At 40.8% G+C, this 288,358-nt stretch overlaps 5 protein-coding genes across 6 annotated transcripts; 1 reads left to right on the top strand and 4 right to left on the bottom strand.

The window, feature by feature from the left end:
• Nucleotides 1-10,215: 10,215 nt before the first annotated feature.
• Nucleotides 10,216-181,397, bottom strand: ADAMTS12 (ADAM metallopeptidase with thrombospondin type 1 motif 12). Its single transcript, XM_074932675.1, has 23 exons — nt 181,271-181,397; nt 176,085-176,446; nt 118,012-118,186; nt 90,771-90,967; nt 88,800-88,883; nt 86,016-86,140; nt 84,654-84,803; nt 81,965-82,108; nt 81,125-81,269; nt 75,425-75,517; nt 75,047-75,192; nt 74,029-74,198; nt 63,608-63,741; nt 56,263-56,383; nt 50,296-50,540; nt 48,818-48,959; nt 40,724-40,850; nt 34,235-34,445; nt 29,197-30,327; nt 21,711-21,863; nt 18,890-19,063; nt 15,292-15,445; nt 10,216-13,163 (listed from the first exon to the last, which is right to left on the bottom strand). The coding sequence occupies exons 1-23, from the start codon at nt 181,395-181,397 to the stop codon at nt 12,928-12,930; spliced, it is 4,746 nt and encodes a 1,581-aa protein (XP_074788776.1). The 3' UTR covers nt 10,216-12,927.
• Nucleotides 181,398-189,464: 8,067 nt separating this feature from the next.
• Nucleotides 189,465-190,802, top strand: RXFP3 (relaxin family peptide receptor 3). Its single transcript, XM_074932778.1, has one exon. It carries the CDS (start codon nt 189,465-189,467, stop codon nt 190,800-190,802), a length of 1,338 nt encoding a protein of 445 aa, XP_074788879.1.
• A 10,868-nt stretch (nt 190,803-201,670) lies between these two features.
• Nucleotides 201,671-217,355, bottom strand: SLC45A2 (solute carrier family 45 member 2). Of its 2 annotated transcripts, XM_074932239.1 has the most exons (9): nt 216,877-217,355; nt 215,623-215,799; nt 212,526-212,792; nt 208,479-208,648; nt 207,103-207,226; nt 205,927-206,132; nt 204,427-204,456; nt 203,283-203,294; nt 201,671-202,123 (listed from the first exon to the last, which is right to left on the bottom strand). In XM_074932239.1, exons 1-9 carry the CDS (start codon nt 217,313-217,315, stop codon nt 201,935-201,937), a joined length of 1,614 nt encoding a protein of 537 aa, XP_074788340.1. In that variant the 5' UTR covers nt 217,316-217,355; the 3' UTR covers nt 201,671-201,934. The 2 variants fall into 2 exon arrangements, with proteins under 2 accessions (XP_074788340.1, XP_074788339.1); XM_074932238.1 differs by lacking the exons at nt 203,283-203,294; nt 204,427-204,456 and having other exon boundaries at nt 201,671-202,159; nt 208,479-208,622; nt 212,467-212,792.
• Nucleotides 217,356-218,697: 1,342 nt separating this feature from the next.
• On the bottom strand, nt 218,698-238,859 carry AMACR (alpha-methylacyl-CoA racemase). The gene is made up of 5 exons (XM_074932580.1): nt 238,388-238,859; nt 235,942-236,085; nt 233,417-233,577; nt 228,054-228,240; nt 218,698-219,716 (listed from the first exon to the last, which is right to left on the bottom strand). The coding sequence occupies exons 1-5, from the start codon at nt 238,635-238,637 to the stop codon at nt 219,307-219,309; spliced, it is 1,152 nt and encodes a 383-aa protein (XP_074788681.1). The 5' UTR covers nt 238,638-238,859; the 3' UTR covers nt 218,698-219,306.
• An 8,897-nt stretch (nt 238,860-247,756) lies between these two features.
• On the bottom strand, nt 247,757-262,531 carry C1QTNF3 (C1q and TNF related 3). Its single transcript, XM_074932698.1, has 6 exons — nt 262,244-262,531; nt 257,152-257,263; nt 254,566-254,720; nt 250,884-251,013; nt 249,348-249,447; nt 247,757-247,916 (listed from the first exon to the last, which is right to left on the bottom strand). Exons 1-6 carry the CDS (start codon nt 262,529-262,531, stop codon nt 247,757-247,759), a joined length of 945 nt encoding a protein of 314 aa, XP_074788799.1.
• Between the last annotated feature and the right edge of the window lie 25,827 nt (nt 262,532-288,358).

Here is a 288,358-nt window from a genome sequence, read left to right on the forward strand (position 1 = left end):
GAATTCACCTACCTGCTGTCTATCTCAGCTTTAGTAGGGCTTTTGCTACTGTCTGCTGTAACATCCTTACTGACAAACTGATGAAGTATGGACTAGATAAGTGGGTGCGAGGTAGACGGAAAAGTGGCTGAACTGTCAGGTTAAAAGGGCTGTGATTAGCAGCACAAAGCTCAGCTGGAGGGCAGTGACTAGTGGTGGACTGGGGCCAGTCCCATTCAACATCTCCATTACTGATCTGGATGATGGGACAGAGAGCAGCCTCCGCAGGTTTGCAGTGGGAGGAGTGGGTGATACACCAGAGGGTTGTGCCACCCTTCAGAGGGTCCTCAGTGAGCTGGAGAAATGGGCTGACAGGAACCCGGGGCAGTTCAACAAAGGGAAATGCAAAGTCCTGCGCCTGGGGGCAGATAACCCCCAGCACCAGTACAGGCTGGGGACTGACTGGAAAGCAGTCTGGGCATCCTGGTGAAGGTGAGCATGAACCAGCAATGTGCCCTTGCAGCAAAGGCAGCCAACAGCATCCGGGGCTGTATTAGGCAGAGCACTGCTAGCAGATCAAGGGGGGTTATCCTTCTCCTCAGCTCAGCCTGGTGAGACACATCTGGGATGCTGTGTTCAGTGCTGGGCTCCCCAGTAGAAAAGACACTGACATACGGGAGGGAGTCCCATAGAGGGCCACAAAGATGATGAAGGAAGTCTGTTAGGGAGAAATCACACACTTTGCTTCAGAGGTGACGGAAACAGAATCAGCAGCAGGTGGCTAGAAGAGTCGAGCTAGAGACTGAAAAGGGTATTGCAAAAGAATGCACACACAGATGTTTGTCAGAAAGAACTCTGCACTCTTACCAGAACAGTTTTCAAACTGGGAACTTAAAGTCATGCAAATCTCATTCAAACTGAAGCTGAACACCCAAAGCTTCATTCAGAATTACTCAAGGCTTTGCAAAGCATCTAGGGTTTTGCTTCTCATATTAAAAATGGGGAAAGGGCAAATTTCTGCTGATGAAAACCTTATGAATTACTGTTCAGCTGCCTTTTCAAAGTTGTGTGACTTGGTATTTGTCGTAGAAATCATGTTCAATGCATCATTTTAGGACTCTCTTCAGATCTCAGAGATAGCAATTTCATATGAATCATGATTTGAAGTTCCATATGTTAATAAATAACATCCAGTGCCATATAACATAGAGCATATAAAAGCTATTTTACAGTGAACAAAAATAATGAATGATAGCACAGTTCATCAGTTACCATGCAGTATTCTTCCAATCTTTATTGGGGGGAAATGTAGGCACGGAAAGGAAATTAGACAGGACATCAGAGTTAACATCATCATTTCAGAAACATGTAAAGTGTTATTTCTCAGTAGTTGCTAGGACTGCACACAGGGTCAATCAAATAGACAGAGGTCAAGGTTTTGAATGCTTGTCAGCTTTCCACTTAGAACTATTTTGCCAAGACTTTGAAAGGAAGATGTTAGCCATGGCAATATTATCAAATTTTTTTCATAGAAAAAAAATCACTTCACTTAATAAGATGTCATTTATTCTAAAACATGTAATTAAAAAAATTAATTCTGAGCCTCCCACAGTTGAACAAAATATCTTCAGTGAAGTCTCTTTTTATCCATTAAAAACTCCTGACCAGCTTCAGTTCTGAACTGTCTACAGATGCAGTCCAGCTGTTACTTTATAAACTAGATACCATTGACATTTGAAACAATATCTGATATTATTTCATACAGAAGCTGGCATTTTCAGTCATAAAATGGCTAAACGGAGAGCGAGCTCAGATCATCGAAGATAAGCTTTCCCAAAATTTTCAATTTAGAGGCAAATTATTCCATGTTCACAAGCTTATACATTGGTGGCAGAAGGGGAAAGCAGCAAGTCCTTCACTAAGACAAATTCCTTCTCTTAAAAAAATTGCACACATTTTGACTTCATTTTATCAGTCATCAGTAACTACCACTGCCTTAGAGTTGTTCAGGGATGTTTTGCCTGACACAAGCCTAAGGCTGTGCTTTGGGGTTCATCTGGAGGGATCACAGCTCAGCACTATGCAGATAAGCAGGTCCAAAGAGCACCTGGATTTGTAACAAGGTCATCTGCCTCCTCTCATGGATTCCTGGCACTCCCAAGTTGCCTTCTTTTTTCATCTCCAAACTAGCACTAGCTGGATCTGCTTATAAAACAATATACTCTCCCTTCTAAGTTGTTATTGACCTAGACTAGTCTCCCTAGATCAAAAGCAGCTCTGTTCCTGGCTTCAGCTATAGACATGTTTAGGATTATTTGCCCAATTAAGGCAGTGGTAAGGACAGTCAGCTCCTTTGCCAGACTTCCTTCCTCAATTTGGCTTTACTTGTAGGAGCCATGGTCAACTAATGGCCCCTAGAGAAGATCAGGAAGGCTCTGTATTAATACCTGTGTGCACCAAGGTGTCAGCCTGGGGCTGGGTTGCATCTTTTCCAGCATGAGCCTGATCACAGCATCTCCCATTACAGGCTCCCCTACTGATCAAATCTTCGGGCACATAGAAATATTGGCTCAGGAAGGTTTTCAAAACCAGCATCTCCCACATCATAACCTCTTCACATGTGCTAAAAGGTTGCTCAACCTGGGCTCTGCAAGGAGACAGTGCTCCTGCCTGCATCCAGAAAGGCTGCAAGCACACACAACTCTCTGATGGTCCCTGTTGCCACTGCCACACTTCAGAAGCAATAGGTTTTTTGCTGGTGTGTCTCAGCGCATGGTCTACAGAAACAAGGTGTGTAACCTCTGGGCACACACCAGTACTGTCCGCACTCTATAAAGGTCAGGTGCTTTCATAGCCAGGCTTCATCCAGCTGTAAATACTGGGCCTGCAAATTCCTGGCAGTTTCAGGGGATGCCCTAGGAACATTATATGTGAGTTGAAGCTTTACAGTCAGCGTGTCAGCCATTAGTGTGAAGAGAAGACAGATTAAGTTTTTCCTCTGCTGTAACAAATTCCCAGAGTCTCCTGTTTCCACGTGCTGGTCTGCAGCTGACTGGAACAGCAGCTGCTTAAATTTTCAAAATTCCTATGATTTCAAATGCATAATTAGAAGTGTCAAAAGGCAAGAGAGAAACATGAATGCAATAGACCTCCTCTATGAGTCTCTTACTTTGCTTTCTTCTCATTTTGGATGGTTAAGATGGCAACCAGCCAGATGACCTGAAGATATCTCAATGGTTGTGCTAACAAAGCTGAGATCAAAGACATTTCAAAGCTGTTGTTGAGCATGTTTTGAGTGTGCCTTGAGGTTGAAACTTCAATATGACAAAGGTAAGGGTTGTGGCTTTTACTAGGTTTGTTCTCTCAAGCCAAACATAGCTTCCCTCCAACAGACAATGAGTTTGGTTGGACTAAACAAAAGATATCTGTGAAAAATTTCATTTTGCTCCATGCAATATTTTGATTGCGTAAACAGTATGTTAAAAACAAGCACATTCAGAATTCATCATAAAATAAGGGACACATCACCCAAACACTTTCATTACCATAGAGAGATATTCCTACCATTAGATATCTTCACTGATGATCTAGAAGAAAACAGCAAATCAGTGCTGAGAAAATATGCAGATACCAAAGAAATTGGTGAGACAGTAAATGAGGGAGATTGGTTAGATAGTGTGAACTGGGTCGCTTGTTAAAGTCAGTGGAATTTAAAGATTTTCTTTCATAAAGGAAGAAAAACTAAAAGCAAAGATGAGAGGTCATACACAAGAGGGAGATGTATGCTGAAGTTCATGACATTAGAAAACAGCAGCACAGTATTGGCAAACTACCAACGAAATTTATGTTTGTAACCTAATGCTAGAGCTGTAATAAGTAAAATTTGAACCTGGAAATGTAATAGAATCCCAGTGCTGCATGCAGTGACATGACAGATTTGCAATTCTCTAGGAAGTTTATGTGTCTGCACTTCAAAGTTAAATTTTTAACAGTTCAGAAACAACAGAAAAAATTGAAGTCCATGAAATATGCCTTGAAACAACTGAAGAAACTCAGTATTTTTACTTCATTTAAAGGGAAGACAGAGAGGTGATTTGACCAAAGTTTGCAAGCACCTCTCTGTGGAGTAGATTTCTAACTGAGGATGCACCTATTCCTGGCACTGAAAGAAAGAGCACAGTCCTGAGGTTGGAAACAGGGGGTAAAAAAATTGCAGCTAGCAAAAGGCAAAGAGCCCAGCTCATAAGCAAACAAGATGTCTTGATTTCATTGGACAGAACCTCTGCATAGCTCAAATTAAGAACATATTTCCTTTGATCAGAACAAGTACTGTTAAGGATGCAACAGTCCTCTTACTAGCAACCTTAATTTGCTAATCTAGAGCTAAATATTTGCAGTCATTCACCAATTGTAAAGGAAACCAATAAATAAAGATGATGAAAGAGAAGGAAACCCATTGCCTGTGTAGCTCTAATAGACAGTGGATTTTGTGCTCCGCATCTGGCATATTTTCAGCAGGCAACTCCCATCCAAGAGAGACAGGTGGCACCGGCTATTGCAGAGGATACGCAATGTTCTTTCCTCAGAGACTTATTTTATTGTTTCCCCTATAAAAGGTCTCCAGGCTCAAGCACATGACAGCCCTGTGTGTGCCTAAACAAATGGGAACCAGTCAGACATATTCTATGAATCTCTTTGGGGACTTTGGGTAATTGCTTACCAGGTCAATTCAGCATCAGCTTGCCTTGGCTGTCAGCTAGCAAAACCCACCTGGTGAAACCAACAACATTCAGCTTTGTGCTCAGCAGATTTCCTGTATAAAACCAGCACAATGTGTCTGGCCACCAGACAATAAATAGCTTTTCTGAGTAACTGTTTCTTCCTCAGCTGACTGATTATTTATTTAAAAAGTTAAGATCATCTACAGTCAAGATGAAACTGAGATGTTTCCCTGTGCACCGGAGAGGGGGCTGCTCCTTGTTCTCAGCTGACAGCCCTAAATATCACATTATATTGCCATAATTGTCACTATATAGTGGAAAGCTCTGTCATGGAAAGGGATCTCTCTGGCATCCTGCACAATATGGCACTTACACCAAGTTGAAGCTAGGTACCTGATCCAAATGCAAACTCCAAGAAAATGGCAGCTGATGGATGGACACCCACTACAGCTTCTGTCCTGTGAAGAGCACCCACTTATATTCCCCAGAAGAAAGATTTCATTACATAAATATCAAAGTTATCAGTTTTGACTTCATTCATGATTTCTCACAGAACCTGACAACGTGCAAAAGGTTTCAAACTCTCCAATACTTCACTTTTCAGCAACTACAGTTTCTAGCAGTTTGTTGCTGCTTAACAAAAACTTCACATTTACACAGACAAACTCATTCTACACCTAGGGCAAGGGTGACTGGCTGTAGTGTATGGAAAATCTCAACTCCAGCCTTGATTACCTTCCTGCAGTTTCAGACTCAGTAAGGGTCATGGACATGGCAGTCACAGCAGCAGGATAAAAGCTCCCTGGACACAGTTTCCTTTGTATTAGTGGACACTTTTTGCCTTCTCCCATGCTTGTAACAACAGCAGTCAGTGAACCCAGAGTCATGGTTTGCTCAGAGGATTTGTTGAGCTTGGTAGAGAATTTGTTTTGTTCCCCACCTTGCTACTCTTTTGGACACCACGAGTCCAACTAGGTGAAAGACACATTTCCCATTTGGAGGGTGAATGCAGGTCAAGCATACTGAAGCTGAGTCTGAGTGGGTGTTGATGAGGCAAAGGAGCAGCATGTTGAAAGACCCAGCATCCTTGCACATGTTTTACACCAGCGCTGCCTCCTCCCAGCAGGGCCCCCTTATAAACGAGGGTCCCCTTGTCAATCAGACCACGTGTCCCTTGTGTGAGGGGAGTAGGAGCCAGCAAGAAGCTTCAGCCAAAATCAGGTTAGCTGAACACGTAACTACAGTAATTAGCAAGACTCATTTCTGTTCCCATTAACTCCAACAGGGTCTGGCTGTTGCAACATCCCCTCTGCCTCCTTGCCCAAGCACACACTTGGAAGACAGGCATGAATGGAAATGAAGTGACCTGGGAGCAACACAGAACTGTCACCTTCCAGGTCACACGCAGCGAGCACCTGCTAACAAGGGGGAGGTCTGCTGTAAGCGAACTCCTGCTTCATGCTGGAGCCCGAGGATGCTCATGGCCTCCCCTCAGATGCAATAACGTTAATTTCACATGGCTGTGAAGCCAAGACCAGATGTGCTCAAAATCTCATCAGATGGGCAGGAGGAGTAAAGTCAGTCCCTTTTCACCTAGGTCACAGCTGCTGGGTGCAGGGTCTGGCACAAACTGCTTTTAGCTGGGGGCAGAATCTCACTGGTCTTTCAGTGTTAGCTGTTCCAGTGACTTGCTTTGACTACCAGGGCCAGGGCTGTGTCGCATGAAGGCTAGGCCCAGAATTTGCAGTTTTCCTCTGGAGAAAAATGCCATTCAATTAGCTTTCAGACAGTAGGCGTTGCAGCAAAGGACAGTAATTTTATAAGCCAGCACTGTTTGTTATGTGTCTGATTCAGGCTGCCATATATTATAACATGACAATGTATTTTTACTCCAGAGCCAAACAACCAAATAATATATTTCCAAGCAAACACAGTGCATAAGAGGTAATTTAATCTCAAGCTTCATTAGTTGAGCTATTGTATGAAACAGATAACAGATGCAGGAGAATAGACAGAAAACATAGTCTTCCCATGTCTGTCATCTCTATAAATAAGCATGTGGGGAGCTTGAAGATTCACTTCTATTCACAGAGAGTCCTCATGGGTTTGTAATAAAGTCCTCTCTGCTAGTTCATTAATCAGTCTCCCTCACACTGGAGCTTTCCTTACAGCAGTTTCCTATTAATGCCACATTTGCCACCACTCCAGCATGCCAGCTTTCCCAGTGGGAACTTCCCCTAACACCAGCACTACAGCAAACTGCAGTGCCCTTTGCCCAGGCAGTCCAACAAGCAGGACCACAGATGTGGCATTATGAGAGGACAGCACTGGACATCTGTTCACACCCCAAGGATTACTGCTGCAGTAAAGCCACACACTGCCTCGAAATGCTCACGTGTACTGTGACCTTCACCTGCCTGGGACTCCCCTTCATTTGCGAGGAACAGGCTTGACCTCACATGCAGCCTTTTCTTGCTTCCAGCTTCTCCCAGTCTCTACACACAGAGCACATTCTCTTTTTGCTAGCAGATAGTATTTACTCAAATACAAGAAAATCCCTAAGGGTTTAAAATCTAAGGTTCACCTCTTCTTTAATTTATTGAGACTTTGTGCTAAGAAAGAGGGAGTTCAGGGCTTCTGTTATGCCTTTGTGGCATAGGAAGAGCTGATTCTTACACCATGTCCTTTGCTCAGTGCCTTGGGCACTGTATTGGCCTATTAATTAGGAAGCTAGGCTCAACCTCTTCCCTTTCAAATCTGGAGGGAAGTCAGACTTCAGCCTCTCACAGACAAGGCTTTGGGGCAGGCCTCTTTGACTCATCAGTCTTCATGAGCAGCAGTACTGTTCTCCACAGTCAATATAAGGGGAAGGGATACATTATATCTCAGACCCCAGCCAAAGCCACCAATGACTGAATCCAGCAGAGAACAGAAGACTGCTGAGGAACATCTCACTGGCTTGTAACATGACAGGAGAGGTAATTCCAGAGGGCTAGCAAAAGGCTGCCTCCCCAAAACGCTCAATCTCTCCAAGTAACTATTTATCTCTGTTCCAAATTTTTAACTGATGTAGTAAAAGCTACACCTCGTGATGGTAACAGTGAATTTCCTTTTTGATTTGTGTCTTTTAAGTTAGGCATCTGATGGCAGGCCAGATTTTAACAACTTCCTAGTTTTCATATGTTCACCAGAGATTTCCTCCCCAGACACAGACACCTCAGTTTACAGAAGATGGTTGGCCACTCCGAAGGTACTGTAGCTATTACTCATCTTCCTGCTCATCCTCGTGCTGCCACCAGCATGCCTGTAGGAAAAACTTGTACTCCTTGGCTACCATAGCCCAGATTTTGTTCCTGTGGGTGTGCTGGGGATATCTGCATTTGTTCGTTAAGAGAAAAGAGGAGGTTGGTATCAATCACTCACAGAAATAAGCAATATTCTTGTGTGAGTTCCCCATATTCTACCACCTGCAGGTGTCAGGCTGTGCAGGCTGCTGTTCTCGGCAGCAAAAATAAATGACTTTTCTTATTAATCACCATTCTGCAGCAGAATGAGTCCCTGTAAACACAGAGAGAAGTGTCTGGCACCAAGTCCTGTTCACCAGGGGAACATGATAACCCACTGAAAAGAAGGACATCTAAGACATTCACTTCAACAGGGCTGAAATTTTTCCCTCTTAAGTCTCCAACGTACTGTTTCTGTATCCACAAAATTAAGCTATCTGTGCTTCTGCATTAAGTGCCACCATCTGGAACACCAATCCTCAAATCCCTACTTCTCTCTCACCATCATCATGGAAATGTGCTACTGCTGGCAGAGAAGCCTGCACACTGAGAAATCTCCAGCAGAAAGGGTCTAGTTCTGATTGTGCCTCGATACCACAAAGTAGCTATTTTCTCATTTAGGTACTAATGAGACTCACATCTATACACACTAGGATTGCAAAGCAGAAGATCAGACCCTATGTGAAAAAACAAGTTATTCCAGGTGATGAGGACACTCGTCTAGCCTTTGGTTTACCTCAGGCTGTTCACAGCAGGGCTGCTGTCACTAGATGCCACAAACCACTCACCTTTGTAGCCAGCAGCCTTAGAAAGGCTTAGAGAAGGAAGACACCCAACGTCCCCCTGTCAGTGGGTTGGAAGATGGTACCTGAGAGTTTGAGGCACACACGATGTAGAGTTTGCTGTCACTTTGTGTGGCATTTAGAGTCTTCCTGAGCAGTGTCCTGGATCTTAAAGTGCCCTAAAACAACTATACTAGAATGGACAGCTGGAGGCTGCAAATACAACCATTTGCAGACAATCAGCCAGTGATTACTTATGAAACAGTAGGTAACTTCTCCCTGTAGCTATCCCTGGATGCCTATATCTACATTACATGCACTTAATTCTGCTTAAGCATGGGTAATATATAGCATTTCTCATGTATTTCCATAAAACTGGTACAGCCACTAACTCAGAAACGCTTTTCTACAGAAGTCATGAGGTAAAATGGACTCAAATCCACCCATTCTCTAGGGACTCTATTTCTACTAAAATCACGGAGGGAATCACTAGAGCCACAAGCACAATGTTTTCCCTGCATACTGATTTCATGTCGAGCTGATGCTAAGCAACCAAAAGACAGTTCCTTCGGTGGATACTGTATGCTTGGCAAGGTCAAAGTGCAGTGAGCCATGCCTAACAGTGCAGCAGGCAGCAGAGACTGCTCCTCAGGCTGTGTGTGGTGCAGCAGGTCATCCAGGGCTGATGAGCCTTTGCAGAGTGGAGGGAGCATCAACCCATTTCTCAATCCAATTCATTCCTCTCCCTTACAGCACCTGTGCAGGATGCTGCCCCTCTGGGCTGGAGATCCACACTTACTTAGTGAAGTAATAAGGACCAACTTCCATAACATGTTATGAGGCTGAACCCATGGATGGATACATGGGTGGAGTTTGGTAATGGAGTGCAAACTGGTGGTGCTTATGCTTATATATGCTTAACTGCAATGCCTGTGCTCCTGGACTGTATGTCAAGGAACAAGGTTAGTGTCATTAAGTTTCTGGCATCATCATCATCATGAGTACTTGCAAAACTTGAGTACTGAAAAGATTCAGTGTGGAGGAGTGGCCATGACCATACCGTATACAAATCTTCATGAAAACAAATACATCCCACAACACACACAACAGACATGCACACATCTGCTGCCAAGGTGCTAAGGCACATCTGGCTGGACTAGAAGTGGTAAGATGTCATCTATTTCATAGGAAATATCTAAGCCTATTAATGTCTATTTTTATTTAGCACTGTGCTTTATTCTGCTACTTTTTCCCTCACCCTTTTTAATAGACTTTTATGCTGGAATATGAAGCATCAAAATACTTCAACGATGAGGATTCCCCTGGAATAGAAAAGTTATTTTCTAAACTTTTTTTTTCTTTGGAACTCTATCTTACAAATCTTCTTGCACTGGAAACATAAAATACCAGAGACACTAGACATAAGCAATGCCATTTATTGAAGCTTGAAACAAATATGTCATCATAGTTTGCTTTTTAACCTTGAAATGTTAGAACAAGCAGTGAATGTGCCAAATACATGTTTTCCTGAGCAAACTCTTGAAGCTGATGTGTCTCAGGCTAATATGATAATGTAAAGATATTATGCCTCTGCACTTAATCCTCTATTCAGTTTTCAGAATAGTGACCATCTGGGTTAGGATCATAAATCCACCTTACTTAGTTATGTCATAAGAAAGGAATCTTGCTAAATGGATGGGAGAGACGACCGCACATATTATTAGCATAGAGGAGAAAACTAGGCTGATGAGTATGTGTAAGAACCTATGTAAAACACAGCAGTGGCACTGCTCTATTAAAACAGTTCATGTTGTTGTCACAGTCTTTTCCTAAATTTTTAAAATGAGCAACAGTGATGACTGTGCTTCCCTGGGTAGAAAGATTATTTTGATTAATGTCTGTAACATAATTTATTCACTTTTATCCATTTCAAATAAGATTACAGCTCCCTGAAGAAAATAATGAAGTCAGAAATAGTTTTACTCTACACTAGCCATAATGAGCACTGGAAGGGACAACCCTCCCAGGCACTCTTCCTCCCACCTGCACTATACCCGCTCTGTCAGCTCCTTTCTCATTAGCCCACATATGTGATGACCCACCTCTGCTGACCTCTGTGGATAAAATGTTGCAGGTACCTCTGAGCACAGAAGAGTGTGACTCTGAAGTGAACCTAACTTTGTGCTGCCCAAATCTGAGAGGATGCTTCTGGGAACATCAGAAGCATCTGCACCATCTGCCAGTCTAGGTTGCCTGGCCATCAAAGAACTGCCTCAGATGTCGCAGCACAGGTTATGCTCTACACAACGCAGACTGAGGACAAGCCAAGCAGACAGGACACCTCCACTTCTTCACACAATTCAGTATTTCTGTGTCCAGTGAAATAAGAACTGCCCAGATTTCTATTGCTCAAAGGGTCAGTAGCCATTCAGGGCCTCAGAAGGCCCATAAGCACACTGTGAAATTTAGAAAGCATTATGTATGGTATTGGCCAGCAACACCATAGATGTGTATTATTTTAAGAGTAGGTGCATGCGTGCTATGTACACACATGCACATGCACCACTCTAAGTGATCCCCCACATCTGTTATATAGCACCATATTTTTAACAGTGGATTTTAAGTTTCATCAGCACCTATAACTGGGGTTACACTGCCATCACAGAGGTTAATAAATCTAACCTTACCATGTTGCATATCCCGAACTCCCAGAGACTTCAAGTGAAGAAGTGAGCCCTTAGCCAAAGGTCACCAACCTATGAAGAAGTACAATTAGACCTGTGGCCACCATTAGGTTAACACATTACAGCCAGGCCCAAATATTTCTATTAACTTTCATAAAGGTCTGTCTAGAAATAGGGCTATTGCTAGTCATAGCTCTGTAACCATAGCGACACTTGGACGCATGGCTATGCGTCTCACTCTACACTGCATAAAATGTAACATTTCCCTGTATTACAGTCTCAAATTGTCAGGTAGCTAGAGAGTAAATCCGAGATTTTCAAAAGAGCATGAGGAACTGGGGTGTCCAAATCCTACTGAATTTCAAAGGAATCTAAATGTCGGACTCCGTCCAGCTCTTTTGAAAATGCCCAGCTTTGCTTAAAGGGTCCAGTCTGGTCTCCCTAAAGTTCGTTCTGCCATTTTCTTCAGTAGAAAAACAGAAGTGCACTAGGCTAGTGCTCTCCTAATGCCTGTGGCCCAGAGCTACACAGATACCGTGGGTCACAGGCTCCTGTCCCAGGTGACCTTACTCTGACTATAAGCAAGGATTTGCACTGGGAGAAAAGTTTGCTGTGAGTGAGGTGATAGAACACTCTTGAGGATGTGGGCTTACACTCTACTAGGAGATACTGGTATCTCTATCACTGAATATTGCTGTGAATTATAATCTCTCTATTAAGGTGGTAGATGCAAACAGTTTGCTTTCATGGTACCATGAAATGTTCCTTAAAATGTATTTGGGAACTTAACATCCTCCTGTATTTGGTGTGATTTTCAGGTTACAGGAAGACACTTGTAGCAGAAGAAAACTGGCCAGGACAGGCTATTGCTGAGGTATCCTTTAGAGGTTTAGTCAAGGACTAAATTAACTTTTTTTTTTTTTTTAAAAAAACCCCAATGTTTCAATTCGGCCTGCATATCATAATCAGTCATTATAAAACTCTGCTTTTAAGTTTATGAAGTGAGCAAACAATTTAGAGAAACACTGCCACTTCACTTGGATTCCTAAAACCAGAAAAATGAGTGAGCATAGTGGGATGTGGCTCACAGCGCAGGTCTGTGTCTGCTGTCCCGTTGGCCACCTTCACTCAGCACTCTTGAGTAAGCGGTGCTGCTGTTTCAAGTCAGTTTTGGAGAAGAGATGGAAGAAAGAACAAGTAAAACATTTTTAAAAAATCAAAAAATTATTGCAAGCTCGTTTCTAGCCTCTATGCATGCCTAAGAAGAACTAGCTGCTGGTACACTGCAAATTATGTTACAAATTTTGGACTATTACATAGAATAACGTGAAGGAGTAAGTTAGGACTGATAACCCTAAAGGATGTGTTTTCCCAATTTTGTTCACAGATTTCCATTTATGTTGGATGATTCAGAGAAAAAAAGGAGGAATGTGAAACCTGTAAACAGCTCTACAAAAAGCAACTATATAAAAAACAGCTACTGCCAAGCAGCTTGGTTGTTGTTTCCTTGGTTTTGAGGTGATTTTCTTCTAGATTTAGTGTAGTTTTGTTGTTTGAGGCCTCGCTGATCCAAGTATCTTGCTTTGTTACGAATTCGGGGCTGACTACACGTGAAGCAGCACTGAGTCTGTATTGACGGCAGCAAGCACTTGCCAATGCCTTTCAGCCTCCGGCAGAAGTGAACTGATAGTTGGTCTTTGCTGCAGGGTAGTCCTATGGTGGAGAAGATGAGAAGAATTAGCTATATTTTGCTGACATATTATCTGTATTTCTAGAATTTTAAACTGCTTTATGCCAGACAGTCATGCTTGTTAAGGCTATTATCTATGATGGTTTTCTCTTCCTTTGTATTAGGGGTCAGCTTGATCCTCTGAAATTTTAGGACATTTAAGTGAACAGGTCCTATTAAACTTCACATGACTTTGTGTGGGAAAATACAGCACTTTTTTATTACTGTTCAGTGAGGCTTTACTTTTGCAGCAGACATAGCTGATCTGTGTTTTTCACTTTAATGTTTCTGCTTTTAAGAACTGCCAGAGAAAGTCTAGCAACAATGATTTGTGAGTCTGGTACTTTCACATTCTTGTAATAGTGCATGTAAGACAAGCACAATGGGCTGGCAGTGCGCTGCAGAGCCATGCAGGGCAGGCAGAAGAGCATAGACAAAGCATGTTTAACTAACTACATGTTCAGCTTGACTACACTTCAATTTCTGCATCAGAATAAGCCAGGGACTGGTACTGTATGTATTTTGGTCCTGACAGGTCTGTGGCAGGTTTAATAAACTGAGATGTGTCAGATTTAGTTAGATATTACAAAACAGGGGCCCTCAGCTGCAAGAAGAGATGGCTAGGGGGAAAGTCAAGGTTTGCAGAAACAGGAAGGTGGTGGATTAGCCAAGTACAAGGCTGTTGTTTAGCAAATCCCTCAACACCAGAATTAGGGAAACTCAATTAGACTAGTATAAAGGCAGTTTAAAACAGATAAAAGTACTTCTTTTCACAGCAGGCTGTGAACCTCTGGAACTTGCTGCCACAGGAGAGCGTGGAAACAGACGGCATCACAGGGTCAAAAAGGGATGCAATGTATTCATGGTAAAAGTTCCATAAATTTAAACTAAAAGGCACTAAAAGGGGTGCCTTTAACAGTTCTAATATGTCAGTTGGGAATGCTGGAGGAATACCATGGAAATGAATCATAGGAAAGGACTAAACTCCTATATTCTCCCTAAGTATCATCTTCTAGTGCCATTGCTGGAGACACAATACTGGGCTGCATGGACCACTGGTCTACCCAGTAGGGCATTTCTTATGTTTTACTGGCTTCTTGAGCTTTTATTCACAGAAATAATTTTTATTAATATTACTAACCTGTGTAGGTAGTATTTATCTGAGTCTATCTTTCTGAACATGAGAGGGGACAGGAGATAAGAAGACTGATTCAACCCTTAGGCAAAACATGTGCTAAAGATCTTTGAACAGCAGGAGTTAAACTCTCAAACTGTATGCCAGATCTGCACTGCCCTCAGGAGACAACCTCTTGTCTCACTGCCAGATTGGACCCTTACTGCTGACTTGCTAAGAGGGAAGAATCCTCCTCCGAAAGGCCTCTGAAGACTCTTCCAGGACTGTGAGCTGTTGCTGTTCTTACCTGAGGGTATCTGCTGGATACTGCAGTACACAGACTACAAATAAAAGATACTCTTCTGTAAGCTTCCTCTCCTGACACTTATTTTCTGGACTATTAACCATCTAAACAACTGGGATCCTGAGCCCTTGAAGGAGAGAGGTACACAGGACACCCTGAGTCACAAGAGGACTTTTCTCCACCTCTTCATTTTGGGGACTCTCACCCTCTGGGACACTGAATTCATGTTAAGACTGTATCTGGGTTCACTGCCAGTCCGATTTTTCTTACAGTGTCTGTCTCACTTTCTTTGTACTCTCAGCCCAGAATGTACAGTTCCTATACGGCCTTAAGAAACAGCATCTGTTTGGACTCACAGCATGTCCTTCCACAGCCCTCAAAACAGAGTGTGAGTTACCTAAAACAGGTCAGGACAACCAGACCTATTCATTTAGTTGTGCCATCACAGATTAGGGATGCATGCTTAGAGCACTGCATTCCCCATCATGGCAACACAAGGACAGTAGGGCTGGAGAACATGACAACAGGATTCTGCCAATAATCCAGCTGAGCAGCCGCAGGTTAGGCTGACCTATAATTATTGAGCTTGTAGTACTCACAACAAACTAAACTGAGTCAGCTCCCAGTTTTTGCAGAATCTCAGCACAAATGCAGAGCTTTTTGGACACTGTCTGATGCAGTTGTACTACCATACCTGTACTTTTCCTGCACTCTTGCAGATTGCATTTCTGATACTCTGTTGGCTTGGGTTTATCCACACACATACTGTCATCTTCAGTTTCATTAGTTTCTATATTTGTGCACTTCACAGGTCTTTGCTGAATGCCTACTCCACAAGAAACACTGCACTGAAAGAGAGTAATTTTAACACATATAAAAGTTTTTTACATTGTGTAATATGCCAATATTTGAGCTGTACTGTGACAGGAAGCTAAAAATGCCTTATGATCCAGAACCAATGACACTAAAGTACTTTCTGTACTGTATTCTCCATCCAGACACCTCCATGGTGCATTATGGTCAGATTTGGCAGGATACAGTGGAGGGGTAAATAGTATAAATACAGTATCTTGCAATGTGTAACCAGAGCGAGAGGACTGTTTTCTACAGAGAAGGATGAGTATGATCTGAAATGACAGTTCTACAAAGTAAGAGAGTAATAATCTAAATTAGTATTACACACTGACATTTTTTGTTTCCTTTGTTTTCTTACCATCTAAATTAAACATGAATAATCAATTGCAATGTTAGGTCTAGAAATGACCGAGATGAAGATTTTAAAAAAGCTTAGTGAGATGTTTTCAGTCTGGTGACATTTACTGTGGTTATCCTTTCTTTATGACCACAAAACAACTGCTAGCTTCTTGTTCTGGCTGCACACAGATGGCTATAAAAAAAGAGAACATTTTCAAAATACGCTCCTGTAATGATCTGTAAATGTACTTAATTCTTCTGACATCCCAGAGCATCTGAGAATTCCAGTTAATTCTAAATTACTTTTGTCTTCAGATACATAGTGGCCAGCAAGATACTCCAACAGATAGAGAATGCCAGCTAATGAAGCACAAGAGATGAAGACAGGACTGGTACCTCTTTAATTTTTCTGCAAATTATCCTGTCTATAATTTATATCTCTGTGCATAAGACTCAATATTTACTGGTGTGAAGTACATGAAAAGATCTTAGGTATTCTTGCGGCAACTGTAGATAAATGTTTAATATTTTTTTTTTTATAAAGTAAAATAAATGAGATTAATAAATCAGTAAACAATTGCTATACACGTTGGTATTCAGTTGCTTATTTTATGCATGTCCCAACATTTACACTTCCATATTTAAGTGTCAGAGTTACACTAACTCTATGTTGCATTATACTCATCCCATCTAATGGCTTTGTGTCAAAAGCAGCTCATTAAATTTTCAGTGTTAAATGACTCTCCATTGTTTCCTTATTTGTGGTTCCTGGCTTTTGGTGTTCTTTCAATGTTCTCCACTGCTGTAAGGAGTATATGTAATGTATGAGTAGGTTTATTAAGGAAACTGGATGGAAAGGTTTATTAGATATACCAGTTTCTTTATAACTAAACATGCACTGCAGATACTGGAAGGTTCCCCAAATACACACCTTGTATTTTAAAATTAGAATTCCAGATGCCAAAGTAGAAGGCTATGGGTCAAAATTCAGCATTTCTGTTTGTGTGAGCAAGTCCAATACTCCACAAAGTTGCCTTATTGGTCACCCAACCCCCCTCAACAGTCTCAAATGGTGGAAAATTTCAAATGAGTAATGGAAAAATGTCAATGGTATCTCGTTTTTGATTAGAAAGGGAAAAAAAAAACCCAACAATGCTCTCCAACAACATCTAATGCAGTAACAAAAAATAAAAGGTACAATATCTGTCACCCCAAGGAATTGAGATGGACTGACTCTGAAATGTTTAGTAGTAGTAGATCCAAAAAGATCTCCCATTGTAGCTCCAGCTGTGCATAGGAAACTCTATTTGCCATAGCACAGAGCTTCACAGACAAGTGAATAATATGACCAGTTATGGTCAACTGATGACAACAAATAAACCAAAAAAGAACTGAATCCTACCGGGCCCCATGCCTGGTTAATCCACTGCGTACAAGGTTGCCTGTTACATGATGCAATGGCATTTGGTCTTTTTGTCCAGTCACAGTAGCCTTCTTTTGGGCAGTAGATATGTCGCTTTTGCTGGCCACCACCACATGTTCTCGAACACTAACAAAAGAGGTGCACAAACCCATGAGGAGAGAGGTGGGAATGGATGAGAACCCAAAATCAGACCATAAAGACAGCAGGAAATGTTCTTTGTTTAGAAATGTGGAGCCACAGGTAACAAGAAGCATGTCACTGGCCCATGTAATTTAGAAAGACATACAGGCTAGCTTGCCTATCAAGTCTTACAGTCCAGACATGAAGAAAAGCTCTGCACCGAGACATTTATTTCATTACATGCTCGGAAAGAGACAGGGAACAAGCCATTACTCATCCAAAATACTTGGGGGAAAGCTGTTCCTGGCATATATTAATGCAAGGAATATAGGACAGCATGGAAGTGGAAAAACAGAGCAGGCGAAACAGAACTGTTCATGTAGCACCACTGGCAACAGTAACTTCTCTGACAAGAATGAGATTGGAAGTCACATGTCCTCAGGATTAATCTGTAATATTTACTGAAGACAGTAAAAGTTCATGAGATGCAACATCTCATTTTTATGAGGCAGTTGGGGACATTAAAGTTTACCCAGTCCATACAATAAATTAACTATCTGGCAATGAAAGCATCATACAAAGACAGTGACCCAGTTTATTTTTTAAACATTCTTTTGTCCACATTCTATTATTACTTACCAACTGATTTTTTACTATTATTCACTAGGCCCGCAGTACAGCCTGCTTGAAATACACAAAAGACTTCATACTCTGATGTGAAATAAGGTGCCAGATAAACCTCGAATTGTTCCTGTCCTACAAGGAACTGCATCCCTAATGGACAGAGGACCAGAGCTGACATATGATAAATGAACCTCTTCAATCCAACTCTATCCACTATCTTTAGCATAAGGACAACTGCCAGGGTTGGACAAGTGTTTTTATAAAATATTTTAAGTGGCAAATGGGTGCAATCATTTGGCTACTCTTATCCTTGAAGTCCAAAATCATCAGGTCCACAATGCCACCAACATTGTGGCACTTTCTCCAAAGCTGCTTTTAGTGGGAGTAAACGCTAAAATGTAATCAGACCATGTGCTTTAGCTGGCATAAATATAAGCCTGGCTGCCCATGAGTTTGTTGGCACAGATTTATATTACAGACTGACCCAAAAATCAGATTTATCTTATGTCTGACTTCAGTCTCCGGCCCCATAAAATTCCAGTCCAAAAGCGTAAAGGAAAATTCCAAATTAATCATAATAAGAAAGCAACATTAAAATGGCAGCAAAAGGGATTGGTCTAAATGAATCACATTTACTGATCCACTAGGATAGCTAAAACAAATCTTCTTCCAGGCCATCTGCTTCTCTCTTTCAGGGTATGGTAATTTACAGCTCTAGCTGCATATCACATGCAATCCCAAGAATGATTCTGGGAAGTCTTAACATTTATGATAGTTTTTGCAGTAACCATACACAAGGACTGCAGAGCCTCTGAGTAGTACTAGCTGTGTGTCTTCCTTTGAGAGCGTTTACCTAACAGGTGGGATTTAACAGTCACTGTTAACTGACAGTTAATTGTTTGTTCCCAAAGCTTCTTTTAAAGAACATTACCTCATTCCAAGGCTCCACACGCCACTGCAAGCAAGGTTCCATGTTACAACTAGTGTTGAGTTGTGGTTTATATCCGAGTAATTGGCAATGAAAAGGCCTGAGAAGTCGCTTTTCACGAACATCAATGCAGTGAACATCTCGGGTCTTGAAACCACCATTGCAGTTAGTAGAACACTGTACACAAAACAGAAAGAGGCACATCTCCAAATGATGCTCCTCTGAGGGGCTGTCCCTTCCTCAGTCACAGAGGAGAAGGACAGCCTGAGCATCCTGACTCACAGAAGGAATTTTCAGTCTACCACAACAATCTGTTGCTAGGCTTAAACACTGTGGTGTTCATTATAGCAAATCAGAACACACCATATCAATACTTCCCTTTTTTCACTGGAATATCCGTTAATAACACAGATGCATATTTAATTAGGAAATCTTGTCAGCTATTTCCAAAGATGTCATAGTGAAAGAGTCACAATGCAATAAATACAAAAAATGAATCCTGTACACAGGGCAATTGCCAGTTGTTTAGTTTTCTGAGGGAGGGAAGATGCAGGCACAGTTGCCTAAGTTGATTTCTCATTCAGCCATGGAAGAGGTAAGTGTCCATGGTAGCAGAATGCTCAGGCTGGCAAAAAACTGCTCCTCATTTTAGCCCACAGACTTGAGTCACTGCTGTTACCACTTGGAGATAGTAGACTCATCCACAGCAGCAGTTCCCACACTCACCTTCCTTGCTCTTCCATGGCACCAGGAGGATCCACACCCCAAAAGCAGTGTGGGTGTGAGAAATGGGAGAGGAGAGAGAGACACCCTGAGCCTCACTCACAGCCTGTGAAATCGTTTCCCAGCTTGGAGCACTACTGGCAAGCCCTTCCTGTCTCCTATTTCCCCCCAGAGCTTGCTCCAAGGCCTCATGCAGCAGCCAGACATTGTGTCCCCACCTACCAAGCCCAGGACCTCTCCTGCTGCTGACTAAGAACTGAATTTGCTACCTACCCTGAGGGTAAGGACAAATACACACTTAATGTCTTCACCCAGAATTAAAGTCAATTCTACCAGTACCACTAAATAACCTCAGATCAGCTTTCATCTTTACCACCATGATGCAATGTAACAACTGATGTTGTTATCCTTTCATAAATAAGCATTCTTCAGTTGAACAAGGAAACTGAATATAATACTTCCCCAGGAAGCTGAAGGATGGGTGGAAGGGGAGTCCATGCTCTTGTTCACAGAAGCTTCTGTCCCTCTGAATAGAAACAATGGACAGAAGTGACTGTGAAAGAAACTAAGCACACACGACCCCAAAATATGTGCAAATTATATTTGGTATTAAACTTAGACTGCAAGATCTAGTCTGAAGCACCTCCCTTTTTGGGGAGGTGAACAATTAGGTAAGAGAACAGGAACAGAGAAAGCTTTACTACACTAGCAGGGAAATATAGCCATCTTCCTGTTATAGGTGACATAAAAATGTTTGAAACAAGTAATGAAAAAAACAATTGCCACTTACAAAAGCAAACCAAAAATAGCCATTTTTATATATGAAATTGTTGTTAGGCTTTTATAGTTCAATTGCTGGAAAATAAGGCTGGGTAACAAAACAGGAATCTGCTAGGAAAAGCCTTTTGTCTCAAATTGGTCTCACAATTGGACTGACACTTTAAAACATTTATTTCTCATAATACTTTATCATTAAACTGGAATTCTAGCTACTTTCTGTGACATAACTATTGTCCACTTGTTGCAAGAGCAGTAACATTTATGATGAAAAAGTGAAGATGAAATACGCCCTCTGCAACTGGGACTGCAAAATGTCTATGTATCATTTAAAATTAATTTAGAAGGCTTAATGTAGTTATGTAATACCTTGGCCTTTCCTGGGCTGTCTAAACAGGCATGTATTTCATGTACAAATCAATTCTATGTCAAAAAGCTCAATAATATAACAGGTTTTGTAACTATAACCTTTTCTATCTGCCCTCTAGTCCCATGGCAACAACATTGTCCACAAAAATGATATGTATTGAGAAAGTTTGAGAGATCTATCTTGTTCTTTATTAAATCAACATTATCTCAAATAGCTTTTTGTAGGTTTTGAGTCTTGAAAAACAGCCCACTGTTTGAAGCCCCTGTTTTGGACAGTGTGAGGACAAAATGTAACAAGCTTCAATAAGTCACTGAAGCCCTTCCAGGTGTCCATCACATACCAAAAAAAAAAACCTCAAACACAATTCCTTGGGTTCCACTTATCCCTTTGGACACTATTCTGACTCTTGACCAGGCCTGTGTACATAACTAGGACACAGTAAGACCCTAGCAATAGGAGGCATGCTCCCCAGAACATTTTTCTTTAGTTTTTGTAATGTAAAACTCAGAGTTACATGAATGGGGAACAGACCATGTCACATAAGAGATAACACACAGTGGCAAGGGTGAACAGGAACATGACCACTCCCTCTCCCAAATTCCCACTTGCTTCTTAAAATTAGGATATGCCCCTGAAGGCAAACATCAAAAAGATGACACATGCAAACATGTACAGCTTTGCCCTAGGATCTTGACAGATCACGGACACTGAGCACTGCTTTAGCTCTAGATATAAGAGTAAATGAGCACAACCCCAGGAAGAACAGAATTCACAGCAGATGCGTTTCCATAAATAACTTAGTCAGGAAATTAGTAAATTAGCGCTGAATGGTCAACTGGGAATCATGTATGCATTCACTGAGTAAATAATACTTTTAAAAATGAAGTATTTAGAACTCCCTACTCTTTGAAGTTAGCAAGCTTACTGTTCACACACAGCTCTGAATGAAGTTACCTTGCTCCAGTTTCCTGTTTTCCAGCTAGCACATGGACGAAGATAACATTTTCTTGCAGGATCAGGCTTTTTTGTGTGCTGACAGTGAGATGTGTTCTTGCTGCTGCACTCCACGTGTCTCCAGAAAGCCCCCATTCCACAGGTGGTAGAGCACTGAATGAGGGTGAGAGGAAAGCCCAGGGGCAAACTCGTTAGTTTCTGGAAAAAAATCCAGGAACTTAATATAAATATTTAGGGTCATTTTAGATGACCTAGGTTATCCAAGATACTCAAAAGAAGATTTCAAATTCACCTAAGGCTTACTTGAGGTTCTGAAGGAGAGCCCTCTGTTGCTTTGTTAAGAAAATATAAATTCTGATTTATACCATGCACTGCTCTTCTTCAGCAAACTCCTGCATACTGAGAGATTTTGAAACTGATTCAGCTGTTCCATTGTTTCCTTGCGTTATCTTTGGGGATCTAGTGCAAAATGTTATTGCATCCAGTCTTCAGCACTGTTCCCTCTCTTATCCCTAATACTTCTGACGAGATATTCAGTAAATTGAGTGCATGATGCTGAAAATCTGAAATAAACTGTGTGAGACTCTTGGGAAAACTGTAATGAATTTTTGAAATTACGAATTCAGAGAGTGGTTAAGTGTTTCCAACATTTGAGAGGGCTTTAGTGTCTGAGGTAAGAGAATATTGATCACGCCAGTCCAGATCCCAAGAGTGCACACACTTCACAAAAATGTCATGACCATTGTATTCAGAAGCAGGAAGGGCCAAAAAGTGGCTGGAGACACCCATTTACCTTTTTCTTCCTTAAAAAGGGAGGGACAGTGAACTATAGAGAGTCGAATCTCACACACGCCAAGCAGCCTGTAGTTGGCATAAGAAAAAAAAATCTTGGATTAAGTCAGCAAAATGATTAAGAGAGTGACTGCTATTATGTGGTTTGAACACCCTACCTGGAAGTAGGAAAGTTAAACAGAGAAAGCTGAGTAAGTGTCCTTGGAAAGATAGGGAAAGCTAAGCTGAAGCTAAGGCAGGGAAAAAAAAAATGAAGATGTGGAGCTGTTATAAGATTCCATCAGAGATGTGGAAAAATAGTTAATGGTCACAACAACAAATTTTGGGGAAATAGCAAATTATTAAGAGTGTGAATCTGCAATGCCTCTTCAGCATGCCAGCTCCAGCTTCTGAGATTCCTGGGACATCTGTCCAAGATGCCACAAAGGTCTTGTTGGAAGGGACTGCACTATTCAGTTTTGCATAGTGACATATCTATCCAAGACAACTTGTCTGTTCAAGAGGATGGACTGTCCTTGTCTTGGCTGCTGACTGTTTGATGACTGCCCTCAGCCCTGCTATACCAGTCTGATAGCACCAACACTTTATTGAAGGGTTGCTTAGTCTTTGAGCAAATCCCCATTCTGAGTAGGGATGAGAAGACCAAAGACAGCTTCCGAGACGATGCTGGGCAGATCGTACTAACAAAGCTTTATGTTCTTGTGTGAGGGATGTGTAACACAGCAGGATTCTTTCAAAAATTGTCGTGTGCAGGTACAGAGACAAGAGAGAAAGGCATGATGCTGCAAATATACTGGGGGAAAGCTTTAGCTTTATTGACCATTGTTCCATGCTACACAGAGGAGACCGAGTGAAGTTCAGGAAGACTTACTGCTTTTCCCTTTTGTCATTCAGGAACCAAGACTTCCTCTTGTCACCGTAGGTGTCTATTACAGAGGCAGGAAGTGCAGGTGACTTTTCAGGACTAGTAACAGAGATGCAAAATGAGCTGATCTGATAGTAATGGGGTATCTTTGGTACCCAGAAAGATCTCAGAAAGGGAAAAATGACAACCCAGAACAACCTGTGACAGTAGCAGGAAAGAAGCTAAAAGTTAAGAGACAGAAGCACTGGTGTCATTGGGCACTGCTTTGCCCTACTCTCATTAGCACTCTCCCTTGAGAGGTAAGTGCCAACACTGTTATGGGACACATGACACCATTCCATCTCAATGACTATCACTGTTCTGGGGCACTATTTGCTTACTACTATAGACATATCCTAAAGAGAAAAAAAGAAGAGAAAGATAGAGAGCATAGCAAGAGATTCATCTAGGTAGATGTGGCAGTCTTGAAATACCAATGCCCTGGAGAAGTATCATCTAAACAGGCACGTTTTACGTAAAACAAGTTTTACAAAGGACAGGTAAATAGAAAGAGCAAAGTCAGAAAACTGTAGACTAAAAATGAATTAAAACTAACAAACAATAAGAAAAGGTTCTGTGAATGTTATAATCAAGCTGTGTGTGAGAAATAAAAGTTTTATTTCATGAGAAAGGTAATAGCTGACTTATTTACAGGATCACAGAATGGTTGAGGCTGGACCTCAACATCCAAGGATCTTTGGATGTCGTCTTCTCTAACCCCTCTGTTCAAGCAGGGCCACCTAGAGTCAGTTGTCCGCGACTATATCCAGATGGCTTCAGAATATCTCCAAGGATGAAGATTCCACAAATTCTCTTTTATCACCTTTTCTTCTTCAAACTTGAAAAAAAAAAGTTAAATGTTCCAGGTTTCATATAAAGATAATTTTAGCAAGAAACAATAGCTTGAATGAGAATAGCAAAAGAATACTAAACCAGTAAAGAATAGTAAAGTTAAATGCATTAAGTATCCTCAAATAGATTTCATCGGTTCTGTGAAACCAAATGTGTTGATCTTACCTCAAAATTAATTCAAGTGTTCTTGAATAATCTTTGAACTGCTGAGAATTATTTTTTAAAATAAAAGTGAAAAGTCCCAGAGGATTAGAGAAGACTATATTTTAAGTTATCTTTAGGAAAAGACAGATCTCTAGCCTAATGGAACACTTAATCTACTTCACAAGAAGATACAAAAGTGAATTATTAACCAGTCAAGATCAAAATGGTAAATACTAACAAAGATCATAAAGCAATAAAACAGCCCACACGGACCTATCTAGAACAAATTATTCAATTCAATCTAATATCCTTCTCTGACAGGGGTACCTGGCTTAATGAAAATAGAGAGGCGGCTGATATGCTGCATTTTGACATGATCACAAAGAGCATTCTTTTAGCAAATGATGGAAATATGGCCTAGGTGAAGTCATTATAAGATTGGTGCACAGCTAACTGAAAAACTGTAATGAAGCAGTCCTCAGTGATTCAGTGTCAAAATGAAAAGACATTTCAAATATGGTTCTGCAGGTCTCTGTTCAGAGCCAAGCTCTCTTCAGTATTTTCATTAACTAATTGAATGATGAAAGACAGCATGCACTTAAAACATTTGCATATGATGCCAAGTTGGCAGAGTTGGCAGGAATGTTGGAGGACACAATCTGAATTTAAAAACATCTCATCAAGATAAAAACTGTAAGAAAACAGTAACCTGAAATTCAAAATATATGCAAAATACTACATTTAGGGAGAACTTCTACACACACATATATATATATACACACACATACATACCCCCCAAACAAAACTGAGAACATCTGTTAATCTAGAAATATGGTATTAAGGGATCCTGGGTTTACACTGGACCCCAAATTGTATTAATCAAAGTGAGATGGTTACTAAACAAGACAAATCTTATCCCAACATTTACAAAGAGGGTCATATATCATATTGGTTTAAAAAGGCCATCAGAAACATAAGTTGTTCAGATACCAGTGACTCTCACTTCAGATATCATGATTTGAAGAATATAAAATCTGTTAGCATAAAAAGAATTCTGTGTACATTAAAATAAAATTTTACCGTAGGAAGGATGTTAAATAGAAGTTTGCAAAATGTGAGTAGGCCCCCTGATGACTACATTCTCTTATTATAGTTTCTAGAATTGCGTGGCTGTTCTCTCACCAGCCCTCACCCCACAGCAACTAATGTCTCAGGACACAGGAAGGTAACAGCACAGAAATGTAACTGTCGAAAAGCCTGGTGCTGGATATTGATAAAGACAATAGCAATACACAAGAAATAGTAAGCACTTCTCTGAGGCCATAGAAACCTTTGCAATCTATATTGCTCCTGCATAGAAGGTAGAAGTTACCCAAGTATTATAGCCACCCAGTAATGGCCAAGTATCAGGGGAAACTGGGACAAGTCATCAATTTTCAGACCAAGTATCTTCCACGTGCTTTACACATCAAAAGAGTTTTCAAATTCCCTGTAAGATGTACTTGTTTCATTTACTCAAACAGAAAGACAGCACTTTTGAAAGTGAGTATTACAGGATGTTAACACCTGTTCTGACTGAATTTCAATACCTTTAGAAATTAAAAAGTTCATTTTGGCACAGATATTAACACAGATAAAATAACTGTTCATTTCTACATTCAAACAAGACAGTATAACACTGTAATTATTAGCTGCTGTATACAAATAATACTGTACAACTACAACGGCTGGCCTGATGATACAATTTCTACGCCAAACAGGCAAAATGTTTCTGCTTTACCACTGCTACAACCCAGTTCCAATATACAATCACCTAAACTTCAAACAAAGGTGTAGAACTCCATATTACAATACCTCCCCATGGGCATGCGCTGGACAAATTACGAACCCGGATATACCAGTTTAACTTGGGACTAATATTCTTATCTTTACTTTGTAGATTCAAACTGGTTTTACCAGGCTGAATGCTGCTCTGAGTTCAGAGGCACTTGCTTAAAGATGGATACAAATGCTGATGGTGCGATGATACAGAAATGCACCACAAAATCTGTTATGTAAATACATGACAAAAAATATGTTTAAGTATGTCCTGGTTTCGGCTGGGATAGAGTTATTTTCCATCTTAGTAGCTAGAATAGTGGTGTGGTTTGGATTCAGAATGGGACTTGGTATGAGGAGAATGCTGATAATACACTGATGTTTTCAGTTGCTGCTAATAGATCACGGGCTCTCCCACTCTCCCTGTCCTGCCCATGCACAGGTGTACAAGAAGCTGGGAAGGAGCATGGCCAGAGCACCAGACCCAAACTGGCCAATGAAATATTCTATATCATATAATGTCATCCTTGGTATATAAAGGAGGGGCAGTTAGAAAGGAAGGGGATTGCAGTTGTGGGATCTTGGTATTTTGGGATCACTAAACTGGGAACAGGCCGGGAGTCAGTCAGTGGGTGGTGAGTAGTCACACTGTACATTACCCATTTGCACTTTTTATTATTGTTATTGTTTTATTTTATTTTATTACAATTATTAAACTGTTTTTATCTAAATCCAAAAGTGTCCCTTTATCCCTCCAATTCCTTCTCCCATCCCCTGGGTGGGGAAAGGGTAAGCAAGTGGCTGCATGGTGTCTGGCTGCCAGCCAAGTTCAAACCACAACAAAATATCCCTGTGGTATTAGTGTGCTTTATACAGTAATAAAACTAGCTTACCTACATGAGCCTGGACATGTTACTAAGTTAGAAAACAGACATAATTTAGAGAGAAATTATATGTAAGTGAAGGTTAGAACATAACAGCACATCCACAGCTAACTGGCATTATATACTTATTTGGAAATACAAGCATATTCATTTGGGGCAGCAGGATTAATCTAAAAGCTTAACTTTATGTTGTGCTCTAAAACAAAACCCTTGAGGTATCTCTGGTATAGACAAACCTGAATGTCAAGTCTCTGGAAGAGTTCAGGGTAGGGTAGGGTAGAGTAGCGTAGGTAGGGTAGGGTAGAGTAGGATATTTTCAGTTGAAAGGGATGTACAACAACATCTAGTCCAACTGCCTGACCACATTCACGCTGACCAAAAGTTAAAGCATGTTGTTATGGGCTTTGTCCAAATGTCTCTTAAACACTGACAGGCTTGGGGCATCGATCACCACTCTGGGAAGACTGTTCCAGTGTGTGACCACCTTCTCAGTAAAGAAATGCTTCCTGATGTCCAGCCTAACCCCCCCCGGTGCAGCTCTGAGCCGTTCCCCTGTGTCCTGTCACTGATACCAGGGAGGAGAGCTCGGCACCTCCCTCTCCGCTTCCCCTCCTCAGGAAGCTGTAGGGAGCAATGAGGTCGCCCCTCAGCCTCCTTGTCTCCAAAGCAGACAAGCCCAGAGCCCTCGGCCCTCCTCACAGGACTCGCCTTCCAGCCCTCCCACCAGCTTTGCTGCCCTCCTCCGGACACGTTCAAGCACCTTCGCGTCCTCCTGAAACTGTGGGGCCCAGCACTGCCCGCAGCACTCGGTGAGGCCGCACCAGCACTGAACACAGCAGATAATCCCCGCCGTTGCCCGGCCGGTCGTGCTGTGCCTGATGCACCCCAGGCGGCGGTTTGCCCTCCTGGCTGCCAGGGCACACTGCTGGCTCACCGTGAGCCTGCTGTCAGCCAGCACCCCCACAGCCCTTTCTGCAGGGATGCTCCCCAGACACTCCTCTCTCAGTTTAGACCCGAGTCCAGCGTTACTCTGTCCCAGGTACACAATCCAACATTTGTTCTCGTTAAATTTCATCCCATTAATCACTGCCCAATGCTCTGATCTGTCTGTATCCCTCTGCAAGGCCTCTTGTCCCTCAAGAGTCAACAGCACCTCCCAGTTTGGTATCATCAGCAAACTTGCTAATGGTGCACTCAACTCCTGCATCCAGATAGCTGATAAATATACTGAATTGGACTCGCTCTAGAATTGAGCCCTGAGGAACACTGCTGGTGACTGGTCACCAGCCAGATGTAGCCCCATTCACCACAACCCTTTGAGCCCTGCCATCTAACCAATTCTACACCGAGCACACTGTGAACCTGCCCATCCCACAGTTGGACAACTTGTCCAGAAGGATGCTGTGAAGGACAGCATCAAAAGCCTTACTAATATCCAGAAAACTACATCCACTACCTTCCCTCCATCCACTAGGCAGGTGACCTTATAGAATAACAAATTAATTAAACAGGATTTTCCCTTTGTGAACCCATCTTTACTGTGCCTGATGATTGCATTGTTCTTTAAGTGCCTTTCAACAGTACCCAGTATGATCTTCTACATATTTTTTCCAGAAACTGAGCTTAGACTAAGATGTCCGTAGTTTCCTGACTCTTCCCTCACACCCTTTCTGTACACTGGAATGACATTGGCTGGCTTCCAGTCAGCAGGAACCTCCCCAGGCTCCCAAGACTTTTAGTAGACAATCAAGAGGGGTTTTGTCATAACATCCGCTAGCTCCTTCAGTATTCTGGGATGAATCCCATCAGACCCCATGGACTTGTGAACACTCAGTTGATACAGCTGGTCCCTTACAATTTTAGTGTCCAGTTATGTATGGTTTTGCAGAACCCATAAATAAAGACACATTCTATGTAAGCAATGTAGTATTAGATATTCCAAGTTACCAATTTTTCTGTGTGGCAAGTATTTAATTTAAATGTATGATACTCATTTCAGATAATCGTGACAAACTAAGAAGTTTTATTTCCTCAGCAGTGGTTCAGACAGCTGTTCACACTCTCTACTTCTTATGAGTGAAAATTAACTTACCTCACTCCAGTTGCCTACTATCCAGTAGGCATCACCAGGCAATTTGTTGGATGCTATTAGGTGGCTGTTTTCTGTGACATTCATTAAAACACCCTCAGATGTTGCACTTTGCTTCCTGAGAGCATGCTCGAGAGCTGATGATTGTGTGCTGGTGTCAGGTAGCTTCATTTCTCTTCTGCTGTCAGTCGGGTCTCCGGGTACATGACCAAACACTGTGGGCATTACTGTAACCAATGCTTGCGGGGTAGTTACTTCTACAACTGGCACATCAATTTGCAGATTGATATAATTTGCTGATGTTGGAAATGTGAACCCTTGTGCCGCTCTGCTAACAGGAAGGAGTGTAGAAGGGTCTCGGTGATGAGATGCTGTGGTGGGCTGAGAAGTCATGCTCTCATTTTGAAGGACAGGAGAGCCAGTATCTTGGGTTGTGCTCCTGGTTCTGATTTCGGGATTGAGTTCTGTGCTGTAAAGGAGATCAATCGGTTTCTCACTGCCGCCAAGTGACCCATCAGTGTCGTCAGATTCTTCAGTTAAATAATCATAGCTGGAAGTTATTTCTGGATTACTGGTAAATGAGGAGACAGTATTGTCCTCACTTCTTTGTACCTCACTCTCTACAGTAGAAACTGGCTCACTTTCAGTAGTATTTTCATCATGCCTTACAATTTCAGTACTTAAGCCATTATGAAAAGGCCATGAAGTACTATTTTGGTGTGAACTATTTTCAGTAGGAACAACTGAAACATCACTTGTTCCAGCAAAATTATTTTGTAATGTTCTGTTGACTGTTTCTTCTTTTTCTGAGACATTACCCAAACCAGAGGACATAGGCAAACAGGGAGTTACAATTTCAGGCTTGGATATTTTTGTTGTTGTAGGTGACCTTGTGCTTGGTATGGGTATTCTGCGAGGAGGACTCAATTTGGGATTAGTAGTTGTTTTTCTGATTATGATCCTTCCTCTTCTGGGTGCCAGTGGGGGTATCAGAAATCTTCCAGCAGAAGGACATTGCTGGAGACCACACAGGGCCTTAGAGTTTGGTCTCTTGAAGGTATCACATGGCTCATCATTATTTTTGGCACAAGTGACATTACGAGTCCTTATTCCACCACCACATGTAACTGTGCACTGCAAATGAAACAGAATTAATATATCTCCCCTCTTTATTTTGCTGCACATATAAATAAAAATAAGTATCAAAATACATCTGTTTAAAATAAAGAAGCATCTCTATAAATAATCAATAACAAAACTTCCTGAGGAACAAGCCCTTCATTCTAGTGATGTTCTGCTATCATGAAGCTCTTTCCAAAATTTTAGAGCAGTAAATGTCACGTTGGGGAAACAGCAGTGAAAAAAGACTACATGATAAAGACAAATATGAAAGTAATATGCTAGAATTCGATTTCTTCAATCAATCACAAAAGTTGTTTGGTCAATACCTTTTCCAACAGGGTTATAAAAAAGACTAAAAATCTGCCATCAAAAACATACCTGACTGGCTCAGTGCTGGCAAGTCACAGCACCACAAACCCCCTGTGATCATCCATGCAGTTCAAATATCCTTGTTGACTTCATGGAATGGATTTTTCATTCAGTCTTAGTGCAACCACCACATACTGCCAGGGCTGCTAGCATGTGTCTCCTAAATCACAGGCTACAGAAAGTAATTAACCTATCTGGCTTCTATTTAAATGGAAGCACTGATGTGTATAAAGAGTACTGATAACTAGGGAGAGACAGTTTTTCTGTGGTGTTTTTCATCCTCAGTCCCACAGGGACAGCCATGCCTTCAGTAGCTGCTGCTCCACTGAGGACTTTCTGAAATTTCAACACACTTCTCTGGTTTGGGGTACTAAAGCTGGATGACTGGTTGAGTATGAATGGAGATGTTACATACCACCTACTCAAGGAAGCCTTCCTTGGATGTGGTGAAGCCTCATGATGAGCTAATTCAGCTGGCTTCAACAATTCAGGTGCTCAACATGAAGTGATGAAAGCTCTTATTGCCAGCACTTTAAAGCCCCTGGGATATCTAACCCTTTTTAGAGCTAGTCTAGGTCACAGAGCAGTAGAAACATCAGTGACCTTGTGTTACTGGGGCACTCTCTGTTGTTAACACCTGTAAAATAACATCAGCTCTGCAGCAACAGAGGCAGGGAAGAAAGCAGAGTAACCGCAGAGTAAGATATATTCATTAGCTATTGTGTCTGTCCTCCTCACACTTCCAGCTGCATAGTACATTTAAAGTACTCAGAGCTATGCAAATTTACATCAGCTGTAATCTGACCTCTGAAATCACGCAGTAAAGGATTTTGCTTATTGATGAACACAGCAAGTACCAACACTATGTTGCCGCTTACACAGAAATACAACACACTTACTTGGTCTAACTTTGCCACTTGGATGATTTAGATTAGCATTTGTGTGAGTTAAAAGGAACATCCAACCTCATTAACTTTTTGTGAATGGCTGTCTCCCAGAACTGGTTTTGAAAATCTCTGCTTTAGATTACAGCCATGTACTAAAAAGGGATGTCAGAATGGGTACAACACTCTATCCTCATTATCTGCCTAATTAAGTATTTATCAGTTTATAAGATACAGAATGATTTTCTAACAGACAGATAAGTTCAAAGCAAAAGGAAGTTTTGCCTGTATAAAACCTCTCCCTTACAGTCATCGATAAAGAACATTCTGCAGATAGAAATCTCCTAACAATCTTGTCGTTTGTGCAGCTGAAATAGTCTGTGCTAGGCTCCCTCCCCAACTTCTACAGCTGTAGAAATTTATTTTTGTCAGTAACTTGCAAATTTAATCCAATGACATGTAAGAACCAGCTGTATTCTGTCACAGCATGCCATTTCAAGATAGGAGTATAATCCCAGTCTATTTTTAACACTGGTAGTTAAAACATGGTGGCTACTCAATTCACAAGACAATCAACATTCAGTGATGATGGTCTGTGAGCAGCATAAACTGAATTAATACTGTCAAAATATTATGTTAGTTAATTATCTGAATCTGCTGTCAAACACAACAGTGAGTTTGGTAAAAAAAAGAGGAGAAAGAAGGGAGAGGAATTTTCCAAAAGGAAATAGAATACCACAGAACAGAGCAGCATAGAATATGATAGAATATTACAGTTGGAAGGGATGTACAACGATCACCTAGTTCAACTGCCTGACCACATTCATGCTGACCAAAAGTTAAAGCGAGTTATTAAGGACTTTATCCAAATGCATCTTAAAACACTGACAGGCTTGGGGCATCGATCACCACTCTTGGAAGCCTGTTGCAGTGTGTGACCACCTTCTCAGTAAAGAAATGCTTCCTGATGTCCAGCCTAACCCCCCCCGGTGCAGCTCTGAGCCGTTCCCCTGTGTCCTGTCACTGATACCAGGGAGGAGAGCTCAGCACCTCCCTCTCCGCTTCCCCTCCTCAGGAAGCTGTAGGGAGCAATGAGGTCGCCCCTCAGCCTCCTTGTCTCCAAAGCAGACAAGCCCAGAGCCCTCGGCCCTCCTCACAGGACTCGCCTTCCAGCCCTCCCACCAGCTTTGCTGCCCTCCTCCGGACACGTTCAAGCACCTTCGCGTCCTCCTGAAACTGTGGGGCCCAGCACTGCCCGCAGCACTCGGTGAGGCCGCACCAGCACTGAACACAGCAGATAATCCCCGCCGTTGCCCGGCCGGTCGTGCTGTGCCTGATGCACCCCAGGCGGCGGTTTGCCCTCCTGGCTGCCAGGGCACACTGCTGGCTCACCGTGAGCCTGCTGTCAGCCAGCACCCCCACAGCCCTTTCTGCAGGGATGCTCCCCAGACACTCCTCTCTCAGTTTAGACCCGAGTCCAGCGTTACTCTGTCCCAGGTACACAATCCAACATTTGTTCTCGTTAAATTTCACCCCATTAATCACTGCCCAATGCTCTGATCTATCTGTATCCCTCTGCAAGGCCTCTTGTCCCTCAAGAGTCAACAGCACCTCCCAGTTTGGTATCATCAGCAAGCTTGCTAATGGTGCACTCAACTCCTGCATCCAGATCATTAGTCTTGGAAGTTTTGAAAAACAGTAAAATTATTTTTTATTGCCAGCTGAAATGAAAAATACTTGTTGTGCATTTTTTCATGATTATCAGCTACACTGATAGCTAAACTGATTCTGAGGTGAACCATGAGCAAGTTGTACTACAACAGAACTAGAATAAAATAATTCTGAAGCTTCACATGACTCAAAATCTACTTCACTCCAGAAAAACTATCTTAGTGCATTTTTAGTTTTCATGCAGAAGTAGACTGCTCCACATATTGGGGACCCTGAGCTATCCTTGCCTTCAATGAAAAGTAATGCTGTGAAACACCTATATATACCAGCATCCTAATCTAAGAAAGCTAAGCATGAGGTCCTTCCAGAGATTAAAACCTATGATAAAGTACATCAAATGAGTGCTCCCTACTACTACTACTACTACCAAACATTGCAGAATATGTTGCAGTATATTTAAACAAAATTAGTAACTGCAGTCACCATTTTGATGACCATATATTCTGCAGTTCATCAGCTGCCAGTGAAATAACTGCACAATATTTAACTCTTGAAGGACACACAGCTATTCTAGTGTTTGTTAGGACTTCAGATTAATCTAGAAGTAAAAAGCTTGTGTGTTATGGCAAAACCAGCAGGGTTATGAATGCAAGAGATATGAATGTAAAGAATGTAAAAATGCTTCTTTGCAGGCCTACAGACATGACACAGGCCCTACCCCCATCTGGTCCGGAGCACTAATGTTTTTAGCATGCAAGCATGCTCCGTTCTGCAGTCCCAAAAGCTCAGCAAGCCAAACCCCTACAAACAGGTAACATGTAACACTTGCTGAGGTCTTTGGCAAGCAGGGCAGCTTTTTGTCTTGTGCACAAAGGATTTTGAAGACATGTTAACCATAAAAAGAAAGGCAAAAAAGCATGTCATTGGTCCTCTTTACTGACTATAACAGGTCATTTTGAAAAAATTTTTCATTATGACAGTTGATACGAATTTACCTCAGTCCAGTTGCTCACTGTCCAGTCAGATGGGCACAAGACATCTCTGTTGCATGACAGATGGGTCTTTGGTTTAAGTAGGTGCTGGCACTCTGTGACAGCCAGAGCCTGCTCATCAGACCCCACTGTTTGGATGCAAAGTACAGTTCGCTTCTTCTGGCCTGTTGGGCCACATGTAGTCGAACATTTCTGCCATTCTCCTGCCCACCATCTGAAAAACAGGGGGATAAGAAGTATCAGAAAACAATCCATCACAAGCACATTAAGGAAAAGGACAAGAAAAAGGACCAGTAATTTAAATTCTGGGTTCAGATATATGCTTTTCATATTAAGTCCAGATCACTCAAACTCTCTCATCTGCCCTGTGCTCCAGTACCAGCCAGTCACTGAAGGATTCTGCCTCCCAGAGAGTGGCAGACACCAAGCATTACGTTTCTACAGTGCGTAAGAATCCACTGAGAAGGTGGTCCTTCAAATCCAAGTTGGAGGAACTGCTAGCAAGTTTAGTAATCTATTTATCCTATTGTTTATCTGCTTATTGCTACCTCACTACAGAGAGAATTAAGAAATAACAATCACTGGAGGGTTTGTAATGAATGACAGCACAGAGGTGGAGATCCTATCACACATGTCTATGCAGCCAGTACTGCACAAGTGATCAAACTGGCTCTGTGTTACTTCCAGAACGGAAAGTAGCAAAGCACACAACCTCAAAACCCAGGCTGGTCAGGGCTATGCTGTGTGCACCCATGCGGGATCAGTGCCCTGCAGAGCTGTACATCTGGGCCTAGTCTCTGGGTCTGCACTAGGCTGGACTTTTCTGTACTTTGTTCCTTCATGAAGTAAAACCAAGTCTCTTATGTGTCTCTCTCCTGATTAAAGATGGTCTTCTGTAGCGTACTACGCAATGTTCCACCAAATGAAAGATAAATGTTTCCTCTGCTCCAGTATTTTCCAATGTGAAACACCTTACCAAAAGGAGCTGTCCCCTTTATATTTGGTTACCTTAGCCTTTCTCCAGCTTCATCCACCTATTTTTTCTCATGCTGACCCAGAGTGGATCAAATATCTATATACCTACCTTCCATGATAAGAAGGGAGGGCAAAAATTTCTGTGTTTCTACCATTTGAGAAGCATTGGCATCAACTCTCATATTTGCCTGAAGACTTACCTTTATACTTTTTTTAAAAAAAACCAAACCCCAAGAGAAGTCTTTTTTCCCTCCCATTTTGGGTGCCCTAGGCAATAACACAGATCCAAGCTGCTGTATAAAGAATCTGGCCCACCTGTGAACTCTAAGCCACAAAAGCTCCTAGAGAATATTACTTGTTCCTGAGTTTTGAAGCAGGTCATGACAAAGCCTGATGCTGAAAACAAAAAAGAGATGTATTTAGAAGACACCTTCCAGATAGAAAGGAGGGAAAAAGTGGTTTTGGCTTACAACCAACACCATTCTATTGTATTTTTTTCCTTTCCATTCTCATAGGTACATCAGAGTTCAACGTTTTGTAACAGGTTTTGCTCCTTGCTTTGTCTCCTATCTTACTGCATTTCCGGCTTTTTCAGTTTGCTGACAATCCCTTTCCCTTTCCTCCGTAGTTTCCATGTTCCTTCTTTATTTCCTGACTAATTTATTCTTCAGTTGCAAATAAGTTGTCGCTGATGTGGAAGGCACCGATATCTATTCCTAATAATTAAAAAAAAATATTCAGAGCAATCAAGCTATGCACATAGCTCATTTGTGCAACCATCTGGTCTTTTCTGGGGTACCTACACTTACCTTCCTTCTCTTTAGTTATGTATACATACTACATTTCCTTTTAAATTACCCTAGGAGCCCTCTGGGGCACACATTGTTTTGCTACATGCTCTAGAAGGCAGCCCATTGCTACCACAACCCTGTGCGAGGCCTCTGAATGTTGCTGTAATAAAAGAACAAATTATTTTTCCCCTTCTCCTGCCTTTCTTTAGACTGTTTCTTGCTCCTTCAGGTTTCTGCAAATGGAAAGGAAAACTAAGTGGTTTAAAAGAAAAAGCAAGTGCACCTCAGCGGAACACAGTGATAAAAAAGAAAAAAATATCATCGCAACCTGGATCAAGCCATTTCAGGGAGGTTTTAATCTCTTGCATCTTCTTTTCAATTTTATCATCTCTAGTACCTTGTAAATTGCTGAAACTTCAGCACAAATGCAACTTGAAGTATGTGAATTGCCCTATTAATTTTAATGGAACCAGATCACATATTTCAATCTACAGCTGACAGCCCCTTCCTCAACGGACTCTGAGTAAGGGTTCAGCAGTTTGTAGGTTTAAATACCCTACCAATAAATTATCAAAGCTTACTACAGAACCTATCCTGATCAGCAGTAATGGTGTGTGATTAACTACTGCACACAAAACATTTTTAAAAAGTCATGGAAGCAAGTAAGGTGCTCCAAAGTTAGGAAATCCCAGAATTCAGATTTTATCCTATTGCACCTACACAGTCCATCCTAAATTACATTTAGTCATGTAACTTCTATAGAGTTCTTCCTCATTCAGTGCAGGTAACAGATGGTACTGGTGAGCCAAGTAGTTAATTGTCTGACACCATGTTTACCACACACACTTCCAAAAACTTGCATTGACTGAACGTTTATTCTTAGCAGTAACTGGAGTTTCTAATGGTGCATCTTCCAATTTCCATTCTATGGCACATGCACATGCCTTAAACGCTCAAGCATGAGAAATTTAACATGGCAGCACATGCACAATTGTCTCTTCATGGTCCTCACTGATGATTTCTGAACTGCAGCATCCCAGCTGAAAGGGAAGAAAGGCAAAGCAAGGACAGCAGAGCATCTGCCATCCATTTATCTGTTCCAGTACAGGATGTCCCAAAGCAGGTCCTTGGCCGCAGAGAAGGGAGCAGCACCTGAGTGACTGCTTTGCCAAACTTTATTTATCTTGGAGCTTCTGCTGTATCCTCACACTGCAGAGACATATCCAAAACTGGAGGTGACCACTGAGCACACATCCAGAATTGAGAGGGCAATCCAAGATCCAAACATGCAACTTCTAAGTTGAAATGACCAAGCTGTCAGACCTCACAGCTGTAAGTTGAACAGTGGAGGGCACTGCCAGACAGACTTAGCTTTGGGCAGTTTATAAACAAGGCTTTCTTTAAATCACACATACAGTGAGAATGTTTGGCAAAGAAAGGGATATGGGGAAGAAAACTAGTAGGTAGCTGTGCTGACTGTGGTGAGAGACTGGGACAAGTTGGTGGAAACTGAAGCCTGATGGGAGTCACCATCCAATACTTGTTCCTACCTCTGGTTTCTGATGGCATTTACCACTACAGCAACTGAGTGGCTCTTAAATATTAATGCATCACCTGGTCCCTGCAAAGTGACAGGACTGTCTTATCTCCACAGGCAGGCATGGCATGGAGAGACTGTGGTAACAAACAAGCAAGCAAAATGCATGATTTGGGTAATTAATTTGTGTGAGCACTAATTTTCCTGAGGCTGTTGAACTAGACAGCAGTCTGCCTGGTGAAAGCATAATCTCGGTTAGTTTTCAGCTGCAGCTGTGCGTGCTCAGCTATTCTGCAATACAGCCTGGGACAGAGGTGGGGAGAAAATCTGATTCCCTCAAGTGGCATTCAGGTGTCTTAAATGAGACCTATCCCCTTTCCTCCCACACCGAGTTTCGATGGTTTGGAACAATTAATTCAGGACCCAACAGCCTTTTCCTATTATATAGTCCTGATCTATACCCAGATGATGTGAGCTGAACAAGGTGTGGATCCCACTGAAAAAGTAGTAACATGGGATTTTGGAACCAAAATTTGCTATATTCATGCCTGTGGGACGGAACGTTCCCTCCCTCCCACCATATTGTGTCACACCTAAAGAAAGACTGTCTTCTTTTACTATGTACTTGTACAGCATCAGGCACAGCAGATACCAACAGGGAACTGGTTTTCACTCTCTGTATTATAACAGAAACAAGATTTCCTATTCTTATGCTGTTGGACTCTATTAAGCAGTCTGCAAGTAGGACAGTACCGTAAAAGCCGATAAAAAGCAGAAGATCCCAAGTACTTGTAAAATAATGCATTTATGGTTACTTTGTTCAAATGGGTAGTCAGGTTAAAAAGACTCCAGGCAATTTTCTTCACAGGGGAGAGCAAAACTTTTATTCACAATAGTGTGAGTAGTTAAAATCTTACTCTTCTTCAAGTAGTATCCACTGATTTTTATCATTAACACCTATGGAACTAAATACCTGTCTACCAAAGAAACACAGAACTGGAAACCATTTTCCATAGCATAATGTGGAAAAAAGCATGCATTTATCTACAGTCTTGCTGCACTCCTACTGAGCAATATCACTCAAGTTTTACATGAGCAGTTGTATGACATTTTAATTCTCAACTGTTCAGCCATCTATTTTGCTCTGAGTCAACATGTGGCATACATGTATTGTGACATTTTAAATATTTTGTTTGTTTTGTTCCAGAATCTTTTAGTAGAAAGTGTGGGAAAAATAAATGTGGATCAAATCGGCTAACAAACAGGAATGTTAAGACTTGGACTTCTCAGAAGCTTGTAATTGAGACAGTTTATAATTAACTTCCTGAAATGGACTAATGAGACAGGATCTGGTTTGTGAGTCACAAACATTATAGTAATGTTATTCTTCCCCTGTAGCTACTGTTTGATAAATTATCTAATCCTGATTTAGTGGTCTAGTAGCTAGTTTCACATGAGCATGTGGGATGTAGCAGATCATAGGAGGGAGAGTTATGCAAGGGAATATCCTTCTTGCTTTAGATAGGATGTTCCTATAAAAAAACTGGTTCACTGCTGGGAACTGTGAGATTATCTAAGAGTTTCAGTCCCATGGCTGGAGCACTAACCAAAGGTCCCCTGCAGTGTTATGTTTAACAGCACTGTTCTCAACTCTAGCACAGAATTTAGTCATCTCTCTACAGAACACTTGGTTTTTGGCAGCTTCACAGGAACTCTCAGTTATCCTGCATCATGCCATATGGGACAGTCACACCTTCCTCCAACATCCAGATTTTCCTTAGAACCAACAAAGTCCTGTCTTGCATTTCAGATGAAGATGTGTAGCCATCTGTCTGGATTAGAGGTGACACATATGCCATGGAAAGTAAACACCAACTAAACCCCATACTGTGACTACAGCCTGGAACAGAGACCAGATCTGCAAAATGAAGGGCTTTGGAAAGGTGGATAGGAACTCATTCTTCACTGACATCTCTTCCAACTCAGGGCCACCGACAGAAGCTAGAGAAAGCCAGGTTCAAAATAATTAAAACAAGGTAGTGCTTCACAAAGTAGGCATTAAAGTTGTGGAACTCCTTGCAGAGGAAGTTGTATATGATAGAACTTTTACAAGGCTGTAGAAGGAGACTGGAAAAGTACTCGGAAGAGAGATCCACTGGAGGTTACTGATTAAACAAGCCATAAAAGCCTCTGGAAATGCCTTGAATTAAAACCACTTGGAAGCTGGAAGAGTATTAGAGAGAGAGATAATTTATGCTTGGGATAAATTGAGCTCATTTGGAACTTTGGAATAAATAGCACAGTTTATACGTGCTATAAATAAAAAACACCTCCATGTGTAAGACATGTTAGAGCCTCAGCTCTTAACTAGTCAACTAGTTAATAAGCTTGATCTACTGTCAACTGATTTTCTAACAAGCTACAAAGAATTATGAAATACTGGTAGTTTATGCTTTTTTATAGTCGTTTATAGAGGCTGCAAGCACATAGATGTAATTCCCAGAGGAGGCATCATATGATGTTCTGAAGATACTTGGAAACAACTAATAAAACCAACAGCCATGAAGACTTTTTTACATTAAAGCTTCATGAAATTCACTGCTGGCAAATGTAATGTGATACACTTTAGAAGAATCATTGTAATGACTTCGATTTGATTCTGATTTAACTAGAATTACTAGGGAAACACTGGTGTACCATTGCGAACAGCATGATAAACAATTTCTGAAGGCATTGAAAGACAAAAGCAAGATGTTCTAGTACTTAAAGCATGAAACTAAAACCAGGATTGATCCCTTCCAGCAAATCTGTGCCTATTTTACAATCTCACAGTTCTGCTGTCACCTGGAATGTTTGCTGTGGTTAGTCTTCCTTACCCTACTTGCTAAAATGGTAGAACAGAGATGAAGATGAATTAAAAAAAATGCTATGTGAATGGAAAAACTGATTTCCATGTGATCACAGAATGAAGAACGTTGCACTTTGCTGAAAGGAAAAAATAAGAAGGGTCATGATTAAAAAAAAATGCCAAATAATAAGTGTTATAAAGAAAGTATTATAGTCAGAATTATAGAAGTGGGCACTTCCTCTCATCTTCCCTCAAAAAAAGACATAGGAGTATCAAAAAAATACTGAAAAACAGCATCAAAAGGCTTAAAAAAATCAAAAACTAACTTGCCTACCCATTACCTGGGTGGACAGTCCTTTTCATAACATTTCTTTTGTCGCCCATTTGGCTGTGTTGCTGGGTCGCAGAAGGAGTTTTTGATCGCTCCGCTTCCCTTCCGCATGCAGTGGGCAATCTGGCGTCGCACCCCTGCAAGAGAAAGACAAAAAGAAAAAGTAGTAATCCATGTAGGCTGGGGATGATCTGTAGGTATCCTCTAGCACGGGGAGTACACACTGGTCATACTCCACATCCCAGAATAAAGTACCAGCTGTGAAAGTCAGTTATGCTGCCTGTCTGGGCTAAGTCAGGTGTAAATATCCTTCAATGAAGTTGAAAAGGTGTTAAGCAAAGCTGTTTTGGATCAGACAGCTCAAGGAACATGTTAGAAAGCACTTTCCTTAATCTCAATTTAGATGTCAGTCTCAGAAAGGGCTCCTGCAGGCCCCGAAGCAGGTTTAAGGACTATGAATGGTTCTTGGATTTCTCGCAGATAAGAGACAGTAACTCAGCAGCACCAAGCTATTCACGGCAAAGGTAACTTTTCTGATATTTTCTTTGTACTTCTGGGAAGGTTGTTTAAGCAGAATCCATACTGGAGTGTATCAGCAAAATTGTAACTCTGTGTCTTTTGGTGCTGAATTTCACTTTTAATAAGTTTTTGTACAAACCTTGACTGAAAATGCTAATGCCATATGAGGAAGAAAATCTTGTTTTCTAAATAAGTAATACAAAGCACTCATCACAAGAGGGAAAGCACAGTAATGATGAGAATACAGAGACATACTATTTGGATTATTTCCTAATAATTCCAGTTACAAAAACTCCCATGCATTTAACAGAAAGAAACACGAACCAAAATACTCTCTTACCCTAGTGTGAATCAAAAGGAATCTAGTTTCCAGAGGCCTGCCTTCCACACAGTTCTGCAATAATTTGAGGCAGGTCCTGTGCTGCAAACCCATTGTAAAAAAAAGTATTGTAGTATTACAGTTTGAAAGGTTGTAGCTTCATATAGAGGCATTAAAACAGTGGCAGTAGGCCCATACAAATCCCAAGGACTAAAAAGACCAAAGAAACCTTGTTTATTAATTCTTATTAAACTAACTGTGCAGATGGTAGGACACTGTACCTCTGTGACTTTAATTCTTTTCCTGGAAAGCAAAGGGCCTAACAGCATTGTTAATACAGTGTTAGGCTATTTTGGTAGGTTGTAGTCAGATATTACTGAAAAAGGCCTCCAGAACACAAGGAAATTAAAAACCTTCTATGCGTATTTGGATCATTCCACAGAAGCAGATGGAAACCTGTATCTCGTTTTTATAGCACCTTAAGACATCAGGTCTGTGACACTGGGAGGAAATGCTATAGCTTTCAGAGTACTTTCAGACCTGCATCAGAGACATATAAGACAAATACATGCAACAGCACAGGATTTGATGACTGAGTCTCCTCCAGTCATACATGAAGGTTGATTTGCTAGAACAAGGATTAGTTTCACTTAGAAGAGAGGATTATGGTACTGTAGTCCTGTGTCTCCCATTAATACTCTTTACTGAGGCATTCAAGCTCCAGGGTACATGATGTGTAAGTAGCTGCATGACTCTGCAGCATGGCTGGATGTGGCACTTTCCTGTCCCTAGAGGACTTGAAGCAGCAGAAAGCTTTTTGATTCAGTGCAGACTTCCAGTGAGCAGTGCTCTGTTTTATGCTAGGAAAAATGTAGCTGGAATAGTTAGCAACCTTCCAACTAGTTGTAAACAAAGTAGTCCACAGAAATATGTTTCTGTCCCTTTCAAAATCATGATATGTTGCTGTTACAAATGCAGATAACAAGTCTTTCACTTTGATATTTTTTTTAGTCATTTCAGCTGCTGTAATTCACTTTAGAACCACTATAAACCTTTGCACTAGTTTTGTTTCAAGGCTGTATATTCTTATAAAACATTTGCTGATGACTGACATCAATAAACTAATTTAATCACACAAACAATTTTTATTATGGAAGTTATGTGAACTCCTACTGTAGTTTTAAAATCTGGGAAGATCTGGGATGGATATATATATATTTAAAGAAGCCATAAAGCACAGCTTTTTCATCATAACTGTTCAGTTCCAAAGTTGGCAGGAATCCTATATTCATATATTGATATGCATGTATATATGTAGGCATACATATAATGACATAATGAAAGAGTTTGGCTTTTAGCTTGAGCAAGTTGAACTAGAAAACATTGCAAAAGCAGAAAACCAGTCACTTCACATTGACCCTGCTCTACCAAACATTTACACAGTTATATAACTTAGTTGTGTAATATCCTACTTAAGTCTCAGATTAAAAACTCTAAATATACTTTAAAACTCAGTAAAAAAACCCCCACATAAAATTGGAAACCTAAACTCGATTTTTGTAAGTGTCTGAGAGTGTAGCTGTTTTCACCTCTTTTACTTCTCTCTGACCTCAATGCTAACTAGCCCATGCTGACAACTGTTTTGCAGGCACGAAGACGCTGGCTGTATTCATCAAGACATTGTCTCTGTGGTTATAATCCCACTACAAAGATCTTGCTTTTTCCTCTGGGGTGGGAACATCCCATTCCTTTCTGCTCACCTTGGCACTCATTGCACCACAGTCCTTCCCACACCCATGTTTCTTTACACAGAAGTGTGCCATCTCAGTTCTGTGAAAAAAACCTACAAATATTTCTGGGAAAGAAAAAGAGAAACCAAGGATAACCACAGTCAGATCCAAGAATGCTTTTGATTTCACTAAATCTACTCAGAGATTGCTTATACCTCTCTGTGTCACCTCATCCCTGATACAGGACTTTTAAAATGGGATGTTGACCCACTCTGTTCCTGATTTCTCACTTAGTTTGAAAAAAAAACCAAACACCAAGGTGTCAGTTTAAAAACATTGGGTGTGGAAGGTTTTTGAAACTGAGATTAGAAAACTGTTGGCTGCACAGCCCTCAGTTTGGGCAAAACTAAGGCTGAGAACAACAGAAATGAAGGACCAGAAGCAAACATGCAAACTATGTAGGTAAAAGAGTGTATTTGATTGTAAAACTAATTTGGTCATGTAATTGTCACAGTTGTGCATCAAATCAGATCCTCTGCATGGATTTCACTTTGGTACCTGGAAATTATATTCAGTGAATGCACAAGTTATATACACAATACAAGAGCCTTTACATTCCTGGTGTTATAAAACTTAGAACCATAATAGCGAAAGAAAATAGAGTGACCTTTGTTTTCTAAAATCAATCCTACATGTTTAGTACTACATTTCAGTTCAGGAACACCTGGAGGTAATTTTGTAAAGTAGCTCTGATAACAGTTGTGAAGGATTTAGAGAGCACATAACAATTAACCCCCAAACAAATATTACATTTATGTTCTTTTGCAAAGCTTTGAAAATTTGCCAATTACTGATGTTATCTATGGAAAAGTAAATTGCTGAGGTTGCCCAATATCTTGCCTTAGTTGCGGCTGTGCTGTGCTTTACTCCTTGTTATGTTCAATGCCATTCAAAGCTAATTCTAAGAAACATGATTAAAGCCTTTAGACAAGGATGACGGATTTATACTTGTAATTTCTAATTGACCATTATTTAATTGAAGAATAATGGGTAGCTGGTCTTGAAGAAAACTCAGTGAGGCATTTAAATTAATCTTCCTATAAAAAAAGCTTGAGGGCTTTACATGCTGTCTTGACAGTATGCTCTGGAAGGACAGGCTCTTGGCCAGAGTGTGCAGCAGTTTGCAGGACACTATCCAGTGTGCACACATCCTGACTGCAAAGCAGTTCCTTTCTGCATAAAGCAAACGGCAGGCAGAATCAAACTACCCTGCTGTGAGGACAAAGCAAGGCTTACGGTTTTTACTGTAAATTATCCCCTTCGGCATTTGTTTGCCATGAAATAGATTGCAATGTAGTTACTGAACTATCTCCTACATTGCAAATGGACATCAGGTATTGCAATGTGTTCTCCTTCTCCCTGCACATAGTATTAGGTATGCTTGCTACAGAAAACACTGATTTTCCAGAGAATATTTTTCCCATGTTAAAGGGTGTTATTGTAGACTGGCCTGTCCCACTTTTTGAGACTACAGAAGACATGGGCACGTGAAGGAAATGAAGAAAAACATGAGCACATTTGCATCTTCTCTTTGTCAGTGTAATGGAGTTGGGGGAGGATACGTGTCAGGGCATGTCATGCTGCTACCTTGAGGCCAAGAATCTTTTGGAAAATATCTCTAGGGAGCTGCCCTGGGTTAATTTTGAGAAGGGACAGCTTCACTCTACAAAGTCATTATTCATTACTGGGACTTTTTCCAGGTACATTTCCCTTGGATAAGGAGATGTATCATAGGGCTTTGTTCTCGGGGCTTCATGGTAGTTGGGGCCTTTGGCCAATATGAGCTGCTATTGACCACAGATCAGATTCGGCTGGGTATAAACGGAGTCCCCTGGGGGGGCCATTTGGAGCTCGTCCCCTGGAGCAGCAGCTGCGGTCGAGGACTCTCCCCTTGGGTCAGGATGCTGCCCAAGGAAACTCCTCAAGGTGCCTTGGGTTGGGACGCTGCCCTGAGCAGGTCCTCGAGGTTGAGAGCCCTCACTTGTCAGGTGAGGGACAGAGAGGTTTGTGTTGTCATTAAACCCTAAGGAGCGGTGCTCTGTTCTACATTTTGGGTTGTTGTTAAACCCTAAGAAGTTGTTCTGTTCTCCTCTCACAGACATTCGAACCTGTAATCTGCAGAGGGCTGGTTAATTGTGTTGACAATAAATTTTTAATTTTTGGTGGTTGGTTGTTTATTTGAGAGCCTCTGTAACACCCTGCATCAGCTCATTCCCGTGCCTGTAGCCCCATTTGCCACTCTTCAATCTTTTGGCTCCAGGAAGCATTTGTTTGCATTGTCCTGATCTCTGTGGCTACAAAAGGCCGAATTATCCTCAGATTTACTGCTACCATATTGACCAGTCCTGATGAGAGGCCATGTATGAGATCTTTAGGCAGGTTCAGGCTTGCCAAGAGACCAAAATTCTAGGTAAGGATCAATTTCTTTCACTGGCTGTGGCTGTCAAAGATGGTTCAGTAGTTCATCTTTCTTGGCCCCTTCTTTTATCCTGAAAACCTATTGGTTTATTATTTATTAAACGGTAACTGCAAAATTCCTTGAAGGTTATTTTACCACTACATTTAGTCTAAATAAATGTAACCTTTCTTATCTTCTTGACCCCCACTGAAAGCTTGTCTTCATTAAGACTTGTCATGCAGCACACCAACAGCAGAAGATGATCTTGCCTATTTAAACGCACTTTATCTTACAAACATTTCAAAACTCTTCAAATGCCTGAGATTTGGCACAACAGGTCTATTACTGCCAGTGGCAATAAATTCTGAATATAAACAGAGTGTATGTTCAGATAAAATCAATCTCATCATTCAAAGCCAGAAGTTCCGTGGAAGTCAGAGAAGGGTGTTGCTCAATTGAGCAACATTGGGAACATTCAGTTCTGCCTTTACTCTGCCTCCTGGTCCTGAACTGAACCTGGGGGGATCAGACCACAGTAATGCGTAACCATGTGAGACTTTCTGGTTCTAGGTCAACAATCACTACCATGACCATATTCCCTGCTAAATGTAGCAAGATTAGAGTTTCCAAATTTCTATAATGATGGAGAGCTAACATTTTTCAAATACACTTTCCCTGCTGCTACACTCTTTCTTTTACGCAACAAAGCTCCAGGTATTTTTGCTGATGTGTTTGTGCTCTGATCATCCAGGCATAAACCTGCTGTATTACTGCACCAGTGTGGCACTTAGGAGGGCCAGACAGCTCAGAATCAGTGCCAAGCTAACACAACAACAGTACAGTTGGTCCACATTCAGACAGCCCAGAGCACAACCAGATTAAGCATTGTGTACCTGCAGAAAACTGCAGACAGACTGTAATACCAGAGCTCCCCTGCTTCAAGTGATGCAGTGATGCCTGGTACTAAGGTTTCCCTTTTTTTCTGGGCAGGAAGTAACAATACCCTGACTGCATCATGTATTGGCAGATTACATTCTCCTTTAGACCTGTTAAGTTATTTTTATAAAAGTATGTATCTAAGAGGGAAGAGACCAAAGGGTCTATTAATTTCTTTTCTCCTACCCATGAAATGACACAGGGAAAGTTTTTGAACTGTGATACACTTCTTGGTTCTCCTGAAAACTCATGTCAGTAAGTCCACAGTCTTGCCTGAAGCATAACATTTCTACTTATGCAAAGAAAAAGCCAATGAGCTCAAGAAACATATATTAAGAGCCTAAAGACAGTAAACAGGGGAAGCCACTTATTAAATAAAAACTGAAAAAACCTGTATGTCCTGCAGCCTTTTATTTAAGTAATCCATGTAGCAGTTAGAAATCAAAGTCACACAGTACTTTAGTCAGAAGGTAGTACACAGGGTTATAATTAGTGAGAAACAGTTCTGGGGAATAGTGCAGTTAAAGTAAAAAAACTCCTAAGTGACATAATAAACAGTATAGTAACACTTTCCCCCCCTCTTTTTGTTGTCATGCTAATTGCTACGTTAAACACTATTCACAACTAGGGATTAGAACTAAAACATACAGCATGCAGTTAAGCAAAACACTTGTTTTGGGTACCTATTTAAAGAAAATGGTTTTGTTTGGCTTTTTTTTCCCAGCTAAAAAGAAAACACACAGCATTTTGTGTTGAAAGATTCTTCTAAAAAACCCAAACAAAACAAAACAAACCACACAAATATTTGCACAACCATATATATATGGATGTGTAAATATCTCTATGGTATGTACATTATATATATTTTTTAATAAATTATTATATACCCCTGTATACCAGGGATGGGGTAATTTACACTACTGTTCTAAAATTCTTCTTTTAATCTTCTAAAATTAAGGTCATACAATGTACTTTGTCTGAACCACTGAAAAGGCATTGTCTTCCCTGACAGGAAAGATTAACAAGTTGCTATCATCACTGCTTCTAGACTCCCAACTGGATTTGTTAGAACATTTCTTTTTCTTTTTCTTTCATTGTGGGAAGTAAAGAAAGCAATAATTATCAGAAAACATCAACAATACCCTAGCATTAGAAAGAGAAAAGGCTTATTTCATGTTATGTGTCCAACAGCTGTAACATTGATCTTCTACTGTTCTGTACAGTTTTCACATAGCTGGTCAAAGAACAAGGTTTCCATTCTATCTTCAGGACTGTTCTGTCCAGTGAAACTCAGGAACTAATTTAGACAGAAGGCTACAATCTTTTCTCCCCAAGTGCAGACTTCCTTTCACACACAACATTTTTCTCATCTTTTAAAAATTATTCCCACAAAGGACGGATAAAATCCTTTACTTTTGTAAAGAAACCTTCAGTCTCTTTGTCATTATTGTTGCTTTACTGCAAGCTTTAACTTAATCTCATTGATCTATTAACTACTTTAAAGAAAGTCTTCCTGCTAGCATTTTCTGTGTGTTACCAAAGGCAAACTTCTAGACCTGTTGTTAGATCCTACTTCATGGTCATCATTCTGCTGGTCTGGTTCAACATGCTGCACAGGACTAAAAATATAACTGCAGCTTTCCCCAAGCCATTATACTGAGAGTAGGAAAGACACAGAAGTTCTCAAGACTGATTTAAATAAACTAATTATTGAGAAATGCACAAAAAGCATTGTTACTTATCAAGACAGGACAGAAATTAAGAATATTTTTTTGTAGTTAACATACTGGAGAGACTCAGTAGAGAAACAAGAGTAGGTCATAGATTAGTATTTCTGTGAAGTAGGGTTATTGTGAACAATACTGACAACAAATCATGAGGAAAGAAAACTGTAGTTTTTCATTTTGGTTCAGAGAAGTTGAGAATTTCATGGCAGGTGTTACAGAAGCCTATTTGCCTTAAATAATTTAATAAAATTTTATTTTAAAGCCAAAACACATTATTGTAATCATGTGATTGCTCTCCCACCAAATGCAGATTAAAGAACTTTACGTCTTTGAGAACACTGTCTGGATAACTTAAAAGACAGTATTTGCCAGTAATGAAGAGAAACAGTAATAGAAAAAGGAAGTGAGGAATTACCTCTTCCACAGGTAACACTGCAAGCTGTCCAGTCTCCATACTGCCAAAAATACTCTGGCTCTCCAATCTCATTCTCATTACTTTCTTCTTTACGTACAGTATATTCATACTTGATTCCGGGGTTAGTTTCTTGAAAAAGTAGCTGGAAAAAGAGTTTTGTTTATTTAATTACTTATGATTTTAATAATCTACTGGCCCAAAGCTTTCTAAGTGTGAGAACCGAAGAATCAGCAAGCTTTAAAGCAAGCCTATTTTTGAGCCTACTACCAGTTCAGAAAAGCAGACTGGCAAGAATTCCATTTGTGCACCGACAATGGCATATGTATCTTTCTAAGACACAGTTGTTTGCCATTCAGTTTTGCAAGCACAAATGGGAGTAAGTGGGTCAGCATAATTGGTATCCTATTGACAATAAGGAAAGATAACGCAAAGTCCATCCAAGGCACTGCCAAATGTGCTGCTGATTAAGAGCTATTGCCTATCACCACTATAAATTTTAATTTCCCTACCCATCTGAAATAGCTGTTACAAAATAACTGGTAGGTCAGAATATTACAGACTTTATTCAGACACTGGTTTAATATTATTTTTCAATGTTTGTGGATTAAAAAAGAAATTTGGCTGATGAGAAAAAGAAAAACATGGTCAAAGGATAAAAGACTTCAGCAATGAACTTCTACTCTTCCTCCTAATTGTTTCCTTGACCTTTTTACTGACAGTGAAGATTAAGCATCCATTAGAAGTGCCTTCTCACCAGACATTCAAAGTGTGAAAGTGGCTCCCATCAACACCCCTAATACTTGTTTTAATTGTATGGTGGATACACAGGCAAACAAGCCAGGAAAAAGATATTCAGAGAACAAAGGGGCAATTTATAACTATTTTTGCAGAATTAACAGAAGCTGATTATAGTGAAGTTAGAATCTATAAAGCAACATAAAAGAAACAAAAGGAAGCAACCTCAGTGGATGCTAAATGGATGCATTTCACTTACCATAAGCTATTAATCCATCTATCTAATGCTGTATTTTCTTGCTCAGTGTAAGCTGTCACTTCTGTCAGCCTTCCCTAGCTCTCACTGTTCACAGCCTGACATCAGGTCTTTTTTTATGATAAATAGTTACTTTTCATCTGGGCCTAGTTCACATCACAGCCACGTGTTGGCCTAAGCTGTCACAAGAGACAAGGAGGTTTGGACAAAGGACTGACCAATTACAGCTGGCAGGATCGCCATCCTAGTGGCAGCACTGGATCATACCAGCCTTTAATAATCATCAGACTATGATACTGGACATCTTTTTTTCAGACTAGATGAACAACTCTCTCAAGCAAGGTGTTTATTTCTCTCCAAACCAGCTCAATTCATTTTTGCAAGACAACATGTTAATAGAGTGGTTTATATACAAATCTGTGTATTTTTCCAGCCTCGGTTTCAGAGCCCCAGCATATTCTGCTTCTGCTAGTGATTTCCTATTTACCTGAATCCATATTGATTCATTGGTGGGTCCTGGAGCAGTGAGATTTTCTAGATCTCCTGTTCTGTCATACTGAAATATTGTGCCTGCCACTTTGTATTCACCATTCCACTGGATGATAAAGCCTCCGTTCAGGTAATATTTTTCTGGGTCTTTGCTTCGCACAGCAAGGAAATTTCCTGCTTCTGCAACTTCCATGACTTTGATTCCCCTTGCACCTTTTGGAATTAGCCCAATATCAACATATCCTATGAGACAATAAAGATTCATGGAGGTGAATAACAAAAATGTCATTGCATTTTAGTTACGTATAAAATTATTAAAATACCAGCTTTGTTTGAAAAATACACAGAAAGGTGCTATCACAGAGCTTGTATTTCAGTTAGTTAACAGTGTGATGTTCCAAGCCAGATTTTCCAGTATCAGCTGAGAAATACAAATATGCATTGGGTTTATGCAATGACAGCGGCATTTAGAAGGAATATGTGAGTGAGTGATTTTCTGAGCAGCATCAGGGAAATCTACTCCACAGATAAGCATCAACATCTCCATAACCATACCCAAGGACGCTTGCATACTGCAATGTGAGTAATCTGGAGAAATGCCAGGGAGTCCCAGGAAGTTAACAGTCTGTTGTGGGAAAGGTCTTTTCAATCTGCAAGAAATATTTTCATCTGTCACCAGTGTACAGGTATGTACATGATTCCATGTACCTTAATTTCTCCATGACTGTTTCCCATAGATAGCCTTGCTACAAAAAAACCTGAATGTTATTTAAATGCCTCACATTACTATGATCAGCTGAACATATTTTTATAAACTACTGTTTTTCTTAAGAAAGTTCAACAGCTCTTAACATATAAAAGTTAGCTGTAAAAAGATATTTTTGGTGTATGTGTTAAGAATGAACCCAGAACATCTATGACAGAATTCTGTTTGCACCACAGGCAGTATATGATACCAGGCTCTGTGCTTCTCACCTTACAGGGAACTGAGATTGCTGTTGATACTGCACTGTAAAAATAGGAAGTTCACATAGAAATTTGAACACAAACTCCAATAGCTTTCTTGCTATTGCTCCTGGCTGAGCTTTAGAAATTGGATGGATGACAGCTCTACAAGCAAGTGCCCTGGGAACGTGAGCTGCAGTTTGTGCTGGTTTACTTCAAGACCGGAACATATGTCATTCCCCAGTTTTCATCACACACTGCTGAGACTCACATCCCATTCACCTTTCTTGTGAAATAAGCTTATCACCTTTGATTACTCACTCACGTAAGTGAGATAAACCACACTGGGCATACTAAGAGATCTTCTGTATCAACACTTTCTACCCACCAGTACTTATATGCTGTACAAAAACCTGCTGTCATAAATAAGTGCCCAAAAGTCTTTAACATCTAAATTTTCTTTGCAGGAGCTTGGTGGGGTGATAAGTATTGGTTTTAATGTCATATGATGCTTACAGTACAAAAAAAATCTACATCAGGCCCTTCCTAGTACATTATTAATATATAATTACATATATATTTTTCAAGTAATTAATGTTCAAGAGGAAGAGTTTTCCGGATGTCACCTTTTCCACCACTACGGAAATCCAAACTTTTTAGACTTTCATAAGTGAAGCCAATTAATAAAATCTGGATGATTACTGAGTAACTTCTGTTACAGGAAACCAGCCATCTAGGTCTATTATAAGTAACCAAGGTCTAACGATTCTCCCAAATGTTCTATTCATTCAGTGCAGTGGAGACGTGTTATGAACACAGTGTGTGATCTTGTAACTAAAGACTTGATTAGAAGGCACGCTCACAAGTGGGCCAAATTAACACAGCATGGAAAATCTTAATTGTCTCACGTCCTGACAGCTTGGCTTTGCAATGTTGGTATCCTTTTCCAGTAGGGTTTCTTTTTGTATGTAATTAGAATAGTATTTGTTCAAGGCACAAAGTATAAAACCAATAAAACAATTTTCTTTCTTTTGTAACATAAAAATCTGTATCCTCTCAAGTTTTTGTATAATTATTTTTGTCTGAATCACCTGCTGTTGCTCATAAACCTGATTTTAAATGTATTGCAAATGTCTCATGATAGATTTTACCATTTGGTCAATCTATCACATTCCCTTCTCCCTGACCCTCCTGTTTTTGACCTCCTGATTTCCAAGAACTTCACACTAATTCCCAGTGAATGGTATCTGCTTTTGAAAGTGGAGCTAATCAGCAGCAAGCTTTTGAGTTTGTCACTCAACATAATAAATTTTTGTTTAAAAATCATGTGGATGGTGTTTATGTAATTGTTCCTGGTTATACAGTTTCATCTGATAAGGATCTAGAGATCTGATTCAATAACGGTCAAAATGTCAGCTAGCCTACACGCTGTGCTCATTAAATCCTGGAGCATCTATATTGTGGGTACTACCATACACCTGTGAAATGGCAACTCTCAGATGCTATTAATCTTTCCCCTTTTAATTAAAATTAAATCTATATGCTCCTAGCACAGACAAGAGTACATGAATAAATTCATGCAATCCTTATTGTAGGCACAGCTCTACCAGGACTGAAGAGCTTGTTTCCTTTCCTATTGCTGTGAGAAAGGAGTAATTTCACTCAGGTGATTAGCAAAGTATTGCAGATCAGATGATAATCAGACCTGGCTATTTCTCCTTATCACAACAGCTCCCACCCTGCTCTCAAGTTTAATGTATCTGTAAGATTCTCTCTTAAAAATACATGTTCCTGAGGCACAGTTTTCCTCTAAGCCAGGCCCTAGGCACTACCACAAGAATATTACAAGGAATACAGCACAGGCTCCTGGTGGCATACCGGGTTTGCAAGTCAAAGTATAGTTGCATACAGCCTTCCCATGGAACAGAGGGAGCACTGCAGTGTGTGATGGTAATGAGAAAAAAAGTTGTAGTCTAGAGACAGTCTCCTAAGTGAGGATCCAGTGAGACCTTCCAGTCTCTCAGATCAATATTCGTATTGTGGCTATGTCCAGACTCCATCTGCGGGCTAGGTTCAGGCACATACCAGATCTCTGTCTCCACTTCACTTGCATGAAAAGGAACAGGGGTAGCAGGGAGACCATGGCACACGTCGATTCAGTCCCAGACAAGTTGTTCAGGAGGTAACAGGACTAGGATAAACCTCCAGGTTAGGGCAAGTAGCCACAGCTTCCTTGTTTGCCCATCACTTCGCTAAAATTCAGCCCTTCACAGGAGTGACATGCACCTAATCTTGCCTTCTGGCTGGCAAAGTAAGACACCTCCACCCCATTTGTACAGTGCCTCATTTCCTAATTTTCACAAACTTAAATGCATTATCCACTTGCTACAGAAAGTCAGAAAATTAATTTCCTCCTAAACACACAAAAGGTGAAGACAGGACAATTACCCATCCTTCTGACCACCACCTGTTGCCTTCCCAGGTAAATCTCTTTGTCTGGTCCTCGCAACGTTGTTCCATCTTTTTGTTATCCATTAATTCCACACTCCCTGCACTTGCCACAGTCCTGAACCCCTGTCCCTTATGCCTCAGTCCTCCTCCTTACCCCATTGCTTCTCCTCATTCAGCAGCACTATTTCTTCTCCTTCCAAAAGAGTTTGCACACCTTGCAAACGTTCTGTTGCACACAATAATGCTTCTCTGGAGTCATCACAACAACATGGGTAAGAAGAGGGATTTTGACTTTCAAATACTATACCTCAAAATAATAGCCGACTTCTACCTTCACAACAGAAGAGCTTATGACTTCTTTTCTCAGGCCTAGACCTTGCTTTTCAATGTGCTGCTCATGTTGCAACCTTTTTGCCATAAGAGTTCAGCTGAAACAACTTAAATGACTTTCAGACAAAGCTCCTGAAAACAAGGTGCAGACCAGGTACTTGCTAATATTAGTGTCAACAGCTAAGACCATTTGTGCACATCTGACCTCTGATTTGTTTTCCACCATGAAACTCTAATGGAATCCATGACACAGATGATGTTGCCATTCCTGTGGCTGTGTTGGGAGCCCCTGGACCAGTATTCCCATTTTTTGCATCCACAGAAAAGACAAAAAATTCAAGTAATAATACACATTTTAAAACTTTTCTATTTGAACATGAGGCAGGAAGACTTAAGGTAAAACTGATCCCCCTGCCCTGCAGTGAAAGGCTGAATTATTAAAACTGTCTTCTAGTATTTCATTAGTCTGACCTCGCACCTTAGTCAACCTGCAGACAGAATACTCATTGCTGCAGCACCAGACCGAAGAAAGGCCCTGCTGGACTTAGGTTCTGAGTAAAGCTTTAAATCAAAATATATTAGCTTTGATTTTGTATTTCTCTGTGCCATTAAACACAGAAAAAACTCTTCAAATCTTTCTTGCCAGTGACAGGCAGCATGCTTTGGTCCAGTTTTGTTATCTATACTGATTTATGAGCCTGAAGTTTTTATGTTTACATAAATTGTTCAGTAGTCACTCTGCCGTAAACCTGTACTGCAAGACAGAACACAGAATCACAGAACAGAACACTACAGCACTTGTCAGAGACAGGAAGCCAGACACTGTGAACAAAACCATTGTCCTATGCTTAGTTTAACACCTGTGAACATCAGCGAGATCCACAAATTGTCTTTAAAGTTGAAGAGCTTCTACCTTTCCTGACACTTTTCCTTATTAAAATAAGAGGCACTTATCCTCCCATGTGTTACAGCACTAGATCTTTTTAGTAAAACTATTATTTGAAAATAAACTTCACATCATCTGCAGCCTTGGAAAACCCCCACTCAGTCAAAGGCAGAGTGAATTTTAGAGCAGCAGAAGCAAAAGATGACAGGCTGGCTGATTACAGTAGTACTGGAGGAGAGAGGGCTCTAGATTTTCATTTGTAAGTCTCACACACATAAACAACCTGCACTGCTGCATGGTTGCAGGCACCTTCACAGTTCCCCTGTTGGATACAGGATGAAGGAAAGCAAATCCAAGTACAGGAAAAAACCTGAAACATTAAAAGGGCTTTCCCCCCAAACTTTGGAAAATCTTATCAAACCAGGTTTAAATTATTAGCACAAACCATTTTTGTGCAAGTAAGAATTATTTTCTGAAAAAAATACACAAACCTAAAAGCCAGCCAAAGCCACATCCTCACCACAGTTTCTCCCTCCTCACTAGCATGGTACCAATTATTGCTCTTGAGATGTCTCACCTCTGCACCAGCCTCTTTCTTCACAGACAGGCTTTGCTCTAAGCACATGCTTCAGTGAGGGCCTTCTCACCTGTACCCCTCCTGTCCAGGTTTCCCATTCAAAGCTGTTCATCCTGGCTGTCATTTCCACCTCTAGCTCACCAACATGGTTCTCCTTCAGTTTTAGTCTCCCACTCCCTCTTCTAGACTCTCTCTCCTATTCATTCCACACAAGGCAACTTAAAGCCTGAATGTCTCAGAGCCATCAGTAAAGAAAGGCTCAGTCCTCCAAGTGCTGATTCACTTAACTCTACAGGGAGTTACTTTTCTCCCCTTCTAAGCCACAGGCATCACACAGAAAAGTTTTAGAGCAACCAGAAGTGCAGAGTTCTGCATGGGGAAGAGGTGGCACATGGTCACCAGAGCCAACAGTATTGGCTTAGAAATAAATTGCAAAACCACTCACTCTAGCATTTTTTTTGGTGCTTTACACTGTCCAGATTTGGACCAGATTTTCCAAGATGGTAAATTACATTAATTTTGTAATTTTGGGTTTTATTATTATCTGTCTAACTTGAATAATGCCTGTTGGTCTCTGACATAATTTTTATTAGACAAGGTGAACTTAAAAAGCACTGATCACAGATCTTTTCTGGCAGAAGTGTGATTCAATGTGAAATATCCATTTACAATTCCCTACACAGATTGATCACCCAGTTTGCTGTAAGTACTTAATCCTTTTCATGCAAAGAAATTACTTCACTAACTGAAGAGTTTAAAAGAAGAACCCATTTTACCAAATCCTTCACTTTGATTGAACATCATCTTCACTGTATGACAAGCAGAGCCATCTCCCAGACAAACTCCACACTGGTCTTCAGTTGCGTTGGAATTTATCTCATAATCACAGCCAACAGCCTAGAAGGAAAAACAGTTTCAGAATAAGTGTGGCCTCCACAGTGAAATACTCAGAGCTCATTTATCACTGCCTTCAGTGTACTCTGCTCTCCTGAGAAGGGGGAAAATCACCTCTATGGAAGAGTAGATATCCTATATAAACAAACTAATAGTGGATGTTGATATATCTAAGTCAAACTCATGTGTATTATATGAAGGTGAAAAACAACCAAAGAAGCAACAAACTACCACCTCATGAAACATACAGAGATGGAAACGTGCCACCAAGATGGCCTCAACATCTAGAATTGGCCAATACATCTACGATTTGTGTCTGCTTTCTTATTCCCAGGAATACAATGCAGTAACAACTGAAATCTCTGTGTCAGCTTTCTGTGGCTGTCAGACAGTACAGAACCTCTACGGCAGTCAAATCCCCTTGTAAAGAAACTCCTCAGCAGGCATGAAGTTGTATACCCATGATAGCTGCTTCTCCAGCTTGTCAGCACGGAGGAATGGGTCAAGATAAAGTTCTGGTAAAGACTGATTTTCCAGTTCATGCTTGCTACAGGGAGAAAGTGAGAGAAAAATTTATTCATACTGAGTCAGGACAAAACTTCTTCCTTGACCAAGCAAAAAATTCTGTATTAATGCCTTTAAACTTCAACAAAATCTTGATTTGTTTTTGGGGTGGCTTTTGCATCTCTTTAAAAACTAGCAAGGTTGGAGAACATGACCTAACATCCAGCACTCACTAGTTGTTAACAGTATCAAAGGTATTTGGAGGCCTGTGATATAGATGAATAGCCATAAGTCTGGTGGTATGTAAGGTTTTTCTCAGCAAATTTTTCTCAAAATAAGCTCTCAGGTGCAATACCTGCCAACTCCTCTAACACCCTCTTGATGTATGAAAATCTGGGTAACCCCTATCTTGATACTGATCTTATTTTACCTTCAGTACATCAGCTGCTGTAAGCTTCTGACAGGAAAATCTATCTATTAGACTAATCTAGGTATAAAGGCTCCTGCATTCTCTAACATTTTTCCATCATTTTCAGCTCAGAAACACCTGAACTTTTCCTCTATGTGCCAGTGATTTAATGAAAAGCTAGAGAAACTGCAAAAATGGAAGCAAGGAAATGCCTCAAGTTACAAATGGTGTTAAACCATGTCACTTGCATTTTTACAGAGGATTCAGAAAAAGACTCATCCATCACTTAATGCCAGCTCTTAGCCAGCACCTTTGATACCTGCTCTGAAAAACAATGGTCATGGCAGAAGGTTTTGCAGCAGCCTCAGCTTCTAACTCCTTTCAGCAAAGAATACTTTCAAAAAAGTGAATGTTTTGTAATGTCTTTCACACCGACACATCTTGGCACCGAGGACATGTTTATGAGCAGTACCAGAATGTTACAGAGATAAGCACATATTAAGGAGGTTTTTGCCTCCAAGCATGTAGCTATTTGATCAAAGATGGATTTAATGAAGTATTCAAAGTACATAGATGCCACTGCGATAAGTGCAGGATGCTTCTTTATCTTGCCAAGAGTTCAGATCTGACTCTTCACCTGCTACCTACAGATGCACTGTGGTTTATATTTAATGCTTTCTAAGAATTTAAAGATGTAGGTGTGTAGCTATTTTCTTACAAAGATACCTTCTGTGGTATATTTACTGTACTATTAGTACATTTATTAAACATCTACACACAATTAGTAAAGTAATTGTTATCAGATTTATTATTAGACCAGAGAAGTAACCAGCCTCTCTGGGGAGTCCTGAAAGTTGCAGTTTATTTTCTATTCTATGTATATATGCACTATTAAACTGAAAGTTGGGGAAAATCTGGAAATGGAACACTTGCACGTCATGTTCTGCTGTTATAAAATATTATTAATGAGCGTTTTGGAGCTTCTCTTTTGAACTTCTTAAAAAAATTACTTGTCTTCAAATTGTCTCACTTTTGCCAAATGATTTGCTGGTAGAAAATGCATGTTCTTGCAAAGGTTTCTGTTCATCTTTACCTACTGTTCATGCTTGTTTGAGTGGCTGCACCCAGAAGTAGTTTATCTAGTTCAGGCTGTCAATCAGACATCTTGAAATGAACATCACTGTGAGTACCATGTAGAGTAAAAATTCCCAAGTGCTGAATAAATTAGTCCTGAACTACTGCACTGGCACTAGCAAATGAACGCAGTAGCAACACCACAGCATCATCACTTTCCTGCCTTTGGGGTGCCAATTAGTGTCTCTGTGTGGGCTGTACTCTGTGTCAGCTCACCCAGAATCAGCTCAGATCTTTAACACTTGGCTATACATTTCCTTTAGCAGCACATACATGACATCAAAATACAACATCACTATGACATGAAGGGAATCTCTTTGTCCCCTTCAGTTATAACCACAGAAGCTTGTATTTTGTTTCTTTTCTGATATTTGAAACATAGTTTGTATCTGATCAGACATCACAGTCTTACCTATTACGTGCAGCAGGGTGGGGTGCAGGGATCCCCGAGGATGGGGCACTGCAGACAATTGTGGCAGAGCAGGCAATTTACTGTGTCACAGTAAATAAAGTTTTCATTTTATTCTCTAGCTCTGGGGTGCTGCTGGTGGTGCAATGACCTTCATATCTAGCAACAGGGCCTCATAAGGCCATTAATGACCATCACAAAGCGTATATTCTGTGTCATAACAAACAGCTCCAGCATTCACTCAAAGTACATTTACATGAACTTTAATTTCCAGGCCATATTTTACTCTCCTGCTCTAGTGAATATCACATTATTTTTGTCATCCATTAGATTAATTCCTGGATTCTTCCTCCTCCATTTTACTTGCCTTCCTCATTCTTTTGGTTTTTCTCAATATGCAGTAGCCACATTTTCTAAAACTGCCTTAGATAATGTGCCTCAAATTTCTGCCTGTTAAAAGAGATCTGGAGAATGAATGCAGGTTATAGAACAAGAAGAAAATCAGCAGCAATTAGGGTCTGTTCTTTTGCACACATATGTCCATGTGCACCCTCTGCCAGTGAAACATGCTATGCTACAGCAACCACTGTGTGCCGTAGCATGTGCAGCACAAATCAGCATCCACCTATGCAGCCCTCTGCCATTGCCCCATTTAACAAGAGCCTTTCTGATGCACCTGAGACTAGCTTTATTTCTGGTCCCAGCACACAGTGCAGAGGCAGAAATAATGGCCTGAATTTCCTGGCTGCACCACACAAAGGAGAAACAATTTCTTTCCTGCTGCTCAGTGACTAAGGGGAAAATAGCCAGAGATATTACCCTTTTGCCACTTCCAGAGGGAGAAACTTTTGTGACAGATTGGCAGTGGGGGGCAGATACAAAAAGTCCTTGCTGCCACTGAAGGTGTGTACAGCCCGGATATATTGCCTGAATTTCAGTTACGTGGATGTTACATTGTGCTTTTAGGCTCCTCCTTCCGTTTCTCTCCCCCACTGGTCTCCAAATAAAGAAATCATGTTCACGTCATGTTGGCCATGACATTACCTTGAATGGTTAGAAATGTGTCCTGATGTGTCTGTTTCTCTTATAATTAGTCTAGATGGGTCTGAATCAATGTCCTGTTGGGGTAGCAGTGGGAGGAGATTGAACCACAGTGAGAGGTAGTAAAGCTACTACAAAAAGTCTGAGACGTGTAAGCTGCTTTTCAGCAAGAGAAAAACCCCATTTTTCTCCCTAGTACTACACAGCTGTGTAATTCTCCAATACAATGTTAGCCTCTCAACATAACAATTGTGAATTACCACAGAGAACAGCTCACAGATTTGCATGACTGATGGTCACCTAAGCCTATTAAAATTCTGTTCAAAGATGAATGCTTGCTAGAAAACAGCAGAGATGCCAGGTCCTCTACTCTCAGTGTCTGCACACTCTCAGTGCGTACACCATGTAAGCTTTCACTTTTAGATGACGCCATGGCTTGTATTTAACCAAACTCGTCAATCATGTATATGTCAGTGCTCAACAAACATACTCTGGTGGCAGTATCTTTGCTTATTAACACTGAGGGAGTGAGTGACTGCTCTAGTAAGAATTAGAGTGCACTTGTGATGTCTAATTTAAACGCAGGAAGATAGAACATGTGCTTTAAAGATCTTCTAAATAAACAGAAAAAGTGGCACTCAAAGGATGAGTGCAGAGCAATACGGTTAAATAGCAAACTAGTCATGGTATATCTTGATTATTTGAGATTAAATTACTGACAGCTCTTGTTGATTCCCTCCACTCAAAGCTGTTTGTAAGTCAGATATCATGACAGGAGGGGGTCTAAAAAGGTACATGAAGGAAGGCCAGGCTAGGTGTAAACACAATAAAAGGATTAAGGGGACTGTATCTCTCATCTACTTATTAGCACCACCTGGAACAAAACATGGTTGCAACTGCAGGCATGTAGTTTTGAGATCCCCCCTTGCAATCACTTGTTTCAGCACTGAGTGATGTAACAGCATTACATGTGTTTGGGGAACTCCTGTTCTGTGTAAGGACTAAGTTGAGAGGACCCAGCTATTTTTATACACCAGGCCCTCAAATGAGTTAACAATTCTAGCTTATCTTTGAATTGAGGAGGCAAGTTCCAGAGAAATACCATTCCAACAACACCTCACTGGTAAGGCTTCCTTCTACACTGAGGCATAAACACCACTTCTGAAAAAGTAGGACACGTATTTTGGACCGATTGCAAGGATCAAGTGAATCAGTGCTAGTGTCTGTCCATAATTCCCACTTGAAGATGCACATTATGGCTTTGCCATGGAGGCTAGGAAAGCATCCAGTATACCTCCGGTAGCTAAAATCAGGCATCTCAATCCACATTTAGCAACCAAGGTAAGACCAATTTCTCTGACTGCTCTGAACAAAACCATGGCAAACCGCAAAATCAGACTGAAGTCAGATTAATTTAGGAGACTGAATTATTGATTGAACCTGAGTCTATCTATCTTGTTTTGACATATCCACCAGGAAATGTCTGAACTTGGTTGTTAAAAAATAGCTACTCTGCACACTAACCACATGTGAATGCTATGGACAGTGGATCTAATGTACAACATCTCACCATTTTAACTTTTTGCTCCATTTCAGACCTAAAAGAAGAGTTATTTTAGTACTCAGAACAAATGTGCTCTTGAGAAATATAGTACCGAAAACCAGAACAGGACTTTAACAGACATCGCCACCAATTTTGTGAACTTTTTCACATCATTAGCAACATGGTTGCTACAGGAGTACAAGAATGATGAACCAGACTATTTATTTTAAATTCATTACCAGATTTATTCACCATGACCTGTAATGTATGTGTTAGTGTTTAACTAGCTGGTCTAAAATACTAGTGAATTATACAGAGATGCTTGAAAAACCTTCTCCTCAAGTGTTATGCAAGGTACCTATTTCTGATAAAAGCTCACTCTCTTTCAGATATGTGAGCTATTTGGGTTACCTATTCATCATTTGGATTCACTTGTGGTGGTTGCATGATTATATTGTTCACTCCATGATTCTGACTTCAATTAAACTTGTTTGTCAGAAGATGTGAAGCAGTAGTCAACATTAGAAATTCTGACAAAACTGTATTTATGATAGCACTAATATCTTGAAGGAAATTTTTAGAAAGACTTTGAGTCCCCAGCACTATTAATGCTGAAGTATATCTAGTATCTACAAACTGCAATTAGAATTAGCTTTCCTTTCACCTCTGATCTATCACTTCTGATTAATTAAGTTTTGCTGTTTATGAAATAGGTATAAATTTAAACTATCACAGGCAAGGTTCAATACAGAAAGCATATGGAAACTAAAATTAACCATAGTGATCCCAGTCTCTCTGGGCTGGAAATCAGAAAATTAGTGTAACATCACAAAGACAGCCTTCTGAGTTTAGCACTTGGCCTCTTCCAAGTGAAGGTCAAAAGCGCTGATATGGTATATAACATTCACTACATGTTTCAATACGATAAAGATGTGTTCCCATCTGGCTTGAACCACTCAAGGCCAAGTCAGATCTTTACCATCATAGTTAAAAGGACCATCCTGGCTCTCAGCAAAGTCAAGCAGGATCTCGTCACTGTGAATTTGAGCAGGTCCTTGGTAACTCCCTTTTCCAAATGCATGTCCTGGAAGGAAAGCTTAAAACAAAACTTTTATTACTGCTCTCTGAAGCACTGGCATTGTACTAAAAGTAGGAAGTCTTCAGAGAGGGTATACTAATGACCTATTAAAAATCTGGAGATTCCATCACTGTAAGTCTTTAAGAAAAAGACTGAAAAATGACAAAAAAGGAACATGATTCTGTAAAGGGACAAAACAGTTGGCTTCTAGTTGCATTTTTGTATGATTTAATGACTTAGGACATACAATCCCAAGCTCCCTACAGTAAACTAATGTAGTTTCTACAAGACACCAAGTCCTGCTTTTGCTTCCAAATATGATAAAAAGGCAAAAAAGCTATCCTGTACCTTCAAGGGGGTACAGGATGACAATCCCCAGTTTGAAGAAATAAACCATATTTGTAAATACATCCCCTACAAGTACTCATTTTATTTATGAGAAATTCATTAAAACCAATGTTATGACTGTGGGCATTACAGCATTTACAGAACACACCTTCAAATGGCACAAACACACACAACATCCTGGAAACCCACTATCAACATGCAGAATATGCAGAGAACTTTATACTTCTTCAATAAACAAAACATTATTGAACCATATACTCTGTGTTTGCCTGTTATCTCATTGTACAGCTTTATTCAATTTACTGTTGTAAACTAAAATAATTTTTACTGCCCTGAAGTCCAAACATCTCATCCTATTAGAAGTTAGTTCAGAACTGCTACATAATGCGCAATGTTAAACCGCATTTTCATTAAAAAAGCAGAGTGGTGACATCAATGACAACCCTAAGGCTAAAATCCTTTGTGAAAGTATCTCATCAGAAACAAACATATTTTCTTAAATTGATGTTTTAAAATAATGGAAGAAGAGAGGAGTTAAAAGGTACCAAAGTAATTAGCACTCAGTCTAATGGATTCATTATAAAGGATGGAAACAACTCATGTCCGTTTGGAAAAGCTGTTTCTATAAACTTGTTTGCATGATCATTAAATATGTGGTAAAATTGAGTACTTGGCCTTGATACTCAAAAAGTGTTAAACACTTTCCTGTAATTTTATAAAATAAAATCGTAGAGAAAGAAACATGCAAACATACCCAATACCTTACACATGCCATTAATACAGATATCTCGGCTGTGCCTTCCTTCAAAGCAAGGAGTACCATCAGTAACTGCATCAAGCATCTTCTCTGAAAAATGGCCATCTATTGGGCGACAGTGGAGCTCACAGGGGTTTGCTGAAAGGAAAACAAAGATACTTTCTCCGAAAATACTTCAGCAGGACATTGAAGTATAATGGACAGGGAATGACAGTATGTTTTTTCTGCACCATCCACTTACTTTCCCTGGCATTTCACAGAAATGGCCTAATCAGAAGCAGTGAGCAGAGCCAGGGTTGTACTGCTAACAGAGTGACACAGGCCTGATAAATGCCACTTGTGGACTTCTAGGAAGCAGCTGGAGGCTGGTGCCCTCACACCTCCACGTTCTCTGTTGCTGGCGCATTAACAACCAGCTTGCTGAGTCAAGCAGTAATGAGGCTGTCAGCTGTGATGAAGAAAGGGATGGGAAACCAGCAAAACCAACTTCATTAGTGAGGGGAAAGGAGCAACCTGGGGGTGAGATTGCCAAGGACACTGACAAGCAACAGTTTTCCATTAGCTGATGACTAAGATTTCAGAGGTAATTTATAACTACTTATCACTGCTGCCAGTCTCCTTAGAGACCAGTCAAATGTTTGCTTCTGATCTTCTCCATGTCAATCAAGTGTCACATCACTGCTTATTTTCAGCTATCTGTGGGCACTTAATAAATTATTTCAAATACTGGACCTTTTTCCTGCTTGGCAACTTATGAAATGGGGATAACATTGCTGGGTCAGACAGACCCAGGCTGCTCTTGGATAGATGTGCACAGAAGCAACAGTGAAGAGATAAGCTGTGGCAAAAGCAATCAGTGGGTCTCTGAAACAAGATTTTCTGCAATGGACCAGCATTAGTCTATTCCATCCAAGGGGTAAGAAGTGCCAAACATGCAGTGCCCTGCCTCACAGACACTGGCCCTTGGGAATGGCAATTTTGAAGCGAGGCTTTGGAGAGCCAAAGGTCACAAATTTGATAAGTTGTGTACACAAAAGACGAATTAGAACTGAAACCAGGGTCAAAGCAAAGACAGATATAATCTCTTCCCTTATATTAATTCCCAGAAACCCTCCAGCAAAGCCAGACCTTTCTGACAAAAAAAAAAATCATCCACTGTCATATCGATGAGGGACAGTAAGAGAGGAGCTGTCTGACGGTTTTGGTCTATCCCAAGATCCCAGTCTAGCCAGGTGGTAAAGCAATTTGTTCATGCTCAGCAAGCTGAAATGCTTTGCTGACCAAAGCAGTGGGCCTTAAAACCACCAGTCAGTAAGGACTTCAAGGCACCATTATTAAGCCATTTTAATACAATATCCCAGTATGCTGCAGATGCCTCTGCTGAGTGACAGTTCCATCCTGTGCTTGACAGCTGACAAAATCTTCTCCCTTGGTCTCAGGAATGCAGGGTAACTATACATCCTCTACATCCTGGCTAATACATTTCTTTCTCCCGCTTCTTCCCCTTCCTCTTTGTTGACCTGGCTTGTGTCATACGAAGAACTGTGTTTAAAATTAGAGGAATTTCTAACAACGAGTGAAATTCAAACATTCCGTAATGCAAAGAAACTAAATAACTTCCTGCAAAAGGGTTCATTCATTTGAAAGAGGAAATTTGCTTTCATTGCTCTGGCTTGTACAGCATCAACATAGACACACCACGCAGGGACCAAAAGTGACAGCAGCTCCTGCCTGCAAAGTACTTGCAGCTCAAGGACTGAATCTTAGAAAACCTGAGCTTTAGAACTATGAATCTCATCCACATAAACAGGATCTCTGCAGAACTGGGATATAAAAAATAAAAAAGGTATACTAAAGGAAATCTAAAATCTTAAGGAGGAGTTTCGTGTCTTCCCTCTTATCGGTAGAGCTAAAATGGTATCTTAGGACTGACAACAATGTTGTGCTTGTGACTTCTCAAAGCCTTGTAAAGGGCAACAGAGTGATTAGAGGCCACACATGGACTAAGGTTATAAAACTGGTGGGATTTATAGAATCATCTCATACAATCACAGAATGGGTTGGGGCTTGGGTTGGAAGGGACCTCAAAGCTCACCTAGTTCCACCCCCCCTGCCATGGGCAGGGACACCTTCCACTAGCCCAGGTTGCTCCAAGCCCCGTCCAGCCTGGCCTTGAACACTGCCAGGGAGGGGGCAGCCACAGCTGCTCTGGGAAACCTGTGCCAGTGTCTCACCACCCTCACTGTAAACAATTTTTTTCCTGATATCTAATCTAAATCTACCCTCTTTCAGTTTAAAGCCATTACCCCTCATCCTATCCCTACACCCCCTGATAAAGAGTCCCTCCCCATCTTTCCTGTAGCCCTTTCAAGTACTGGAAGGGCACCATAACGTCTCCCCGAGCCTTCTCTTTTCCAGGCTGAACAACCCCAACTCTCTCAGCCTGTCCTCACAGGGGAGGTGCTCCAGCCCCCTGATCATATTTGTGGCCTCCTCTGGACTCACTCGAGCAGGGGGTCTTGTGTTGAGGGTCCCAGAGCTGGACACAGAACTCCAGGTGAGGTCTCATAAGAGCAGAGCAGAGGGGGAGAATCCCCTTCCTTGACTTGCCGGCCACACTTCTCCTGATGCAGCCCAGGATGCGGTTGGCTTTCTGGGCTGCAAATGCACATTGCCAGTTTGTGTCCAGCTTTTCATCCACCAACACCCCCAAGTTCTTCTCCTCAGGGCTGCTCTCAATCCACTCATTGCTCAGCCTGTATTTGTGCTTGGGATTGCCCTGACACATATGCAGGACCTTGCACTTAGCCTTGCTTAACTTCATGAGGTTCACACGGGCCCACTTCTCCAGCCTGTCCAGGTCCCTCTGGATGGCACATCCCTTGCCTCCAGTGTGTGGACCGCACCACACAGCTTGGTGGTGTTGGCAAACTTGCTGAGGGTGCACTCAATCCCACTGTCTGTGCTGCCAACAAAGATGTAAAACAGGGCCAGTCCCAACACCGTCTCCTGAAGAACACCACTCGTCACTGCTCTCCACCCAGTCATTGAGCTGTTTACTGAAACTCTTTGAGTGTGACCATCCAGCGCATTCCTTATACACCGAGTGGTCCATGTGTCAAATCCATGTCTCTCCAATTTACAGACAAGGATGTCGTGTGGGATACTGTCAAATGCTTTGTACAAGTCCAGGTAAATGACATCAGTTGCTCTTCCCTTATCCGTCAGCATTGTAATCCTGTTGTAGAAGGCCACCGAATTTGACAATCTGCCTTTAGTGAACATGATGTGAGTCATTCTCAAGAACATCAACAGAAATGGAGCTACAAAAGAGTGTGAGGCAAGGACATGAAGTCTGTAATCCTTATCAGCTCTCAGGCCCTCTGTGAAAACTGCCAGCCATAACATCTATCAGTTCTTCTGATAAGAGCTGTCATGATAAGCGACACAAGTAATTTTACTTCTATCTGCACAAATTTTTTCTGGCCATGGGGCTAATCTGATTCCTCTCAATTTTGTTTCCTTGCTTACCTTCTCAATTTGTTAAACACAAAGCATAATACCCTCACAGAAAGGAGAATCCCAGAATTCCAGCTAGTCTGTTACTTGCTCAGAATTGATCCTGACAGACACAGATTTTGCGTATAGTCATTTCAGCTTTTACATTGTTTGTAACAAAATACATAGAGCAGCAGTTTGATATCCATACCTCCTCCCTAGCTGTGTGTTGACACAACAAGCAAGACTGTATCCAATTTCATTTCAGAAATCATTGAGCAAGAAAAAGCAGGCAGTGCTGACTGTTGACATATTTCTGTCATAGCTATGATGCTCTAAGTATACAACTCAGAAGAAGTTTGTAGTGAAAGATAACTCCTTTATTAAGCCTAAGTAAAAAGTAAAAATAAATAATAAGCAAAGTTTCAGACTTGCAAAAGTCCACGATTCAAAGATGGGCTTTCTATGCATTAAAGCTTTCCTGGTTTTCCTAACTGTAGTAACTGATCTAAAAATATATCCTACCTGTACCCACAAATTTTGTATTGCTTTTCTTCCTATCAGTTTTCTACTGAGCCCCACTGGAACCGAGAGGACATTGCTCCCTCCCCTCAAACTCAGTCTTATCCAGTATTTATACTCCTGCCATCATTCTTCAAATTATTTTGATATTTCATCTGCACAGAAGGCTGGTTAGGGCACCACTGAGGAAATATTCCTAGCACTGTATTAGCCATTCATTTTCTAAAATTATTTACTTACCTATCATTACTACTTTTTACAGCTGAACTCAGAGACCTGGCAAAAGATCAGGACTCCATTATTCTAGCACTGTAAATAAACCATACCAGAATCCGCCACTGTCCTCAAAAAGTCTAACATTTTAAACACAAAACAGATACAGATATAGAAATTACTTTTATCGCCTATTTTCAGATAGAGAACTGACACATAAGGAAAATAAATACATTTCCCAAAATGATGGATGAACTTGAAAGCAAAACAGGCATTGAATTTAGATTCTCTATATCTGATTCCAGTTCTGAAAATCTACACAGACTAAACTGAGATCAATATGAACATTAGGGCTGCTCAGAAGGAATTCATTAAAACAGCTGGGTTAGGTTCAGTTACTTCAGCATTAATTCATGATGAGACTTTAACAAAAATGATGTCATCTTTGTAACTTTTAGGCCAAAATATACAGAAATTCTTGCAATTCAGCATATGCACAAATTCTAGATCCAGTCTGTGAACACTCAGTAATGACCATGCTCTCACACAGTCTTTGTTCAGAAAGAACACACTGAATTCCTGTTCGAGCAGAGCTGACTTCTGCCTTGGCAAAGCCTACACAGTTTTATCCATCCTTCCATACCAAAGCAGGATCAAAGCCCTGTAGGATCAAAGCAGAATCAATGCTCCTGCTTAGACTGTATTTACATCAACAATGATAATACCCATTCCTCAAACCCTTTAGGTAACCTGCTCTAATGTGTAACTACCCATATGGCCATGAAGATTTCTTAATGTGTAACCTGGAAGTTCCCTCGTGCTGTTTTGGCTGTTCCTGTTTGTTCAACCTTTCATGGACATGAAGAACTGCTAGATCCAGCTGTCTCTGGAGATTCCTGTACTGTTTGAACCGAGAGGATGGGAAGTTGCAGTATGAAGTACAGTGACAGAAACTTGATGCCAAATCCAAATTTGAAAGCAGAAGAGCTACATTCAAACTGAGCTGAAAAGACCATAGGGTCCTGGTCTTCAAAGTCAGTTAATAAGGGCACACATCTGTGTGGATCTTGACAGCTTCTTCCAGACCTGAGTACAACACTGCACAGAGCCATGCAGTCCTGCTAGCCTGTATCTCTACTAGCTCAGGGACATACATGCTATATACAGTAAGGATAAATTATCTTTAAGTACTAGGCATTTAACTCACTCCAGCTTCTTTTTCTAGAGCAAAATTTGTTTTTCTCAACCCCTCCCATAAAATATGTTTTTCAAATCATTTGACTTCCATGTTGCTCTCCTGTAAACCTCCTCCAGTTTGGCTGCATCCCTCTGGCAGTGCATTGCTCCTAGCTGGACATAAGATTTTAGCTGAGGTGTCACCAACACTCAGCAGCCTAGAAAAATTACATCCTGTTTTTTATTCATAGTGCCCATATTCTGTACCAAGATTACACTGATGTGTCTTGTCAATAGGGACAAGATCAATCCTCTAATACATAGAAGAAATCCAGATGTAATGGAAACCCAAGCCACAGAGCTCCCATAAGCTCCTAATAACTTATTTGGAATCAGAATGGGACTGAGGAAGCAAGCCAGCAAAGTTAAGTAAAAATCCTAAACTTCAGGCATGTAATTTTTTTCCCCTGTGTATATTATAACAGAGTTCAGATTCACCAAGTGTAAACAGAACAACATGAAGATAACTAGAAAGGAACATATTCCCTTCCTAATTTAAATTTCTTGCCCTTGCAGCTTACTCCCACGAGTTCACATGCAGGAAGGATCCAGCTTAACCTGACTGAGAAGGATGTGATTAATGTGTCTGCCAGCAGAAGATAAGGCTTCAATTTTTTCCTACTTCACAAGGCAGGAAAGAGGTGGGCCTCTTCAAACCCTCAACTCTGCAAGAACTCAAAACTGGATGAGGAAATCCAAATCGAAGAAAATTAGAAAAGACAATTAGCAAACACGGACAAAACAGGGGAAAAAAGCTGAGGTGAAGTTACTTTATCACTTTAACCAAACTTGGAACTCCAAAGGAAAGTTTAATTTTAAAGCAGTGGCAGCAGAAACATTATCTCATGTTGTCAGCTCAGTCCCTGTGACTGTATCAGTACAAATCTTACTTGATAGACAGACATATTTTGGAAGAAATATTCAATTTAAAACACTTTAGCAACATAACCCCTATCTGCCAGTACATGAGATGATCCTAGCACTGATTGAGAAAAGACAGGTATTTATATGCTTCAGTGTAAGACTCATACTTACTACATGGAAGTTAAGCCCTGAGAAGCTATCAGATTCGGATAAATGTAATTTGTCAAAAGGTATGAAATCAGTAAATAAATGTGGGGTCGGCCTAAGAGAAGTAGATTAGCACCAAAGTCTGACTAAAGTGTCAAAGTAGGGGCCAAGGTCATGAAAACAATTCAGAAAATATCCTGGTCAGAGCTGCTGGATGCTTTAGCCACCCTTGAACCTGAAGTCCCCATCATGTTGAGACTCCCAGGATACTCAGGTGCTCCAGTGTAAGCACATGGGTTTCTGTGCTCCAGAGCAAATCCACAATAGGACTATGCAAGCTCCCCAGCAGGCTTGAACTCATTTAAAACAGAAGGGAAAAATCTCAGTTGGAATATTAAACAGTTAGTCCAGGTAACGGTGAGATGTAATTCACTGCTTTTGTGCTATGTTACTTGTTAAAGCTGCTTGTTGCATCTCACCTTTTATTAAATCATAAGCTGTTCAAAAAAGAGTCTTTGTCCTCTTGTGAAGGTACAATTTAAACAACAGAAAAAGACACTATGACAGTGTTTAATTATGTGACACTGACACTCATTAGAACTGGCTTATGTAAACTATGAATTTAAAGCCAGTAGAGAGAATATTGTTACCATCTAGATCATTTACTGTTTTCACAGCAGGATGAAGGAACTAAAGAAGTCTAAAATGTCACAAAAAGTCTAGCTCAGGGTTTCATCTCCTCAACTAGATACTTCCACACAGAATCTGTTACATGCACTCAGGGTTGGGGAAAGCTTCATGATACTTTCTCTTCCCTGAATATCATCCCATGGACAGCAAAAGAGGATTTAAAATGTCTGACAATGAAACACAAATCAAAGCCTTCTTGGCAGCAAGCTAAAGTAGTAACAGAGTGCTGTGAAAAGTCTTTGAAATTGGATTACACCAGTTAAGGGGAAAAGTAAGGGAAGCTGGTGTACACTGACAAAGGTTGGTGTACATGAGATGAACATGGTGATTAACTCTCCAGAGATCTGAAACATGAGCTCTTTTTTGTGTGAAGTTTAGAAAAGGCTTTTGGTTTGCTTTTGTTTAAAGTCTTTGTTTCAGACAAACACAAGAAAGGCTCAAACTGCTCCATCTCACAGGAAGCGCACTGTTTTGTGACTCTATTTGAAGCTATCTTGTTCGGGATACCTTTAGCAACCAATGGAAGATGAAAGAAAGCTTAAAACTGAGATGTCAGGAAACCCCTTAGATGTAAATACCAGGAGAGCAGCGACAAGTGGCATTCCTCAGGGGTCAGTGTTGGGACTGGTACTGTTTCACATCTTTCTTGGAAACATGGACAGTGGGATCGAGTGTACCCTCAGCAAATTTGCCAACAACACCAAGCTGTGTGGTGCGGTTGACACACTGGAGGGAAGGGATGTGCCATCCAGAGGGATCTGGACAGGCTGGAGAGGTGGGCCTGTGCAAACCTCATGGAGTTCAGCAAGTCCAAGTGCAAGGTCCTGCACATGGGTCAGGTCAGTCCCCAGAATCAATACAGGCTGGGGGATGAAGAAATTGAGAGCAGCTCTGCAGAAAAGGACTTGGAGGAGTACTGGTGGGTGGAAAACTGACTGAGCCAGCCATGTCTGCTCACAGCCCAGAAAGCCAACGGTATCCTGGGCTGCATCAAGAGAAGTGGGGCCAGAAGATCAAGGGAGGGGATTCTCCCCCTCTGCTCTGCTCTCATGAGACCCCACCTGCAGTGCTGTGTCCAGCTCTGGAGCTCCCAGCATAAGAAAGACATGGATTTGCTCGAGCAGGTCCAGCGGAGGTGACAAAGATGATCAGGTGGCTGGAGCACCTCCCCTGTGAGGACAGGCTGAGAGAGTTGGGGTTGATCAGCCTGGAGAAGAGAAGGCTCCAGGGAGACATTGTTGTGGCCTACAGAGGGAGGGACTCATTCATAAGGGAGTGTAGTGATAGGATGAGGGGTAAGGGTTTCAAACAGAAAGAGGGTAGATTTAACTAGATATAAGGAAAAAATTCTTCACTGTGAGGGTGGTGAGACACTGGAACATGTTGCCCAGAGAAGCTGTGGCTGCCCCCTCCCTGGCAGTGTTCAAGGCCAGGCTGGACAGGGCTTGGAGCAACCTGGGCTAGTGGAAGGTGTCCCTACCCATGGCAGGGGGGTTGGGACTGGATGATCTTTAAGGTCCCTTCCAACCCAAACCATTCTACAGTTCTCTGATTCTATGGTTCTACTTCAGTGCACACTGGAGAAAACTAAGTAGTGTGCCCATGATAGCCACCCACCCTCTATCAAATAATGATGATATCAGATGGAGGATCAGCACAGGATTTGGCCAACTCCCTGCCTGGATGAGTATTCCCAGGAGAGCTTGCCTATCTGAGGAAGTCAGTATTTTTCTAAGTTAGAGTAAGAAAACACTTCAAATGCTGTTAATGGCATGTAAGATTGAAGCTGTAAACATTAAGGACCTCACAGGTCACGAGGGAGATATGTAAGTCTAGGCTGTCAAGAAAACAGGTGAAAATAGTCAAAAAGCTTTTTAAGCCATATAAAAAAAACTATTCACTTGGTATTTGAAGGCTTTTGTAAAAGGTCACTGAAACCCAGGATGTTCCAGATGAAATTTTCAGGCTCAGTAACCCAGCATTTTAAGAATAAGTGGTTTGTCCGTAAAGCTCCAAATAGCTCTATTTGAAGCATGCCATGCACCCACCATAGGCCTGCCTTCCTGCTTGCAGGAAGCATTGATTCATGATTCTCAATGACCTTTAAAAGCAGACCTTCCGTAACAAATGCAGACGCAGATCTGCCTGTTCTGTACCACTGCCCTAGAAAGGACATGAACAGAACCGAGGCTGTAGTCTGCAGTGGTACATGTGAGTAACTGAGAGGATTGGAATCCCAATTTCCGTGACAGATGACTGCAGAAAACAGCTTATGAGTTTGGCTTTGGACTAAGCCTTAGTCTGTTAGCATTTACCATGATTTGTTTTACTGGAAGTCCTGAAGAAGTCTTTTTTTATCAACCATATTTTCTTTCATCAGAAATTTTCCTGGAAGTCCATCTGATCCAGATACATCTTCTATGGTATATTTATTCGATGAGATTCTAACAGTAGTTGAAATTTAGGAAACCTACTCAGAACTGCTAACAACTGTGAAAATGCAATTAATATGCTGAAAAATACTATTGGCAAACAGAATTGAAAGTTGATTCTTGAGCTTCACTTTCCTAACTATTTTTTCATTAAAAAACTTAGCTAGCTTCTACTGGATAATCTACTCCTTACATGCATACACCAAGAATCAAAGTGCATGGTAATAACTATTGCCCTTGTATTCAGTAACTAGCTGTTACAAAGCAAGTTATAAGGCAGAGGCATTGATTCTGTCTACAATACACAGCAGTATGATACTGAACCTGTTGAGGTATTACTTGTGTGGTGGCAGGTATACTCACCATGGAGATCTGAGTTTGGAAGTAGTAAAGCCACATTTGTGCAGCAGAAGAGCTCTGCTTATTGTGTACAGTGGTGCCTGCAGGCTCAAATATGCAGCTCTACACTACACTACTGTACTTGGTCTGCGGTTGACACTGGGAAAGATGGTTTAGGTCTATCCCAAACAATCAGTATAGATGTGACTTCAATAGCTTTTCTTAGTGCAGTATCTTTTCAGGAACTGGGCTAGATACACTCACAGCCATTATCACTAAAGCTTTGCAAAAACATTTATGTATAGTGGAGAACCATTGCCTTTGTGTATACATAAAAGGCACATCTGCATACAGAGGCACCCCAGAGTCTTCTCTCTAATTAAAAGACTCATAATTCAGTGACTTCTTGCCCTCACAGAGATTTCTCATGGGTCTGCAAATTTAACTTTTTATACAAGATACTAAAAAATTTGTAGCTTCATACCTGTGTTATAAACAGGAACCCAGTGGTAGAATTCATTCTGGTAGGGAACTGTATCAAATTCACTGCACTGCATCTGACGAAAGGTTGGCAAGCCTTTGCGGCAAGGGCTAATATTACACATGCGATAACGTTTCCTTTCTCCAGTGCAGTAGTCTCCTCCAAATTGTGGTCTAGAAAAAGAACATTGAGACTGGGACATGAGATTATGTGTAAAAAATACTTTCAAAAGAGCAATGTCTTTCAGATTCCAACGTGATAACAAGATGAATCTGAATCCTTGACAGGGTAAAAATACATGTTCAAGTTCCCAAATATGTCAATATGGAACACAGAGATCTAGACAAACCCTGTAGCTCAAAGAAGTGCTGGGTACATTGTCCAGCTGAACTCAGAACAGATTACCTTATTAAATGAACTCCCCCAAAATACCATATTTCCAGAATGTTTGACACTTCTTCCAGAAAAGCCAAGTGATTTCTGCTGTTAGACACCCTCTTAGTGATTTCTGAAAAATGAGACGTAGGGTCTTTATGAACTTAGATATGTATTAGAAAATTCTGCCTTTTGTTTTCTGTACCTATCAACTCATGTTTCTGAATCTTAAACAAAACTGATGGCTCAAACAAAACATGAAAGGTCAGTCCTGATTTCCCTCAGGAACAGACTGCTAGTTATTGTTTTTGACTGATATTTGAGGACATTTATTTATTCATGGCAGTAGTATTAAAGCAACATTTCTATTACTTCTGCAAGGCCTGAATGCTAAATAACAGGATTGTTTAATTTTGTGTAGAAACAAGCTCCATGAAGGGTAAGGATTAAAGAACAAGATGATGATTCTAAAAGATGAGCCAACTGAATTTCACATATGTATGCTTAACTGGGAAGAAAAGGTCTTCAGTGTCTGTCTTGCTGTGGCACCTGCTGATAACAGTCTCATTACAAAAGTGTTTCCAATGTCATAAGTACCTCAAAGATCTTGAATAAAAGGTAAAAAAAGATTGTGTGCTCAGCTTACTCTGGGTTATCACATGGTCTCTCTGCGCTCTGAACTCCTGCCCCACATGTTCTTGTGCAATGGGACCAGGATGACCAAATGCCCCATCCGCCATGGATTGCTTCAGGAGTCTTGCCTACCATAATGCACTCACCAGAGAAGCACCACTGAAGAGAGAAGAGAAAGGACAAACAGCCTAAGATCATTATAGCAGGAAAATGTTATGGTGAATCATTTGTTATTTCAGTCTCAGAAGGTTGAAAATTTAGGTAGACATGTAAATGGAGATGTCACAGGATGCCCCTCTTTCACATTGAACAATGGCAGAGCTACTCATGGTTCCTCTGCTGGAACTTCTGCAGGCAGTGCAAGCTTGCAGGCAGCACAGCTCACAGTCACCTTGTTTTCTCCACATCGAGTTCCATCCGCAGCTGCATCCAGTTTGGAACGGCAGGAGCCTTTCACTGAGCACCAGAGTGTTTGGCAAAGGTTCTGGAAAAGAAAGAAAACTGCAGCAGTCTGAAGCAGAGCTGAAATCCTATGGTCAAGATTTTCAAAAGTGTCCCACAGTTTTGTACATCTATTTACAAAGCCTTATAACGGCTGTAATTTCAGAGACAGTTTTTCAGGGTTTTCCATAAGTTAGGACACACCAAGGGTCCAAATTAGGTACTCCTCATTACTGTACAAGGTGGGGCTATTTGACAATTCAAAATGGTGAATACTTTCTATCAAGTGAATTATCTGAGTGAGTTCCAATATTCTCCTCATGGGCTTTCAGCTACATACAGGAGAAAATGGCTTTATGAAGTTTGGGCACTGCTGTTTATAGTGAAGGTGAACAGAGTTTGTATTATTTTCATTTGATGTGTACTAATGAATACAATGTTCAATTTTGCATTGCTGTCTGCCTGAAAACATACAGTGAAATCAAAGAAGGTCAGGGAAGCCAGCCAGGTAAGTAAAAACACCATCATGTCTCTAAGCACAACAGACAGGTTAATATTCATGGAGGTGCCGAAACAGGATGAGATCATAAAACAGGCCTCTTAAAACATCAGCCAGGCAGACAGCAAGGGAATGATTTAAAAGCAGCCCAGGCTAGCTGGCAGAGAAGAAGTCCTAGTGCACTGGGTAAAGTAAGGGCTCTGCTTAGTGAATGCTTGCATAATAAGTTACTCAGAAACTGGTGCCAGCATAATGCAGGATATTGACAGTAAAGCACACCTTTTCACAGCTGCTGCTCCATGCATAGTGGTCAACTCCACAGAAGGGACACAAGCTCTTAAGAATCAACAAAGCTAGCAGGGCAAGAAACTTTACAGCTACCTTATAACAAGTCTTCTTCACTCCATCAGAACTATTCTCTAAAGAGTGAGGACAAACATCAAGGGCTATTCCCAAACCTCAGTTCACATGCACACCAGCTTCTCCTTTGGTTGACATACGGTCCTGGTTCAACCGGGATAGGGTTAAATTTCCCCAGCAGGGAGAAGCGATCTCCAGCCGGGTTATTCAATACCATGCTGATGTCAGGTCCAGCGCTGAAGTGTGGGAACCGTTTCCTTGGGCTTTTGTCCGGGGAAGCATGCGCGGCAGGCTGGCTGTGTCCCTTGTGTTATTTCTCTGTATATCTTTTGTCTTGTTTACTGTTATTACTGTTTATTGGTGTTGTTATTGCTATTGTTGTTGTTCAGACTGTTATTTATTACACTGTTGTATTAAATCTTTCCTTATTTCAAGCCCGGGGTTTGTGCCTCACTTCCAGCCCTGCCTGGTCCGAGGGTGGGGGAGGGACAACGGCACCGTGGTCTCTGGTCCCGGCAGGGCCTAAACCACCACACACGCAAAAGACCTGCATGCTTGGGAATTCCTGTATGAGCAGGGCTTTGTGTGGAAGACCACTTCCAAACTGGAGAAACGAAGGGTGTCAGAAAGACCGCACTCCCAACTGGAACAGTAGAAGAAAAAACCCAGGGGCTCTGGACCTGGGTCTTGGCTGAGGGTGTTTGAACCGCAGCCTTTGGCACTGGGAGAGGGTGCAGAGCTGGCAGCACTCACCTATAAAGCAGGGACAGCTGTGAGTATCATCAGAGAAAGGACCTGGTAAGAAGGATCCCACTAGGATTCTCAGAGCAAGCAACATGCCAGGTTTGGGAGCCAACACAGAAATGGGGTACTTGCAAAACTCCAGCCCCAAAGAGCTAGCAGCAACATTCGGCCAAGTGTAAAACATAAAACTTGGCTGCTAGTTTCTGACCTGCTTCTATTAAAAAAGCTAAGCTTGGGCACAATGTGTTTTGAGAGAGTTGCCTTTTATTTACTTCCTGCATTGAGTGTTCACCTTGGTTTTTATCTAGAACACTGTAAGGAAAGCTGATAGTACAGAACATCTCAAAGCACTCCAAATCTCCAGTTGGAATACAATATCTGGGGCATTGCACCTTGACTCATTTAGCTGCTTTTGGGTAAAGTATACAGTCATAGGTTGTTTTGCCGTTCCCTGTTCGTAGTTCGAGAGTAGCATTACTTAGCAATTCTTTGTGAAACCACCGTTGTCGGGTTTTTAAGACAGAGCTACCCACATGTTCTGGCTGATAAATTTTCTTTCATTATTAAATTAATTCTCATATTTTAACTCTTGTATATAGAATATGTTTTGTGCTTTTTAGTGTATAAAGTACTCTCCTGCACTGTGCTTCAAATAACAGAGAAAGGCATAGAAATTGAACCCGACTTTCCATTGACAGTTACATTTTTATAAGGTGCATTCATAGATTTCGAAGTCAAGAGTTTAAAAAGGAAATTCTTTAGCTTTGTGAGAATCTTTCCATATTGATCTCCATGTATCAGAGCTTTTTTCCATCTTTAAGAATACTGGAACAAAAACAGTACAAGAAAAAGCACTGTTTACTGTATGGTTTTGGAGATAACAGCCAGAAATTCATGACTCTCCCATGGACACACTGCAAGGCAAGCGATGTTTATCATCAGCAATACAGTATATACTTTCCACCCAATCTATGAGATCAGGGTCTGTGCCTCAAAGTGAAGTAAAAAAACCCCAGTTTCACTGAAGTCAATGGAAGTTTTGGAGATAAAGAGAGGGCAACAAGATAAGGATTTTGAGCTCCAATGGCCTGTCCCATAGGAAGCTATGGATCTACCTACCACTTGGAAAATTCCTCCCTCTAATTTGTATTTCGATTTTCTTTTCCATATTAGAGGGACAATATTGATGTAGTTCACAAGATGCTTAGAGGACTTACTACCTAAATGGTTTGTGGGAACCACTATCTGAACTCTAAACCTCAGTCTTTGCTAAGTGTAATCACTGACCCTTGGCATCTTCAGCTAAATGCAGATTCTTCTCTCAGAAAGAATCTGTGGATTGAATTCAGTCAGAGATTAAAAGTTACAGAACAAATTTAGCCTAGTCAGTGAGACACTGCTAAGGAAATAGTGGAAAGGCAAAGAACAGTCAGACTTCTTAGACAAAATGACTATACCAATCATTCAGCATGCCAGGCAGACTGTACTATTCACAATTGCTTTCTTCGCCAGTGCAGCTACCTGCAAAACACAGGCCTTGCAGTAAAATGCAAAAAGAAATGACACCAATTAATTTTCTGTATGTCTAGCTGTAAAATTAATCAGGAGATGTCGAATGTAAAGGCCTACTGGATTCAAATCCCAGGACAGACAGAATGAACCAATACTGCAAAATTACACTTTAATTTTCTATCTGTACCAACAGACAAATTACAGTAACTGAGGAAACTGAAACAGCAGGTAATGAATGCAATCTTTCAATACCTGCTTCAGATTCAGTAGTTGCAGCTCAACATTGGTAATCATGTTATCTATTAAGGCTGAGAAGATTCATCAGAAATAATCTCCCTAACTGAAGGGTAGATGAGGATACACATAATTATCTGAATAGAATAAACACTCAACATCAGCAGTCCCCAGTCCACAGCTGTGCACAACACCTTGCCTAAAAAACACTCCAGCACTGCTGATAGCCATAATGCCTCTTTTGCCAGAGTCCTGTTTAAGAGGGGGAGCAAGCTGGATGCTGTCTGCAAAGTTTTCTGCACATTAAAAATTAGTGATCATTTTTCTAGATTAGCACTTGAAACCACTGTTTCTGAATTGTTTTACATAGAAAAATGCTGCATGGAGCCAAATACCTCTGAACATGCAAGGTACAGTTAAAACACCATACCACTGCACCTTACCTAATAAAACCTGTTACACTGCCATGGCTTCTAGCTTTTGTAGTGAGCTGTACTGCTGTGACTATACTGCTCCCTTGCATCTCCACAAAACAAATATTTTGCTGTGCTGTGAAACAAACCCCAGGGTACTTTATAAATTACGTATTTCCACAACAAAATCTCAAGTTTGATGGGAAAAGAAACTGACATCATCTACCTGAACTTGTGCAAAGCACCTAACACTGTCCCACACACATCTTTTCTCTAAATTTGAGATACATGGATTTGACAGATGGACCACTCAGTGGATAAAGAACTGGCTGAAAGAGTGGTGGTCAATGGCTCAATGTCCAAGTGGAGAGCAGCGACAAGTGGCATTCCTCAGGGGTCAGTGTTGGGACTGGTACTGTTTCACATCTTTCTTGGAAACATGGACAGTGGGATCGAGTGTACCCTCAGCAAATTTGCCAACAACACCAAGCTGTGTGGTGCGGTTGACACACTGGAGGGAAGGGATGTGCCATCCAGAGGGATCTGGACAGGCTGGAGAGGTGGGCCTGTGCAAACCTCATGGAGTTCAGCAAGTCCAAGTGCAAGGTCCTGCACATGGGTCAGGTCAGTCCCCAGAATCAATACAGGCTGGGGGATGAAGAAATTGAGAGCAGCTCTGCAGAAAAGGACTTGGAGGAGTATTGGTGGGTGGAAAACTGACTGAGCCAGCCATGTCTGCTCACAGCCCAGAAAGCCAACGGTATCCTGGGCTGCATCAAGAGAAGTGGGGCCAGAAGATCAAGGGAGGGGATTCTCCCCCTCTGCTCTGCTCTCATGAGACCCCACCTGCAGTGCTGTGTCCAGCTCTGGAGCTCCCAGCATAAGAAAGACATGGATTTGCTCGAGCAGGTCCAGCAGAGGCGACAAAGATGATCAGGTGGCTGGAGCACCTCCCCTGTGAGGACAGGCTGAGAGAGTTGGGGTTGATCAGCCTGGAGAAGAGAAGGCTCGGAGAAGACCTTATGGTGCCCTTCCAGTACTTAAAGGGGCTACAGGAAAGATGGGGAGGGACTCTTTATCAGGGAGTGTAGGGATATAACAAAAAATAATGGTTTTAAACTGAAAGAGTGTAGATTTAGATTAGATATTAGGAAGAAATTCTTTAATGTGCGAGGGTGGTGAGATACTGGAACAGGTTTCCCAGAGAAGCTGTGGCTGCCCCCTCCCTGGCAGTGTTCAAGGCCAGGCTGGATGGGGCTTGGAGCAACCTGGGCTAGTGGAAGGTGTCCCTGCCCATGGCAGGGGGGGTGGAACTAGATGATCTCTGAGGTCCCTTCTAACCCAAATCATTCTAGGACTCTTTGATTCTATAAAAATAGATTTATCAAGGACATGGACTGAAATATCATTTTATTAATTAATTAGACCATCAGTAGCGTGAAAAATGAGGATATACAGGAGGAGAGCATGACACTGATTTCTTCAGAGAACTGTTCCTGGAACTGAAGATGGGTTCCCAGAATGATGTAGTCATTTGAACGCTATATATAACCTTTAAACATCTTGATTTTTAAAATGGGATTTAAGCTGTGTTGATAATTTACCTAACATAGGTATTATAATTTTAAAACCAAAACGACTTCACTGCTGAAGGACAGGCATTTAGCAATAGATATCGGGCCAGACCAGTAAAGGTCTTGAAAAATACAAGGCAAACAGTGCAACAACTGCAGAATGGTATTAAAACAGCATTAGGCAGTGTCTGCACTGCACATCTAGCTTATGAGTCTCTGAACATGCTGCATTTGTAGCCAGCAACTGAGGTTCCACACTGCTCAAGAATTCTTATTAGGAGAATGGAAAAAAAACCCCACCACACAGCACTTACATCCACATCTTCACAGAAAGTGGCATTGGAACCATACTGAAGCTGACACTGGTGATGCACATCATAAATCACTCCAGGAGCAATGATTGGGGATTTCAGAACTTCTTTTTGGGGGATATCATCCAAACAGAATCCCCATCCGCGGCTAAAAGACAAAAACTGCATATTAAACGCCCCCCCCCCAACCACACTTTTTTGACAGATATACAGATTTTTTTACTTCTATACAGATACCCTTTGCAAATAGTACTTCCAGATTCCACCTAAGATGTGCTGAAGTGCTAACAAATACCACACCATCTAATTAGGGAGGGTTACACAGGCAAAATATAGCTTTTCAAAGTGGAAATGAGGTCATTATTGTTTGCAGAGTTGCTTCAGAGCACACCACAGCCTCTGCTTAAATTTATACCATGTTGCTGCTCTTAAAACGAACATAACAAATTTGAACAAGACATTGAAGTCAAGCACAAGTTATTGTGGCCAAAGGAAAGGTTTATGATGTTCCATCAGAGTCCTTGATGGAAAGGCTTCTTTCTTCCTGATAACTGCAAAAAGCTGAAGGTTGCACCAAACCTGAGCTGATATGACAAGACTTGAGTTCACTGCCAGAAAGCAAGAATATAGCGGAGCTTTTCCCAAATACTAATGAGCAATAAGCCTGGGGTATGCCCTCTGTGGGAATTAACTCAAGCACACTACAAAAACCTACATCCAATAATGTAGCAATATTTACTTTAATTATTAATTAAATACAAAAGGACTTACTTTAAACTCCACATAAACATCTCACACACATTTGTACTGATTTCAGGGAAAAGCTACAATCTGACTACTCACTCTAGGAAACGTGTGATGTATTCCTTGCTGCACTGCGACCACGTGAGTGGAGTAGGATCATACTGCAACTGTCGAGACATAATATATGGGCGCTTTCCAACAGGCTCACAGTCATTCTCTTTTCCATCATGCTGGATACCAAAACTGGAGATAAAAACCAACATGTAATAATTCCAGCTGATTGGTTTGTACCACAACACCTATCTATGGTTCCACACCATGCTTAAAAAGACATTAAGGTTGCTTCTTCCCCTGGTGGGCTACAGATCTTTTGCTAAAAAAAGCATATAAAAGATCTGACCCATAGTTTACAAAAAAAAAATCTACCCTGCAACAGGCTTTCAAACATTTCTGTTATGTACAGAAACATTGTCCAGCACAAAATAAAGAACAAACTGCCAGAGACTATATTCAGGGGTCAAAACTATTGCACAATTGGGCCAGGAATCACAGTTTAAACCTCAGTTATGTTAAAGCTGCTAAAGCTAAGAGCTTCGTAGCTCTCAGATCCCAGCTATTTCAAACCTGTACTACTTTAACTAAGATCAAGCTTTGTTACAGTTTGTCTTACACTGTCTTATAATCACATCTCTACTGCTTGTTTCTTTTCAAATCTCTTTTGAGACAGACACTGTTTTCTAAATTACTGAATGTTCAGTGAATTAGCATCCAGCCTCCAGTCCTTCTTCCTGTTCAGCTTTCTCAAACAGACTTCCACGGCAGGTCTTCCCAACACGGTTCTCTGAAGCTTCTCTGACTTACTAAGGGATTTTTATATTCAACAACTTGTAAAAGTCATAAACATTAAAAACTTTGGGTGGGATTCAGGTGATTAAACATACATGCATCCACATCCTCTCATAGTGAAGGAGATTATCTGAAATAATAATATACAAAGATATTGATATATGAAGATGTTGACACCTACACTGTTGACATCTGAAGGTGTAAGCCCTTGTATGAAAAAGCAGTGAAAACTGACTCAGGTCATGATTCAGTCATAAATCAGACAAAATTAGTTCAAACAACTTAATACTTTGTTTCTGGAAAAGGTAACCGTACCAGGACTCAAATGTTCCAAAAGCAGGGCATGATTCAGCCTGAATCAACTTCAGTAATGGGTCTGAGCTATAAAAGCAAGTGTGTTCCCTTATTGACAGGCTCTTTTCCATGAGCAAGGTCTGTTGACACAGGAGATGGCAAACATCTAGAGGGACAGTATGCGGAAGAGTTGACTTTTGGCATCCATCTAAGGAATGGGTGCATGGCTTGCTTCTCATGTTTTGTTAACCTGGTCTTACAGACTTTTATTTTCCATATTTGAACTTTTTAACATACATACTCTAAGATGGTTTGAGAGAAGGATGGTTTCATGTTAACAACAAACCATGCAGTATTCAATTTTCTTTATGGAGACAATTCTTACGGGCAAGGCCCTGCACCACTCCTGCAACGGCAGGTATAGCAGTACTCTGTCTCACAGCATCCAAAGGACAGTGAGTTACCAGTCACCCAGGCTAGAACAGGAGCAGGTCACACAGCTCTACGAGGAAAAAGTGTCTTCTAATAACTAGTGTTAATGAAAAAAACTACCTGTCAGCAAGAGCTTGTGAGAACCAAGTAACTAAACCCAAAGCACCAGATCCAATTGTAATGATTTCAGCATTATTTCCTTATACTATTACCTTTCTGGCAATTGAAGGGTTGAATAAAGGCCTATTAATGGGTGATAGTATCAATATTTGAGCAGTCTTTGTATCAGATTATTATTATTATTATTATATCCCATCAGGAAATACAGACTTCATCCTGACTGGTGGTTGGGTGCATAATGAAAGTAATGTGATTGTAGACACAGCAGTGAACATCACCTAGCCAAGCAATATGGCCCAGATGGAAAGTGCAGGCATTATAGCCAAACTGGAGTATCCAGAGATAGGCCTCTACCCTGGGGAAAACACGTCAGTGTTAAAACAGATTTAAAAAATCAGAATTTTTTCAGGTGAGTTTAACAAATCAACTCATCAGCCAAAACACCTATGGAAATTGGAAATACTGAATATCTAGTTTCAAGCAAAAATACACAATCACAAAAAAGGTTTAGCTGTGTCCAAAACTAAATGCCCAGGAACTTCAGTTGATTTACCTAAGTGTATCCACAATAGCAACCTTAATATATAGAAGATTCTAGTTATTAAGAAATGCCCAAAAGTGACTTTATTTGTTCATCAGAAAGGAGAACAAAGATTTTTCTATGAAGTTTAACTGCTTGAATTAATAATGGTTTCTAGATAATCTGCAATATTGAAATACGATGATATAATTAAACAGGTATGTTTTATGTAAATGATTTGAAGATTATCTAAAGTAATAGCAATTCCATAGTAATTCAGTACGTTTGGAAAAATTAGCACAATTAAGTGATGCTTCTTTGTAGCTTAATTATTTCATACTGATATAATGCCCTAGCAGACTTTGTTAAAAGGGGCAGACTGAATCATTATAAACAAAAGTCAAAGGCTTAAGAATCTCCTTCTTACTCCTTTGCTTAGAAAAAACAAACACTGTTCTGATTTTAGCAATAGAGACATTAACTCACTCCTTGTTTTGTTCCTGTCTGGCAATTTGAGTATTAATATACAAATAATAAATCAAACTCAGTTAGGTCCCCATTCACTTTCAACTATACCTGTGTCCAAGTTCATGAGCAATAGTAAAAGCCAATGGAAGGCCAGAATCTTCATTGATGTTACAGCTTCTGTGAGGCTGACACATGCCTGACAGATGAGACAAACCTAAGGTTTCACAAGGACGATTCATGCCAGCACAGATGTCCTTTCTAGAACCAGAAGAGAGACATACCATTAAAGGAGTTTAAAATCAACTGTAGAGTCTCTCTTACATTGGGTCGTAAGTCTCCATCCTATAATGTATCAGCGCTAATTTGCATTTTAGGTAAAGCATAGTATTAACACGTTTACAAACATATATGCAACAACTATAGTGCCTAAATGCATATGTTTATTGTCAACCTGTGTAAGAAGTTGTTTTAAAATCTCCATCTCTGACAGTGTTTTGAGGTAAGGTTTATTAAAGTCATGATAATTCAGCTTCATTCAAGTGAACTGGTTGAAGCCTGTTTATTTGGAGAAGTAATCCACACATCATTTTTAGACTTCTTTTTTCTCATTCTTAAGATTTGTTGACTCCCTTCTTTACGGTACCACTTGAGGGGTTTTTTGGTGTTGGGGTTTTTCTTTGCCTAATAGACTTTAACTTAGGACCTTTTTTTTCAGAGCCAATGTTTTCTCTCACTTATGTGCAAATTGGATCTTTTTAGGGACCTGTACAAGTTCTGTTTCATGCCCTGCCACAAACTCCCTATGTAACCTCAGACATCACCTTTAAGTTTTCTGCGCCTCCCCTGCTCACACATAAAAAAATATTTGTGTGTCCTTAAATAAGGAGATAATATTTAAAATCATACACTTTAAAGTTTAAAAATAAATGGTACTGTGCAAAATACTCCTCCATTCTGAGCTGCACCTGTGTATTACTTAGGATTTGTTGTTAGGGAGTTCTTCATCTACATGCTATGTTGTTTTGGTATATTGCCTCGAAGAATAGAGAAGTGACAAAATGAGATAGAACAAGTGTGGGAAATTATCTGAGCTCTGCAAATTGCTAATCTCTTGGGACACACAGTCTCAATTTCCTGACTAAGATGCAACTATAATAAACCACCCACATGCATACATGAAGTGTTATATGTACTTTGAAAACAAATGAAAAACAATTCCTTTCAAAGGTACAGTAGATCTAACTTTAACCACATGTTTTTATAACACAGCTCATATTCTCTGCCTGTATGAGTGTCACACACGTTCACACTAGGTTATTTCTGCATTAACATGGTTTCAGAAACAGCATGTCTCCATCAGGCCATTTTACTGGGTTAAACGTAGGGTGAACTAAATGATAGCATAAGCCTATAAAATAATACCATCACCAAAAAACCCAGAACTGAACAGCCACCAAACTGCTGTCATACCTGGTTAGAAGGACGGCCACGTCGTGGTGTGTAGGGTTGACGTCACTCTTGGGATTGACACTCTTCTGCCATTTGCAGAAGCTGGCAAGTGTCTTATCAGCATGGTGAACTATCTTCAAGCCTTGCTAATGAAAAATGAAGGAAAATATTATTGTAAAGACCACACTGCACTGCAATAAAATGTCAGAGATGCTAGCTGTGAAGCTGGGTAATCTCTGAAAGGTAACTGATTATGCCTCTGCCTACAGTTTGGGCCATCATTAGGAGCAATGACTTCTATTTAACTAACATTGAATATTAAGTTAAAATGTTGACATTTTTGTAATTGGTACTGCTAAAGGAAAAATTAAATGCAGAAATTCACATATTTTCTGGTAAGTGAGCTTCGTAAGATCCACCTCTGATTGAAACTTTCAAACGAGCACTTTTTATTCTCCTGAAAGCAGGTCTTCCTCTATAGGGAAGCTAAAGACTAATTAGTGGGGGACTTCATACTCAAGTTTGCCATTCAATACTATGTGAACAGTGTCATGCTCATGGAATAACTATGCTTCTAAGGGTGTACTGCTTTCACAGTATTTTTCAATTCCAAAGAAAAACAAGATAGTCATAGATGTTTCTTCCTCATTATTATATAGCATGCATACAAGTTACTGAAATTTCTTCTGAAATTCAAAGTATGCAAAATAAATTCATTCAAAAATGTATTTTCTCATTTCTGATCTTGGACATTCACTGTATCTTGTCTCAGTTTACTCAATTTAACTAATGCTTTTTACAAAGTATCTAAATAACATTGTTACCAGATAGTAATTTCTGGGTAACTTAAAACCAAATTTTGAAAGATACCCAACACTGCTGCTTCCAGCACTGCCATGCTCAACTGAAAACGTATCCATGGTTTATTAATGGAACAGCCACAGAAAATTAGCATGTAATCTTAATTGGAGGTCATCCTGGGCTTCAGGTCCTAACTGTCCTGTTAAAATGAAAACTACAGGTTTTGGCCAGCATATTCTTACACTGACAACTATAAGGAGAGAGTCTATCCTAGTAACTATTTCAGAAGACACAGCCAGGCCCCATGGCTTGGTTCACTGCCTTCTATAGCATTGGGACCATCTGGTCCATAAGCCACTAAGAAAACTCCCTTAATGCATTCCTGTAGTCAGAGCAAGCTATGTCATGCACAGTGTTTTTAAAATAACTATAAAATGGTGACAATCAGCACATAGTTAAGCATGTAGCAACATATTTGTAAATGAGAGACACTGGAAGCTACCAATATACAGCTTTAGTTTACTGCAATCGGCATCTAACTAGTCCTCATTTTTTTGTTTTGAAAGAGATCTAAAATCAAAAAGGTGTGTTTGAACTGCACAATAAGAGATTTACTCCTACAGAGACCTGCAAATACTGTAGCATTACACTTTATAGTACATTCCAGTTAATGCTAACTAGATTCTGTGTGATGATGCACACATTAATCTCTGTTTCCCATCTAGTCCTGCTTAGTATCCCATGTTCTTTTGACACTGAGGGAACTCCATTTCCACACTCCTAATGATTTCCTTGGTGATTTTATGAAGAAATACCTTAAATCATGTACTGGGTTTGTCTGGAAGGGGTTTCTGCAGAAGGGGAGGGGGCTACAGCGGTGGCCCCTGTGAAAAGCTTCTCAAAGCTCCCCAGGCTCCAAGTTGGACCCACTCTGGCCAAGGCTGAGCCAATTAGCAGTCGTGGCTGCGCCTTAAGAACAACCTGAGGGGCGGCTGGGACTTATGAGGAGGAGTGACGAGAAGGACAACTATGTGAAACTGAGGTAAGTGGAAGGAAGGAGGGGGAGGAAGTGGAGAGAGGTGCACCAGAGCAGAGAGCACCGTTGCATCCTGTGGTGAGATGGCAGGGCCACCCCCCTGCCACCCATGGAGGTAACCAGTGGAGCTGTGTTTTGCCTGCAGCTTGTGGAGGACCCCACACTAGAACACGCAGCTGGTCCCAAAGAAGACCAGGACCCTATGGGAAAAGGAAGCCTCCACTGTTGTAGTTCGGTGCTGGGAGGACTGTTACACATGGGGGTACCCACGCTGCAGCATCTCGCTGCAGCTCAAGGGAAGAACTCACGGTGGTAAAAGTTTGTGGAGGACTGTCTCCCATAAGAGGCAAACCATGTGGAGCAGGGAGAAACATGCAGAAAAGTGCTTCCCCCTGCCTTGGAAGAAGTGGCAGACTGACTGCATGCCCCATCCCTGCCCCTGCACTGCTGGTGGAGGAGGCAGAGATATCAGGAACAAAACTGAGCTGGGGGAAAAAGGTAAGGGTGGGGGGAAGTGTTTTTAAGATAGGGTAATGCTTCTCACTGTCCCACTGTCTGTTAAGTGGTGTTTTTGTCAGTGTTTTGATTGAATTAAAGTGATGTCCTTTTTCTTCCCCCTTCTTGTCCTTTGCCTGTGACCATAATAGGTGAGCCACTCCTCCTTGTCCTTATCTTGATTCCTGAGCCTTTTGATTCATTTTCCCCTTCCCAATGCTGGGAGGGAAGGGGTCAGTGAATAGCTGTGTGGTGCTTAGTTGCTCTCTGGCCTCAAACCACCACAGTCATCAGCTAAATACTCTGCTATCCAGAGCAGCATTTATTCTAAAAACAGACATGCCAAAGACTAAAAGAAGAATAAAATGAACAGATTATTTTAAGCAAATAAATTCTCCTCTCCATAACTATGCCTTAATGCATTGAACTCCCAAGTTTTTCAACTGACATTCTGAGAAAAATAAAAACCTTACCTCCTCCTCCTCAAAGAGGATAAGCCGGACCAGCACAATGTGAATTGCATTGCCAATGCTTGGATCATGAAACAATCCTGTGACCTGTGCCAGAGCCAGGAGGTATGAGATTAACTGATTATTCTATAGCAGAACAGGACTTTAGAGAGAAAACATGACATTTACTTCAAGCACACTGTTCATATTGGGGTGTGGGTGTTGTTTTATTTTTTAAATCCTCAAGTCAGTTCACCGAAAGTTTACTGAAAGGCAACAAGTGTTAGAACTACTGCAAAAAGGGCACCTCTGCCAAATGAATGATGATACAGGACTTGGCAAAAGTTACTAAACTAAAGAGCAAAAGCACACACAAGGTTATTTTATGTCCCTTTCCATTTCAAGAACTTCAGTGTTCTTAAAAAGCACTAGCAGAGAAGAACACAGTATCTCAAGTCACGTAACACTGATGGAGAGGTCCACTCAGTGTGCAAAAAACCCAGTGTATCAAATCATAAGAATCATCTTCTGCCACAACAAAGGAAAAATTAGTACTAGGAAAAGAGAAATCAGTTAAATGATGGATACTCTTGTGTTTTCACAGCACAGAAGAGGATGATAAGAACAAATGCAAAGACAGTGAATCCATTTTAAAAAAATTCCCCATAAAACAAGAGCAAGAACTGAACTCAGCAAAAATTCGACCCAAATAAAATGTCAGAAACATCATCACAATGCTCAATTAGGCAGAAGAAGAGGTAATAGGATCAGAAGATAATCATAACCTATCTACATGTGAGCTATGCCATATATGACAAGAAATACGAATGGACAGAAAGGATTGTATTTGGCTCAAAACTCTTCTGGAGAAGACTGTTAAAGGAGAAATTACTGACATGAAATTAAAATTGTGTTTACAAAGGTCTGATTTCAATATGGGTCTTTTCCAAGGTACTAAACTGAAAACTGAATCACAGTGAATAACCCTAACATGTCAGGTACAGACCGCAGAGAAAATGTCAAGACTTGTTTGTTCCTGAATCTGATTATGACTGGTTTTATTCCACATGTTTTCCCTGTGTGGACAAAACCTCACGTGCTCAAATCAGCTTCGTGTCTGTTTAATCAGGCTCACTGCCTCAGTAGCTAGACAGACTGCTTGGGACACAGTCGGGAGCATACTGTATAAACATGAGTGACAGATCTGTTACCATGACTAGAATTACACTATGATTAATTTCACATATATTACACACATACCATGATAACGACACAGAAGACATCCTCAGTAGACTTTCCAAGGTCAATATCAACTATGATACAGACAATAACAGAAGAGATCTCTGTAGGCAGTCTCATGAAATGCTATTGCTTTTTTCAGATGAATGTGTATTTTCAAACTTGCCACAGAGAAAAACACTGAAAGTTAATTTTTTTTTTTTTTTTTCCCAACATGGACTTTGTATTATATGCAGGACACATCTGGAAGAACAGTTGTACTGGTTTTAACTGGGATAGAGTTAACTTTGTTCACAATAGCTCATATGGTAATGTTTGGATCTGTGATCAAAACAGTAACACACTGGTATTTTAGCTCTTGCTAAGTTACTATGGTTTCCAGTGGGCTCCTGTGTTCCTTTCCCATCCACAGACATGGGAAAGAATCCATGTGCTTAAAACTGTAGAATTTCTCTCTGCTGCTGTAGCTACCAACCTGAAATCACCACAAGCAACAGGTTCTGGAGGAGACAGGGAATTTCAGTGGAAAAAATAATGCTAGCTTTTATAGCTATGAAACTTCTCTCACTTAAAATCCAGAGAAAAATTACACTTATGCAAAATATAAGGTAAAAATGCTTTTGAAGTACAAAGTTCCAATGAATATAGATGAATATTACATTTCTTTCAGTGAACAATGTTTCAAGATGATAATTAAAATAATCAAGTTAAATTTGCTTCATTTATCTATTTTAAAAAAGGAAATATTATACATACCATATTCATTATAGTGAGGATATATGATTCCACATGGTCACTTCCATGATATTCAACCATCTTACTGTCTGCAACCACAAGCGTCTCCACCCATCGCTCCTTGCTGACAGAGCGCCGAGAAACTTTTCTGACAGCCATATGATTTTGTTCCCATCTCTCCCTCCAATGCTGCTGCTGTTTGAAAAAGCTGAGGGTATCTGAAAGAGTAAGAAGCAATGTTGACTTGAAAATACTTTCAAGCTTGATTTGAAGTGTATGGCTGTAACACTTGCAGACAGAATGACAGCATTGCAGAATCACTGCATGATATAAGGTTGGAAAGAACTTCTGGCTGTCACCTACTTGACCCACAGCAGGGCAGGGCCAACTCCAAAGTGACACCAGCCTGCTAAGGGCCCTGTACAGTAAAGTTCAATATCCCCCCCCCAGATGAATTAAACATGCATCCAAAAGTTACCCCTACTCAAAAGCCAGTGATTAAGGTGCAAGACAGAGCCCAGCTGAAAAAAACTGAATCGGAGATGTCGTTTTCAAGGAATTTCTCTTCTGTAGTTTGGTTCTAAACTCTCTAATGACACTAATTGATAGTTTAAGATAAAGGATATTCTTTCTCTACAAAAAGCTCTTACTCCCAAGCAGGATGGCCCAGTGCTGAGCACATCCATGAATGGTTTGTTCTGTGCCTGGAAAATATCCCCAAATAGTGGGACACTTCACCAGTAGGTGTCATCTAAATACCAGCCACACAGACGGCCGTGAGCTTCTCAGATGCTGTCATGACTGACTGACTGGAGCGACACTTACTGTTTCCACTATCATTTTGGGATCTGTGCATCCAAAGCCTTCTGGGAGGAAGTCTTTGCTCTGTAGAGTTACTAGCAACCTTTCACTGCACTCAGTGAGGCCAGTTACTCTCCACTCATTCTAGCTTTGAATGCCAGCTGACTGTGTCACCAGGGTAATATCAGGGATATAAATACCCCTAAGCCCAAAAAAGAAGTGAGAGATGCCAGTTTGACAGTAAGTCGTGGCATTTTTCCAACTCAGAAGCCAGAGAAACACTTCTACAGTACTGGGATTCCTGGAGTCCTAGGAAGGATCAGGAGCACCTGTTGCTGTTTACAGATACTGCAGTAGTCCTTTGGCATCTCATGTATGGAAAAGGATGTCCATATTCCAGATGGGGCACATCTGCAAGCCAGAAAGACAGCTCCTGCTTCGAAAAGGTTACAGTCTGTCCAGCATTACCCCTACTACTGTGTGGCAGTGGACAATCATCCAGATCATCTCCACCTCCCAGCACTACTAAGTGCTGAGGTACAGTAACCCAGACAGTTACTCTTCCTTTGAAAAATCGATGATCTGACAGCTAGGTCCCAAATCCTGTGTTCATACCAGCACATCTTATTATGCCTCTGTCACGAATGTGCTGTCTGCCCTTTAGAAGACCTAAGTGCAGACAGAACATGGCATCTCATGGCACACTATTAATGATGTGTAAATACATCTCTCAGTGTAAAAGAAGATGCATGGCTTTATAGAAATTGGTTCTCTAGGAGGAAGAAATGCTGGTACTGATAACACATTATGTGTAGAATTGAAATATGCCACACTAATAACCAAAACTACCACAGCCACATCACACATTTAGAATTGAGCTGCAGTGAGCAAGTATGCAGTCAGTACACAGTAGCATCATTAGTAGACACAAGCTGTAACCAGTTATCACTGCACCACAGTACAGTTCAGGATTTCAGCCAGTACCAGGCACATACCACTGAGAAAAACAAACCTACAAACCTAACCCAGACAGGTTCATTCCATCCCTGGGCTACCTTTTAAAGGAAACTGTACGAAGCTGAAATTATATACTATGCAAAATGTCGTGTATTCTACACTGTGGATTTATAATAGATAGATAAATAGATAGACAGTAGATTTCTTTTTGCATGCACTGTCAGTTGCATTTTAAAAGATGCTGAAAGTACTACTTGTGAAGGACAAAGAATCGTAAGATTTTTGACCTGTTTGGCAAGACAAACAGCATAACAAATAACTGAATGTAAGAGAAGTTTGACTAAATGTAAATAAATTCCAATAAGCATGTAAGCTTATAATTTTTACTATCCACACACTGTCACAATATAAAGCTGAAGAATATTGATTTCTTTCGTGATTACCAACCCAAATCACTTGTCAGCGTTATTCTGTGCACCCACACAAACAGACTCTGTCCTGTAGATATGTCAGCTAGTAAAAACTTAGTCAATAAGGAAAGCTGCCACTTTACTCACAAATTATATTCTTCCATGTAGACAAGACAAAGAAAATTAAGTGGGTTGCTTATTTGATTTTCTTTGTTTAGTGTTTGGAGGATTTTGTTTTAAGAGATGGGAAACAGACTATCACTGCCCTAACCACACTAACCCAGGCTGCACCATCAGTCCTGCTGTCTTCCTCAATCTTTGTTCACTTACTACAAGTCACCTCTATGAGGTGCTATTTATGAGCTGCATACATTAGCATCTCATACATTTGCATGGTTTTCAGCATTCTTTTTTCGCAGTTCTCAGTATCTACATTTTTAAGGGTTTTGTGCTGAGAAAAACCTTCCTCACAGCATTCTGACAAAAAATTCTGGTCAGACTGCTGATTAAGTGATTTGTTTATGGCCAAATAAAGCATCATGCCAGCTGTCAGGCTTTGTATTCACATCTAACGAGTTTTGTTTATTGTCTGGTCAGGGGATAGCACTGGAGGTAAAAATGTTTAAAGCCATACAGACTGCAACAGTGAACAGCCCTCAGGGAAAAGTTTGGAGTCCTGGTTTAGTATAAGGTTATGTACTGCAGGAAAATCTCAGAAGAGATTAAGGTTGTTAAAATTAATGCCAGGTAGCAAGAGGATTCTGAAGACAAAACTATCTCCTCAGTGACCAGTTCCCTCCTGTGCAGGGATCTAACCTGGAAAAGTGTCACCTAAGGACTGGATCCCTGCTGTGTGAAGTCTCCTGACAGCTTTTTTAGTTAGACGAAGCAAAGAGGGAGAACCTCTTGGAACTACACTAACACACAGGCAGCTACTAACTATGGTTCTGTTGCTTTTATGTCTCTCCAAATGATGATTGTCTCTGTTAAGCTTTTCATTCTGAAGCAAAACAGTTTCAGCTTGCTTTTACCTTAAATTAGAGAAGTGTTGAAAGTGATTTCAGATTTCCAGAGAAATTTGAGGCACCTTGCTGTACAGGAATGGAAATCTTAACCAGGAGCCAACCTGTTCAGGAATATCCAAGAAGTGATGGCTGGTCTGTGGCCAAGTAACTAACAGTCCTGTCTGAGAAAAGCCTGCCTCCCCATACTCTTCCATCATAACTGCGGAGCACAGCACACTCCACAAGTAGCAGAAGTGACAAAGGGGCTACCTGAATCCTGAGGGTTTCCATGTATTTTTGAGAAAGAGATAAAACACAGGTAGGTATAGTGCTGGAGTCCTTAGGAACAGAAATGAAGGTAGTGCTGAAAATATACCCAGGATAGTCTAAGGCTAAATAAAAAGCAGACTGGCAAGAGATTCAACGAACAAACTGCATGAAATTCAACAGTAATACTCAGAAGTTTCTACCCCTTGTGGGAGATAATTTTGCACATATGAAACTTTTATTATAAAACCTGATTCAGCCAAACAAGTCACATACAATGTTCCATAAATCATATGTAATACCCAGCCATATCACTGCATAACCAGGAGAAACAGTGTAGATTATAACATTCTGTCAACCTCTAGTTAAAAGTGGTTGATGAATTTCAGCAAAAAGGTTGGATTTTAAAATCAAAATCCAGATAGTGAAAAATAGAAGTGTCCCCTGAAACCATCCATACAAATCCTACTTGACTAATTCAACAACATATACGACACTTAACTCTCAGCTACAAGTAAAGATTTTAAGTTATCTGTAAGTCTCAACTATATATGAAAAAACAGTATTACACAATACTGTTACAATATCAAACCTGTATAGCTTCTGTGTAGGTAAGAAAAGTTATATTCTCTCTTTTAGTATATCAATTTTGTTTTTCATTAGGTAATAACAGAACTATATTGTAAATTGTAATCCCTATTAAGAAAGAGCTTTCTAATATTTAAAAAATAAACCCAATAGTTTCAACATAAAAAACTTTTAAGTTCTTCACTTTGATCAACTCATCCACTCAAAATGTTACTTGATTAGGGTTTTTGGTTAATTTCTGCTTCACACACCACACCACACCCCCCCAACACCCTTAAAGAACAGATATGACTCACCTCACATAAAGACAATATGTGAGATTTTCATATCAAAAACTTTTTTCCACCTTTGTTTCCTGCAGGTGTTGCTTAAGGAAGAGTGCAGCATACACTGCAACACAAAGGGACCTCAAGGTGCTAACTGTACACAGGCACCTTTCAACACCTTTGGAGATAGAAACACAGGGCTTTGAAGAAGCAAGGTGAAAATGTCTGAAAATTCCCAGAAGAAGATCATGCAGTCTACAGCTGGAGGCTGTCAGACAAAATATAGTAGTACTGATCTACGTCTTCATTATCAATCCTAATCTCCTTTCTCTGTGCAAGAGCTCTTTCATTTTTACCACTCTATATTATTCACAGTCAAAATACTACACCTCCAGACATGAGGTATGAAAATACTAAAAATGCTAAACTAATAAATCCCACACTGTTCAGAACTTGCTACATTATTATTTTTCCTATAACTTTCACTTTGTCTTGATTCTAAGATGTACCTTTAGTTTAAGTATTAGCAAAAACACTATGGTTTGGGTGTGAGTTCTGCTCTGTTGAACAGAATCATTGTACAAGGGGAGATGAATAAACATATGAAATCATCATTAATAAACATTAACCTAGCACTGAAAAGTATACATAAGTCCAACCATAGACTAAATAAAGGAAAGGCTGAGGAGTGACTCAGCTAATAAGAATTAAAAGCATAGTAAGGCAGAAGAAACCAAAAGAGTTTTCTGAAAAGTGAATATTATCCAATCAGCTTTGCGCTAGATCTAATAAAGGACTCGGGGTTTCCCAGGACTGTGCTCTAGACGCTACATGCCTGGATAAAGAAGGTGGGACCTTCTCTTTCACTCATGAAGGGAGTAACACTAATAACTGATTTACTGCAAGAAATTACTAATTATTTACAAAACTCAAACACAGTAAGTGAACCTCTTCCCTTATTCTAACTACCTCTGCTGAAATAAATAAGGCAGCTATCTAGAAAAGCTCAGTGAAATCAAATACACTAGAAATTTTGTACACATACAATCTTCTTATGCATACAATCATGGTTACAAATATCCATAACAAAACTAAGCCTGCATGCTGACAATGTAAGGGCTTACATGCTATATGGAAAAATTGTTGTAAAACAAGAAAGGATGTAAATTTAAAACAGAATAGGTAACCAAAACAGCTCTTTTTATAAGCATTTCTAAAACAGGCTAAGCTAAATCACACAAATGCTTTCCGAGGGTGAAGCAGTCTTCACACAGGAAACTATTACAGCCATTTAATCACATACTTCCCCACATTAACAACCCTCAAGTCCCAACAAAAACAAGCATGGAGAAAGAAAGCTTACAACTTTGCAAGCTTTGTTTAACATTCCTACTGTCAAAAACATGAAGTATCAAACAGTGAAGTCACACAACTATAATGCAGAATGAAGCCGAATTTGGACCTGTGCCGACTGATGCACTTAACCAGATAGTGCTGCTGAGTGTGTCTGCTGCTCATTGCCACTTACACTGGAAAGATGGAATGATACATGTTCTGGGCCACCAACATCAGGAGGTACGCAGAGAACAGCATCTTCGGAAACAGCTACACCTCAAGCTGTCTACATTTTGCAAGCACAATTTTCATTCTATCTGTTCTTTTTTTTTTTTTTTTTTTTTTCCCCCAGGGATTAAATCCAAGTCAATAAGGGACAAAAAAAAATACATCTGAGTAAAATGCTGTTCTAGAAGTGTTCTAGAAGTACATTATTCAATGTCATTTGAACTTTCCATGCTCATTCACTTGGTAACTTCAGCGGATGTTTCCTCTTATTTTGGTGAAAACAATGACGTGATGGATTAGAAGAATGACTTTTTCTACGAAATAATCTAGCACTTTATAAAATGGCATCTGATAACAATTTGATTTGCAGCACAATTCTATTTTCATTTGATGAAAACCAAGTATCTTCTGAAACAGAATACATCTCCCTGTAAAACAAATTTGCAGATTAAAAATTCCCAATTTAAATATAATTTAATTTAGCGTCTCTCACCAAATAATTTTAGAACTGTTGACCTAGAAATGATGGAGAAATGCAGTTTTGTGGACCCATTATGATGCAAATGAGAATTTAAACATATGGGCTTTATTGATAATTTTTCTTCTATTAACATATCTATATGAAAATTCATTTGCAAAAAATGAATGTAAATAACTTTAAGTGACATCCTGAAGTAGCTGTCTGGGCATTGTCAGGGTTGATCTGCTTTCCATCAAAGTTAACCAAATAGTATCCAGAAACTCTTGAATCAGACTCCAAGAATTTCTATCAATCAATGTTCCATAAAATTCATTCATATAATAATAAAAAAAAACCTCGTTATATGTTGGTGATCAGAGGTCACTAACCTGCTTAAGTCAGGAATAATGCTAAAAGGCTACAAGGATCTTGCTCACTACAAGAAAGATACTGAGGTGTTGGAGTGTGTCCAAAGAAGAGCAATGAAGCTGGTGAAGTCTCTAGAGCACAAGTCTTATGAGGAGCGTCTGCGGGAACTGGGGTTGTTCAGCTGGAGAAATGGAGGCTCAGGGGAGACTGTACTGATCTCTACAACTACCTGAGAGGAGGCTGTAGAAAGGTGGGTGTCAATCACTTCTCCCAAGTAACAAGCAACAGGACAAGAAGAAATGCCCTCAAGTTGTGCCAGGGGAAGTTTAAATTGGACACTAGGAAAACTTTTTTCACTGAAAGGGTTGTCAAGCATTGGAACAGGCTGCCCAGGAAGTGGCTGAGTCACCATCCCTGGAAGTATTTAAAAGGCGTGTAGATGCGGTGCTTAGGGACATGGTTTAGTGGGTGGACCTGACAGTTTTAGGTTATTGGTTGGACTTGATGACGTTAAGGGTTTTTTACAACTTAAATGATTCTATGATTCTACTCCCTAAGCTTGCATGCTGTAGGTAAAGTTTGTGCAGGCACTACCAAATTCAGCAGTGAAAGCACTGAAACTCTAGAAGGATACATGTTTTGTGGAGCTTCTTGGACATACAGACAGGAAGACAGTTATGAACAAGGAGGATCTAGAAATTTGCAACACAGGTCTCTGGAGTGCCCATTAGTTCTTAAAAATTACCTAAGTGATTTCCACAAGAGGCTGCCCTAATGCCAACTCCAAGGGGTGATGAGAATGCAGGAATGGTGGACAGGGAGTATCAATGCAAGGAAAGATGCCAGAAAAAAAGCAAAATCATGCTGGAAGAGGCAAAGGACAGGTAAGGACTACCTGTAATTCCAAGGATTTGGGCATGTGTGTGATTCAGATGGAAGGTTTGCTCTTTGCATGTGGTTGAGACAAGAGAGCAATGTGGTTTTCAAGCTGTGCAGATTGCAACCAACTACTATAACGACTCAAGGGGCAGCTGAAAGAGGCCTCCATCTCCTGGCTTTAATAAGCTTGTGTACTCAGCAGCAAGCTAGGTTGCTGTATCACAGGAACTAGGGAGAGCCATACCTCTTGGGCAAAAGCATTAGGAAGCTTATGTACACAAACATATATTTCAATTCACAGTACTAACTGAATCTAAAACTTGTAAAAATTAGCAGTCCTCTCTTCCAGAGAGAATGACTGAGAATAATCACATTTGATTCAGGGATTATAAGTAAACCGGTGCAGTTCTCTGTGCAAACATTTTACTTCAGAAATGTTGCACAGCTCCTCTTTTATCAGATACTGAATTCTGCATGGTACAGATAACTACCAAAGTCCTAAAATGATGAAATATTTTGTTCTGTTCCCCAACAGAACCACAAGCTGAAGTGCAGCAAAGGAGGAAGGTATGTCAGCCTAACACTCTCCTCCAGTCCATAACATGTGCTTCCTTCCACACTGATCCATCCTCCAGCCAGGGTATGTCTCCTGTGGGTTCACTGGGAATAAACAGCTGCAGAGCAGAAGAGGAGGGTTTGGGATTCCCCTTGGTGGAAAACAAGAGGCCTCTCTTCCCACTTGAAGTCTGGCTCAGCTCTCTACACCTCCCCGGAGAGGACAGACTGCTTCTCCATACACACAAGATGCTCATATTGGCTTTTTCAGCTTTGCAACAACTGAGGAAGGACTCCCTCCACACAAACACCCTTCATAAAATCCTCCCTGTACTATCACCATCACCACACAACCAATACACCCAACACTATTTTGCCTGTTTATGCTCCTCCACGCAGAATCAGAAATGTCGCATGGATTTAAAAGCCTCCTCTAGGTCTCCAAGAGCTGACCCGTGCACTGCAGGAACTTCTCTCTGGCTCATCATTTCCTGTCAGTAACTACAGCCAAACCAAGCCACTTGCATCCCTCTCTGCTTGCGAACCATCAGTACAGAACCAGCTGGGACCAGCTGCTCCTGCCTCCTCTCCTGAAGGGACAGGAAGTCTGAGGTGAAAACACACAGGCAGCACAGCGCAGCCATGAGATGCCACCACTCCAGTGCTTACCCAGCCTGTTGGGTGGTCCCAAAACAGAATGAGCCTCTCTGCGGGCTGTGACCTTGCTCCAGCTCATAGCTTCACCCTCACAAAGAAACTTCCAACTTAACAAGAACTGAATCTCAGCAGTTTCGTTTGTAAATGTCTGTGAAAAGCACAGCTGATGAAGAACAGCTATTTCATGTCACCCACCTCTGTCCTCCTGCTTAGCCTGATCTCTTTACGTTCTGCACTTCTTGCCCTAACTGCGCCTCTTCTCTTCCTGAAACACAAAACAGCTGCCCTTGATGCATACACTGCAAGGTTCCAGCTCAGCTGTGACTCCCATGAGCAACCCCAGGCATCCTGAGCCCCGCATGCCATTTTAGGGCCAACTCTTTCACACTCAGATGTTGGCACACTGTTCTCCACCACCTCCACTTTGCTTGGACTTGTTCTGGGTCAAAGACAGCTCAGGAAGTACTGCTCATCTCATCCCCCAGGAAGCAACAGATACCTCTAAGTCAAAACCAGCAAGCAGACAGTTGTGCCTATCAGACTCCTTCAACCTTGTGAATTAATTATCCATATTCTTCTGGATAAAATGTTGAATCATGGAGAGATTTTTCAGTGGAGGGGAGCATTAACTGCTTTGCAAGTGGCAGATTTTGTCAGCTGTATTTGTGACATGAATGTTACAAAATACAGAAATTCAGGATATGACACCACTTCAAAAGAGCTGAAAACTGCCACATCCTAGGTGCACTGTGGAATGAATCACATTCAATTACATACTGTGACAGGGCCCACTTACCTATACATGGGCTGGCTGAGGACAAAACAGACTCCAAAAACATTTAGGGACTGAAACAGGTCCTCTCTATTGTGTCAAAACTAGGTCACCAACAGGTATGAGCTCTTTATCCTTCCAGACCTTCCCAAGCCCACAGCATGTATCCTTGCCTCCAGACATCCTACTGGGTACCATGAAGGAACACCACCTACATATATTGAGTCTATACAGAAAACCCAACAGCTATTGAGTAGCTGCTCTGGGACAGCCTCTTGTAGTTAAACAAGGAGTTTCATGTTCTCTATATAAAGTCTTCTGTCATGGGGAGGGCTCAAAGTCTAAATAGGCTCAGTAGAGAAACAGAAACTTAACAGTATTCCATAATAATTGACTCTCTCCAGCTTCCAAATCACATTGTTAAAAACACTGAGCAAATTTGCCCTTCATTATCTCCACTGACTTCTGAAAGTCAATGGCAGTTTTTTTCCATCTCAGCTACTATTACTAGAAATAGTAATTTTGCAGTTTTTTGCACTTGGGCAGTATTACCAGTACATCAGGCCTATACTTTATAGACACAGACACATTTTACTATACACAGAGATTATTTTTATAGTACCTTAAAAGACATGACATGTCACCTCTCTTTATAATTCTAGTATTTGATTCATTCACTCCCTGGTAAAAAGAGAACAAAAAATGATAGTATCTGTGTGGTAACAGAGAGGGGAAAAAAGGTGGCAAGAGGTTAAACTTAGCAGTAGCATCCAGTATAGCCCGTATTTGTTCTTTAACTAGTCTTAACCATTAAAGTTGACCCCCTTAAGTTACAGAAGTGTTTTGTAACAGTGTTTCCTGACCACTGATGATCCACGAAGCATCTATAAAACAGTTCAAAAAAATTAACTTTTCTACACATATGAGCAAGCCAACAAAAGAAGAGCCACAAGTGATCACTGAAAGTTTAGCCAATGAAACATATATGAAAACTGTACAAAACACTCATTTCTTTTCTCACCCAAGCCTGCAACTAAAAAAGGGCTCAGAAACACTATTCTGTAACAGCAGTTAGTAGCAACCAGCAATCTTGACTCGCTATGAGTTAGCACAGAGAGTATTCATCAAAATATTATTAAAGAATTCATTTCTGACATTACTACAATGTTCAACTGGTTGCCTCTATGGCTGTACATTCAAGTGACTGAGAAAGTGCTGTTCTGACACATGAATATGTCCAGACTGCAGGAAAATTTTCAGTCTGCTACTTTTGTCAGCAAAAATGTAGATTCAAGTCCACTGAAACTGTCCTCAAATTAATGTTGATACTTTTAAATTGGTTGTCAAAGGAACACTGTAAAAGCCAAATGTTTCACTTCAATGATTTCAAAGTGAGACTTTTTAAAATATTATGCAACCATTTTCAGCCTGAATACAGTTCTGTTTACTTAAAACAGGCTGAAGAACATGAAAGCTAAAAATGTTTCATTTCACCCTAGAAATTAAAAATGCTTTATTTGTGCCTGAGTAAAATGGTTTAGAACCTGAAATAACTTCTATTTTTTGTTGTTTTTCATCACAGCAAAATCATGTTTCAGAGTGTGACCTAACATACATGTAATTTTCCTCTTACACTCAAATCCCGCTTATTTTCCAGCTTGACCAGTGAACCAAAACTTTTTGTACAAAAAGCAATGTGTTGGTCATACCTCAGCAGCCGCAAGCAGAAATCACTTCTGAAAACTTCCTTCCATGTTTCCCTATGGGGAAGCAATCCTCATACACTTAAGACTTTTCTATTTTGGAGTAATGAGAAACTGTTATTCCTGCTTGACCTTTAGCTATAAAACACTGACTGATGCCTTTGGCTTTCTGTAGCATCCTTGCATTTCTAAGACATACTTGCCAGCACAGCTCAGCAGCCTCACTGTCCCAAGAGAGATGTTCTGCCAGGGCACAGAGCATCCACCACTAACTTGGTTCCTCTCCAGGTGACGTGCTCTTTGTGTACCATGGATATATAATGCCATTCCTGAAGCCTGATGGAGCAAAATGGCACCCCGTCCTCTCAAGTCATCTTCTTTTCACCAAAAATAACGAATAAGGGCTTGCCCCATCAGGCTTCGCATACCCCAGTAAGTTAAATATAGTCAGGGAACAAACACACCCAGGCACTGGAACGTGTTTGCCTACTCTATCAGAGTGGACGGTTCCCAGCATAGCCTCAGTGAGGGTCAACAAGCATGCTCTCAATCGACTCCTGAGCATGGCACAGGAGTGGACACAGGCCAGGAATCCCTCTCAGTAGTCCACTCTGTTCAAGAGGCTGAGAAAATATACGCACACAGACAGTTCTGTGCTACTTTATGGCAATGCCAAAGAATACTGCAGTAATTTATTTATTAGTACAAACATGGCGTCACTGTGTAGGAATAGTGGTTGCCATGAATATCTACAGTGTTACAGTACAAGAGTAAACACCAGCTCAGCATTCACCTTACAGATAAAAAGTAATACTATAAAACGGAACATATGGTGTACGGAATACCACTGGCATCTTTTAAACAAAATTTTTCAAGCAAAGTTATTAAGGAAGATGTCTATTTATGTTCATCATTGTGGCTATTCTATACATTTACAATGTCACGTTTCTGCTACACATTCTGTCATGGGAATAGTATTTTAAGGGTATTTTTATCACTCAGTTACTCAAATATGTTCACGTTTCTAATAATAGTTTCTAGTTGAACTTTTAAAATGTACAGTTTAAACTGTGACATGTTGCAAATAATCTCTTTCAAGACATCAACAGAAAGGTTACTGAATACCCGTACACATGGGAACTTAGTTGAAACCACCCCAACTGGCATCCTCTTATTCTTTGACACTACCACAACAAAAACCTTGGTTAGATTTCAAGAAGACAGATTTACCTACTTTAACTTTTCCATATGTGAAAATAAGTCAAGAAATCAGCTAAAAATGTCTTTTTCAAGACTGAATTTGAGAGAGTTCTCCAGCTATAACATGACAGTTGGATTATAAAGCACTAGACAGCAACAGATGATTTCATGTTTAAATATAAAACCGGTAAAATTAAAAAAAATAAAATGGTTCCAGACAGATCTTTGTCTCAGTATTTGCAGAACTGAACAGTTAAGGAATAATCTGACCCCAGGTCCTAATTATCTAAGTAAAAATGTATGTGGATGCATTTACTTATATAAATTAATGAAGTATCCATTAAAATATACACAGTATTAATTCACTGAGCACTGACAATAAGAATTTCATGGTCTTATAGCCAATAGTTTAAAAATTGTCTCTTGGCTCCCTTGAAATCCTGATTTATAACAGAAAAGGACAGAATACTAATAAAATAATCTAGATTACACTTTCCTTTTTTTCTACATCTTATTTTAGGTCTATTAATGTAGAAGACAGAATCCCATCTTTTCCAAAACTGACCAGAAGGTATCCTCCTGCTGTGTGTAGTAACCACATCAGAGAAAACATCATACAATTTTTTAGCAAAACACACAGGAGGAGAAGGAGATCGAATAAAAATATTCTAAAACCAAATATAAAGTATTTGGAGTACCCCTTGTAACTTTTAAACAAAAGGTTTTCAATCATCCAAGGAGCTGAAGGTCCATTAGTGTTCCTTATATGAACTGCCAGGCTTTGTTTTAGCACTGCATTTCAATATTTTATTTAGCTTATGGATGTAAACACATTCCTTTTCACCATTTTTATTCCCCATAATAGTTTCTCACAGTTAATAGGTAGTGTCCACTAACAGGACTGGAAAGGGGTTTTAAAGCTAAAAAGTAAAATGGCAATCAGTGCTTTATAAATACTCCAAAATCCTACTGGCTCTTAGTAAAGCAAAGGTGAAACCCCAATTTGGTATTTGTATTAGGTATCTTACGTGTTATTGCCATGTACAGGAATTTTTCAATGCTGTCATTCTACAAACTGTACTTACTCATTAATTCAGCTAAAGGTAGGTTTACACAGGACAAACCAGAAATTATTGCAGCACACTGGACATGGCACAGCAGACAGGCTGAGACACCACAGAACCGAAGTCAAGGTGCCAGACCCACCTGAGAATAGTGAAAGATGAGTCCATGCTAAGAGCCCCATACTGGCACAGCCAGCTTAGCAGTGCTCACAATGCCCTTCACTCACAGCAGCTTTTGCACCCCAATGAGCAACTCCTACATCCAAGATGCACAGCCCTGCTGCCCTCTGTTTTCTGGTGCCAAGCAGTGATATAGTAACTAACTGTAAGCTTAGTAAGTTTTCCAGACCTAGAAGGAACAACTGCCTCTGCAAGGGGATATAAACCATACTGTGCTGGATAATGTAGTGTGATTAGAGAGCAAATAAAGCTGACCTATGCTTCCAAAATGAAGTGTAATCCAACACCCCCTGGCAAACACATTTGAGCTGACGGTTCTGCTTCACCCCTTCCAGGTTGTCACTGTGCCTGTCCCACTCTCATCTTGGGATCTCCAGATCTCTTGGAAATATGGCAGTACCAAATCAGTTTCATAGCAAAACTCTAGCCTACAAGAAAATCCAGAAGCATCTCTAACCACTTCACCTGCTACCATTGAGTTTTTCCAACATAAAAGCCTAGAAATGACATCAGTCTGAAGACACCAGTAGACAGTAATATTCAGAGAGCATTTGCAAGCAAATAGGTAATGACACTGATTTCATAACAGAACTAATCAGCTGTTGTAATGGACTGCACAAGCCCTGTCTTCCTTGTAACAATACGTTAACAGGATTTAAATTTCAACTTTTTTCCCCTCCTTCCTTCCTCTAGAATTATGGAGAAAATAGTCCTTTTTCCAGCCGTGACTCAAAACTATTATGACTTATTTTCATTATGAAGGGACTCTGAGAAACTGCATGAGCATAAGCCATTATGGGGGAACAAGAGTGAAAGCTGGATAGAATGGCCATATCCATTCCTTTGCTCATCAGCCATTCTTAAAAACACCCAAAGCAAATGGATACTTCCCTAAAATACTATAGTCCAATCTTTTTGGCACCAATTTATGAGATTAAATTTGAAAGCGAGATGGGGTAGTGGACAGCACTGGGTGATGGGTGTCAAGTCAGTGAAATTTTGTGCCTCATTTCCCCCACCTCCCAATCTTCATACACCTGTCTGAATACCTTTATGCTGGAGGCGTGCCACGGACATGAAGTCCAAGTTCTCATGAATGTACCATCCATCAGAGCAAGTGAACATTCCTTGCAGAGCAGTTTGTTATACATGGAAAATAGCCATTACAGTTCACCCACAATTCCAGAAACTGGAATCGTTAAAAAAAAATAAATCTCAGTTTTAAATGTTCTAAAGACATTTTAAGAAATGTAAATTACCCCAACTAAATTAATGTATAATGTCTGGTTTGTTAAAGACAAATGGCTACTCACAGAATAGGTCTTTGAAGTGGTCGTTAAACTATGCCTTCTAATTAGTTTGGTTTAAATTCTGATTACTAAGGGAAAGAAAAGAAAGTCTAGAATTAACCTTGAAACAAAATGCTATTCTTTCATTTGATATGATTTCTTTTGTTTGACATGATATCTTTAAGAAATGCTGCATATGCTATAACCTTATCTCTGGGCTTATACAGCAGAGTTTATTTGGCCTTTCTCTGGACCAGCTGTTGTTTTTTCCATTCCATTTCTCCACTGTATTTAAAATATACCAATCCCACTAGCATGCTCAAAGGAAAAAACACGTGCTTGCACTCTGAGGGGCCTCCTTGTTCTTGGCTGAGGCCAAATATCTCACATTTCAGATTACGTTATTAAGCACCACAGCCTTCAAAGCCTCAGCCTCAACCCTGCTGTGCTTCCTCACAAACATCAGCAGTGCAAGAGCAGCTCTTACAGGTGAGGACTACCCCTGGGCCTGGACCTAAAAAGGGTATGGTCAGTCTGAGAGTTCATAGAATCATAGAACAGTCTGGGTTTGAAAGGACCTTAAAGATCATCCAGTTCCACCCCCCCTGCCATGGGCAGGGACACCTTCCACTAGCCCAGGTTGCTCAAGGCCCCGTCCAGCCTGGCCTTGAACACTGCCAGGGAGGGACAATCCACAACTTCTTTGGGAAACCTGTTCCAGTGTCTCACCACACTCACAGTAAAGAATTTCTTCCTTACATCTAGTCTGAATCTACCCTCTTTCAGTTTAAAACCGTCACCCCTCATCCCATCCCTACACTCCCTGATGAAAAGCCCCTCCCCTTGTTTCCTGTAGTCCCCCTTTAAGTTACCAAAATGATCTGTGCTAATACGACATCTTGAAAATCTCAGATACATACTGCTTTTAATGTTTTGTATTCTTAGAAGCAGGTCCTGATAACAACATTTTCCAGCTTCATGACATTTTGAAAGATGACCGTGGAGGTTATCCTGCTCCAACTCGGCACACAAGTTTACATTCTGCCTGATTAAGCCCCTGAAGAGGCACCCATGCACAGATAACAGCCACTGAAACAGCAGAGCAGGGACAGCCCATCACCCAGATACTCTATCCTGCAACTGGCAGGCTGACAAAGGCGTCTGTTAACTGCTAGAAGGAGCAAGGGGAGGAACAGCACAAATGACATTGAGATGTCTCAGGGGAGGCAGTCAACAGCATCTTTGCATGTGAGAGGTTAAGGACTCCTGCCATCAGACACACCACATGAGCAATCCTGTTAGGTAACACCACCTTGAGGTGACGGGTGCCATTCTCAGCTCTTCATGAGTACCACTGCATGGTACTGTATGTTTCCAGCTTTAGCCAGAGTTTTGAGGGTAATTTTTTCCTTTGATTCTGGTTTCCTAGCAGAGACTTGTTGTCAGGGGTGTTATAACCTGTTGGGTGTCAGAATCCCATTAATTCACTTCCATTTTTGTCATGCATAGGGTGAAGGTTCACCAGTAACACCAGTTATAATCAGCTGGACTCCCTGTGGTTCACTGCTTACAGAAAACTGCCAGAATCCTTCACAGACAGGAGCTACTGGGGCTCCCACACTAAAATGCCAAGAAGTTTGAAAGTGTTTGCTTAGAACTGGGTTTGAACTTTGAAATCTACACTCCTGTGGAAAGAGAATCAAGCAAATCCCTGTCAACAGACTCAGCCTGTTACATTCTGCATGACAATCTGTTTTCATTTGCAGAAAGTCCCTAGTTCCTCTTCTCTCCAAGTAGCCTTGAAATTATAAAGGTATGTAAACGCATGGGACCAGAGAGAAAAATATAGACAGGTTTGCTTCAAAGAAACATCCAGCTCACACCCATCATAATCAGTATGATTAATTATAGCTTACGGAGATAAAAATATCTCCAAAATTGCTAATGATGGATAAAACCAGGTTACATCAATCAGCTGTGGAAGGGGCTGTTCAGTAATCCATTCTTCAGTGTTATCTCTGCCTGGACAACTTTCAGCTGCCTGCCAACATTACTAGTCCAGGCTTTGCAGGAAAACTCCCTTCTTTTACTGCCCTTCTTCCCTGTTACCTCCCTGGCAGATGAAATTTCATCCCTCTCATCCCCTTCCATCTACTCTAAGGAACACTGACAGAAGTACCTCACAATGGGCAATGGATACAACGGAGATACTGAAAAGAAACTATCATAAAGCAGAGAATGGTTTAGTGAATATTCTACCTGAAGAATGTCAGATAAATAATACAGAAAATGTCAGGAATTATCCCTTGTTAAAACTGCAGCACTGAAAGAAGACATTGATTTAAAACCAAACCTCCACAGAGCTGAGGGGAATCCATACTGGAAACTGAACTGACAACAGTGCAGACCAGAGAGGAAGGAACTTCATTCAGCTTGTTTGAGAGCTCAGGCAGGCAAGAAACTCGCTGCTTATTCTAACTTTGGAACAATGGAAGACAGACTGAGTTGCATTTAAAAAGTATTTAAAATACAAAAAACTATCTCTCTGCAGCTTCAGCTCAAACACTCTTTTGCTGCTGAGCAAAATACTAGACCCTTTTTAAAATGAATACAAATCAGAGACTGAATGGGATTAGAGCTTTTTTTTAAAAAAAAATTAATAAAGGACATCAAGGCTTTGGACTTTCTACTTTAAACAAACATTCATTTTTGGGCAGTATTTCTTCAGACTGATTAGAATGGTTTAGAAAAGACTTTCTCTAATTTAACAGTCTAATTTATGTGCAAAAAGACTTCATCATTAGTTGTTTTAAGAGGACAGGAATATGTAGTTTTTCAGCTAAGCCACCTGATTACATGTTGTTTGTTGAAGTAAGTTAAAGTTGAAAATTTGAAAGAGAAGAAAAGCATGAAGTGTTAAAAGGATCATGGAAAAAAAAATCAATATTATCTTTTATGCTTTCTCATATGGAAACTGGACATGCAACAGATGGTTCCACAAAGTCTTCAAACAAGTGCAGTATTTAAAAGCATCAACGAAAAACTTTTGCTATACCTTTTAACATAGCAATCTTCGGGCCACTTCTTTTTGCATAAAGGTGGCTGCCTCCTTCTGTCGGACAACTTCTTTTTCTAGAAAAAAAACCTGTGTGTAATTCTATATGATCTTTAAGTGAGCAGTGTCCCTCTCGTCTGTTATTTACATGCAGTTTGTTCAGGACACTTTGGAAACAGTACACAGTAAAGCAGTATTAGCTGCAAAGATGCCCTGCAACAGGTAGTCTTTACATAAGCCCTGTGAAACAGAGGAACAAACCTTACCCTACTAGAAGTCTTTCACAACAAATCAAATCCAGCTAGCAAGTCCAGGAGGTCAGTAAACCTGTGTTGAGGCAGATCTTTGTTTCCAATGACCAAAAGCAAAAACAGTTCAGACAAAGACCTGTGTCAGAAATTACATCTTGGACTCCAAAAGATGCCTGTTGCAGACTGCTGTCCAGTGAAAATGCATCTGCTATACTTCATAATGCCAGAAATTCATTATGAGAATGGTTCCCACAAGCACCCATCCCTGCAGTTGAGAACACCATTCTACATTTAGCAGATAATCAGGAGCAAGGAATAGGATCTGTGCATCAGATCTGTGCCCATGCTACTGAGTAGTTGTGTGTCCTGTGCAATAAGTCCAGACATGGCCCCACTTCTCCCTAAAAAGGAGAGCTCTTACTGATCTCTACAAGATGTCTGAAGTAGTGGTGGCTAGAAAAAAATCTTATAACCTCCTAAATTACACCATTCCCCTTGTTCCCAACTAATCGAAAAGCTAAAATCTATGCTGACAGGAGTGTTACGATACGTTTTTAAGTACATTTCATCCAGAGGAGTCTCTCCAAGTATAACACAATGCCTCCAAGCTCAGGCAGATACTGGGACACGAAGAGTGAAGAACACTAGCCCCAAGCAAGGAATGGACAAACTGCAAGGACACTGCATTTCATGCAGAAAAACTGTGCTCAGACACCTGTTTAAAGTGGGTCATGTATGATAGGAGGCTGATGGAGGTTCATCAAGGACATGCAGTCTTTGGAAAAAAATAAATCTGAACATTGAGCCCATATCAGCGCATTAGCCCCACAGCACAAGTCCAGCGCTTCTCAGAAGAATTAGAAATCTGTGATCTGCCCAGAAATAATAAGGTAATTGTAGTTTCTTTTTAGAAAGTTCACAGAGAGTTCAGTATGACTAAGAAATCTGGCACTAATCACACTGAAGGCAAACAGCTTTGCCAATACTACTCTATTAAGGGTCAAGTATTCTGAGCAGATTTCCAAACTCCTGCAACAAAAATGTTTCCTAAATGCATCTTAGTTTTCTGGGTTTTCTATTTCAACTGTGGAAATATGGTTTACAATTGTTCAAGGCTACTGGTATTCTATAAAATAGAAAGGGATGACATGTGACATGTAACAGTTTAATTTTAAAGCTTGCTCTCAAAATCAATACTGCAGCAATTTAACATTTACATTACCAAAGCTTTTGTTGACCGAATTGATAGCAACAGTTGAAAAGTGCAATAGCATCACACACAGTTTGATAAGGAAAGCTGTAGGCACAGAGAAAGAGCAGAATATATTTCTCTACAAAAGTAAATGGTTAGAAATGCTGAACTAAGTTCAGTCTGGAGCCAGACTGAGACTCCTCAATCTGTTGAGTGGTTAAGCAAACTGTTTCAGTCAAGACATGGAAGAGACCACAGTCTACCCTTTAAACTACAGGAAAACAAGTGCAGTAAGCAAGTATGGTGTAGCAAACACTATTTCTTTCCCGTGGCACAAGGACTGAACAGAAAGATGCCACTGAAACAATGAAGGAAATTTTTCCCTTTTTATAATTTTGACTCATATTATTTGGAAAATGGCTTGTCACAGAACTTTAAAATTTATTGAGTGAGGAAGTGTATCACATTTCTGATACCTTTTGGTGGCAACAAGTGACCATCACCACGTTATAACAACAATCTCCCATTTCCACATTTTTCTCCCTTACCTCCTGCACAACATGGGTACTTATGGAAAGCACCTTATTTCAGTTAGTAGGAGCTAGGGAAATACTGAAGGTTAAATTCCAGTGAAAAAAAGAAAATGAGAAAAAATCAGGGACTGAGAAAGCAAGTGCCAGTACTCTGCCAGCACTAAGCTTTCTCTGCCCCTGTACAGAACAGACTTTGGACCCACTTGGAAAAAGTTTTGACTCTGCTCTCATTTAACTGGAGAGGAAGAGTTGCACAAAATACATTATTTTATTCCCTTCTCCTCTACCAATATTTCTACTGCCTGTAACTACAGTCTAGGCAGCTCCCAAGGCCAATTCATCCCAAAAGTCAAAGACAGCATCTTAGGATAGGATGTATCAGCCTTTGACAATGACTGTTCTATTCCACTAACTATAAAGGGAGACAGCTTGTAACACAACTAGCTAAAGCTCAAGTATTTAACTGCTAGGCTACTCAAGTTAAGAGACAAGAACCTTATCCTGTGTCCTTAAAATCTGAAGTTCATGTAATAGTAAATTTATCTATTAAAAATCTGTATGCTAATGAAACCTATAATCCTTTTTCATCGCTTAGCCAGGCTACACATTTGCACCTGCCCATTTGTTAGAAGTAACAGGATTTTTGACACCAAAGTGAAATGAACACAGAAGTCTTAAATTCGTATGTCAGATGCTAGAAACCCAAAGTTGACGGGTTCTTATCTCTCCAGCACAGAATCCAGACATTTTAGAAACAGGTCTCTTTTTCTGGAGAAGGAAAGCACAAGACAATGGAAAAAAGTGTTATCTTATTTCTGATTAGCTTTCATAAACTCCAGAGAGCAACTGGAAAAAAAAAAAAAAAGTCTTCATGAAACCTAAAAGAAAGTTAGCATCTTCTGCTTTCATTTCATGAGCTTGTTTGGGGGTGGGAAAAATCTCTTGATACCAGACAGCAGCGATTGTTCTAGCAATTCACTGCTAGAACAAACCAGCTATCATGTCTTTGTTTCCCAGGTACCACATCCCTGAAATGCTGTATCTCCTGCTGTCTGTGCAAGCAGGCACTCATTGTTTTCAGATCATGCAAACTGTTCAAGAGTTTAGAGACTCCATGTACTCCTGCAAACTGTTTGTTTTGCTGTTCCTGCTTTAAAATACAGGTCATTCTGACTGAATGTATCTATTTGCTCTTTCTTCATGACAAGCATCTTTTAAACAGGTTAGTGCAACCTGTTCGTGGAAAGAAGAGGGATACAGGGAGAAAGATGCTCTTGCCTCTACAATGAATTAATCTCAGTTACTACAATTAAATGTGTGAATTTACCATCCTAAGAATAGTCTCTGTGTTTTGGAGAAACCAACAAAATTAAGCTGAATAATAACTGATGTGGTTAAATACAGAATAAACAAATATGGAAAAATGTCAGCATCGTTCTTTAAAAAAATATGGAAGCTAAAGAGCATGTACCAGGGGTTCTGTCAGCAAGCAAGGCTGCTTACATTGGTCACAATGTTCTTTCAAAAAAAAGACAGGCCATGCTTTGAGTATAAAACAGTGTCCTGGGCTTTATTCCCCTCCCACTTCCAAGTGGTGAAACAAAGGACTTCACTGTCAAAAGCCAAGATTAACAGTTTATGCTGTACACTTGCAGACAGAAAAGTTGAAGAAAATCCTCTGGCACTATCAAGTTAATAATCAAAAAGCAAGACCAAGATATAATAAAATCCTGCACTCAGACATAACCCTTAGGAAGAGTAACAGGTAACTATTATCTGAAGCAGCTTAATGGCACTCTAGTCACCTGTTAAATGAATGATGCCACTAAGTCATCATTCAAAAGACTTAGAAACAGTTTTGCACAGATGATTCTGCTTCTTCAGCCCACTGCACCCTTCTATTCATTTCACACACATTTCACAGCACCTAGCCTCTGTCTCCTCCCTCTCATCACAGCCTTATCCCATCACAGCTCCAATGCAAAATTGTTCCAAATACAAAACTTTCTGCTGTAAGACTTATAACTCCTCTACAAACAAGGATTTGGAGGTCCATGTACAACCCAAACTAATCCTAACTTCTGATCCGTGTGGAACTCATCTAGCAAATCTTTTCAATGCCACAATGAGGGTAAAGCATATAACAATTTTTATATAATTAATGTTCCAATGCAGTATTCTCAGAAATCTGTTTTATACCCTAAACCTTTCTTTCCTTAGTTGTATATTACAGCCCACTGCAGCAATCACTGGCTTGCAGTCTAAATAAACTCAATTACCCTCCTTCTAAATGACAGCAGCCTGACCACCTCACCAATCCAAGAAAAAGAAGTCTACCTATTCAATTCATATCAGTCTATTCTGTAGTACTGAGTCAGGAAGGGCTCTATTACATCACAGGATCTTCATTCACAAACTTCACAAAACTCCATTTTGCAGCTCACAAAAAAACCCAATACCTTTTGGCAGACTGCACGAAATCAGAAAGAAACTGGAAGAGATCTTTTCTTATCCTGTAGAAGGGAGGATAGTTCCTTCTCTCTTGAATTATGTATCTCAGAGCACTGTCAAGTTTCTAAGATAACCTATTTAGAAAAACAAAAGAAATCCCAAAATCCTTAGGTTCCTCTCCTACAGGCACAAATGATTAGAGAAATTATTTATAAAGTTCAGGGACATTTTTCATTTATCATTTTTGCCACTTCTCACACAGATTTCAAATAATATAGTAAGACAGCAGCTTGCAATGTACAGCACTGTAACGCTGCTTTCAAGATTAGCACTCAGTTTTGCACGCAGCTAATGACTGAGACATCTGGCAGTTGCCTAAGCAGCAGTGGAGCACAAACCTAAGTTTTTATTTACATGATTTATCACAATGATTTTTACCCAAATATCTGAAACTGCTAAGGACATTGCAAATTATAAATTATTTAATATAATCATTGCAAGAGCACAGGACTGTAACTGATGCTAAAGTATTACTGCATGTAGATGAGATAGACAGCAAGCAGGTTGGAGCCTGGAGGTTCACGTGGTTGTTGCCACGGTAAATGTGGTGGGCATGCTGCACAGGGCTTCTTCCAAGAGGTGACACAGTCCTTGAATTTAAAAAAAGCGTGAAAAAGACTGAACAGGAGGTAAGCATCCTCTATGTATTCCCTCCCACACTAATTCCTCCCTTTTGATTTTGCCTGTGCAACTAGTCTTTTTATTCCTTGCCTGACAGACAGGTTAGTTCTGCCTAAAAGGTTACTATTATCATCACCCAACTTCATGCACTGACTTGAAAGCACTGGGGTAGTTCAACTATTCCAAGCAAAAATCACCACTACATTTTAGCCTGGGCACACAAAGGGTTTCCCAAGTATACATCTTAGAAATGACTCAATTGTCTAAGATTAAGTTCAAAAACCAAAAAGAATCAGAGCTCAAGTAAACAAAAGCAGACATTCCATATGACGACTTTCAGCCCACAAGGTTAAAATATTTGATTCTGAAATCCAGTGCCTACAAGACATGGCAGGCAACTCTTCATCAGTTAAGCCCCAGTCCAGTGGGTACAAAGCTAGGGCTGAGAATACAAAATGACCATGATATTTAATCTATAAAATAGAATTCATTTCTACAATTAAATGTGAACTGTAAATTGAAATTGTTTTGCTTTAAAATGATCCCAAAAGGTATTACTCTGGGCTATCTGTGATATGTGGGTGCACCAGACTTCTGCCATCAAATTTAACAACATGAAGTACTTGAGGTCTTGAAAAGGGAGAAAAGTCAACTTACCACTTTTTAAATGTATTTATGCACTGAGTATTCCCCAAAGCCTGAGTAGCACCAAAACCAAGAATTATCTCACTTTCCTTTTTAGTTCTGTATTTCAATTCTAACAAGAGCAATTGCTCTTTGACAATGCATGATGTAAACAGGAGATGACACTGACTTGTTTTTTCCACTCCCTTCTGAAGAGCTGGCTACCACAGAAATGAGATAACACAGCATAACACACAAAATAAGAGTTAAAGCCTTTAGAGAAAACAATGATTATTATATCCTGTCACAAAAGAGCAAAAACGTAATGAAGGAAATGCTTTCTTTCCCCACGTGCTTTTTCATTTTTTACCTTTTGTGACAGTCAAGCAGATTACTGCTTGACCAAAAGCGGACATTACCTCTAAAGGCTTATCCAGTCAAACACAGAAACATAAATGACAGTATATTACTTTGTTAATTTGTAAGACACTGCCTTTGTTAGCCTGGAATATCACAAACATGTTACCATCAGAAATAGTTCTGTCACATTAGAATGAATAACACATAAACACAGAATGGTTTGGGTTGGAAGGAACGTTGAAGACCATCTATTTCCAACCCCCCTGCCATGGGCAGGGACACCTTCCACTAGCCCAGGTTGCTCCAAGCCCCGTCCAGCCTGGCCTTGAACACTGCCAGGGAGGGGGCAGCCACAGCTTCTCTGGGAAACCTGTGCCAGTGTCTCACCACCCTCACAGGGAAGAATTGCTTCCCTATATCTAATCTAAATCTACCCTCTGACTGTTTAAAATCATTACTCCTCTTTCTATCACTACACCCCCTGATAAAGAGTCCCTCCCCATCTTTCCTGTAGCCCCTTTAAGTACTGGAAGGCCGCTATAACGTCTCCCCAGAGCCTTCTCTTCTCCAGGTTGAACAACCCCAACTCTCTCAGACTGTCCTCACAGGGGAGGTGCTCCAGTCCCGTGATCATCTTTATGGCCTCCTCTGGACCTGGTCAAGTAGGTCCATGTCTTTCTCATGCTGGGAGCTCCAGAGCTGGACACAGCACTGCAGGTGGGGGTCTCACAAGTGTGGAGTGGAAGGGGAGAATCCTCTCCCTCGACCTGCTGGTCACACTTCACTTGATGCAGCCCAGGATGCAGTTGGCTTTCTGGGCTTTGAGCACACATGGCTGGCTCACAGTCAGTTTTCAGTACTCCCCCAAGTCCTTCTCCACAGAGCTGCTCTCAATTTCTTCATCCCTCAGCCTGTATTGATTCTGGGGATTGACCTGACCCATGTGCAGGACCTTGCACTTGGACTTGTTGAACTTCATGAGGTTTGCACAGGCCCATCTCTCCAGCCTGTCCAGATCCCTCTGGATGGCACATCCTGCACCACAAGCTTGGTGCTGGAAAACTTGCTGAGGATGCACTTGATCCCACTGTCTGTGTCTCCAACAAAGCTGTTAATCAGCACCTTTCCCAGTATGGACCCCTGAGGAACATCACTCAGCACTGGTCTCCACTCGGACATTGAGCCATTGACCACAACTCTTTGAGTGCGACCATCCAGCCAATTCCTTATCCACTGAGTGGTCTATCCATCAAATCCATGTCTCTCCAATTTAGAGACAAGAATAGGGGGGACAATGTCAGATGCTCTGCACAAGTCCAAGGTAGATGACATCAGCTGCTTTTCCCTTATCCATCAACGCTGTAACCCGGTTGTAGAAGGCCACCAAATTTGTCAGGTGCAATCTGCCCTTAGTGAAGCCATGATGGCTTCACCAATCACCTAATATCAGATAGGCAGTTTAAATCCAAAAGCCTATTAGAGCAAACTTAGCTAGTCTGAGTGATGAAATCTCAGGGAAGCTATGCTCGATTTTTCACAGCATCCAGGTACAGCCAGTCTTTTTCTGTCTCATTCTGCAGGACTTTGAAGGAAGATACAAGAGGCAAAAAGTGAGAGGCAGAAAGAAATCAGCAGGCCACACAAAGAAAATTCACAGCATGATCACTGGTACCTCCTATCTCCTCTTCATACTTAAAATTGTTTCTTACAGATGTTATTTCATGCATAAAAGAAACCTTGAAGACAGTAGACAAGAACATTTCCTTACTCTTCAGAGGCAAATCTAAACTAATTCCTCTCATTTATCCCAGTAGTCACCAGAAGAAACAGAAAATCTGGGAGCTATTTTAGATTTAAGCCAAAGCAGACATCAGCATTAGATGTTCATGGCTTTTCAACTTCAGGCTTATTTGTCTAACAAGTAGATACATTTTTATTTGATAAAAGTAATAAAGAACAGAGCTCATATTAAATCTTACAGCTTCCTCTTATCCTTACCTACTCAGCATCACAGAAGACTGAATAGCTTCCCCATAGCCATCGGGTTTCTAGTTTCCCTGAGCTATGATTTCACTCTGCTCCTGGTCTGCAAGCAAGAAGTGGGAAGTGGAGCTGAGTGGTTGTTTGCTTCTTTAATTTATCAATTCAATTAAACAGCAGTAAAACTTCAGCAGCAGTTGTGACTGAGGATTAAAAACTCCTACATTCCTCCTTTTTTTCCCACCCCTGGAAAAGAACCAATTAGTCTTTAACCATTAACCTGAGAAAAACAGAAACACATCCCTGTGTATTTTGCAGCTCTATTTGTACTTAACTGGGGCCGTATTGCATTTAGGTTACTATTCATTCTCCCTACCAATACTGTACCTTTCCTAAAGTTTGGTGCAGACTCAGCTTGAAGTCCTCAAACATCAGAGAACTGATGCAAGATCTGTAAATTTCTGGTATGAAGCCAATCAAGTAAATGATTTCCCTAAATAAAGGAACTTGTTTTGGAATGAGGAGATGACAACTACCTACTAGGTATACTCTTCCTTTCCAGGATACTGTGTAAGTTTTTTTGCCAAAAGCCATGATGCTGAGAATTAATGCGCCAATATTATTTTTACTTATGCTCCTACATAAAACACCTTGCTGTTGATGCCTTGCACTCCACTTTCAGAACAACCAAATAAAAGTCCTTAAATATTTTGGTAACTATTACAGAGACTCTAAAAATCCTAAATTTAAACCATGGATAAGAAGTGGGATATTTTATGTTGATGACAGCACTTGCATGGAGTGAGAATATTTTTAAAAATAATAATGGCTGCAATTTTCATCGTCCCAGATAATCAAGAATTCAAGTCAAACTCACTGAAAAGTCCTGACTGGAGAAAAAAGTAAGGGATAGAAAGGATCAATAGTGTGAAAAACACATTCCAGCAGTCATAAGGGGATTGAATTTTCAGAAATGAACCCAGATGCGTGGCTCCCGAGGTGTTTTGACTGAGATGCTCTCATTTTGCATAATCTCTTTTTACAGAATTTGCAAAAAGCCTTGCAGAAGGAAAGGCACATACTACTGGAAAATAAAAGCTGCTTGAAAAGATGAAGGAAGCAAATAGGCAGATATCCAGCAATAGTTGTACCATTCAATCCACATGCTTGTTCTTTTTCCATCAGGATCGCTCGTCTTCTCCTTAAAGCATTTAGAAGGACATTCGCCCCATAGATAATATGGGGATGGGGTGTCCCCTCCTCCTGTGGATGCTTTTTAATGGGCTCAATGAAGTAGTCTCCATGGGGCAGATGGAAATATCCAGTCTGAAAATAAGCACATAAGAGTTAATCTCAATTGTCCATTACTGGAAGTCAAAAATAAAATAGACCCTGGTTTTTCTTATAAGCCAGTCATTACACTGCAGAAATACAAAACCAACAGGTTTTCAGCATTTATTTTGCTGTACGCATCAAGGTTGCTTTGTACCTCACAAACGTGTAACAGGTCCAAAGGGGATTAGAAAAAAAGCCTTCTTTCTAATAACCTGAAATTCTGTATATGGAGGCAGAGGCTCTCATATTTGTACAAAGGCACTGAAAGGTCAGAAGTTAATTTGTCAAACATGATGCACTAGAAGGAGCTGCATCTTGCTCTTCTGGTGTTTTCCATCCATTTCCCAGAGAATAAATCCTTAATAGAAGCTGTTTTATAAGGGCAAAGCATAATTCTGCTCCTAGCTGCAATTCCACAGTCAGATTACACAACCCATTAAATGGGCTGGCCTGTGCCGTGCACTCTCAACACAGGCTACAAACCCACCCAGCCCCCAGGTTTCCAACAGAAGAAACAAGCAGCTTTTTGTGAATTATAGCAAGCTATTGTGATCTTATAAAAGACCTGCAGAACAAAGGCTGTAACATTTCTCATGCTGTAACTTCTGTATCAATCTCCCAGCTTTGACTGCGCTACTGGGCCTTTGATATCCATCTGGACTACACAGGATTAGTTTACACCTCCCTCTGTCATGATCTAAGAGACACATGCAACCAGCATTTTTGCAGGGACTGCTAACATTGCAAAACCATTGTGTAGACCCTCCTCTTCAACGTGTACAGAGCAGTACTATATCGAAAGCAAAGGACCTACTGACATCCCAGAGCCCACACTGGGTATGTGACAGGAGACTGAGGTATCCCACTCTTAGGCTTTGTTTCCTCTTCACTTTCCTGCTGTGGTCAGTGTAGCCTTCATAACTTGCTCTGGAGCAGGAAAAAAATGCAGCAACACTGCATTCCTGCAGCTGCTGCACTCAAACTTCCAAGGACAGACAAATTGAAAAAACCCTTTGAAACACTCCAGGGTCTTACAGTTTCCCTGGGGAATTGGGAAAGCCAGTATGAGGGTAAGGACAAGAGGCAAATCAAGTGAATGGCGGAAAAGCATTCTTAAAAAATAAACAAATGTAGGCTTTACATACTATGAGCCCAATCAGTGAGATCGCCACACAATGTGCTTCAAAGTCCCCTCTACCAGATAGACACCTTCTGCCTCCACTCTTGATTGCCACAGACCCAATATGTCACACAGCAAACTTGTACAAATAAATAGTTGTGAATTTCATTTCACAGAGTTTGCCCAGCAGTATTTAAGAGAAGAAATTCTTTCTTTCTAGTTTTCCAGTGCAAGTCAAAGTTTAAAAGCCAGAGGTTGGCCTTGGTTTGAAGCCTTGGTTACACCCATAAAATTTCACAGGTTCAGGACTCACAGTCACATATTTGCTCATCTGGGATTACAGTTACTGCTTGCATGTTTAGTTTTATTTTTAAGAAAAATAAAATCAAGACTTTGGATTCTTAAACATGAAATCTAAAAATACTTTAGGTTTCTTTTTAAATTGTAAATCAAAACTACTTTTGATATACAAGCTGAGACACACCACAAAAGCAATAAATCCCATGTTTAGATTGGATAAAGATGTCAAGCAAGCCTGAATCTATAGAGCAGAAATGCCTATACAGAGGATAGACCAGGAAATCAGTAGATGTGGCTTTCCTCATCCTGCTCAAGGAATCAAAGCACTGTCACAAATCTTTGACCATTCCTTTTCATTACACATGATTTGATCCTTCCTGGATGTTCTGAAAATCTGTGTTATTTGAACTTCTTTTCCTGTTGTGCTTTTTAACCCCATGGGAACCACAAAGAACTAACCATCTTCACTGCAGACCCTGATTTTATAGGGCAGGCTGATTAGTCACCGGGCTGGCTATTGTGTCAAAGTTGCCTCTGTAAGAAGAAAGGTCAGGCGATCATATAAAAACAAAGTATGTAAGTAGCAACCACATTTATCAAGCTTCCCCTGCAATGTTTGCATGTTAAAATTCAGCTCCCCATCCAAGCTGTATGGAGCAGGGAAAAAACCAAAAATGTATTATATTTCATATTGCACACACACAGAGACATGGCAGTAGAGATTGTTCAGTGAGCCAGCAAACACTGGCTACTACAGAACCCAGCTTCAGACATTCCCACTGATTTTTGCTTTATTGTTTTCTTAACATTAACTTTTTCAGTATGAAATATCTATTTTCACGGTCTTACACATTTTTGCTGTAACAACTCTATCCCAAGCCACCACTGTTCCAATACAGCCACAACACCTCCAACCAGCTGGCATTCTGCAGATAGCATCTGTTAAGTTCAGTGATATGACTGTACCATCCCACCCACCTGCGAAAGAAATCCTGCCCCTCTTCCTCTAGATCTGGGATGAAACTAGGAGTTGTCCCTCTTGCCCCCTGCAGCAACTGCTTGTCTGCACTGGCTTGTGTACTGTTCTTGTCAATGTCATTGTAGTGATTTCCAGGAATATGTTTTCCTGGACTTCCAGGAATAGTGCTTTCCAGGATTACTTGACCCATGCCTACTGCATGTGCTTCATTCTTTACATTGGTAGATAACTGAGTATGGACAGAAACACAGTTAGCAACACTATCCTCCTCTGTGTTGTAATTACTGCCTTCTTGTTTGTCTCCTCTTTGTTACACGAGGCAAGGTCCAAGAGAAGCCTCCTGCACTTCACGAAGAAAAAGTGGAAATTTTTAACATCCCTTAATTTCTGGAAGTGGCCGTGTCTATGTGTCAGATCTTCCCTGAAGAAAGCAACCTCAGGAGTGTTTAACTTCTACATAATAGCATTAATATTTGTTCATTAAAAGAGGTTAGTAACAGCCAGAACTTCCATACCTGTTGGCTACAAGACTGCTGAATCTTGGGAACATAAAGGCTGCTCCCACACTGGACATCCAGACTGAAGTCACTGGAGCATGAACAAACAAGGCTGATGACTGATTTTACCAAGGAGACATCCAAACTTTGCACCAACTCACAGTCTGACTTGCCACAACAGCTCCTGATACCTTGAGACTATCAGAAAATCTCTAATTACTGAAAAGCAACTTAGTCTGTAAAGTAGCAAAACTAAGCTGGAGGTAGATAGAACTACTGCCAGCTCAGAATAAAACAGGAAGAAACCTAGGTATATTTTCAGGTTATGCACAACTCCTCATAGTTGGTGTGGCAATACCACTGGGCACACCCACACAGCCATTTCAGCATTCATGCAATGGTGCATCCCCACAAACAACTGATGGGATGGCATGGAAATACATAAACCAGCTTTGTCACCAAAGAGAGTGCAACTGTACCTGTCAGCCCACTGACCATGCATTTCTGAACCACAGACATGGCTTGTTGCAGTTTCTGTGGTTTTAGATCTGACCTCACAGTGACCAATAAAAAACCCTTTTAATTTCAGCCTAAAACGTGGTTCTTGGGACAGGAATATGCTTCCTTCACTCCTGCTGCTTCTTGCAGGGTTGAAAAGTATAATATTAATTCAAGGCTACAAGTCAGTAGACCACTGTTCTGCATCAAGCTCTTAGTTTAATCCAACAAAGCATTCAGGAACAAGGTATCCTTGCCTCTTTCCCATTCCCACCTACTTGTTCCTGCCACCACATTATGGCCATGAGCCCATCCACAGTGCAGTCTGAGGAGGGAGGAAGGAGAAGAAAGGATACACTGAGCCTGTATTGCTTCTAAACTCATTGTAACATGAACCCTGCATCTTGATTTAATTTATGGAACAAACTTGACGTTTGTCACGAAACTGAATGCACATTCAGCACCTGGGAACCCTCATCAAAAAACTAAGTTATAAATCATTGCTGTTGTGCAAAATTTTCACCTGTCTTCTGTCAGTCTACAGACTAAAGCCCCGCTCTACTCAAAGTATCTAAAAAATCTGCAAAGAAAGGTTGGGGTGACTCTCTGTTACTGTTCTTACACAAAAGATCCAGCAGAACATACAGTTTTCCAAGTACTAGACTTCTAGATAAGGTGACAGATTGAAAATTGTAACAAAAAAATAATCTGCTCTGAAAGTTCTCATGGATCTTAAATTCTAGCAGTGAGAGAATTTCTTTAAAAAACACTGCCTGTTCTGTCTGTAACAAATTCCCCAATAAAGTAAAATACTTATAAGCAATCTTTCACTTGAACTTTGTGCTCTGTGAGTTTCTGAAAAAGTGTGAAATATGGATACAACCATCATCACTTCAATACAAAATAAGAGAAACACCATTACATCCTACAAGGTATTTTAGTGCTATCTACACTCTCCCCAGTAAAGAGAGCTGCCTCAATGTATTTGTTTCCTGTTACAGTACAAAGACAGGACACTGTAACCAGGCCAGATGGTCTCCCTCTGAATGTGTCAGTCAGTGTATTACCAAACATCCCTGAGTACTCCCCTTCCCTTGCAGTTTCAACATAAGGGTATTCTCTTTCCATGTTGCTAGCCCAAAATCAGTGCATGTATTGCCCTAATTTATCTTGCAAGTGTAGTTCTCATGGTGCTACAGCATGTGGAGAAGGTAAGCTGGAAGAGAAGATGAAAACAGGAAAAGTAAAATAATTTGAATAGATTCTCTACTCCCAGCCATCAGTCCAAGAGGAGATAAGCATTCTTGAGACCTGTGTCTTAAATACAGCTCTGTAAATGTGCTACAGGAATGTTTTATGTCCTATGTTATCTCAAGTATCATAAACCAAGAAAAATTTAGGGAGGCTCAGGAACTGTAGACCTTTCTGCACACATTATGCCCATGGCTGCAAAAGTAACTGAAGAGTGATACAAAAAATGTGCATTACTCCATATCATCTAAAAATCTGTAAAACATTACATGCTCCACTTTTATTATCTGCAAATGGCTTCACTCTGTGCCTAAATGTACCAGAGAGAAGACAACACAACATTTAGCTAATGTCAAAGACTAGTTCTGGAACCCGTCTCAAAACTTTCCCCTAATTCTACTACCATGTAATCTTCTGAATGTCTAAAGACATCTGCCAGTTCTACTTTTGCACTACAACAAGAGAGGAGCTGACACACACCCCCAGACAAAAGTTCGTCTCATGGCTATTCCCAGAAGTAACTGGAACATAAATTACACACTTGTGTATCTTCTAAATTAAAATCCTTTGTCCTTGCTTTGTTTATCCTGAAATTGTTTTGACTGACTGGCTGTCAGGAAGAAACCATTATTTTCATTCCTGTCATCATAAAGAAGAGCACACACAAATTATACTTGAAGTTATAAATTAAAAGACCGCCATCAATTACATGATCTATCAGTTTGAAGTATAAAGACCCTATACATTAGCACCAGCGAATAAAATCATGGTTTTAACCCTGAGAAATGTGGTTCTCTCAGAAATAGTCTATTGCTGTACAAAAAGAAATATATTTCATACTTCAAGTACTAATCACCTGGGGGACAATTTTAATTCAACTTCCAGCTCTGTCTTAGGGCGAAATGTGTTATACAGATACCTGTAAAAATGTATGGGTAAAGTCAATTAAGGAAATCAAGAGTGGTAAATGCAGTGTGCCCACCAGTGCTGCTTGGGATGAAATGACTGTTAAATTCCACCTCCAGCACATGTATGTGCTTTCCAACAGCTTCCAGAGACTTTCAGCACTTAGTGAACTCACACTTTGCACTTACTCTTTCTCCCTGCTCAGGCTATACACCAAGAAACAAAATGTTGAGGACAACTGGAAGAAAACACGACCAATCTTCACATTAAACTTACCTCAAAGCACTCAGAACCAGCAAAGTTCTGATTGATTATTAAGTATTTCTTTAGTTTTGCTCTTTATATCTGTTCGTTCCTAACTTACAAATAAATAGCAGAATTTTTCATTTAAAGTCCATCAGATTTCAAGCTACGTATATCTACAATACATGATTTTTTTTTTTAGCAGTCTGTAGCATCATCCACTTTTGAGTGCATTTACATGGCCTCGGATTACACAAAGGAGCACCGTTAAGAAAGCCTCATCGGAAATAAGCCAGCCTTATTTATGGTCATTACAAAGTTTAGTTTTCACCAGAGAGAAAATGACTGCAGCCAAGTTTCCCTCATTTGAACTTTATGAAAAGCTACCATGTAAAATAGTAATAGAAATGTCCAGAAAATAGGGGAGAGTGGTGGCATATGTATGTGGTGTGTGGAAGTGGAGGTGGGGGTTTGTTTGTTTGTTTCCCTGAGTACCTATAGGGGAAAAATCTAAAAATCTACCAAAGAGTTTTTTTCTTAATTGTTGTTCTCTCCTTCTTCAAATTGCCCCCTACATCCCCAAATTTTGACATATTCTGGCCAAAAATGTTTCCCAGACTGTATTTGGAAGTGTTGCTACATTACTTAACGGGATTTTTTGTTCAAGTGCCTCATTATTTTGACACAAACAGCTCCCTGGACATGTCGCATCTCCCACACTGCATGTCGCTTTCCAGGAAGACATTGTGATCCTGGGACACTGACTCATTCTCAACCAACTTTTTTGATTTTCAGTAGAAATCCGCATTTTCCAGTGGAAAGCAGACATTTTTAACATGTTTCTTGCAGTCAAAAGTTCAGGGGTTATGTCAAAATATAATTTCTGGCAGAATTTTTTCAATCAATTCCACATGGGAAGCTGAAGCTGAGTCCTGTGGGAGGGGAAAAGAGCAGCCTTAGCCTTGGCTAAGATGTTGCAATTGCAATGTTATCCCAGACAGGAGGGGCTGAATTAGTGGGTGTATGTCAGGAGAAAAAGGGAGGGGAAGAAACCAACAGTTTGCAGTCTGAAGTTATAGAACTCAGTATTTTGAGAATAACGCCAGAAAATAACATCTGCAGCGAGAACAATGTGTAACTCACTGAAAGCAGATGGCAATATTTCTATCAATAGGGCAGCAATGGACTCTGAAAACACAGCAAGTTTTTTGAAGTGACATGAAACAAAAACATGAAGATGTTGGTTTTACCTTTAAGTACTTCGCTTCAGCTGCTCATTACAAATGTAATGCATGGTAAGATAAATTCAGTTTGAAGAAAAGAATTTTCTAATTAAACAAAAAAATGTGCCACAGGAACATGCATTACCAGAGAACTTCAGCCACATATAATCAAAACCGAATACCGAACTGGTGAAGTAAATAATCTGTGAATATTACACATGCTGAGTTTATTTTCCTTTTTCAGCTTATGACTTAATTGCTTTCCATGTGTTATTTTTTTCCCAAGAATCTTTCTCTTTGAGTTGTCATCTGTTCCTATATCAGTGTGAACACAAAACCCATGACATGAGGGTCCAGGTAAAATTTTCACCTCGCTCACCTAACTCCTCAGCTAAAGCTACAAAAAACAGACCTGCCATGCCACTGCTCAGGCAGAAAGGAGGAGGTTGAATATTTGTTAGGTACTGAGAAATTTCACAGGAGACTTTTATGAACATCAGCCACAGAAAAGGACAACTTTCTAGCTTTTTTTATAGAGTTCTATACTTTCAGCAGCATTTGGTGAAAAAGGTGCTATGACACTGCAACACAGCCTTGTAGTTTCAACATAGCTTTGGTCCAAAATTATTTTTAAGATGACAAGGTAAGTGAAATCACATCACAAGATCATATACTCTTTTGTCATGCTTGCTACCTTGATTATTCTAGAAGCTGCCAGAAAAATTCTGAGAAGTGTCAGAAATGCGCAGTTAGGCCTGCACACTGTGGGCTCAAAAAGTTCAATCAGACAGAAGGAAAGAGGAAAAAAAAATACCAATGCAAACCCAAATTTACATCAAAGTGGACTTCTATGGCAGAAATTAGGTATTAGAGGAGAAAGAAGTGTCTAATATGCTCCAGTTCTCAGGTTCTTCAGTACTGAATACTGCTGAATAAGTCTTCCTGGCTGAAGACATAGCCTCAGCAAAGGAGAAAAGTCAAGTTTCTATGGTCATGTCAATCAGCTACCATACAACCACTCATAATACATGATCACTCTGCTGAGAGACTTGGCAGAGAAACATTACTCTGGGTAATGGCATCAGCTTGCTGGTGACCACTCTCAACTTCATTTCTTCTTCTCCTTGCATTTGAGAAGGACAGACTCATTCCTCTTTCCACAGTTTAGTGGAGATGAAGACTTGGATTCAGGTTACCTAGTATATGTTTTAAGAAGCTAGAGCATAAAAATCCACCCTTTACAAAAATGGATAAGAGAAGCAAACATTCCAAATCCTGTGTTAATTTGCTCCTCGGCCATGTCCCAGAAACAGTTCATTAAGCAATACTGATAGCCAGGAATAATTTCTGTGGATCCCCACCTCACTGTGAGCTTTGCATCTCTTACAGAATCTGAAGTAGCCTGGCTACATTCACTTATACTCAAGGAAATAATCTATGAAATTAATCTTCTGTGAGGATTTGAGCATGCTCACATGAAAAAAATGTAACTCGGAACATGTAATTTTAAGACAATTTTGCTCATCCTTCAGGTCATGGCGTCAATCTTTACTGCTCATCCTAAAACCATTTATTACTTCTTCCAATTATTTTCTGATTATCCTTAGAAGAAACAGTCCAGGTACATTATTCATACATTCACTTGTGGTTGCCCTCTTGGTTATTTTTGCATCGTAGAAATATCCCATCTTATAATAGAAGATTCACAAATGAAAGGTGGTAACTGTGTGCCTGTGAAGCTGCTTAGAGTCCTGCTAGTCTCTCTCCAGGCTTCTGCTTTGAGATCTCCAGTAGTTTATGAGGAACATGAAGCTGTGTTCCCATAGCTTCTATATCTCTAACCGTGTCACAGTGCCCAGCAGCAGTCACTTCATGTTGTCCAATACCCAGCAAGTCTTTCAGCTTCCTTCCACATTCTCATTTTCTACTTTTTGAAATATGTCCCCTTTGATTTCCTTAAGCCAGAACTGTCCTCCTTTGCTGCATCTAAAGCTCAGACACACCATTAAATTCCAACAGGTTAAACATTAATTGTCCATTAGAGGAGATTTAGTAACTAGCCATTTTCATAGTCTTAAAATGCAGCAAACATGACATTTAATAAATTTTACACAACTCCCAGTTCTGGTTATATTAAGTTGGAACAAGCATCCAGCAGGGAGATTGCATGGCACAGCTGATTTTTAATTCATTAACTCAAACACAGTTTGAACTCTTATTCTATTTACCAGTGCAACTTCCACACTGCAGCTGAGGGATGGACTACCAAGGGCCCTCTGAAGCCCGGGGCACTCCGGAAATCTGTGGCACGTTTTATCAACATTTCCTTTGTCGCTCAATTGCTGACAAGTTCATTGTGCCTTTGGAGAAGACACTGTTGCAGTCCTTTGGGCTGCCTAGTCTGCCCAAAGCTAGTGAGGTGCCACCCCACCACGATAGGCTGAGTGGACAGTGACTAGTCTGTGCCCGCAGCCCATCTACATGGCAAGTTATATCACTCCTGAGAATAAAGCACACCTAGAAGTTTTTCCTCCAGCAAAAATCAGCTAGGTCACATGGGGCAACCCACCAAGCAAGGAGTATGAAAAAGTAATCAATATAGCTTCAAGCTGTACCTTAGGTTTTAATGTAATAGCAAGTTAAATCTAAATAAAAATCCATAAGCTTTGCTACTCAGCCTGAAGGACACTCTTTGGTGAACAATAACACAGTAGTTTTCTGAGTCTTTGACTCTTCCTCTTAGCCATGCTTTCTCCCCGCTCCATCTCCCCTGTTTTTGTGCTGGAAGTTTTAATGGTAATATTTGCCTAAAAAAAAAAAAAAAAAAAGCTGTTTCTCCAGGTGCAAGAGGCTTACTTTGACTATAAGTACAAGAGGGTGAGATTTCACAAGTTTCACTTCATTTGGGATCCAAAAACAACTTGGCAAGTGTCACTGTTCTGAGACAAAACAGAAAGTTTGCCCAGTTCCTCCAAAAATGACCTTTAATTTGGAAGAGTAGGAAAGAGCAACAGCTGTTTTATTCCTTGAAAATAGTCTTGGAACGTTTAGTTCGTATCTTTCGAATTAAAATTGTTCAGAAAGACTGTATCCAGGGGGCTTACATTGTACAAATAGGGCGCTTTTTTCATCTCATTAGTATCAGAACAGCCTCTCGTGAAAATGAAAACACTATAAAAATGGTTTGTATTACCCATCATTTGAAATCCCCTCTGAGACTTTTCAGAGGAGGATGAGAAGTTCTGAAGCTTTGATTTGGAAGACAGTAAACTCTTAACAATTTGCAAAGCAGATCAAGTTTGATGATTTAAAGCCTACGTAACACTGAAGGGTAAAGATTTAAACACCAGATTGGCAAGAGATTCTGTGCCTAAACCATACTTTCTATTAACAATAAAAACACAAGCAAGAGGGTCCATAGAGCAGACATGATCTCTAAGCCTGGAGACCAAAAGCACCATGGCTGTTTTGGCTTCCTGCTCACTTACATTCTGAAACTAATTTCAAGCTAGTGAGCATGACAATGTTAATACTGCAGAGATCAATAGAGAATAACTAAATGCAAATATTTGATCAAATGAAAAGTGGCATTGTTCCTATTGACAAGTATTGTTTGTATTACTGTGACTCACAGGAATCCTAGTCAACAGCCAGAAAAGCAGATACGTGTGCAGAAAGATGGAAGAAAGCACAATTATCCCATTTCCAAGTGGACAGGACTGTTAGGAGCTTTACACTTCTTAAGACCAAAGCAAGGGAAGGTCACAGCCCAACTTCTTCCACTCCACAGAAATTATTTTGCTTGAAGAAACAGAAGTCTGTGGTGAAAAACAGCATCAGACTGGATTACATTGGCCCATCTACTGACACTCTTCTCCTAACTTCATTCTGCCCAACCCAAAAGCAAGCAAAGATGTCAAGAGCAGACAGCATATTTTAGGTCTGCAGTGGTGTTCATAGATGTGTTGGGGAAGAAGGCTTCTGCCTCTCTTTTCTCCAAACTCATGAAGCCTCTGGCTGCACAACACAGCTGGATCTTATAAGTGAATTTCAGCATGCCTAGGAAGGGTCATGCCACCACTTGTCATGAAAGTGTCACATCAAGGTGACCAAAAAGGCAGCCCGTAGAAATGGAGAGCCAGTCTCTCCTTCACTTACAATTTATGCTTCCAATGTCTTTCTAAAAGGGTGACTTCCCCACACTGAAAGATAACCTCAGAGCAGCACTGTGACACAAAGTTTCAGCTCTGTGCCTACAGAAGCAATCAAGGCTTCTGCACAACTGCAGCTTGAAACACAATGCCCTTGTTTCCATGGGTGGTAAGAGAAAACAGCTGCTTCCTTTGCTCTGCACAGCCCTGCAACAGGCTGTGAGCCATGCTCAAGCTGCAGCTTGCTCCACTATCACTGGGGAGGAATATTATCAAAACCAGCTACGTTACAAAAGAGGAAGATTCAGTCCCTGGTTGAAAGGACCTGTGGCACATTAAGGTATCAGTGTCAAGTGAGTGACACACCACACCAAAAAGTGTATTTTGCAGCACAATCAGTGGCTGTATTTAAAAAGGATTGAGAGTAAGAAATGGAATGTGGAAGGAGAGGGGAGAAGAAATGAGATGAAACCCTAAGAACAAGGTGCAAAGCAAGTCCCAGAACCTGGAGGACAAAGTGCAGTCTCTAGTACACAGCTGATGCTTAGCACCTGGCAGCCTGAGAACCAGCACCATGATAACTGGCAATCACAACAGAAGCGCTAAACTTCTGCTGGACTGAGGCAAATCACACGTCACTCAGTTGACTTTCCCTGTTATTTCTGCCTGCCTGAGAAAGGAGAAGGAAGTGATTTTATGACTTCATCTGGCACACCACCATAAAAGTTTTTTACAAATATAGTACAAGTCGCAGCTCTCATGCATACCAAAGCTGAAGGCTGATCAGATTCAGTACTGGGTTCAGGTCAGTTTAAAAGCATAAAGCACTTAAGTTAGCTCTGAACTCGATTTAAATCCCCCCTTGAAGCTCGAATTCTGACTAAAACCCATTTCTGTTGATATGTGAGGTACAGTGCACACACTGATATATCATCAAAATTACCTGCATGTTTGAGACACTATAGCTTGCAGGCAGAAAATTAATAACTCTTACAGAAGTATAGAGAGATGACCTATACTTGGAAATTCAAGTTGTGGGGAAAAAAAAAGCCCCAATAAGAAAAAAAGCCTGCAAGACAAACAAATACTTCTCAATCTACTCACAGTCAAGTTTTGGCAGGATGCATACTCAACAAGAACCAAATAAAATTTGGTACAAACCCAATAACTGAGTAAACTACTTACACGAAAACTAGCATAAAATCTCTGCTATCCCAAGGTCCCCCCCGCTAGGAGCGAAATCTGACAAAATACCAACTACCTTTTCTAAAGTGCTGAATACTTTAAGATCCTCCTGATACTGGTGGGAAATCTAGTTCAACACTTTTCAGAGTAAGGCCCTGTATGATGAGCACCCAAAAAGGCTGGAAAAGAGAAAACGGGGAAGCAGTAAGTAGCACAGAGAAACTGGAGAGTTTCTGCCTGTTTGCCCAAGCACAAGAAGTAGGAAGATTTAAAAGAAGCTGCCAGACAACAAAAGATTTTTTTCACTGAAGACATACTAAAACCGAAGAAGCGTTTGCCACAGAAAATTGCAAATCGGAAATGTTGAGAGAGGTTCCAGAAGTGGGCTGGATAAATCTGTCTAGGGAGGATTAGTCCTACATTGTTAAATAGAAAAATACCACCTACAGCTCAGAAACAGACAGCCTGTCAAGGAGATGTCCCTGTTTTCCAGCCCTGTTCTTACAACTCTCCCCAGGAATCTGCTGTTGAGCATTTATTTCCTTCTGAAAGTCAGCAGCATACTCAACAAAGCCAAGGGTCTGGCAAATTAACACCTTCCACCAAAAAGGAAATCGCAATCTGCTGCTCAGGTGCTACCTTTGTAGCAGCTTTTTCAGTAGAAAAAGAGACTTTCTCGGTTGGGTGCTTAGCCTCTTGGTTGCTTTTGCAGCCCGAGGTGCTTTTTCCTATTGTGCCTTTCACGCACCAGGTTTCTATTTTCTTTTAGCTGTACCAGCCCAAGATGCCCTTCTGGGACTCCACAGCAGGGCATGTGCACTCCTTCCTATCTCTTTAGACTAGCCCTCCTTATACCAGACTGACTGTGGGGCAGGCTGGACTTTGGGGCTGACCTTGTACTGCCATAGGTCTTTAACTCTTCATGCAAGCAGCAACAACTTCCTTTAAAAAGCATCCCCTTTCCAAACCATTCTTGGGGATGCACTTTTGTCTGCTTGCAAAACCAAAACGTCTTAGCTGTGCAGCTCACCCATGGAGATCAAAGGGATAGATTTCAGCCTAAAAATGATGAATTTAGGATTTTGATTTTTATATGTTTTGATACACGTTTCTTTTGTAGAATATTTCTGTAAAAAATTAGGTTTTGCCTGTTGAAAAAGCTATTGTTTTTATTTTAAACTGACAGAAGAACTAGACTTTCCATCAAAATAATTCTTTGTCTGACTGCAAAGAGATTGCTTTTGCTATTTTGGAAATACAACACTCTTTGTAATAAAAGCATTTCATTTTGTCTTGCTTAAAAGCAGCAGTCGGCCTTTTACGTTTGAATGTGGTATTCCACAGCACAAAGAAAGACAATGTAGAGAAGAATTGGGCTATTTATCTGAAAAAAAAAAAAAAAGCAGTAAAAGATTCTTTGGAACAAGGCAGGTGAGGAAAAGTATTTTGCTATAGTAAAAAGACTCATTTTCTTTCTGTTAAAGCTCTGCTGTCATGTCTTCTTTTGCTCATAGGATGTTAAAGTTTTGTCATGTTTTGGCATCCTCATAATGTACCTTTCAGGAATTTAGAAATTCCTTTTAACTTAAAAAAACCACAGATGTTCAGCATTTCTAAGAATTCAACAGTTTGTTTCTTTAGGATGTATAATCTTTTTATATGAAACTGATACAGTGATATGTAGGAAAATATGCAGAAGAATAAGAAAATATTTCTGAACAGATCAGATAGATGTTATCTGCAGATGAAACACCTTCCTGAAGATATGTTTGTAGTTTTGTATAAGATGTTTTAGTGAAGCAAAATTCTACTCAGATCTAAAAATACTATGTATCTTCAGCTCGTACTCAGCTTGATTCTTGATAGTTTAAGAATACTGAAAGTTCAAAAACTAGGTAACAATGGAAAGAAATAGAAGACAATAAAGACTAGATCATATACAGTCCTGACAGAATTCCAGTGGACTTAAGAGTTCTTTGAAAGAGAGGTATATTTGACCCATAAAGCTCTAATAAGCTTTTGTGTGGTCAGAACTGATTAGAAACAAATTTAGGAAGGACATCAGGACTGAATCGTCAATAATTCACAATTCACCCCTCACAGAGGTGAATTTACAAAAATAGTATGTACAATAAACAATTCATTTTGCTTTCACTATTAGCCAAAGTTGCACAGCTAAATACAAGAATTTCACTGGAGAAATCTTTACGACTGAGAGATGAGACTATGGGTTTTTGAGAAAGGCATTTTCAAAACCTGGACTTTTGTACAGGATGCTGCCTTATCATGACAGAGGCACTGAAGCATCATTGATGGAAATGCTATCATTGAAAAAAATCTGTGCACTAACTAAACAAAAGCTACTTTTGTTCCTCCCCAAAACGATGCAGGCGAGAGTTCCTCAAGTTGATTAAGTTTCCTTTGTCAGTGCTATGTCTTTTTTCCTTCTTCCCTCTGACAATGAAAACCAGAAAACACTGAACCAAATACACCACTGGTTCAACCTCATTAATTTATTTGCAGGAGGAATGGATTTGACAGCCTACATCACAACAAACTATGTGTGGATTCCAAAGGCAACGTATTCCCCTCCAGGCTTAGATGCAAACCACATGCATTGTTCCCATCCCTTCTTTTGCTACTTCAAAATATGTTTGACCTTACTCTCTGCTCAGTGATCAACACATGGCGGCACTTAGAGATGCCCAACAGGCATTTTGTAAGGGAAGACTTTCAAGGCAAGTTCTGACAGAGCTGAGCTGGAAACACAGAGGTGGTTTAGCAGAACTGGCTGTTAAAAAACACTTTCAGCAGGCTTTTTTCCCCAGCGCTGCTGGCTGTTTTCCAAGAACTACACGACCTACTCCTACTCCAGCCTGCATGTTCTCCTCTCCTTTCACAGACTGGCTGATCCCCCCAAAAAATGGTGGTTGTTTGGCAGCACATCTCTGGATTCTGCCCAGTTTTCTTCAAAATGTTGAGACTCATATGTGCCTTGCTACAGTTTAACGGGTCTGTCCAGTGCTGTTCAGACAATAATAGCAATCCAGTGTTCAGCTACCCTCCTCCTTAACTTCCTAGACTTCCCTGTGAAGTTACTGCCCAAACTATCAAAACCCTATGTTTAGTTTCCCCACACAATGTGATTTGATTAATTTGGCACATCCACTGGTTAACTTTTACTGAGAAGCATTTGAGAATACAGGTAAAAGCTGTGCACAGTTAATGAACAAAGCTCTGGTTCTATCCTCCATCTCCTCAGTTTTCAGACAGTCTTTTCACAAGTTTTTTTTCCATAGTTCAAGTCACAGCAATGATTTTCTGAGGCTCCAGGAAGATGTTGGGATTTGACTGCTGTCCTTAAACAGTAATTTTGATAATTTAGGAAGACTGTAACACAGCAGCAGAAATGAAAGCTTAGCTCTAGCTTCAGCATTTGAAATCATGTCCAGCTCCCAGCCACAGCAGTGTGAAGTGCAGAAGGCAAGCAAATGAAAGATAAGCAAAGAATGCAGTTACACACACACACACAGAGAATAAAATCAAGCACACATGAAACACATGAATTACAATGAAAATCTCAACTGGATCCCTGCAATTACAAAGACGGTCAGAGCAATTGTGCACTACAGCTAGAGACTGGAACTGAGAAGTCCTAGCACAGGAATTTTTAATGAATCCTTGACTTGCAACAAACCAGTTGACTTTTGTCTCCTTCTATTGCCAATGCATACACAGAAATGAGTCAGTTTAACTAAATTTGCAGTCCTCCAAACGGGACATTTGTTTCCAAAAAATATATATATAAGTTAGCCTTTTTCAAACTGTAGATAAATAGTTTTCCTCTACAGCCATAAATCCTTCAGAAATACCGTACTCCAGCTTGCTGCAAGCTTGTGTGCCTGTATACAAGAGAGACAGAGAAAGAAGTTCAGAGCATATGATCCTTCAGACATATGGGATCCACAAGGATTTTTGGACAATACACTGTAACCCTCAACTCTGATTTATCTGTAGGACTAACAGCCAACAAATGGCAGATTCTAATACCCAGCAGCAAACACTGCCTCGCTGGTGACACACACCATCTGCGTGTTTTAGGACTACTCACAGAATTGCTGGGATTTGCCTGTTGGTTTCAGAATTGAAAGGCTGAAAAAACCCTCAGAATCAAACAGAAAACTCCATTCTCTTCATTGAAAGGAAAAGGCAGAACACCAAAACGTATGTCAAATATACCATTTCCCAAGGGAAAACATCCTTTTCCAGCCTGCACTCATCCTGCTGCCTTTTGTTCTACACTCAAGAGTCTCACAGCAATTAATAAATTTTTGATTATGTTTATGCAGAACATAGCACAATGCCCCTAACTCAGACACACATCACTACTGCCATGTGAATTATTACTCTTGAGAATAATAACAATAAAAATGAGAAATACCCAACAGAGAAAAAATTATTTTACTGCTTGGACTCCCTATAGAGATATGGCTTAAAAAACCATCTGAGAAACAATACCATGTACACTCATTTGCCACATGCATATGTGTGTTCACAGACCTCCCTCTGAGACTCAGCAACACAAAATATCCATGCTATAGCCAAACCTGCAAGATGTCATGGGCACTGCTTTATCTCTTGATGTATGCGGCAAACCCTTTATGTAGTGGCCAAGACTCTGCTCATCACAAAAACATGCTTCCTATGAATCTCTATGACTAGCCACCAGTTGATTTATTTTTTTTAATGCTTGACAGACTCCACAATCTGTTAAACATACACTAAATAAGAGGAATCCGAAGCATGTAAGAAAGACAATCTGTAACAATTGTCTGAAGTTTGCCTGTGTACCAAAGTTTGTACTTCTACAGACACACTGACCCAGGACACTTCTGGTCCCTCAAGAAAAGAAATGTATCAGTCTTCTTTCAAACTGTAACAAGCTCTAGGGTAAAATTTTTCATTTATGTTGTTTTATTTTGCAACACTTACTACTTTCCAAACACTGTATTTTCATCTTCCCAGAAAAACTTCATAATCCCTATGATGCAAGTTAAATTAATCTTTTCCTGGGTAATAAACATCAGACATTTCTACAAAGAGTGGAAGAATAAGGATTTCACTACAGTCCCCTGCTGCCACAGACTGATTCCTAACAGCAAAGACCAAAAGGAAGCAGAAATCTGCAAGCAGAAGTGCAAAATGCACATGAGAAGTGCATTTGGATTAATTTGCATCAGATCTTTATCCAAATTCAGACCTGTCCACTTAGACCATGGCATGCTCCTGCCAACATCTGGAATTTGGAAAACACATTCATTCAGTAAATAGCACATTATATGTGTAATTTGCCATCAAAGAACAATGAACAATCATATGTTTTACCAGGTTTGGAGGAGGCCATGGAAAACTTGATGATATTCAAAGATCTTGCTGCAAGAAAACCCCACAGTTTCATTTCACTGTTCAGGTGAGTCCTGCTTTCACTGCTTCTTGACAAAAATTAGATTCCTCATGGTGCAATTACCCTCCTGCCAGCCCTTCCACCTGCACTGACTGTCTCAGTTGTCCATTTGGACATGATCAAACAAGCAAAAAGGTGTGGGTAAAGTCAATGCTACCACCATCATGTGTGTTGTTCCCACAAGATATAGGCAGGAATTAGTAAAGCTTGCGATTCTGCTCAGCTAGAGCTTTGAAGGTCACTGTAGCAGAATTCTACCTTTCAGTTTCCCACCTAAGAAACAATCTTAAAACATCTGCTGAGCTAATTTTCTGTCAAGGGAAAAGTATTTTGGAAGGAAAAGGACTGATTCTGAGGGCTGACAGCCTGATGTGGTAGAGCTATGAAAGCCTTCACAAAAGAAGGGGTGTCGGCATCCATGTGATCTCACATGTTCAGGCAGGTCATCTCATGACAACAAAGATCTGATGGGAAGACATCAAAGCACCTTTGAAGATTCAGAGATTTGAAGGGATGGGAATGGTCAAGCCCACAGAGCAGACTGGGGAGCAGAAGGGCTACAACACAGAGTCCTCAAGTTCTTGTTCCCAGAAGCAAACCCAGTGAAGGTATTGCAGGCTATGGTGAATAGACAAGCCCCTGATTCGCAGATCATTGTGTAGCACTGGAGAGCAGCAGGATGTTTTGAAAGGAAGGTCTTTTGCTTGCCACAGGCTGCAATGTTCTGGTTGAGTGTCACAGCACAGCACTGACTATTAACTGGAATTACCACTTGACAATGTCATCAGAGTCCCTGATCTCATGTTTAAACCATCACACACATAACTCTTGAGTCGTGCTGCCTTTTATAACTTTGTCTGTGTAAAGAGATGGGCATCTCCAGAGGAGGATAGAAATTATGATCCACAGATTAAGGAGATGTCTAACTTAAAATCTCAGTTAACGAGGTGGGAAGACTACAGAGTGAGGTATTCAGAGTAAGATTAGATGGTAAAAGAAACAGGAGTGAGCAGTGGTAGGCAGCAGAAAGCAAAACTGACACTCAATTGTTAGCATTGCCTAATTTATTCTGTATTTGTAACTAGCTTAGCTGAGGTCTTTCAGCAAGGTCAGTGGGATAGAATAACCAAGTCCCATGTAGCATTGCTGTCCAGCGGACCCCCGTGAATATGGAGGGGCACAACTAGTAACATAAGCAAGGGATTTAAGCAGGCAGGATCTGACAGTAAACATCAAAGGTTTTTCTCTGATCTTTTGAGAAACTGTTGAGCCTCACACGCATAACTTTCTCAAGCTTTCTGAGTTTGAGTGCATGACTTAAGATTGACACATTGAGATCCAATGACGACTCAAGACAGAAAAACAATTTAGCTTGAGGAAATCATCTAAAAATGTTTTGGGTTTTGTTTTTTTTTTTTTATAAATACTGGATTTAGCCAATAGCCAGGAGAAAGAATAGTTTCAAACCCTTTCATGGTTGCTCGATGCACCAGTACCCAGACACTTGCACCTCTGTGGAGTACTAGCACCTCTGTGGAGTACTAAATCATGAAGGTTCAAGAAAAGCACTGTTTTTGTGTTCTTGAACTAGAAAGGAGCAGCTTTCCTCCACAGATAATGACAGCTAGGTCAATCTTCCTGTGGGCAGTTTAATTAAAGATCTCTAAACTCCTGGCATTGACTAGCCATGCTGCCCCATCCCTATTCTTTACTGAGAAACCATTTGTTGCCATTGTGATCAGAAGTACCTGCTGTCTGAGGAAAAAAACACTAGTCTCTTAATAGGCAACATACAAAATGCAACACCAGAAGTGCCCTTTTTTACTCTGACGTATGCAAGTCAGGCTGATTTGCATTTTGATGCAATACATGCAGTAATGAATAACAGTACAGAGTTAAAGTTGATTGCTTATATGCTGCATTGCCAAACTTCTATCAATGACCTGAAACAGAAGGAAATTCAGGAAAACAATAGCATGAAGAGTCACTATTTGTAGCACTACAGCAGGAGAAGCAAGTACATTTCCCAGTTCCAGCTGGCCACCAGTTCAAATCCCAATCAAGCACACTTATGAAGTTACTGTGCAATAATTATTTTGTTTATGCTCTGATTCTTGTCTAAACTATGCTTCCTGGGAGTTTAATGTAAATCTAGTCAAGTCCAAAAATTCACATCAGTGGGAACTGGACTGTGGTGAATGGAACAGTGACCGAGAAGACTCCTGACAAGACTCAAGAGGGTCAGTGATCCTAAGCTCAAACACAAGTCACAAGCAGAAGCTTAAAAAGCCAGAGAGAAACCAGATTACTGGTTGTGAAAGGAAAGAAAGTCATACTGCCATCAGCCCACATTACTGCAGCAAGATGACTGCAGAGTCTTCCGAAGCATCTCTAAGTAACTCAGAAAATCCTATTTAGCAGAGCCAAAAAGCATCTACAGATTTTGTGTCTACATATTAATTGCTTACAGAACAGCTACCAATTAAACTGTTACATCAATCATATAAACCAATGTTTACTTTAGTCCTACATTAGGGGACAGGCCACATATTGATTTACTTTTTAGGGAGACTTTCTATTGTTGCTTTTATCCCTTTAGATTCCCTCCCTGTCCCCCCCCAGTGCCTTGTCTCTGGCATTGTGTGACTGGCAAAGCTGGTAAAAATGAATCCCAGATGTTAAACTTATTCTTACAAGCTGAAACAAACAAACAAATTACCCTCCCAGTGCTGGGCAGAGTGGACCCAATAAACTCCACCCATAAAATTTAGTAATCTTCAAAGCCAAAGTCAAACTTCAGACATGGCATTCATCTGACCAGATGTAAATGTATACCTCGAAGCTTGTGCCCTCAGGATCTCCTTCATAATCAGTTAAGAACAGGCAGTTTCATCTGATCTGAACCATCAATCCTGGGATTAGTTAAACTGCACCTGAGAAGGTGTTCTAGAGGCATCCTCCTCAGTGGCCCTGTAGAAGTCTGAACAAGCTGAGAAGTGGACACCTATACATGAGACATACCTGGTCAGATACATCATATTTACAATGATATGGGATACCATGTGACTACTCTGTTGTTCCATTTAACAGTTTTCTCCCTGTCACACCGGGGAACACCAAATAACTACTCAAGTTATAAAAAACTGACTGCTGCTGTGTTGCTGGGTGAAGTTCACACAGGGAGTATAACAACTTCATCTAACTCATGTAAAATTCAGCATGTGTACATAAAACTGCAGTCCAACAAGCAGTACTGAGAATATTTTGTACTGCAGAGAGATATTTCTAATCACCACATAAAGAAAGGATAGAGATTCTGGAATATTTTTAATTGGTGAATTATGATAATTTGCAGTAAGTCCTCACCTGTCCCAACTATGAAAACATTTAAAACCATAAAGCACTGGAAGAAAAATATAAGAAGTGTTTCCACTGAGAAGCACATGCCCAAATATTATCGTTAATTTATGTAACTGAATTTCTCTCCAGCTGTAGAAAATCTATTTTCTGCAGCTTTTAAATCTTTTTTTCTTTTTTAATCTAGGCGTTTATGATTTTATTCTTTTAACTTATTTATTTTTGATGACCACTTCATAATATTGAAGTTACAGTGGCAGTATCAGTAAATAAAATACTGGACCAGTCAGCTGATCCACGCTGTGGTTCTTATATGTCTGGTGTAAACTTCTGCTGCTATGAATGCCACTGCACAGAAAATACTATTTCCCTCCATTGTCTTTATTCTTATGCCTCACAAAGGTGTAAGACCTGCAAGAAATTCAATTTTTCCATCCCATTCCAATCCAGCTGAATTACAGTGCTCATTATCATTAGCAAATTGTAGTAATAGTGAAATAAAAAATAAAAAGTTTGTAAAAATGACACTCCATAAACTTTAAAAAATGCTACCCCTGAAATGTGATTGTTTTTACTAATTCACATAGATTATGCTTATTATACATTCCCTCTTGGATTGCTGTATTGCACGGTGATGGGAAAGCTACAGAGTGCTACATATCATAAAATCAAAGAATCACATAGAATGGTTTGGGTTGGAAGAGACCTCAAAGATCATCTAGTTCCAACCCCCCTGCCATGGGCAGGGACACCTTCCACTAGCCCAGGTTGCTCCAAGCCCCGTCCAGCCTGGCCTGGAACACTGCCAGGGAGGGGGCAGCCACAGCTTCTCTGGGAAACCTGTGCCAGTGTCTCACCACCCTCACAGCAATGGATTTCTTCCTTGCATCTAATCTGAATTTACCATCTGTCAGTTTAAAACCATTACCCCTCATCCTATCCCTACACCCCCTGATAAAGAGTCCCTCCCCATCTTTCCTGTAGCCCCTTTAAGTACTGGAAGGGCACTATAAGGTCTCCCTGGAGCCTTCTCTTCTCCAGGCTGAACAACCCCAACTCTCTCAGCCCACCCTCATAAGGGAGGTACTCCAGCCCCTTGATCATCTTTGTGGCCTCCTCTGGACTCACTTGAACAGGTCTGTGTCTTTCTTACACTGAGAGCCCCAGAGCTGGACACAGCACTGCAGGTGGGGTCTTGCAAGAGCCGAGCAGAGGGGGAGAGTCCCTTCCCTCGACCTGGTGGCCACACTTCTCTTGATGCAGCCCAGGATGCGGTTGGCTTTCTGGGCTGCAAGTGAACACTGCCAGCTCATGTCCAACTTTTCATTCACCAGTACTCCCAAGTCCTTCTCCGCAGGGCTGCTCTCAATCCACTCATCACCCAGCCTGTATTTGTACTTGGGATTGCCTCGACTCATGTGCACTTGGCCCTGTTGAATTTAATGAGGTTTGGACATATACTCTAGCAGTTCTCAAAGGAAACACTACCACTTCAGACCATTCAGTTTTTTAAAGCTAGATTCTTGCCGTTACAGATGTGAAAGACTTGTGAAAACACAGTCAAGAGTCTACATATGACCCTTTATATTTGTTCGAGATTCATAGAACACCAGGTTGGAAGGGACCTCATGGATCATCTAGTCCAACTTTTCTTGGCAAAAGCACGGTCTACACAAGAAGGCCCAGCAGCCTGTCCAGTGGAATCTTAAAAGTGTCCAATGTCAGGAAACCACCACTTCCCTGGGGAAATTGTTCCAGTGGCTGATTGTTCTTAAGAATTTTCTTCTTACAGGAAGCCTGAAACCAGAGCTCTGAGACCCGTTCTGTTTTGGTTTTGTATCTTATATACCAAGAAGAATACAACAGCTTCATGAAACCCGTCCTTCTTCAAAATGCACACAGACAAAGAAGAATTCAGTCACAAAGAACTCTTCCAGTGCTTTCCAAAGCAAGTGTAGCCTGTGTTCAGAGCAGGGTTTAAAGAGTACAGTTCTCAACTGGGCTCAGGACAATTGCATTAAAAAAAGGGGCCAATCCTTAATTTCACGTGGGTGGAAAAGACAAACACATTCTTCCCCCAAAGGATAATGCCAATAATGCTGTTACATACTGTGTAGCTGATGTAGCTCCTTCTGCAGTGCAATAAAAAGGTATTTTGGAGTTCAGCACCATTTCTCAGAAGCCGTGCTTGCAGGTTCCTATGTCGTGCAGAATCCCTTCCTAGACAGCTCCAGCAGCAGCCAGAACTGCTTGTTTATTTATCCCTTTAGGCCTTCTCTCTCACACTTTGCTAATGCTCCACTCCTCATTTCCAGTAATTGCAAACTAGATTTAGCAAGCAGCAGCTAAACTGGGATTACCCTAGTGCCTCACATACTTCTGTGTTTGCCTTGAATTTCTAGTTGCTCCTGAAGAGAGGTGCAAATTAGACAGATGGGACCTTTGCTGGCTATTTAGGAATCCTTAAGTGGTATTAAAACAGCAATATGGGTAAAACTGTACATAGGCATAGAGACAAGGTCTTCACTGCCAGTTACAAGCAACAGACTTTACACAATACTACCTATGTTCCTTTGTTAGTCAAAATATTGAGCCTTCATCTGAAAATAGCATTAGCTTTAATCCAAATTATGTCAGCTTTGCTCAGTCAGCACAACTTCATAGGCCAGTGCTGTAAAACACTAGGAAAGTGTCAGAAACTCTCTTAAAATTAGTGTAGTTTGCCAAAACAATTAAACGCTAGCTAACCATCAGAATGGCATCTATGTGGTAATAACCATGTTCATATTCCAAATTCCAGTCCACATGTGTAATCATTCCAACAAAATTGCAACGGATTGCAGCTATACCTAATATGGCATTGAGTTCCACATTTTGGAACATGGCACTATGTTAGGGTCTATTTCTGAATAAAATCTGTCTCATCAGGCAAGTTCTAAACCAAACAGAAACAGCAGTGGCACATTCCATTTCAGTTTATGCAATAACTCTGTTTTTCCCCAATACAATCAATGGTTTGTCAAGCCCTGTGCAATAATTTTTCTAACATTTTTCAAAATATCAATATACAATTCATAGGTGACAAATACCTAGTTGTTAAGGGCTTGGCAAAAGCTGTATTTTTGACTTGGCTCTCCCAGAGCAGAGTCTCCTCAGTACAAACAAATAACTGTTGTCTGATTCTCCTGCTTATGTCTAGTGGTGCAGCTACAGGACAATGCACAAAGCCAGATTCTCATGTCAACTTCTGCTGCTCTACCCTTTTATAGCAACTTACTACACTTTAGAAAGAGAGAAGGAAAAAGGTTGCCTGATTAGACCATCATTTGTTCATATCTGCAACCATATACTGGAAGAGTAAAAGAACTATTGCTAAAGCAGTCTTCAATAATTTAATTCTACCACTTCATCTGTTGGAGCATTCTTATTTGATGTTGGGCACATCAGTTAACACAAAACCTCCTAAGTGACCCCTAGTAACATATTACTTTTTTTCTTCTTTTTTTTTGGGGGGGGGGGGGGTGGGGGGGGTGGGGGGAGGGGGTATCCAACCTTCAGTGAAAGCTGGCAGGAGCTGAACATCCAAAAACTTGTGATTTTTTACAGTGCAAGGGAAAGTATACATGAACTTTCTGACACTTTATAGTAATCTCAAAGCAGTGAGCACATCTGATTTTAATCTCTTTGTACTCAGAGTATGCAAAATAGAGTAATACTATCACCTTAGCCACTTTAGCTTTGTGAAGAATACATGCATTTTTGTGAAAGTCACACTGACGAGCACAGAAAAACTCAGGAATCACTATTTAGGTTTGTTCTCAAAATAAAAAACATGTTCTCATTAAACAAAACATGGGCCCACACATCAAGCAATGAGAAACAGTGGAAATGGCAATAACTGTCATTAGGAACACTTGAAAGAAATCAATACAAAAAGCATTTATGACTGAGTCTTTTAAAGATCTCATACCACATGCGCCCTTGATTCCACACTTGCAACAGCAACACTAGCAGGCATTTCTCAACCTTAATGCTGTTATAGTAGATTTCTTTAATAAAAATCATGTAACAACTCACTTTGCTCTAGATTCTTCCCACAGAACACCACCTTTTGCAGGAGTGATATATTTGATAAGTGCACTACATTTATGACTCCAAAGTATCTAGCATCATAGCAGGGCCATTAATAATAAAGAGCATACAGCAACATGTATTGTATCAGGTGGCATGGAGCGGCAAGGGAGGGGGAGAGGGAAGGGGCAGGGGCAAGGAGGGACAGGGACAAGGAGGGGCAGGGGCAAGGAGGGGCAGGGGCAAGGAGGGGCAGGGGCAAGGAGGGGCAGGGGCAAGGAGGGGGGAACAGAAAGGGGTGGGGCAGGAGGGAAAGAAACTACACACACAACCCACCAGTTAACAGTGCTTTAATGCTATTGTTTCTAATCTCAGTAACAGAATTATAGGATTGTAGGGAAGTGAGGCCATACATATGGCTTCCCAATATCTGCTATTCACACAAACACACACATGACATCAGCAAAATCTTCATTTTAAAAGCTAAAAATTAGGATGCAGGAGACTGTTTCCTAGAGATTGAGCCTTACTTTGAATGAACATTCAGACATGACTAGGCATACATGGTCTCCAACAAATTTCCAGATACAATAATGCATTGAGAGAAAAAATATTTTTATTGCTATTTTGTATCTGTTCATCCCTTAAATTATTTTGCATGTAATCAGCAATCTATTCCTGGAGTCTGAGGAGACGTTTTCTTATTAAGTTTTTCTAGGGCAATCAATAGGTTTCAATAAAACTTCTCCTGAAGAATAAAAATGAAGCATTTATCTTGTACCCTTCAGATTCACCTACAGTTCTTTAATTCAGTTTATTTTGAAACAATCAGAACAAGGAGAATCCTAAATAAGAGTTTCAAGCAAAGAAAAGCTGATCTAAAAGAAACAAGATTTATCAACTGCTGTATGATTCCAGACCATGTTATTCCCTGTACATTTGCTTTGTGTGGACCTTTCCAGTGCATACTGTACATACATACTGTACCATCTAATCATATACAGCATGCAAGACTTGGTCCAAGACAGCTTTCTCGTCTCCCAGTAATCCTAATGACTGACTTCCAGTAATTCTACTGAAGCTCAGGCAAACCACTTCTGTACAAATTTACTACCTGCAAGAAAGACAGCACTTCTCGACACCAAAGGAAAATTAAGAGGAATAAACACCAGAGATGGATAAAGTATCCTTAGCGAAAGAAACAGACTGAGTATCTTCAGATTTCAGATGCAATTCTAAAATCAAACCAGCTTCCTCTGACTGTCTGCTGACATCGGGGATGAGTCAGACACAAATGAATCCTGGCTTAAGGACTGGAAAAAAAGCTTCTGTTAACATCCTTCAGCAACAGCCTAATCAAATTTTTAGTTGCACATAGTTGTGGAAAAAGCTTAGAGAAACTGCCTTCAATGAAAATTTGCCTTTGGCAAAGAAAAGCAGAAGCTCAGAAGGATAAAGCCATCTGGGTCACTCATTTAAACACTGCAGAAACAGCAGGATTATCTGCACAGAACTGCTACCTTGTACCTACAGCAACAATAAAGTTGCAAAGCCCATTGAATATAAAAGATTTTACTCATTTTTAAATGGTCTTTCTAAAGAAGAAATGGTTACATTTTACATCAGTGGAGATTCCTTCTTAGTCCTAACCAGGGGAAAGCAAAGAATAAGTTTCAGTCAGCAGCACAGTCCTCCAACAGATCATTATAATCAGCTCTCACACACACAGAAACCCCAGATTTGGAGGGCAATGACACATCTTTGGTCTATCTTGTATGGCCAACAGCATCCAAGGTCTGTTTATAATGTGTAGTGTGCACATATTTGGGATTGTAATCTGAATATCTATCTAAAAATAACAGAGCTCTGAAGAAAGAACGAAAGAACATGAATCCAACCTGACAGTAAACATTATCTTTAGATGTCTGACTAAAACTGTGACAATTAAACTAATCCCCAGATGTGGGATTAGGATAGATCCTCCTCATATCAAACTGTCAGGGTCAGTCAGAAAGCAACCAGCACCACCTTCTGCAACAGAGCACAACTTACCAGAAACGTCTATATATACCAAAGGATTTCCTGCCACTTACGGGACTTTAGGTATTTAATGTGCCCTTGGTCTCCCATCTTCATTGTTAGCAGCACACTGAACTTCAGTTTCCTAATGTTAAACACAGTGAAAACATGGCTCACTGGGTGAAATTTAAGGTGAGAGTCTGATACCTCAATTCAAATACATAAGAAGCCTTATATTGTATTATCTTTTTAGGCCACATGAGTTAACTGGTATCATGATGAGCCAAAACAACAATCTCTTCACCACTGCAGTTTCACTACCATTTCAATAAATAATTTCACAGCATGTTGCATGCTTGAGTTTGAAAACAATAATTCTGAAAATGCTAAACCTGAAGTAGTAGGTGGATTCGTTTGTTTAGGACCCAAATGCAGTTTGAGCTCTTCAATTTCATTTTCTGTGCTTAAGCAGGCTGCCTCACCAGAGGCACACTAGGGACTATCCTGTTTTCGTGACTATACACGCTGTAGACATGCATGCTCGCAAATCCTATACATTATACAGCCATGTATTTCACAAGGTATAAATGTACTTTCCCATAAATAGAGGAATAATTTACTCAAATTAACAAAAGAACGCAGAAAAACAGTCAAGTCCATCTGCTCACCATGCTTCAACTTTAGGATTTGTTTAGAAGCACTGCTCTGATGTAACATTCCTAACAATATAATCCACAATTCAAACAAAACACATCTGAAATTTAAATGAAACATGCACCTAGCTGGTTTGCTTAAAAAGCTTCGGATGGGGACAAAAACCTCACAAATAAGATTTGTTTCAGTCACATAAATTACTGAGTATGATAGCAACTATGTTATCTTTATCAAAGCAATACAAAAGTAAACCTTTGACTCAAAGTCTCCACTGACTCAAAACTGGATAGTACAAAAGCACTTTTGTCTATACCAGAAAAGGCAAATATCTAAGTCTGTTCTATACCAGACTCACTAGCATGGCATTAAATGACATTAAGTCCCCAGAACAGCTTGGACAGATTGTAAGGTGTTCGTTTTCAAATGGTATTTTGATCTCTTGCTGTCATGCATGCATGTTAAAAATCTTTCTCAGCTCTAGCACACGAGGTGTTTAATGCACTAAGACAAGAAAAAACGCAAGAAGTTGCATATCGTAGAATCATTCAGGTTGGAAAATACCCTCAGGATCATTGAGTCCAACCATCAGCCCTATCTACAAAGTTCTCCAAATATCATCCACCTTGGTTTTATTACTGCACTGTCTCACACTGCTTCTCCTCAGCATGCACAGCACCAGCTGCTTTTGGTTAGGAATTTTTTTATTGTGGGGGTTTTTTTGGGTGGTAGTGTGTGTTGGGGTTTTTTTAAATGGCTATGCCTCCCTTTTAATTTCCATAGAGGGAATAAGTACCTTTCCAAAAAAAAAGCAAGGACTGAATGCTATTTTATCTACAATAAGTGCAGAAAAGAAGGAGCAAAACCCTCCTGTTCCTCCCCCTGCTCTGCTTCCCCAACCTCTGCATATTTTAAGGGTCAGGCACCACATAGTGCTAAGGAACTGGAGTTCATTGTGCTTCAGTACTGGAGAAACAGTTCATTTCCCAATTTGACCACATCTGTACAGCTCCTGATTTTGTAGGTTCAGAAAAAAACCTGGAGCTGAAGGCTGAAAGATCAAGTTCTTTACCTCTGGGATGTTAATAACATGTTTACATTCAGAAAGCTTGGAGATTTTTCTTTGAAAAGCAAATGCAAAAAGCAAATACAGGATTAAGTTTAAGACCCATGTGGTCTATCACAGGGAAGGGCTGTACAATGAAGTTCTTCTCTCAGCTCAGCAGCTTTGAATACTTTAGATGGAATCACGCAACCAGTTTAGTCACCTATTTATGCAGATACACCACAGATTTAAGCGTTTAATTCTAGATGGTAGAGATCCAAGGCTAAAGTAAGCCCTGCGTTTCCTGGAGGTGCCAGGGGGAAATGAAAACTTCCCATGTTGAGCCTTGAATGGGCCACTTACTTACTGAGCAAAATATTCTCACAAAAGATGAACACTATTTCCCAAAATCATGGCCACAACCATGGTTAACTTTGCATTGCCTTCACTAGAATCTAAGTCTGCAGCTGAGCTGCAGGCGAGATGTCTGTGTAGGAGCTTTCAAGGTTAGATAGATCCAGAAATTAAGCAGACTTTTGTGTCCGTTAAGAATCCTTTTGTGGGACTGTGGTAGGTTTTTATATACACAGCTTTTTACATACCCAGTTAAATAGGATTCAGACGGGATCTTATCTTCAGATATCTGGTCTCCCTCTTTTCCCTTCAACACAGCTGAATGTAAGGGAAATACACACTGTAATAACTTCTGCCAGAACACAGTGGGTTTTTAAGCAGTCACCACTTTGAAAAGTAGATAATGTCTTGAACCCACCAAACTACTAATACCCATTTCACTGTGCATTACAGACATCTCTGAAATAGAATTCATTACTTCTGTCTAACAATAATGCAACACTATCAATGCAGAGAAGCAAGTACCGTCTGAAAGACTGCATTAGTCAGTAGTCTCAACTACATCATACCACAGCAATAGATACTGTATAGAATAAGAGAGTATCAAAGACAAGATGACCATGTACCACCAAATATATATATCTTTCAGATGCTTGCTTTCACAAGGAGAATGGAGGAGTGGCTGGGTTTAGAGATGCCACACCAAGGAAAGGTAAATGCAGTTGCTGGCAACTGTGGGGACAGCCTGTGTTTCTGAAAGCCACTTCTGCAAGGACATGATACTTGAAAACTCAGATCGGATAGGTAAAGAAAATAAATAAAGCAAGCAAGCTGTACTGAATTTCAAGCATGTTTCAGCTGGAAAATCCACTGTTCTCATACACAGCATCTTCATGCAAACTAAAGAGCATTCACCAGTTTTCCTATGCTCAGCACATACTACAATAGGACTATGACTGGGGAAAAAAACAAAACAAAACAATAACTATGAAACATAATCTGTAGAAATGCTTGAGAGATCACAGTTTGTCCACATTGATTTTTACTATTTCTTCTACCACAAGAAATATAATAAAAAAGCTTATATGAAGATGGTATGTAGGAAGGTCAGCTGTGTCAGTCATGCACATCCATCCACCTTTTCTAAAAAAAAGTTGTTTCAAACACATTCCTATGTACTGCCAGGTGTGAAAAACTCTATAGCCCAGAGCCACAGAGAAAAGGCCATTTCAATTTCATTTATTACTTTCAAACAGCAGAGCTGCCAAACAGGCAAACAACACAGAGCGACAGCTCTGAACTTTAAGTTTTAAAACAGAAATGCTCATTCAGGTCAGGCACATGCAGAACTAAGGGTCCACACCACCTTTAAAATTCAGGCAAGTGATAGCACTTGGTCATTAGATAACTTAGCAGCTGTCGGTAAAAAGAATAAATCTTGATACCTGGTTATTTAATTTACTTTTACATTCAGTAAGCTCCCTCTCATTTAAGACATGTAATAGAGCCTGTACTTAAGTGTTACAGCACTACACAAGACCACTATGGGGTAAAACACCTCAGCGAGCGTTCAATTCACCTTGTCCAGGACAGCAGAGATCTGCGTGGGCTATTGTCAGGAGGTGGAGTTTGCTGGAGCTGGACCCATCTGGCACCTGAGCTAGTCTAATCCTTCCTTGCACATCTTCACGTTTCACCACATTACAAAGCACGGGTGTAAGCAAAGACATCTGGATACACAGGCAAGCCTGCAGACAGCTGAGCTGCTATACCATTTCTTCGCTACTCTCCTTCAATTACCCCATACTAAACAGGAGGCCACTCAGCCCTCTTGTTCATTTGAGTAGCACCTAAACAGTCCTTCTGCCTGCCATCCCTGGCCAACTCTTCATTCCTGGAGTATCATTACAGAGTCTTTCCCCTTCATCACAGCTGCATCACATGATATAAACCTTGAACAAAACAGACTTACACCTGTTGTATCAGGAGCAAAAATTGGCCACCCCATGATGAAATACAGTATCTTCTACTACATATTTAGAGGCAGTTCACTCTTTATTAAAATAAAAAAAAAGTAACATAACATAAAAGCAGGAATAGAAGTAGTTTCTATAAAATAAAAGCATTTCTAAACAGAGCGTGAAGTCATATTTCTAGTAATTTGATACCCATTTCTTCAATCTATGGATATCTCTACACCATACATATTAAACTACCTGGTAAGAGACACTGCTGGAAAGATCAAAACCACAAAGGAATACACGGTGTCTACCCCTAATAATTTAAGATAAAACACAACTGATTCATGTAACATTCTATAGGAGAATAGAAGGGGAGTGAGGGACAAGAGTGTTCCAAAATTAACCCTCATTTTTGCTGTTAGCCTTTGCTGACTTTGATTGCCACAGATCATTAACAAGTTCTTGGATGAAATGAAAAGCAGTCAAGAAATAAAATGAGAAAACACAACCCCGGGGGTTATACTTGAAATGAGAAAAATGCACATCTTTTTAACCCGATGCTTTCCCCTCTGAGTTACAAGCTTTTATAATATGAAATTATTACTCCACATAAATATTACTACTCTCTTCCTTGCACATGTTTTTAAATGCTAAGAAAACTTAACTGCTGCATCACCTGCAGTGGAGACTGAGGAAATGTTAAAGTCAGGATACTAGTCCTTCCAGTGGCAACCTGTTTATTGACCAGCACCCCAGAGCTGAAATCTCAATCAACTGTGCCACAGGCTCATGCATACTCAATGATATTAAATATTTGTCAAGATAATTTACTTTGGCTGGGATTGAGAAAAGAAAGTAAAACAGTCAGGATTATGAAAAAGGCCAAAACCCACCACTTTGTCCAGAGAAGATACTAAATTATGAAGCTGTAGCCTAGACAAAATGTCTCGTCAAACCAGTCAATGGGAAACGATTCACAGTACCCTCTTAAGAGCCTTTGGGTATAACTTCAGGTTTATACTTTAAGTAAGAGCAGACTAGCAGATGGAAAAATCCTGCCTGTAGTAACTTCATTCCTTTCTGAATGCAAAACTTTACCCCTTCTTAAGTCAGGCATAATTCATAATACACCATAGATTCCCTCCACCCAACTTTAGGCACTCAAAAGACCTACTGAATTTATTAATGAAAGATAAACATGACCTGTGCTACATAAGGCCTTTACAAAGCTATGAAGCACCTGAAGGACCCTTCAGAAGAATGACCTTTAGAAGGCTGGACCACCATCACAAGCAATCGTGCTCCCACCTCAAGATCCTTGGGTAAGTGTCTAAAATAAACCTGTATGAATCCAGTTCTAAGAGCACTGGTTTGAAGCATGAACAAAACTAAAATTAGTGTCCATACATCTCTCTAAATGCACATGTTTTCGTTTAGACTTTAAAACGCTGCCAACCCAATCAACAATATAAAACCATCAGACAGTTACCCATTCTACTTAAACACTCCACAGGAAAGCTCAGTTAACATCTGTGACTTGATTTCTTGCAAAACAAAGACAGGACATCAGCTCTCATCAAAATGTCATATGGTGGTGCCAACCTATGTTTCATGTCTTTCTGAGAACTGGTTTCTCAGAAACAGGAGAGCACAAATGTTTGGCCTTCTAATTCATAGCAAAGAATTATTTTATGAGACATTTCAGCAAATGAGGGTAGCATATCAAATAATGTTACTAAAAAGTACAAGAGCAAGTTGCTATGTATTTTTCAGCAATAATTAACTGACCATCAACTTTGCAAATGCCACTTACTTTCTTTCACATGAGAACTGCTTTATCTCTCGTTCCAATATGCAACAACCTGACAGAACACAACTGCAAACAGCTTTCCGGATCATTGTCCTTGGACTCAAATACAAGCTGTATTAATGTTCTTTTCCGCAGTGTTAAATGTTTTTGATAGCTAAGAGAAAGGCTCCATAGTGTAAGAGCTAGTTGCTAGATGAGGGCATCCCACTGTGGACTGTATTTGGCACTTCTTTCCTATAATGTGAAAGCATGACACCCATTAGTATAATTGGGATTTACAAGCCTGCACAATGAAGCAAAACATATAAAAGACCCAAGACAGTGAACATAAGCTATCATCAACGGGGGTGAATTTGACATGTAAGCCATAATGCTGCTGCTAGAGCATTTCTGGCTTTCATGAAAAACAAAATTCTTAGTATTGTTTGGTATATATATAGTTCATTTATTTTGTTCTTTTATCTTACACTAGTTTTTAACAATAAAAGTGAAAAGCCAAAACAAAGTCCTCCTAAAACATGACACAGCCACACATTAATTTAAAAAAAAAACCAAAACAAAACAAAAACAAAAACAACAAAAAAAAAAAAAAACAAAACAAAAAAAAAAACTTTGAAAGGGAGAAATGGATTGAATAAAACCTGCAGGCAGACAGATGTACAGGTCTTTTCCTCAGCTTTCTTGTTAACTATTTTAAAGGATCAACCTTATGCAGATGGCACAGTGTGATTAACAGATTTTCTCTGAACTATACTTGTGAAAGTCTATTTCTTTTTAATGCTGCTCTTACTGCAACCAAAAGATGGTAAATCTAAGCCATGGTCCAGCATCTGTCCACTAGAATTTGGCTTCTCTTGTGTCCAAATTGAGTTCAAACACAATGGCTTATCTACTCAAAAAGCTGCCCACACACTGCTGTGTTATTTTACCTCATACTGTCCTTGCAATCTCATCCTAATAAACTGTACCTATCATATGTCTGTCTAAATTCATGAACATGTCATGTTACCTGACTCCAAAATAAGAACTGGTATTTACAAATTTCCCCAAGAAGTATCCTCAAGTGAAACGACCAGATGCCTGAGCATGCAGAGAGGAGGAATTAAAGACTGCAGTTGAGGTAGACATCTACCTTGTCTACATCATTTCTACCCCTCAGACAGTGATTATAAAGACAGTGAAACACACGTATAACATACCTATTGGAAATGAAACTACAAATATAACTTCTGGTCTGCTATCGAATAGAGATGACAGAATTGTAGACACATAGAAGGCAGCCAGAAAACAAACAAACAAACAAAACCTGCCAATAACAGAACTGTTTATCAAAGTGGTCTTGTTTTGTGTGTGGGAAGAGTCCTGCAATATAATCATACTGTTTCTACTTCAAGAATAAGAAAGAAAGATGTTGAAGAGCAACTTCTAAAGCTTGACACTTTTACAGCCCGCAAGTTTTGATAACTTGTATCCCAGAGTCGTAAAAGGGAACATCAGGAACTGTGTAGGAACTTCACGGTGCTGTTCAATCAACTTTGGAACAAGATAAATTTGCCTGAGAACTGACACAAGTCAATGCTGGCATAGTATCACTGAGGGCACACAGCACAATATAGGGTATCACAGTCATGCCAGCTTGTCATGATTCAGGGTGGGCAGGAAGGCAAACAAGCAAGACAGCTGATATTAACCAGACTAGTAAAGAATTAACAGCAGGAAATATGGCCAAAGCCAACTTTATAAACAACAGATCCTATCTAATGAGATTACAATTTTTACATTTTCTAATCACATTTCCTAATAAGATTACAAGTTTGACCACTAAAAGATACAGTATGCTTACAACACATTTAGGCTTTGTAAGGCATTTATCTTGGCACATTTTGATGAAGAATTATTTAAAAGAAAATCAGCGCTATACACATTCCATTCATTCAAAACCTGGCTAACTGAGAGAGGTTAAGATACAATTATAAGTGAGAAGCCAGTATCAAGCAGGTATAATACATTTCTACTGAAACCCTCTGGAGGCATCAAGTTTGCCCTTCTGACACTAAACTTACTTACAAAGATTTTAAAGACAACATGGAAACTTTCCTGGTGCCATCTGAAAAAAATACAAAGATTTCAGGAATGCATCTTTACTGGGAGGACAGATGACAGACACACACAACCACCAGAGCCATTTGTAATATTAGGTCCAGGAAACAGCACAAATTTCTGGATGTTGAAACAAAAAGTCACGTAACATAGTAATTAAGCCTCAGGAAACAAGGCTGTAGTCTGCAAAGCAGCAACTCTAAGACCCTTAGTGTCACCCTAGAGTGGCTGAAGACTAGCTCTTAACACATCTCTGCAGTCAAAAGGATTAACACAATCCTGGGAGACACAAAACAGGGTCTTGGAATCTCTCCTGGCTGCCATCTATTGCTGCAGGGGCCTGCTTACATCTCTGCCAACTCTGCTTTGCCTGAGCGATACATTTACTCCCACCAATAACCAGACTTCTCTCAGCACAGAAAAGCTTTGCCAGAAAGCAGGTACCAAGCTAGCATTGATTGCTTTTTTCAGAGCTGCCACACCAAATGACAGGAAAAAGAATACCCTTCAAAATTCCATGTTACTACTTATCCACCATATGGTAAGCAGTATGACACTTCATATTTTTCTCTATAGTCTTTTTGTCTTCAGCTGCCTGTACAGTTAGACCTTTACTTATGCAAGCTATACTTACTACAACATCATTATTCTTCCATGCCAGTGCTGAATTGCTCACATCAGCAGGCTAGCTTATGTTTCCTCAGAAACAAAGAAAAACAGATCTTTCTCTGTGGCACAGCAACTGCCATTGCTTTACCCTTCTCTGCGATCTTTGTATTTTGGTAAATCCATGGCAGCATTTATCTTTCTTTGCAGAAACACACACCAGCTCCTGAAAATCAATGATCCAAACAGTTTAAACCTGTGCCTATTATCAGCCTTTCAAATACTGTTTACTGACGTGTGCTTCTGAAGCACCATGCACACAGAATTTTTAGGACAGAGTATAGTGGGCAGAATAAGAGGAAGGCACGTGCGGCAGCTCAGGAGAATATCCTATGAATTTCAAATCAGGCTCAAGTCAGTCCAGTCCTAAGGACATGAATTTGCTATTTTTCCCAATAAGCTCAAAAGCATCACTGTACGAGCAGGACCAGCACATAACAAAACTGCTTGAGAATTAACTTGGATTAGATTCCCAGGATATTCTCCCCAAGTGCTTGCTGCCTTTCTTATGGGCCTGTTAGTTCAATAAGTATCAGCTGTGGCCTGCTACAGTTTTCTCTATGCAGAGATTCTGTTTTCCACCTTAAACTAAATGATATATATACTAGATTTAAAACAAACAAACAAACAAAACGGCAACAAAAATCCCAACCTTTGTGGACGAGAAATCTATATTCTGGATAGGGTGCACTAATTAGAACAGCAAACTGTCTGCTCTGGTAAAAGAAGTGGGGAGTGTGCTGGTCTTGCATTCTCATGTCAGACATCCAATTTCCAGATCCACATATGCCTCGTGAATCACGGCAATATGAACCAGTCTGAACTGCAGCAAGCAGACTTCCAGCATTCACAGGTACCATCTTCACTGGTAATCTGCACCCCCCACTACTGATCACAGCATCAGGATACTATTCCCAAATGTCCCACTTTCTGCTCCATCCCATCCCCGGCTTCTCCTGCCTGTCTATTCTAGTTCCTTACAGAGCTTATCAGACATGCTTCCTGATTTCTCTCATGGGTTTGAAAATTTTCCTGTACCCTTACTTCTATCACTAGTAGTTTCACAGACAAGTAGTCCACTTCAAATTTTCTACTAAGCATCAACTCCAGTTTCAAATGGTACTGAACTTTATTTAATAGGGACAACTAAATACCAACACTACTTCTGCATACTTCTTGACAAGACCACACAAGTGACCTGAGCTACTTAGAAAATGCCGACACTACACTCTTCAGTAAAACACTTAGACTGTAGATCCTGCCCTTGTGTGACAGCTCTGTTGTCTACTAATCCTATAAAAATGCAAAAATTATTTAGAAGCATTATATTCTTGCTTCATTATACACAAGGAAATCTGTATCAACATACAGAAAAGATCTAAATCTGCTCTGAGCATACAAAAACATTCAACACCACATTGTGGTGTTTATCCTTTTCTTGGCTCTGTAACAAGAGGAGAATTTGGCCCCTGGTTGTGACTGTCTTTTGCAAATATTCTTATAAGAGTTTTTATGGCTCAGAAAATGTTGTTTTGCTTATGACAATAATCCCTGCTCTTCTCATACTCCAAAAGCCCCTGGAGATACTATGCCAAACTGCTGCTGTACTACCACCTAACTAGGCCATGTACAGAGTAAATTCATGTGCAACACCAAATACTTTTCATTTAAACACTGCCTTTAATTTGTATTTCACAACTAGATTGGGCAGGCAGCGACTGGGCTGACTGGGCAGAGGAGCCAGCTGGCCAGTTTGTGGGAGCCTGAAAACATGCCAGAGACTGACAAGACTCACCACTGGCTTCTGCCCACAGAGGTAGCCAAGAAAAAGCAGCTGTGGCACCCACTACACCTCCTCACCTTGCTGCCCAGCTGTAACTATCACTCCTCCATTCCCAGCCCTGACCCCAGCACCTCTTCTCAGCTCTAGTGGGAGCAGTTCTACCCATTTTACAGATCTAAAAAATCTGGCAAAATTAAGGAGTCAAAACCAACACCATATATTATGTGGGACCACGTTTCTTTTCCTACTGTAACCACAGCATGAAACTGCCCCTCTGGGTAAATCTTTGCTCTAGTAACGTATAATATAACATGAAGAACTATGTTACAATTCAGCCATTAAATTTATGCTGCTGCGGAAGACAGAGGGAATGTGTTTCATTCTTCGACGTTGTTTTAATACAGAAAACCAGAGATTGCCTCAGCCTCTGTACAAGATAGATCTGGAAGCACTACCAGAGTATTTTCTGTGATGTTGTCCAACACTTACAAAGAGCCAAACAATTAGAATTTCCTGTTATCAGCATCAAGTTCACCTCTCTCTGTTCTTACCACAGTCACTGGAGCACAAGTTAGCATTTCAGAGATAAAAAAATCAGAGACTACAGTGTAAGCATCATGTCTGCTGTCTGACTAAAACCAATGCAAGTCTATATGGAAAAGAATTCGAGCCAGAAAGTAAATAGTTTGCTGCCTCACATAATTGCCTAGTAAATTCTTAAAGTGAAAGGCGACCCCAAAAGCCTTTCCAGAACTGGCAAACTCCTCTGAAAATAGTTCTCTAAAGAGTTAATCTGTCATGTTGCAGAATTTAGCAAGCGAGTACTGGATGACCACACTTCTCTCTGCAACTCCAGAGCAGTGAGATCATGTAACAAACCAATATAAGAGACATTATCTTACTTCAGCAACAGAAAGCTGTGAATTTGAATCCTTCATGAAACCAATACCAAAACGACACGTGATAGTAATAGAAACTGTAGTACCATTAAGCCTTTCAGACAAAGGGCTACTGAGCTTCAGGGGACTCTGGGCAGCACCTACAGTCACTCCCAGGCTACTCTGCTCTTGCTAACAAGCAAGGATATGGCCCTGGGAGACACCAACAAAAGATAATAGGCAATAACTGGTCTATCTAACTACAACAGTCAGAGGCTGTATTTAGAGTAACTCATTCCCCAACTCATCCCTTCACTCCCTCACTGTACAAGACCTCTGTTCTCAATCAGCCTTCTACAAACAAACATTTCTGATACCGCACAAAGGCACCACAGCACTTTGCTGAAGAGAAAAAAGGATGCCACCAACTGCAAGGAAGGAAGGGGATGCCTGGCCTACCTCCAAACCCATCACCCTCCTCATTTTTTGGACTGGAGAGATCATGCAAGCAGCTGTCCCCAGCTGCAAGCAGGGGTCAGAGGGAGTAACAAAAGCCAGAGCAAGGAATGAACAGAAGAGGGCTGAGCCACACCACACAGAGCAGTGTACAGCAGATCACAGTCACACCTAAAAGCTGGTATTACGCCACACAGTTACACTCACAAAGCAAAGTGGCACCAGTGTATCATCCACAAAGAGACAAAAGGGGTCTTATGATAAAGTTATGTGAAGACAGGGATATTCATCTGCTTTAGACATCATATACTCTAAGGTATGTCTAATGGATACAAAATACAATAGCAAGTACAGCAGGATCAAAGAGAAGGGAAAATTTTAAAGGGATCTTTTTCTTGTTTGGCATTTATAAAACAATTATGGTAGACACACTGGTTAGTGCATCCCACCTGCCTGATCCAGCAACCCTCAAGGCTCTGTTCAGAAATTGTTCTTTGAATGAAAATTGGCCAAGAAGATATGATTGTAAGGAGGTGTAAAAAAACCTTCTGAAGCATGTCCCGTTCAGCATCTCCAGAATGTTGATGCTCACAGACATCGCTTTTATCAGGCTGCCAAGCATGGCAGAGAATCCCACACAATCGCTGCTCCCCACTGTTCACCGTTTACCGTGGACAGGTATGAAATGTATTTGCATAGCTAGGTTAATCTCAGAACTGGACAAAGAAAGACATTATAAAAAACTCCTAAGCCCTGTCTGGAACTCATGCTTGCCTCCTCCTTTCACTGCGTCCAGTGCAAAAGCCCTTGTTGTTGTGGGCACTGCACTCTTCACATGCCAATGTACTGAGATGCTCTCTCCTGCTTTTCTGAGCTAGACACTCCAGTAACCTATCCATCATTTTCCTGAAGGAAAGAAGTTGGGTGAAAGTCTCATGAGGAGTGAATGATATTTGATCAGGTCCAGAGTGCAGAGTCCTCATGTAAACCCCATTTTCAGGATCCGTTTCATTTTCTCTTGCTGTAGCGATCAGTAGAGAAACAATAAAAGGGAACAGAAATGCTCCAGATGGGAAGGCAGACAGGACAGTCTGAAAAAATCCATTTGCAAATAAGCTTTTTGCCCAGAACAACATTTTCTGCTGCAACCAGCAGGAAAGAAGCTAATGCTATGCCAGACTTCACAGTGGCAATGCCCCTGACTGAAAGGACCCGAGAATTATGTTACAACATCCCTGAAAAGCAGGGCATATTTCAGGTATTTTACTGTTCTTTTGTAAAGTCCTCAGCAGTTTCTGACGTTCTGCTGCAGTCTCCCTAAATATCTGTGTTCCCAAATAAAGCCACTGGCTCCTGATGCATACCACTGTGAAGTGCTCCCCAACACAAGCTCTACAGAAATATTGCTGTGCTCACTGTCTTTTAGACACATACACACTGTGCTGCCTCAGCTTCTGTATATAACAGATCCCAGACAACTGAACTTTATGGCTGCCAAGATCTTTTCTCTGCAGTCAGTTACATGAACAACACCCTCTCCTTTCTTCATGGTCTTAAAAGTTCTGTCTCCCTGTATTATCCACAAGCGTGTTAATTTAGCTCATGTTAGGTATCTCACTCTGTTCAGAAGTCTCTTGGGTATTTGGGGGATTATACCTGCGAAAGGTGCTGGTTTTAATCATTTATAAGAATTACATTATCTGGACTCACGCCAAATACAGGCACACCATGCCCCAGTGAATTACCTTCACTTTAGCCTTTATATCCTTAACAGAAAGACAAGGTCAAAGCGAAGGAAGGCCACTTGTGAAGGAAATAAGATGTTTATCAGATTTCAGAGTAGCGCTAAAAGGGAATTTCTTGACTTCTTGAAATCCCACCCTCAGATAGGTCCAAGTATGAGTAAATCATCTCCCACAGTTACCTAATCTCGTATGCTCCAATTTCAAAGCTTATTTACTTTTTCTTAGTTTTCCAGATCTTCCCAAGAATGTTAGTCTGCTTGTTGCAAGAAGAGCCTGAATCCCCACAAACCACTCTGGTCTGAGCATCGAAAACAGTATTCAGGCAGCTAGAAACAGGACATGAAGAAAAACCCTAAATCAACAGATCCAGTTGCCAGTTCTCCATCACATAAACTAAATCTCACATAAGAAGAACAGGACTGGCTCAGAACAACATCTCTTACCCCCCATTGTGTTTCCCAGAACTGCCAAATGCAGGCACCTGGAAAACAGTAAAATAAGACACGATACTTCCCACTAGTTCTTTCCCTGCCTTTTTCAAACTGAGTGATGAGAAATGCCTGCTCTATTTTAAGTTAACTTTTAGTCACATTCTCCCGTGTTCTTCTAATCTCTGCTGAATCTTCGGATTTATTTTTTTTTCTCACAAAGTAACATCCTGATAGTAATATAAACCCCCCAAACTATAAAGCAAGTATATTCAAGTCTTGGTATTACATTTCAACAGACGAGCTTTTAAAAACAGAAATTTCTATTATTTGCTAAATTTATGACTCCACACTCCAGACTATGACACTTGAATTTTTCCCCTGCAACTTCAAGTCTAACATCTGTCCTAGTGATACAAACCCCAGTCCTTCTCTGTACTGATGATACTTTCCAGCTTTGCATCTTGAGCAAAGTTCATCACATGTTCCTTACTCTTGTCCCATGAGTATCAATCTTAAATAAAGGCAGCCCCAGAACAGAAACTTAAGGGACTATGTGAACGGTCTTACTTCTCCCAAAAATTTCCCCTCAGTTGATATTCTCCCAATTTATGAAGCCCTAAAATTCAGTAGACTTACTTAAAATACTTGTTGTGGTATCTACAGTTTTCCTGGCTTCTTCCTCTACAACTACAGAATAAAAGTCGTTAGTGTCTTGTCCAGGGCTTGTGGTACACCTGTCTCACCACACTGCCACTAGCCCTGCAAGTAGGTTTCTAGCACACCCTGAGGTTTCTCCTATCTCTCCTACACTGAGGTCTGTTACACACCCTGCCACAGTCAGAAAACCTCTGCAATCACCAATTACTACCCCCTTGTCCCTAAAGGTTGCATTCAGGTTCCTCTTTACCACTGCAAAATTAGACAAAGCAGACAATTATTCTGCAATCAGTCAGATATCACATCCAGGCGAGCAATGAGCAACTCAGATTTGAGTCAGCCAACCTCAACTCCCACTGCAGTCAATGGATAGGAAGTGTTCCAGTGCCTAAAGCAGAACTGAGAACACCTCATGTCTTGACACCAGACAGAAGAAAGCCAGGTACCACTGACCTGCAGCCTGTAACCCCAAGTAACACGGTGCTGTGAAATGCAGAGCTATCATTATGCTTGATCTGTGTCAAATACTGGAGAGAAACGTTACACACATATATATTCATCTTGATACATATACCATTAGCCTGCCTAGCTGGATAACTGCATGGGTAGAAAGGATGAAAGGCAGTTCCCAAATGCCTAACACAACTCCTCTCAATCAGCAACACAATCGGTGCTTCACCAACGGTAGATGTACCATGCAAGTATCTGAATTAGTGTGCTGATTTAATTCTGCAGTGGACAAATGACAGTGGAGAATCCTACCCAATTCTCTGTGGCATTGCTACAGATTTAAGACAGATAAACAGCTTGATCTACTGCCATAATCAGATTAAACACCTAATGAGACCTTGTCTTGTAACGAGTTTTAAAAAAGAAAAAAGAGAAGCCCTGAGCACTTGTGGTTTAGGGTTTTTTTTCCAGGGGTTGTGGAGGTTTTCCTTTTTGGTTTTGTTTTCAAATGAGATCAGTCTGATCTCCTGACTTGGACAGAAATGGGACCCAAGTGACTTGCTAAGTCACAAAAATAGCCTGTATAAGGGCTAAGAGTCAGGAATGCCAGTGGCAGACCGACAATTTACAAATTCCTACACTTCAAAGAAAGACTTCGCAAGTCTGAGCTGTTATGTCTCATGTGTTCTTCTGATTTGGACTTTTAACTTCCCTAACACATCCATTTACAGACTTTGTACATCACTGCATTGCTGCGTTCTGCATCTTGAGTCTTCACACTGTAGTGTCTAGAGGAATAATGACTTCCTAAGCAAGTGTTAGATGGGACTTCATAGTTCAAAGACCAGAATTTCTTAGTAATGGGGAAGCACAGAATATTTGCCAAAGGATGAAAAACACAATGCTGTTTGACTAGCGTCAGTCTCCATAAAGAAGCTCAACATAAACAAATTTGGCTGGTTTATATTTTAAAATATCTAATTGTCATTCAAGCCCTTTACAGAACACATTTCTTGAGAAGCGTTATGATAAGCAACTTAACTAGAAAAAGTACCATATAAAGCAACATTCACAGCCATAACATGAAAAGACTACACCAAAAGCTGCTCTGCTATCTTGCTGGAAGAAGGTATGTCCTAAGTACAAGAAAACGGCCAAAAAGGTAACACAACTGGGTTGCAGATCATATTCCTTTCCAATGGCCAGAGCAATTCAGAGCACTGCTACAAAAAAAATCTGACAGCCTAAAACCTTACCTGGGTAAATCAGCGTAGCTGATTATCTGGCATTACATATTTAATTAATTTAATATTTATTCTTTATATTTAACATTAATAATTATTACTATTTAATATTACTCTTCCAATACACAGTTACCCTTTTTCACAGTGACTGCGACTGCACGCAGAGGCTTTGCAGTTAGCCATAGCTAATGTACACTCTCCAGTGTCATTTCTTCCTTAGGTGTGGATTGCCTCCCACAGGAGCAATGGTCATTTAGCTTTATAACTCTCCTTGGCATGTCTCTTCTGAACTACTACTACTCTCAGATTTTTGAACTCTTTGCCAAAGCCAAGCAAAATCCATTTCCTCATTTTAAAGAGAACACTGAATTGCATAAACAAGTGGTATGTTGTCCCTGTCGTTAGCTAACAATAAAATAAGAAACATGCATTTCTCTGTGAAAGGAGGAACCTGTAATTTTCTAATTTATCCCTTTTTTTCTGGTTGTTGGGACTGGAGTCCTACTTTGAAGAAACAGCAGTAGCTTCCTCTGTGTGTTTTGATGCAAAAAAGGTTATATGCACCTGCCATTTTTTGCAAGCATCTGCTACCAGGCTGTAATTTAACTAGATTATATAAAGATATATGAAAAACTGTCAGTGGGTACTAAGACACTCTGAACTGACATGATGTAAAAATCTGTCACGGGAAGAAGCACGGCTTCTCCCTTTGATTATGAGTTATTAGTAAAAAGACCACAGATGTTCTAAAATGTGTAGGCAATGCAGTTCAAATGCTTTGGTGTCTTCTACAGACATGGGAAAGACTGTTTAATGCAGATTAAGATCTAACAAGGCCCTTTGAGGACAAAGAGCAACACCGGACATCCAGATTTCATATGGAAAACAAATCCAGAAAGAACTTTTGAATGAAATCGTCACATCTTGTGGCAGCAACAGCAGCCAATTGTTGTTTTCTATACCTGCACAACAACATTCAAGAGAAGGGCATCTGTTTTAACAAATGAATATAGCAAAAATACCAGGGTTGGTGCCATAAGGACACAGGAAGGGCCATACTGGAATAAAATAAAGATCCATTCAACCCAGTAGAATTCATCTGGCAGCAGACAAGAGCTGGTTCTTATGGAAAGGCTGTAAGAACAGTCCAAGGATGAAAGGATGCAATCACTGACCTCCAGATGTATTGGCAATCTTCCAGTTAGGGACTTCTCAGGTTAAAGGCAGCTCTCTCATCACTTTGCTGAGAGCTTTCCTATATCAGTTGCTCATTTGATCCATTTACTACCCTAGCATTCAAGATATCCCATTGCCCACATATTTATCCACCTTCTAAGGTTAATTTAAATGATAGATTATGTCTCACAGTTAGTAATTCAGCAATTTTAATTCCTTTGTCTTAGTGATTTTATTTTTTTTTTTTCCATTAAATAATGTAGCTTCTCTGCTATGGCCTTGTCTTCTTCAACCATTTCTTCTATTCTCACATACTTGTTAGAATCTCAGGAAGGCTTCCTGATTCTAAAGTGTTTGAACAAGCTCCCAATTTGTTAACCTTTAATAAGCTTTACTTTATGGCTTGTTTTGCCATAAAGAACCAAGTTTTTTCAGTTATCTTAGCAGCTTGTATGTTAATTTTCTTTTTTTCCCCCCCACCTGAATATAATTATTGTATCTGCAAGAACAAAATTTTGTTTTTTCTCTTACTTGCTTTTACTTTTTCCTCCATTTATTCCTACCAGCTTTCTGTGGTTTTCCTTTTTAAAGAATTAAGACAATAATCATGAATTATGACTCATCTTGAGCTTCCAGGAAGATATCATCAAACAAGTCCCATACAAGTTAAGTATTTCACACCACTAGCTGCTTCTTCTTAACCCTTCATCATTTTTAAGCAGCTTCCCTATCAGAAGTTAAGCACACTCATAGGGGATGCACACAAGATCTACAGGATTAGAATTCAGAGCTGCAAGCTCCAGCACCAGTTAACAGATACAAAAAATTGCTTATAACAGATCTTACAAGTCTTAGTCTTAGATCCAGTACCTTATTATATTCAGCACAGTAGTAACACAACATAAAGATGTTTTCCACTCTAGCAGAAGGACCCTTGACAGTCCCAGTGTGAAAAGAAGTGATAATCAAGACTGAGAAACCCAACATTGTTTCCTTTTTTTAAAACAAAAAAAACAAAACAAAAAAACCCACACTAAATACAATGCATCATTAAGGCAAGCACAGTTTCCTCTTCCCATTTGTTTTGCACACCTTAACACAGCAGAAAGACTGGGGAGGGCAAATACATATTTAATAACTTTTTGTACAAACATTTAAAAATATAAATAATCTTCCTTGTCACAATAGGACCACAGAGTAAAGAAGTACTCACTGACAGCTACTGTAAGAATAGCAGAGTTGGCTAAAGAAACTTTGCTGTATTTGATTTGTACTTTAGCTATCTCAAGGGTGGTTCTACTTTGTCAGTTGGTGTATTATGCCGCACTGCACAGCAGGTAAGAGGAAAAAAACCCCAACAAATCAGTGAGGCTGCAAAGAGCAGTTTTATTCCATTCATGATTCCATACTCCCATTTAAGATGCTTGAGTACGTAGCTATTGACTAAGAAGTGAAGCTACTGTGACAATTTTAATTGCCAAGGTAAAACAGGGACTACACTGAAGATATAAACTCCAGGCACCTGTGAGAACAATTCACTATGATTATTCATGAATCCAGTTTGGAAGTCCTTTCTTCCAAGACATTAAATTTTCCCTTTCCTGAAAGAACAGCAGATTGGAAACCTACACACTCACCCCAGAGAGATCTCCAAATGCTTTTTGTCTCATGTGGCTTCTGTGAGACAGGCTGCTGGGGTCCATTGGTTGTATTCTACATACTGCTTTGCATTATACCACACCCCAGATAGTTTGTCAGCCACCTGCCAGCATAATGCACTTTATTAGAAGTGCTTCTTTATATGGCAATTCTGCTAAAGAAAAGATGTGTTAAAAAATCCACTGTATGAAAGAAATACTCTTTCCCACCCATGTGAGACGCCAGACTTGGCCCTAATTCATACTAAGTTAATTTTTCAGTGTCATACTGGTATATACGACAACACCTGAAACACTGATCTCCAGTGCAGTTAAGAGCAAGGGGCACACATTACATTACCTTCAGACGGAGGTGGAGACCAAAGAAACAACCTATGTTTTAGCCTCCTTGCCTCTCCTGGCTGAAGCACACCCTGAATGCGCCGTGTTTTCTGGCATCAGGACCAGCTGTAGCAGCTCCTTCATACTGTCTAACCTCACCTGCCTGGGAAGCAGCAGCAGCAGTGCCAAGCACCAGCATGAGGGCAAGGGAGCATTACGGTTCCTTGCTGCCCCATGGGGCTGCCCATACAGCTCCAAACAACTAATTGGCTTCATGCAGCCCTCTCATACATCAGGGCACTGCAAGAACCAGGCATGCCATGTCTACAGATGCTTGCTCACCCTTCTGGCTTTCATACAAATTTCTAAACTTGCAGCCCAGTAGCGTATTCATGCCCTAAGCAGGAAAGGCTCTATGCCATGAAACAATACACAAAGGAACAGCGAAGGACAGTGACAGCTTAAATTCACTAAGTGCTCTTATTCAAGCTCTTTCTTCATTTAACCGTCTGTAAGTAGCCAGAGTTGTGAGGGATCAGAACAGTCACGGTACTGAGATTTACAATCCACAGCACCAAACTAATTTTAACCTAAATGCACTCAAGTCTGCAACTTTCCCATACACGATTATTATTTACATTGTAATACACAGCCCCTCAAAGAACCTGACAGTATTGAGAGAACAACAAAAATGCTTCCTTTTAAAACCAGTTACTAGATTGTCTAGGGCAAATCATGGTATATATAATCTAGAAAAATTGATGATTTCTGGCTTATTAAAATACGTTATTACCAGACAGCAAGAGTTCTAGAGAACTGTGCAGATACAATTTTCTTTCACTTAGAGGACCTGAAGAAAGAAGAAAAAAAAAAATAAAAGAGCATGAATTGAGGAAATTATGTGCTAGTCTTAATGTGTTTTCACTTTAAGATGATGTTTCTAACTATAAACATTCCCAGATAACAATATTCCTCTGCCAGTCTTGCAAATACAAATTTGACCCATTGTAGAATGCAAAAATTATTTCCAGTGAAGACTGTCACCACTGTGCAAATCATAAACAATAATTATGCAACATTCACAACATTAAAGACTTCAGAAATATTTGCACGGGTGCACTACAATAGCATGCCTGTCATTCAACACTGATAAAAATACAGCCCAAAAGAAAATTCTACTAGTTTAGCTGCCCTCATGCCCATGTCAAAGTAAGATGCATCTAATCAGGGACTAATTAAACAAAATTTTTGAGATGGGAACAATTGTTTGGGACTTCTTGTTAAACTACCTGGCATTCAGAAACACAAAGCTAAGGATTTTTTCTGCCAATTCCCACCACCCCTTTGAAAAACAACTAAAACAATATAACGAACAAACTGGGAGAATTTTTTTCCAATAATTTCCATAATTCCAAAACAAAAACTGTTTGCTAGCTTTCGATTTTAGGAAGTTCTCCAATTGAGAGGCAAAATCCTAAACAAAAATTTAGTTTTGGATCCAACTAAAGTTCCAGTTGAAACTATACTGAAGCATTTTGGGGAAAAGGTGGAGGAGGAAATGTTCTGTTTTGTGATAAAACTCTCCAAACTAAATGTAGTTATCTAGAGTTACTAAAAGTAATTATTCATATTAAACTTTTTGGCAGAGACATTCTTCTCAAGCGGTACACATGAACTGAAGTGTAATGGTCAGTATGAGTGAAACACTATGTACAATGTCATTCCATCTCCTTAAGTATCCACCAAGGATATTCACAGTAGTGCAAATTATTTCTATTTCACTTATTAACACAGATGCATGTTAATTCTTAAAAGAGGGTTTCTGAAAAAAAGAAAATAAATCATATAGCAATTGGGTTTTTGCCAAAATCAAACATGCTTTATCCCCAATACCTAATCCACTATTTGCTTCATCTGATTTGATCTAATCATATAGACAGTGGACCTGACTAGATCTTGATTTATCTGTTTAATAAACTCAAACTTGGAGAAAATATACAACAGAAATTGAAGGCTAAAACCACAGGTACCAAAAACGAAGACAAACATTTGCTTGAACTATTAAGTTGCATTAAGCTCCAGAGCTACAGCCATGATAACAGTGTTATAAAAGAACATAAAGAACTTTTTTTTTTCATGGCAACTTTCCCTGTGTTTACATTTTGCATTAAAAATTAGAGTCTGTTACGCAGAATATTACACAGCTACAAGTTATTCCGGAGAGTAAGCACAAAGGACAACTGATGAACTTCAGAAAACTCTCCTGAGCCTGAGCAGCTGGACAAGAAGGAGGTAGATGTAATTCACTATAGGTTAATGAAAATTAATAAAGCATGGCATGGTGAAGGGGAAAAGGCAGCAGAGAAATAATCCCAACCTTTATTTAGTAAAATGATGGGCTCTGACCTACCTGGTACTGTGCAGAAACAGGAACCTGAGCATCATTTACATGGAAAAAAATTGGAACTATGTAACAAGCCCATCTCAACAGCTGTCCAAAAAGGCGTGTCAAAAAAATAATGAACAATACATTGTCTGAGTAAACCATCTCAAACACAAAGTGCTAGTTTTCTCTTCCAAGACACTAGCTTCAGGAAGCATCAAACCAAGCTGATAAAAAGCTAGTTAAAAACAAAAGAAGACACATCTAAATCAATTTTTTAAAGTGTTTTAATTTATTGTAAAGATTCATGTTTCTAGACCCATGTGACTCAAGGGAGTCCAAGAAAGCATGTGGAAGACTAATCCATTAACAGATTCTCAGCAAATAAAACATATCAAGAAATTTGATCTGAGCTGAAAATAGAAGCAAGGATGAACAAAGGGGAGATGTTCTACTGCCCTGTTCTTACTCTTCCCTAGCTAGTTACTTAGTCATTGTTGGACTCGGGATTCTGGATAAAACAGACATTCACCCTATCCACAGTCTCCATTCTTATGAGTTTGACTAGATTTGGTCCATGACTGTTCCAGATAAGGAAGCAGATAGAGTTAACATTGCATCCAGAAAACCCAGATATTAAAATTTGGGCTGAGCATTTAGCATCCTCTTTGTTTTAAAGATATACATTAAAATGTATGGAAAAAGAGTGGAATTTGAATAAAAGAAAACTTTAAATCAAAACCAGTGTCTGCATGAGCCTGTACTGTGAGTTATAGCCACAATGGATTTAGATCTAGTCTTGGGATTTCCATGAATCAACAAGCCTAAGCAGTTTATTAAGGACTTGCTATTTGCCATGAGAATTGGAATGCACAATGGATTTATTTAAACATTAAGCACTGTTTAGCCAAGACAACCAGCTCTTTTTATGACTACTTATTTACTTATTTATTTTTAAAGCTTGCTATTTCAGATGAGTCTTTCTCCAGAGCACACCCTGGAGCCAGTGTGTATATAAAGCACATAAATATCCTAACCTAAATTACTAAATAATTAAATTCTGTTGCAATTTACAAATGGGTTGGGAAAGTCCATTGTTAAGCACCAGTTTCTCGAAAAACCCCATGTATTTGGCCACGGCTAGGTAATACCCAATATATACAACAGCACAGAAGCCTTCTCAGCACAAACCATGGATCTTAAACCAAGAGCTTTAGTTGCAGCATAACTGTTCTGCAGTGACAGAGATACACATATAGAGAGAGACTTGTATATGTGTGTTTGCCTGATACATGTATATATAGAACTGCGCTCTGATGTTGACACTGGTCCAGGACTGCAGCGGCTCCTCTCTGGCAGACAAAGAGAACAGAAGAAGCAGGACCTGATCTTCAGGCTGCTGGATTTCAGCTGGTGCCAGAAGGCAGGCTCACGCAGCTGCTGTGGAAGTACCACTAGCCCATCTATCCTCTAAGTGCAAGCAGCAGACATAGACTATTTGGGTCTGTTGTTTACATCACCCATTGCTGTTCACCACCTAACATGCTGCCAATGTTTGTCTGCTCAGAGCAGGAACAAGACAGGTTTTTCCTGGTAATTTTCTTTATTTGAACAGCTAGAAAATAAGACACAATTTGCAAGATTTGTCTCTTTTAATATCACATTATATGCATCACTGACTGGGTATGCAGGAAAGCTTCAGTTCTTCCCCTCTCTTCTGCTCATTATTAATCATTACATACAAAGTATGTGCTGAGATGGGCAGCAGGTACAGCACATTGTTAACAAACGAGTGCAAACAATTCTATTTACTTCCAAGCTGGACACTTCCTTTCAGAATCACAAAAATGGATTAATGAAAAAAAAAAAATTCTATGAGCAGCACAACTATCAAAACCTTGTTTCCCTACAGATTTGCTTCTCACATGTGCTCCATTTCCTCACTTAAAGTAATTTTCTCCAATCTCTTCTGAATCCTCCAGCACTCCTCGCCATCAGCTAGGCCATGGGCAGCACTGCACCCTGCTCAGTAACAACTTATTGTGCTGAGCCACTGATCAACCTGCATCCATCATTTAACTGATCAAAAGTTCCCATCTTTACCCGCAATATTCATACAAACTTAATGGCTTTGATACCTCCATTTCTCTTTTAGATTGGGCTGAATCTGGCCAACAACTTACAAAGATACTGGAAGAAACAAAGAACAGCCAACCTTATAAACCTCACATTAAGAATCAAGGCAAAATAGGTGTTATGTATATTTTTTACTTCTGGGTTCTGAACCTTTAGACTGAAGTCATAATCCCACAGTTTTCCCTCAGTAAACAAGAGAGTTTTTATAAAGAACACCACGTATTAAATCATGAGTGCAGACTTTCAGAAAAAGAAAAAAATACACACACAAACAGATGATTCATTAAAAAGACTCAAGTAAACTGGAAATATGACTGACAGCTCTGTACACTAACAATATTCCTAATTAGCAAATAAGTAGGTACAGATTTCAGCAATACAGTAAGATTTCTTAAAACTATATAAAAAGTCTTGTCTTTCATATTCTCAAAAAATATTTATCTTAAAGGAACATTCTAATCCTGAGTACTCCATTCAAATCAGTTCATACTGACTAACCCTTATTTTAACCTGCCCCATCAGTGACTGTTCCACTGAAACATAACAACTACATTATAAAAGCTCGAGCCATACCCAGCTTCTAGGCTAACAGCTTCATATTGGTTAAAGGTGACAAGGCCAAGACCAGAAGCCACAGTCACAGCCAGATTCTCATGTATTGAGATCACTGATGAGATTCAGTTGACCTGTCAATTAGAGTATTTCTGCAGACAAAAGACTGGGGGAAGGGAGCTGGCAGATGGATAGTTGAAGTTGAAACACAAAGAAAAGGGATGGATGTTAAAGTAGTGCAGCAAATATTAGTCAAAGTTTGAATGACTAATCTGTGGGGAAAAAAAAAAAAACTCAAAACAAAAAAAGCAACCACCGCATACCCTATCTTTGCATCCTCTTCAAAAAAAACCAAAACCAAAATCATACAAAACAACCACAACACTAGTCAAGCAAGAAGAATATCCAGATACTTATTATCATATGGAGAAAACAGGCAAACCAAGCACAACATAAAACAGATGCACAGTGAACACTGTATTTACTTTCAGTGCAAATTTTTCTACTTGCAGCACTTTCCATACTACTGCCCAAGAGAAGAAACACATAGCAGATACACAACAGAGTTAGTTAGCAGGTCTTCCCTTCTTTACACATGCCAGAACAAGCCAAATCACCACACTTAGACTTTGGAAGCTTCATTATATCCAACCATGGAGCAATTCCCATCCCCAAGAAAAAGGCTGGCAGCTTGTTTTCATGCCTGGCATTCTCCAAATACCTTATTCCTACATTTTGGTTCCAGCAGATTATCGCTAGCTGGACAAACCAAAGGAGACTGCCATGGAGATATCACTGACATCTAAATAAGACAACCAGCAGATAGGGCCATCTGCCATACATCAAACCACAAGCAAGACCCACCAAGTACTATATGGTATGGGAATGGCAAAGGTGAGAGACTCTTAGTGAAAGCAAAGAGAGATAAGTAAAGAGGAAGAGACCCTGAAGAAGAACTTGGGTATCTGTCTCCAGGTAGACTTGCTCCAATTTCTTTGACGTGGCACTACAGCAATACACTCCAATTCATCTCTTAAAGTAACAGCCACCAAACCAGCATGTGTGTCCAAATGTGTTCTGGGGCTCTACAATTCCACGTCAGCGATAAGTGCTGGATCGAGTTTCGGGTAGACACAAGTAGAAATGAAGAAAAGGTTATATCTCCCCTTTCCCTAAGTGTATTTTTGCACTGCCACATACTTAGCCACTTAAGATGATAAAAAAACATTTCCATTTGAAGAGAAGCAATTTTGCTGGTCACAAAGGTCACAAAGGGAATAGAAACACTTGGTCATTTTCCTGGGCTATAGGAATGAATTATTTAGAAGAGCAGCTTTGCAAACTCCAGTAACCACCTTTAACAACAGATTAACAAACACATTGCTAATAACCAACCAACATCACAAACTGGAAGATACAAAAGCAGATAAAAATCCCTATTATAAATTCAGCAACATATTTTATTCTTCCATTACTTCAGAGCAAAATATTATAAAACTGTTGTAAAGTAAAAATTCCTTTATCCCCAAACCTCATCTAAGCAAAACAGAGTAGTCTGACATCCAGATGCGGGCTTTCCATATCCATAGAAAAGTCAAAACCACAGTATGAGACCATTTTCATAGGGCACACACTACCACTGAAGTACTGTTATGGTACCTGCATAGAACTGTTCAACCTGGGACAGATCGTAAGAAGATAACATGAGTCAGTGTGGAAAAGGCATCTCACGCTAACTAGAAAAGCTTCTTGGCATGTAGCAGGACAACAGAGATCATGCGGAATTCCCCAAAACTGAAGCAAGTCTGCAACAGATAAAATGCTATTGGTGGATTTTATGCCACACTGAGTGGACCAGATTAACAATATAGGTGACCCTGTGTACGTACCAGGGCTCATTCTTAAGATTCATATAATGTTGATATCCTGCAATAACAAGGAGGGTTACATTTGAGCAGAATTCAGCCACCATACCATTTTTCAGTGACAAACTCACCACATGTGTCAGGACAGAAACAGATTTGCCCAGAGAGGGTCCCACCTGGAGCATCTCCTACCAGCTGCCATATAAAGAGAAACTGTCATACAGACATCAACTAAATGTTCACAGAGGGCTGCCCTGACTGTGGCTGGGCACAGAGGTAAGGTGGGGGGAAGGAAACCTTTCAAAAATCCTGAGCACAAGCAGCAGACTTGCCCCAGTTTTCTACAGATTGCCAGGGTATGGAGCAGGCACCACCTTTGGTATCTATGTCTGTCACTGCTAAGAAATAGCAATGTTCTGCAGTAGCTGGATTTTGGGAGAGGGAATAAATAAACAGTGCTTCATGACTTCATACTGCATTGCTGTTGCCTGGGCAGCAGACAACAACAGCACTTACTGTAAATGCTGGTGCCCATCAAGACAGAGGCAACCCTCTGATCAGCTGGAGACAGCCAAAGCACCATCTCTGTAAGGCCCAGCATGGCCATGAGCTTACCAGGTACATGTGTACAGATCATTCTCAATTTCCATACTAATATCCTTCCATTCTTCTGCCATTTCCATGCTAATGCCTGTATAACCTTTGAAGATACAATTATTACCAGAAGCAACTGTCGACTGACAGCTCAACACTGTAAACAAGTGTCAAGGAAACAAAGCCTTAATAATGCTCTGTCATGTAAAAATACTATAAACAATGTCTGTGTTACTGATGAATAAAAGAGGGCCTTGTTCCTAATGAAGAGGATAGACTATTGGAGAAAAATTCACTTCCCAGCTCTATAGGACTTCGTGCATAAACCTAGAGTATTCATTCAACTTCACTGAGCTTTCCTCCCTCACAGCCCTACTGAGGGTACAAGCTGACACTACTGCTGTGACACAAGGGATCTCAGGACTAACACACAATTGAGCATTAAGGCATTAGTATTTGGAAAAGTTTATTATAATCTTCCGTGGAAAGGCACTGTGGAAACATAAAGCATTATTAGAAGTGTGCCCTAAATAGCCTGTCAAGGCAAATCTAAATATTATTTCCACTGAGAGAGACAAAAACAAAACTGTTTTCTCCCTTTAATTCCTCTTGGAAACTTTCCTCCATCTAAGAGATTTCATGTTTGTTCTCTTCCCAAATGCCACAGTTTGATCATTTCTAGTGTTCCTATAGTGACTTCCTCTCTGGGGTTTCCTCCTCCAACTGTGACCCAAAATAAACAGCAAGGTCTGCCCCATTATTCCCATGTTCACAGTCTCATGATTTATTCTACAAGACCCAGAAATGCAAAAGACTTAAACAGACAACTGACCCAGAGGAGAAGACACAGAGCTTTCAGCATCATGTTCTTCAACCTGTTAAGAAGGTCATGACCTATTTAGCATGAAAGGGAAATGAAGATCGAAAGGTGTTAAGAGAAAAAAATTATTTGGAAATTACAACTTGGTTCCTCCAGACTCCTGATAATTTGCTTTCTTTATCCTCTTGTACAATTCTGCCCAAATCCCTTTATGAAACTAGCTATTTGTTTCCATATATATTTCTGAAAATAAAGACATATTTACATTTTTAAAAAAGAACAATGTCATACAATGTTTGTCCCCTGCATTCTTATATCTCAAATCTGTCACTCTGTTATTCCCCTTGCAGGTCATTTGGGAACACATTAATACATAGGAAAATGAAACTTCTAAGACATCAGCATACTTTATTTTCAAAACAAAGGAAATTATGCTATTCCTAAGTATGATGACATTTCAGCTGAAAAAGCAACACACTGGAGAACTTGGCAAAGCACTGATGGCAAAAAGTTGTTTCCCACATTTTCAAAGTGTCACTTTTTCAATCATTTGTCAATACGATTTAGTCAAACAGATGCCCCTCTGAAAATCATATCTTCTCAGCACTATGCCCTGATTTATGCAGAAGAAATTTGATTCTGAAGAGTGTCATAAATAAAAACAAATAGGAGTTGTATCTTTGCTATGTGAGCGATGCCCATCTAATGCCAATGGAAACAGGAATATATTTCAAAGTAAAAACACAAGGGATATGGAAATCCACTGCTAGATTTTTCTATACTTTCAGTGCTGTGTGTGAATGATCTTTATGACAGAACACAAATCTACACCACACATCTTTGCTTCGTTCTTATACACTGCTATTAACCTGGAAATTCAAGAACTTTTAAATATGTACCAAATAGACTTCTCATGAGAAGTCACTCCAGACAGAGGTCTAAAATCAGGATTCCCCTCCCAGAGGCATCTTCAGGATCTATTTTCTCCCACTTCAGGCTAAAATTTTTAATTTTTTAGGGGGTGGGATGGGCAATGTGAAGCTGGCCCCTTCCAGCCGCACTGTTTTGTTATCTTCCTCTTCTTCCCATCTCAGCCCCAAGGATCCTTATCAACTCACCCTGTGCAATTCATTATTTCATATAACTCTTTTTATCAAGTAGTTTAGAATTAATGTCCTACAGTAAACAAGCTTACAATTCCTCCTCATGGGGTAGGTTTTTAGTATCTCAAACAAAGAACAAAGTTGCTCTAATCCCATGCTGTTTACCTATTCTCAGTTCTCCTTCCCTCCCTCATAAGAATAAACAGAAAACTTCTTTTCAAAGGAGAAACAGAACACATCCCTGGAAGAATCCTTGTTGCATACTAAGTACCTCGGAATGCTTAATGAAGACCCAGCACCTCATTTTCAAGTTCTCATCCTAATGAAAACTTACAAAGAGATGCTGATAAAGCACAAAACAAACCAACCAAAGGAACTATTTGTATCATCGTATCTCCTTTTCCTTACTGTCCCTGTATGATCATAATGTGTTTCAGGGAAGTTTTGATAAATTGGTCCCCCCTAGAAGTCAATTAGAAAATCCCTGATCTTCATGGCTGTGGGACTGAAGCTACCGACCTCAACCTATGGTCTGCTTCTCCAGGAAACATGCCAAAATGTTATCAGTACTTGTGTAAGATTACAAAGTCTCCCATTCCATCTACATCAGAGCTGTCTTCATGTTACTTTTCATACATTGACAGGATACTTCTGTAATCCACTGATTTTCCAAAGATTCTGAAAGCTTCATACCGCTCAGCAGAAAGGAACACACTTCAATACTGAGAGGGAAAAGATCTAGTTTACAGACTCTTACCTTGCTGTTGAGTTCAGGCTCAAAAATGAAACATCAGTCCCTATCCTGTTGCAGGCTGAGACACATTGGTTAAAAGGCATCAGTGTGCTACTCCAGACACTTTCAAACACTACCATTTGTCACTCAAGGATCAAGGCACTAGAGCACATGCATGCTGCACACATTTCATCACCTTTGCCTGTATACTCCACAAACCCTTTGCATTTTGCCTCTCACAGATTACACATGCCATTTTACACAGCTCTCTACAGCCTTCCCTTCACATTTACGCAGTTTGTCCCTCCTTCCCCGCCCTTACAAGATATATTCCTGTTTCTGGACGATAAGGCTGAACCTAAGATACAGTAGTGCTAAGAAACAGTACAGCAAAAATAAGGTTTCCACCTCCTTGTCTCCACCTGAATCACAAGCTAATGAAAATTGTAAGACTTCAAGCTCCAGCCTTAGAAGTACCCTTCTGAATGAGGGATGCCTAGAAGTGATTCAGGTTTTAATATAAACCTTTAACTAAGGTTGCATCTACCCTACCATTTATTTCTGAAGCTGCAGTGCAGTTTTGAAGCAAATCTTCCAGTTTTCCCAACCTACCATCATTTGATTTGACTTGCAGTGCAGTTTTGGTGCACCTGAGCTACACTCCTTTTAGGGGAAACTAAAACAGAAGTTCATAATCCAGATGCATAGCAAAGGCACTACAACTACTAATGGGATCAAAGCATCGACTGGGTATTTGGATGCTTTCAAGCTGTATGAATGATAGAGATGTTCAGTTCAGACCACCAGAAAAAAATCTAGCAAAAAGTAAACTCCAAAGGACGTCTGCATCAACTTCTGACCTTCTCATTCTCCATTCCAAAAATCCAGATGACATCCATATTATTAAACTGATTCTTTCAGAGCATTATGTCAGTTAGGTATCAGACTGGTTCATCCAGTTTCTTACCACACATATTCATATACCAATCCTCTAGCTCAGTTCTAATGATACTAAAATCAGCCCAGAACCCCAGTAAAGGTCACATCACTTACCAGGCCATTGCAAGTGCTGATGGCTGCCGTCCCACTCCCAGAACCTGACTGCAACACCGTGCCAATGAAATGACAAGGCACTCCAGAGCGAGTTGCAATCTTCGCGCTAGTGTGGTTGCCACGTCTCCTTTCTACTACGTAGTTACGGGAAAGAAATCCCACGTGGACAGTCAGGTTGAAAAACAGATCCTCCTCCTCATGGTTAAGTTTGTAATATACCACATCTTCCTTTTTGCTGAGATCTCGCTTCTTCCTCGTGTTTGAGATGTGATGGTGTAAATTAAAAGAAAGAAAACGCCCGCTTGCATCTACTCTTGCTGGATGAACCACATGGTATTCTGGCAATGTCTTGATAAATTGCTCTGAGAGGAAGGGGGAAAAAAAGAACAAAACTAGGGTGAGTGCTAGCCTGTTCAGATCTCACATGATTTAAAAGGAAACTCAAAAGTGGCTGCAGTTCACTACATCATCCTACCAACACAAAAGCAGACAATGCACAGACCACTGTACGATACAATCCTCATTTGTGTTTTCTACTCTCGTATTATAACAATTTAGAAGGTGAAAATTCTTCTTTTCAAATATTTTGTCACCACTCATATAAAAGATTGACTGTTACACACAGCCTCCCTCCCAATACCACAAGAGCTGGGGACACTCTCTGTCCCAGGTCCCCAACACATGATGGTCTGATCACAGAGATCATCGCACAATTCCAGAAAGCTGAGCACAGAGACAAAGACTTACAAATACACACTGGTGAGGAGAACACTACTAATCAGCTTGATCTGCTACAGCAATAGCACCTCAGTAGCATCAGCTTTAGCAAATGTTGCATCACACGAGGGAACTTTAAAGAAGGGTTGAAGGGGAATAAAGTAATGGTGCCCTTTTGTATAAGGGGTTCCAACCAGAATAGGACTGGAAATCTTACCACTTGTCAGGACCTAATAGAGGAAGGAAGTGTTACTGGCATTCTTGTCTCCTGCTATGATACAGAACAAACAGCACCTGTTCCTAATTATTTTTTTTTTAATTAGTGTAAAACTCAAAAGTCCCAAGTAAAATACAGTCCCTAAGACCTCATATCCTTACCCTAAGGCTATCTGCTGCTGGCAGACTTGACTTCAGCCCAAGAAATCACAGTCTGAACATACTCCATCAAAAAGATATTGTGAGGATACATGTAATTTCAGTTCCTCTTTCCTCAGGGCTGTTCGTCATTCCCAAAGTTCTAGCCACTTATACATGAAGCGATTACACCTCATTCACTAATTAAGCTGGCTAAGAAAGCAATTAGCCTGCTCCAGGTACTTCCAGAGCAATTTACTTCTCCCTAGAACTTTTAAGACAATCCTTATAGAGACACTTCTCTCTTCACTGCCTGCATCTTCGAAGACACACACGACAAATCATGCCTAAACAGATTGCCATCTGGATTTATCCCCTTTGGGAAGGAACATACCTCCTTTGTTCTCATTAGCAGCAGTACAAAATGTGGCTGCTTGTGTTTCCTCAGGCCATGGATCCCTGAGACACGTGCACTGACACAATCCCAACTCAAAAAAACCCAAAACAAAACACACAAAAACCCCACTTCCCAGCACATATACAACATGAGAAATTTGGTCTTGTCTCAGTAGTATCTTTATTTCAGAAGCAAGTTTATTCTCACACACAACAGATTCCTTTATAGACAAGCTTTCATACCAACCTACAAAAGACTTTGTGCCCTTGCAGGACAAGCTACAGGAGTGGGCTTTACACAGTGGCAGTTTTTGACAAGATGGAGACTAACACCTACAACAAGTTCTGAGAGACATCTCCTGCCCTTGTCCCCATGAGCACAGAGGGCACTGAGACATTGGAAACTCAGTCCACACCTTCACACTTGTAGTTTACACAGCCTGTAGAGAGCACAATGGGTGCCACCTGCCTGACAATTCAGCAGCTGAAGCTAAGACAAGGTTCCCCCTTCCTCACACTCAGAAGTGAAACAAAAAATGGGCTGGGAGAAGAGAGGAGAAACACACATAAATACAGCTTACCTGCAGAGGTTGAATTAAAGACTTCTGGAAAGTCCCGCATTCCCGTATTGTGCTAGCAAAGACAGACTAACAGAGAACACTGCAAGACCAAGCTCACATTTCTATGGTTTTTCAGCACAACTCATGAAATAACCACGTTAAATGCCTGAAGGAAAACTTACTCATTTGCTGTCACTCTGCAGTTCGCCTCTGCTTGATGTCTTGAGCTTAATTTGTTGCAGCTTAACTGTTAAGCTCCATGCAAGACAAACACCTGCAGTTTTGGACTTCAAACTATTAAAGGAAGGTTTTTATTTCATCACTACAGTAATTCGTTTGTAGATGTTTAAGCAAATTAGACATCATCATCAGTAAAAGGAAAAATAATGCCCAAGTATCTGGTGGCAAGAGGATTATCAAAACACAGAAGTCTAACCTCTTCCACCCACTCCCTAAATACTGATTTCTGAATGCTAGACACTGGAAACAGGAATTATGCTACAATAATGTATTGTAATATAACTGCAGAAATTAATTATTAGTAAGTTTTCAAAAGATCAGAGGGAATGATTACAACACAACAAAGTTTAACAAGATGAGGTTAAAAGTGTTTCTGCAAGTAGTCATCAGTTTTGTCTAGGCTGCTGGATAGAGGTTAGCAAAGGCAATCCTACAAATAACAGAACAAATTATGGAGCTCCACATTGAGTCTAACATTCTGTTTAACCTTTCTAGCTGATGGAGAGTCAATAACAAAGACAGGAGGTATAATTTTGATGATACCTTTCTGCCCTTCTAGGCAAGAGTAACACTCAAGTAGAAGACAGAGGCAACAAACAGAATAACCTAATACATGCAACCCAGACTGCACAAGAATAAGGGTTGTATTCTCTAACAGTGACTACCCCAATTTTCCTAAAGTAATAATCAATTCATATTGAAACACCAGAGGTTCTCATAAAAGTTAGTGTCAGCAAACATTAAATGGAGGGAATCTATCCCAGTGCCACTGACAAGCCTCAGGGTTGGCACATCACACCATCCTCCTCAGCCACCTAGAACCCTCTCCACTCCAGAGGCACCCTACCTGTTGAATGGCATTGCTCAGAATTCACAGGCCATGAAAGGGATGACTTCCCTGGGTGGCTTGTGTAGCTCCAGAGAACATTGTCTTTCCACAGCTGCAGCCTGAGCATGCCGGCTTGCCTAAGTGCCACTACCAAGACTAAAACATCACACTGAGCAGGACACGTTCCAAGTCAGTACTTTGCCTTGCAGTTGCAGTGTCTGCACAGGCTCTTCCAGGTACAAGCAAGGTTCAGGCCTTTCATGCTTGTTTGATGACTCTAAGAATTGTTTAAATTGTTTGAGAAAACTTCCTGCAGACCTTCCTAATTCTGCATCACTGAGAACAACTGATAATATTCAAAACCACTGCTGCCTGTTCTGCTCCCCTGTGAATTCCAACTCACCACACACGGCAGAGAACTAACTGCCTATATTAAGAATGGCTGTACACAAAGTGAATAAACTAGGATAAAAACATACACAGTCTGTCACACATGACAGGAAAAGCACAATTTATTTTAGACAACATACTTTATGACAAAATTCCTATAAAATGTGACACATCATCATTTGTTATTGTTTCATCTCCATATTTGTAGTTCATCCACATCTGCCCCTCAGACCTTCTGGCTTCTTTTCAAACAATTCCCTGGGATAGGAAATAGTGTTGCTCATCTCTGGAGGAAGCATCTTCCTGTGCCAAAGAAAGGCTCTGTACCCAGGAAACACCTCAAACTCCGAAGTCCCACAGCAGGGAGCATTCAACATTCAGCAAGAGCATCCTGAACTGTTCCATCTGCTATGTCGTGGATGTGGAGGAAGAACAACACTTAACAGTCACTTCAGCTATGTGAGATACAAATTTTAGTCCTTCGCACATAGCACTGCCTTCAGTCTTCCTTTGCGAAAAATCAGCCAAATTTTGAACTGTTCCTTTACACAAAGCCATTTGCAAACTCTTGGGAAAGCCTAGTTTTTTCATGCCTAGAAAGTTAAATTAATTCTACACTCATTTCCAAATGCCTGACAATTGAACAGCTACTATGTGCCAACACAGTCATCCCTATTCTGTCCCACATAGAGTCACAGGAATGCAATGATTGTTTGCATTCACTTTAAGTGAATCCAGCAGGAGCTAACTTCAGGATAACTGTTCACTTTTCAGGCAGTTTACTTAACCACTTTTCCTTTCTGTGATCTATGAGGGGCACTGAAAATTTTCTCCTCCATGTTCAATCTCTCCCACTGACAGCACCACAGCTATTGATTGTATCAGGGAGGTTTTCAGGAAGCAAAATTTCCTCCTACACTTTTGGGTCTTCTACCACCAGGCAGTGTCTTCCAGCTAATCATAATTTTTCTCTCCCGGGAGCTGATTCTGTGATTTTCCTTAAACAGGCACCAGGATAAAATTCCTGAGTTTATGCTCCCCTAGGGAGGTGTGCAGCCAGTACCAACCGGGGGAATGAAGTTAATCAAGAGACTCCTCCTGCAGATGAAGCTGAGCTTTTAATTTATCATCGTCACTGAATATGAATAGCTCACAGTGGGTTTTACACCCCGATAGCATCAATCCTTCCGTACTTTGTGCTGCTGCAATACAGAAGTGATTATTTGTTTAATAAAAAATAAACACCCGGGACTGTAAACTTTTTCAGTTTAGCAGTACAAAACGATTCTGGGATTTATAGAGATGCCTCTTAAGGAGGAAGATGAGCAAAAAGCAAGATTTAGCAATACCTTCACCTACACAGCGCAACTCGAAGACTTCCAAAAAGCAGCAGGAAGGCACAGCCAGAGCTGTGCGCCCTCGCTGCAGAAGAGCCTGGTCCCAGGAGGGGCTGAGGGCAGCGGGGCGCGCTCGCACCCCGCGAGAGCCCGGGCAGTCACGCTAACACCAAACCGGGGCCGGCGGGGGGCCGGCACAGCGCGGCTCGCCGCCTCTCCGGCCCCAGCAGCGCCGAGGAGCCGCGACTCGGCCGGCGGGAAGCACACCCGCGGCGCGGCGGGGAGGCGGCGGCGGGAGCCCGCTTCTCCCTCACGCCCTGCCCGGGGAACTCCCCGCACCGCGACCCGCCCGCCGGCACTGACCTTGCCTCCCGTCGGGGAAGAGCGAGCTGCCGGCCGGCGGGGCCCTGCCCAGGCACGGCGCTTGGACCTGAAGGACGAGGAGCCAGAAGCAGACGTGTGCCGCCCGGCTCCGCCGGACACATGGCATGGTGCGGGCGGGAGGCTCCCTGCGGGGCGCCGCGACCGCCGACACTTAGCCGGGCCGCGGCATGGCCGGGCAGCGGCGGAGCGGCCTCCCGGCGCCGCCCGGACACAGGCGCCGCTCCCCAGAAGGGCTGCGCAGGGCCGTCCCGGTGTCTGGTTTCTGCCGGCGGAGGAAGGAGGGCTGTGGGGAGGGAGCCGCTCCCGGGAGCCCCCGCCTCGGAGCCGCCGGGGTTAACGCGCCAGAGCGAACCGGACCGGGCCGGCGGGGAGGGGAGGGAGCAGAGGAGAGGCCGCCAGCGGGGGCTGCCGCCTTCCCCCCCCCACCCCGCCCTCCGCAGCGGCAAAGGTGGGGCGTTAGCCCCGGCAGCCCTCGGCGAGGGCCGTCCCGCACCAGGCTGCGGCCCCGCACAGGGCTGCCTCCCCTCCCCGGCCGCACGCCGCGGGTCTCCGCTGAGGGGCCGCGGGAAGGCGCCGGCCGCGGCCTCGCAGCCCCGCAGCCGCCCAGGCGGAGGTTCCACTCCGGCTTGCGGCGAAAGTGCTGGAAGCACGCGGGTGTTTGTTTGAGGCGTTTTCCGCCACTTCCCGCCGCAGCGGCGAAGGCCTCTCCCCGCCTGGCGTGCCCGTAGCCCTCTGCCCCTCAGGGCTCTGCCAGGGCCTCTGGCCCCCGCGCAGCCGGAGCCTGGCTTCTAGGTTGCTTCCCCGGGGTGCTGAGGCCATCCCTGCGCTTTAACAGTGTTGTAACGTTGGGGTTACTTCTGAATTCCCTTCATTGTAGGGAGCGTTTCTAATAGCCAGGGCACCCTCGGTTTTACGTGCGTGCCCTATATTCTCCGCCAAGGATCCCCTCACGCAGCCGCTGCCGAGGTTACCGACCGGCCGCCGCCCCACCGGTACCACAGGCGGGTGCCCAGGGCGCAGCTTTGGTGCTGTCCCGTCCTTGAGACCTGGCCTGAGTTCCTCATCCACTTCAGTAGCCCTCTGTGCCATGGGTTTCTTCGGTAGTTTTATGGCAATCTATGAGCAGAGAAATGAGCATAATTAAGCAAACTTTCCCAAAGCCAAATGGCTGGTGCGGTTCAGCTACCTGAATTGTGAGTACTGTGAATCTGAAACTCCAGAGAACAAAAATGCAAGAAAGAGTTAAAACTCCAAGGATTTCTAAATCGGATAGAAATGTGGCTTGACCCGGGCTCGAGCCATGATAACTCTGGAAACCGAACATACTTGTAAAAGAGTGGTATTTGATTTATGAGTCATAATGTGCTCTCTTCTGGCTAATGGAAGGACACAGACCGTGTGAAAGAGGATGATTTTTTGTGTAGTATTTGATATCCATTAACACTTGCCAAGTGATTTGCTCATTGCAAGGTTTTTTATTTTAATATAGCCGTCCATAAATTCTGCAAATGAGTAACATCTCGTCTGTTACAGCAACAAGTTTCCTGTAGTGCTTGCCATCAGGATTCTTTGAATAGTCTAGTTTGTGTTACTGGATATTGTAGCCTGCTTAACACTTGAACAGTACTTTCTGAAATTAAATTAAAAATTAATTTAAATCTAAGTGTGATCTGAAATTGATATGTCTATGATAACATTTTAAAAACACTTGACAACAGTTGCATAGAACAAGCTACACAATATGCTGTTAATATTTTTAAATAATTAAATTGGAGAATAAGGAAGTATCTACAGAAAATGAAATAAAAAGAAAAATGAGCAGAACAGGCTAGGAGTGCTGGAAAGAAGGGGTGAAGGTTCAAGGGATGGGCGTATGTTTACAGAGTACTGGTTTACAAAGTACAAGCTTCTTGAAGGCAACCAGAAGAACAGCCCTTCTGTGAGAGGCATTTAACTACTTGCTTCAATTTCCAGTCATCTTTTTGGGTAGGTGTTCACTGTGTCTGATGTGAAGCAACTGGTATTTTATGCAGGATTCCATCTTGGTTTCTTCCTCAGCAGGAAAAATTAATTCCTGTTACCTGTAATTCTCTCCAAGCAGATGTTTTTCCTTCCACCCTTTCCTGAGACTACAGAGTTTCTCCTTCTGGACTAACTCTTTCAACCTGTTGCTTCTGCCTGTTTTCTTCTGTTATCCCTTCTCCAGACAGCATCAAGTGAGAGAAAGAAAAAAATCAGAAAATGATGGAGAAATAAAAGCTTTAGGAATTCAAGAGGCTTTGTGGGAATGTGGGTGTTTTGATTTGATTTTTTTTTAATGACCAAAATTGTAAATGCAAAAGTCATACAGAGTGGAGAAAGAACTGTGGGAAGCTGATCCGGAACCTCTATAGCTCCCTGGGCTTTGTGCCAGTGTGCACATACACAGAAGAAATGATTCACTGGTGTAATGTCAGAAAATACCCTGGGGGACAGTAGGGTTCCTGCTTAAGGGATGCTGTGAGATGCAGCTATAGAGCTGACACAGTCACATACAATTAAAGCGTGAAGGAATGGCACAAGTAGAAAGCACTTTCCTGCTGCGAGGACATACGGAGGCCAGCTATTTAAGTGAACAGAATTTATAGCACTGTGTCTTTGCAGTACAGACCTGATTCAGAAGAGCTTTTGTGGGCTATTAAAATAAGATACCTGTATATTAAACTATTTGTTTATTCACAAAGAATTGTAAAAATCTAATTATAAGGAAGTAATTAGTGGTTTCCTGTTCAAAAGAGTCATATCCTGAGGTTTTGGAGCCTTTTGTGAATGTAAGGTCTTTTTTTTTGATAACGCAACCTCAATTATAAAAACAAAAATAATGCACCACCACATCAGCTGTGTTCTTTTGGCAACAAAAGTATTGCAGTTTAGTAACTGCAGCTCAACACAGAAAAGCCTGTATATTTATTGAAAGGTGGTCAGAAAGAGATGCATGATCAAGAGACAGAGTCAAGCCTAGATTCTCAATCCAAGAACAATCAATATCAGGATTCTTTTAAATTTAAGTAGACTTCCAGGACAGGAGTAAAAGAAATGTGTTATAGGAATGTATATGCTTGTGTAAATGTGTACAGAGAGACAGAAAGGCAGAGGTTATGAGCAGTGCAGAACAGCAACATAAATGATGCGATTTGACATTGAGAAATTGCTAAAAATGAAGCCCAGCTGAAGACAAGAGTATTTTGCTTTACTAGGAATTAGATTCTTCTGCCCAAAGTTTAAAGATCTAAAGGCATCTAATATACGCTTGCTCATCTGCTCCTCCAGTCAGTAGGGAGAGAAGATACCTCTGGAGCATAACACATCTCTTTCTGTCACATACAAAGTGAAACATTGCCCAGATCTGACTATCTGTTAACTATACAGGCGGTTTAACAATTTGCTTGGGAGAGAAATGTTAAGAAGATGAATCACATGTGATGTAGCAGGCTGTGTCAAAGGTACGGAGTGTTTGCAGAGAGATGAACTGAATGAGAATAATTCTGAATCCCAAAGACTCTGTGGACTTTGCTCATGATATACATCCTTCGATTTTTTTTCTGAGACAGATTTAGATGGAATTTTGCAGTACTTGTTTTTTTTTTTAAAAAAATATTCCCTCCTCATTTATAGATGCAGCCTCTCAACACAGCTAACTAAACTGGTAATTGAATCAGAGACATTGTTGGATCTCTCAACTTCCATTTCAATTATAGCCTTTAAAGATTTGGAATTTCATGAGTTACTCATTCCACTTATGGTACGTCTGTCAGATTCAAGTAACAGAATGAAGCAAACTCTAAAGTAGTCAATGATTTTACTATATGAAGATGTGGGAGATGCTCACATTCAGATTCTCAATCAGTGTTCAAACATGGATTGTTATTTGCAGTTGGTGAGCTAATTCACAAAATTATTATTTTGTGCTTGTACTATGTGAATTTAAAACCTCAGTCACTCTTACTATCCATATTAACAGTTTTAAAGCATGTTTCTAGAACAACAGGTCACCTTGAAATTAACTTTTTATGAAAATTAAAGCCAGGAAAATACATTCTCAGTGATCTACCTAGAAAGCAAATGAGGGGAGGGTGTGAACATGATTAAAGTATTTTTTTTTAATTAAAATTTTTATTTATATAATGTCTATGGTCCATGAAGCATACCTGTGATGGTATGATCATTCTGCTAATTAACTGATTACGTTGTGTTACCTGATATTTTGTAATGAAAACCCGTATACAGTTCCTTCTACACTTTTAAGAAAAGAATTGCCATGAAAATCTTCCCATGGTGGATATACACCAAGTCACACCAAACCTTCACTCTGAGGATGGAGAAACTAGAGATGTAGAATCCAGTTTAAAATGTCTTAAGTTTAGTCAGAAGCATGAGACTGTAGCCCTCAGCTAATAAAAAGCCAAGGGGAGACCATATAGGTTCTAGAAATTAGAAATGCGGAAATAAACATATATGAAATGTCCCTTTTTTCCTATTTCTCTTTCCTTCTCCTGCTCCAAAATGTTGTTTCAATGAGAAGAAAATGCCATAAAAATAATTATTCACAAAACAGAACTACATGGGAAAAAAATGCAACCTTTAAGAATAATATAAAGCCGATTTAAGTAACACATATTAATTACTTTTTAATTAAACCTGTTCAAAAGCTTTACTATTACTATTCATTGCTTCAGTATGTTGAATAGAAAAAGATACAAAAATCCTTTGCCACTACAAAAATGCCCCAAGAAACAGTCCTATGTTTCTGTATTTAAAATAGGGATACATTCAGTATTTTAAAAATCTGCTTTAAGCTACAAAAATAACTTTCATATTGAAAACATAACCCCATCTCCCTTGCCAAAATATTTCAGAACAGCATACAGCTGGCTCAGTCACTACTGTAATCATAATCAATCCTTCATTTGTGTACGAGGTCTGTAAAGGAAGTGAAAAATTATAGGGATCCTTTGGGGTGAATTGTAGGAAAATTATCATTTGCACCAAATGTTTATTTGGCATATTTATCTGAAACATTTTTAAAGGCTATTTGACAAATACCTGAAGGGACACTTTTATCTCTGATACAATATAGTCAAAATCAATGGGCAGTTCCTGTCGGTGGTCTGAACTGCTGCAAGCTTTTTAAGTTTACTGTACAGATTGATGCTATCTGAAGGCAAAGTAGCAAATTTGGCTCCATGGATTATTTTAGCATAGCACTATATAAACCCCCCAAACCCTCTTACAAAACTCTACAGGATGTGGTTAAGATTTCCAAAGTAAACAAATGAGCCATTATGTCCCCATTATCACCAGAATACATCTGAAAGCCTATGCCCAGCAAGTTTATTACAGTTTTTAAAAAGATTGAATCAGTAACACCAATTACACTGACACTTTGATAAAGAGAAGACTCCAGAAAGTTACATATTAGCAACAAGCCTTTGGCAGCATTGGTGGAATAAATAAGGAACAAATAGAAGACAATCATGTCTAGAATAATAACCCTTAGGTAGTATACGTGATTAATTTTGCAATGCTTTTTCAAAGTTGCTGATGACTTTTTTAACATTTTTCCAGCTATGGAAATGTTCTGATGGCGAGATGAATAAATTATTCAGTGAATTTTTTTTTATTATTCATCTGGGTGTAGCAAGTTCCCTTAACCTGCCTCTAAAACTTCTTCTCTGAGGTGAAGAATGATGAAAGAAAAAGACAAACCACCCAAGACTGAAAAGGAATTTGTCTGTTGGTCAGAATATGAGCAAAAAACCTGGACAAGCATTTCACACTTGCAGCTCTGAGTTCAAAATCCAATAGTAGTGTTCCCATGAGGCACCTCAGTTCATAGTTTGTTGCTTTCTCTGGGTGGCTAACAAGGAAATCAATGTATCTTAAAACATTATTTCCCTCCCCTTTCTAAATCTTTATTACTGTTCAGCCTCCACCATGTGTCAACAAGATGTGCCAAGCAAGGAAATAGTCAAATGGTAGAAGAAGTTATTTAATGCAAGACATGGTTTCTGCAATTTTTCCAGTGAAATACTTATAATTGGGCATGGTGGTAGCAGTGTGATCAGAATGGGGCAGAATTCAATCTAGAAGAAATCCACTTCTGCGCTGTCCATCCCACTAATGATTTATCAAGTGAATGTGTCATATTCTCTGCATGGCTCAATTACACATTTTTTCCTTGTGACCTGATAGTGGAAGGACTAAATAAGAGGGGGAAATTGAACTGGAACTTGTTTATTTAAGATATTTTACAAACCTTTATTTTGTATAAGCGCTGACACTAGTGCTAAGGCAGCAAGCGCTGCTGAGGGATGGGGGGCACTTCACCTCCTGTACCATTTGCAGAACCTCTTCTGTGGTGTCACTCTTTAAAACTCAGCATTTCCACTTTGCTTTTTATACGGTTGTTTGCATTACTGGTGTTGAAGGATCCCTGGCTTTTTCTCCTGCCTGTACTGTTTTACAGTCGGCTGTGCAACACTGATGGGGCTGATGAGGTTGTTTCACTGCAAAGATGGTTTACTTTGGGTGAGAGAATATGGGGAACTGTTGCCATTCAGCAGGCTAAGGGATGCAACTTAATGCCCTACGATTGAAAATGCCAGCTGCACACAACCCTAGTCAGTGATTAAGAGGTATGGAAGCCTAGAAAAAAATCCATAATTTGGAGAAAGTGGGCAAGAAATGTCAGGAGTGCATTTTTCAAGGCCTGTTGCAATTAGCCTTTTGAAGGCTAATTATTTCAAATTTTTTGTTTCATTCTAGTACCAGTGTATTTAGAGCAGCAAGTAATCTGGAGGCTAAGCCTCCCCAGAGCACTGCATTGCTAATTACAGCAAATTGTACCTTCATTATATGCAATACGAATGATGTATAAAACTTTCTAATTACTTTTATTCCCCTTTAGCACTCCCATGATCTGTCTGATACTTTTACGGGGTTACTGTAGACAGAAAAGAGGGATGAGCGGACTGCTGGTAACAAGTGGCACACGCAACGATGCCTTTGCAGGCATTTCAGTAAGGTAAATCCGTTTACAGACTGTGGAGAAATAATTTGCTTGTTACATCTTTCGTTAGTCTCCCCCAGATGGTTGATTCCCAGTGCTTTACTTATGTATATTTAGAATCGATTTCGCTTTCACAGTGCGCACTTTGGTTTGGAAGGAGGACGGGAGGATGAAAGCCTCCGTTTCTACTCCCGTCGGCTGCTTTCTGTTTCTACTGCGAACCCGTTGGGACAGGGGGTGTCGGGCACCGCGCAGGGCAGGGACGGGCCAGCGGCAGCTGCCGAGCTCCCGGAGCCGCTCCCGGGGCCGCGTCCCGGCGCACAGGGGCCCCCTGCGGGCGGCTGCCGGGAGCCCGCGGCCGCCCCTCCGCCTCCCGGGAAGCGGCTGCTGCCCGCCGCGGGTCGCGCCCGCTTTTGCCTTCGCCCAAGCACGCCGTGCTACCGGCCTCGTTGTCCGTGCCGCTCATTCTTAAACTGAGCGACAGCCACCGTCTTCCGATGCCCCGAAAGCAGGAAGGGCGCTTGCCGGTGCCCGCCCTGAGCGCGGTGCGTCCAGGGTTGGTGCCGAGGTTCCGCGGGGGGAACGCGCGGGGTCGTTTCGGCTCGCCCTGAGCAGAGGTGGGTCGCCGCCAGCACTCCCCAGGCGCAGGAGGGAAGGCAGGGGACTTTCTTTAGGAGCTGAGCCGCTGAGCGGACTTTTCGGGAGAGGGCATCGCCCGGCGTCGGGCACTGCAGCCCAACTCAGCCGACGGAAACGCGCCGCCGGGACGGTTCGCCGCGCGGTTCGCGGCCGGGCGGGGGGCGGGAGGGAGGCGAGCAGCAGGGATGAAGCCGGCGTGAGTGCCGGGGGCCGGGGCGGGGGGAGTCGAGGGGGCCGGGGGGGTGGGCTGGGGGCGCGGCCGCCCGCTCTCAGCACCCGGGAGAGCTCCGCCGCTGCACCGCGCATGCCCCGGCCCCGCCGGCGCGGATATAACCGCGGCGCGGCGCGGGACCCGCATCAGCCGCGGGGACCCGCGGAGCAGGAGAGGCGGCGACTCCGGCAACCCGCCCGCCCGCCCAAGCTGCTGCTGCTGCTCGAGAGTCTGGAGAAAGGCTCCCGCGGACCCGTCGCCCTCCTTAGCATGGGATGGACGAGCCCTGCGAGCGCGGTGCCTGCTCGCCAGCCGCCAGCATGAAGGAAAGAGCCGACTGGGAGCACTGGGACGCGCCGCTGAGTTCCCTGGAGGGCGCCCAGATGGGCAACAGGAGCAACGTGTCCTTCCTGCAGCTCTTCAAGAACATCAACCTGGAGAGAGCCGACGGGATGCAGGGGGACAGCTCCGACGTGGTGCGGATTGTCATCTCGCTGGTGTACTCCGTAGTGTGCGCTCTGGGGCTGGTGGGCAACCTGCTGGTGCTCTACCTGATGAAAACCAAACAAGGCTGGAGAAAGTCCTCCATCAACCTCTTTGTGACCAGCCTGGCAGTGACCGACTTCCAGTTTGTGCTGACCTTGCCATTCTGGGCGGTGGAGAATGCCCTGGACTTCAACTGGCTCTTTGGCAAAGCGATGTGTAAGATTGTCTCGTACGTGACGGCCATGAATATGTATGCCAGCGTCTTCTTTCTCACTGCCATGAGTGTGGCTCGATACCGTTCTGTGGCTTCAGCCTTGAAGAATCAGCGCCGAGGTGACCCACTGGGGGGCTGCTGCTCTGCCAAGTGGCTCTGTGCACTCATCTGGCTGTTAGCTATCCTGGCTTCCCTGCCCCATGCCATTTTTTCCACCACTGCCACCGTCTTTGATGATGTGCTCTGCCTTGTCAAGTTCCCTGAGGGCCGAGGCAGCAATGCCCAGTTCTGGCTGGGTCTGTACCACATCCAGAAGGTGCTGCTGGGCTTTGTGGTGCCGCTGGCCATCATCAGCCTCTGCTACTTGCTCCTGGTACGCTTCATCAGTGACAAGCATGTTGGCAGCACCCGCAGCAGCTCCAGCGCCAAGCGCCGCTCCAAAGTGACTAAGTCAGTGTCCATCGTGGTGTTGTCTTTCTTCTTGTGCTGGCTGCCCAACCAAGCGCTCACAACATGGGGCATCCTCATCAAGCTCAACGTGGTGCACTTCAGTACCGAGTACTTCCTCTCCCAGGTGTACCTCTTCCCCATCAGCGTGTGCCTGGCACACTCCAACAGCTGCCTCAATCCCATCTTCTACTGCCTCATGCGCAGGGAGTTTCGCAAGGCACTGAAGAGCCTCCTCTGGAGGATCACCTCACCTTCCCTCACCACCATGCGCCCTTTCACCGACACCACAAAGCCCGAGCAGGAGGAGCAGGCCCTGCATGCCTTGGTGCCTGTCCACCCCGTCACTGCTTCTTTCCCTGCTGCAACCGTCCAGCCGGAGGTGGCCTACTACCCCCCCGGGGTGGTGATGTACAGCAGCCGCTATGACCTGCTGCCTGCTAGCTCCACGGAGCAGCACTGCTGAGATGGGCAGGGGGCTCGGGGGGGGGGGGGGAACTGTGGGTTCTGTGCAAGATGTGGCCCTGGGATATTGAGTGCCTGGTAGGGACAAGGGGAGGAAGGACGAGTAAAGCAGCACTTCTGAGTGAGAGATGCTCTTTTGCGGTTGTGTCTGCTCTTGGAAGACTGTTGATGGCAATTGCCTTGAAAATGTCCCCCCAGACTGGAGAACAGGAGTAGGAGGAAGCAGTAGTGATACACTGGGGATTGGGGTGTCTCTAGGAGATGCTTTTTAGTGCTTGTATGCGTTCTGGGGAAGAGGAACAGGGAGGGTGACAGGAGGATGCAGGATGTTCAAGCCAAAATAGGGAAGAGAGGGGGTGGGTGGGGTGGAGCAAGGCTGGGAGGCCTCAGCTGTGTTTCCTCAACTTGGGGAGGTGCAAGCAGCAAGGGGGGCAGCAGTCCCCCACCCCACCCTGTGTGTGTGTTTGTGGCAGGGGGAGGGAGCCAGGCTGCTTTCTCACTGCTGCATGGCATTATAAATGATGCCAGCCTGGCTGTTGTCACTGCTCCCTGGGCTCCACTGAGGGCACAGGGATCAGGCAGCCTATGTCCTACTTCACACTGCCCTGATAGGAACAGCCAGGACAAGTGGGTACAGGGCTCCTGCTAGTTCAGGCTTGGGCCCTTTCCCCTCTTTTAGAGACATATGAAAGAGAGGGGATGAGGACCACTGTGATCCCCTCTGGATCTGTGCAAGATCTGCTTTTTCAGCTCCCCCCATCCCCTCTGCTGCCAGGGTACAGAACAACCCAGACAGCCAAGGGGAAACCTAAGGACAGGACTTTCAGCTTCGCGGAGAGGTGTTGCTTTGCCTAGGTTTAGAGAGGTGGGTGTGAGCCCCTCAACATCGTGTTCCCCAGCCTGTCTCCAGGCTGCTGGCGGGGAAGCCCACAGTCCCAAACTGTGTGTGGCAAGGCAGGCATCTCTCAAGGGCACTGAAGCTGCAGGCTTTGTTCTTGCTGTGCTTCAGACTGTTTGTATTTCACTCCAGGAAATTAGCACAACTGTAAATTAAAAAAGGGGAAAAGAAACAAATCATAGCCACTTCAAACCACTTGCTCTGGGATACTTCTAGGTTCACCTAAAACCAAGCACAAAGGTTTCTGTTCTGCTATAGTGTTTGTTAAGGGTCTGCACTGATACTGGCCAGTGTTTCAATTAACTCCAGTTCAATTCCTCTGGTGTGAGCAGCCCTAGAACCTGTAGTTCAGTGCTCTTGCACCCTGGAGAAGGGCAGGGACAATGCCTGTCCAGCCCCTGTTCCAGAGAAACATCTGGGAAATAATTTGATGTTGATCTGAAATGAACTTTTAAGGTCATGAAAAAAGTGTGATTTTAAGCTGTGAAACTTTTTATGGTAAGGTTACTTTTTAAAATATTTTTTTAAATTATGAGGAAAAATAATTTAAAATGGAAAAATCAAAATATTTCTTTTAAACGATGGGGAAATGCAACAGTTCTGGTTTTGTTGCCAAAACACAAGTTCATTAATCCCCAGTACTGCATATATGATGAATATATAAATGCAATATTCAAAACCCTCTCTATTTCCAGCCCCTTCCCCTGCAGCCTAACTCAAACATCTGCCCGACTCTGCTAAAAAAGCATTTCTTCAGAGGGTTGTTTGTCACCTCTAAGTACTGATGTGAAGCAGTATTGCTATTTCTGTCCAGAGAAAATCTCAGTGCCATTAGTGGCAATTATGCTTTGCAGACAAGTTTACTGTACATGTTGGTAACTCCTGTTGTAAAATTCAGGTTTGGTCTGGCAGATGGTTCTGCTACTTGCAAGGAGAAGCTGTTGTTCTGGTTTTTTTCAAGGCAGAAGAGACTTCTGCTACAGCTCTGAGCGCTCGCTAACTGGGAAGATACAGATGCCTGGAGAAGAACAGCAGAAGTGGGCTGGCAGCTGAGGGACATACTTATACAGATGCAAAGACTCTGAAGAAATATCCACAGAAGAACTTGAGCATCTAAGTACTGTACAACTGCAACTAAGTTCCTAAATACTGACATGGCTGCCAGTTGAAGTGTGTAGGTACTTGAAGTTTTTTCTAGTAATTTTTTTGTGCCTAGAAGTCTGCTCCTGAGCATGCCTAAATCTGCATAAGCCTGTAGCATTTATCTCTGTGCTTCTTGGGGATCTCTCAGTCAGGACTGGCTGCAGTGTGTATCCTAAGTGAGGGAGGCAGCTCTGCATCCTGACAAGGAACAGCCAGTTCCAGGCCACACTAAGTTAGGAAGCACTCTAAACTTAACTCATTCCCCCCACCTCTTTGCATCTATGTCTAGATCTGCTTCTCCTGTCCCAACTTCAATGCATGTGCAGATTATGCTCCTTCCTCTTCCCTTTTGAAACTAAGTAAATGGGCAGAGCTTTTGCCCACAGCCTAAGAGACTCAGCTTCTCCCTTCCACATCCTTGGAGAATGACTGAATGTCTGGACTGCTCCGTGGATGTGCTCAAATCCTCTGGCTTGAAACATGAGTCGCTCACGATTGCTGTATTGTAAAGAGAAAGCAAGCCCTTGAATGCTACTTTGCAGCATAGTGATTAGGGTGTGAGCCCCAAAAAGGAAGTACCAAGATTTATTTTTTTTTTCCAGAGAAATTGGATCCAGGTCTAAATTCTAGGTCTCCCCTTTCCAAAAACAATTATTAACTTGCTCCCAGGTCCTAGTTTAATTAAAGTTCAGTATGCTGTGCAAGAGCCTGAGAGCTTTCTAGACCTGTAAGTCTAGCAGCCTAATTTGTCAAAGGATTTGCAAGAAAAGCCTTCGGCTCTTACATGTTCTGGGAGAAAGCCCTAATGCCTGTGCTAGTAGATGAAGAAAGCTACACTGTTGTGTGAGCAAAGGATACTATGAACACTTAACTTCAGAGTTCAGAGATCTGACCAGGAGGAAGTACTAAATCAAGAAGAGGAGATAAATCTCAAAGCTGGACTCTCAGTGTTTGCTTTTGAACAGTATAGTTTCTTGCTTGGCTTGCTGGAATTTTAATCCCTATCCTGATGTTTAAATGTTCTTGTGCATTACGTAAAAAGCTATCCAGGTGTCTAAAGCACAACTATCCATTTCAGTAGATAGCAAACTGCCTAAAAGACATTCTCTGCAGTGCTCAGCATGAAAAAACCCACGTGCTTTTGTGGATGTCAGCGTAGATGTGATTTTATGCCAGCAAAACAGCACAGTGAAATAGATGATGTTCAGAACAACCCCTGGTTAGCCCAGAATACTAGCAAGATACCATGCTCAGAGGAAGCCTCAGTAATCTGAGCATGAAACACATAAAAACCTTATGTTTGGCAAATCATCCAAAGATGAAAATACTTCGGATGTGTAGGGACTGGACTATGGACTTAGAGGGCAGGTCTTTCTTAAACTGCTGATCTACCAGGTGTAGGTCACGAATCTGCTGTTTGAAAGAGGCACAACCCATCCACAACTGGCCAAATGTTGGTTTAGTCCAGACCTGCAGTTCAGGCTGCACGGGTCAGTGTGTATCCAGCATGGCCAAAGAGCACTGCTCTACCTGTGCATGAGCAGAGAGAAATTTTGCTTCACATGTGCTGTGAGTCCCAGTTATCAGTGCATGAAATCTGGGCTCTGTGTTGCATGGGTGGGAGCACCAGTCTGGGCACTGCAAGGAAGGGTCAGTTCTTCTGAGGGTGTACACAGCATCAGGGATGTGGCCTGAGCGGAGGGGGTCTTTGCAGCTCCAGCTTTGAGCTACACGTGAACAACAAATCCTACTGGGTATCTGGGGGTTTCCTAAGTAATCAGTACAACACGCTTCAAAAATACTCCTGTTTCCTCCAAATGTTCATGTCTTCATTTGTAACAATTACCTTTTCATGGGCTAAAATAAACACAGCTGAAGAATTCAGAACAGTACTTACAGAGTTCTTTAAAAGATTTTCGTGACTGGTCTCCTGTTACAGATTCCGGGTGGGGTGCTAGTAGAGAGGTGCACATTGCTACAGAATGGTAGGGAATCGAAGGTGCAGGCTGACATCTAGTGACAAACTGAAAGAACCTTTAAAGCCCAGATATTCTCATTAGACACTGGCTAAGGACTTTTAAGTATCTTCTCCGTCTCAAATAACTAAACAAACTCTTAATGTAATAACAATCTCCAATTGCATTTCTGTATTTCCCTCTGAAATGACATGTCAGTAGAAACGTTGCTTCACTTTTTCTTTGAGTTATTCTGGCATTGACTACAGCAGTAAAAAAACCTCCGGTTTCCTTCATTCCCACTCATGACTCTCTGCTTTAAAAGTTGATTATTCAGCTGAGTGCCTGCGCAGAAGATCTGATCTAATTGCTCTCCCTGAGCTTGAGCAGGCATAGGTATGGGTGTAGTGCAGCTCAAGAACATTAAATTGGAAGCTTGGATCTCCTGTTTTTTTAGTGAGGGTTATTTCCCTCTTGCTTCAAAAGAGAAGTCTGATTAATCCACTCAGAAGGGGTTATTGAAAATATCTTTCTATCATGATTAAGCATTTATAAGAATCTCCTCTGAGTATATTCTCAGCTTCAGTCACTGCAGCAGTAGCTGAGACAGTCTGCAAGAAAAGGCTGGGCAGCCAGTTAACTTGTTCCTCTGCTGAAGTGTAACTGGTAACATGTCTTAGATGTGTTCCCTAGGTGCAGGGAGTTCTTTTCCTTACAACTGTCTCTTTCAAATCCATATGAATTTGCACATACATGCAGGTTTCTCAGCCTATGTTTGTGCATAACCTCAGAGTCCTTCCCAAAATCTTAACTGTAAAATATAGATTCACAGCATGGCTGAGCAAACTGGGCCAAAAAAACAGCTGGAGACACAAAAAATTTATTTAGCTGTGGAAGTTTTTTGAAGTTTTCTGCAATGTGCCCTTGCAGCAAAGGCAGCCAACAGCATCCGGGGCTGTATTAGGCAGAGCACTGCTAGCAGATCAAGGGGGGTTATCCTTCTCCTCAGCTCAGCCTGGTGAGACACATCTGGGATGCTGTGTTCAGTGCTGGGCTCCCTGTATGAGAGAGATGAATATAATTGGAGAGGCTCCAGTATCATGGAGGGCTTGGACCATCTGCCATGTGATGAGAGGCTGACAAGAGCTGGTGGTGTTTGATCTGGGGTGGAGAAGGCTCAGGAGGATCTTATGAGTGTGTGTAAATACCTGATGGGGGGTGGAACCAGACTCTTCTCAGTATGGTCCAGGGAGTGGACAAGAGGCAATAGACACAAAATGAAATTCAATAAATTTCATTTAAACATGAGGAAAAAAAACCTCCCCTTTTTATGGTAAGAACAGTCAAGAACTATAATGGGTTGTCCAGAGAGCTTATAGATTCTCCATCTCTGGAGATGCTCAGAACCTGGCTGAACACCGCCTGACCTGCCTGCTTTAGCGACTCTGCACTGAGCAGGGGCTTGGACTAGCTCATCTCAAGAGGCAACCCCAACTATTCTGTGCTTCTGCATGGTTCTGTGATTGCAAATTGCTATGAATACATCTTTGTTCCAATATAGCAGAGTTAGCACATGTCTGTCTTGCTTGACATTTATTCTGGAAAAACCTCTAAAAATTTTATGCTCTCAAATAATCTCCTGCTGTGTATTTCAAATAATCTATTATATGTTTATGGTCATAAACAGATTTCAAAACTGTTTTTACTGCTTTTTATTTCTGCTGAAAGAGCTGAGGGGTCTCAAAGAAAATATACTCTTCCTCTTGCCCATCAAAAGGCATTTCCTGCTGCACTCCCCTCCCTTATTCACAGGCAAATCCAATGATGCATATAAAGGTAGAGGGCTAACCATGAGCTCCTGAACTGAAGGTAATAGGGATCCTATAGCACTTCATTAGATAACTGCTCAACGTGTACAGCCGATCACAAATAGTGGAAAGATAGTTTGAATTTCAGATTTGGGATTCAGAGATGTAAACTGAAATCTGGAATTTTGATCACCCTTCCTGTAACATCATTCCAAGTAAAATATTCCAAAAAACAAAACTCCTCTTCAGCAAAAGAACACCCTTTGATAAAGTGCCATCTCTCTCAGACATAACCATAGTTCTAACAGCTGTTTTATTGATATGATTTTACAATGTTATGGTGACCTAACAATATTTCTAATATATTTTGTAAAGGCCTCCTTACTGGGATTGGGTGTTATGTTGGAATTTCAGCATTTATTACAGAAACAAGTATTTCAGCCCTCAAAATCCCCGGAATCTGGTAACTTGCAAATTGTATTACTAGATGGCATTTATTTTATCTAAAAAAAAAATTTAAAAAAATAATTAAAAAAAATCTGAATGTTGAAAAGCAAACCAAATCATTTAGATACATTTGCACTTGGTGATCTGGAGCCATGCAACTCCAGACTAGTGCTCCCAGCCTTTAACAAGAGGATCTCTGCCAGACCCTTTTTATTTCCCTTATGTTACTCCTTAGACTTCACAGTTCTTCTATTTTTGTCTCTTCTCCTCAGCACCTAATGAGCAGTGGGGCCCTGAAAACAGAGGTGTCAAAGACCCTGATGCTGTCTATTGTCCTCTCTATGTGCTGACCACTTCCCTGCCCCCAGATGCCTCTTACCTGTGGGGAAGGAATGCAGCAAAAATTCATCTGCCAAACAAACGGGGATGGCTCATTACAGAATTGACTCTTGGCATTAGCACTGTCAAAGGCCAGATTCTATCATGAGTTTGATGCCAAGCATGCCTTCAGTGAGCTTCTACCACCACGTGTCAGTATGGCACTGTTTTCATTGGCATTACACAGCTGGGGTACAGCTAGTAACAAGCAACTTTTCTTTCCTGTCTACGTACAAAAAAAAAAAAAAGAGAACTGAACTGCAGCAGTGCATCACTATAAGGAAACTTCAGAGTAAGATGAAACAGAGTGTCAGGACTGAGGTGAGAAAGCCATGCAAGGAAAGGGAGCTCCTACGCTCTAGAGAAGTGCTATAATGTCATTGAACACTGGGGGGCAAACAAGCACCCAGCCTTCGGGGAGGAAAGTGCTTGATTCTTACTTAAAAAGACAGCAGCCCCATTCCCTCTTCCCCTCGGGAAGACATAGCCTTTGATAATTATCCTTTCAAAAAACAGTCCATTTTTTAGAAGACGTCACTGATCTCTCTCTTTGAAAATAACATACAAGATCTGCTTATCTCAGTCTACTCTGCAATCAAGAGTGGAAAACTCAGAATTTTGTTTTTACCACTACTACAAGTACTTACCTGGAGCAAAACAAGGCAATCCTCTCTGATGTCTCTGCATGATGTGAAGCCATTATCTTTAACACACAGGTAAAATATTAATACATGGGGAAGTAAATAGTTCACTTCCAAGAAAAAACTTTAGGAAATAAAACTGATGAACACACTTTGCATACCTAAAGGAGCAATGTATGAAACTGGATACTCTGTAGAAAGCAACAGAATTACAAATAGCTTTTCACAGTTTGGTCTTGGACAAGTGGCCCCAAATACTTGCTGCTTAATATAAACACAGAAAGAGCAGCTAGGGAATAAGAAATAAATGCTGGAAACTTGGAGGGAAAAGTTTTGGTTTATAGATAATTTTTTATAATAGCATTATCATGCCAAAAATATTTTGAAGACGTCTTACAGCAGATAATTTCACCCTTTTCCTCCATGAAGCAATCCCTCTACAGTTCAAATGTCATCATTGCCACATCCCCTACTCACACCATTCTCCCTATCTTTTGACATGCTGCAGGGACTGGTGACAATTCATGGGCACCGATGCTAAGATGTGAGTTCTGCCAAGGCAATGACATTTATCATTCATCCTGACTTGTGTATCTGGAAGAAAAGTGTCTCCCACAAACCGCCTGAGTTACTTCTTTTCAAGGAAATCAAAGAAACTTAATGAGATCACTGTGAAAGACAGATGAACATTCAAAAATATCCAATTGTGACATTACTAATACTGAGAGTCCTCTAAACAAGAGGACCAAAAACTTTCTTGAATGGTTTGCTTGCAGGACATGCCTGCTTATTAAATGGGTGGCAGACATTCATAAGATAAAGAAAAAGTGTTGTGAAGATAAGATGGCAGACTTTTACCTGCCTTGTTTTGTTCAGCCATGACTAGTTCTGTTAAAGTGGGAGGAAGGAGGGGTTTGTTATCTCAAGATATCTTGTCTTCATCTAAACGTATCATTTGTGTAAACACAATATAGAGAAGATATTTATTTGATTTTATGTATATGGAAATAAAACCAGGTAAGAAAGATCAGACCCAGGGGACTTCCAACTTTGAAACTCATATCATTGCAATAAAAGCTGATATTAAGTACAATATCTGATCATATTAATTCAAGTCCTGAACTAATGCAAAAGGACAGAAAAAGTGGAACTTCTTAAATTACTAGCAACATAGTACAGTTCTTCAATGCCTTTAACATTTTTAACATTTTAGCATGTCTACTGCTGAAAGAAATACTTATCCTCATAAATTAGTAACATTTTAGATTGTTTTCAGTAACACCTGAAATGCATTTTTTACTTCATCATAATTCTTCTGTTTTAAACACTGCTTTTCAAATTGCAGATAGTTTTCTGTTTGCTTGCTAGTTTTGATGAAGACTCATTAGGAAAGATCTTATTTTGAAGTCTTAGAAACAAGTATAGGATTTGTATATGGAGAGATTAAAAAAAAAAAAAAACCTGACTCTATTCTGTTCTGTGTTCTATAGCATGCAGTGAATTTTAAAAGGAAAGATCATGAGAAAGATGATAATGTGAGTTCCTGGAACAGTTTTCTCTGAATCTGTAAATAAAAGCATTGATATACGTGATGGTTACATCTCTCCTCTCTCTGAAGATTCATAATTCTTGTTATGTTGCTACAGGTCTGCAGTCACTCTGGGGGCCTGAATCAATGCCAGCTTTCTCTTTGTGTAACAGAGCAGAGATAGCATTGACCACTCAAATTTTAATGTTCTGATGGCATTAAACCTCAAAGAAAATATTGACAAAGACACAGATAAACATTGCAAAGTTCCTTTCCCAGCCTCACACCAGAATCAGAGATTTATGACCTCAGCTCCTGGAGCATGGGCTTACACAGTATTTTAAGTCCTGAAGTCCTATAAAACCAGATCACCTCCTCCCTTCTGTGTTTTTATAGCTCCACATAAGCCTTGCTCTTCCCCTGAAAATTTCTCCTGTCAGGATATACTGAGTTAATGGAAGTTAGTGAGTTAATGATGGCATAAAGCAAATTGAGAAGACAACCATTCTTCATTTTCTGGCCTTGTCCTGTTTGTCCTGCTTGGCCCTTGTGCTCCAGCTATCTCAGCACCTACAAAGTATTCCAATCACAGTCTGGGGGCTCAGTCTTCCAACCTTTTCTCTTCCATGGTTGTGGCATGAGGGGGATTCATGAAGAGCCACAAAATGAAAAAAAAACACTAAAACGTGTTCTTTTCATAATCCAGGATGAAGGAGATGTGAAAAAAGGTAAGCTTTATCATGCACTGCCCTGTTTTGGGCCTACAAATGGGGATGCAATCATCAACAAGAAAAGGTAGCTGAGGCTGTCATGAGCTTGTTATAATTAATGAGCATTTACCTAAGGGAAAATTGTTTTTCCTGAGAATAAATGACTCATTCTACTCTTGAAAACATACAAAAATGATTAAGTTGGTGCATCTCTGCAGAGGCACCTTATGCTCAAATCTAGCCGTTTATTTATGGTGTTGTCTGTCTGGATCATGCAGAGCTCCTAAGAGCTGATAAGCTCAACAGAGCATTTGACTGAACAGTGTTGATTATACATGTGCAACATTAAAAAAAAATAAAAATCTAAACCAAACACTATACCTGGCAACAATACTGCATTAGCAGATGGCTCCATGTGGCTTAGCATATAATATAGCATATGGATATGACAGTTTTCAGGACAGAAGAAACACAGCATAAACACAGTTATCACTTTCACAAACATGGAACTTTCAAAACTGTGGCAATATTATTAAATAAGAATGAAGCTTCATATGCAATTAAATACACATAGCTGGATTTAAGTATTTACTGTACAATAATTCCTGATAGTGCTTTGCAGAACTGGATTTATTTACAATATTCTGTAAAGAACAAACACCATTTCACTCAAAGCTAAATGCATGAAGGCAAACAGAGAAAACAGAGATGCTACTTTAAGGTAAATACCATCATATCCAGTGTCAAGATTTCAGTGGCTTACAACCATTCATAAAATTGTTATGTTGGCAAGTTTATGTTTTCAATCACAGTATCAAAGTCAAGAGGCCAGTTTTTTAAGAGGGAAAAAATGGCAGCTGTTTCCCATAGATGGATTGTTTAGGTGCCTACACATGGATTTGCAGAGCAGCCTTAGGCTGACTTTTATGATAAGCTCAGCCAGTACTTTCATTTCATTTATACAGAAGCAGCAGCATTCAGTATAACATAATTACTTTACAGTTATGCTTTTAAACAATAGGCTTCAATCTTTTTTATATTCCAATCATTTTTCACACCCAAATCTGCTTGTGACAGTAGCTGGAAATTAACTGATCCCATTGAACACTACTACTAATCATAATGCAATTGCACCTTGTATGGCCTCTGGCACTTGTTTGATTGTCCCGTAGCTTTTGACTACAAGACATAATATCCCCAAACTTAAGATACTTGAAAAACAAGATAAATAACAATTTTCTTCATAACGCTGTCCATTTTTGTTACTTCTTCAATTTATCACATAGTTCATCTATTAACTTCCACAAATTGGTAATGAGTAGTTTTGTAATGACTCCTCATGTAGGGCAACTGAGATACCATGGATATACACACTGTCATGTGTAACAGCACGTTAATACACTGATGTCAGCAGGAATGAAGAAATAAAGCAGTCAAAATACATAAGCTTTCAATCTGAGCCATTAGGCAACCAGTTTTATCAAGTCTCCATTTCGTAAAGCTCTGGAATTTCAACTGCTTCAAGGAGGTAAGAGAGGAGGATGTGCCAGCAGTATCAGCACAGCAACAGCACCAGAAAGAAAATGCTCCCCTTGGGAGATTACCTCCTATTGCTTCACATAGTCCTACTCCACATATCGGACACAAAAAGCAACAAAGCAGCAGCCGATCAGTGCCACTGTAGATGCAGAAATCACAGTGACTGCGCTGCCAGCAACAATAACCAGGAGTCCCAGGCCCACACCAAGAATGATCTGGGCCAGCTGGACCATGCAGGTGAGAGCAGCACAGTCAATGCCTTTCCCTCGCCCCTGCTCTACAGCTTGTTCCCCATTCTGCAGCTTCAGGCTCTGCAAATAAGCATAAAACAAGAACCAGTGAAATGAGACAGTGCCAACAACTTGCAGCTCTCAGCCAATGCTCTGTCACAACCCCCAGGTGCACCAAAACAGGCCAATAGCTCTCTACTTCCCTTCAAATTTTTCTGTTTGTAAGAGATTTTGCAAGCGATAATGAGTTTTCCAAGCTCCCTCCAAACTGGCCTTTTCTCCCATATGCAATTTTTCCTTATATCCCTTTTCTCAAGGAAAGAAAATTACCCATTTCCTTCAAGTTCATGTCTATTCGAGCTTTGGCAAACTGACATTTCACAGTACAGGACACCCTGTCATAGATAATTTAGCTTCAACTCTCATGGTTGAAGGAGAGCCTCAAAGGGATGTTAAGATGAGTCATACTATGTCCCACACATACACAGAGCATTATTAGTTATAATGGAGCACTGTGCTCTGAAGTTATGGCTCAAAGCACATAAAGGAGTTCAGTACTAAAATCTAGATGTAATGCTTTTTTGCTGGGGAAAAAAAAATCTGAAAACAAATGTCCAGACTAGGATTCTTCTACACCATCAAAGACCATTATTAACTACTGATTATCTATTTATCTGCTGTGATATATACAGCAAAGGAAAAGGCTCTGCTCATCTCATGTATAAGCACCCTATGAGGGTGGTTGATCACTGGAACAGGCTGACCAGAGGGGTTGTGGAGTCTCCATCCTTGGAATTATTCAAACCTGACTGGACACGACTCTGGGCAACCTGTTCCAGGTAGCCCTGCTTGAGCAGAGGGATCGGACTGCATGATCTCTGAAGTTCCTTCTAACTTCAGCTGTTCTGTGATTCCCTCCAGAGGGGAACTTTTCTGTTTTGTTGTGAAATTATGTGACAGTTTACATATTTACTGTTCTTTTGGCATAGGCTGTTGAATGGAGAAGGTTGTATTCTAACAAACGAGCTTTCCATGCTGTAGGCTAGCTGTGCTGCTGTCTTCTGGTATCCAAACACTCTCAGCCATTAAGATTTTTTTGCTTTTCACAAGACCTATTAACATTGCCTTTGAACGTTTACCACACAAAGCTCAAAGTACACAAAGTACTGGAGACAGAGTCTCTTCCTAACCCAGTAGACAAAACTGAATTTGGATCCTAGGGAACAGCAGCACAGTACAGAACTAGAACTGGCAGCACTTTAAAACTCAGCACGTGATTTTGGTAGAATGCATAGTGAGGGAAAATGTCTGCTCTTTTTTCTGGAATAATACAGTCCTTTCACCTGAACTATTTCCAATTTTAGACATGATTTTTCTGTGACTAGTGTTCCTATATGCCAGTAGTTCTGACAATAATTACATGAATGTGTAAATGAATGCAATTTTGCACTTGATGTTTCTTCTTTATTTTTTCTAACGTACATTATAGAAGATTTGAGCTAAACCTAATTCTGTTAATATCAGATCTAACAGAGAATTATTCGTCATTTATCATCTGGCATAGCCAGTACCATGCACCAAACAAGAAACAATCGGTTGTCTTACAAGTAACATTTTAATATATTAGCCTATTAAATATAAAGTCCATCCAAATTTTATTTCACTTTTGTCTTGGAACAGCTCTGAATCAGAGCTAGACTACAGTTTTGTCTTTATTCCCTCTGAGTTGGCTGACTCGAGGTTAGGATCATGATTTCACCCTAAACTGGGTTCATTCCCTGTCCTTGGTTGTATCTTCCTAAAACTCTTCATCGTGATCATTCTCTGTTGGAAGGAATAGAGAAATTAACCGGAAAATTAGGAGTCAGCCTCCCAGGATTCAATAGAATATTTAAGAGTTTTCTTGTATTCATCATTCAGATGGTGATGCTTAGAAGTTGCACAGAACAGTAGGACATGTTCTCAAGGACTTGATCTAGCCCTGTGTTGGTCTCAGATAGGTTTCTATGTTGTTTTTCAACCATTCAGCATTTCCTTTTTTAATGTCCCCAGATATAATGAGAACTTTTCCTATATCCTCCCAACTCTCTTTAATATGTTTTTCCATCTTTCTCACTAACTTCACAGAATCACAGAATTGTCTAGGTTGGAAAGGACCTTGAAGATCATCCAGTCCAACCATTAAACTCACACTGATAGTTCCCAACTACACCATATCCCTCAGCGCTATGTCAACTCTACTCTTAAAACACCTCCAGGAATGGGGTCTCCACCACGTCCCTGGGCGCCTATTGCAACGCCTAACAACCCCTTCTGTAAAGAAATGCTTCCTGATATCCAGTCTAAACCTTCCCTGGTGCAGCTTGCGGCCATTCCCTCTTGTCCTATCACTTGTTCCTTGGTTAAAGAGACTCATCCCCAGCTCTCTGCACCCTCCTTTCAGGGAGCTGTAGAGGGCGATGAGGTCTCCTCTCAGCCTCCTCTTCTCCAGACTAAACACCCCCAGTTCCCTCAGCCGCTCCCCGTACGACCTGTGCTCCAGACCCTGCACCAGCTCTGTTGCCCTTCTCTGGACACGCTCGAGTTACTCAATGGTTTTTTTGGAGTGAGGGGCCCAAAACTGAACACAGGAATCGAGGGGTGGCCTCACCAATGCCGAGTACAGGGGTCAGATCCCTTCCCTGTCCCTGCTGGCCACGCTATTGCTGACACAAGCCAGGATGCCATTGGCCTTCTTGGCCCCCTGGGCACACTGCTGGCTACTGTTCAGCCATCTGTCAATCACCCCCCAGGTCCCTCTCTGACTGGCAGCTCTCCAGCCACTCCTCCCCAAGCCTGTAGCGCTGCTGGGGGTTGTTGTGGCCCAAGGGCAGCCCCCGGCATTTGGCCTTAGTGAAACTCCTCCAGTTGGGCTCAGCCCATGGCTCCAGCCTGTCCAGGTCTCTCTGCAGAGCCTCCCTACCCTCGAGCAGATCAACACTCCCACCCAACTGGGTGTCATCTGCAAACTGACTGAGGGTGCACTGATCCCCTCGTCTAGATCATCAATAAAGATGTTAAACAGGAGTGGCCCCAAACCTGAGCCCTGGTGGACACCACTCGTGACCGGCCGCCAACTGGATTTAACTCCGTTCACCACAACCCTTTAGGCCTGGCATCCAGACAGTTGTTTCCCCAGAAACTTAAGAGACTTGAGAGAAATTTTCCATCAAATTGCTCAATACTTTACAAGATATGAAGATCCCGCTGTGCCTGGTAACATGACATAAGGAAAGCAAGCTTTTCCAGATTTTCCTTGGAACCAGGATTTCATTCTGTGGAAGACCAAAACCCAACCCCAGACATTTAAAGAGATAATGGGAATGTGCTGTATAATTTAATACTGAACTATATAAAACTGTTTGTACTTGAATTTCATATCTTTGTTAGCTAACTACTTTTGTAACATGTTGCAGTTAACTAAAATTCTGCCAGCCTTTACAGTGTGGTTATTAACCTTAGGAACTCAGAAGTCAAATCCCAGCTAATACAGCTGGAAGGAAGGATAAAAAGAAGGTTAGATTTGAAAACAACATAAGTGGAGCCCTGTTACCTGTTCACTGCCCAAACATGACCTGTGATCGGCTCTGTTTTAGTTGTGATGATAAATAATTATTTGTTTCACTGCATGTCTGTTTGAAGACTTAACTCTCTCTGACAGAAACTTTCCGTTCTTAACATGTGTCATCATAAAGAGTTGGAAATTAAAATTAAAAGCTGCTCACAAGTTCTATCTAGTTTTATTGCAAAATAGACTAAACAGACCTAGACAGATAAAAAACTTACCCTTCCTTAGACACTCAACTCACCTCTTCTTCCCTGTGATACTCTGCAATGAGCTGGAAGGGCACTGTGTAAAGCGTGCTGGACATGACACCAAAGAGGGAACACAGAGCCAGAGTGGAATAGACATTGGGAAACAAGCCAATTAATCCAGTACTCAATCCAAAAAGTAGGTATCCAATGAAATAAAGTCCCTTTAATCCTATGTATGGCAGAAGGATTTTCTGCACATCTGTGAAAAGAATGAAAATGCTGATAAGGCTGAAACAAAACAGGTCACATTTCATCAGGGAGTTCCTTTAAGGGGTTTTATTTTGTAAAATACAATGAAGGAGATAATCTTACTGATTTTGGAACTTGTCTCAAATTATTGTAGGTATAAACTTGCCAAAAAATACTTGTTCCCTCTGGGAATAGCCTTATTCTGGCATAGTCAACTTCAGAAAAGTAGTTCACCATTCTGGAAGAACTGGTCCCATTGACAGCCTCAGACATTTCCACTGTTTGATTATAATGCAAACATTTGGCATCAGGCTCTCTCTGACCTGAGAAAGGTGCTACAGAAATGCCTGTAGCTAAGCTCCAAAGGGGTAAAGGTTTCCCTCAAGCCTCTTTCAGATGCTTAATTAAGCCCCCCAGATGCCACTCATCGGAGTTTTCAGATTGCAAGTAGTTTTTTTAATCCTTGGTAAGAGCTATGGTGAAATCTAGCTGGTGGACTGTGCTAGCATATTTACACATAATTTTGAAGAACAAGGTTCATGCTTCTGGCAAGAACTTACACTGCATTGTGAAAGAGTTATTTTATGAGGAATGCAGATGGGGAGAGGCCACCAGAGGGACCTTTGAGAACCTACAGCTACAGCACTGCTAGGCGAAAGAGCATCTCAGAATGATGCCCGTGGCATCCATTTTAGTCTGGCATTTAACTTCAGGATGATTTTCAGTGTTCAGGGTCAGTTCACATGCAGAACAATGCCTTTACTCCCATAGTGACCCTTGATCATGTGGTCAGGAACTGTTCATGTTAAGATACAAGTTTCTCATAATGCTGAGAATCCAACATTTCTTAAAGATTTTTTTCTGGGGAAAAAAAGACCTGTTTAATTGGGCTTTGCTTTATTTTTTAAACAATGGCAAATAGCGAACAGTTTAAACACTGTTTCAAAACAGAGTGTTGGAGTACATTCCTGTGTACTTACAAGAATAGACTGATGAAGAAATTGCATTGATGCACAGCCCCCAGCATCCCATCTCTACTCCTGCTTTGTAAGTAAGGTAAAGAGTGGAGTTATGAGGAGCATAAGGACTACCCTGGTATACAACCTGAAAGAGACCACAAAGATCACAGAAGGCAAGGATGGACTGCATGTATATAATACCTCTTTCTTATGGGAAGAGGGAACTCAACACAGAGCAGGGGAAATAGCACCCAAGACATAAGTGAAGCAGTGCCCTAACCATCCCTTCACAGTTCTCCAGGTGTCACATTCATCTCTCCCAGATTCTCACATCACAGGCTCCTCATCATTTGTTACCCTCTGTCTTTTCCTGGACTGTCCACTCTACACTCACTTGTTCGGTCTTTTACCTTTGGGTGTCTCATTTCCCACTCTCCTTCTCTCTTTCCTTCTGCCTTCTTGCCTTAATCTTTCTTTCCCTAATTTACCTACAATTAATTTTTTCATTTTCTCTTTCAGGCTTACTGCAACACACTTATTTTTCCACCCAGTAATTGTCTTATTCATTTCCTTATCTAGGCAAGCAAAACTTTTTCTTTCCGTTGTTCATACACACTGCATGGAAGAAAAAACCTCCCTCTTGCCTACAGAGACTAAAAAAAGGCAAGTAAATGGGAATACTATGTGGAAACCATGGAAAAAGGAAGTGGCAATGAGAGGATTTGTGCCAGGAGTATGCTGGAAGAAATGAAGCAGATAGGATCGTATTGGCAAGAATCACTGGCGGGGACATACAGTCTTACTGTGGGGGAATGGCATGGAAAAGGGAGCACTGGGTATCACAAAGGCAAATAATTGCTGGCAGAAGGGACTTGGGGAAAGGTTTAAAGAGCTATGGCAAGGACAGCCAAATTCAAGGAGACAAGACCCTTCAGCTACCAAGTAGCTCACTGTGTGCAAAGTGTTGCAGAGCCCAAGGCCAGGGAGGCTTCAGTGTAGGTGAACAGCCTTGTGCTGGCAGTGCCCACAAACCAGGATGAGGCCAGCTGCATCTAAGCAACATCAGTCAGGAAACTTGTCCACCTTGGAGTGCCTCTGAAGCCAAAGCTGAGAATGGATGTGTTTGGAACAGCTCTGAGACCTTCATTTGGAACAGTTAAATAGACACAAATAGACTTACAAATACTAAAAGGTCTTTTCCAAAGATCCAACAGACTGGCTCAGAATGAGGGCCTGAGATCAATTAGCTGTTTTACAAAACTCTTGTTGAGCCATACAGATACATCTGGCTCTGCCACCACTGTCACTTCTTCAGAACTATGACACTGTCTCATTTCTTTTTGGTGGAGGAGGAGATGCTACAAGGAAGGAGAAGCAAGAGGATTTTACACTTTTACCTGTCCCATGAAATCCGTGAAGAAGAGCATGTTGGACAGGAAAGCCATCCATCCAAAGAGGTGGCTCACACAGAGATAGCGATAGTGGGATGGCATACTTAAAAGTGTCTTCAAGAGTGATTTAAGGGTCATCCGCCTTTGATCCTGAAAGCAAGTATTTAACAATAATACTGTATTATTGCCCTGAAGGCTAATAAAATAGCTGACAGCTAATGAAGGCCTCAGCATCTGTTCATTGCTAAACTTCCAAAGTTTTAACTTTGTTTTTACTAGGAAGGGCTGCTTGGCTACTGGATGTCCTTCACCATATATTTCATTTGCAGAGTTGTTGCCTAATAAAGTAATCTGAAAGATTCACAGAGCCTCTGGTAGACCTGGGGTACATCAGCAGGGATGTAATATTTCTTGCTGTTATAATCAGTAGGATTATTGTTTACTTGTAGAAGCAAGTGAAATTTTTCTGCCAAAACAGATTCAGTGGAGTTTAAAAAAAAAAAAAAAGAAAAAGAAACAAAAGAAACAAAAATATTTTTTTTATGGAACAATCATCTTTCCATAAAAAATTTAAAGCTCCCATGGAAAAAATGAAACTCAAAATACTTCCTGAGAATTAAAATGTAATAGTTGTGGAATTCAGCACTTTCAGACCTTATTCCTGATTCCCTTCTATGTGCTAAATTCCCTAGAAAACTTCACCTCCTCTGGTGTATCATTACCATGAGATTTCTACTATGCACTCTCCTCCCCTCCATGAATTCAGGAAAGTCTGTGATATACCACAGGACATAAGCACCACTCAAAATTCTAGTGCCCAGAGAATGTGAGCTCCAGCATCTGAACACCTCATCCCAAGGAAGAAATAACTCTTTTCAAAATCAAAATGTTTTTTGTGCTGGTTAACAAATCTCACTGACGGCTAAAAATAAAATGTCTCACCATCTTCAATATACCGCCTTATCTCCCTCCTCCTTTTTGGAACCCTGTGCCCCAAAACTCTTTCTCAGTTTCTTTTTCAATCACAGTCATCAGATCATTTTTATCACCTGAATTTTTTTAGTACTATAGGTGTGCTTGATGTCAGGCATTTGCAACACACAATTCTTACTGCTTTAAAGCTCCCACATGGTTCTTTGCATTTAAAGAAAAAAAGATACTATTTTATCTGCGCATGATAGAACACTTCCAATATTCTCTAGTGATATTTAGAGGCAACAGTGTTGGGAGAGATGGTAAGGGAAGCTGCGTGGTCATGAAATGTGGAAGAACTGTAAAAGTTCATTAATGGAAAGCTGAATTTTGTCTTCAATTTGCTGTAAGACAATGACATTTTTTCCTTCTTCAATGTTCTACTTACTTTTCACAGTTCTGCTTTCTTCTGAACTAGGTTATGCTGCAAGCTACTTTATGAATAATCACAACATATAAAGTTGGAAAATACTTTGCTCCAGTGGGAGGCTTTTAATCCTCACAGGAATGCCAAAATTCAAGTTGCTGACTTTCACCTTGAACTGCATATTGTCCAAATCCCTTGGAATTTCTCTTGGCATGACCGTCTCTTTTAAGCAGGGTAAGATTTCTATTCTGCTACAGTTATAAAAAACAAATTTTACAAAGTTCCACACTGTCTCATTAGTGTTATTTCAAGGATAATTATTATCATTTGACTTGGCTTCTTTAATTTGTTCAACTCTTCCACACAGTTCTTTAAAAAAGCCTCTCCAATCAAAGTGCTAACATAAGGTCAGGGAACTACAAAGGGCATTGCTGTAATTACAAACAATAATTTGACAGCTAGACTGAAGTGCTTGCTTTCTATTTAGACATTTTAGAGAGTGGAAACGGAAACTGAAATATTTAATACACACATGCAATACACACCAGCACACAAACCCTGCACTGATTTAAATGACATGCTAAAGTTTACCTACCTTTAAGTTCCTTATCCTTTAGAAGCCCACAATACCCAAGCATTTTCTCTATAAAATCGCTACAACTCAAGGCCCAAGATGATTCATAAAGATACAGCAGAATCAATATGACCTGGGTTTTAAGGCAGTAAATCCTGAGTAATTTGGCACCAAACTAATGAGCAAAAGATGAATCACTTTGGATGTCTGTTCATATTGTAACAGGTCAAATCTCATTAATAATCATGGTAGCTATTAGCATGTAAGAGCACAGTCCTTAATTTAGAAGATACAGGGCTGTGATGGGCCTGCAGCAAAGAAAGACACAGAAAAACAGGAAGCCAAACCATTTCTTCAAGGAAGCAATTACAGTAATGAATTAACTCCAAAAACATGTGCCACAAGAGACAGACCGTTAAGGCAGTGAGTGTCCAGAATTTATACATTCCCAGGCACATCAAATAAACATGAGACAGATCAAAGCACTGTGAGCCTCTAACAGGCTGTCCAGCTAAAAATATAGAGAGGAAGGCAATGGCACAAGCTTGCCCACAATGGACATCAGAGATTCACCTTGGGTGCCAGATGTTACTGATTCAGTGGAATTAGTTCTTGCCAAGGTAGAGGCTACCCCAATCTATAGTCTGCTCCCCTTGCTTTCACTGCATCTCTTCATTTACTCTCCTTTCTTTAGAGCCCCCATGGGTCAAACAGTCAATGAAACTCAGCACCTCTGACCATTTGGAGGATGATCAGAGCGAACAGTGCTGGTGAAGGATGCTGGCTGCTCAAGCTGGCCTATGATGGGGAAAAAAAGACAACACCACAGTGTGCTAGCCATATTCTCCTGACAAACTGCTGCTTTGATGTCTGATCTGTGTTTGTCTGGGGTTCTCATCAGGTAGCTTTCATCTTTTATTCCACCTTTGTGTTGTATCTGGTGTAATAATACTTTTCTTCAGGTTAGAATACCAAGTGCTATTATATTACAAACTATAAATAGTAAAAGATAATAACTCCCTTTTATCTGTAGCTTAAACATGAGTTTTGGCTTCTAACATAACCATCTGCACATTCTCAGTATTTTTCACCTGATTTCTCAAAACCTGTATTGGGGACAGATATACATAACGCCAAGAGATCAGAAGTGAGATTAAAACAAGCAACTGTTTCATGACTTATTATTACACTCAGAAACAGACATACACATTTAGCCCTTGCTTACCTAGGGTACCATGAGAGTGCATTGAGGATTTCTATCACTAAAAGTCATCAACAAAACAGTAAAAGGTATTATCTATTCCCAAGATCATTCTAGAAATATGCTCTCCAGATATTTTTTAGGTAGATTTACCTTTTCCTAGCTGGCTTAGATTGAAGCAATCTCTTATAAAAATGCAGCAGAAACAAAATAATAGTGATGACTTGAAAGTACTCACTATTCTCTCCTACCTAAAAGTTCTGCCGAAGACACAGCTACACCACCACTTCACAATAAAACTAAAACTCCAAAAGTGAGGTCGTACTGATACAGAAGTAGCAATTTTAAGCCAATCAGTACTGTCAAAAAATCCTCAATGAAATGTTGAATAGTAGTAAACCCCAATGTTTACTACACTAGGGAACAAACACTTCTCATGTACCACACATGAAAGTGTGTGGACTTCAGTTGGAGTTAACAGATTTATATCGAAGATTAATTGTCTGTAGTCCTTGTGCACAGTTTGATGTTAATTCTATTGAGACTAAAGGCCAAAGCAGATCCTACTGACAAAATTCACACGAGGAGGATATCAAAGCACTGTCACAGAGCAGAAACATGAAGCTGGTTCTCCCTCATCCCTGCCAATTGTTCAAAGCACCAGGACTAGTCTGTCTCACCCCTCTTGCTGGAAATACTTTATAAATAAAAAAAGTGAAAAGAAAGCAGCCTTTCTCCTGACCCTGTATCCTGGTGGAAGATCCTTCTTCTATGTATGTGAAAGGGCTCCATTCCCTCCATTCCAAATAGTCAGCATTAGCTAATAAAAGGGTCTCCAAGGATGCAACGATACAGTTGACAAAATCATCTCTGCACTTACCTCTGTACGTGACGTAACAGAACATTTCCCTGGTTCAGCTGCAGCCTTTATTTCAGTACATGTTGATTTTAAGTAACCATTCTTGATTTCCTCCTCTATGGAGCTATATTTATAGGATTCAGTCACTTCCAACAAGAACTTTGTCTCTTCATTTTCATATAGGAGTGGGACTTCAGGAATACTGCGCAGATGTACAGTAAGGCAGATTATGAAAACCAAGGCTGCGATGAAGAAAATCACCTGGAATTCCGATATCAAGGAATGTCCTAGTACAGTTTGACCCCAATCCACAGCACCTGTCAGGTAACCCAAGGCTCCTCCCAAACCTATGGGGGTGGGAAAAAAAGGAGAAAAAAGGTCTACTGGCATTGATAAACAAACAGTACACAATACCCTCAACATGTGATATCCTCTAGAAACCACTGAATAATCACTTTTAAGATATTAATCACAAAAAACAGGAATACTGAGCTAATCACATACATGAGCAGTTGCCAAAACATCTTTTGAATAATCTCAGCTCTGGTGGACAGAGTTCTGAAAAAAATACCTGAACATAGAGCAACATGGGCCTCCATCTCTTTTCTTGTCTCTTTGAAGCTTTATTTTCTTTGAAACAGTGAGTAATACAAAATTCTACTGAAATTATGGGTTTTTTAAAACTTCACACAAAAATTTTTATCATTCTATTGAGACTACCTACAGTTTGGACTTTGTAAAATGTATTTTATATAGCTGAATCTAAACAGAAATACTGTCTCTGTGTGAAATATTTTAAAAATGAAATAAACACAAAAGCATTGTTTATAGTTATGAAAATCCAAGTATCTCACCACTTGGAAAAGAAAACAAAAAGGATCAAATACAAATGTGTAATTCCGTTTACTGATTTTTCTCAGAAAAGTTAGAATAAAAAGTGAAATGAGAATGCTACCTTGTGTCTTGAAGTTACTAAAACCAGCATTCAGTCTTGATTTTTTTACAGTGTCTTCTTGTTACTAGCACACACAGTTTCAGAAGCACAAGTACACACTTACTTACAGTACGGAGCTCTGGTAGGGAAAGAAGCTTTGTAGAGTCCTAACACCTTGTTAACCAGGTGGCTCTGCAGGATGTGGGAGTTAAGCAGGATAGAAGCATTTGTAGGACACTGAAGTATTTCTACTCTTCTGCTTAGGAGAACTGAAGGCAATGTATGGCACAACCATTTTGTCTAACAGGACCTACATTTGTTTCACCTACAAAACCTGGGATTTTTATTTCATTCTGGGCTTCCTGTACTTTCTTTCCCTCTTGGGTCTGACTATGGCCCTTCTTCATTGTGTCCTACTGCATTTTACATGGGACTGTATCCTTGCTTTTTCGCACTAAAAACAAACTGTTAATAACTTTCTGAAGAAAACCTACGTTAAATGTTTGCACAGAATGAATGTTTGATGTTTGAGGTCATCTTTGCATACTGTTTTGGCAAAAAGCAATTATGACATTGGAATACAGTCTGAGTGTTGCATCTTGGATGTGTGCACTCTTTCTTCCACTTGTCTCAGTGCTTGTAAATTTTGTAACTGCAAAGCTATTGAGTTTCATGTTCACATTTTAAACTGGAGAACTTTAAACTGGAGAGCAAAATCCTGGACATTTAGTATAAAAAAGAAGGAACTAAATAGGGGAAACAAAATAATATCTAAAACATAAGCCAGAAAAGAAATGGGAAGATTGCTGTTTGTCTCTAATAGGGATAGAACAAGGAATGATAAATGTAAATTGTAGGGAATGGATATTAAGATTAGATTTTAGGGAAAACTGTCTAACAACAAGGCCAGTGAAGTGCTGGAACAGACTGTCCTGGGAGGGCTGCAGAACTCCTGCCAAGGGAGGATTTCAAGAATGGGCTAGGTAATTACTAATCAGGAAGGGTTAAGATCCCTGTGAATTCGCTATAGAGGGCACAGAGTGCTGGACCAAATAATGCAATGTGTTCCAGTCTTACTTGATGTGCTTTGACCCACATCCCATTCCACATCTCAGTACACAAATGAATCAGCTATATCGGTAGCTCCAAATTTGGAAATCAAGCCTTTTTAGTACCATTCAAAGAAAAATTGCAACCACAGTTCTTCTAAAGGCAAGAATACACATAGAGACTCACTCCCCTCTGACCAAACAACTGATTGTTAAAAATGTTCTCTCTCAGTTTATAATGGATTATATTGATTTTGTTCCCACATGGCTTTAAGATTCCCTTATAATCTGTTTCGTATGTCCAAAATCAGCCTGTTGTCAATAGCTAGTACACCTTCCTTGGCTAGAGTAACTGCCACTGAATCTACATGCCTTTGCTCCTGGTACAGCTCGGTACCCACAAAAATCTGCATCAACACAGATTGCGTGACTTCTGATCTAGTCTGCTTTTTGTCTAGTCCTTTCACAGTGACTGCTCTCAGGCATGGCTGGAAGATGCTCCAGATGCACATTACAGGTACACAGCCCTGTGTGTCTTCCCTGTGCATTTTCTTAACACAGGGCTCAAGTACCACAGAAGGTTTCCTTCTGTAACTTAGCAACATTTCAAACATATAAAGGCAAATGAAGCTCTTATGTCATTTGCAAGAGTCTGGACTGAACCACTTGGACTTTTTTTGTGGAAGTTGCAAAGTTCTGAATTTTACACAGAACTCCTGTGTAAGGAAGGCAGCACACAATGGAGCACTGCTGAAGAATAGAAATCAACTGTTCTAGTCTGTGCAGCTCTTGACTGATGTCACATGCCAAGTCAAAACTGTTATTTCTGTGTGCTATAGCAAGGAAACAAGTTATATCCCTTAATTTTTGCTTCACAAAAAACTTGAAAAAAATCAGAACAAGCTGAATAAACACTACTTCACTTTTTAAAATAATTAATTGCTCTTATTTAAATTATGGCTATGTTGCTGTAAACGTTTATCTCTGCAGCCTTCTGCAGCAGAATTCTTGTAGCAGCAGCCACAAGTTGCAGTTCTCTGGAGTAGTGAAAACCCAGCAACAAAAGACTCGTGACTGAAGCGCGGGATCAGATGATCAGTTCATTCAAGATTAGAAACACAGTGAGGATAAAATCCATGCAATTACTTCCCCCCCCCTTCAAGAGGTAGGGAGGAAAAGAAGGGATCTGAGTACCTGTAAAGAGGGCGTGGTAATGCAGACCCTTCTCTTTATCCTGATGAGAGCAGACATCAAATAAATATGCTTTGATGGGGCCATCAATAAAATCAGCTGCAAAATCAAAAAGTACTACTCCCAGCATGGTAATGACTATTGCCCACGTCCGCTGCTTGTCTCTTTCACCGATGAAAGCTACAAAAAGAAAAACACCCTCATTCTGACAGCAACAGTGCCATGTTCTGCAAAAATCACATTTTATCTTTCCTGATCCAAATCTAAACAATGCTTACTTATGTAAGAGAGAGCAGTGATACCAGAATCACATCAGAGAAGCAGGGTTACTGAGTCTGTGTAGCACTGAGCTGTGCTAGGCTGACTTGTTGCCTTGAGTCAGCACAAGCTCGGGGTACTTCCAGCTCCACAATCAAGAGCGTCACTAGCTTTAATCTACTCCCTTGCACCTTCATGGCAGCCTAACACATGCATTTCATAGTATTTTTTTGTTTTATTCTATTTGTCCCACCCTTCCATTGTTTTAGATAATCAAGAGATGACTGTAACACCTCTTTCGGGGCACATCAATACAAGTGTATTCAACACCAGTGATATCCAGGAAGAGAAAATAGATCAACCCATGAAAACACACACATCCCCCCTTTGCCAAGTCATAATGACAGCAACAGCTTTCCCTTAAGACTTTGAGAAGTTACATCTCAAATTGAAATACTGCAGTGTCTAAGGATGACACTCCTATTTGATTTTGCACATTCCAGGTACAACACGATTTCCAGTGAGTTGCAGATTTCTATTATTCACCAGCATAACCCAGTCCTGAGACAAGTCAGTGCTGCAATAAAGACATGTATTTTGAATGCTAATTCATCTACAATAGGGATTAACAGATACTCAGTTTGGATATCTATTACATCACACAAACAATATTGTTCATTTAACTTAACAAGGTAGATTTCAGTTTGTAAAAACTCTGGGCCTTACTTGTATGAACTGATCAGGCAACCACACCAACATACAACACACTGCAATCACACGCAGAAACCACAGAACACTATGTACAGGGTACACGACATGCAGCATTAGGACTGAACATACATGAAAATTTCAGTGTTCCTCAGCTCCTTCAATGCAGACGAGTAACATGACACCCAATTTTAACAGCCCCTTTTAGCAGGGAGAAAAGGAAACACTCTTTTCTTTACAATTCAAAAGGCTAAGTTTTGTCTGTCAGCACAGCACATGCCCCTCACTCACCTGAGATCATCACGTCCCCATTGAGGTACAAAGCCATGCCTAACAGCATTATGATGCCCAGACCCAGAATGTAAGGCCGCCTCCTGCCCCAGCTACAGGTGCAGTTATCACTGGCTGAACCTACCACAGGCTGCAGCACGAAGCCCAGGACAGGGCTGATGAGCCAGACCAGGCTGTAGAGGTTCTTGGGCAGCCCTACACTGAGCAGCACCGGCGTGACAAAGGCGGCCTCCACGGCATAGCAGAACTCCCGGCCAAACATCGCCATGCTGTGCATAACCAGCCTTCCCACCGCTCGCTTCCTTGGCACCACTGCTCCAGTCCTCGACACAGATTGCAGCCCAGCCTCCTCCTTCTCTCTGGTGCTGTCCATGTCGGCCTTGGCCACCTCAGAAGGGGGTGGAAGAGCCCTGTGGAAACTCTCTTTCATTAAGGTCATCGCTCTGGCTACGCGCAGCACTCCGGCAAGTCAGCGCTGCCCGCCCTGGCTGACATGAAGCCCAGGTCATATGCCAGGTGGGATTGGTCTGTGCTGGGGGAGGGACTCACATATTTTCATGGCTCTGCGATCACAAGTTATGCAAGGAAGGGGGCGGGGAAGCGTGTGTTAACATTAGCAGATCTGAGCTCTTGGGTGTCTGCAAAGCTTCCAACTAGCCACAATTAAAGAACTGTCTAGGCATGAAACTCAAATATAACAGGGACATACATCACATGAGCAAGGCACAGGATTAGCTGGAGACAAAGCTGTTCCTCTTGTTGCTGTAAGATAGCAGCGATACCAAGAATCTAGAGCCCTCATCTTTCCTCTTGATCAAACAGGGAAAAAATCTGTAATATGTACCCAGAAAAGGATCTCAGTGCATTTCATGAAGATAAGTGAACCCACCTATTGCCCTAGAGTGTTAGTGGGAGATAAAAAGCTTGACAGATGTCTGTCAAACAGCAACTCCTGAGTATTTTTTTTATCTGCTGCGTGCCCCCCTCAATGCAACCAATTATTTTCTTAGTTTCTGAAAAACAAAGGGTATCAGAATCACTGTGGGTCTTTTTAGACAGTTTTACCTGCCAAGAGAAGGCCTTAAAAGAAATCTGTAGTGACACGGCATAACTGCACCTTTCAGGTTAGCCACCTGAGTGAGGTAGCTGATCCAACCCATGCTGAAGTTAACATGAGTTTTTAAGTTGACTTCACCAATTTTGGAGTCAATGGTGCACTGGAGATTACATTTGACAATGTTTATTGCTCACCAACACAATCAGATACATCTGGGAATAAGCAAATTGTCAAATCTTACTGTTAAGGTGCATAATATTCAGTAATTTACATTAGAGTGATTATTAGCTGGAAATTTAAGATAACTGTTGACTGTTTATCTAATTGGTCAGGACCTACCAGATAATTCTTGCTTCCAGGCAGATGTTTATGTGGTAGAGTGTAAAAGATTTTTTAATACTAATAATGATGACATTCTGGGCATGATATGTGTAAAATGAGCCAAAGTATATCTCAGCTTTGGAAGTCTTTGTAAGCAACAAACTAATCTTCAGCAACGTAAACTAACAAAATTATCAAAAAACCCACCTCCTCATATCAAATTCCTGACATGTCAGACTATAGAAAGCTGTGTTAAGGCCATATAACTAATTCTTTTTAAAAGCATATTTTCTTTTGCCTTGAAGGAGACTGTTTCAAATGATCGCTTAATTTAATTTTGAAGGAAATGAAAACCACCATAGCATAACCATTGTTTAAAACCTGTGCAGCTAAGCTGCCTACCATTTTTCCAAAAAGAGGGGAAAGGATTAATACTTGGCAGCTATTTTAAAATAAGAAATTTTATTCTGAAGTGATTTTCTAGGCAAACTGAAATTCCAAATGTAATATAATCAGGAGACTGCAATTAAGAAAATGTAGTCAGGCTATTAAATAGAATTACTTTATGATAATCATTCTGCAGCAGCACATAAGAAAACAGCATTATTTCGATCATTATTTTAGCATAAGGCAAATGAATTAATATGGTAGGATAGAGAAAAAAATCCCTTCTATATAACTGTATTTTATGAAAAGTATTGCCTTCATGTAATTACAACATCTATTACAAAGCCATTATGTAATTAAGAATGAAAAGAAACAAACATTTCAGAGGATATGATATTTAAAGAAACATTTTGAAGATTTACAGCTGCTTACTAAGCAAACTGTGTACATCTTCAGAACACAATCTTGGTATCATTCTAAACTGCAGGTCATCCAGGTACACAAGTACATAATTTCCACTGTTTTCAATTAAGTTTAAAACTTCAATAACTTACAAAAAATTATTTAAAAGCAGTATCAAGCAAACATTTGTCATATAATTAAATTTTAATGCATAAAAATTTACTCTATCAGCCTGCAATATGTCTGATCTGCATAGTTAGAGATTATAAATTAGCTTTTGGTTTACTGGTTTCTATTATTTTATCAGAATAAAGTTTAGCAATCTCTTGCTTAGTAAATCCATATTCTAGAAGTATCTCTTCTGTGTGTTCTCCTATAAAAGGATCTCTTTTAAATGATGGAACAGCAGGGGTCCTTGATAGAAGAGGAGCAGGTCTAGGACTTATCTCTTCCTGATCATTTTTGATAAAAGAATTTCTTTGTTTGTTATGCTGATGTGAGGCAACTTCATCAAAGGATAAAACAGGGGTCACACAGGCATCAGTACCATCAAATATGCTGCACCACTCAGCTTGTGTCTTCTGCGCAAACGTGGATGCAAATTTTTTCTTCATTTCAGACCACTCAGAGAAACTCAACTGACTGGGAAGTTTATCTGAATCTAGCCCAAGACCTGAAAGGAGAAAAGCAGAGATTAACTATAGTATAGTTTAGATAAATTACCAAGTGCTGTCCACAACTAAGTAAGTTCCTCAAGAAGCTAATATTTTGTAGGCAGTTCAAAACAGCAGAGCACACTAACTGAAAGTCGCTTCAAACTTTATTAGGTTATCTATGAGGAGGGAGCAGAAGAATAATATGTTCTATTACTTGACTGAACCACAACAGCTACAGCCTTTTAACCAAGTACATACAATAAACACTTACTTGTATAAACGTAAGAGCAGCAGCTACCTAAGGATAGCATTTTGTCCTGAGAACATCTTTCTATAACAGGTATTGCATTCTCTACCTGGCAGTAGCAACACAAAAGTCTGCTGAATGGATCTTGGACTACAGCAACATACTTATAGAAGCCAGTAAATCTGCTGGAGCTGGACATTCAGCAGGCTAGAATGTCTGAAGTCCAACATGATCGGGTTATTTCTAGGCCAGTGATGAGAAGATGGTGTGGATGGATACACCCAGGCTTGATGTACATGAGGTAGCTCAGCTGCGGGTGTCTGCAGGCTGACTTGCTTCTCAACTCCCTCCCTCCAAAAGGACTCCAGCAGTGTTTGCTGCCCTCCCTTCTTCAGCACACTTCCCAGATTCCAACTCTCCGCTGCTGCTCTTTTAGAAAAGTGAAGCCCACAGCTAGCTCATAGCTTTTGGAAAACCTAAACCCATAGTGAGTTACACTCACTAACTGCTGAAGAACTGTTCCCAGAAGATCAGTCGCATGGCCCACACAGGTATGCAATACACACATCCCTTCTAAAACACAAGAGCAGAAGATGGACACACAAGCTTTGTACTGAAAATTCCCTGAACTAGGCAAGCCCTAGGTCCTTCTCTTAACTAAGCACCACCTTCCTTCTCACGGGGAAGTTTACATCTCTCCTGTGCAGCCAGTTTCCCATCTCTGTTTCTGTTCTCAAGGATTCTGCTCTCTACACTCCCTACCTTTCCTTTCTTCTACTTCAAGGAGATACAAGAATTGTTATAATTTCTTGTAGGGTTTATCTCAAAAACAATGTAAGAAAAAAGAAAGAGAAAAGGCAATTAAACCCCACTTGCAGAATGAAGATAGTACAAACAGAAGTGGTATACTGAAGGGTCCAAACAGCCACTTCTTGAAATTCAGAAGCATGAATACAGCAGTAAAAATTCAGAAAAAGCAGAGATAAAAAAGAAGTTAATGTGAGAAATTAGAAAGGCTAGAGAGCAATTATCATAATGCTTCACAAACAACAAAAAAAGGGAGCTGCTAAGAGCTCTGCATAAAAGGCAGAGAAAATGTGGAGTTCTGCAAAAATTTAATTTTGAGCATTCTCCCTTTTATCTTTGGATATCTGGTATCAGACTGATGATTTGACTTGCAACTGTTAACAGGCTTGGCTACTAGATGCCTGTTTACAAGTAAAATTAACACAGAACTCCTCTAATCTTTAGGTGTGGATAGGCAGAAAAAACTTTCTGTATCTTCTATTTCTACAGCTTCTTTATCCCTAAGACAAGACATAGCTATTGAAACATAAAGGAGAGAAGAAATTGAGATAATGTCCATTCTTCTGCTCTTTAAGTTCTTTCTTTCTGTTCATAGACTTTACTATTATACACGCACTTCTTGGGGCTCATAGTCTCCCCCAAGTTATCATAACATTTAAGAATGTCACTATCACAAATCCTTAAATAGTAGCTTTGAAAACAAATACATGCTTTGAAATCTTACTTTAGTACTGCAAAGGAAAACACAGAGAAATTGCCAGTCTCCAGACTTAGAAATATCATAGTGCAGTTGTTGATGTTCAGAAGAAACAACACAGTCAGAATAAGCATTGTCATACCTTATGAGAGACTCCTACGAATGTCAGGATAAGAACTGCTACAAGGTAAGCATCAATCCTTATTGAGTTACCAAGTCACATGCACTAAACGTACTAAATCGCTAAACTTACAACCCAGTCTTCATAATCATTTATATCATCCTGAAAAATGATCAGCTGAAGATTACTCATACTGGTTGTGCATTCAAATTAAATAGAAGCTAATAATGCTTTCAAAATTAATTTGATTATTAATCTTCAAAGTACAATATTAAAAGATGAACAATGTTATATAGTTTACTTAAGAACTAGGAGGTTAGTCAAATTTACCTTCCACAGTAAGTAAAGCTAAGTAGCAACACACTATCTGAGGTTCCACCTCAATGCATGAAATCTCGTCAATTGGAAACATTGCTTCGTAAGTATTTATTTGCTTATTAATTATGGTTTGCGTTCCAGTAGCCAGTCCAACATGAACCGAGCTCTACCATTATTATCCCATTACACAATTATATTTGAAGATCATGGCAGATGGAAAGTTGGCTGAACCTAACCATACATGCTCTAGCAAAACAGAACAATATGCAGAACCTGGAATTTAATGTTACATGCTGATTTTCCACTGACCACTGAAGACTTCAACTTTAAATAGCACGAACCGACAACGTTTAAGCACTACAGCTTCTCATTTTCCAGCCTGTGCTAACTGTTTGTGGTATGCAGCAGGAGTGACTGAGTCAACAAGGAAACACTTACACAGCACAGAATTTGGGATACCACAGGATGATAGGTTTCACCCAACATAATCAAAAGCAAAGTATCTTTTATACAGAATATCTGGTAAAGAAATCACAACCTGTTTCCAAGGTTTTTTGCTCAAATTTTCATCTAAAGATTTTTGTTTAGAAAAGCCCAGTAACTCTAGCACAACTCTGAAATTTTTGAAAAATTAAAACCATGTCTCCTCATAATCATACAGCTTTGTCTCCTTTAAATGCTATAGCTTTTTTGACATAAATCTGCATGTCATTTATTAACCCAACCAATTGAAATGTCTATTTCTACAGAACTTCTTAGACAAACTGCAGTAAAATTAGGCACATATTTCAAGAGAGAAAACAGTAAAATTCATTACATAAATGAGCGAAGTTGCTCTGGTATGTTGGAAATAAACAGTATTTCAGCCACACTATTTTAAAAGATCATTTGGGATCCCTAGAAGAGCTTTGTTCAGGATTTGCTTGCTTTAATTTTCTGATTTTTCTTTTCAAAATTACATGTTGATTGCACAGTAATTTTGAAATTATGTTGCCACAACATGACAGAACAGAACCATCTAATATGGGAATCCTTAATTTTGGCCTAAACCACATCCATAAGGTATATGTCATTGCTCTCTCTCTCTCAGTAGAATTCAGCCTCACTCTGAGAGGGAATTGAACTTTAGAATATTCCAAGATAGCAGTGAATTTTCATTAAAGTAACTATGCAAAATCTCTTATCAAAGTTTCCAGAACAAAATCATTTTTTAGAAAGTGGCAGTTCAGTAAAAGATTGACCAGGCTCAGAGTACTACAAGAGCATCGCTGCAAATGCATCCATAGCTGTACACCAAGTTTACATATTTAATTACCACAATTGCAGATGTTTTGGTGCAGCAAGAACCTTATATTCTACAATACTTGTACAGTGTTTAAGGCTTATCACAATTAGTAAATTCAAGGAAAACTTAACATTATGTGTAACAGAGGGTGTCTAAAATGTGATGAGGAAACTGTGCACTTTACATGTCTTAATAACAACCCGGTATTGAATTCAGTACATTAACAGATTTTTAATACAGTACACAATACTCTACAATCACAAAACTGAGAGCCCTGTGGAAATCCTTCATAATGATTAAACTATATTTTTCAAGAGCTTCCTCATTTTTTTCCCTTCTTTTTAAACAGAAGTCACACAATGCAGGAGTATCAAAGTAATATGAAAGGAGTACTATGAAATATATGTTCAGAACTTTAGTGACTGTTAGTGCTTTCTACATCAATGTAAGGCTATACTAAGTTCACCTTATGTAACTGAGTTTAATGGTAACACAGAATCAAAATTTACTGTGTTCTGTATGCCTCTTGTAGCCTGGCTACAACAATACTAAGTATATATTGCTAAAAATCAAGAGAAACCTGCAGAAGCAAATTGCAGGTCAGCTGGAAGACACTCTGTCTCTTTGCTAAAACACTGACACTTAACATTAGAAGCACATGTTTCTTACATGAGATTTTTCATAAGATGCAAAGGCATTTTAGTTATTTATTAGCTGACTTTTGTAGTAATAAAATTAATATAAGCAAGAGGATTACAGCATGTTTGTTAACAGTAAATAGTCTATAGTGAGCCCCAAATACAACTCCTTATACTACAGGTACTACAGCAATTATTTACCATACCTATTTTATACAGCTTCAGTTTCTCATATGACCTTACAAATTCATAATTTGTAGTAAGCGGAAATTTTATTTTCCTTGCTGAGCACAATCTACAAAGCCAACCATCTTCTCAAACTAAGATGCTGTATTTTCTTAAACTTACTTAGTTTCCCTCTGCAGACCCCTTAAGAACCTTCCTCGCAATGTCATTAACCGCACCCTGGTCCAGTAGTGGGTTCTTAATTCTGCAGGGAAACACTGAAGTGAACCAAACCAAAAGAAATTAAGTTTCTCTTCAGCTAACCAGAATTCTGTGACCAGTGACAAATGGTTCAGAAATCATGTCCCTTTCTCAACTCTGCAATCTTTAAATCTCCATATCTTACATCTGCAACAACTGTACCCTAGTGTTCTCATTATAGAGTGGCAAAAGGAACTCACTCTCTAAATATGGACAGAGAGACATAAAGTGACTTGAATATATTTCATATGGAACAGCACCAAATATTTCACCAGCAGAACTGACCAGAATTATGTGAAAAAAAATAGGAAATAAAATTACGGAAATTGTAACTGGAACATAGAATTTTAAAACTACTTCAAAGCAGGGAATTAATGCCTGGAACAGACGACTCAGCCTAAATCAAAGCTCCTCACATCTGTGAAAAAGCAATACAAATCTCACAAGCAGCTTCTTCTTTCCTATAACATTCAAAGGCTTAAATTATGAATTGGATTTCTGAAACAGGTATCCCAGAAAGGAAAAAATCCCTAAGACACAAGAAGGATCTGCTGTTCTAATTTAGTACACTATTGCTTCAGAAAGCTTGAAACCTAACTACTGAAGGGGATAAATATTTCTTATGTGAAAATCTGAGCAATTCATAATATGCACCTAAAATGCAATTAAGAAAGACCACTTATTTTAGATGCAATATCATGAAAAAAATCTTCAGTTCCATCTAATACTTTAAACCACACACTTTTACAAAATAAAGAAAAATAATTGACTGTAAACAAGCAAAGATTGTGATACAATTAAAGGCAAAAAGCAAAATTTCTTTAGAAGACTGTAGTCTGTACATTGGATTTTTTAAATATGACAGAAACAGACTGAAACACAAGCACAGCTGTGACTGCAGTTGTTGTCTATTTACAGACGGGTACACTAGTTCTTTATTGGTGGAATAACTGTTTTTGAAACTTCAGCTGCAATTTTAACAGCCATTTCTGTGCATTGTAACCATAAGGAATACCTTCAAACATGAAAATAAAGTTTTCCAGTGTGGGTGCTCCAATATAGATAGGTAAATTCATAGCTGTTGTTCCAACTTTATGTTCTAAATTTCTGAGAAACAACTAAGAGGAAAACAGAGAATTTTAGCATTTTCCTCAGTAAAGAGTTACCTAAATAAGACAGAGACCAGCCAGTGATCATGTCATATTGCCTGACCTCTGGATTCACTCTAGATAAGCTGGCTGGCTGGTTGAGAGAGGAGTAGTGACAAACAAGACCAGATTCTATTAACTGCAGAATTTGTATAGCTTAAAAATAAGCACTATTCAACTTATCTCTAGAGAAGAACAAAATACTGCAGCCATGAATACTGCAGGCCAGTGTTTGATCACTTTAAGGCAAACATATGGGTATTTGAGTAGGCAGCTTTATCCTTTTCTTGTTTCCTTTTTATTTAATACAGGCATTCTCCCTGAAGACGTGTATTGGAATTCAAAATTCCCAAACTTCCAGAGCAAGGGCTTATATTTTACTTTGATTCAGTTTTATATTTATTTTTGTTCTCCAACTCCATTTCTTGCAAGCAAAAATATCTTAAGGGGTTGGATGAGAATAACATTTCCAAGAAATGCAAAGTATGGAATAATCGACTATGCTTTCTTTTTCACAAATGTGTAGCTTAGACCTGGAGTTCGCAAACAAGTTATTGTCAGAACAGTGAGGGACAAAGTACCAGCTTCTTCAGCCAAAACCATGGCTCTTCCAAACTTGACATCTGATCTCAGGGCAGCACATAATGCTAGACATGTTCCTGAGACTCTCCAGGAACCTGCCTGACACGTTCCATGTATCAGCATGTACCAATCTGGCTATTCTACACAACTGCACAGCCCTTTTTAAACTACATAGAGAAGCAGCCATTTACACCCACAGATGTGCAAGAACTTCAGGAGCACCACAGTTTGCAAAAGAACAGAGCCAAAGTGTATAGAAAAAGATTTCTCTTTGGAATCCTGCTCATAGGCATACCCCACCTTACAACCCTATACCTTCATTTCATTTTACCATACTTCTGAATTTCAAACATTCCTGGAAGTGCAGGCCCTGGCACTGACTGTGCTCTTGTTTGCACCACATAGCTGACTGGGACTGAGCTGGCAGTAATTGGCGGTGATAAGAATCATCACGGTTTAACTCCAGCCAACAACTAAGCATCACACAGCTGCTCACTCAGTCCCGTTCCCGCTGTGGGATGGGGGGGAGAACCGGAAGGGTAAAAGTGAGGAACAAACTCATGGTTTGAAATAAAAACAGTTTAATATTACAAACAATAATAGTAATTTTTAAAACTGTAAGGAAAAGAAGGAAAAAAGTAATAACAAAGAGAGAGGAAAATAAAACTCAAGAAAGACAAGTGATGCAAATGAAAACAACTGCTCACCATCAACCGACTGATGCCCAGCCAGTCTTCAAGCAGTGGTCTCCCTGTCAGCCTCCCCCCCACCCCCATTTATTGCTGAGCATGACATCATATGGTATGGAGTATCCTTTCAGGCAGTTGGGGTCAGCTGTTCTGGCTGTGTCCCCTCCCAGCCTCTTGTGCACCCCCAGCCTAGTCGCTGTCAGGGCAGTGTGAGGAGCACAAAAGTAATGATGTGTAAGCTCTGCTCAGCAATACTTAAAACTATCAACACCATTTTCAGCACAAATCCAAAACACAGCCCCATACAAGCTGCTATGAAGAAACTGAACTCTATCCCAGCTAAAACCAGTACACCTATCGATGCTACAACTCAAAGAATAATCAGTGGGGAGAGACTGAGCAAGAGTATGGAGCTACACCACTACCATCCTCACTTGGCAAAGATTTACCACATGTAAGTAATGCACATACAAAAGTGGTTCATATAATACTGGGTACATCCACCTCATGTATACCCTTCATTGGTACTCCTGCTCATTGAGCAAAACTAAAATTAAACTGAGAATTTTTTATATGCTTCATATTCGGAATAACAGAAAGATAATAAATACCAAATTCTTTTATTATTTTTTTCTATTTTCATAAATTCTGTATGAAAAGCATAATAATCTACCAAAGGAGCACAACAGAATAAATTATTTTTAAATAACCAGTAAGAAGCTAAAAGCACATCTAATCAAAAGCTTGAAGCACACAGATTAAAGGTAGAGAGGCACCTGCAAACTTCTGGTTTAACATCATACAATTATTTTGCATGATCCATTCTAATTTCTCAAATAGGTAAATCATATTTAACAGTCATATTTAAAGAGTCTTCAGTCAAATACAAAAATTACATCCATAGCTTGCCACTAAAAGCTGAAATTGTGTGGTAGAAATTAATTTATAAAGCTGACTTTGCTTCTAGAAAAATTCCATTCTATCAAGAAACATTTAAAAAAAAATATAGCACAAATAACTGAAATTGTTCTGTGCAACACCGAAGAATTAGTTCTTCTTTTTAAAGTATGTTCACAATCCCTTAAAAAAAAGCAGTTTCCAAAAGTAGTTGTTTAGTGCTCCAGCCATATCACAGACTACTATTAACATAACTCCAGAAGAAAACCTGTAATTTAAGGGTATTTTCTGAGGGTAAAGTGAAGAAGGGATGAAAAAGAAAGAATTGCTAGAAGAAGAAAGTAAACTAAACTGCTACACTACTAGACAATTAGTTTCAAGAAGTGTTTGGCTTTTGCAAAGAAATTAACATAGCCAATGTCATGAATCAAAACCAAGTACTGAAGAATTCATTCAGTCATGCTTTGCTGATGTGAAACAACTGCTCCAAGCTACTCACCCTTTATGAACTGTTCATAGAATTGAGGCTCAAGGGCACCAACAGCCATGAATTTTCCATCAGAGGTCTTGTAGGTTTCATAAAAAGGTGCACCACTGTCCAGCAGGTTCTCACCTCGAGGTCTGTTCCAAAGTCCCAAACTTTGTGATTTCCACAGGAAAGAACTTAGGTATGCTACTCCTTCTACCTTGAAGTTTTACAGGAAAAAAAAAAAACAACAAAAAACAGCTTCAGCAAATTACTTGGCACGTTACCTTAATTCTACATGAAACAAAACAGCAAAAAACCACTACCAGTTCTGTCCTTTGTTAAGATTTTTAATAACAAAATCTCTGATAAGCAGTTTTAATTTCTTAAATTTTTCAATTACTGTTTATATAGCATATGTAAAATCATCTAGAATTAAAGAAGGAGCATAAAAGTAAAAATGTAGCTTCAGATGGATAACACATGTTCAATGCACAAAGCTTTACAGTTTAGCAAGTTTATAATAATTGTGAGTTCACAAACACAATGTAAGTAATTTTAAGACAAGCTTCTTAGCTCCATAGAACATTAAGTATCTGACAGCTGTCGAGCCTTCTAAACCTCTGGAAATCAGGATGCCTATACCAGTCCTATATGTGTCAAATTTTTATCTCAACATTAACTTCTTTGAATTTGCAGATTAGAAAATGACTGCTGTTTTTAGAATAAAACTGAAAACAAAGGTTAAAGCTCTCTTATACCATGGGAACTGGGAAGCACATCTCCATCACTAAGTTAAAACAAAAATTCTCCAACTGTCATCACTGACAGGTACATAGACGTAGCAAGGTAATCTCTAAATAGGTAAGTGTCTGATGAATACAGCACTAGAAAACACAATTAATCCTGTTCCAATTTCAACATTAAAATTTTGGCTATGTGGAGTACAGCCAGACGAAAATTCAGTTTCTTCAGCCTTTCAACAATTATCAAGCTTCTACCAGTCTTTCTAAGCAAAATCACATCCTAATTTTGCTCACCAGCAGAATCCATTTTCTTCCAACTGCATTATAAAAACTGTAAGAGAAGATGAGGCAGTAACAGTATATGGTCAGAAACAAGCCAGTAGAAGAGAGAAAAATCTGAGCTGTATCATTTTGAGTATCATTTTGATTCATGCATTTTCAGCTGTGTAAAATAAACCCAATATTGTCTAGAGAGAGAAGCACAGAGACTGTACAAAAATAAAAAGCTACAGAACTTTCATGTGGAAAGGTCTATTAGTTTCTATCTTTCTAAGCAAGAATTTAAAACACACAAATCTTTGCAGTATGCAGTCATGAAGCGTTCTTCATTTAATGTGTATTACTCGGCCTCTTTCTCATATACCCGCCACAAGGACAAGAATATATCTGTCCTGCTTGTCCTATGTTACAGTCAATTAAAGTACCTTCATATGAGAAAATCATGTATACCTTCATTTACATGTTTGCAAAATGACTGCAAGAATATCAAAATAGTGTTTGCTTTACTAATGATCTGATCTTCCACTGTTCATATTAACAAAAATACACAGAAACCATTGGAAGTGAGGATAATAGTATATGTGGATAATATCAGAATAAACTCTAACTGCAAATTAGATTTTGGTGCTGACGGAACTACTTGCAATACCTATGCACAGCGCTACTTCCCCTGGAAACACTTAAAATGGCACATCTGTTTTGGACTAGTATAGGGACTTTAAAAATATCCCTGGCTGCACAACTGGACAGCTACTTTATGCCTGAGACCCACTGCAATTCAGAGGCAAGTGAAAATGTGTCTAACATCTGCACGAAACCTCCAAAGGTCTGCTCAGATAACACTACACACACACTAATGTAGTCACTTTCTTTCAAAACGTGAAAAGGACAACATGAGGAGACTCCACTTAGCCATAATTGCAGAATGATTACAGTAACAGTTATGTGTTTCACTTAATGGCTCCCTCAAGATAAAAGCATCAGCAGACTCTGAAGCAGAACAAGAATCCAGAGGCATTGCCCTGCTGGGTGACCTGTCTGCTCCACGAGTCTTCTGTTCCTTCTGCAGAGTGAAACCGTTCAAACAAAACTGAGAACGAACCCACACCAACCTAATCTTTACCCTCGTGACTGATGAATGCCTCTACAATGTGGGAGTTTTGGTTTTAAATACCTCCAGGCTGAGAAAAACCTGGAAGGCCAGTCTTCCGCTGGACAGCTAAATGCTCTTGCCATGAGACTGTTATGCAAGTGAATCACTACCACCATCTTCTACTGTGGCTGTCTTTTCACAAAGAGTGAGTCATGTTTGGTCAGATGCCTACCATCAGCAGAAGACTCCGTGTCTGACTTTGGAGTGAACCTAAAGTGTGGCCCTGATTCACATGCCTCTATTCCAGTGTGGATGTTCAAGTGTGCCTACTGTATCATATTGCAGTGTCCACTCCACATCCTACTCAGCATGCAGGAACTATATGGCTCACTGTAAGATACCCATGATCCCTACACAGACAGTGAGAAGAGACAGCAACTAACATGAAACAATTCAGACCAGACATTTAATTCTTCTGAGGTAGATACCTGGAAACAAGGCCCTGGTGTCTACTTTTTATGCAGTGCAACAATAACACTGGACACTGTGTACACATGATGCAAATCTAGCCCTTGGCCTGATCCTAATCTCTTCTTGTACCAGTTCAGTTTCACTAACTAGAGGGGTTCCTCATGTGTGTATCACTGATCATAAGAATGCACCCAAAGCATTTTTCAGCTTTCAGTACAGTAATGAGAAATAAAAGATAAATAACAAATTCTTCTATCACAAAAATTTGGATCTCAATTCAGAAGTACTAACCTCAAAGACAAGAAATATTTAATTTTTTTACATTAATTCTGAAAAATAGACATGACAATAAAAGGGAAAAATAAACAAGTGGTCAGTAAACAATCTATGAAGATGAAAACTCAGTATCAGAAATCCTGATGACACAAAGCTGTGAAAAAAGAAATTAATTCTCCCTCTTCTACCATAGAAAATGCCACCACGTGTCAGAGTTGATAACACTGAGACTACCTAAACTGTACAACAACTTAAGTAACAGGGCTATTAAATAAAAAATAATGTTAAAATGAAATGACAGCTGAAATGCTGTGGTATTGTGATTTTAAAAATATCTACCTCCATGAAACAAACTTAGATATAATAACAGGGTCACCAACCCAGTCTATTTAACTGTCTTTGCTGTTGATGATGCATGTATGGTATTCATCAGTTGTCTCACTGGAAGTCTGTTCAGGTGAAAGGAACATAACAAAATAGGCTGTGACACTGGACAATATTACATCTATTTCACAGGACACCAGGAACATCAGCAGGGAACTGTAAATTCCACAATTATAATGAGACAAGAAAAAAACTGGAGAAGTTTTGATGTCTTAAAACCACAAAAACCTGCACACATTCCACTTCCAATGAGCCACAGATCTCAACATGACATTAGCAGACTTACAATGATTCTTCTCATAACAAATTCTTTTAATGACTTAAACCACCGATAGTGAAATAGGGTAATACTCTAAACTTCAATAAATGTCTTTTTGAATATTTGAAGACTTGCCACAATTCTCCACAGTTTCTGCTTCAGAAATATACAAAAATCCTTCAATTTTTCTTTGTAGGTCGTATTTTCAGACTCACATCATTTTTGTGGTGTTTCTCAGATTTCCTCAAATCAGTCATTTTTTTGGAAAGGTGATAGCCAGCATCAGAAACAGTATTTTCCTGAGGCCTTATAAATGTTGAATAGGTTAGAAGAATTACTTCAGAAATTTTGCTGGCTCTATTTCCTGCTTATACATCCTAATACAGTGTGTATGTGTTTTACAACAGCATGATATTGTAGACTCATGTTCAGCTTGTGACTACTACAAACCCCAGGACTGTTTTGTAGTCAATTGTTCTCATACTGCATTTGTGCAGCTAATTGTTTTGCCTAAGAGGACTACAGACCATTGGTCTCCATAAATTTCAGCCAATTTTTTTCATGTCATTTCTCCAACTTGAAAAGGTCATTTTTAATTCTAATCCAAATGTCCAACACACTTGTAGTTCTTCCCACACATATTATCATCTGTCAATTTACTAAACACAATCACTCATCCATTATTCAGCTTATTGGAGAAAACACTGAAAACAAAACAACAATCTGCAGAACTCCATTTGATAAGTTTTTCACTTTGATGATCAACTACTACTAACTATTGTCAGGCTAAAAACATTTTTGCAAATGTTTTTAAAACAGTCAGTTTTGCACTGATCCCACAGAATTTTCATGTAGGACAGTTTTCTAAGAATGTCATGTGAATTTGCCAAAAACTTTCTCAAGTCAAGAGAGCTAACATCTCTTGCTATTCTTCTGTCTTCAAGACCTCTTCAACAAAGGGATTTTCTTCAATATATTTTTTTTCAATTTATATTCATTTTATATTATTTCAATTATACTGATATATGTATTTCAAGATATATTTAATTTGTATATATAAAAATGTATATACATATAAATGTATAAATATATATTTATATACACTTTTATATATTCAATTATACATATATTACAATATTTATCAAATTTATATTAGTTCAAATGATAGCCTTCACTGTACCACGACACCTTGAAGGGAGGTTCCATTTTAACTGCAATGCTCTTTAAAAGCTAAAACGGAGAGATAGAGAGAAAAAAACCCACTTGTATATAATACAGGTTTCACAGATAAATGCAAACATACATTTTTCCTCTGGAAGTGGGTGGCCTTGCAGTGAAAAAATCCATATTAAGCTCATTTAGTCTTTCATTTATTTTATGGTACATTAATGCAAACTCTTGGAATCCACCGCAATTATTCAAGGGCACAGTGCTTCTAATAAGACATGACCTGTCACAAATTCATAAGCAGATGTATCTTGAATAAAGCTAACGCAATTCTTCATTTTATTAGGATCCTCATGTTTGCTGCTATGCATGATGTTAATTATTTATTAGATAACCTACTTCATACACCAGGCTTACTCATCAAATATATGCAGCTAATATTTTGTGAAGAAGGCAACTGGTAAAAGGAAAGAGAGGGAATGGCACAGGGGGAAAGCCATATGTCCCATGTCAGAAGGATGTTATGGCAACAGGGATATGCAAAAACTGCTTGAACATGAAGTAATAGCTATTTTATGTATTACTTACTTTCCCTTGACCAAGTTATCAATTTTAAATCTTACGAAAAGCTCCTATTTCCTCCATTTTACACACTGAGACTGGGAAAGTAACCCAAACAAGCAAACCTAAGAAACCCCACCTACCTTTAGACCAAACTTACCATACTTGCATCAATGACCTGGCCTTTGCCAGATCTGGTACGTTCATAAAGTGCTGTAACAATGCCGAATGCGCACATGACACCTCCACCAGCAAAATCCGCCAGAAGATTTAAGGGTGCATAAGGATTTTCATCTTTTCTACCCAGCTTGGATAGCACTCCTGACAGTAGAGCAAACAAAGCAAACCTAAGTATAAAATTAATTATAAACATTCATTTCTACATTTCTACAATTAAAGTTTCATTCTTTTCAAACAAGGGATAAAGCAAACTTCTACTAACAGTTTTCTGTCTCTAGTTGGCTGTATCTTAGCAAATATTTACTCTTTAATTCACAAAAAGATAGAATATATGAGATCTTACCAGTGAAGATGCATTTAAAGAGATTAATAAAAGTCTCACAGATAAACCATTGATAATTTAGCTATACAGGGACAAATTTAATTAAAAAAAAAATTCTAACAAAGGATTTCACACCAAAAACTAGACTTCTGTCCTATCCTCCCTCTTCAAAAACCTTTCGGAAAAAAAAACTTAGTGTATAAGAAGAATGTGTGAATAACACTGAAAGATTACCTCTGATTGCATACAACAGACACGGGGAACCTATGTTCATGCCAGCAATTATGTTGAAAGAGAACAGAGCAAAGGCTAAGCCAGTTTACTTCAGAAAGAGCTTTGCACCTGTTAGCATTTCTCTGCCATCCTGAACAACCTCTTTACTGTCACCTTACTCTCTGTAGTTCCCTCATAGCTATTCCCTTCGGGCAGGCAAGAAACTCCGCAGTATAATCATATTTCTCCTATGCCTGTAGTCTAAGATCTGAGACTTGAAGCATACATGGTCAAAATTTCCTGAGAACTGCATGACTCTGATGGCCTGTTTAGTTAGCTAATGGTCTAATGCAATTACTTTCTAAGTTCAAGCATCTGAGTGCACAGTGTGAGTAAGTTTCCAGACCCTGTAGTGCTAGCATAAAGCCCTGTTCCTGACTGAAATCTCACTTTTAACAGCCTAAAGGCAGATTAACATATTAACTTGTATCTGGAGTTTCCCATGAAAGTGACTTTAGTTAAAGAAAAAAGGCAATGCTCATCAGGAAAATTCTCAGAATATGAGATCTCATTTTGAGGAATGATACCTCCCTAACACCTTGTCCTGTATGTTTTAAATAAGGAGAAAAACTTGACCTGTGAAATTTCAAGCAAAATGATTTAAGGAAGATAGCACTAACCAAAATACTACCAATTAAATCGGCTCCAGAGAAAAAAACACTTCTTTTTGTGAACAGAAGTACTACAATCTAAGGTAGAGATGGACTATACTGTTTCTGTACCAATGCTTTCCCTATGCTAATAAAAAATAAAAAACTTTTAAATCATCTGGATATGAAGTCAAAAGTGTTTCAAACAAGGCACTCTTCTCTTTTTTGTATTTTGACAATCTTACATAATGAGAGAAGACTGAACCCATCCCTGAAGAAACTTAATTCCACAACACAATGACCCCCATAGTAAGTGGTACCAGATCCCCCCATTTGCAGTGCCTCTGCTCTGGCCCTTTGCTGGGACTAAAAGAAATGCTGTGTCCAGCGGGAAGACAAGAAGCTTTGGGACACTTCTGCACCTCCCTTGCAGGTTCAGAGAAGCAGCAGAAGCAGTGTGAACAGCAGTAGCTGGGCCATGCATGACACGGACTGTTATCACCAGAGTTGGGTAATTTCGTTATTGTTTGTTACTACATAGTTGTAGAATTGTGACACTTAAAACCAGCATACTGTCTACAACACCTTAAGGAAACAGCATTACCACTTTATTTTAAGCCTGCTTTCCTTTTGGTTGGTATCAATGGAGAGATATTTGCAGCGGAAAAGCACAAGAGCTCAAATGGCTTAGGCTGCCTAGTTTTTCTTCACTCAAAAAAAGCTGCTCACAGACATGCAAAATAATGTGTAGACCTTTTGGGATTATGAACATAAGGTTTTCCAGAGAGAGGCCCTGAAGAAAGACAGAAATACATGAAAACTTCAGTCCTCTCTTCAAAGAGAAAAACTTCATTCAGATAAAATAGTACAATGGAAGGAAAATACTGTGTAGCCTGAGAAGACAATGCTGATCCAGTCTAACAGCTCACTACTGCTGCCAAAATGAAAAACCCATGCAGTCCATGTTCCTCCTTTCCTATTCTGACTTTTTATGTTCGTCGGATCCCTTAATGGACTGCTTCACCTCAATAACACGGCAGAAAAACATCCTTATTTCTCCTGGCCAGTTTTTGACTTGTGAGGGAGCTAACAGAGGGGTTAAGGAAGCACCAGAGCTGACTTAAGAGAAAGGAGCAGGGAGAAGCACACAGAAGGAGAGGAAAACCCTCCTTTCACAGAGTCTCTTCAGATCTGCTCAGCTATTTCATCAGACTGCACCCCAGGTAACTTGAGCTATCTGCAAATAACCTTTCAATTAATTCTTGAGTCTTGATTTAAGTGGGGAAAAAACCTTATTTGACAGGAAATTCAACAGCCTACCTGACAAAGCCAAATAATTGATGTCATGACCTGCAGACTTGGCATGTTTTCCAGACTGGCCAAATCCAGTAAGTCTAGCATAGATGAGTCTGGGATTCTCCTGCAGAAGGACATCTGGACCAAGTCCCAGTTTTTCCATGACACCTTAAAAAGACAAAGACACAGAATGCTAATTCACATTTATTTTTAATAAGATTCAAAATATATATATGATTCAAAGTTAAATTATACAACAGAACTGAATTGCAATTTATTAATATATTGTAATTCAGGATCTATATTACAGTGCGAAAAGCCAGAATGTTAGAAATTACCAACATACTGCATGCACTTTGAATACAAGCCAATTAAGTGGAAATAAAGTTTTAAGGTCCCTTCTTTTTCAGCTTTTCTTCCAGTTTTACTTCCCCAAAAGACTGCCAGACAGCTTGCTGTAATCCCTGTACTGCTGAATGGGACAGAAAGCTACCAAAGGCTTGGGGGAGGAAAAAAAAAACAAAAGAAAGCAAACTCTTCTGGATTCCAAATTAAAGTGACCTGCAATTGCTTCAGTTTTTCACTAGAATATTCTTTCCTCACCATTATTAGTCTCGCAGTACCCCATGTGTTCCTCTGTCCTTTAACTCACTGATGCAAATGGATCATGCCACTACTCCACAACAGATCTGCAACAACTGCACAGAAGAAAATGGGTTCTTTTGTAATGCAGAGAATAAGGAACTTTTAGACATCAGTGAAATGTAGGTTGGTCAGCATGGGTTTATAGCAATCAAGGCCAAAATTTTGATCTTGCAGTTCTAAAATAGTGGTTTCTAAAAGAAGAAAATTCAAGTTGCAGATAAATTATGGATTTTTATTGGGTCAGTGGAGCTTGATTAAACTATGCCCTACAGTCTATACTGGCACTGCAGGGAGACACATTCTGGAGGGGAATGGGTAATGCAATTTCAACGGCTATTCTGCCCCAGAATCTATTACCGCAACTCGTTTCATGGACTAGTCCATACTATTACTAAACCTTCAAATTCCTAAGATCTATTTCTATCGTGTTACTTACTGGGCAGTGGCAAGTGATTAATGCCATGAAGAAAGCAGTGAAATTTGATAAAGAGCAAGAATTTCAAAAGGACAAGTGAAAACTGGGTGCCAAATAACCCTGGCATCACAGTCATTGTTGGAAGGTCAATGGTACATGCGTGTTCAGAGAAACTCTGCTGCCACTTGGGCTTTCATCTTCTCACTGGTTCACACCAGCTTCATGCTGGATCACAGATTTTCATAGTTCAGTTACAGGCCCATAAAACCTGGTGTTTACTTACAAGATTACCTGCCTTTCCATACTTTAAAAAAAAAGAAAAAAGTGCTTTTAAAACTAAAGAAAATGGAAATTTCTATGATATGAAAAAAAAAAACCAACAAACTAAATAAGAAACTAGCTACAATGAAGAATGGAATTTAATGTCTTAGTTTTGTTTGCACAGCTTCTGAGGAACAAAACAAAAAACTCTTCAGGTAAAAAACATGACAATCATAAAACTGTTTTCAGAATGAAAAAGCATTATCTGTGACACAGAATATGTAACTTGTTTGTGATGTGTGTTGTTTAACTGCTACAGCCTTCTATTTCTAAAACTGACTGCAGGAACCCCTAAACACTTCAGCTAGCTCCTCACTGAGGCATGATCATAGAATCACAGAATGGTTTGGGTTGGAAGAGACCTGTACAGGTCATCTAGTCCAACCGCCCTGCAATGAGTGGAGACATCTTCAACCAGATATGGTTGCTCAGCACCCTGTCCAACCTGGCCTTCTTGACCGTCTTCACAACAGAACTGCATCCTCAAGGAACAGGAGGGATAATGAAACAGCCTGTGCGTGAGCACCAGATGACTGCCTGTGTATGGTTTATGAACAAAGACAGCATGTTAGATCTGTCGTCTTCAGAAAAATCGTAAGTTCTGAGACTTAGACCAACACTCTGCTACATCTTACGCAGATGCCAACTTTACAAATGTGAGCTGAATTACATCAGCAAGCCTGAAAAATCACTGCAGGACTGACGCCCAAGCTCGTGCATGAGTCCTCAGCTCAGACATCTGCTGCTGCCATCCAGAACTATTTGTTCAGCGTCTCAGTCAGTGGAACAAAGTCCCGGCTGAGCACCTTCCACGGCTTCTCCTTCCCTGTGGTGCTGCCGGGCTGCTGAATTTTACAAACTCCGGTCAGCGCCACAGCACTTCTCACCCAGTCACACGAAGTAACACGACGCTGTTCTGTTCCCACCTTGTGCATTACAAGAAGTCACAGCGTGACCCGAGCCCCCTCAGCACCGCACCCCACGGCCCCCTGACCGCCACCCCCCGACCTCCGGCGCACACCACACAACCTCCCTGAGGCTGCCCCCGCGCCCCGACACCGCCGAACCGCCGGCCGGCCGCCGCCTCACCGTGGCGGAAGGGCTCGAGCAGCACGTCCGCGCCGCGGCACAGCCGCCTCAGCACCGCGGCGCCCACGGGTCGCTTCAGGTCGAGCGACATGGAGCGCTTGCCGCGGGCCTGCACGTTGGTGGCCACGGCGGACTGGAGTATCCGGTCCACCCGCACCACCCGGGCCCCGAAGTCGGCGAGGATCATGCCGCAGAGCGGCGCCGGCGCCAGGCCGGCCAGCTCCAGCACCCGCACCCCGCTCAGCGCCATGGCCGCCGCCTGCCGAGCGCCGAGGTATCGACCCGCGCCGATATATCATCGGTCACGGCCGACGCACGAACGGTTCCGGTGACGCGCTCCGCGCCCGGAGGTGCCCCCGCAGGAGCGGGCGGCCCCGCGCACGCCTCTGCGCTTTTCCGTGGCCGCGGTCCCCGCGGCCTGACGGGGCTCGTGTGGCTCCGCGCCTGCCGAAGCGGCCTGCGCTCCCTCCCGGTTCTCGGCCCCGTCTCCTGAGCGCGGCCTGGTACGTCTTACGCCGAGGGTCGCCCCGGTGCCCCTCCGCATGGCGCTTTAGTCAGGAGATGGCCGTTCTCTCGCTGCCGGGCGTCGGGCAGGCAGCAAAGTATGTGAAAATCGGCAGCTAGTTTGCGGAAAACCTCCCCAGTACCAGCCGTCCTCTTTTACAGGGTGGCTGACAGCAATGCCGGTTGTGCAGCCTGTGCTGGGGCTGCCACGGGCGGTCCAAACCTGCACACACATCTGCCTTTCTGGGTCACATTCTTGGATATTCGCAGAAGAGCTGATTAAAACGGCTTTTTGGCACCAGATGTGCCTTTAAACTGGGCTATCTGGATCTGTTGCTCCTGCTACAGCAGCTGTAGCCTCTCCTGAAGGGGCAAAGCCTGCAGCTGCAGTAGCAACATCTTGAACAGTCTCTGATCAATCTGATCAGGACAGAGCTGGAACAGCAGCTTGTGGAAAGTATGCCACGGGGATTTTAAATAAATACAAACTTTAATCAAGATCTGGATGCTTGCAGCACACCCGTGCAGAGCCATCAGCTCAGTGGTGCCACAAAGGGAAGATTGTCACAATGGAGGCCATCAGCCCGGCAGCCTTCTGCCTGGCCAGCAGTGTGGTGGAGCTTTGGCCAGAAATGGCTCCAGTTTCCCCTGCGCTGAGCACAGGGGGTTGTGTTTGGTTAAATCAAACGAGGTTTAATAAAGATCGCATTCATGCAGAGTTGCTCTTTTAATGCAGCCTGCCAGAAAAGCAGCCATGTTTGACTGGAGGCCATGGTCGTCTTGTTTTTGTTTAGGCTGCTCACAGGAACAGACATCCATCCAGAAGAGGTGATGAAACAGGCATTGGATTAACACAGTTTTTCGAACTTAACAGTATTTCAGGTTACCAGGTAGGAGACAGCAAAGAGGCCCTTAAAATCAATTCCATGCTCATTTTATTTATTTCTTTAAATTAGTTGGACCACAAAAATGTGTAAAGGCTGCAAATATGAATGCAGAATTTGTTCTAACTGTGCAATAACAAACAGAAGAGGTCTGTTGCCAGAATACCCCTTTATTTTCCAGGTCCTGGTCCTGTAATGCAGGCGCTGATTGAATCCACTGCTATACTGCCAGCCACAAGAAACGGCAGAGATAAAAATAAGTGCATTTTCATTCAAATGAAGCTAGCTTGTTTTATTTATCCACCTCCCTTAGAGACACTATTCTATATAAAGGTTTATTTCCACAGACATCGTCATGTTACTGGGACACTGCAGTTCTTTAAATTATTTTCAGTTTCATTTGTCTCCTCTAACTTTTGAGTCTTGGAGTTTGTGTTGAATAGGAACAAGCAATTTCTGTTGTGTCACCTACTTTCATTTCCCCGGATGCTGTTTGTTTTATCATATCCAAATAACCATGATCACACACTGGATAAGGTCTGGATTTTGCTATGGTTTAATTGTGCAGCACTTTGCACCTGCTTTTTTTGTTGTCATTAACCATGACAATGGGTACTCTGTGGCAGAAACATTCAGGTCAGGACCTTATTAAATTATTTCAGTTTCAGGGATGTGAGGGGAGCATTTTGTGAGCATTAAATCCACTTTGAAAAATTGGATTTTAACAAACTAAGAAATAAACAGGCATGAGAGATAAACAAATCAATTAACCAAGGCATGCAGTGCTTATCTATGCAATACCATTTAATACTCATCATCAATGCACAGCAGCAAATAGGTGGCTGTATGAATTCACTACAGAGGCGACAGGTGTAGGAAAGGAGTTTGTTTTCAGATTAAAACCCCAGTGTGGGTAGCACGACACTGGGCTGAGTTTCACGCCTTATCAGACTGCTTTTGTGAGCTTTATTGAATTATGTCTGTGAGTCACTTTCTGTGTCATCCTGTCAAATGTATATAATTCCTATACTGAAATTAGTGTATTCTACAGTGTTCAAAAAATTATATATACTGTGTGTTACATCATCGTATCTTGCAGAGGTACAGGCAATTCTGGTACAGGTTGGCTACCCTGCATGCCAGACTTTTACAATTTGTATCAGATATGTTGTTAACAATTACTCTTACTTTTCAGTCCTTTGGAAAAAAACTAAGGTGGGAGTGTGAAGTTGTAGCTGTACACAAAACCTTGATTCTCCCCTTTCAAATGTATATTGTTTATAATTTAGTCCATCTTAATACATGGTTAAAGAGATACTAGTATCAGTACAGTTTTTATTGGCTTTGCTAAATGGAAAAGCAAGAATTGCTCTTATCTGTTTTAATATTTCAAATCTTGATAATTATAAATGCCTAAAAATGCAAACAGTAGGTCACTACTTAGGGTGAAACTTCTCTAGTCACTTCAAACGTATCATCATTAACCTTAAACTAAGAACTTTAAACATTCTCATGAAATTTATGGTGATATTTTTGTGTGCCAAGTTTATCAAAGCTTTCAAGCATGGGTGCTTTATCCCAAAGCCTGCATTTATGCCTTACCCGAGTAGGAGCTGTGCTCCATGCATAACACTTCTTGATATCCACAGAGACCACTTGGGTGATACTCCAAATTTCTGACATCATATTGTCTGCTGTTGTGACACACTATCTCTTGTACAAAGCACTTGTCAAATGCCGCAGCTTAATCTCTGCAGTTTCAACAGATTGTTCAGTTTGGAGCTTCTCTTTGCCTTTCTTTGTTTCTCTGCTTCTGTGTGAGTGTGAATTCACATATTATTGCTCACTCTCATAAGTGTACATCCCACCAGACACCAGCAAAAAGTGCCAAAGTGGATCTATCCTGAGATCAGTAGTAGATGTGAATTCATGCTGCTTGAGAATCTGGCTCTATCTGAGATTATGAATTATAGATTGAGTTAGTGAAAGCTCAGTTTCATCCACAGAAAGCAACTGCATAAACTACCTTGTGCTACCTCATTAAAATCTACACATCCTAGAAAAAATGCTGTTTGTGAGTTGTTTAGTCCAGTCACTGGGGTGATGATCTTGCCTTGCTGCAGTAAACAGGCTTTGCCACAAACTTTCACAGAGTCAGAAATTTGCCCTCTAATACTCTACTAAAGTAGAACAAATTACTGATGCCTGTGGTGGTGGTTTCTGTACTTTGGTCATTTACCCTTGTACCTGAACCATCTCCTCTGAGTCACAGTCTGTGGTATTACTGTGCTTTCATGATTTAGATTAAGAGACTGGCAATTAGCTAATCTTTATATTGGCTAATCAGTAGAAAGTAAATATTTTCCTGGGTGTTTATTATTAACTACTGTTGTAGGGACTGCAGACTCTAGACCAGGGTTATTCACAGATTATGTTTGCCTGGATACTGAGCTTCAGCTCTGTGCTGGGCACCACTCATACTACTGCTTGCAATCATGCCCTAAACTTACTGCCAGCGAGCCATTCCTGCTGGACAGTGTTGTCTACTACATTCATTAAAGTCGGTTTCTCCTGCATTGCTAGTGCTTTGGATTGATAAGCCTTTGTTTTTATGAACTGCTTCCATCACCTTGCCCATGCACCCTTCATTTGCGCCTTAGCTGTGGCATACCTACTTCATGTTATTTATTTTGTGTGCCTTTGGTAATTTTAGAAAACAATCGTGGACCATTCTGAGAAGCAAGTAGTATTGGAGGGAAGAGAGCATTGATCTGAAGTGATGCAGTATCTTAAAGATTTTATTCAAAACACACACTTCTACTCTTCTCTAGTTTAAAAGATGAACAGGAGACAAATAAAATTCCATACAACACTTTCAGGTGCAGACCAATACTTTTCACATGACAGGGTGGCACAAACACTGGATTCCCATCTCCTGGCCTGAAGTTCCAGTCCTTACAGTCTTCCTTGACTCTCATCAACTTTAGTATGCTGCAAGAGTCTGGAGTGTTTTTCTTTCAAATAATTACTAAGATTGAAAAATGGAAGCTCTTAAAAACAGAAAATTCTAAAATTAAGGTTGATGCTGTGAATTTAATTCCACTGTTCTTTCTTACATATTAGTATGCTCTATCTTCTGTAGTAACTACTTCATTTGGATGAAGTTACTGAATGAAGCTGTTCTATATTCATCTCTTGCTATCACATTCCAGTATATGGCCCATGCCTTATTCAACAAGCATCATATAATTGCTGCTGGATGAGGCTAAGGAGTAGCATGTGGCTAGATGATGAGACACATTCACAGGAAACAGGAACTGAGATGTCAAAGATGATTTTAACATGGGTATTTCCATTCTTGGTGTTGTAACGATTGATTCTTTTAAAACACTGCTTTTTGTGGAATTTCTCACATCTGCTGGGTTGTTTTCAGAAAAGCAGAAGGATAAAACTCCATTTGTGCAATTTTTCACCAGTTAACACAAGAAGTCTCTTTGTTTAATAAAATTTTGCACCATATGGGTTTTACTATTCTGTGTGTGTTCGTGGAGTTTTCACTGCCCCATTTCAAATGCAGATACACGTATTGAGCCTCTCCCACTGTTAGCAGAAGGTCCTTGCGAATGCCTTTAGCCCATGACAAGGAGTTATCTCCCAAACTTTTCTTTAGTACTACTTGAAAGTTAGTTCAAACTGGGGATTAGTCCCAACAGACAGTTTTGCAAGCAGACACCCCACTATGGAGGCTGAGAGTTTAATTAGTGTTATCATAGTCAGATGATAACTCCAGGCTGGAGAATAGACTCTGGCACTGTTTTGTTTTTTTAGTATCAATGTAACCAGAGAGCAGGGTGGTGAGGCAAGTTCTGTGCTGCTACTCCTGGTGCTGCCTAATTCCCTCAAGGAAACTATTTGATAATGAAAATTAACATGGCACTGCAGGTGCTCTAACTCCTGCTATGACTGTGTGGTTTGGCCCAAAGACTAAAGGAGCTGTCGCCCTTCGGCGTAAGAAGGAACCTGGTCATACTAAGAAGTGCACATTATATTATTTTAATTTATGAAGATAGTTTCTAGAGTTTATGTCTTCATAGGTACCCGAGTATGACATGCAGCCTGGAGCACTGCTTTGCACAATTCGTTTTGTTGCCTCAGATTTTTAAATCTGAGCTAGTCACTGACAAGGTTCTTTCCTTCAGTTGCTAAAGCAAAATTAACTGCAAAACAGAGAAATTTTCCTAATGATTTACCAAAATTAAGAACTGTGGGCCTTTTCAGACACCACGCATCAAATCCCTGCATGTTTTGTTCTTGTGTGATTTTTTGGGGTTCTGGGCAGAAAACGTAATATTAGCTAGGTAGGAGAAAAAACAGTTTTAGTAAAAAACCACTTTTATTAGAAAGTATTTCAGAAAGCAGTAGGGTGTAATGTAGGAAACTCTGTGCAAAATTTCATGGGGAAGATGAAAGATTTGAGTGAAGAGTGCTTTCCTTATTTTCCCTTTCAAAAACTGATACTTTAAATAAAGTCTTCCCTTTGGCTCACAAGGTTTTCATTGGAACAGGCTGCAAACTGTTGTCAGTCTAAATTGCTTCCTCAGAATCAACTCAGTCACCCTCAGGCCATGGACTAGCCTCTCAAACTAAAACCATAGATGGATTTTTTCCTCAAGGATTTCCAGTTAAACTGAGCTGCTTTCCGCTTTCTTTAAACACCACTCATGAAACTTTGACCCAAGATGTTTTCCTTCGGTTAGGTTTCATTTTAGCTCATGTTTTTCATGCACAGAAGTTGTGTTTTGCCTCTGCCAAGGGGGTCCAACTAGCATCTCTCAAGTGGCACACAGACCTGTTTTGGAAAATGCAGCCCTTAGTGCTCCTAATGAAGCTAAAGATGAGAGCTCCTACCTTGCAAGGATGTCACAGGGAAAGGCAGCAGTCCCTGAGTCTCGGGGGGAAGGGAGGACCTAGAGTGGGAGCTGGTGTTTCACATAGAGCAGAGCTCAACTTGTCTGTGTGTGGGGCAGTGTTTCTTTCTGCTAGGATGCCAGCTCCTACCACAGAGGCAGGATATCACCTACCAAACCACAGTTCTCCTGGCAGGCAGGGGCTTGCAGCTATTGCAAAGTTTTGTTTAAATCTGAGAGCTCATGGAGTGGGAGAGAGATATAGACTCAGTTTAGTAAAGGCAAAAAAACACTAAGTGTACTCCAAATTGCAGCTTTTGAGTTTCCAGATTTCTTACTTGTAACACAAATTACAAGATACCACCTATTTTATAATAGAGGACTAAAGTCTCTGACAGAAGACATTTTGTCTTCAGCATCTGCTAAGCAAGAGGCTTTCATTTATCAGCATCAATGGAAAGATGACTAATTTTCATAAACATTTATGAGAAAAAAAGGATACATTCCACTTGACTTTCTGAATGCAAAACCTGATAATTGTGAGTAACAAAACCACACACACACACAGATTTTTACATCAGTTGCTATATTTTGAAGGATCTTTGAAATTAATATGTAAGTTAACAATTTATTTTTTAAGTATTACAACACTCAGCAGAGATTGCATGCAATAACTTTGCAGAGAAAAGACTGTAGAGATTTCATACAAAAACTAAGAAGTTTCAACCTTGATGTAAAAAAACCTTGTAGCTTTAACCTTGGAACTGAGACCGTGCTGCCATTTGTCAGAAGTTTTTGTGATCATTCTTAGTTGCTTTTGCTCTTAGCATGCCAAGTTGTACAAAACTTGCGAAAACAGCATAAAATGAGAATGGCAAAACTTGGCTTTCTTTTATATAATTGCCATTACAAGGGATAATGTAAAGAAGCTTAAAATGAGTATATGTATCATAGTTTCTAAGTGCTTTATTCTGACCAAAATGGATTTAAATGGTCATGCCATAAAGGAAAATTAAGTCCCCAAAGGAAACCTTAGGGATTTAAATTTTATGTAGATACATATATATACACACACACACACACCAGTAAAATAAATATATTTTGAACCTTAGTGCTGGCTTTCTCATGTTCAGTAGCAAAATAAATGCTTAGGAAATAACTATTAAGATTATATCCCCATAGTCTCCAAATGGCAAGGTCCTTGGTAAATATAGACATGAACAAACCAGTATAGTTTTATGACTCTTAATCTTTATTGGGTAAATGTATGTTTTATAAAGTAAACAAACATTTCTAACACAACAGGAAATACTTTTTCAAGATTTTTCCTACTGTGAACATTAGCTTATGATGCCATATATCTCATGCAACTTGTGCACTTATTCCAAAAGAATAACTTTAGCTCATTACCTGGTGGGTGGGTTTTAGTTTGAAGGCATGCCAGAATTTTGCTAAAACGCTTATTAAAATAACATGGTCTCAGGTTTTTAAAACCTGTGTGGTGCAAACCTGACCCAGGTTAACAAACAATAAAACTCATTGGATGACAGTTCATTAAAGCTAATATTTTCAGTGGTTGATGCATAAAAGTAAAAAACCACAAGTCATAATCATCAAGTATTAACATGCATTTTTCATCATAGGACGTTGTGTACATACACTAGGAACATGTAGAAGGACATAAAAATTCATAGGGCAGATTTTGATTCATTTGCTCTGTTATGCTACTGATATCTGTATTGACTATAAAAGAATTTCGAATAAATGTTTTTGTAACCCTACCTGTTTATTATATATTAATGGCAGGTAATACCTGGTTAAAATGTAGTATCTGTCAAAATGTAATTTATATTTCATTAGCTTGTGTGTGGAGAACCAGAATATGCAGAAGATACATTCAAACTTCAGTACTGGCTTGGTTTATTCAGTGCTGATTCTGATGAAAACAGCAAGAAACAATTTCAGGTACCCAAATTTTGAAAAGCGGGTGGTAAATAATGCTGAAGAATGGCCCAGTTTACTGTGACCCGAACTTCTGAGCCAGCCAGCATTTGTGTTTGCTTAATATTGAACTGGGTTAGTTGCTGCTTTGCCAGGCTGCAGCGTCTTTTCCTGAAATATTGGTTCTTGGAAAGCTGCTAGGAAAACTATCAACAACTTCACTGTTAAGTAAATATGCAATATTAAAAGGTACCTCCTTCTAAAAGAGCTTCAGGCTCCATAAAATGTGTGTTTCTCTGTTTGTGCTCTTGGCATATCCCAACTTCTCCAGCGTATATGCCTCTGCTCTGACACCTTGTAGTTAGTTACATCGGGTTTCAATAATTTGAAGGCTAGGAAGAAGCATTACAGTTCCCCTGTCTGATTCCCTGCACACTGCAGGCTAAATTACCTTAGCTTGAAGCTGCTACTAAGGCAAGAATTACTACCACTCTTATTTTAAGAGAGAGAGAGTAAGCATAAATATGTACTAAAAATCTATGAAAAATTATGCATTTTCAGAGGTTTGAGAAGGAAATGGAATAAACCTGAATCCTTGACATCTTTATTTTCACATTTTTTTCTTCTATTTGTAAAGTTCATTCTAGTCTAGTAAAAACTTCCTCCTTTAAACCTGGTCTCAGCTGAGCCTACTTATAATTCGTTCAGGCCTGTTTCTGTGATGCAAACATAAATGAACTTGTAATCAGAACTGAATAAATGAACAGAAAAACTTGAATCAGTTGTTAAATTCCTGACATATACTTAACTAAATTGACTTTACTGCCCAAACTGTTCTCTAGATTATTTAAGCTCCTTTTCCTTTGTTTTTCAGTCACTTTGGAGAAGAGAGAAATAGCAACATTTAACAATTCACTAGATACAACCCAGATGACAATACGTCTTCTGTGAATCTGTGTGTCAACTACCCAATGTATTCAGCTCATTTCTGACATACAAATAGCAATGCATTGCATCAAAACAAGCGTTCTTGATCTTTCAGTGTTGTAATGCTATTCCCCAGTCCAGAGAAAAATACTGGTTCCAAAAAAGAAGTTTCTTCAAATAAACTTATATTGGGATGGGTTTTTTTTTTACTTGGTTTCAAAAAGAAGAAACCCAGCAAAGGTGGAGAAGCGTTGATGGTCTCCATGGAGGGCTCCATTTCCCATTCGCAGCCAAACTTCATCTCCCTTGGCAAGTTTTAGGACTGCACTGTTTCCTGAAGTGTCTGCTTTCCCTTTTGATTCATAGCTAAGGATGAATATTTTTAACAAGTCAGCTTTTTGTTTCTCAACAATGATCAAGCAAACAACTTCAAAAAAAAAAAAAAAAGAATACACGAAAGCACATTGTTATCCTGAGCAAAACTTCCTTGAAAGGCTTGCCAATATTTTCTCAGCTTTATGAGTAAATTTTGGCATCTTTCTGCATTTGATCTCCTAGTCACATTTTGCAGCTTACCTAATTGCATCATTTCGTTCCTTTGTGAAATTTTGGAAGTTAAACTTACATATTTTTTTCCAGGGCACAGGGACAAATTTGTTGTTTAAAATAAATCTCCACTTATTCATCACAACACTCCAGATTTCCTGTGATGCTCTTTTTCCCTTGGATTCATCCCAGATAATTTTAAATGCTTCCAGGCGAGGCGTCTCATGTTAGCTGAGCCCCTGTGCTCTCTGCACAGGCAGTGGGCAGTGACAGGCATCTTACTCCATCCTGAGGCCTTTTGTTGGAACATAGATATGTTTGATGTGGACTAACCTGCTGGTTTGCATGAGCTTTGGTTCCCTTCCTTCTGCCTGTTGACTTCTCTGACATCAGTGCTTTATGGGAAAAACATTGGGCACTTTTTCTTTTGCAGTAAAAATTGGTGCTGTTTCAGGTACGGGCTGTTGAAGAAATCTGGACAGCTTAAATGACCCTACTATCATCTAAGTGTCTAAAATCCAGTGTGATCAATCTAAACTTTTGTGTCTGTTTATTCAGGCTCAGGAGAGTAGCCTGATTTTGTCATCAGTCCCCTGGTTGGTATTGAAGAAATAATATTTTCTTCAAACACGTATTTTTTTCAGATGTCCATCTGGCTACAAGCTTCTTGACCCAATCCTTATAGAAGTTGATAGACTAGAACTGGATTCTGTTCTTGATGATCCTCCAGCTAACATAAAGAGTTCAGAAACTTTTTTTTTCAGTGTGCTAATGATAAAGTCCGTAAATGGAGGACCTTTGCTTCTTACTCATCCCTACTACAGCAATTTAAATGCTATCCACCTTTAAAGTAAATTTTTCTCCCCTAATGTTTAACAAAACTGTAACTAGTTGTTGAACACTTCATTATGCCCTTTCTCTGACAGGCAAAATGAGAGTGAAAATACGTTTTAGCAGAATGCCGACGTGTTACCACTGGACTCCAATCCTGACTTGCAGTGGTAATTTCTTTCCCCTGAGCTTTGAGGAACTTGTGATCAAGGCTGAATTTTAGGTCCAGGCTCTGTAGCAGTTATGATGCAGATTTGCAAGTTAAGGAGGTCAAAATATAATAGATTTTCTTTATTGGTTATTTTACCCAACAGAATTTCTTAAAAAAATGAACAATTTCATGTTTCTTGAAATACGATCAAGCTATCACATCTGCACAAACATGTCCTTTCCATTAAAATGGCCTGACCTTTCACTTACCTATACAAGCTGAAAACTGTATTACCATTATGCATCAGGTACACGTACACTTCCTCCACATCTTCATGTTTCATCATATTGAAGGTGAAGAAATACACCCCTGAAAAGATTTCCAAATGCAGCATGTTTACTTCATATAAGGAGGTAGTCTTGCTGCAGACTTGTGCTTCTTGCTTAGAAAACATAACAGCTGAGGCCAAAATTACCTTCCACTTGTCAGTGGATATTTTGCTTCTGCTTACAAAAATATGATTAATTTTTATTCTGCCTATGGCAGGGGTTCAGCCACATCCTGTTTCAGGGAAATGACCGTATTTGAACATGGCGGGACTGCTCATCCCTTCTCACTAAAAGGGAATTTCCCAGAGGCTGAGCCTAGTGACCCTTCTCTCACCTTTTTTCCATAACTTCTTGCTCTTGCCCTCTCCCAAAAGGGCAGTCTCCAGGCCAGCGAGGGTTCAGCCTCAGAGACTGTCAGGCAGCCATTGTGTTGCCCAGGTCAGGCAGGGCATGAGTGGTTTTGGCAGCACCCGCTGCTGCTTACCTGGCTGTACTGCATCCTGAACAATGCAGACATAGCTACCACTTTCTGTTCTTGCACAACACACCCTTATCATTATCCTTTTTAGCTCTTTCTCTGTCTGAAAGGTGCCAACAATGTTGTCAGTGCAATCGTGATATGTGTCATGACTCCAGCAGACTCCTCTAGATGGGAAGACAACCCCCTGTTTCCTGAACGGTAAGTCTGTAGCATTGACCCTGCAATAGGAGCTTGGAGTTTGCATCAAAGTCATTAAATCATTGTGTGCCAAAGTTTATTGACATCCACATATACATTAGCCTCAAACGGAGGCAGCTCCAAGGACATGCACCCCTAACTGTAAGATGTGCTACAGCAAGCTTGGAGGGCCTGACCGTTATTTAATCTAATATAGTTTCCCATAGCAGTGAGTAAATGAGTAGCAAGGTGAGAAAGACCAAATGAAGGAAGGTGGTTTCAGGCTTTGCTTAGACATGTTTTTGGTTATGGCCCTGCCTCTCCCATCTCCTATTGTTCTTCCTGCCCCACAGCTGCATCAGCTGAGGGATCAGTGCATCTGAAAAATAAGTCAGGAAAAACTGTAATGCTTCATATCCAGGCACACATCTGAATGGATGTTGAGGGAAGATGGGGATGAAGAGAGTGACAGGAGGCAGCTGTGAAGCTGATGCTGCTGCAACATCAAGGCCATGGTTATCTCATCACAGTGACTGAAGGGCTAAAGGTCTCAAAGCAGACAGTCCTTCTCCTTTCCCAGCTCTGGCCATGCCTCTTCCTCCTGCCTTTGTGCCAGCACTAGTCTCACTGGCTGGCAAGCCCTCTCTTGGCTCACTCAGTTTCCAGTTTAATTTTTCCTGAAAGTAGTTAGCAAGAGCTATGCAGAGAGAGTCTTATCAGTGCCTTGTGCAAAGGCAGTTAACTAGTTTCTCATCATTACTGACCACACTTCTTCCTATAGCCCAAGAATTGCATTATTTTGTTTTTCAAACACTCACCATTCACTGGAGCACCGAATCTCCCAGTCATGACATCAAAAAAATTCCCAACATTGGTTTCGACACTACTGAAGATGATCCCACTGTTCTGGTTGCTGAAGTGAGTAGCCATGGAAGCCATGAATGCGACCTGCAAAAATACAGTTCCCGTTCAGTCAGTCATTCATGAAATGCACATGTCTAGAGGAATCAGCTACAGAATTTTTTCCTGTATTTGCAGTCTGTTTATTTTCCGGACAGAGATGTTCTTCTAGGGCCTGCTCCAAAGCCATTAAACTCCAGTAACAAAACTCCCATTGAATGAAACGGGAAGAGGACTAGGTTTATTACATTCAATTGGACTATTCATGACTGTAGAAGTAAGTGTATGGGCAAGTGTTTGCAGGTCAGGACCTGCATTTGGGATTTTATTTACTTTTAAGTCTCTCTAGAATGATGCAACAGAAAACTGGTATTGAAATGGGTGGTGTTTCTGACAAAAGTGATTTAATTAGTTTTTATGTATTCCCCAACGCATTTAGACTGGATATTGCTTTTAACTGTATTTGTGAAATAAATAATGCTCAGTAAATTCCATAAACATTAGTGTTTCTTGTTAGCTACTTTCAGAGATACGTTAGGCATTTTTATTAGAGGTCCTCTAGAAATGTAGTTGCTGGGACTCAACATTCTTGCTTTTTCTCTCTTACCAGTTGCCTGATACCCTCAGTCATGACAATGAGCATGGTGGAGACCAAACAAGGACACTAAGAAAGTGAAAACTGTGCTTCAACTTCATGTTACGCTTCTTGCAGTGAGATGTATTGGCTGTGGAAAATGTTTCATAGAAAGCAGTGCAAAATCTTCCACACTGGACAATACAAATTACCCTCAGCAAGATACCAGGGAACAAACCTGCCAACTTTCATGGACAGGGAAGGGAATTATCTCTTCTGTGAACCTGTGACTCCTCCATCTGACTGTCAGTAAATGGGGTACAGGCACCTGGATGCCAGAAGGTCACATAGTGACTTGTCATTTTATCTCTACATCTTAACTTCTCAGATGAGGAGTGTTCAATTACAATTGTTATAGCCCCTCACAAAAAATGACATTTTTCATGAGATTCCAGTTATACTGGTCTTTAAAAAAAAAATTAAATCCCTAAGTTCTTTTGATTTCAGATCCAGATGAGAACAAAACCAAAACAGGCAAAATCAATGTAAGTCTGGATCCAACAATGGAAATCATTAACCATCTGCTCAGAAATTTGAGGAGCTCCAGATGTGAGCTGAAAGCTTGGGCTGATTTGCCTTATCCCTGCATGAATGCATTTTCTATGATGGCAAATTGTTAACTTCTTGCTTCTCAGCCAGGATCACATCAAAGTTCATCATATGTTAAAAGAAAGCAGCTGCAGTGGCAGCTTGATAGAATTTATTGCTTTTTGTCTAGATTCCATTTCATATTCTCTTTGACCCCAAGCTACTTTTCTTGGATTGATCAGAAGAGTTGAAATATGTCCTTTCTCTCTAGGTCTCATTTTGATGTAGCAGATTAACATGGACACACCAAGTCTTTCAAAATAATCCTGCACTTAAACCAGTATTGTATTAAAAAGTGTTTTCTCCTCTAACTACCCCCACTTTAAAGTTCTTAACCATGATATTAACAAGAAATTATATGCTATACTGTGTAAAGAATTTTTAAACACATCTGTTAAAAACAGTGACGGAATTTTACTTGGAAATAGGTATTGCAGTATGAGCTTTTGTTATTCATCCTCTTTCATTATTCAGTTTTTAATTAAATTACTACCATTATGTTTATGTAAGAAAAAAAGTGCTGATAGCTCATTTTAAAATTGCAAAAGGATTTATGTTGAATGCAATTGTAACAAATACGTTTTTAAGATATTCAGCTATAATGTTAATTCCAGTTAATTCTTTAAGAATACTAAAATAATTCTGTGCTATTACAAAAGTTCAGTAATTTTGGAAACTTTTTTCATTGAAAATGTTATTCTCTGCAGTTGTCACATTTTCATGCAACCTAGGGTGAAAAATTCAAGCATACACAATGCTGAGAAAGCCAAAACCATCTTCTCACATTGCATACATTGGTTGTACTGTTGATTATGCTGTTAATTTGCATGGTTTTTATGAGGATATAAAACATTTATGAATGACTGTTGTTGGGAAACAGTATCTTTCAGTTAAAAGGTGTAGCTCTGTAAATAGATCAGAACTTCAGCTTTCCCCATAGTCAGAGTATTTGGAAGTAGGAATTTTCCTCTGTGTGTTTGCTATATCCCCTTTTGTCCCTTCTGTGGTGAACTTGGTTTGGGGGGTAGGAATCAGGTCAAGACTAAGACACTTCCATTAAAGTGGGTATGTGTGAGTGAGGATGTAAACTCCCTTATAGTTTCTGGAAGCCTGTATACTCTGTGGTGTTTGAAGTCCCATTTGCCCAAAACCAGCAGTGACTGTCAGATTAAGCCGAGTTGTACTTTTACATAGGAGTTTAGATGCTTCCCTCAGATGTAGTCTCTGGAGCTGAATCTGACTTCAATCACTTGCCCACACAAAGGCACCTAGTGCCACCTGAAGTGCTCTAGAATTCCCCCACACGGGGCTGGCTGATCTGACCTACAGAAGCCCCTTCCACAGTGGCAGCTGCAGACCAGGAGGGATACATCTCAAAGGTCTGCCATGCATCTAAATCTTGCTTTTAGCACCTTAGCTGTGCTATGTCATAGAGATAATCCAGTCAGGCTATTGCAGATGAACTGCTCAGGTACTGCTGCAGTATACAGTGTGGACAACTCTTTTAAATCCCCTTTGCAACAACAATCAAAGGTCTTAGTTATCCAAGTCCCATTTACTTTCAGTTGCCTTAAGAACAGGACTACACCACATGTCCACTGTGTGTAAGTATATACATATATACATTAGCTTTCTGCCATCTTCCAGATTCCTGGTGCATAAAGAAGCTCTAATCCAAAAGCTATGTGACTATGCCAACACAGCGTTGAGCCCCCAAAATATTTGCCATCTCCTAGCAGAGCTTATCAGCTCAGTCTTGAACCCATGTTTTACTGCTTATCTGTCTTTTGGGTAGTTCATTCATGGTCAGAACTTACATGTTTCTCAACGTATTTAAGGTATATAGACATACAAAAAGATAGCTACTGAGGTGTGTTTTTCAAAACCAAAGGACTTCTGACTGCATTCAGAGGTTTTGACTTGATACTTTGAAGAGTTGGATACATATGCTTCTGAGAATCTCACAAAGCCTGACAGACCTGAGAAGCATGGGCCTGAGAGACTCCTTTACTCCTTACTCCTACTGCCATAGGAAAAGCAGTTATGTATACAGCTTGATAGAAAAATGATAGTCCCCGCTATTCTCCTTTAATGACTCAGATACTGGCTTTCTGCCCTGAAAAGGGAACTATATATGTTTCTTCCTGCCCATTTCTCAGCTGGATTCTTACTCTAAAGGAAGACTAAGCCCTAATGACTTTCTTGTCCAGGAAGATCTGGCAGAGCACATTTGTCAGTCATGACAAGGGCTACATATGTCGCTCGCTGTATTAACTTAAAGGGAGATTTTTTTCTTAACTACCTTAGGTGCTATTTTTCAGAGAATAAAACCATAACCTGAGAACTGCTGCAGCCAACGCAAGCCAGAGATTTTGTACCTGTAGCTCTGGGGGAATCCCAGGGTAGCCCTTCTCGCCTTTGGGTCCATGATGGCCACGCTCTCCCCTCGGTCCCATATCTCCTTTGTCTCCTTTCTCACCTTTGGCTCCTTCCTGGCCAGTTGCTCCATTATTTCCATTGTTTCCATGATTTCCTTAAAGGAAACAGAACTTTCTGTTTAACTTGAATAATTTTATGTAGTATATTTTAACAGAGAGCTGTGACGGGGTCCTCTTCCACCAGTTTGCAACACATGGACTTTTGAGCTGCGATGGATAAGAAACAGCTGTGTGGTTAAGCTGAAGGTGAAGGTTTTGATGAGCAAGTTTCCAGAATAATACAGGTTGATGTTTAAGAATTAATCCTCGTGCTGTCTTGGTGTTGCTGTATAAACTGTGGATGTGTCAACACACTGTGTTATTAGGGAAATCTGCAAGGGCAAGAACTCAGCTATCATTTTGCTAACATTTTGATATCTTTAAAGCATGTGTACACAAATGAAGAATGGCTGTAGCCTTAAACTATCTAAATGACCCATCTGTGCCAAAAATGGGAGAGTGTGCATTCTCAGGGTATTGGTTAGCCTGAACGGGTTGATTGATTGCATACTCCTATATTTAAACAAAGGCATTTTTATAATGAAGCGTTTCTGAGATGGCTTCTTGTAAAAAGGGCCATTGTAAAAACATGTTCCTGCATCTTTATACTTCCTGATGTTTACTGAGGAAATGACTGAGCAAACGTCTATGTGACTGACAAAATTTTAAAGTTGGCTAGAATTATTATGCATACCTGAAGCAAAAGCCTAACCTTTCAAGTAATTACTCAGGGAATTAACTAGTGTCATCATTGTTCTAATTCTATCTGAATTAAAATTAGATTCTTTGCCACTCTGCTTGTTCTCTGATTAGTCACTCTGGTTACAAATTTACAAGAAGAATGGTGGTGTCTGAGATAAAATCTAATGATTAAGTGATTCTTCAGAGTTTTTGTACTGAGAAAAGAATTTACTTCAAACAAAGTAGTTAAATGATGAAAGAAGTTAAGCAAATTCTTGTTTTGATAGAGAAACCAATAACTCTTAAAAATAAGAATGATCCTTCATGTAAAGCCAGAACTAATTATATACCAGTTCAGAACAGAAGTTTGCAAGTGGTATTTGATTCAATCAAGGGGAAAACAGCTGTCGTTGTTCCCCTTACAGGCACAGTGATATGAAATGCAGCAGATGAAGGAGACAGAGAAATTCCAGGATGCAGAAGGTTGCTGTCAGCCATACAGTTGTGGCATCCCATGGTGACAAGAATGCGTGACAGAGATAAACGCATGAGGAAAGGGCAAAGCTGGGACTGGACTGTGTCCCAGTATGTCCACTGCTGCCTTGAAAGTGTGCGTCTAATACAAAATCATGTTCTGCTTCTAAGAAGCCAACAATTTATCCATATGTAATGCAGTATTTCTGCACAAGAGGCCTCACCATTAGATTTCTCATACTTTTGTAATGGTCAGTGGTAGTTTTATAAAGGGTTGATGCATGAATAGCTCACAGCATGCTAATAGCAAATATGCCTATGACATTATTTTGCCTAATACCCAAAATATGTTAAAGTAACAATTTCTTTCAGTATTTTGCCAACTGAAGCTAGTTCTTGAAACACTTTGTTCACTCAGATTTAACTTCATAGCAGTCAGATTTAACTGTTACTGTAAACTGTTTCTACCAAAAATCACTACATAATTTTTTTTTGTGTTGTCTGTCATGTCTGTTACTGTCAGTACATTTGTGAGACAAAAGGATTATGAAATTGCATTTTTATTGTGATAACAGAAGACGTAAGCTTTTGAAGATGAGACAAATCCGTCAGTCAATGACATGTTCATTTACATTACACATCTGCTTTAGGAATGGTGATTTTCAAATCCCTGGAGGTAGCTGAAGTAACAATTTACACCAACATGCAACTAACTACTTTTTTCCCTTCTCTAGGCTCTTGTTTTCCATGCCAATTACCAGATCAAAGTATTGGCTTTTCTTCTGTATCCTGTTATTCGGTATGCATTTTTAATGAAGGAAAAAAAAAAAAAAAAAAAGGTACTGTTTATTCTGGAAGACAAGAAGAAAGAAAGAAAAGAAGAAATTCTATGGGAGAATAGAAGCATTTGTGTCTCTCTAAAATATTGGCTAGCAGTATGCTAGATGAAAAAAAGCTTCTGAATACAGTATACAATAGCATAGCTGGATATTCAAAGGTGATCACAATAATCAACTCCAGGGAACAAGTTCTTTCAACTTCAATGGAGGCTTCATGCTGGTTTAGGAAGAGAGACTGATTTGCCCTATAAATGTAATAAGATTACTTTCAGTATGAATTCATAAAAGCTGAATTTTAATAACAAATAGGTTTTCACTGGAAAAGACTTTAGAGTCTAATTGAAAATCTCTGCCCAGAAATTATAGAAAAACTTGTTCCTAAATCTGTCCTGAAGTGCTGATTTTTGGACCATTCACTGATACTCATAGAATAGCCTGTAATCTATAGCCTGTAATTAGACTGATCAAAAAATGAACTAAAGGTCATCTTTACCTGGCATTCCAGGGGGTCCAGGAGGTCCTGGGGGCCCTTGGTAGAGTCGAACTCCAAAGTCACCACGGCAGCAGGAACTACAGTCTGGATTCTGCGGTCCAGTTTGTGGGGGCTAAGTGAACAAAAATACACTTTAAGTAGCTCATTCATGGACGGTATCAATCATATGCATGTCATCTACAGGGTCTTCATTACATATTCTCTGGTTATATATTTGGTAAGTTTTCAAAACACTTCATATCTGGGCTGAAATCTCCCATACTTGGGTTGTCCCTGAGGATGTTATTTTTGAAAGGGGGGTAGCTCTTCAAGTGTTCTAAGAGCTATATACATATTAAAAAAACCCAACTTGTCCTGTAAAATAATGAGGGTTTTGAAAATAGAATAATACCAAGTAATGAAAATTAGATTAATATTTCAGTTAAGTTCCTATACTGCTTTTCACTGAGCCCGCATTTCAGCTGACCTTTGTTGACAAACAAGTCTGTGTACAAGTGGTAGGACACAAGTCTTCATTTGACCTTCAGCAATGAACTGTTCTCCACTAAACTTAAAGAAAACTGTGTTGGACCACCCAAAGGAGATGTTAAAAAATGTCTGTGCAGCACAGTTCTGTTCATGGCCCCAGGCTCGCATATTTACTCACCACTGAAGTTGGGAGAACCTATTTTGAACTGACCACAATACCTGGTGTTAGGGGCATTTGATTATGTGTAGTTGTGGGTGTGTAACTATGAAAGCCTGTTTATATGATGAAACTAATATAGCAGTATAAATAAATTAATAAATAACTACAGCTCAGCTACTGTAATAATAGTCTGATGACAGTTTTGTTTCAGTGCTTTTCTTTCCCATATTATTGTATTTATACTAATGTAGTCTTTTTCAATCCTGGTTGGATTTTGTAACCAGGCTCTTGCGGTGATTTAATGGTCACAGATCTTCCAATGGCTCAGCTGAGGCAGAGGTCCAGGGTTTTATTTCATTTCTCTAACTCCTTCTCATTTCGCTCTCTTTGATTCTTTTTCCTACAATTCTTTGCTGTTATCCTGAGGTGCAAATCTGCAGTTCTTGAATTCTGGAGGGTGATAATTACACCAATCCAACTACCACTTTTCTCTAATAGTTTTACTACTTGGCTTCCTTTCTATTTCTTTTCATCTTTATTATCCACAAATTCCTTGCCTAATGCAGACCTATTGGTTTAATGGCAGCAAACAAGCCTCTGGTGTGATGGAAGCTACCAAATGAACATAGATATTTGCTGTATTCCTGCCCCCAAGGTTGTCAGCTGGCTTGTCTGAAACCCTGAAGCCTTCTGCCCATGTTTTGAACAATACCAAGCACACTCCCAGAATTCATTAATTTCAGGAGGCTTGGGAGCTTATGTTTATGGATACCAGAAACACCTTTCATGCCACCAAAATACTGCCACTCCTCCAATGAGATAAACATGTGCCCTCTCCACCTGGAACCACCGACAAAGCTACAATGGTAATAAAGGTTGACCTAAGAGTTCAACAAATATGCTTCATATTCAAAGTGGGCATATTCATATTCTGCCAGTGGGCAGAAGGGCTTCATATTTATGGAATTTTTGTCAATACTATGATTTTTACCTTCATTCTGGATAAGGTTTATACTTCATGAGTTCTGCCTATTGGACTGTCTGTTCCTGGATAACCTGTTTGTACCTTTATTGCTGTTTTTTCTCTCCCAGTTGTTAGGAAGAACATAACTGACAATCACCAAACACATTGTTTAAAGCTTTCCTAATATGAGAGAAGTAGCCCTGCTTTCAGCCCATTTTCAGTCCTTGAAGGGAAGCGAAATACAAGAGGACTGGAATTGCACAAGCATTTTGCACCAGCTGAAATGCTAATGTTGAGTGTTGCACTGAGATTAAAATCTCCAGCTCTTTTTTGATATTGCCTCATATTCATGTCAAATGAGAAAGCAACTGTATACACACCTGCCCAGAGAAAATAAGTCATATCAGCCTAGAGATTTCCACAGACTTAGAACTGTGGGTTCTAGGTAAGGGAAGGCATGAATCCAGAAAACTGGACTGCTTGTGAGACTCTCTGCGCAGGTATGATCTGGTTTTTTACCCAATGCACTGAAATCCTGAACAACATTATTAGCTAACCAGTTATGTTATAAACTAGATACTAGTGCTCGTCATAACCAAATGCTATTTGGCATTACCTCTCGAAATGCTCACCATGTTATTACATGTGAAATGAGGCAAGTCCTGCTAGCCTGGTTGTATGAGAACAGTTCCACTGAGTTCAAAATAACTACTTATGCAAGTCATAAAGTATTATTGACGTATTATCTTTACTGATCCTTTGACTAGGAGGAAAAAAAATGTTCATAGTCAGCTGCCAGAACAATGAATATTCAGGATACTCTATTAATCTGTAAAAACAAAGAACTTCATGAAGACTACATTTAAAGGAAAAACCTGTTCCTAAAGTAAAATTATGCTTAAATGGGACAAAGAGATTAATTACAACCTACTTGCCAAAGGTGTCCTATGCAGCCATTTGCACATAAATTTTATTGCACAATGGATCTTTGGCATCACTCTCAGAACATGAATATGATTTAGGAGCTCATGTAATGCATCTGCCACATTGATATCCTCATAACAGATAGACAACTGGAATATTTCTGAGGCTGTTTGCTGAATTTCCTATGATTTAGTAAGTAGAAGGCAGTTCAAGGCAACAGACGGTCTATAAAATTCCCCTAAGTTAACGCTGTGAAGGAATCATAATTGGAGACCCGGCCCTTTTTCAGTTCCTGATTAATTTTATGGGTTTCTGTTATATTGTCTAAGAGAATGCAGAAGACGAGTAATGTACATCCACCATTCTTGACTCCTGAATGCAAATTACCACATGAATGTGGGTGCTAAGGCCCTCCGTGCATCTTCTCTAGCAAAGAATTAAACAACCTAAAATTTCCAAAATTCAGGGTAAAACACCAGTAGGTTGAGGTATACCTGAAGGTTTTCAAAGAGCAACCTTAAAAGGAAGAATGTGTCTGTCTTGGTTCTCCCGAGTCACAAGCAGTTCTTGTGCTTGAGAAATGCACAGTTTAGAATTCTATTTTATTATTTATAATTATATACAAAATTATATTTTACATAGGTTACCAGCAGTGTGGAAACTGGCCTTTTACCCAGTGCAGCAAAGACAAATGCTATTGTCTGTATTTCACAACAGGAATGGGACTGTTAAAACACTTTAGCAAGAGGGTGAAATTCTCCAGTCAGAGTGAAGACAACCAAGAAAGTAGAGACTTGGGGGTAAAACAGCTTTCAGATTGTTCAAGGGGAAGAAAGAAGTTTGACATGAGTTAAAACATGTCTGTGCCACCTTTGCTTCTCCTCTGCCTGGAAATCCCTGGAGTGTGAAGATGGAAAATGCCTATTGCATCAGACACTCTGTGATGGATTATCCCTGTCATGCATCTGCTAGTGCTCCATTTCATTTCAGTAAGCCAAAAACTCCATCATTTCCCCAGCAAAGATTGTTTCTTAGAGAGGGTCTGGCAGGTAAATGGCTGCCATCAGCTGTACTCGGACTTGGTGGGCTCAGTTTTAATGTCAGAGCCTCTTCCCCCAGCAGGCAACTCCAAACACATTGCATTAAACTCTCTGATGAGAGACACATGCACCCCAAACACAGTGAAACTTTCTTTGGGAGAATTAAACCCCTAAAAAAGTTGTAATTTTATATTAAATCCTGCATTACATGAAATTATGTTGCATAGAAGGGGAATCTTATTTAAGTACCAATAATACGTGGTCTGTAGTATGCAGCTGCACAATTCTCTCTGCAGTAAAGGTATACGCACACACTAGCTGGCTCATTGGACTATATACCTGGTGATTTACACTGTTTATACTGCAAGTGCAATTTAACATACCTACAGTTAAACATCTATTTTGATAAGTGCATTGGAGAAAATAAAACTCCTCCCCAATAAATATGATATGGAAAACACGATACAATTTGAATACAGGGAATATAGTGGTGTATTAAACACATTCCCATACTTGGATGTGTTTCACTTCTTCAAGCCTAGGACAGAATTAAAATCAAATGTCTTCTCTGCTTATCATGAAGTAGGTTACTATTCAACACTTGTCTGCATGTCTGTGATTTTTGAATTAAAAATATCACAGTTTGATTAGAAAGCATTTTAAAAAAACAAATTATAAAAGATGAGCTATATAGGAATTAAACATTTGTATCAGCAATAGGAACAAAACACTCATGTTCTTCTTGTTTCAAAAAAAAATCAATTAACAAAAAATTTGAGTGGAATTTTGTTTTGCCTAGTGCTAGAAAAAGCTTAATATTCTGCCCTTCAGACTTTTCTTTTTAAATTTGGACTACAATATTTTATGTATAATCAAATTATGCCATTTTCCCTTTGCTGTGAGCTAATGACTGTAACATTTAAAATGCCATATAGAAGTCATAAAAAGATTTCCAGTTTAAAACACAGATACTATAGATTGTTTCATTCTGAATCTTTTTTTTCTCTGAAACTGTCAAGTTGATATATATTATTAAATCTACTCATTACTTTAGAAACTGTTTTCAAGCTATTCCTTAGAATAAAATTTCTGAACATTCAGAATTTCATCATGTTTGTCTCAAACTCAAAAAGTATCATTTATATAGTATGTTATTTTCTGCTAATTGAATCTTTCCAAATACCTCTATAAATTCTGTAATTTTCCTTCACATCCAAATAATTTAACAGACTATAAAACTTTAATATATTAAATAAGTAATACCTTGAAATAATTAAGAGGCTATATATCAGAATATAGGATTGCACAGGATCACAGTTTCAGCAAAACAAAGGGCTGCTGTCTATGTTGAAACCAGTGTCCCCAACCACTGCTGGTTCTACCAGCTCATTAAAAGATTGTATAAAGCAACCCAGCAGGATACAGACCAATATACAGCTTTAATTAAAATAATTTCATAAATATATCACTAATAAACTTAGAAAAAAAATATCTCATTAGCTTTAAAGATATCTTTAGAAGATTAATTCAGAGTACCTGGACTCTATCTGAGGTAGTCAGTTCTACATCATCTACCTCTGGTCTCAGGACTTTTTGGTCTGTAGAAGTGCTATTATCAACAGTCCACTCTATAAGTTGACTCCGCTGTTTCAATATTTCCCTGCTTCTGGAACCTTTATGGCCAGTCTGGTGGTGACTTTGCAATACTTTGGCCACTGGTTTATAAGATCTTCTGCTCACCTCCATGTATTCATCTTGACACAGGCAAAATGGAAGAAAAAATAAAGCCAGTAGATGCCAACTGATGAAATCCTTCTCTGCCATGTTATTAAAAAAAATTTTCAGGAGTCCAGCAAATGCCTTACAGAAGGAGAACCTCTTTGCTGCACCAGGAGTTATGTGGTCCTTTCAGCTTTTCCACTAGTAAGCCTGGCACTGAGATTAGTACCAGGTTTTATACGGTTGCGTGCAATAAATAAAACTAAGAATGCCAAAGTGACAGGTTCCTTCGTCCAAAATCAGTCATGCTCCTTTAAACAAACCAGGCATTATTCACCACTTCACCACCACAAGGAAAATTGATTTGTATGCTGGAAATGACCACAGCATTTAACGGACTCCCGTGGTTCCTATTTGGGGGCATTAAAAAATGTAGCACCTTTTCTTTGGCATGTTTTTGTTTAAGTGTGAAAAAATGTAATGGAAATGGAGAACATGTGGCTAATGGTTTACGCTCCTTGATTAGACATGGAAAGGCTGTGAATTCACACTCTTAAATGTCTTTTGGACACAGTCACCTTCCTTATTTGCCAGGAAATTCACACACAAAACTGCGTCAGCCCAGTCCGAAAAATCCTTCCAAGAGCAATTAGGAAACAAAAGCACAAGAGGAGCTTTTGCATATGATCTTGACCCAATGGCTGTTTCTGACTATGCTTTTCATTCACTAGAAGAAAAATATTTAATTTCTGTCAAATGGCGAGTGGTGGAAGGAGACTGGGTAAGTAACTCTGAAAAAATGGATTGAATTCAGATTCACAGAGCCCCATTTCTCAAAATTAGTTCAACCTACTCAGCCAGGTGATATTTTTTCCCCTGAGTTCCCAGTGTTTTCCTAAATGCAACTGCCAAACCAAGTTTTATATCTTTGCTGCCAAGTAAATATAAATTTACCAGGGGCTTATTTCAGACTAAAAGAATCAAATTATATATGTATAGTATCCTTATTATATTTTTTGAACCACCCACTGGTATCCTCTAGAAAGCCACAACTGCAGAATGCAGGTCTGCAAATGCATACATGTCTACATGCACACCCAACCTTCCCAAGAGCAAGTAGCTCCTTGGCCTGTGAGAAACACCTTCACCAGCACATGGCTACAACATTACCAAAGGCATCAGTCCCAGGGAATGATCTCTGGCCCTGCAGTGCGATGGACTGGCTCCTACTCAAGTTGTTTAAGACCGACCACCCTGCTTAGTGTTTGGCTGGGGCTCTTCTGTCACCTCTGGGGTGCTGTGTAGCCCTAAATTATCCCACTTTTTTATTTAAAAAATTTTTTTTTTTCCTTCATATTCAGTTGCCTGATGAAATGTGAGGGTTGTGTTGCAGGGTGCTACAGTCAATGTTTTCAGAGCACAAGGCTGAGGTTGCGTATCCAAGCATGGGATGTGAGCGAACTGGGAGCACCGGGGTCCTGTTGGGATGGTGATGAAGGTTTCATCCGTCCAGAAGCTAATGATCACACATCCTCTGAAGCTGATGTTCTACAAATAACACCCAGGCTTAATTTTGAGGGGGAAATGGTGCACTCCAAAAGACATTGGTGTCTCCTTGCTTCATGCTTTTGTTGTATTTATCTCCCTTATTTTGAAGCTCTAATGGCAGGAATCGTAATTCAATTTCAGTGAAATCTTGGATTCTTGGGGCAAGTGTTAAGGATTATTGACTAACACTTCATAAATTAGCTCTTGAGCCTTGCTTCGGTGTATAAATATTAAATAAATAGCCTTGCAAAAGATGTTTGTTAACCTATGCTTTATGACTACTGAAAATCCTGATTTTAAAAAAAGGCAAATATTCCAGTTATTTCACTGGGCAAGGAGAGATGCAAAGGAATTTAGGGAGAGTGAGGCAAAGCTTCTGAAAACACAGTTCCAGATTTTGGAAACTGCTGCCACTAAAAAGGGGTTTCTTTTTCAAGTAGAGAGGATTTTCTTGGTAGGAAGGGTGTTTGAAAACCCTGGACTCTGTAAAATTTGGAATGACTCAGAGACAAACATTAATTTATCTTGGCACTTAATAATTTGATTCAGCAAGTGCTGGGACAGCACTGATGTTCTCAGCTGCCGTTAGGACTTTCATGGCTTTCCAGACTCCGTTCCAGGAGCTTCCTGTGGCAAATGTTTCCAATGTGAGTAATGAACATCTACGGCACCCATGTCCCTGAGGGAGGAGGAATAAGACCAAATACATTTGGGCTTCAAAGCCCCCATCTATCATTTCATGCAAAAGCTGAAACAAGCATGTTTCCTGGCAGCTATTAGAAAGAAGAAAGATTCCCTTCCTCCCTTTCTAATAGAGTCCACCTGGTTCCCACCCATCACTGCTCTGGTGGTTTGATGCTGCACACATTCTTTGGTCCAAATTAATAATAGAGTTTAGACTTTCCTCTTTTATTTCCAGTATTTTGAATAGAATCCCATCTGCATAAATCTGCTGCCCATCATTCTCCCCTCTGCCTTCAGCAAGGAATAGCTGGCCCACAAAATCATCATCCACAAGCAGAAATTTTGGGCTAGGAAGTAAAAATGATGAAGGAACTGATTCTGATTCTCCATTTCTGATCTCCAAATGGTCAAATATACTTATCCAAATGGGTGAACTGAATATAAAATAATAGGACATCAAAATAGCAGTGCTTTGAATTAACTTTGTAATGGGATAAGACACTGAAAATGCTTGATGCTGAGAAGAACAGGTCCTACTGATCTGGAGATAAGTACTGAAATAAAAGGTTTGGTTTTGCTTTTAGTTGCAGGGACTGTGTGTCTTGCAGGAGCGCTGACAGAGAGAATAAAATCTGACCCCCTCCCTACCTCTTCACTATGTGTTTGCACACCAAGCATCACCCTTCCAGCCTTTGCCAGCTGAGCTCAAGCACAGCTGTAATTACCTTTCCCCTGTTGGTCTCTGGCAGCAGGATATGCCTCTATCTGGTAATCAACTGTTTAAGATGAAATGAAGTGCATGGATCTGTTTTTGTCAGGTAATGAGATGTCAGCTAAAATCTGGTAGCTGCTGGGTGATAGCTGCTTCCCATCTTCTCTGCAAACAAAAACGGCTCTGTAGAGAAGGGGGACTCTTATTACTGTGTTATTCATATTGACATTAGGAAGGTGGGTTATTAGTGATGTTATTATATAAAACTGTAGGGCACTGTTTCAAGAGGCATCAAAACAAAATTATTAAAATTAAAAAATAATTTTTGAAAAAAGCCCACTGTTGCCCAGGGCAGGCTTGTATCCATAATTAAACATTTAAAGTTCCTTCACTTAGAAATAATCCCATTTGCAGTGATACCTCCTCCATACCAGACACAGGGGTAATCTGCACCTGCTATATCACAACAGTCTCCACTGAGAGACACTGAGAAAGCCAGACCACAGCTGAGGGGATTAAGTCCACCCAGCACCATGCCACCATGATGCACCAACCACTGCCAAATTCCTGGCCCACTATACCTCTCTGGGCTTTTACTTCCTGGGTACAGTCTCAGCCCTGCTTTTGTTGAGCTGCCTGATCCTTCGATCTGGCTGGCACTTCCACCACTCTTGCAGCAATGCAGGGACAAAGCCTTCTTTCTCCAGTGCCAATGCAAAATGTTCAGCCCTGTGCTGCTCTTTGGCTTGCTGCTGCAATAGCCACGGACAGAACCCTCAGACCTCAGCATGGCTTGGAAACCTTTTCCCACCTCTGTTTGACCATGGAAAACCCACAGGAAGAACTGAAGTATTTTCATCGAAGGCTTCTGTGATCTTCCTGCTTCTGCATGAGTTTTGGTCAGTAATGGGGATTCAGGCAAAACCCACTATCCCTCCTCCCCAAGGGAGCCTCCAGAGATGGGTCACCATGGGAAAGGCAGATTCATGGGGCTTTCCAAGTGTTGTGCACCCAAAAAGTGCTTACGGTCACAGTCTGTGCAACACCTTCTCCATGGTTAAACATTTTCTTCTGTAGCCCACTGCCACTGAGGTCTGCAGATGGCAGTGGTACAGTGAGTGCTTTGAGCAGTCTGTTTCATGACACTCAAGCTGTGTGTAGTTTAGTAACTACACACAGTCCAGTTAGTCTAGTAATAACAGTTCCTAGAAGTATGTGGCAGTGAGGTGTGTTTTGTAACTGTTTTCCTCACTGGTTATAAGAAGCTATTGCTAGCTGTCAGAGGGGGAGATTGGGGCAGATCCAGCTCCACTACACGGCCTCTGCCTTCACCCCAAGCAGATGCGTCTCCAAAAGTGTCTGGATCCTCCCTAACTTTGACTTCTCCCATCAATCAGGAAATCCTCTTGCCTTGCTTGATGCTGAGGGCCTGGCTCTCCCCTGCCTTCCACCACCCCTTTGGGCCCCGTGGTTTGCCCAGGGATGTACCCTGGGGTGAAGTGCTCCAGCAGCCCTGGACTGCCACTGCTACTTCATCCCTCCACTTTTTACAGCCTAGAAAACATCTTTCCCACTCTCTATACACCTAAACTAAGGGATCTCCTGAACAAAATAATCAGCAGTGGGTGCAAATTCAGACCTGAACTCCTGTCTATAAGCAGAGCTGCAGTCTGGGTGATCCTCCAAAACACAGCATAGCCTCTGTCAGCTCATCTGCACAAACCCTCACTCCAAAATATGCACTGGAGACACAGACCCCTTCATTCTGTCAATGCTGTTTTCAAGAGTCCATGACAAACTGCCGGGATCAGACTGTCAACAGTCCCAGACAGGATCGCCAGGTGGTTTATCCAAGTTTCTTTCAAACTTGCAGAAATAGATTTCACAGTGGTGATAGGGCTCCGGTGGTGGAACAAATAATGCAGTGTGATAAGCTTTTTCCAGTCTGCAATTCATCAATTATCCGTCTCTAATTGAAGAGCCAGAGCACAGTGACTTCCAAGAAAGCAGGGTGGGGAGAGAACAGACACGGTGCCAAAAAAATAGCCGTGGTCAACATTTTTGTTAGGGATGGATATCCTGGTTTGGATTAAACAAGATCTAACCTGAATCTTTGGCTTCATCTTAATTCACCTTTTCTTCCTCAAGTTTCAGAATGTTTAAATTTATTACTTGAAATATGCTCTTCTCTGCAATTCCTCTGTTCTGGCCAGGACCAAAAGTATAACGGCTAAAATACCACAGAAACAACTCCTCATTATTTTAACCACCCAACAAGCAATAAAGAATGTTTTGTGAGAAATCCTGCTCTGACTGCATCCCCAGCTCAAGCTTTGCATATGCAGGATGTGTGGGTAGTTCAGATAAGGTGTGCTGGTTTTGTGTGGGAAGCCAAGACGCAGTTTCAGGGCCATACCCAAAACTGTTCTTCTGCCCTGCACAATGAAAGGCATGAAGCAAAATGCTCTCAGTGTGTTCTAATATCCAGGAGGAGTGAAGAATAAACTGTAAAACATTTGTCTGGGGACTGTAAGCAGAATTCCAGAATTTACATGACTTGATGTCACATAAGTAATTTTTAAGGGCCCAGATTTACCAGAGTTTCTCAGATTCCTAAGATATATCAAATATATAAATGGTCAAACTCTGTCAGGAGTTCTCCCTACCATACTTGGGCACTGGATGAAAATGAACTGTGGCTGATCCATATTCTATTAACCTGGTAAGATCTGGTTACTGAGATGTTTTTTGACTGTTAATAGCAGATTATTAAGGTCTTTGTTTTATGCATGTATTGAGATGCCATTGATCAAGAGTGGGACTGTTAGGAAAATGGCAGTGCTATAGTTTTGGCTTACAACCTTCTGATGGGCTCTGCAGAGATCGTTAGGAAAACAGTCCAAGTGCTTGTTTGTGAATTCACTGTGTCCAGGTTCCAGCCAAAATGAGAAAACCTGTGTCACCACACTTGTGATCCAAAGGTCATGAAACAGATAAAATAAATCATGCTGTGGTAAGAGCAGGAATGTCCAGCACCATGTGATTTTGCTAAATTACCTTCATCTCCTACCAGCCATACATACCCTGAATGGGCCAGCTTGTAAAGAGCTAAGAAGTCAGCCCCTAGAAAAGGGAAAAAGGTTGGGCTTATCAGAACAACCCAGGCCAATCTAGCCTATAAAGCCAGCAGCTGTGGAGTGCTGCAGGCCTAGCTTTTTGCTTCATTTCTCCCCCTTGTAAAAGGTTTCTGATAAATACCCCACCCACAGGCATCTATTACCCCAAAAGTGGCAGAAAATGGATAGACTGGACAGAATTGAGAGGGACATCTGGCACTTTCACTTTCATTCATTGCCTGCCTGTTTGAACTAAAAATATTTTTAAAAATATATGCTGTAATAATAACTGGGAAAGAGCCACAGTGACTGGAGAGAAGAGTAACCTCTCTTACAGGGCTGGCAGCCCTTGCTGGGTAAAAGCCCAGCCAACTAGAGCCATTTATAACAGAAAAGAATGAGCTTCCTGCAAGGAAAAGCTGTGTTTGTCTTCCTAATTTGGTTTCTAAATATTCGCTTTCACAGGGAGAAGAAAAAAAAGATAGTTTGAAAAGGAAATTATATCACCATGGTGAGGTTTTTATGGCATTTGCAAAAGATTATGTCTTTATATACTGATTTCCTTCTTCATCCATAGGAAAGGATAGATGTTCTTACAGTGCTCCATACCCTTACAGACCATTCCTAGACCTGTTGCCAACCACTTCCAGGCCTTTGTTCTCAAAGTCAAGGATGACTCCCTCTGGTTGAGGGGATGGCTCTTGCAAGACTTCCAGGAGTTTGTCCACTTTTTGGCTGCTACATTTGTTATCAAATGTTCATCCCCTTATGACAGCCCTTGGGCTGATTCAGAGTGAGTGGAGTGGAAATAAAAGCAAGCTAGACCTAAAAGTTTGGGCTGGACACCTCAGTTCTCTAGCAGTGCCATAAGCATACTCACTTCTCCTGCTGCTTCGAGTGTTCATGTTACTTGAAGTTTTCACTGTATCAAAGACACAAGATCAGTCTGCCAGCTCCTGGGCTCCTTGCTGCAATTAAGGACGTGAGTGACCTATTTATGGCTATATATCAAGGGACTGATGTAACCTGACAATGCTATCAGTATTGTCTCTTCAGGACACAGGGGTGGTAGAACTAGCTGCTGTACAGAGCTGAGAGTACCTCTTAGAGCTATGATATAATTTCAGCATTAGCCAGGTGATGTGAAGGGTGTCCTTCAAGCCTGGAGAAGTCCCTTCTCTTGCTAGTGTGAGCAGGCCAGGCACAGCGAGGCAATGTCTCCAACCCATGGTATGCTGCTGCCCTGGAGGGAAGATGCATCACGTAAGTTGATTTCCATGAGCACAACCATGCACACTGATAAGATGAATAAAATGTTCTGACACAGTCTAAATTAAATACTGACTGCAGACAGTGTAAAAAATAAGCGGGGAAGCAGTGCTACCTAAGGTTCTTGCCCTTTAGGCCTGCAAATGCTGAAGGATCTCCCCAAATTCATCCTGCTAGCAGCATTGGAGTAGAGTCTTGCCACTTTCTTGGTAAGGCTGATGTTCCAAAATAACCCAAAATAGGTTAGAATAGCTTTGTGGTGGTGTCCCAGCAGCAGACTGAGGTGTTTCCATCCAAGATGGGTGTAGGGTTGTAGGATCATGGATAGTTCCTTTGCAGAGCAGTTTTGGCTCTCCCTGGGCTTTCACAGGTGAGGAAAGCTGTGAACTCCCCTGAACTGGACAATTTCTTACACTCTGCTTTCAGTCCTCTTTCCCTGTCTGGTTCATTGCTTTTAATAAGGATTAGTTGTTTCTCAAATCTTCAGTGACATGATCCACACAGTGCCAGGTACTCCACTTACTGCTCTGTACCCTGCCACTGAGGACAGCAACATCACTTACTTTGCTCTTCCCAGGTACAGATCCTGCAGGAGTTTTGCCAACAAATAGGATAGCCAAAAAGTCTCTTTTTCTGTCACATAAAACTCAAAGTCACACAAATGGCTGAGGACTTTGTATAAACAATCCTCTAAATACAGTGTAATCTGCACACACCCAACATACTCAGAGGCAGGGCAGTGAGAGGCTGTCAGAGCTGCCCCATCGCCTGTTCAGGTGACACTGACCCTGCCAAAGTTGCAGGCTTAGGTACACACCCTGAAGTTTTATTTTGGGAGACTGACTCCAAATAATAATTAAAAAATATTAGGCTCATTTAAAAAGTGGATGGACACTGATCTGGTATCTTTGCTATCATCTCATGCCAGAATATTCAGTTTCAAAACCACTTCCCCTATCAGCCTCAGTATTTGCTGGGTTTTGATCACCCACAGCACTGCTATATCTATTTATGTTGCTGGAACATTATGGAAAGGTATGCTGCTTTTAATATGCTTTCTGGAAAGAAAACATTTCTTTCTACAAGTCTTACCAAAGAAAAACTGACATAGATAAGGTTTGTTTCCTAAATCAGTTACCCCCTAATATGTATAAATTAATCTGGTTTCTTGTTGACTCATTACTATTTCTATTGAGGAGAAAAAGTGCATTTCAGTTTGGTGTTGTTTTTTTAAATTTTTTTTAGAGAAGCTGATCATCTTAGCAGCTTTGGCAATTTAAAGCTTAAAAGTGCGGAACTGGGTTCATAGGAGGTGTAACTTTCTCATGGAGAGCTCAGATTCATTTAGCCAACACAGGTTCTGTAGAGAAAGAAAGAGAACTTATTTTTCTAACACATATTTAGAAAAGCCTCAGAAATCTCAGGACACAGAAGCTGCTAAAGCAGACATTAAATGTACTGATCTGATTTTAATGTTGCTCATTAGCTCACAAGAAAAACAGATGGGACTTTGAATTATGGCCAAGACATCTTCTGCTGTGGGACACTTTTGGCTCAACAAGTTTCACACCCTGCACCTGTAATTTCTATTAACTTCATCAGTAATGCCAAATTCATTTTCTGGTGGGAAAGAAACCTGAGTATTATTATGAATGGCTCAGCCACAGGATTGTTAGCAAATCTCTGAACAGAGATATTCCCAACACATTAGGCAGCAAGCCCAGCCTACACCTCCACCTTTAGGCTGGGTTATAAAGATGGTATGTAGGAAAGGCAATGTTATCATTGTGCTCAGTGTGTTTATTTTGCTGCACCCCGTGGCCAGCCATAAGCAGACAGCTGCCAGGGTGCAGCCTGAAAGATAGCAGCAGCATCACAGAGGTATGCAAGAGAGAGAAACTCTGCACCACACAGCAGCCTTTGGCAATGTGTCTGCTGTTGCAGCAGCAAAGCCAGAAGAGCCTGCCTGCCTGAGGGGAAGCTGGCAGATCATAACCCTCCCAAAGCAGCAGAGAACCAGGACACGGCTGGCCAAAGTTGATCCCACTCCTTCCCCACCAGCTGAGGGGACACTGGGGGAGTGCAGCTGGGGCAAATCTTCATTTTACTCCCTGTTCCCAGGGCAGCAGCTTTCAGCTCCTCTTGGAGACTTAGTTTCACCTGTCTGATGATAAAATTGATGCAGGAGACTAGCCACAGATGCTCTTTTGAAGTAATTTATTTTTTTATTTTTTTTCAGAGAAAAACTGCTTCTTGGAGTGCCTCTGACGAACAAAATTGAATCCTTTCAAGGAACTTGTGAAAGTCTTCAGAGTGGTATCGTTACAATGTGCTCCAGCTGATGGGATTTTCTGCTGTTGGGCCTTACCCCATTTCCCTCTGCCTCCTGAAACATACCACGTTGCACAGATTACCTGTGTCCTAGGCAACAGGCAAGCATGTGCTTTCCTGAAAACCAGGAAAAATCAATCCCTACCGGCAGAAGTATGCCAGGAGGTTACACAGGCAGAGCAAAGATGAACAGCAGACACAGAGGCTAAAGGTGTCCACCCAGTGTGGCAGGAGAGAAACACTTGTGCAACTCAGAAACACAGATTTACTTCCCACAGCAGCGTATGTGACTGGAGCTGGGAGGGTCTGAAGTGACATGCTAAAGTTTGAAGTCTAGCTGGCCACAAACACTTTGCTAGGCTCATAGCTTCTGTCAAACAGGCTTTGCACAGCTGTCCTAGCCCCCTTCAACACAGCAACCACAGTGGAAAGGGACCTCATCTGCTTCCTTCATAGTAACAAGACTAAACTGAGGCCTCAGTGTAGGTAATATCAGGGCAGAGACTACCCATAGCATGTCCAAATGTCACTTATAACATGCTTTTCTGTCTGGCTGGGTCTGGAGTCTTGCTATATATTCATTTCTGCATCCAAACTGAGATTCACACCCTGCAGGAACCTGAAGTGTGACATGGGTTCCTGCCATGATGGGCACTACAAAGGGAAAATGTTTCTTTTTGGGGAGGGGAAACCCCAAATGCACCGGAATTTCTAGTGGTCTGACCTTACTTTACTATCAAAGCAAGTAGGGTGCTATGCTTGCAGTGAGCAGAGCAGCAGGAGCTGCCAGGGGATTGGTACTCCCCAGCACTGCCCAGCGTGGATCCCTGCAGTGGAGTAATGTGCTGGGGACAGTGGAGGGAGTGAAGGGAGGATGAAAAAGGGGAAAGGAACATTTCAGCTGTGGCCAGACTTAGCTATCTAAAATACTCACATTTTGTGTAAGGTCCATCTATAGACAGAGGAGGCAGCCCAGCTTGTCTCCATACCTAGAGCACATAGCGTGCATGCAGCTTGCTGACAAAGGAGACGGATCCTGCCTGGTGCCACACATCCCTTTTAATTGAGGAAAAACTGGAACTGAACCTGGCGTCAGACACAGCAATGGGATCTGCAGGAGGATGTCGCCAGGGAGCGGTCAGCCACTTGCGCCAGCTGGAGCGTGCTGCTGGAGAGCACTGCAGGCAGCTGCGGGGCAGCTGCTTCCCTGTGCTGGCTCTGCCTTGTGTCACAGGGGTGGGTAGGGGTGAGTTATACCCCATTTTCTTCCAGTGTCTTCCTGAGTGTCCTTCCATGCTAACTTGAAAGAAGCTGACTGGAGCAAAAGCTACAATGCTGTACATCTATTCATGGTAATGGAAATAATAATAGCAGGGGAGGGATCAAATGTATTGAAGTTAGGGATAAACCCAATTTTGATTGCATGGGAACAGAATGTTACTTATGTGTGAGTCACCCGATACTCCGTGATAGGGCCACAAAAATGATCAGAAGGATGGAACACCACTCCTGTGAGGGCAGACTGAGTGAGCTGGGGTTGTTCAGCCTGGAGAAGAGAAGGCTCTGGGGAGACCTTATAGCAGCCTTCCAGTACTTAAAGGGGTCTTTTAAGATAGGTGGAGACAGATTTTTAGTAGCGCCTGTTGCAATAGGGTAATGCTTTTAAGAAGGTAGATTTAGACTAGATATAAGGAAGACATTTTTTAGGATGACAGTGGTGAAACAGTGGAACAGATTGTCTAGAGAGGTGGTAGATACCCTATCCCTGGAAGCATTCATGGTCAAGTTGGATAGGCTCTGAGCAACCTGATCTAGTTGAAGATGTCCCTGCTCATTGCAGAGGGGTTGGACTAGATGACCTTTAAAGGTCCCTTCCAACATGAACTATTCTATTATTCTATGTGAATTCCAAATGTCAGACTGCATGCGTTCAAAGCAATGGGATCAGGAGAGCAGCACATTTGCCTACTAAACAACCCTCATTACAAGCTTGAAGGACAGAAAAACATTATTCATATTCAGAGACCTTACATGAAACCTCTAATTCATACCTTGTCCATAAGGACCTTCTGTAAATGTAGTAAGAGCAGTTTTTATCATCCATCCATCCACACATCTATCCACCAATGGCTTTAATACCTTACTTCAGAAACCTGTGCTGAAAGCTGTACATAAATTGTCTTGCTCATGGTTCATGCTGTGGATCTCATGGATTTGAATTTTGTCTCTTCTTCATACATTAAAGAATAGAATCTACATCTAAAAAGGATATGGGTTTTATGTCACTGTCTCCATTGCTCTGTGCTACAGGTCACAGACATTCTTGTGGAAGCTGAACAGTCTCTGAACATTTACAGACCATTATTGCCCGTTTACACATTGGTCTGAGCCCTGGTGTGAAGTAGGACTGGAAAAATCACTGCAAAACTTACTTGTCTTTTTCTACTGCCACAAGCCAAAAGCTCATGGTTTAATATAAGTTCACAGACCTTAACACTGAGTTTGTGTCAAAATTTGATTAACTCATGTATAGCTGTGTTATAAAGAACATGCGAAGCTCAAGCAGACTAAAGTACTTGGTCTCACACACACACACACAGACAGCAGAGCCTTCTCCTGTGGCCAGAGCAATGTAAATGGCTTTTGACACAGGAGAGAGCCCCAGGACCCACAGGATCTTGGTGAAATGATACCTGCAGCATAGTGAAATGGGTGATGGTAGTGGCAGAGCTCCCTCCATTGGTGCTTGGCTTTTACCACTTTCAGCTCCTGCAGTCAAAGAAGGCTCGTCCTGGAAAAGAAAAACTGTCTCTGCTTCTGCTCTGACACTTCCATCCCGTCCCTGGGAAATAATATCACACACCAGGATATCTCCAACCACTTTACCCAAGCCGGTGGACAAGGAAGAGTTCATTTTAATTAGTGACCAATACAATTTGCACCAAGAAATGTTTTAACATCAGGCTCCGTTATGGCAAGTTAACTTTTTTCAGATTTTTCAAAGATCCATTTTTGCAAAAAATTAGTGGAAAAGATAGTGACTGAAGCCTCTGAAGAACTAAGCAAATGCCTGTCACTCCGGGGTAGCATCAAACTTCCAATTCTGGTCCCAGTTGATGAAAGTTATTAAACGTGTGTTTTCATGTGCCTTAACTGGCAAAGTGTTTATGTTGCTTTCCTGGTTTGGGGCTACATCAGGAGCCATAACTCTATGCACAGCACACAGGATGCTAGAGGCTCAAGAAACTGCCACTGGCCCCATGAGACAGGGAGAATTTGGGAATTTGACACTAAGCCACATCTCGGAGCTACTTGTGAAGGCCATACTTGTGAAGGCCCACAAGACAAGAATGTGTCTGAGCAACTGCGTCGGTTGGATATGCTTCTGAGAGGGAAAGAGCAAATTTGGAAAACACAGATAACTAGTCTAGACGACCAAAACCATAGATGAATAGCTTGAAATTCTTCTTTACACAGGAGATTTCCTGCACATCAGGATTTGCTTGACAGCCCTGCTATGGTTTGACTGTGCAGAAAAAATTGGGTGTAGAAAATTCATTCTCTGGGAAATCCAAGATAAGAACTTGCTGAGTGCTTTTTATCTAAATTACCCAGGGACAGTATTCCCTCTTATACCAATCCATCTCAAAGTAATATCTATAATTATTCTGGACACACTTTCAAGAAACTAACTTCTTTTGCTCTTCTGAAACTCATTATGCTTTTTAGCCCCCCATATGTGTTACATGGTACTACGTAGTGAGTAGTGCCATCCTTGAGCAATCACTAGGGAATTTTGCACCATGAATATGTTTCTGGGTACTACAGCACCCTTACTGATGCTTGTGTGAGAAACTAGCTGCTTTTAAGCTTGTGAGAAATACTGGTAAAGAACACAAGCCTAGAAATGTTTTGGGTTTGGTGTTTCTTTAATTTAAAGTTGGTTTGTATCTGAGTGCTTGTCTTAGAAGGTATTGACACAGCTCATCATAAAAAAGTGACTTTAAAGACATAAGGTTAGAGTAATGCCACTGAATAGTCTTATTTCTCTATGTTTCATTTGAACAAAAACAGCACCGTCTGTTGCTCTCTGTGCTGTCAATCACAGCAGCTTTTTCTCTGCCCAGATGATGATTAGGAGAAATTAACCATATGCAACAGAAATTAAATGAAGAGAAAAATGTTTATTTTCAAGGTGGGCTTAGAGTGGAATAATTTAACCTGATCCATTGGACATGTAGGGCTGACTCACAGCTGCTTTTTCATTTTACAAAAACAATGCCCAATCAATGAGGCTTTTTTAAAAACCTGGTAAAAGGAGTGCTGATTTCACGTTTCTCCAGCAGTCTTGCAGTGTAGGAATGACCCTCATAAAATTATAACCACTAGGGATGGAAAATACTTTCTAGGTTTAGTCTCATCCCTAAATGTCAGCTTGAGTGTATTTCTCAGAATGCGTCTTATCCAAGTAGCACCACCCATTATTACTGGGTTGGTTGAGACGCTGCATTTCTCTGGACTGCTTTCCCAACAGCTGCTCCCAGAGGGTTAGATGACACTGTGCTGAAAGCCCTGCTACCAGCTGGAAGCTGTCTCACAGTAGGGCTCTCATGTTGCTGTGGCTGAACCCTGATAGCAATGGTGGAAAGTTTCTCTCCTCTTTGCTTGGTGCAGTGTGAGCCAATATATGAAAGATTGTCTGGGCTAAGCAGCAGACAATGGGCAAACCATAGCAGAAATCTGAACGGGGAGATTTTGGACTGTTATGCTTGTGCTATTCATCGTTTCACAGTTCCTCCTCAGATGTGGAGATCCTTGTCCACAGCTTAGGAGGCGAACGCTGCTGTTTGTCTAGGTTTTTCAGCTCTCTCTTAAATGTGAGAGCTTCCTCTGGGGAGTCCAGAGGCAAGCTGAGCAAGCTCTGCACACTCACACACCCGAGAGAGGATGTTTTATTTGAACTGATCTGCTGTAAAGAGGGTCTTATAGTCCACGCTATTCAGAAAAATATTTAGCAGTTATAATCTTCAGGTTTGATTGTTATTTGCATGGCAAGGAATGTGCTTTTTTGCAAGCAGTGAAGCAACGTTACTGCTATCCACATGTCTTCAGGGCAGAGAAGCAACAGTCAGGAGGTCACTCAGGGCAGAACTGCTCCATCAGTCCTGTGCTCCCCACTGTCCAGCCCTAGTGCTTGGTGACACAAATGACCATAGGGCCTCCAGGTGCTCTGTTGCAGATCAGAGGGAAACTACCAGGACCTGCACCTCCCCGCTGCAGCCCTTGCCTATTGCCTTGCACAGGCCGACAGCCAATAATTTCCTTTGTCTGAATTTTGAAAACGAGGTGAGGAAAACAAATCACTCTGTTCTGAGCAATCAAAGGAGGGTGCTGAAAGAGTCAGAGGAGACTGGCAGCTGCTGTTCTCCTTTACTTCAAAGTTGTGTTTGGAAAATTGGACATCAGCATTATGGTCGAGATACCTTGAGGGTGCCTGATGGAAAATGTGACTTTTTCCTCTCCCCTCCTTTTTCCCCATACTTAGGTGTTTGGTTTCTTTACATAAAATATCAGAATAAAACTGACATTTGTTTCACATCAAGTCCTAGTTTTCCTTCAGGTTTTAAAATGTGAAGAAAAGAAAAGAAAAAAAAAAGGTGGTTTGCTTTCTGCTTTTTTGGAATGGTTTCTTTTGTCATCCCACAGAAAAAGTGGGAAGATGTTAAAAAAGAGGGTAAAAGTGGAGATTTTAAAAGGCAGAAACACAGTAAACTAAAGAGCATGGTGAAACTAAATTACCAAATTACATTCTTTGTTCTTCATCTGTTTTTCAGAACTACAGTATTTTGCTTAATTTGCACTTTTGATGCTGATATTTTTATCTGAAATAAAAGCTGATTCACAAAAAGTTTCAACACCAATTACATTGCAGATTTTGATGGATTTGTCAAAACTGTTTGAAAATTTCTTCCCATGCAGACAGAACATGTCAGGGCTGTCTGAAATTGGCAATAACCATTCAAAATGTCCATACCACTTGATGAGCACAGGCTAGCACAAGATGTTGGAGGTAGATACATTTTCTAACCACTTGCTTTAAACTCAATGGTGAAAGATGGCAGCAGTAGGCTGGCTTCAACAACTCCACCCTGCTTCAACACAGCCAAGGCTTTCTGGCAAGCGTGGCACACCTCAGGGACCTGCCACCATATACTTGGGATCTTCTGAGCCAAGGGTGAGGACTGGGAGAAGAGTAGTCTGAGGGAAGCTTCCAACCTTGTCTCTTTGGTTACTTTCTTTGGACATGGTTTGCAGTTTGACTGGTGGTACTCATGTCAGCCTTCTCTCCACCATTTACCTTCCACTTTCCCCAGACCTGTGGGAAATGTTGGTTAGATCCCACAGAATAAATCTCTTTTTTAAAATAACCTTTAAAGAAAAGAGACAAAGGTAGATGGCCAGTTGTTTGATTGCTTGTAGCTGTCAGGAGACATCAGCACCGTTTGCATGTTTCCAAGTCTTTTTCTCTACAATATGACCCAACACCCCTTATTCTCCAGTCACTCATCACTATTTACCTCCATGTCAGTATAGGTCCCAGCAAAGAAAACCATAGCCTGGCTTCAAGGAGTCCCAAAGAGACCAACCACAGCTGCAAATTAATCTGATCCAACATTGTTCCTCCTGCCAGCAAGGACGGCTCCAGTTGCCTGGCCCAAATACTATGATCTCAAGCTCAAGCACATTCTCCAAAGCACCTGTATCTCTGAAAATGGTCACTGATGGAGAGACACCTGTCATACTAGTTCAAGCACAGTCCTTTTCTGTACTTAAATTCAGATGCATGCAATTCATATATATCCAGGGCTAACATATTCTTTATGTCCTGAAAGAAATATAAAAATTATTCTAAAAAGTAATAGAAATGCATTCTTAAGGGTGAAAAAATATATTATTGAGTTTCATGTCCAAATGTTTTCTTGTATTGTGGAGTTCAAGCCACTGGCTACTTGTTTCTTACATGTATGTTCTATGTCCTAGTGTGACGAGACCTACAGTCTGATACCAAGGTCAAAGGCCTTCATGCAAACAGACAAAAAACGGGAATAATACTCAGACTGATGGCACTGCACTGCCTGAAGTAGTATAGGAAGAAACTGAGAGCAAAATTTGGCTGAAAGGGGAGCTGTCTGCATTTTCACATCAGCTATATTTTTGGTCCTTTGACTTCCTGTTCTTTTTATGCTACAACAGCCTTTCATCCACACTCCTGAGGGGAAGATTAATTGTTAACAAGAACTGTTCTTCCCCTCGCATGTCTCTGTGATGATACAAAGACACCTCTCCTGCAGCTCTCACATGGAGTCAGAGCAGAAAATCAGCATCAAAAGGGTTTGATGAAATAGTCTTGAGAAGTTTGAATAGACTTGAAGAGTGGCTCGTGGAGAAACCATCTCTGTCCCTGGTGCAGTCTGGGCACTGCAAGGAACCACCCATCCTCCTAGTTCCAACTAACCTTCAGACCCCTGCAAGACCCATTTCCACCAGCCATCAACACAGCAACTCAACAGCTGTCTTAACAGCAGAGACAGGCTCAGAAGGAGCTACAAGCCCATGAAGCAGCTCCGTGAAAAAGAGTATTAGACATCTAAGTGCCATGGTCAGGAAACACCAAGTATAACATAGAAGACTGTTACCTCCAGGCTCATCTCTGAGTTTCTGTTTTGAGAAAACAGCCCCTCACACCTGTGAAGAGAAGCTGGAAAACATAAGCTCAGTGTAAGTAAGAACAGATATGCCTTCCCGATAGGGCTGCACTAATAACTCTGGGATACATCTAACACAGATTGACATTGTCACAGATGCACCCACCTGAATACAGGAGCAGAGTAAATCAGTGAGCTTGCACAACTGTAAACATCCTCATTTATCATTACTAATTGCAGGTCTAGTTGCTGTTACCTCCCAAACAGGAGTCCCGCTGAACCTCCTGCTGCTGACCTTACAAATAACTGAGAGGCTAAGTTTTTCTTTAAAAAAACTACAAGGTTCATTTCTTCACTGAAAGCCTCTCCTACAAATCCTTCCCCTCTCCTCCATGTCTCTGAGGTTCTGACCACAGACCTTCCTTTGCCCAGGCTCAGCTGACATTGCTGCTTCGATGGGTGTCAGCATGTATGCCCTGTCTGCTCTGCAGTGGTTACCTGCGTGCTGCTTGTCACTTGCTGGGACATGCAAAGTAATCTGAAAGAGAGAGAAATCCTGAAAGATGAAAAAAGTGTTTCTCCTATATGTTTTTCCATCTCTGCAATGGATGGAGGTGACCCTGCTGCTCTTTTGGCTTATGTTGAAGAAGAGGGAGACATCCTTGCCTCTGTCAGCCCCCAGTCTGGGAAAACCACTGGGATGTCCAGTGTTGCTGAAATCATGGCTGTGGCTGAGGGTAACACTAGTGCCAAGACTGGGTCCTGCCATGCTGGCATTCACTTCTGCAGCATAAATAAAACCATAACAAGTTTCACATGGCTGAGCCATGTGATTTTAAAGGTTTCTGGGGAAGGAGAGGAATGCTAGGAGTGGGTTTGCATGGGATAAGTGAGCTTTTGGGGAAAGGGCCACAGGACTGGATTAGTCAGAGCTTTACATGGACTAGATTAGTGAAACTTCCTCCTGGAGTATCAGTTAAGTAATTGCTATAGTATATAAATGAAGTATAATTTATACAAGGATTATAGGTCTGTTATGAAAAGGGCTGTGACAGAAGACAAGGTTTTTCTCGATTAAGTTAAAGGGGCCACTTTGCAAATTCAACAGGAATTTGACTGACCTCAGCATTGCTTACCCATGTGCCATAAAGAGTCTAGAAAAATACAGAGGCTTTTCATTGTGAAATGAAGATATGCTTCTCCAACACCACACATATGTACAACAAGGGGTGAATGGCTCAGCAGACGGTGTGACCTGCTGTTCCCAAAAAGTCCTGAGGGAATATGGAGGCGCACAGCCAGAAATGTGCAGGAGAATAAGCAAGAAAACAGGAGGAGAGGCTGGGGGGAACCGGGGAAGGAGCTGTCTCAAAGGAGTTCATGTGGAGCAGAACTCCATTGCGTAGGTAAGTATGCAGACAATTTCCGAATGTGGGATATTCACTTGATAAATTGCAACAGATTCCTTGGAGTCATGCCAGGCTCTGTATAAATATGTGCGTTTTGGGTGAGATGAGAAATGCATGCAAGGACTGGGGAGGTTATAACTGCCACTTTGAAATGCAGTGCCAATGGGAAATTTGGAGCCATCAGTTAAGAGTTTTTTCTTGATATTCCAGTTGGTACTTGGAACAGGCTTACGTTACAAAAATACTGTAAAATAATGTGCTGTTCATGCACAGTAATGTTGGATAATATTCTGCAGTGTTTCTGCCTTGCTATGGCAAAGGCTCTAAGAAATAACAACTCCCTAGGTCAGAGATCTGTAGATAAAACATACAAGTAGTGTATTATCAATAACAATTTATGTTCATTTAGAAACCATTTCCTGTAGTTGATTTGCACATCACAAGATGCAGTGTACAAAACAAGGGTCATTTCAAAATGGCAAGAATGCAGCACAAGCCTAATTGTGAATGAAGGCTATAAAAGAGCTTTTGTCCCCTGGAATCTTGATATTTTAAAGTTGGTCACAGTGATCTACTAAATATAATAATGGTGAATCATAAGGCCTCCCTAATTACGAGAGAAGGAAAAGACTGGATGTTTGCATATATGTTGAAAATATTAGAAGCAAATCCATGCAAGTATGGAGCACATGATGTCCTCCATACAAGTTTACTGCTAGCAGAAGATACCATTTTTTACACCATAGGCCCAGTTTACACTCAGTGCATGTAGGTTAATTAACCCATGGGTTAATCTCCTGATTAATAGGATGTGTCAGTGTTGGGTAGGCCATGAGGGTTCCCAGGCTGGGGCATGACTTGGATTTCTGGTGGGATAAACAAGTAGAACATGCCATGGTCCATGAAAACATCTTAAACACTGTGTGTGGTGAGACAAAGGGGTAAAATGGACACCACACACAATAGAAAAAGGGTCAGGTAGGCTACCTTCAGCTGACTCCCATGGAAAGGGCTGGTGTTCATCCTAAATGGGAGCACTGGAGGGGTCAGCAGGGCTGACAGTGCTCTGATCCCAGGGATTCTGGGGAGCACCAGCTGTGCACCTGGGGATCAGAAGAAGCTGTATGGATGACTGCTCAAAGTGCAGCAGGGAGGCTCATGAGGACCTCAGCCAACGAGCCCTGCCATTGCCCAGCATGAGACTGGGTTGTGCTTCAGAGAAGACATCTGGAGAAGAACCTCATTCAGGGCTTGGTCTAACCCCAATGAAAACCACCTGCAGCTCTCTCATGTAACAGCAACGTGTGCACTGATGCTCCACATACTCTGGCAAGTATTTGAAGCTGCTTAGCCAGATATTGCTGAAGGTAGGCAGGTTCAGAGAGAAATGCAATGACCTGCAGTCATGGTGGCTCCGTTTTGATTTGCAGGCTGTACAGAGATCACCCCCAGGGGATGGAATAACACTGTAACAGACATAAACAGGCTGGCGGTGAGCTGTTACTTTGGAGGTGATGAGAGTGTACATGCTGGCTGCTAGTATTCCTAATGTGTGTGTTGATTCTGGGTATTTGGGGCCAGATGTGTCCTGTACCCTCTCATCTCCATGGAGATTCCTCCCAGTAAATAGGCATTTATTTCTTCTTCTAATCTGTCACATTACTGCCTGAAATTAGGATGATTAGTCATACCTGAGTCCTTGTTTCCATTAGGAGGAAAAACCCGACTATATGATTCAGCTATCTTTCCAGTGTAGTACGGTTTATGAACATGTGCCATGCCCTTATCCCATAGACCTGCAAACAGCTGGAACAAGCAGAAGGAGAAGTTGCCTCAGCCACGGACTCCTTGTTTCAGCCTGGCCAGTGCTTCAGAGCCCCCTTGGAAGGGGCAGTGTTTGCTCATGGTCAGTGACTTGCTGGCATCTCTTCAAGAGTGCCAGCGTGACCACACGCTCACATAGATATTCTTCAAGGGTCTTAATTCAAGACAGGTAAAATAAGAGAATGTCTTAAAGTCCTCTGAATTTGGACATGTCTGAAACTGAAGATAGGATCTCAGTTTCACAAATGTGCTGTATCTTTAGCTGCCAGGTCCCTGCATACAACCATCTTTGAATTTCAAAGTCTTAAAGCATGAACCAGACTGGATTTCTGTGGCATGTAGTCCTGAAAGACAGGGAGCTAAAGGTGGGAAAAGGTCTGAAGGATACAGGATGGCCCTTGGGCACACAACAGAGGATAAATGCAGCCAGAGACACAGCAAGAGGTGGGAAGGGGAGAACTGGAGTCATAGGAAAACAAATTGAGGGGCGTGAAGAGCCCCTAGCATGTATCAGAGACTGGAATGGGGCGCATACTTGAAGGACAGTGATGCCAGCAGCAGAGCATGACAAGGTGTCCCTATATTGGCCCTGCCACAGGGTGGGGAGCAGAAGGGTCACAGATGTCACAGAAATAGAAGAATATGTGAGAATGACTCTCAGTGGGTCTGCAGAGTGAACAGAAGGAGGCCGCAGGAGCAGGTGATGGGCCTGACCTACATGTAGGTGCACACATGGCTCTTTGTCTCTTAGGCATTTTGAGCAGCTGGGGAGGAGCTCCAATGTACAAGCTTACAAGGTATTTGGCCACATCTGTGAAATACAATGTCCTCTGATACAGTGAACATCATCTGAGGACTCTCGGCAGGAACATTCCCATTTCTCAGTTTTTAAATGTTTTACGTTGCTCCAGAGGTCACACTTGGTCAGGGGCACTCATGGCAGATGCAGGACCTGTAGCTCTGAGACACAGATTCCATATTAAATGCATTTTTTCTCAGGAGTTTTCCACTGGGATTTGGAGAAGCCTGCATGGAATATGATGGTTGAATGAATTTGCTCATCTTCATTTTCTTCTTAGAAAAAGGGAGAAGGAGAATTGCAGTGTTTTCTAAGAGGTTCACCAGTGGCTACTCAAACAATATGCACTGGGAGAAGGGGTCTGGCTGTAATTTTCCTCCTTTTTCTGCCTTTCCTTTCTCCCCACAGTTCAGTCATGCATTCTGACACCATGAACAAAGCTGTGTGTGTGGAATATAAACCCTATCAGCCTCACCATGTGAGGGTGCAGTAGCTGTATATAACACCCTGTCACAGCCACTTCAAAGTACGCAGCTTCCCCCTGGTCTTCAGCTCCTTCAGATGGAAGAAATGCTGGGGTTTGGGTTTTTTCTTTTCTTTTTCTCTCCTTTTTTTTCTCCTTCTTTCCTTTTTTTTTTTTTTTTTTTTCCCTTTTTTTTTGCCTCTCTGCTTGATGACCCCATCTGACATTTCCATAGCCAGTCATTTGTTTAAAGACATACTGGAGATGATCAAGCTATCTCAGGAAGGAGAAGGTGGGAGACAGCACACAGAGCAGCACCAGCTACTTGGCAGAGGGGCCTGGGAGGCTGCAGCACATGGTGCAGCACTTGCACTGGGCAAGGAAGGATGTAGGGCTCTATTTAGTCAGGTTGGCTGCCTGGAGCTGCAATAAGGCAGGCTTATAGTGCCCCAGCCTTTCGAATGGTCGTAAGATGGGAGGTAGTTTTCCAGGTCCCCACAGCCATGATTTCTAACGATGAGAAGTTTGGTTTGACAGCAGGAAGGATTGATGCCAGCTGCACTGAGAGCCCATGCAGCCAGGCAGGGCAGACAGCGAAGCCCTGCTGAAGGGGGAGGTTGTGAAAAGTTTGGTGGACCCAAAGGGGAAGCACAGGGGAACCACAGCTCTCAGGGGATCACAGGCCTTCTCTGAAGCTAACAGAAGGTCACTCCCTCAAGCTGCCAGCCAGTCTGGAGCATCCCCAGTCAGTGCAGCCCTTGGAGCAGAGACAGAAGTTTCTCAGACTCCTCTTTATCCACTGCTGCTGCTCTGCAGAATAAGACTTTTTTGCCCAGGACTGCAATGAGAATATGAGGAGAATTGCATGCGTTTTTCCAACCTTTTATATGCATTTCATAGCTGATATAATGCAAATTGTTTCTTCCCAATCATAAATCCCTGTTTATAAATGTAATTTCTGTCCATAGATTTCAGATAATTTTGTAAGGCATGTCAATATGGCACTGCAGTTGTTATCTGACAAGTGGAGAAATCAAATAGAAAAAGGAAAATTTATTTACCCACTGGTAAAAACAGTGCTATAAGTTCCCCAGTCATCTCCCAGTCCTGGGACTGGCAATTCTTATTTTCTCTAAAACTAAGTCTTAAGGAAACATAAAAATGTTTCAAATAGAATTTGTAGGAATTTTATACATAAGATAGTGTTACATCAGCAGTGACATAAATTTGAAAGTATAATGTACCAGAGAAAAAATAACTGCTGAGAACAGCATGATAGCAGGATTTCATGCTGTTTGCTGTAATCTTCTCATATAATGTGGCATACATATTTCAGAACGCAGACACACCAACTTGCTAAAGTTTTGAATTGGGAATACAGTCCACATGACAAAGACTAGGAAACAAATGTTTGAGAGACTTAGATTCATCTGTATCTGTACATCTGTCCTGAGGGAAGGCAGGAGGAGAGGATAAATATAATGCAGAAAGAAAGGAAACATAGAAAGTTAAATAGAGAGGACACAAAATTAACCTTTCCCTTACTTCATCAAATAGAAAAAATCCGGGGCAAAATTTCCAATACTACTGTATTTATCTTGGAAGTGTCCTGTAAAAATGTATTTCTAACACAACCAAAGCAAATTTACAAAGCTCTAAACAAAAATATCAGGCATATTGTATGGAGTCCTTCCTGGGAACCTCTGGCAGTGAAACAACACAACAGTCATAGTGGTTCAACAGCTCAGCAAAAGCTCCCAGTGTGATGTGACAAAATCAAATTTGTACCCAAGGGGTACAAACTAATGTGATCAGAGATCTAAAAACTAACTTTGATCCTGCATGTAGCCATGATTAGTCCAGCTCTGGAACCAGGAAAACTGTTCTGCTGGCAATGTTTTTTCAAGACTTCAAAAAATTTGGCAAAGTAAGAGTAATAAAATATTCAAAATGCCTTTAAGAACCTCCTCCTTCATCTTTTTTTCAACATGTAAATTGAGAGGGCATTTGAATGTAGTGATTAAATGAATTCATGGGGATAAAACACGTACCAAGAGAGAAACACATTGCAAGAACGTGTGACTAGAACCTAAAACCAGATGAATTCAAATCAGAAATTAGAAAAGCTGGGCAAGTAATGCCTTGTCCAGTTCTTGATATGCTTGGTAGGCATCCTCCTGGGAGATATATTTATTCTTGATGGAGGAGAAACAGGTTGGTGTGCAAAGGGCAAAGATTCATGGCAGATCCAATTAAAATCTATGCTTGGTCCATCCAGCACAAGCCAACAATGAGACAGTTCTTCTAGGTGAGGTGTGTAGGCTCCTTCTGTGGCCAATAGAGATAGTAAATCAAGAGAATGAGTCACACCATTTATCTCTGATGTCAGTCCCGGGAGGAGGTGAGTTGTCTTATGCAGCAGGTGTCTCTCCGTTGTTTGGACTGGGACATGAGACAGCTTTTTCTAGACACAACCTTCAGGCAAAGTTCTGCGAGGATAATCCCAGCTCTGCCTGATGGTCCCTTCTGATCTGATGTGACCAGGCAGGAGTGGCTGCCACCACCTGCTGTTCCTTCTCTGGCTCCCAGCCACCCACTGCTTTAACCAGAGTTCTAGGCTGTCTGTTGTGTATGGAGAGAGCAGTCACTCCTGGCTGTATTTATATAAACATTACCCAGTAAGAACAGACTATTTCTTCAAACCCTTATTTTTTCCTGCAGTTCAGCCATTCTAAGCTCCTGTGTCCCCCTCACTGTCATTACGCGTCTGCTCAGTGGAACCTCTGCTGATTTTCCCCACACAGTGGCTCAAGCCCTCCACCTCCTGCTCCTCCTTCTCATGTCCTCTTACTCACTCAGTAAGCCCCCCCACAGGACTGCCTCCCAGCTGCTTCACGGGCTGGCTGCGTTCCTGTCAGCGCAGGCGGCCATCGCAGGGCGCCGTGCAGCCCGTGTCGGCAGGGGCAGCCCCGCAGGCGCCCGGCAGAAGGTTCCGAGGGCCCAGCGAGTCGCGCGTACTCCGCCATGTTGTACTTCCCGCAGTAACCTCGAACAGAAAGAAAAGCCATGGAAAATGGATCTTAAGGAGCTTCCTCAGGGCAGTGCCACAAGACAGTGCTCCGTCTCCCTCTAGTGATGCCTGGGAGCGGGGAGGCAGGTGGCAGAGTTACGGTTGGGCCGTGGCTGGTGTTTGAGCACGATTTATGACTTACAGCCGAGCCCTGGGAGGGCTGCTCACCCCTCTGGAGACCTCTTCCCTCTCCACAGCTTCCCTCAGCAGCTTCTTACACCTGAGTCCTTCCCCAAAGGGAAGACCTCAGCCATCAATGCCACAGGAAGGACAAGCAGGTCCAATTAATTGTACAGGTCAGACTGAAATAAAGCACTTTCATCCTCAGGCCACACCACAGATGTACCACACAAGGGGATGCGTACTGACACATGAACCCAGTCCCTGCATCCATGCTCAGACAGGCTTTTCCCTCATTCCAGCACACGATGGGAAGACCAAGTCCACACCTGACCAGTGGTTCCCATCTCCATGTGCAGGAGAGAGTTTCAGGCTAAACACGTCATTCATCATTGTGGGAAGCCATCCTATGGAAAAGCTGCAGTCTCTCAGGCAGCCTGATCTGGCAAGGCCCTGTTAGAGCTCGCACTCTGCTGCTGGACGAGTGGTCCTCCGTCTCTGGAGACAACCATCCATGTGGGCAATTTGTAAAGCAAGAAAGCGGGAGCTTGCAAAACGGTCTCATGTCCTAGGGAAGGGTAACCAGTCTCCTTGGTGTAGGGTTTGGCCCTGCTTTGTGCACTGCTCAGAAAGCCCTCAATTACCTTCCCTGAGCAAGAGAGCTCCCAAACATTCTCTCTCTAGATAGCCTAATGTGGCAGGGGATGAAATACCGTGTCTTTGGTCATATGATGAGAGGAGACCTTGGTCGTGCAACCTGACACAAGGGGTGAGTGTGTATCCTCCTGGGCTCCTCTGAACAGGCCCCACAGTGCCCTGGGACTCAGCCGGTTACCAGCAACAGAGCTGGGCAGGGGGATGGCAGCGATGCTCGATCTGAA

The sequence above is a fragment of the Athene noctua genome, chromosome Z (assembly GCF_965140245.1).
Source record: "Athene noctua chromosome Z, bAthNoc1.hap1.1, whole genome shotgun sequence".
NCBI classification, from domain to species: Eukaryota; Metazoa; Chordata; class Aves; order Strigiformes; family Strigidae; genus Athene; species Athene noctua.

What these genes read in the sequence shown, in the direction of transcription:
- ADAMTS12 (XM_074932675.1), bottom strand. Translation starts at nt 181,397, where the DNA reads ATGCCATGTGTCCGGCGGAGCCGGGCGGCACACGTCTGCTTCTGGCTC. An exon ending in TACATCACACGTTTCCTAGA is followed by an intron (nt 81,270 to 81,964) that starts GTGAGTAGTCAG and finishes TTTGTCTTTTAG; the next exon opens with CCGCGGATGGGGATTCTGTT. An exon ending in AAACAGGAAACTGGAGCAAG is followed by an intron (nt 19,064 to 21,710) that starts GTAACTTCATTC and finishes TTTTGTGTACAG; the next exon opens with TGTTCTACTAACTGCAATGG.
- RXFP3 (XM_074932778.1), top strand. Translation starts at nt 189,465, where the DNA reads ATGGACGAGCCCTGCGAGCGCGGTGCCTGCTCGCCAGCCGCCAGCATG.
- SLC45A2 (XM_074932238.1), bottom strand. Translation starts at nt 217,315, where the DNA reads ATGACCTTAATGAAAGAGAGTTTCCACAGGGCTCTTCCACCCCCTTCT. An exon ending in TCACGGATTTCATGGGACAG is followed by an intron (nt 207,227 to 208,478) that starts GTAAAAGTGTAA and finishes GGTCTCTTTCAG; the next exon opens with GTTGTATACCAGGGTAGTCC. An exon ending in TTCTTCATCAGTCTATTCTT is followed by an intron (nt 206,133 to 207,102) that starts GTAAGTACACAG and finishes TTCTTTTCACAG; the next exon opens with ATGTGCAGAAAATCCTTCTG.
- AMACR (XM_074932580.1), bottom strand. Translation starts at nt 238,637, where the DNA reads ATGGCGCTGAGCGGGGTGCGGGTGCTGGAGCTGGCCGGCCTGGCGCCG. An exon ending in CAATTATTTGGCTTTGTCAG is followed by an intron (nt 233,578 to 235,941) that starts GTAGGCTGTTGA and finishes CTCTACTGTCAG; the next exon opens with GAGTGCTATCCAAGCTGGGT. An exon ending in AGGTCATTGATGCAAGTATG is followed by an intron (nt 228,241 to 233,416) that starts GTAAGTTTGGTC and finishes TAAAACTTCAAG; the next exon opens with GTAGAAGGAGTAGCATACCT.
- C1QTNF3 (XM_074932698.1), bottom strand. Translation starts at nt 262,531, where the DNA reads ATGGCAGAGAAGGATTTCATCAGTTGGCATCTACTGGCTTTATTTTTT. An exon ending in CTACCTCAGATAGAGTCCAG is followed by an intron (nt 257,264 to 262,243) that starts GTACTCTGAATT and finishes TTGTTCACTTAG; the next exon opens with CCCCCACAAACTGGACCGCA. An exon ending in ATTCGGTGCTCCAGTGAATG is followed by an intron (nt 249,448 to 250,883) that starts GTGAGTGTTTGA and finishes AAATCTTTTCAG; the next exon opens with GGGTGTATTTCTTCACCTTC.